The sequence below is a fragment of the Coptis chinensis genome, chromosome 4 (assembly GCF_015680905.1).
Source record: "Coptis chinensis isolate HL-2020 chromosome 4, ASM1568090v1, whole genome shotgun sequence".
NCBI classification, from domain to species: Eukaryota; Viridiplantae; Streptophyta; class Magnoliopsida; order Ranunculales; family Ranunculaceae; genus Coptis; species Coptis chinensis.
The window spans coordinates 91,009,385-91,287,057 of NC_141459.1; the positions used below are offsets into that span (position 1 = coordinate 91,009,385).

Genomic DNA, 277,673 nt, shown 5'->3' on the forward strand with positions numbered 1-277,673 from the left:
CGCCGAGGTCTTTGGTCTTGGGGATCCGAAGGTACAAAACTGCATATGACCTAACCGACGACAACCCTCGAAACATTATACCGCTTCGACATTATCAAGAAAGCATATAAATCCCTCGAAAAATGTTATTTCATCCACCGCCATATAGCTCGGACTTCAAAGATATAGGAATACCATTCAACCTATCAAATAGCATATGATCGAGGAAATTAATCATTAACCACATACTAATAATATCAATTAATAAATAAAACTATTTATATACAAAAATGCTTACATCGGTACAAGTCATATTATCAATCATCGGGTATGCTTCAATGTATTTGTTGTGCTAGCATAAAAGACCGAAAGTAATCGCGAGTATTTATGAGTGCGACGACATGCTCAATTGATAGTCATCGTTTGGGAATGGCCTGAACACTGGGAAGTACTCATAAATCCATGCCTAGATTAATATAGACACCCAGTTAATATTGTAATAGATAGATAAAATTGACATTGAAAAGAAAAACAAAAAAACTAATACCTGTAGGAGAGTGAAATACCCTGAAACACCCTTCACCTTGGCACTTGTGGCAGTCCCAAGACCCTGTACAAGTAAGCCAGTAAGGCTGCACCCCACGCGTAGTCTCTGATCTCGGCAAATTTCATAAGCAGTCTCAGATAACAAACGGGAACTGCAGTTCCAGATGTGTCGGTGAAGGCGGTACATCCAAAGAAAAACAACAAATAAGCTCTCACAGCAAACCGCAACTCTTTTTGGGTTGACGCCTTCTTCACAACAACCCCATTTTCATCCCATAAATCTTCATCCGTCACCTTTCCAGCAAACTGCTTCATCAAGAAATCCATCCTAACTTTGGAAGTGAACTTATTGGATTTCATCTCCACATCTATCTTGTCCATGGGTATGCCAAGACCTTGGTGGAGGAGTCTTTTTTTGCATTCCAGGGGTCAAATCGGTGTCCCCGATCCTTTGCTTTGCCTCTCGATCGAACTCCTAAGAGTTGGGAAACATCGCCCAGCGTGATTGTCATCTCACCCCACGGCATATGAAACGCGTGTTGGTCTCGGATGCCACCTCTACACAAACGCAGAGACCAACACAAGATCATGATGCCTATATACACCTAAGACCGAGCACATAAGCCGGTCCTTTGAAGCTCCACATGAAAATTAGAGCGGTCCAACACTCTCCGGCGATATCCCATTGTACCAACTTGTTCAGGTGCCCATGACACTTTAACACCCCTCGCTCGCCTAAAACAACAAAAACTTAGTATTAATGTATGCACAAGGTTTCGTGAATACAAAATTTAAATACTAATAGACAATATATAATAATATTACCCTGCCCTCCCAAATATCGCAGGAAAGCCACGTGCACCGCGATAGTCATATAACAGATGTGACACACGAGGGGCCACCTCCATAAACACCTCTCTCCGGAACTCCAAGTCATTTTGGACTTTTCACAATATTCATTGGAGGTGCAGTGTACAAGGACTTCAGGGACTTCCTCGTCATCATCATCCTCCTCCTCCTCATCCTCCGCGTCCTCCTCATCCTCCGCGTCCTCCTCATCCTCCGCGTCATCAACACCCTCTTCATCATCTTCTTCACTATCATCTTCTTCATCATCACCTACAGCTACACTCTTCTCACGATCCATATTTACATCATCTACATCTACATCTACATCTTTATCTTCATCTAAATCTAAATCTAAATCTAAATCTACATCTACATCTACATCTACATCACTTTAAGTTTGTTTGCTTTCTTCTCTTTTGATTTTCTAACTCTACACCACTTACTACATTATTGGGATCATCCGCTTTCCGATCCCTCTAAATGGACTTGATGTCGAGGTAGTTGTTGCCCTTTCTCTCTTTTCTCTCAGGCTCCTCATGACCGAACTACTACTCCCCACCTAACAACTTCTTAGCACCCGCGGAAAACACTTTTTGCTACATTCTTCACATTCACATTCTTTGTTCGAGGCATTGCTACAAAATAAATAGGAGTTAAAAATAAGACATTCAACTAATTCAAATTGTTTATTAACAAGCAAATTCACAACTTCTAATACTAACAAGCAAATGCACAACTTCTTCTCCGTTTAGGAAGTCAACATAGTGTAACAAACCTACCACAAACCAGAAGTTATTGTACAGCAACTTCCCATTAAGTTACAATAGAATCAAATCTCAGTTTTCTAATAGTAGGAAGGTGAGAGACGCAACCCCATAGTCTATATTTTCAACTACAGATAATATGCTCTAAAATCTAAATCGCTACTTTTTTTTTCCAGCTTCCAAATTAAATGGTCCACGTGAATAAAGATATAACTACTTTCAACAATCATCCGCATCGGTGGTTCAATCAAGCAAGGTAGTAAAACACTCTAAGAACCTCACTGATATTAAGTTATAACCTACAACTAAAGTTCCTCCAAGAAGCATAGCTCTTCTTAGCATAGTCTACTATCTTAATATCTTATAAATCCTACTAGTAGAGGAAAACACAAACAAACGAGAAGTTATGGCCAGAGTCGTTAGGGTAGCTCATGTGGCATAATTGTATTTAGAAGTTCGTCAATGACATACAACTATACAAGTATCAATGCAAGAAGCCAAGAACTATACAATTAAAAATGAGAAGGGAAACTAATTATTCACAAGTTAACGGCTAAAACCTAAAAGTAGAACTCATATATCTCAATGAATTTTTTAATTTTTATAGTTAACTTTATCTATACCATAACATCCTCAAATTTGCCGTTTAAAGAAGTGTTCATGATTGTTGACCATCATGAATATGTAATACCCATCCAACATAAAGCTTAATCAAGAAGACTCCAACGTTGTTTCAAACTTTCAATCGTAGAAGGTGATTAGACAAGTTCTCTCAAAGGAGCGAAAATTTGAAACCGAAAAGAGTCACCAAAACCACTGCTAGGAGAGTAGGAGGTAGGCATTGGATACAGTTTGAGCCTTTGAAAATAGTTGACCATTCTTGAGGTGCTCACGGGTCTTAGACTTCGATTGCCTTACCTTACTCATTCAGGGTTTTCTAGGGATGATTTGCAATGATAAAGAGCACTATTCTAGAATAAGGAGATTTTGTTTAGAAAATAAGCTGTCCATATGCTAAGCCTAGCTTTTTTGAGAACAATTCGGCGCAAAATGAGTGTAAATGCAGATTAGCCTTGTAAAACCAATACAAGATACCCAAACACCATTTCTACTCGTAATGCGAGGTAAGATATATAATTTGGGCTCACCAAATATTTATCGACAAAAGTCACAAAACCTAAACCAATTGATTATAGTTGAGACTTGAGAGTAAACTGAAAAACAATCCTGGGAAGAACAAGAAGAAAGAATATTGAACTGGAAGGTTAATCAATATCCTAAGTTGGTACCATCCATTATGGCTAGTTGGCTACTGGGCATGACATATTTCTTTATCTGGATCCTACATAAACATGTACGGCAAAAATACGATATAAAGTGCCTCGACTAAATGTCTCACGGTGACTTTTAAAGCATTACACTCATTTTACCACTCATAAAGTCCGAGTCCGACAAGATTACATGACAAATGGACCATGGATCACATTTTCATACTTTACATAGAAGAGGAATAAGATTCCCCATGTGGGAACTATGAGATCCTCCAAAGACACTAGTTCCTTAAGGGTTGTGAATTTGTGACGGATTGGTGGTAAATGACTTAGAATTGAATAATCCACCACAAAAATTCTCTGAATAGGTGAAACTATTCACACGAGAAAACAAGCACTTTCGAACAATGCACAAAGATAAAAACATGGTGCATGAGTTCACCGACCTTTTAGCAACATACATCAAAAGCATGAACAGATCGACACGTTAACTAAGATCACCACTCGATCTCTTTTCTTTGGAAACCTCAAAGAAACCCAACTGAAATACGGGAGGAAACCTTCAATTGACTTTTCCAAATAAAAAAGTTGTTCGAGAAACCTTTTATTTTGTGATCAACACCCTAAAAGTCTAAAACATAGGTGAGTATGAAAGCCAAAAAGTAGTGAATGCATGAAAATGATTCTTCATATTGCACCTGATATTCTCATATACTATGATAATAATGTCACACAAAACTGCGCCCTAGGTAAAATATACTACTTGTTACATGTATAAACTAGAAAGCAACCATGTCAAATACGAATATGTAACATTATAATGTCAACATACACACACCATTCTTATGGTCTCTTAAATAATCAAATAATGAACATGGCTATGCAAACAACATTTTAATTTCTCTAATGAAAGTGGTAATTGAGTGGCTTACCGATTCGCGATGAAGCCGTAATCCAGAAAACCTTATTAGAAGAAATAAAAAAAAAAAAAAAAAAAAAAAAACCCTAATGTTAGAAGCAAATAAAATTAGTAATTGAAAAAGAAAATGAAATGAGTATTGATAATACCAAAAAAAGATCGAGATCGTGGGTTTGATTTTGGTGAGAGAAACTTGATTTTGGTGAGATCGTGGAGAGAAACTTGATCGAGCTTGAGAGAAACTTGATCGTGGGTTTGAAGGATCCGGTTGTCCGGTTTGATTGTGTAAGAGATTGAGCTTGATCGAGCTTGATTGTGTAAGAGATCGAGCTTGAGAGAAACTCGATCGTGGGTTTGAAGAGATCGAGCTTGATCGAGATCGTGGGTTTGAAGGATCCGGTTGTCCGGTTTTTTGGATATTTGGTTGGGGGGTGTACGAGTCCAAGTTGTGCCAACACCAACACAATGGGCAGACCTCGGCCCAACTCGGCCCAACTCGGGGTCTGCCCAACATAAATTGGAGTCTGGCAGTAACAGGACCCCTAAAAAATAGTAGCCCATATTAAGCAATATCACGAATTCATAATTCCATTAACCAAAACAAAAAGTACCCATGTTCAAAATACCATGACTGGAAAGTTTAAAAATGCAAAAGCTGAGCAACAAAATTCTTCAAGATCGTCAGTAACTTAATTAGTTGACCTCCTCAATCTTAGGACCAACACCAACACCAGCACCACTGCCTCCACCGACTGAAGGACCATCTTCATCCATTCCAAAGCACCCATATCGGCACCTGCACTGGTACATCTTTGCTATGATTGGGTTGTAGAGGCTCTCGAGCTCCTTCATCTTGTCCTCGAACTCATCCGCCTCCGCAAAAGCTGGGTTGTTGTCGAGCCAATCTGGACAGCAGCCTCAATGGCATCTTCAATCTTCTTCTTATCTGCTGGGTCAAGTTGGATGCATTCTTTTCATCCTTGATGGTGTTCCTCATGTTGTAAGAGTAATTCTCGAAAGCATTCTTGGATTCTACCTTCTTCTTGTGTTCCTCATCCTCAGACTTGTATTTCTCTGCCTCTTGAACCATCTTCCCTATCTCATCCTTAGACAACCTACCCTTGTCGTTAGTAATGGTGATCTTGTTCTTCTGCCCTGTGGTCTTGTCCTCAGCCGACACATTTAAGATACCATTGGCATCAATGTGAAAACAAACGTAATGTCGAGGAAACACCACGAGGAGAGGAGGGATGCCGATAGCCTTCGAATTTACCCAACAAATTGTTATCCCTAGTCCTTGTCCTCTCACTCATATACACTGAATCAACACACCCGGTGGTTGTCTAAATAGGTAGAGAAAACTGCTCTTTCTTGGTGGGAATGGTGGTATTCACGGTAATTAACACGTCATCATCACCTCCCAGCGGTTCCAACCCAAGAGAAAGGGGAGTGACATCCAGGAGCAAAAGGTCCTGCACCTTCTCATTGCCCTCGCCACTCAAAATGGCAGCCTAAACAGTAGCTCCATAGGCAACAGCCTCATCTGGATTGATGCTCTTGCCGAGCTCCTTCCTATTGAAGAAATATGAATCAGCAAAAATTCGTCCCTTCCCTCTTGATCGTCAACCTGACATCTAGAAAATAAAGCTAATAAAATGTTAGAAAATGATTTACCGGAAACAGTAGTGTAATAAGTTCTCCATCTGGTTTGAAAAACTTACTGAGGCCCCAAAATGAGTGACTTTTGTGCGTATCCCATGACTTGAGTAAACATATTCGAAGATGTAGTCAAGTGCATATTCATATGTTACGGAAGACATTAAGTACAGGAACAAAAGTGTCCACTTACGGAAACAAAGCGAAGTGAAATCAACTAAGTGGGAAAAGGGAAATTACACTTTTGTTGTTGAAGAGGTTTATAGCAAAACTTCTGGGTATACCACATTTGTGGTTTGACTTTATGCATTTAGAGGTAGCAGAATGTTGATCCTGTCCGCCGAAGTGCATCTTGAGAGGGCCGCATACAATTGACCATGACTGAAAACTTCCGTGCGGAGGTCAATACCAACATACTTAACTGATTGTCCTTGAGACTTATTAATAGTCATTGAATAGGCCAATCGAATTGGAAATTGTCTTCTCGTCATATGGAAAGGAAAATCGGAAGACGACAGTGACAAAGATATCCTTGGAATAAAAGCTTCATTGCCCTGTTTTTCACCAGTTAAAATTCTGGAAAAAAGAACGTGTGGTTTGCATTGTACCACTACCAATCGGGTTCCATTGCATAGTCCATCTCTGGGAGCAATATTTCGCAACAACATTATAGGACTACCAACTTTAAGGTTCAGACGAAATGGTGGCAGACCAGTTAGATCAAGTGCGTTTAGGTACTCATTTGGGTATTGATTAATATTGATTGGATTATTTGCTTCTGCATCCTCCATCTTGTCGGCAGCTAGAAAGATAGTAGTTTCTCCTGGAAACATATTCAAAGCTGTTGCATTAATTTCATTGACATCTTCATTGCGTGCCGAAAGAATTGTATGCTCAGTTAAATATCCTGGGGTGACCGTGGCAGCATGACTCAGATGAGGGTATGTAGCAGAAATTAGTTCTCGAAGATCTGCACATTGACGAATTGTTGATGGCAGTTCCACCGTCTCACTTGGATCACTTCCAATCTAAACGAAGGAAGACAGAAAAAGATTAATGGATATAAGTTTGAAACAAAGGAGGAGAAAGCATAATACATAAGTGGTTACCTCCATCAAGAAATTTGCGAAACCCATATTTGCAGAGTTCCCATGTTCTAATCTCATGTTTTGTACCAAAGTTAGAACCCAAATATGATTCCAGAGGAAAGAACACCGCAAAGAAGCACGCATAATTTGTTCTCGCACCCCTTTGGGTATAACTGGAAGGCATTGACGAAAGTCACCACCAAGAACAACTGTAATTCCACCGAAAGGTTTATTATTGTTGCAAGTATCCCGAAGCGTCCGATCAACTGCCTCAACACATAACTTATTTTGCATTGGGACCTCATCCCAAATAATAAGTTTAGTTTCCCTGAATAAGTGGGCATGCGGTGAATTCTTATTGAACCCACAAACCGAGGTATCAAGAATGTCCAGTGGGATGCAAAAGATTAAGTGAGCAGTCCGACCGCCAGCCAATAGCAACACAGCTATTCCAAATGAAGCCACCATAATAACAATATGTCCCTCAATCCGACACGTAGCAGCAATAGTGTTATAAACAAAAGTCTTGCCTATCCCTGTTGCCCCATTCAAAAAGAAGAGTATCCCTTGATTTCGGTAAACAAAATCCAGGACAGCTTTATATGTCGAGTGTTGCTCAACATTTAAATGAACTCTGTTGCCATGTGCTTTTTCAGTTTGTGGATCATATTGAAATTGTCGTTGGTCCCATATAAGTCGGTTACCAACGACTGAGTTCCAATTGGTGGTTGATAGTGGCATAGGAGAAAAATTAATGAGCAGTTTACCTGACTCTATAAGAATCTCATTTAGAAGAAATAAACCATAATCTTGAACCTCAGCTTCGGTAGGTTCTGGAATGTTGAAGATGGTGCGAAGTTTGTGTGAGAGGTCGTCACAGATACTCTCCCAAAAATCATGCCACAATGTTTGGGGATATAGAGGATTGCATTCTGCGAGAATAACACAGAATAGTCGACGAAGATGATAACCAGTCTGCATGGTTGAGGCCTCTTGCAGACACTGCACCCATTCACTATCATCCTCAAGAAGTCCGCGCGCAATACATGCTTCTTTGAAAGTTGGATGTAAATCAGTACCAATCTTTTTCAGATCATTAAAGGAATGTGGCCCTTTCACGACGGTTAGAAGCAAGCGTAAGTAAAATCTTTCACCAGAATTAGGACTCGCGAAATACATTCTACCAATAGCAAACCCCTATGCCCTGAATTTCCAAATTTGGTGTTGCTTTATCCAAACGTAGTGTTCTGGCACTTGTTGATATGTGAGCCCCCTTGCACGCGCATATGAAGTGCAACAATCAAAAAATGCAGTAAGAGTTGACCGTTGCCTCTCTACCCTCGCCCGTATATCATGCATGGACACATTAGCATTATACACAGCACGATGCATTCCAGGGAGATGAAGGGCTAATCTCACAACTGTTGGAATCTCCTCGTGCAAAGAAATTCCTAACAATCTCACAACAGCTTTAGGTGGCCCAATATATCTCGCATCCAAATATTGCTTGATCTCATCCAATTCATTCAACACAATTGTTGTCCTGTCATTACCTTTAAATATGTACTTGTGAATGTATTTCACACAAGTAAGCCCTGCACAAACTTCAACATTAATATGACAGGCAAACATCTTAGAAAGGTAAGGATTGTAAGGAACAACATTTCTATTATCAACTGAATGTTCTCTAACAAAATAAGACTTCCCATTGTCACGGCGACGGTAGAGAGCATATCCATTTGTATCCATAGTTGTACAATCTGTGAAAGCTCGGGGATAGTGATATTTACATTGACAATTAACCATGCAAGGAGAGTTTGGACTTTTAAGCCCACATGGGCCATGAACCATACATCTTAGTACAGTACGAAATAATTCAGGCTCAGTGTCAGGATCAGGAAATTCTGCAGATATAATGCGGTCGACTTGTGCAGGCACTCGGATCTTGTCTGAATGTCGAAGATATATAAGTGCATGCATATGTGGCAGACCACGTTTCTGGAACTCAATGGTGTAAACATGAGCAACTGCCACACCAAGGACACCACGTTTCTTGATTACTTCCATCAAAGCTCTTCAAGAATGCTTCAAGAATTTCCGTCCACTACAGGCGATCATAAGCAGTTTGGTTTGTAAACAATGCTTCAAGAATTTCCGTCCACTACAGGTTTGCAGTCATTGTAAGGAATATGTCTGGATGGTGGTTACAACGTGTAATTGCCATGGAGTCTTGAAAAATTTCAAACATATGCCTAGGGCTGCCGATACAGGATGATGGTAGTACGACTCGCCTTCCAATCTTATTTGGATCAACAGCATCAGCTGACACATCAGTAATACCTTGATATAGTTATGCACGAAGCTTGTCTTGTTGTTGACTTGTTGTCTATAGTAGCGCATTTTGTTTTGCTCAATTGATGCCCATCCGTCCACCACAAACTCCTCAAACAACTTTCTCCCTCGCAAAATAGCTGAGTACTCTGTGGTGCGCTCAAACAGTAGATAAGAATAAAAATTCATTTGTGTTAAGCGATCATTAGTGGTGGTAGCGGTTGAAGAGTCCCAACGCCGCAATTCAGGTGTCCATCCAAGCTCCCCATGGGGAAACAATAGGACATAAAGCAATGGTAAGTAAGCTGGATGACACTCACTAATTTGCATGAATTCTTGCCCTCCTTTAAGATAAATAGCAATAACACGGTAAAATGACAGCAATCTCATCTGCTGTTGTTAAGTTTACCGACCTCATTCGTCGTGAAAGTAGTGTAATCAGCAAGGTACATTGAAGTCCCTCACCATGCTCGCAAAGAAGCCGATCTAAGAACATCATATCGCGTGGAGATTATATTGAAAAGCGGTTATATTGGAGCATAGTAACTTGAATGATTTTCAAGACATCCGTGTTGAGCTTAGGATTACGAAGTTGACGGACAGCTAGTGTAGCACTGGGATCATAGATGTAAAGTTGAGAATAAGTAGCTTGCTATCCCACGTCAAGAATTAAAGCTCCTGTGCGATGTCGCAGTTCACCGTGAATAGTGAAAGGCCTTGGACCCCGTCCAGCAAATAAGTGTTCTTGTACTCCAAGACTTGTAAATGCAAAAGCTTAATAATATTGTCACATATATCTCCGAAATGACTTTGACTTGCGATCATTCCCATCGTATAAAGCTTTAAGGGCAGGAGTTGCAAAGGAGGACACTTTATCTTTCCTTGTAAACAACATCTCCCAAAAAGAGGACGTGACAGCGATGACTTTGATAATCGTTCATCCATCCAATGAAGTGCCTTACAAAATGGACATTGAACGTCCATTTTCCCCAAGTAGTGTCTTCCTTGTGCAACTGGGCGGTTAGGATTAAGAGTCGAGTGCCTCTTCATCGTCATCTTCACTCATGGTATCAGCACGTTCAGAGAACGGTTGTGCAGTATGCTGGAATGACTGTGGTCTATGCAAGAATGAAGTATTAAAAGGATTTAGACTGAGGTGTAAACAATTTGTTATTATTGGAAACATTTTTGTGAAGAAATTACCTAGAATTTTGGTCAGCTGATATTGACTCAGAACCCAGACTTGGTAAATGTGGTATTGCATCAGTAAAGCTTGATGTATACGAAATGAGGTTACACGCATTGCAAGGGAGCTTATATGGGTAAGAAAATATTGAAAGTTTGGTACTAAAAAGTAGAAAATATGAAGAGAAAGTTGTAAAGAGCTCTGTGGTGCTATACGTTGCATTTTGGTAAGACAACGTTGATGCAAATGACTCATTTCTGAAAGTTGGAATTGCATTATTTGGTAACGCAACACCAGAGTTAAGAATACATGTGATGTAGAAAGATAATAAGGGTGAGGTGTGGATTGGATTGTAAGGAAAACCAATAAAGTGACATACGAGACTCACCTGTTGCTTACAGGTGTTGAATCAACATGAGTACATTCTTCAGGCAGTGTAAATAACCTAATAGGATTAAGAGCAGAGAAAGATGTTCGAAGAGATTTCGTAGAATTGAGTCGTTTAGTTGATGTGGTATGAGGTGTGATTGGACTATGCTGAGGTGGAAGCCCGACAGTTTGAGGTGGAGTTCCTGGAATTGGAAGGTGGGCATACACCACAAAACCAGACAATCGATGGGCCATTGCTTGATGCCCATTCTGTTTATTCAATTTTTCCTTTTCCCTTCGAGCACGCTGTGCAATAATTCTATTTGTTAGGCGAACGTCTTTGATAGGAGAAGGGGATGGTTGTTCCTGATTGGGCAAATTGTATTCAATTGGCGAATTGAGATAAGTTGGTGTAATTGGATAAGAGCATAGAGGATACGAAATAGAAATAGAAATTGAAATTGAAATAGAGATAAACATAAACCAAATTTCCAAAGGTAAAATCTATATAACTATTATATGCAAAGAAACGAAGATAAAGATATGACAATATTTGTATCGGCAAAGTCCCATATGTAAAGAAAGACCCGAAGATAAGGTATACAAATGACATAGCAAATAGGTAAAGGATAAGAAAATAGAAAAAAAGGATAATTGGGTAGATAACAAGAAGGAAACATTGTAGGAGTATTAGTACCTGAAAACTATGAGGTTGGTGGAGGGTAAGTATATCTTGTGGAGGGACAGAGACACGTTTTTTCTTGTTAAGAGGATCAAGAGAATGGTCCAGTGGGCGCTTTCTGTTTTGTAGGTTTGGTCGGTCTAGCCGTTATATAAAGAACAAAAAAAAAGTTAGAGAAGGAGAAAATATAAAGCAAACTTGATGTGCAATGTCAACAGTAAGCATAATAAATTACATAAGACCGCAATTCAATTACTTGAAAGCCACGAGGTGGTTGAAGGTTGAGTCTCTCTTGGAGAGGGATAAAGGTGCTTTTCGGCCGGTTCAAAGGATCAAGAGAAGGGTCCATTGGGCGTTTTCCCTTGTCTAGGGTTGGTCGGTTTAGATGCTATATACATAACCCAGCAAACATATAAATCATGAGACCAGTAAGAAATAAGTATGTGGATTAACGAACCAATGTAATAGAAACAACAAGAATACCTGGAAACCAGGAGGTGGTTGAAGGTTCAACCTATCTGTTGCAGGAATCGAATATTTAATTTTTTTGTTTGAAGGATCCTTAAATGGGTCCATTGGCCGTTTTCCCTTGTCCACCATCAAGTTCAATCCTTCATATATAGAAATTGTACACTCAAAATTTAAAAACGGAGAAAAGAGAAGGAATGGTAATTAGCTATAAGAAACTATAAGAAACATTGATTTTTGATAGTGCAATCCTTAGAAGATGCAGTAAGATGCCACAGAAAGAATACATGTCCAGCAAGGATACATGTCTACGTAACATAGCTATAATTACATTATGTGAAAACTAGAATGAGGATAATTTTTCATATAATGCATGAGTATAAAAAAAAATTGAATAATTTTCATATAATGCATGAGTATAAAAAAATTGAATAATAAATGTATGTCGTTGTGTTTTTTTGTTATTAATTTGGTTATATACGATTGAAACTACAAATACATTGAATAATAAATGTACGTCATTGTGATTTTCGGTTATTATTTTTGTTATTTACTATAGAAACTACAAATACACGTTGCCTAAAGCCCTCAACATAGAACGTTCTTATGTTATCTACTATAGAAACTACAAATACACGTTGCCTAAAGCCCTCAACATAGAACGTTCTTATGTTATTTACTATAGAAACTACAAACACACGTTGCCTCAATATAGAACTTTTTTATATTAATGAAAACGCACAACTGTAATATAAGGAATAAGGCATTATATAAAAGAGAAAAAGGGTCCATCGGTAGAGAGAAAGGAAAAAGGTGGTCGTTGCAGATTATGAAAAGGGAAGTTATAGGAGCATGACTGTTTCCACTCTCAGGCGACTGATAATCCTAATCGTGAAAAACTAGAGAACCATCTATACTATAATATGGAGCATACAGGCCTTACGCAAATATATGGAGCATCTTAAGAGTCAATTGCAAGAGGAGGAATAGAGTAAACATCAGTGTCGGGTAGGTCTTTTCCACCATTTGCAATCAAGAAGTGATGGACTGACCCTGGACTGTGATAATTATCCCAAAAATTTATAGGAGACGATGGGATTCCATCAAGATTATCAGGGAGATTTCGCAGAGAGCTTTGTTAAGTAAAGCCTAAACAAAGCTTTTGTGGCTAATATCTCTAAATATAAATTAAAGGAGCTGGCAGTAGGGTTTATATTTACTAATAAAAGAGTATATCCAAACTTTTACCCTCTAAGTTGAGATAATGTGCTCATAGGACAGTCTAGCTTGAGTAAGAGGCATTTTTGCTTCCAAGGCAAATTTCAAAAGGTATTAACTGCAAATAAATGTGAGCACATAAAAAAATAAAAGCCCAGATTTTTCGGTGCCATAACAGAATGCATATCTAAAATGGTACCCTTGCGCTTGCAAAAGTTAGATATCGTAGTAATGACTCTCAAAGTTAGCACACATACACACCACATACACACCTATAAAATATACACTCAGGGAATTTTGACTTCTATATGCTAGATGGAGAACGCAAGATTTGATAAGCTATAATCCATTTGAGAAGACAATCGATAGATAGATTTAACTGATAAAACACCATTGTCACCGTATCCTTAAACTCATAGATCAACCGCTACGATGAAACCAAGGAACAATGTTCTAACAATTTTGAAATACTTCAAACCTATACGGAAGGCAAACTGCCATGCAACAATCACACAATGGAGCTTATATAAACTATGAAGGGACCATGCATTAGGAAAGGGGAGAGAAAAACCCTAGCTATAAGCCTATAATCCTTTAGGAACATAACTCTATGCTTCTCACAAGCTTGGTTTGTACCAAACCAAAACTAATCAGATATATGATAACAATCCTAAAGACATAACGCTGCATCTACCTTGAGTCCTTAAACGTAATACATAGATCAATAAGAACATATGGCATATAATATAAGAAGTATATTGAACGCCCAAATTAAGCAAAGTATATTGAAATTTTAAAAATTGAGTCTTTATAAGCAGCGCATTCTTCACTTTCAACACATCCATTTCTATCTCACTCCCAATCTCCTAGTCTTGATACCATGGATGTAGAAAGTGCCAAACCAGCTGAGGTTGTAGCAAACAAGCCTGCAAGGAGTTGGATCATTTTGGTGTTGAGGTTGCTTGCACTTTGTGGGACTGTTTCGGCTACTCTAGTAATGGCCCTTAACAAGGAAACCAAAACCTTCGTAGTTGGTGTTGTTGGGACAACCCCCATTAAGGCCACGTGTAAGCTTATTCATCTCCCTCGTAGTTATTTTCAGCTTAGTTCAAAGATTCAACGAGTCAATGCACATACATCACACAATATTTTTCATTAGAGATGCTAATTAACTGTGCTACAGTGCTAATACATGAGCTCCACTAAGGGTAGCTTGTCAGCATCTTGCTATATAATATTATTGTGTCAAATTCCTACTACTTGCTATATATATAATATAATGAAAAACACAAGTGCCACCTAACAAAACTAACAAGCTTTCAGTACAGACCGTGTAACAGCTTAAAGTGTAACATCTTAGTTCTTTGTAATAGCAAACAGTGGATATACCAAATGTTGAATTGCACCACAATCTAGATATATATAATACGTAGTTGTAGTGTAGTTGAAAAGCCGAATTTTATTCTTACCTTGTTTGTGCAGTGCTGAATGTCCTTGTAGTAATCTTTCAATCTCAGTCAAGACGCACTTTGCTTTCAATCTCAGTAATCTCAGTAATTTGGAGTGTTCCACAAACATAAAAAACAGAGTTGGAGTGATGAGGGGTTTGTTTGGAGAAAAGAAAAAGGGGGAGGCGTTCGTTTAGTTGGAGGAAATCGCGATATTATGTGCCGGTATGCGTTAAGTAAAGAGACATACCACTAAATATCCTTAGATTTCTCCATGTCATAAACAGGGTGAAATGCTGGGAAGGTGTTTGGACCGTCAGATCGTGGCCAACCCTTCCCTAGTTTGTTATATAGATATAGATTAATGATCTTTCATCCATTATTCATATTTTTTGTGTATGATTTGTGTATCTATATATTTTTTTTATGTATCTATTTGTTGGAATTGATTAGTCAAATTCACTGTAATTTTGCATGGATTAATGAACACGTTTCGAATTACACATGGATTAATGACAAAAACGAAAAAGATCAATTTTACAGTAACTTTTCGATCGATAAGAAGATATATAATGTGCAAAACTAGCAACATAAACAACAAAAATATGGAGTATCATGTTACCCTTGTTAGCATTAGGAAGACATCCTTTGTTGAGAGAAATTTTAGAGTCATGAAGCGTACTTGTGAGTTGCGAGTTACATTGCTTATATAACATGATATACCTTCACTAATTAATGTACCTGGTATAGATTGTAGAAAGTAACTACTGTACCGGATATAAGTAGATAGATGCTACTACAGTGCAACCTTGAGGGGGTGGGAATAGGTTGGAAATTAATAACTATATATGAATGTGAAACATTATTCATTTATATTCAAAATTGCGTTATGCATGACATAACTTTAGGTGACTTTAAAATAATTTAATTGACCAACGAGTGACATTAGGCATGGGTAAAATTGTCAAAATGATTTAGATTCAATATTCAGAGTTAGGTCATTATGATAGAAAACAAACATGTTTTTATGAGTTCAACATTCAAAATTCAACATTCAAAAAGTTGGTCATTTAGCATTCAACATTCAGCATTCAGAAGCTCAAAAAAAAACAAACGACAAATAAGTGTGATATTAAAAACACATGTAACCTGTGTTAAATTTGTTTATCAAAACAAAAACTTGTGTGAAATTGTGGTGACATTTCAAAAAAAATTTGGAGCCACATCACCGGTTATTAGGTGTGCACCTCAACGGTGCCACATGAAGCCTTTGGTCGGACACATATGCATCTGGCATGCCACATATACATATGAATTAATGGAATGATAACGGCAGCCCAAACTGATAAAAAAAAATATTCATAATACAATTTACTTCAAAAAAAAAAAAATTTGTCTCAATTGATAAAAACAGAAAAGTTCATGGTACAAAATGTCCAGTTTTTCAAGAAGATATTGGTTCATTTCTTCTTGGCTGCAGACATTCTGACGACCTTGCCTCCAGATGGGTTTTTGTTCTCAACACTCTTGATAACTCCCACAGCAACAGTGTGACGCATGTCCCTCACAACAAAACGATCGAGTGGTGGGTATTCAGAAAAAGTCTCCACGACCATGGGATTGGACAGAATCATGTTCACATATCCCACATCACTATTCTTGAGAAACTTTGGTTCAATTTCAATGTGAGAGGTGTGACAGTTTCCGGAGGACGGTGGTTGGGGTCCAACTGGAATAAATTTTTTTATACAATTTGAGTTTTGTTGGACCATCGGTGTAAGTTTTTTAACCGGGTTGAAGTTCAAAAACCGGATCACCTTTATTATTATTTTTTTTTTTTTTTTTTTTTTGAAAAAATAATGTGGGGAGTTCGACCTAAACCAAGTAGTCCTAACTCCAAACCAATGGATCCTAAATTCTTTCTAAATTTTTTTAATATTACGGCCCATTTGAATTAAAACATGTATTTAATTTTATTAGTAATTTTAAAAAATTTTAAATAAACATTAAGTCATAAATCAAAATGATTAAACCATTTTAACAAAAATCGGTTCAAGACCGCCGGTTTTCAAAATACTCCAAAATTTTATCGGGGATTTGTTTGTGTATTTTAAAAGAAAAAAGAAGAAGTTCTTTTTAAGAAAGAAGCAGAAGTTCGAGCTACGACAATTTCTTTTGATATGGATCCTAAATTATTTTAAATAAATCGGCCCATTTATCTCAGGCATTTTATTAGATCTTAGTCATAAATTAAACTTCCTCTTATAAAATCTAGACCGCCACTTAATACTAAAATTTCTCGGGATCAGTTATGTTAGATTGATGTAAAATTGATTTTAATTAATATTTTAATAATATATCTCACTATTTTTGTCAAGTGGTCCGATAGAAACCATTTTTATGAGTAATAGAAAAGTTAACAAAAGTTTAGAGCACATTCGATTAGGAGTATAGTAACTTATTGTTACTAAGAGCACCTGATCTTCTTCTGAAATTTCTTACTCCAGAACACGCATTCAAAAACCCATTTCGTTCTTGAATCCATTTTCATCTCAATTTCAACAAGTGGAATTGGGTTATAATTGTTTGTTGTAGCAAAGCCCAACGAGCGCGGAAACCGAGGATTTATGGAGGTTTGTGTGACTAAGGGTTCGTCTCTCTTTCCATTCCTTTTGAATTTTTTAAATTCAATATCCACAGTAGCAATAAGATTAAAATTGTCTTTTGGGGGTGCAGCAATTAAAGTTTTAATAAATGTGTGGGAACAAGTGTGGGAGAACCTTCGGAATGAAATTAGTCCGCTCAAAAGGGAAAAAAGCATATGAACTTGCCAATGTACCATCATTGACCAGGACATTACTAACATGTAGGGGTGCCAGGTATTCATATAAACATTATTATGAGTACCGGCTATGCTCCAAATTGCACCTTACTTATGGATATTTTTAGCCTTACAAGTAGTTTTTATTAGTTTTTCTTGGTAATTTATTTTGTTTAAGAATGTGAAGAGGTGGGAGTTCACTGCTATGATTCAAGTTCCTCTACTTTTGCAGGACTTGGTTTGACAAAATTGAGAGTAGTGGAGTGAGAGAGGGCAAGAAGAATTAGATGGCAATGGAAGGAAACTCTTCTTCTTCAAGTTGCAGTGCCGCCAACAAGAAGGTGATGACTAAGAAAGATGAAGAAAGACTTAGTTGTTTGCATGAACCACTCATTTATCACATTCTCTCTTTCTTGGATATGAAAGAAGTTGTGCAAACAAGCATTCTATCCAAACGATGGAGAAACATATGGCGATCAGTCCGCATTCTCAACTTTCATGAATATGCCTGGACAAATGATGGTACTTTGGATATAAATAAGCGTAAACTCAAGTTTTTTATAGACACAGTTCTGCTTCTCCGAGATGGATCTGATATAGACAAATTCGATCTAAATTTCTGCACCCATTGTGGGGATTGCGGTCGAATTGATAGGTGGATTGCTTATGCTGTAAAACGACGTGTTCAAGTGCTTACTCTTGCTAGTGTGCCTATTTCGTCACCAAAGTCAATTTGCTTATCTGGTGGTGTTAATACTTTGGACTTGGCGGCAATCATTCTTCCAGGTGATAAAAATAGGAATTTATCTTTGGATCTTCCAATTGTGGAAAATTTGATTATAGCAAGCTGTGATCATGACGGGCTTAACATTCTTAGAATATCTGGCCCTAAACTTAAGTATTTACGACTGGATAATGCATTTCAAGATTTCAATCGTGGCACCTCGATCAAGATAAATGCGCCAAATCTCATATCACTCAAGTGCAATGGCTATACCTATGAAGATTATACATTGGAGAATCTTTCAGCTCTAGTTACTGCTGACATTGACACTATGATTGATTGCGACGATGAAGATTTAAATGAAGATGAAGATGAAGAGACAACCCTCAAAAAGTTGGTTGGTATGCGTTTGAGTGGCATCCTCAAAGGAATTACTAATGCAAAGTCACTAACACTATCAGGACATGGCTTTCAAGTATGCTTTCTTCCTCTTTTGCTTCAGTGAAAACAAATACAGATCACATTGCACACTTTTTTCATGTGCTTAATGATTAATTAAACATCAATCAGTGATAACTCAATTATCTCAATGGTATAAGTGTATAACACTTTAAGAATATTGGGATAAAAATGTTCTTTACAGTTCCCATTATTTATCTGTTTCATAAGATGTTGGGACGTATTGTAACTTGAACCAACACTCTCATATCATCAAAATACTAAATATCAACTAGGAATTAGGAAACAATCTAGGCTGGCTAACATACCAGATTAATAATGTAGCCTACAAACTTAAATCTAAATTAATACAATCTCTATACTACGAGGTACCATTCTCTGAATAATACCTCTCTACTGGATAAGAGAGTTATGGTGCCCAATTCCATTATAGGTATGTAACTGTACCAGGCTGCTAATGGTGGATATACAGCCTTTTAGCTCTCTTAAACTTTAGGAGCGTCTAACTCAAAACCAACGTGATGAGTGGACCAGACCCATCAACTATATACTGTAATCCAATGCTTTAGTTAGTCCATGTGAGACTATACTATCATCTCAACACCTCCCCCCCCAGGTGTGAAGTTATTTCAGCCTAACACGTTGACAACACACTTGGGTGACATGGAGCAAACACACCCTTTGTGAGTTGTGACAAACATAATAGCCTGCTGATACCATCTCAAACTTTAGGAGCATCCAACTCAAAACCAATTGGTAATGAGTGGAGCAGACCTATTGACCTAGGAACTATATACTGTAATGCAACTATGTAAGTCTTTAATTATCCTATGTTGGACTATACTAACATCTCAACAGGTTTTAAGTTGTTCTCTTTTTTGTTGTCAGGCTTTTGAAGAATTACCGAAGATGTTGGAAGGGGTGCCCATTTCATTCCAAAGTTTGAGTTATTTGAAAATTTTAGAATGGTGCGACAAATCATATATCCATTCATTGGCAAAATTATTAGAGATCTTCCCACATTTGGAAACTCTTGTCTTGGAAAGAACAGAGGTATTGATTTCATTTTATACCATGTTTCAAGTTTTGAACTTTTATCATGTACTCAAAGAGCAACTTACTAAGTCCACTCAAATAGCAAAGTGCTTCTTTGTCATAGTAAACTTTCAATTGCTAAATATTCCATTAGGTTTGCCAAGTGCAGCCTAGTTGTTTTGTATATGTTGCGACAGACTTCAAGAAGGAAAAGGTAATAAGTAGTATGAAATAAGAAAGCAAAAAAAAACAGGAAAAAGTTTCAAAACAGAAAATGAACCACTGCTTTACCAATTTTTCTTGTTTATATCAGGGATTTATAAAGGGTGAACTCGAGGAAGGAGATTGGGATGCAGAATTGTCATTTACATGCATGCTTCGTCAACTAAAGTGTATTGTGATGCAAAACTTTGGAGGGTCTGAAAACGAGTTCAAGTTCCTTGAGTTTCTGTTAAGAAGTGCTTTGGTGTTGGAGAAAGTTGACATTACATCGACTACCAAGTCGAGCGACAAGGAAAAAGAGCTGTTGAAAGTCAATACGAATATACAATCGCTGCAAAAAGTGTTTCCAGGGGTTACTATATTGCTCAGTTGAAAAAGGGTATTTTGATTACTGATCCTAAAACGCTAGGTACATGCTTATATTTCCAACAGAATTAGTCGTTTCTTTTATTCAAGGAACACTAAAGGATCTCACTCTTTTAATCTATCATTTCCCTTTGCAATGTTCGCAGGGAAGTATTACTTGGTAATGGTGTTTCAAGAGGACTCTAATATTTCACATCTCGGATTCATTTTATTTATCTGCTGCTTTCCACTCTTCTAGTTGAAGTACCTTTGTCAGCTGAGGTGGCAGCAGTGTTGGCATCTTTGTCAGAAGAAAATGAAGTTCATGTTTAGGGAGATAAAAGAAATGTCATCTCTCTGAACCTACTTTCTCGGCTTCTCGCCAAGCTAATACAGCCTCGACCTATGAATCATTGTTGTCTTTTAATCCTAGAAGTAACAGATGCTGTCTAAAGTGATTTGGATTGTAAGTAGACTAGTTAGTGCCCGTGCCTTCGGCACGGATTTTATAAAGTTAATGCACAATTTGTAATAATTTGAATAACATTTGTGAATTTTTTTTTAATTAATTTTCTTCATTTGTATTGTTTGTCACAAAGATAGTAGCAATATGAATTCAACCAAATTTAATAGTTCAACTCATATACATTGACATGGTTTTAACCAACAGTAGCTATTGGACATACTTTAATTCATGTGCTTTTACAAATGGAAGAAATTTAGTAGGAAAAGAAAAGCATTTGTTACATTCATCTCACCAAAATTCATTTGGGTACAGTATAGGTGAATGAAACATTATGCTGGTTATTTGAAGAGACACTCTATGCATTTTCATCTATTTATTTGTCCATGTCAAGATTTCTTAAAATTGCATTAACATCCGCAAAACAATTGTTATAGTTATTTTTATTGGTAAATGTTTTGGTGAAGTTTATAGGTGTATTAGACTACACATCACCTAATATTAACTATGAACGATCAACCATTGGTAATTATGGAAAAAAATAAAATAAAATGAACCATTAGTCGTAATATGCTCCATATTTAGTTGATGCACATTGAATTATAAAATTACACGTGTATTGTTTATAATGGAAAACAGATTTTGAAATGTAGGCAATAAATTTAAGGAATATATGGTTGACATCATGCCTCTAAAGTGCACTCTAGGTACTTAGACTATTAGGCTCAGCCTCTGTTAGGCACGGACACCAAGAAAGCTCAATTGTTTTCAAATGCATCCCAACTCTTATACCAAAACCATTCCAAGATTCATGTTCCGCTGTTGAGCCCTACAAATCTCTTTTCATAAGTAATCTATGATTTACATATCATTTATTATTGTCACTCTGAGCTTAGCTTGAACGGAAATTGTCTTCAAAAACTAATAAGTTTCTATCTTTCTAAATGTGCACCATGAGGTGAAGAACTTTAGTTGTGAAAAAAAAAAAACAATTAGCTGAAGAACTTCGACTGAGCAAGCTTGTCAGTATGAAGATTTCCAAATTTTGGTCGGCAGTAGGAATCTCTTGTACATTATAACTTATTAGCTAGTCTTATGGTCCTGATTAAAAGCCATTAATTAAAGCAAAATAATGAAGGAATTGAAAAGAAGAGAATACCCAAGACAGTACACAAAAGAAATTCAGTGACCCAAATTTTTTGAAAATTCTAACTTCATCAAAACTACATCTATCTAATAAAAAGCAATGGTGTGGAGCCCACAGAGACTCTATCCAATGGTTGTCATTGTCTTTTCTAAGTTGTGACATGGCAGATCCAAGTGTTTGGAGAGTTGTGTAATTTTGTTAAGTGTAATAAATACTATAGAATCTATCCAAAAGTCAACAATTGAGAAATTTGGACTTATAAATTGTTGGGCAATTTGCCCATAAACCGCTATTAAGCGCCTCCAATTGATTTGGGCTTATAGATAATGGGTAATTGGGATGGCCTTGCGGTTGTATTTATAAATTGAGTTGTTTTTTGGTCTTGTGCGAATATTTTCGCCTTTAAGATCGTTAATGCGCCTTGCGGCGGCGAAGCGGCGATGAGTTGTCGGGGTAATGTCGCAGGCGCGTCGAGGTCTCGCGGGCCGTAGGCACGGGCATACCCTAGTTATTAATAATGTCTATTATACTGAAAATCCACTAAGGAAGGTACTTATTACTGACCCTTCAACTATAAAAACTCCAAAGGAAGGTAAGATAATATACAGACAGTGAAGCCTCACAGAGCCGTTAGTATATACCTTGAAATACTTCAAACAGTTGCAATTGGAAGACACAAATCGGCCATATGGATGGTCCTGGCCTTTTACCATAACGCACAAACCCACAAATTGGTGATTACAAATTTTAGGTGAATACACATACCAGCAAAGAAACATACAGTATGTTGAATCTTCTATGTTTGGAAAGTTTGCCATAAGCAAGAAAAAGTCCTTTGTTTCCAACACTTCAAGCCACATGCCCACATATCATAAAATTTAGATAGACATATACACAGTGTGTATATATATATATATATATATTTCAACTAAGGTAAACCTTTCACCATAAATAAAATTTCATTGAGGATACATTATTGAAAAGTTCCATAAAATAAGAGAACATGCTTCAACATCTCTTAATGATAAACCAAAATTTTAATTACTACGTTGACCTTCAATATAAGTGAAGCACATGGAAACTTGAAGCCTTGATGTCGATATTAGTTCATGTGTTGTGAAGTTGACGTTCGAGTTGATCTGATGCTAGAATGTAGTCTTATCAAAGATCATCCGTCTATTGGTACACCGTCAAAGTAATTGGCAAAATTAGACAAACTTTTAAGAATAAAGTCTGAAAGCAATGATGAATCATATCCATACATATCAAATAGAATACACAAATAAGATACAACACTTGTTGGCCATACATAAGGATGGAATCTAATTTTGCATTACAAAATGAAAAAGGCTAATGTTACCCGACGATAGGTGGCATCAAAGAGAACCCCACCTTTAATCCAACTTCATAAATTTTGAACCAAAAGCAAAAACACTAAGCGGATATAAGGAGAAGCAAAACTTGCATACAATAAGTCCTCATCCTATATATTACACACCAAATAAATCACATCCATACAATGAAGTACACAACAATCTATTAGTATAATCAATGACCTATTATTCCCTTAAAGGTTGCCAACCAATCTGTTCTACATAGAAGTGATATGGTCTTTGCATATCACTGCATTTGAGTAATATCTTTATTATGGAACCCTTGCTTTCAATGTTTCTAACTCTATCAAATTGTGAACAACTCATTATACAAACACACGCACACCCTCTCATATGGGCTAAATTCTTATTGAACATCAAAATTGATGCACAAAAATGTGGTCAACAGATACTTGCAATTCATTCTGATTGATCAAATTCGATTCATTCCAATAGACCAAATTCATGCCAGGAAAAAAAAGTTCAAAAGCGAAGCCGACTCACCGACAATTCCAAACTGGGAGAAGATAAACTTTTCCTTCAAGAGATGCAAACAATTTTGGAAGATCTGTAAAGTGCTTCTGAACCTAATAAATATAATTGAATAAAAAGGGAAACATGAACTTAAATTGGGAAGCTTCAATTCACTCAGTGAAGACAATGGCTATAGTACTAACGTTGTGTATCTGAAAAGAGAACTTCCATAATATAGTTCCCATCGATAAGTGCTTCTGCACATTAAAAAGCCAAAGAAATTGAAAAAGCAGAAAAATGAAAGAGGAAGAAATTTAGAGACAATAGAAACTCAAAAATGAGGAAGGAATAGAAGAATCCTTGAGAAGACCTTTTTTTGTCCGGAGTTGTCGTTTCATTGAAGAAGAAGAAATTTCATTGACTGTGAAGCTCGATAAAGAAGAGAACCAAAGCTTTCAATTTATTCCATTTCCATAAGATTTTTAATTAAAACCTAATCCTGGTTATACCGCCACTCGAAGCGTGAGAGAGCATCCTAGCCACCACTCAGAAAACATAACATTTATTTTACAATAGGAAGTAATTTATTTTACTAACAAATGAGACGTAGCATTTTAAAGATGATTCCAAGATAAGAAAAACAAAAAACGGACCGAAAAATATTTAAAACTATATGTTGGTTGTCCAAGTATGAACACCATTTGTTTTGCACCCAAATCCTCATCAATTCTCTAAAATGAAGGTCATTTGGCAGCAAGTTGTTGTGCACTTGTGCCTTCAAACCACCTAGAATGTATATTCAAAAAATCAATTACAATGGTTTAGAATAGTTGAATATCCTAAGGCCAAAACGAAATTCTAATTCCTATGCATTCATAAACTAAAGTTGGCATTCCCACTTTTCCATCTAAATACCATAAAATATGTAACTGGTGAATTGAGCTAAAGATAAATCTATATCTAGAGAAAAATATTAAGGATTGAAGTTGCTCACCGTTTTACCCTGGTGATTGTACATCCAAAACAGGAAAATGTACACCGAAATGGAAGAAAGAGTTCTAAACGTCGCAACAATTTCAAAAGGTAATAAACACATACTAAGAATTGCCTATGCAGAACTATGCAACACATTGGTAATATTGAATACAATAATTGTTCCTAGAACTTTTTTACATGCGGTTCTTCTGATTTTAAGTGTCGTAGATGTTAATAAGGAAAAAGGAAAAAGTGAGAACAATAGCAGACAGAAAAAACAAATACGTTCATAAATTAATGCATGAAACAAAGGGTTACTGTCATGCGAAGTGGGTATTGGTGATTGGTATTTCTACCCCAACTAATATAAATATTCGACTCCCTGCTAAAATCTTAGTATGTCATTTTGACCTTTGTCGTCCAAATACAAACCATTAAGAGAGAAAATTGAAAAACGATTTGTTAAGAAATAACTCCACTATGAGAAGCTGGAAAATACCTTAAAAAGAACCAATATAGCATGTAAATGAAGTATGGATTCACAAAAGGCCACCAAAATACTAAACTTGAGAAAAAATAAAAATTTAAGAATCCATCACTTGTTACATACTATTTTTCTAATATTCACCTCACTCCGCTCACACCCAAAGAAGATATTTAAACAACAAAGATTTGAATCCCAACACAGGGATATCTCATAAATTAATAGTAATTCCAGTTCGTTATGTTTTTTTTTTCTGGCTATGTTCTCAATACTACATCAACTTAAAGAATCAATCAACTCCTTCACTTGGGTTTGACATAGGGGACGACCATCAGAATATGCATGTAAATTTAGTCATCAAAGCCAACAAAACATATATGTCTCTGACTTACCGTATACAATCCTATAATTCGAACAATACAGCAAAAAAATCGTAGCACTCCAAACAAATAATACACCCTAGATTCCAAGTCATAAGAGAACCAACACAATATCAACAAATAAAAGCAAATCCCAAGTAGATGCTCATACATAACCGTTCGTTAAGATGCATTTTTGCAACACACTTAATGGAGTCCCTCAAAATCAGCCTCCAAACAAACGAAGATGATCAATGGATCCTGAACACACACAAAAGAAGAACATATTTCATACATGTCAATTGGCAAACAAAAGATTATGTAGTACAAAACTGATTCAACGTACAATTGCTTAGTGTAGAATGCAAATGCTTTCAAAGCGGAAAACAATGAGATCAGAAAACTTACTGAGAGCACCAATAGTAATACATGTAGGGGAGATGAAATTGCCTGGAATGATATGAGATGTGCTAGCCTAATTGTATTGCCAATCTATACCCTTTTTTTAAATGAAACGTGCTTTAATTTATAGAAAAAGTGAGAACTAATTCTAAAAAGTATCTGTAGATTTAATGAGTTAGGAGATAGTGGAGATCCCTTACAGACCTTGCACAAACATTAGACAGTGCTCATGAGTGTAGGCAAAACCAATAAACAAAAATCAATAAGTGTGCGGCACAAACAAATGGGAAGCGAGGGATTTTTCAAATAATGATGAAGAAACTAATATTTTCAAGTGCAAATCAAGGGAATTTTAGTCACTGAATTCGTTCTACAAAAGAAAGGAGATGGAAAAGCTCACAAAACAGAATCGAAGCATAATTAGCATCCTTTAATAAAGTCATACCTAAAGGCACAATTGCATACCTGTAGAAGGCTACGGACTTTCTGTACTAACCGTTGAATCTTGATTAAAATACTATGATCTCCTTATATTGCGCAAATGCATTTATACAATACCCATGGCAGAAACTCCTCCCTATGATTATGGATTGTAAATCGATTGCACGATAAAAATAGGTAATCTTGAAGTTATGAACACGTGTTTCTACACTTTCAAATATCAAATAATATCAACAACATCATATTGTCCCTAGAGGAAGAATATTATCACATTTCTTTTTAAAAAACTATTATTGAGATAGTGTATGGTTCAGACATGTTCAGGTTGACCAATACCATAATACTAAAATTTTAATTAAAAGGAAAAAAAAACAATTCAATTGGACTACCTATAGTGATGATACAAACTTTACCACCTCTCCTTCAAGTAGAGTTGCCGGTCACCGCCATTACCATAACCTAATTCTTCCTCTCAATAAAATTAAAGCTAAAATTTTGATAGTAAAATATTTTTGGTTCTCGGTCTATGATCTGTTAAAATGTCCGATAGAAGGGACATGAAGAAAAATGACAAAAAAATCTACAATATTAATCATCGCCATATATAACTAATTAGAATAGATAATACCGAGTCAATATGAAGATAAATATTCGCAGAGAATATTTACCCATTAAAACATCACATAACTATACAATAGCATTTAACAAAAATAAGCAATGAATATGATTGCTTTCTCAATGATGGGAGCATATTTGAACACCTTCACACAAAAAAGAAGGGAGAACACAAATTATATCCACAAAAAGCATTAGACATTTCATACACGGGCGTTTTCAATTTATTCAAGAATTCTTGCAACAAAAGATTTGTCATCCCGAGTTCAATGAAGAATAGCTTAATCGGTAATTCAATATAGATTTGATTGTGGTGTGGACTTTTCGGTGAAAACAAAACACATAAGAGGAGATTACTTACTTGTGAGAATACCTTCCGGTGATGGATTGAGATGAATTGCAAAAAAGAGAGGTGAGATTTGATTTAAAGAGATACTACACGAGAAAAATAATGACTTGAGATAGGGCTTTGAGAGGCAATTTCAATGAGGAGATTGTAGAATACAACCTATTTCCAAAAATAAATCAATTCAGATTGAATAGAGAATTTGATGAGAACAAAAGCGAATGAAAGAAAGACACTTCCAATTTTGTCATTCTTAGTTCAATATCCAATAAAACAATGAAAGTAAGCGGACAATTCTGAGCAGCACATTGAGTGAGAGAAATTACACTTTGAAAAGAGGAGGGCTTCACAACTGAAATTATTTGTCATTACACATTATCGATCACCTTGAACACATTATCTTAAACAAAGTGTTTCTCCAACTTAAAGAATCAATCAACTCCTTCACTTGGGTTTGACATAGGGGACGACCATCAGAATATGCATGTAAATTTAGTCATCAAAGCCAACAAAACATATATGTCTCTGACTTACCGTATACAATCCTATAATTCGAACAATACAGCAAAAAAATCGTAGCACTCCAAACAAATAATACACCCTAGATTCCAAGTCATAAGAGAACCAACACAATATCAACAAATAAAAGCAAATCCCAAGTAGATGCTCATACATTACCGTTCGTTAAGATGCATTTTTGCAACACACTTAATGGAGTCCCTCAAAATCAGCCTCCAAACAAACGAAGATGATCAATGGATCCTGAACACACACAAAAGAAGAACATATTTCATACATGTCAATTGGCAAACAAAAGATTATGTAGTACAAAACTGATTCAACGTACAATTGCTTAGTGTAGAATGCAAATGCTTTCAAAGCGGAAAACAATGAGATCAGAAAACTTACTGAGAGCACCAATAGTAATACATGTAGGGGAGATGAAATTGCCTGGAATGATATGAGATGTGCTAGCCTAATTGTATTGCCAATCTATACCCTTTTTTAAAATGAAACGCGTGCTTTAATTTATAGAAAAGTGAGAACTAATTCTAAAAAAGTATCGTAGATTTAATGAGTTAGGAGATAGTGGAGATCCCTTACAGACCTTGCACAAACATTAGACAGTGCTCATGAGTGTAGGCAAAACCAATAAACAAAAATCAATAAGTGTGCGGCACAAACAAATGGGAAGCGAGGGATTTTTCAAATAATGATGAAGAAACTAATATTTTCAAGTGCAAATCAAGGGAATTTTAGTCACTGAATTCGTTCTACAAAAGAAAGGAGATGGAAAAGCTCACAAAACAGAATCGAAGCATAATTAGCATCCTTTAATAAAGGCAATTTGAGTAGGAAGAAGAAGAAACTTAGAGGCGCTCGCTATTACCTGTAAAATTTAACTGACCGGCGAAGCAAGATAAAACGACTGGAAATTGGATTTTTCACAAACTTCTTTGGTGAGAATTAAGGTTTGGTGTTTATTCTGTGGTGCTTACTTTGTATTGAGAACGATAGGGAGGTTTCTTCGAATTTTCACTTTAATTAAAAACTATGATTTGGTATGTAATGTTAAAACTACTTGAGGTTAACTCAAAATTGATGAGAGGAGGAAAAAAAATTCCAAATATGGTCAAAGAGGACGAAATTCAGGTCTAGCTTAAGATCGCAACTAACTCAAACAAACAAAACAGTCATGATTTGAAAACATTTTCTTGTAAATTTAAAATATGGTCAACGCACCTTGAATGATCAGTAGCATATACCACCAATCGATCAACTGCAATATATTAATTAGTAACTAAAAACGAAAAATTCTCTATTTAGTGCAACTTCGTGATGAAAGTCAAAGCAAAACACTTAATGGATCCATTTTAAATCTACGTGCAAGCAACACTTAGTACCCGCGATGCCCACTTGATAATAAAATCTAAAACAGTATAGACATCTTTTCCAACTAAAATATTGAGTCCAAAGCCATAGCAAACATTTGATCACCATGATGAGAATAAAATAACTTAGTCACTCCAGCTATGTTTATCAACTAAAGACAACATAGCGCATTAGCTTACAGTTTTCCTAATCAAATATGCAACTCAACTGTACCTGATGAACTGTGGGGTTTTTTTTTGCCCACTTTCATCAACTTGGAGTCATCCCAAATCCCAATAATCAGGTTGTCCCAATCTCAATGTGAGGTGTCTTCATGTGTCACAAACTCACAATCTAAAATGGTTGGTCTCAATGAACAATAACGTGTACCTAGATTCATGCGACGTGAGGTTATAAAATCCTAATATTTGCAAACGAAGTGAAGATACAAAGAGACTGAAAGATCTTAATGAAACTACAAAACACCAACATGGTACAAATACAAATTCCATTTTGGAAATGATAAGGAATTAAAAATCCGATATTGATCCTCTATACTCTAGTCAAATCATAAAAAGTAGTAGCACTACTTTTGCCTTACACTCCTTTAATTTGGTTGCATGTTGTTGCATCCTTGACAAAAATATTATGCAGGAACAAACTTAACCCTTGTGCATTCTCCTGCAACTCAATCATGTTGCTGAAAAAAATTCTGCCTAACAATTCGTAAAGTTCCACACTGATCAGTGATTCAGTTCATTATTGTAAAGTAAGCCTTAAAATCTATGCACATATCAAAATGAACGTGAATTCTTTGTTATTAATTGCGCTAAAACAGAGAACCGCAATATTGTTCAAGTCGATTTATAGGTAAAGAAATAAATTGCAATAGAATGTACTTTGCCGTCACAACTACCGTTTACTGCCAAAGAATATTGTTCATTAGTATAAGATTTATTAGCTCATATTTGACTACACCAAAGGTCCCCTTTGTACTCAAGTCAGTATTAACGCAGCCAAAGGTCCATTTTGTACTAAGTTCCTAAACAACAACTCCACCCCCAGAATTGACATAAAGTCTTTTAGCAAATTAAACCCACATGTGAACATTAGCACAATCAGTTTAAAGATATGTATTTACCTATAACAGAACTATTCAATAAAGTACAAATAGATCAACAATAACAACGAAGTAACTAATTACATACCGGGCCATCACTAAAGCTCCATGGATGAACAGTCAGTGTCGTTGTTTGTGCACTCTTGACTTCAGATAATGTGATGTCATCGCCGACACAACCTTGGAATAATCATTCTAAGTTAATAAACTTGTGTAGATTTGGTGAGCCTACTACACCTATACTGAATACTATGCATGTTGCACCTTAGCCGCACCGAGAATATGAGCTATTTCTAAGACTGTAATCGTCACATGATGCTACTCCCTTCTCTGAGAATAACCGCACTAAGCAAACAATAACACTCAGTGCTCCTCATTCCTTCCGCTGAAACATGAAATCAAACAAAAAAGAAATAAAATGATTGACTAAATGAAGCAAGTGAAAATAGAATATGATGGAATGAACTAAAAAATCCCTTTGTTTGATTAGGCTTTAAGGAAGATAGATAGAGACAATTTAAGAGAGTGCAAGAAGAGGAGTATCAGTTTGAAGTAATTCCATTTATTTCGGATAGTTTTGAACAACAAATATCTTAAGCTCAGCAATGCAATATTGACAGTACTATATTCACATTAGTACTGACTGAAAGCATCTACACAGATACATATGAAGAAGATCCTCACCAAAAATAATATAACCACTCTCAGTTCATCCAATTCAACAAAATCAATTGACTACATAGAAACAATAACAAAAAAACAGAGGGTAAAAATGATAGAATATAAGAGAGACTATACCCGATGTAGTTTTCCTTCTTGCAACTGGAGAGGAGGAGAACTGATGAAGATATAATGATCTCTGCAAGTGATTAGGAGATAGTTGATTTTTTTGTTGACTGTTTGCAAAAGAGGTGGGGGGGGAGGCGTAAAGTTGAGAATTGAGAGAGAGACCGAAGTTCGGAGAAAGTAGAAACCGAAGGTTTTTTTTTTTTGTTTAATGTTATAATTAATAATCTAATTAATTCCCAATCCACATGGCGGAATAGTGGCCTTCGATTTATACTCCCTGAAACTCAATCCCAGCCGCGAGTCAGGAAAGCGAGCTATTTTGTTAAGTTGATTTTAAAATAGAGAGTCACATGACTTGTCCCGCTGGGCTTTGAAGGGGGAAGACAGAGCGTCTCATCTGAATTGTATTTTGAGATCATCTGTTTTACCAGTTAATGCAGCAGATGTATCAGCTGAATTGTCATTTGATCTGAAGTTGTTATGATATCTAAATGATTCAATATCTGCCATGACAAATTCTTATTTATGTGCTAGTGTGCTACAAAAGGATCCTTGATTCCTTGTTGTCTGTTGCTTAGCTATTCCTTCTTGAACTGTGGGTCGGTTTGGGGGTAGACTGTCTATGAGTAAATCCATATTTTAGATCCGTATAATTTTGACCCACACCAGAGTCGCCGTTTAGGGCAAACATATTTTTTTTTCGCTATCCAAAGTTTAGGGCAAACTGATGTCAAACAAACGCTCAAAATTGGATCTGGCTTGGGGCGACCTTGGATAAATTTCTGCATCATTCTTGACCCACCTGGTCCGTTGCAAAGTTAGCCATTTCATACTGGAAAACCAATTGGTTTGATTTGAAGTAGAAAATGTCCGTATTGTTTTGACCATACCCGCACACCGGGCAGGGCATGAGCCCAAATCCAAATGGCTTGATGTTTATTCGGATTCTACAATCCATATTGTTTGTGAAAGTGTGAAACTGACAGACTCCAAAGAACTCTGCGACAACGCCCGCCACCACACTTCCTGACCACGCCCCAGAACTTAAGGTAGTTATATATTTATTTAAGATTCGTGTATAATTTACGTGCATTAAGAAAAATTCTCTGTTTAATATTTAGCCATAGAGTCTGTTAGGAATTTGCCCTTCCATCAGCAAAGACACTTCACCAGATATTCATTACTTAAGGAGATATTGGAGTGAGCCATCCCACGTGGACTGTCCATGTGGGAGTTATCTGGCACAAAATGTGTAAAACATGGGGGGATTAACTAAGCATTAGTGATCTGGAGGGCCACAAAGCACGTAGTGTCCACCTGGAGGTCGTGTTGGAAGGAGGGTTGTGTGTTACACCACCGGTGATGGCGCCTCTTGACAGGACGTTAACAGGGACCACACTGTAACACCCCAGTGATAGCCTTTTGACAGGACGTTAATGCCGACCACACAATTAGGGTTTGTTTGAGAGCACGCTATCTGTCCTCAAACCGACCTATGATCACGGGGTTGTCACCTTACTATAAGCTAAAAATTTTGCATGGTAATTCTCGCAGAGGGAACAATTCTGAAGAGGATCTGGTCCTTTCCTCTTTCAGCTTCCCAAAGCCAGAGCACTATTGTTAGTCATCCGACTGCATTCTACCCTATTACTTTAACCAACTATTTTCAATAATTTAGTTATTATTTATTTGCTTTTTCAGATTTTCAACCTTCAACAACTTTATTGTATAGTAGCTCAAGTTGGAAACAAGTATACCTTTAAAAGATTTTGTAGAACAAATTTGAGAGTAGTCGAGTGAGAGAGAGGGAGAAAAGAGCCGGATGGCAATGAAAGGAATATCTTCATCAAGTTGCAATGCCGCCAACAAGAAGTTGATGACTATGAAAGAAGAAGACAGAATCTGTTGTTTACATGAACCACTTCTTCATCACATCCTCTCTTTTATGGACATGAAAGAAGTTGTGCAAACAAGCCTTCTTTCCAAAAGATGGAGAAACGTATGGCGATCAGTCAGTGTTCTAAACTTCGATGAAGTTGAATGGAGTAAGCCACGAAGTAAGAGTAAATTCAAGTTTTTTGTAGATACAGTTCTACTTCTCCGTGATGGATCTGATATACATAAGTTCAAGCTATTTTTCGCCGCTGCCCATAGTGGTGATTCCGTTCAAATTGAAAGGTGGATTGCTTATGCTATAAAACGAAGTGTTCAAGTGCTTGATATTGCTGGTGTGTCTATTGCATCACCAAACTTAATTTGTTTGTTTGGCCGTGTTAATACTTTGGATTTAGGTGCAATTGTTCTTCCAGGCGATGAGAATGGAAATTTAATTTTGGACTTGCCCATTTTGGAAAATTTGATTATACAAAGTTGTGACCATTGTGAACTTATCAGCCTTACAATTTCAGGTCCTAAACTTAAGTACTTGCAGTTGTATAACACTTTTCCAGAAATTAATTATGGAACCTCGATCAAGATATCTGCGCCCAATCTCACATCGCTCAAGTGCAAAGGCTATACCTATCAAGACTATACCTTGGAAAATCTTTCAGCTCTTGTTACTGCAGAGATTGACACAAAGATTAATTGCAAGGATGAAGATGCAGATGAAGTGACAACCCTCAATACATTGTTTGGTAGATGTTTGAGTACCATCCTTAAAGCACTTACTAATGCAAAGTCACTAACACTATCAGCACACGGCTTTCAAGTATGTTTTGATCTCTTCCATTTCTGTCAAGAAAACTACTTCAGATTACATTCCTTACTTTTATTATGTGCCATGTAATTAATTTAAACATCCCATTAGTAAGAACTCAATTACTTTAGTAGTAATATTGAAAAATTAGGTGCTTCCATTCATTTCTTTTTCTCGTTTTGTTTTTTTTTTTTCAAGAAGTTTGACACCTTAGTAATTAGAACCAACACTCCTGTATGATCATTCAAGTATCAGCTAAAACTGGGTAGGGTTAGTAATTAGAACCAACACTCCTGTATGATCATTCAAGTATCAGCTAAAACTGGGTAGGGTAACATTCCAGATTTGCTAACTACAAATTTAAGGAGGCAAATGTATACAATCTTCTGTCGGGAGGTATCCTTCTCTGATTATAGGTTTACTGACATACTGACAAACAAGTGTCATTAAATGCTTTATGCCTGTAATCATCTCTTTGGTTTCTCATGGTGTCTGCCGAATGACACCATACAGTTGTAATTTACCAGGCTGCTCATGGTGAACTTGTATTTGATTTATGGAAGTTAACCTATTGATCTGTAGTTAAACACATACCGACTTTCAAACTGTTACTTGTGGAGTCGTCTTTTATGAGTTTGTTCTCTGTGTTCATTGTCAGGTTTTTGAAGAATTACCAAAATTGTTGGATGGGGTGCCCAATTCATACCAAAATTTGAAGTATTTGAAGCTAATAGAATGGTGTGACAAAAGTCACATCTATTCTTTGGCAAAACTATTAGAGATCTTCCCACATTTAGAAACTCTTGTCATGGAAAGAAGGAAGGTATGGATCAAGTACTATACGTTTGTACTATGTTTTGTGTTTTAACCTCTTATTTTGTACGTACAGCTTGAACTATGTTACACTGTAGACAACTAAGATCAGTGGAAAAGCAAACGGTTTCTTCATCTTGATAAAACTTTCAATTGCTAGAAATTCTATTTTGTGCGCCAAGTGCCACATAGTATATTTTCTTTTGTAAAAGTCGCTACGTATTAAAACAAGGGAACTAGTAACAATAAAGAAATGAACAAATTGATAAATGAACAAATTCTTTATTTTTTTCATTGGTTTGCCAATTATCTTTGTTTATGTCAGAGACTTATCGAGTTTGAATTGGAGGAAGGAGATTGGGATGCAGAGTTATCATTCACATGCATGTTTTGTCATCTAAAGTCTATTGAGATGCATAATTTCGAAGGGTCTGAGAATGAATTTAAGTTTCTTGCATTTTTGCTAAAAGGTGCTTTGGTAATGGAGAAAGTGAGCATTACATCGACTATCAAATCGAGTGACAAGGAGAAGGATCTGGCCCAAGTCAAGAAGAAGATTCAATCACTAGAGAAAACGTTTTCAAGGGTTACTATATTGCTCAATTCAAAAAGAGTGTTCTGAGTTTCTGATTGTGTCATTTCAAGAGCTTGGCTGATCTTAAAACACTAGGTACATGTACAACTTTACCAGCATTAGTCGTTTCCTTTATGCAAGGAACACTAAACATTCTCTCCTTTTTAGTTACTCTTTTTCCTTTGCTTTGTTTACAGGGAGAGTGTTATATGGTATTGTTGTTTCAGGTCGTGGATTCATTTCATTTATTTGCCCTTGCATGAAAATCATGTGTTACTAAAGTAATAATGTGAGACTATGAGAGGTTGCTGGGAAGGTGAATAAGCAAGGTAAAATCATGCAGGCTGGACTCAAGGAATTCAAAGTGGAAAGTGGTGAGGAGGCTGAAGTTTACTCAGCTGAGGTGGCAGCACTGTTGGCATCCTTGTCAGAACTCAGAAGAGAATGAAGTGCTTGTTCTGGGAGATAACAGGAAAGCCATTAAAGTTATCTTTGAACCTGAATTCATAGAATGAGTTTCTTATTGATCTGAGTGTGAATCGCAGTCCATTACATTTTATGGTGTATCAAATTCTTTCTTCATCTTATATTCAACTTCTGAACTTCATTTGATCTGAACGTATTATGATTTCCAAATTATTAAATGTCCGCCGTTATTACCATTCTTTCTTAACGTTTGCACAATTCCTGACCCGCATGGGTCTGTTTCAAAGTTAGAGCATCTTTAGCCTAGCATCAAAACACCAAATTCTCAAGAATTTGGTGTTTTTTCAACTTCAGGATAACTACATGTTGATGAAAACACTAAAAAAACACCAAATCGACCAATATTTGGTTCTAGGTTTGGTGCTGTATCAAATCACTCACGCAGTTTTGCCAAAACCGCGCGGTTTTGGCAACACCGCGTGGGCTTCTAAAAGCGACTAAATGGCTTTCTACGGCGCTTTGGCAAAACCGTGGGCTTGGAAGCTTGAATGGGCGCGGTTTTGCCAAAACCGCGTGCGTTTTTTCTGAAAATTAGAACTGTGGTGCATAGAACTTGAAAAATTATGAGTTGTGCATATAAGTTAAGAAATTAACAATTGTGCAATTGAAGAAATTAAGAATTGTAATTCAAAATCGAAAAAATTAAAGAAAATAAAAACTTATGATTATGATTATGCAGTCCAAAATCTATGATTATGATATAATCATATAATATCCAAAATAATCCAAAACCTATCATATTACATCAAATTTATTTAGCTCTCTTCTTAAGCCCTTACCACTCGATCCCTCTCCTCTCTCTATTTGGGACGCTCAAGTCGCTCCTCTAAGTTCCTAATCCGGAGATCGATGATCTTCTATCCAGACGGGAGGTTAACTACTTGACTGAAGTTCCTCATATCCTTGATGTTGCTGGCGTGTACACTTGTCGCGATATCCTCATATCGCTTTCCGAAGTCTCGTCATACGCATGATTTGGGATTGCCGATATGTCCGAGAATATGCTTCCTCTCTTTCTTGGCTATAATGATCTGAAGGCGATCCTCATCCCATCAAACATAAGAACACGGTTCTCATATCTTTCCGAACCTCACCGAAAATCCAAGAAAATACAAGTGTGAGTACATATTATATATATAATGAAGAAGATAAATAAAACAATTAAACTCACCATGGTATACCGATCAATCTGGCTCTAACTCGAGAAACGAGCATAAGGCACCTCGGGAATGGAAATATAAGTAGGCTCCCCATCGTCCATTAACACGACAAACATCCGAGGATTCTTGGCATTACCACGAGCCGGGCCGATATGCATTCGTGAGGTTGTGGGTTGTAAACAGTCGCGGGCGGATGAGGAATATGTAGCTCACGCCTCATCCCTTCCGGGCTCACAAACTTCGAAGTTGCTAGCCCGACAACGGGGAGGCAACAATGGACTCCATGGAGACACCGGTTCCACCATCTATAATCTTGATCGTAGTCCGCCTAACAACAAAAAGAAGACGATCCGCAAGGACCACCACCGCATGAACTTCATGAACTTGAATTCTACCCCATAACTTTGCATCACTAACATCCGGCATGGGAGCACATGGAACTCCATAACGCCAGGTCATCATCCGCCTCCAACATCCGCCGCCACGCATTTGCAAACCTGATAGTCACGTGCGGCAAAAACAACTCTGTGACATGACAACACACAAGCATGCTGTACAGCTGGATCGTCAAAGACAGTAGACAAACGCCAAGGTCTCCACTCAATAGATGACAATGATCTAATATCAATCTGAGCACGAGCCATACAGATATTATTCCTAATCTGCCCTCTGTTACGAGTCAAGTGAGGCCCTGACCAACTAGCAAATCTAGGGCGAGTATCAACAATCATGTCTATGTTAGGACAAAGACATCGAAAGTACTCATAAAACCAAATCTCTAAAAGTCTCGTGAATCCTGCAATCTGAGGACTTCTACTTCCGAATGTCTTTGAAGCTTTATCTAACGCCGATATCAATGTGGCATATACTGAGCTACCCAGGTCATAATCTCTCATAGTATGCAAATCAGATACATAATCATAATATCCCAGTCGTACCGTAGAATGACCATTGGGAAACAAAACATGTCCAATAAAAAATATAAAAAAAGCCCTAACATACTGATCAGCACCCTCACTACCCGGTAGAACAGTCAAAGCTAACTCCGCTCGTGTATCAGGATGCAAGAGGGGTTCTATATATACAATCTTAATAAAAGATAGTTTAATCCCAGAAGAATCATAAGCATCCGCACCCAAACGAGGAAAACTCATAAGCATACTATCCATACTCATAATTTGTATGAAAAGGTATCGGTTGGCCTATACCGATACTCAACCCAGAAATCATAGTGAAGTCTAGTGGTGTGAACCCTAACTCCGCACAAGAAAAATAAAATGTATGAGTTCTACTCCACCATCTTTCTACTAAAGCTATGACCATCGCCTAATCGGCCCTCTCATAATCCGTATCAATCAAAATACCCAAAGGTGTATACAAAATACTATCTCTAATATGTACAAACTCATCCAAACTCCTAATAACCTTCCACCACTCTCTAACACCAAATAAAGCCGATCTAACTCGGTAGTCAACAACATGCCGATATTATAAAAAAAAAAATAAGATAAGATAAATAATTAATTGGTCCAACTCAACTAATTAATATTCAAAATATTTAATCAAAACTAATTAATTACCTAAGTATTAGCCATCGCGACTCGACCGTGTTTTGTATCATGGTGTAGAAGACACAACTTCCATATCAAGTGCTTCTCGGTGCAAATTGCCAATCAAAGTCGCTCATCCGATACTCCAAGACATAGGGATGTCTATCACGGTAGCGACATCCTCGGGTTCTTCTTCCCCATAATCTTCTCCCCAATCGTAATTAACTTCCTCATCGCCAATGTCGCGTCTTTGTAATCGCCAATTATCACCGCCGAAAGGTTCTAAAGGATCCATATCAAATTTTAAGAGTTTAGGTAGGTTTTTTTTTTTTTTAACTAAAGAGAGGATTTTATAATTGTGAGAAGAGGTGAAAGTGATTGAATCACGCGGCTTTGGAGTCAGATATATAGAAGTAGCACGGCTTTGAGAGAACAGATGCGGTTTTGTCAAAACCGCGTGGGCTTGGGCCTGTCAGTTGGGCTTTAGTGGCGCAGTTTTGGCAAAACCGTATAGGCTATATGGCGCGGTTTTGGCAAAACCACGTAGTTGTTTGGTGTTTTTTTGATGTTGCTCATAAAGTTGTTTGGTGCTTTTTTTGTTGTAAAAAAAAAAGATGCTCTTACCCATTTCGTAACGTGGACTTGTGGAGAACGGATTGGTTTGGTTTGAATGAGTTAGGTCTATAACAACTTGGACCCGATCAAAAAATGTTATGTACGTACATGATGGGAAATGTGAATTGAGTTGGTTAGTAGAAGGCCATAATTCCTAATCCCTAAATACAACTCAACACAGTCCTAATTCCTAAATACATCTTCTGTTAGTATCCTAGATTACGATTTGGCATTATTGTCATTGACCACTCTTTCTTTTCAAACAAGTATTGTTATGGTAAGCCTACACCATCTTAATCGATATCCAACAAGTATTATTCACCAACATTTCATCACATTCATTTCTTACTAGGTTTTGTTCGGGTTTTGGGCTTCTTGGGTTGTGTTCGGGTTTTGGGCTTTCCACTTTTAATGAGAAAAAGATAGTGAAAATGCAACTGACACTCACTTGGGCTTCATTCCTTCTGGTCAACTGCTGCAGCCTTAGCTCAAAATGGGGTTGTCATCAATTGGTTCTGCAAATCATTAAATTCAGATACTGCCCTTCAATTGATGAGCTCAATGGAAAAGGAAAAGCTGAAGCCGGACATCCACATATACAGTATGATCATTGACTGTCTTTGCAAGCAATATCGGGTGAATGACGCCGTCAATCTCTTTAAGGAAATGATTGGTCGAGGAGTTGTCCCAGATGTCGTAAGTTACAGCTCTTTAATTCACGGACTATGCAACATTCGTCAACTCGTCAACTGAAAGGAGCCTTGAGCTTGTTTGATGATATGTCCAAAAGGAGCATCTCACCGGATGTAGTAACCTTCAATGTTCTTGTTGATGCCCTTGGCAATGAGGGTAGGACCAGTGAAGCACTTCAGGTGTTAGAATTGATGCTTCAAAGAGGTATAACGCCTGATGTCATCACATATAGTTCTTTGATTCGTGGCCTATGCATCTCCAATAATTGGAACAAGACAACTGAATTGTTACACGATATGATCAGTCGAGGAATCTCGCCAGATGTGACAACATACAATATTTTGGTCGATATGTATTGCAAAGAAGGGAAGCTTAGTAAGGCACATCAACTATTAGAGGAGATGATCCAAATAAATATGGCACCTAACAATATCACATACAACTCTTTGATGGATGGGTATTGTATGCAAGGTCAAATGGAAGAGGCTGTGAATGTTTTTCTTTTAATGGTTGACGCTGGTCTGGAGCCTAACATTGTTACTTGTAATACTTTGATTAATGATTATTGCAAGGCTAAGAGATTAGATGAGGCTATGCAACTTTATGAGAAATTGAAGTGCAAGTGTTTGAAACCTAATGTTATCACGTATAGCACCCTTTTAAGTGGATTATGTAAGGTTGGGAGAGTTGTGGAAGCAAAGAAATTTTTTGAAGACATGCAAACTCGTGGGCAGAGTCCAAATATTGTCATATATGGTACATTAATAGAAGGTGTGTGTTCTAATGGTGGACTTTCAGAAGCAATGAGCTTGATTTGATTGATGGAAAGCAATGGGTTAAGAGCTAATGTTGTGATTTATAACAATATTATTCACTACATGTGCAAAGAAGGAAAGTTGTTGGAAGCCAAGGAACTGTTTTACAGCCTTTCTTCAAAAGAGGTGCTGCCCAACACCATAACACATACCACAATGATCAATGGCTTTTGTAAGGAGGGCATGTTAATTGATGCTCAAAGTTTGTTCATAGAGATGGAAGAGAATAATGTTGCTCCAAATGACCGCACGTTCAATATCATGGTTCAAGGATTTCTCAAAGGCAGAAATTTTGAGAAGGCAGTGCAATTTCTTAAGGTAATGGATGAGAGGAGGTTCTCGGCGGATGCAAATACTATGTCTATGGTTATAAATTTGCTGGCTAAAGATGAACCAAATCACGAGAGTTTGGACATACTCGTAATTTCTTGTTGTAAGGTGAGCTGCGGATGATATTCTTCGGTTGGGACTGTTGTTATCAATCATGTTCTGTATGACCTGTTGTGACGAGCAAGCTTTTGTTATCCTGGTACATCAGCTTGTAATTATTCTTGTAACGAAAGTACGTCCTCCAACCATTTTCTTGAATTTCGTAAGTTTAAAATTTTTCTAATCGATAACTTAATATGTTCTTTTTATTTTATTTTTATCATCCATTATATATTACCTTCAATTTAACGGATTATATCTCAGTTAATAGTATATTAGTATCCATACTATTAACTCTTACACAAAGTGAGGTCTATCTAAACTATTGTTTGCTGTATATGATTATGTATATTCTTTGTATTTCTTAAGCTAATCTTTAAAAGCATTGATGCGTTCGATATCTATGGTTTGCTGTATATTATTATGCATTCTTTGTATTTCTTGAGAGATTGTTGAAGAGCATTGACATTTTCGATGTCCTATTGGAATACCATTTTGGTCAAAACTTAAAAGTACTATGTATGCAATATCTTATTGGTATGCATAGTTTGTTAAGAACAGTTTCCATCTGTTTTCAGGAGAGTCTATGCCTGTGAGATACCATTGGATAGTACTATGAACTTAGAAAGTTCACCTATAGGTAAAGTTATGTCTTACATGATAAAACCTAGGACATGGATACGACGGTGTAGATGGTTGGTTGCGGAAGCAGCTCACCACATTTGAAATTTTATTTTTTTATGCCAATGAGCCTCTTAAACTTACTGGTAGTGGATAAGTTTCTCAGAATGGTAATTCTCCATTAGTTCCCAAAACTCCGGAAAGAAAAAAAGCTTTTCCAATTACTTGGTACAAGCTGTATATTTCATGAAAGTGACATGTCCAAAAGTCATTTTCTTAATTCACTTTCCATGTTAGAGTTTCTTTTTCTTTTATCCTTGGCTCCCCATAGCAAATTCGCAGAGCGGTTGAGTAACTGAACGATCAGATCTACCAAATGCCTATGGAATAAGGACAACAACTAGTATCGTTTGGAAGCTTAAGCTAATAGCAGACAAATCAATGTGGTGATAGGTCCCAGACTATGATACCTGGATAAGGACTCAGGAACACGGTTACGTGGTACAACACATAATCTTAAATATATGGGGACAAAGGTACGCTTACTGGTATTTTATTTTTGTAAGTCATTGTTTTTTGTGCACATGATTAAGTCATCATAGTGTCTAGATTTAACATTATATTATGGGAAGGCGGATTTTGTGGGGGTTGGGGAACTGGGAAAAGGATCTCTTGCAAGTTGCAATTGACTTACTTTACATTCTTGGTAAATGTTATGGCACTTGGTTTTTCTCGATGTATATTCTATTCTCTGTCTACTTAGTTTGGGGGGCTACTAGCCTTAATTGCCACTACTATTTGGTTTTTGACTTTTTTGGGGGTATAATTCATGAATAGTGACCACTATCTTTTTTTGGGGCAAAGTTGGGGGGGGGGTAGCCCCAGACAACCAACTCATAGATCCACCCCTGCATCCTTGGCCAATTTCAGGAACAGGAGATAGTTGTTGAATCTCGTGATGTTAATGCAACTGAGTTTTACGTGTGTGTCTATGTCATAAAAATTAGAAGAATACCCATCCAGTAAACAAGAGTGTTATGGTGCTAAGATCCTGTTTGTATTTTCAATAGGCTGCAAATGGTGGATTTGTAGATACTCTCCTCGAATATTTTTGTTGTATTTGATTTATGGAGACCAACCTTTTGGTCTGTAGACTGTACTTAACCACACCCTGTCTGCAAGTAGTTGTTTCTAATTTGTTCTCTTTTTAATTGTCAGGCTTTTGAAGAACTACCAAATATGTTGGAAGGAGTGCCCATTTTGTTCCGACAATTGAAGTATTTGAAGATTGTAGAACGGTGTGATAAATCCCACATCTTTTCTTTGGCGAAATAATTAGAGATCTTCCCACATTTAGAAACTCTTGTTTTGGAGACAAGGAAGGTATTAACCTAGTATTATGCCTGTTTCAAGTTTTCAACTCTTATCTTGTACTCGGACAGTTACAGCGTAAACTTGTGTTAGATTATAAGCTTTCTAAGGTTCACTGCAAAAGCAAAGTGTTTTTTTTGTGTTGATGAACTTTTTCGATTGCTAAGAGTTCCACCTATTATATTTTCTGTGTGTCACTAAGTAATGAGAGAGAGAGAGAGAGAGTTCACATGCATGTTTTGTCATCTAAAGTCTATTGAGATGCATAAGTTTCAAGGGTCTGAAAACGAATTCAAGTTTCTTGAGTTTTTGCTATGAAGTAATTTGGTGTTGGAGAAAGTCGGCATTACATCGACTATTTAGTTGTGCAGCAAGGAGGAGGAGCTGGCCGAAGTCAAGTTGAAGATACAATCGCAACAGAAAACGTTTTCAGGGGTTACCATATTGCTCGGTTTAGAAGAGTATTCTGATTGATTATCCCCTTTCAAGTGCTTGGCTGATCATAAATTGCTACGTACATGCTTATAATTTTACCAGCATTTGTAGATTCATTTATTCAAGGAACACAAAAGTATCTTTCACTTTATTGACTGGTCGTCCTTCTCATATTCAAGGAACACAAAAGTGTTTGGTATTGTTATTTGAAGTAGACGCTCATAATTAAGTTTTTGGATTATTGTTATTATTTTATTATTATGGCAGGTTGTTGGACAAGTAAGCTAACATCATGCAGACTGGAGTCCGTTCAATGCATAAAGTACTGAGGACGCTAAACTTTGAGGTGGCTGAAGAAGAGAATGAAGTGCTTGTTGTGGGAGATAACAGGGATGCGAATGCCACTGATATTATCAACATAGCTTTCTCTGAAGCGGATTTCTTACCTAGCTGGCTGGACCTATGTATTACTGTTGTCTTCCATTCATGTAAATCGTAATATTAGTTGTCTTTTGTTTTTGCCTTGGCCTGCTGGGATTTATGCGTGTTTTTTCCCAGTCGATATTTGATGAACTGTTTCAACTGTCTATATTGTATTTCAAAATACGTTCAACGATATCTGATCTGAGCTGCTCGAAAACCCCCTCAGACCAGTGGTTGCTGTCCAGTGACATGAACCCTTAAAATCTTTGGTTCCCATCCTGTCACGTGTAATGGAACTCGAACAAGTTACTCCAATCGTCAGGTTCTCATTGCCTTCACTGCCATGCAATCGACTATCCAAGTCGGGTCAAAATTACGGACCCCGTATCCAACCCATTATCTTATTGGACATTTGGACCTAAGACAACAAGGCCGTTGAAGAGCTCCAACTTCCAAATGGCTGAACAAGGTAAAAGGAGGAAAAGCGAAAGTCGGTTCGGGACCATAGATTCTCGATGTTGATAATTTGTAATTGGTAATGTGTTTTGTTTCAGAATCTATTGGTTCGGTTCATCTACCTTTCGAGGATTTGGATTTGGTTTGAAAATATTGAGATGGAAGCTGAAGGGAATTCTTCTTCATCAAGTTCCACTGCTGCCAACAAGAAATTAATGAATATAAACAATGAAGATAGAATCAGTGGCTTATACGAACCACTTATTCATCACATCCTCTTTTTCATGGACAAGAAAGAAGTTCTGCAAACAAGCCTTCTTTCCAAAAGATGGACAAACCTATGGCGATCAGTCCGAACTCTTAAGTTTCATGAAGATTCCTGGACGAATCGACGTAATTTCAAACTGAAGAAGGGTAAGTTCAAGTTTTTTGTAGACATAGTTTTACTTCTCCGAGATGGATCTGATATAGACAAGTTTGATCTGTATTTCCTCTCTGCCGAATATGATGATTCCAGACGGATTGATAGATGGGTTACTTATGCTCAAAAGCGACGAGTTCAAGTGCTTAGATTTGGTGGTGTATCTATTCTATCATCAAATACAGCTGTTTATCTGGCCGAGTTAAAACTTTGGAATTACTTAGGATCCCTCTTCCGAGCAATGGTCATGGGGATTTAGTTTTGGACTTGCCAATTGTGGAAAGCTTTATTATTGATTATTGTGACCATATTGCAGTTAGAAGGCTTGCAATATCTGGTCCTAAATTTAAGTACTTGCAGCTGGAGAATATTTTTCAAGGAATTAATTATAAAACCTCGATTAAGATATCTGCGGTGCCCAGTCTCACATCACTCAAATGTATTGGCTATACCTACGAAGACTACACCTTGGAGAATCTTTCAACTCTAGTTACTGCTGAGATTGACACATATATGTATTACAGGGAAAAAGATGCAGATGACGTGGCAACCCTCAATATTTCATTTGGTAGATGTTTGAGTAACATTCTAAAAGGAATCACTAATGCAAAGTCGCTTACTCTATCAGGACATGGCTTTCAAGTATGTTTTCTTTCATCTTTCTCTATTGTGAAAATGGCTTCAGCTAGCATTGTGTACTTTTTTTTATTAGTGAGAACTCAATTATTTCAGAACATTGGGAAAACAAATGTGCTTTACGGTTTCTTTTCTTTTTTATTTTTGGTCAAGAAGTTTGGAACACAGTAATTTGAACTAACGCTGTTTTAAATAAGTATGCCAGGTGACATAACAGATTTGTCGACTACAAACTTAAATGCCAATTTAGATAATCTCTATACTCTGAGGTACCTTTCTCCGAGGAATACCCCTCTACTAATTAAAGCTATGGTGCCGAATTCCAATGGTTTGTAACTTTGCTAGGTTGTAAATGGTTGATATATAGATGCTCTCCTCAAACAATTCAGTTGTAGCATATGGAAAAACATCTTTTGTCAAGCACTTCCCTTCTTGTCAAAAATTTTTCGTGAAGTAGTTGTTTCTAAATTGCTCTCTTTTCATTGTCGCTTTTGAAGAATTGCCAAATATGTTGGAAGGGGTACTAGTTTCAGTCCAAAGTTTGAAGTATTTGAAGCTTACAGAATGGTGCAATGTGACAAATCTTACATCTATTTATTGGTAAAACGGTTAGAGGTTTTCCCACTTTTAGAAACTCTTGTCTTGGAAAGAACCCAGGTATTTATCAATTACTATATCATATTTCAAGTTTTTTCAACTCTTATCTTGCAGTTATACAGTTACAGCTTAAAGTTACCAACTACTAAGTTCATCAAAAAGCATAGTGTTTCAATTCTGATGTGAAAACGCAGCAGAATAATATATAACAAATCAACAATTAGGGTTTCAACTCAATTTAATATTCATTATCATGATCTTTCAAAAATAATAATTTTTTTTCTAATAACCCATTGACAAAGAAGGCTACAAAACCTATATATAATAATACTATCCCTTAATAACTAGAACTCTAAACCACTCTAACTGGGTTTTTTTTTATACACTTAAAATCTAAACAAATAAATAAAAATCTCACTAGGGATGCCTATTACATCTGTTATGTTTCCCTCTTTTGTATATGTTACTAATTATTGGAACAAGAGGAAAAGTAGTAAAAAAAGAGAAACGAAAAGAAACAAATTGTAGAAACACAAATTGTACTGTTGCTTTACCAATTGTTTTATATTAGAGAATTATCGAGCCTAAAGATGAGAGAGGAGATTGGGATACATAGTTATCATTTACTTGTAAGCTTTGTCAACTAAAATGTATTGAGATGCAAAATTTTGAAGGGTCTGAAAACAAATTCAAGTTTCTTGAGTTTTTACTAAAAAGTGTGTTGGTGTTGAAGAAAGTTGGCATTACCTTGACTATTAAATTGAGTGGCAAGGAGAAGGAGCTGGCCGAACTCAATAAGAAGATACAATCACTACAAAAAGCGTTTTCAGAGGTTACCATATTGCTAAATTTGAAGAAAGTGCTCTGATTAATTATCTCATATCAAGAGTGGCTGATCTCAAAACACTAGGTATGCTTATAGGTTTTGTATGATTAGTAGATTCCTTTATATATTTGATGGCAAGGCTTTATAATCTCAACAAGTATTACCTGGTAATGTTGTTTCAAGTAGACTATCGTTTCTTGGTTCTTGGACTCATTTTGTTCATTCTCTGCTTTTCCGTCTTCCAGTGAATTGCTTGTACAGTTTTCTACATTAAAAGACAAAAAAAACCTTTCACGTTATTTGCTTACAAATTATATTATTTAGAACAGTATCCTTTGAACTGTAAAATTTGAATGTTGTTTTTGAATATAATATGTATTTTTCGTAAGAACTGGAACTTTAGGAGGGAGTAGCGTTTGTGAAAAGGGAAGCAAGATTGAATTGGTTTAAAAACCTACATGAGCCATCTCAAATGATTGGCTATGTGCATTGCAAGAGGGTAGTGTTCTCAAATATATGGCGAACAAATGAGGAAATGCACTTCGGGGCAAATGTTAGAAGATAAAAATTGATAAGTAGTGAACAGTGTGGTACCTACTCTTCCCAGTCTCTCACAAGTTCAAATCTAAGATAACCTGTTAATTAGCTTAAAGTTGCCTTCTAGAAATGCTTTTCCATTAGAAACCGGTAATAAATTATAATCGCCTAAGACTCGAGGAAGCTAAATAGAATTATATTCTCAGAAGTTCCTACCCTTAAAGTAGGTTGAATTTTTTATGTATTTTTTTTTATTGTTTTATTTATATATTTATTATTATTATTTTGGAGGGGGAGCTAAAAAGAGTTTGTTCTATAAAACTGATTACTTCTTTGACACTATATTAACCCTCTGGATTTTGACCAAAGGAAAAAGAAAAGGTTTATTTTATACTCTAGTCCGTGCACTAATGCTACTCAGGTAAGGTGTTTGATCTATGTAGATATTTTTCTCATTGTAGGTGTCTAGTTTTGTTTCTGGGACGGTCCTATTAAAGACTCCTAGAGACTCCAAGAATTCCATCAGCCCAATCACGTGAACAAGTGTCTTACTAATCCTGAAGTATCTGCATAGATGAAAGTATGAAACACTTAAAGCCATTTCCTTATCAAAGAAGACCACCAAGATCGGTCCAGCACAGATTGAAATAAGAGCCAGTTCAACAGGAAGCTTTTGAAAATGCAGTGCACCAAGTTAAATGGGGAATGGCGATGGATACAAAAGTTAATCAAACATCCCTATTCCATCACCCGAAACGTTCAACACATAGGTCTTCCTGACTTCCCCAAAACCCATATGCAAGGCCGATAGCCAAGGAAAAGTCATGACAAACTTTGATAGGTCGGGTCATCGATAGAGAGGATATCACTTGCTAATATTAAATAGGAACTTTGTTATGGCAGCCATTTTCTTTTTATCTTCCTAAAAAAGTTCTTCTCAGTTTTATTCTCTGCTCTATAAGGGATTAAACAGGAACTTTGTTATGGCAGTCGTTTTCTTTTTATCTTCCTAAAAAGTTCTTCTCGGTTTTATTTCTCATTCTATAAGTTAGGCTTTCTTTTAATCTTCCTTTGAAAGTTCTTCTCAGTGTTATTCTCTGCTCCATAAGCTGATATTAGTGATAAAAAGTTACCATCAATTGGAAATACTTGAACTTGGTTCCTACTTTTATTGTCGGAAATAACTTTCATAGTCCGCTTGTCGGGCCAAGTTATAAGAAACCGGATAATTGTCATCGTGATAGTAGTATGATCTCTCCGTTCGTTCGAATTATCATAGGTGAAATCGTGTAACACGACTGCAATATTTGTTCTTTCAATATAGTAAACTGCTTAGCCCAAGACTCCTTTACTTTATAATTTTTCATCTACCATATGTCAACAACTTGTTCAGAAGAGCAGTTTACCAATGACAGAGACCCGGCAAGTACCCGAAGTATGTAGTATTTTGAACAACATCTGAAATTAGTATTCAAGATAGTGACTGACTCGTGTACTAGAATATTGCTAAACTCTTCGGCCCCTAAATGCCATGCTAAAATGAGCAGCCTGAAACTGGAAGATTGATGACCAATGCGTTTTATTGGTCCCCTTGTTATCCAATGAAAGGAATCATTGATGAATGCCGACGATACCTCTTCAAACGTGTTAATTAGAATATTTGGGGCATCACGCATTTTTCTCCATGTATTACTACCAGGTGTGTGAACTACCACTTTATTATTCACACTACCATAAAATTCCACAAACATAATCTTGATTTCTTGTGTAGAGATATTGAAACCAAATCCAGAAAAAACTTTGTCGTGAATGAACATTCTAAGTACGGAAGTCCTTTGTGTTCTCCTGTTAAGGGGTTAAGTATGTAAACAGGTTTTCGGAAACCATTGTCCATGGGAGCAGCAAACGTTACCTCCATTGCACAATCCCACAAGAACAACTGTGTTTGAAGAATCCATGCTCAAAAATAGAGATTCAAGTTTTTTAACCACGGTGATGGGATATACGCATACTTGAACATGCTCTTCGAATTGGTAGCACAATTGCAATAAACGAAGTCTTTCTCCACATGTGTATGACCAGTGCAGCACAAGAATAAAGTATTGGGCTTTGTTGTTATTAATAAAGGATCAGAGATTATGTTTCACTATGTTTGGCAAACGTACCTGTATGGAGATAGAGAACTAATTGGGAGCCTTGCAAGGATGTCAGTGATGATTTTTATCGGTAGTCCGTCCATCTTCTGCAAAACCTCATACAATGGATTGTTTGATGGATTGTTTGATGTTTTTGTTAGTAACAAACTAGGGGATGGTTATATGAACTCCACCTTATAGCGACTCTAAAGTTACTCCACTCATAAAAATGAACTTACAAAATGAACTGAGGACTAATTTTTTGTGGATGTGTATATTCATGATGGAGAACACCCCACAAAAATCAGCTCAATTGAATATGTTTAACCTTGTCAAAAATTGTATCAAATTAAAAAATCCGGACCGGTTGGATAATTTCATAACTTTCTAAATGATTTTTGATGAGGTTGTACATCTTCAAATGAGCTGATTTTTTGTGAGGATGATCTCTATTGTGTGGAAAACATCTCCACCAAAAATCAGCTTCTAGTTCATTGAATTAAGTGGTGGAGTTCATTTGGAGTTCGTTTTAGTGGAGTTCATATAACCATCCCCAACAAACTAATTAGAAGTTATGTTGGTTTTGGGCTAAATGGGCTTTGGGCTTGAGTTAGACTTCGAGACACAGACACACGGGTAAACACCAAACCCATTAAACCCAACCCGATCCGCCCGAGTTGCGCACATATAAATTCCCTCGTTTCATTTCTTCCTCTTTGTTTATTCTATTAATCTCGGTCATATGCTCGGGTGACCGAGTTGAGACTACTAGCGATTCCACAATTTCGAGGTAATACTTAATTTTCTTTGTTATTTAACAAACTTACAACATTTCATTTCTTCGTTTTAGTAATTTTCATTTAGGGCTTACATGGGTAAATAATAGATCATTATGTTTTTCCAATGATTGTTTTAATAAAATGAAACAGAATTGCATGTTGATGGAAGGGAGCATTAAAATGTTGACAAGTTGCACTGCCATGAGCAACAAGGTTATGAGGATGAGTGATGAAGATATAATAAGTTCTTTACCGGAACAAATACTTCATCATATACTATCTTATTTGGACATGAAAGAAGTACTGTTAACGAGTCTTCTTTCTACGAAATGGAGAAACGTATGGAGATCTGTTCCTAATTTAATTTTTAGTGAATCTTTCTGGAAAGACCCTGTTCGTAAAGTACTAGTGTTAAGCAAATTTATATATTTTGTTGACACGGTTCTACTTCTCCGAGGTGGTTCTAACATAAACAAGTTATCTATCACCTCATCCAAGTACAATAATTTGAATCAAATTCAAAGATTGATTACTTATGCTGTGATGCGGAATGCTAAAGAGATACATATGGTTGGTCTGGATATTTATCGTGCAAAACCCGATTTACTATCTTTACTTGCTCGTGTCAATACTTTACACTTGGTATCGGTTCGTATTTCGTCATTCGATACTCAAGAATGGCTACACTTGAAATCTCAATCTCTTGAAAATTTGATTATCGAAGATTGCCGGGGTTTTAGATGTCTGGGTATATATACTCCTCAGCTCAAGTACTTGAAGGTGGAAAATTCTAGGGAGGAATATAATCCTTCAGGGCTGATTGAGATTGATGCTCCAAAACTTACGTCACTTGTATGGAAAGGGTATATGTATAAGGACTATATTTTCAGTAGTCCTTCATCTCTTGTTACTGTAGAAGTTGACACAAAGATTAATAGCGTGGATGAGCATGAGCACTTAAATACTGATTCATCAGATGAAGATGAAGATGAGCATGAGCATGAAGCGATACCTTCTCCCGATGTAGTGTTTGGTAAATGCTTGAGGAATATCCTCAAAGAACTTACTAATGCAAAGTCTCTAATATTATCAGCACATGGATTTCAGGTATGCTTTCCTTCCTCATTTTCTCTTCAGAAATTACTTTGAATCATATTGTCTATGTATTCATGTAGTCGACATTCGTTGCTGAGAAGTTAGTTACCTCACTGTACAGGGCCTCTAATTGATCATTAAAAAAATCTTCTTTATGGCCTCTCTCAATGTAATAATATGTAAAATTTGCCTAAGAAACCAGGTAGGGTATTAGAGCAAGCCCAATGGGGGCCATATAGCACCCGAAACACCAAATGGCCATTCAAATGGTGCTGCTAGAAGGGTCTTAAATTTGGCTGGTGTGATAAACTCAGCTAAATTTGTGGCCTTGTCTAGCAGCTGCCAAAATTAAGTTGTAAAATTAAAAAAAAAAGGCCCAGTGGAACGGTTTGCAAGCTTTTGGCATGCCAAATTTGGCTTGCAAGCTAAAATGGCCAAATTTCCTAGGTTACATTGACACGGGCACGCGTGTCGGTGTCCGATACGGATACGGGGTGTCGGATACGGCGAGCAGTTGAAGATCGACACGGGGACACGGATAGGAATAATTAATTAATTTTTTAATAATTATAAATTTATTAAATTAGATGGTAAATCAGAAATTCGAGGTAAATTAAATACAATATGTGTCCGTGTGTGTCCAAGATGGATACGGACATGGACACGGACACGTATCCGACACAGATTTTTTTCAAAATATGGCGTGTCCATGTAACCTAGCAAATTTCTGATGTGACACCCTTTTAGCATGTCTTTTTTTTAGCATGTTTGTTGTTGTTTTTTTGTTTTTTTTTTGCTCGGTAACCCGTTTAGCATGTCCCCATTGGGCTTGTTGTTACTGACTTAAAAGGACACATGTACTGTGATGTAGGATGATAAGGTTCACTTTTTAGGGGAATTGCATTAGTAGAATTAGTAAGTTGATTTTTTGAGTTTCCTTTACTTAGCTTAATTAGATTTAGAAGTCTAGGTTTCTTGGTTATCAAGTATGGATTATCTATATAAGGAGGCCATTGTGATTTATCCTATATCAAATCAATTATCAAATTTATCCCAAATTTAATACTCATCTTCTTCAAAACTTCATTGTCTTCGTTCTCTTCTTTTATCAAGGGTTTCCGTATCCCTTCTTCTAATCTACACCCGTGTACCGCATCATGCTCAATCTGTCTGTTGGGAGGTTCCCTTCTGTAAGGATAGGTTAATTTACTTAATTGATACACAATGACACGGCTCTAATAAGAGCCATTAATGGCGAAATTTCTGGACCTTTCTGGTTTCACTTCGTGTCTCGCTCCTGTGCTCTGATATGCATTTAACCAAGGCAACATTTGTCACACCGAAAGAAAGTTTGAAATACTTTATGAGTGATAGTTGACTGTAATCCCAGTCTCAGCATTGACCTTTAGGTATAAGTTCCACTGCTGTTCTATGAATAGCCAAGGTGGTTTCTCACTATGCATTTGAAACCCACTGATCTTGGGTTTCCATTTTATGCTCCACAAAAGTTTAGTGTGTTTCAACAAATGGATTTTGGGTATTAAGAAATATGTATGTGTCTATATTTTGCTCAGTGTTTTATTAATGAAAAAAATCCAGTTTTATAAGACCTACAGATAGAATACAAGACATCCTTCGTCCATAAATAACAGAGTCTAGATTTCTGGAGCAGTGTGCCAGTCATTTTGGAACCTTAGGGTTTGCTGCAGAAAGGGCATTTTCAAACTTTTTGTAAGGATAAGCTTTTTGCTCGAGTTGACAACCATTTGATAACCATTAAACTACAAGATTAGGTTGTGTGAGAAGAGAGTCAAAGAAGGTTGGCTAACAGGCTAGGTTACCAGATTGAAGGGCAGAGTGCAATATATGAAGGTACAAAATGCTAGTTCCTGGTTGGAATAAAAAAAATTTAGTGCAGATCCATGCTTAACAATTTTGGTTATTCTTGAATCTTTAACCCATTGCGAACGATATTGAAGCAATTTCAACTGGGAAATTAGTCCCCTATTTGGAGTCACTTCGACATGAGTTGTGAATTTTGACAATCTGGAGATAGCTTGGAATCCTGTTTTTACACTGTAATTCGACATCCATCATTATCTCCACTTTTTCTTATTAATAATGGAATCAAACAGATTGCTGCTTATCCGGGTGGGCAGCAAGGTATGATGAGGCTTTAGGTAGAAGTTTCGGGGTTCTGTTTTCCTTGATAGATTTAAGTTCGTTTAGCATCTGTTCACGCTAAAAGGTAGTGAGTGGAGTCGGGCACATGAGTTTCGAGTTCTATCCTTACCAGAGCTTACATTTTGGTTTGAGTAGGCCATGCTACATGAGAGATTCGTCTCACTGAGGAGAAACTGGGCACTTTCACTATTTTTCATGTAGTTGGTCTTGATGATTTAGTACCCTGATGAATTAGTAGAACATCCTACCCTTTTTTTAGCTAGCGTTTCTAAATTTTCAGCGACGGGGTTTCTCATTTCAAGACTACTCATCTCAAATGGCTACCTAATTGAAATACTACCCTTTCAGACTGCTCATGTCTCCAGATTAGGATCCACTGTCATGTTTAACTCCTTTGATAGTCCTGGTGAGAGTTTAGAACAGCCATGTGATGAAGAGGGGTGGAAGAAGTAATTGCTTTAAAGGTTTTGTTTTTTGGTCCAAAGTCCATGACGAGACGAGGGATATGCCCTTCAGCCATTTTATGTTTAGATGGAATTTTTTGATGTATTGACCAGGAGTCTTTGTTTTGTAGTTTCTTGTGTTTTTTTTTCGTCAATCTTTGATTTCTCTGTTGTTGTACTGGTAGGATCGCTCATCCTACTTTCTTTTGATTGGTTTCATATAAAGAAATTATATTTACTGATCAAAAGAAAAAAGGGTAATTGCGTTGACCATGTGTGTGTGTGAGGGGTAGAAGACGTAATTGTATTAACCATGTAAATGTGTGTAAAATGAGGGAACTGAACTAGATCTTAGATGCTTCACAACAAACAAGAAGTGAGATGGGCCTCCTGCGCCTATTGCGACAGCTGTATTTTGGCAAGTTTTAAATGTCCTCTAATCAGTAATTGATCACCTGGTCAGTTTGTTCATTGTACAACTGGAATGTTTCGAACAGATTTTTCAATTCCCACATTTCATTAACGGTGTTATAGCAATGCCATGGAAGTCATTTCCTCTTAATGGTGTCAACTGCTTTTACTAATATGTTGAACGCATTTCTTACGTACATATGCATTCTGTATTGACATACTTGCAAAATTGATGTTTCAAGAATTGGTATTATGCATTTGCAAGTAATGGCTGAGTTAATCTGCTTTTTCTTTTTCCACTGGAGAAGACTTTTTCAGAAGTACCTGATGAGATCAACTCACTGCCTTCTTCATTTCATAATCTGAAGTTTTTGAAGCTGACAGACTTGGATAACAGTGGCAACATCTGTGCATTAGCCAAATTGTTGAAGAGCTTTCCTTGCTTAGAAACTCTTGTCTTGGAAAGAACTCAGGTATTGTATGAAAAACAACGATGCAGAGTTTACTTCCTCGTATGCAAAACAAGTATGAGAACTGTGTCGTTCTTATGTTATTATTATATAAAGAAGCAACTTTCATTTTGTTAGTTCGACTGTAAAACTTGATAATCAGTGTCCGATTGTGATCAATATCGTGTGTATCAGTAGTAGTTAACCAATTGGCAATTTAGTTGACCAAATAGCTAATCGGTTTGAAGTGCATAAATCATCTTAAATTTGTTTGAAGTGCATAAATAATTATAATATGGACTCATGGAGTTGCGCAATCTGAAGCCTACCCCCCTATTTGGCCATTTGGCATTGCTGAAATCGAAAGAGCTTTATTCTTTGATTTCATACCTTCGAATAGTTTTGTACAATCGCATGACTCACTTTAAAGATGTAACATTGCGTTTGATTCGTGGTATACAGTGCAATTGCAAAATTAATGAATAACATTTATAGTAAAACATAACAGTGATAATGAAATTTATTACTTTTGTATTATTTGGTTTATAATTATTGATTGCATTTTTTGTGATCAAAGAGCAAAGCAATTTCTGATTTCAGCAAAGCAATGGGCCTAGATATTTCCTTCACTTCTTATCCTGTCTATTAACATCTCAATCAATTATGTTCTTGTTTGCAGGCAATATCAACAACTACAGAGGAGGGAGGGGACTGGGGACAACAACTTCTCTTCCAATGCCAGTTTTGTCACCTGAAGTCTATTGAGATCCAAGATCTTGAAGGCTGTGAAAATGAACTGAAGTTTCTTGAATTTCTTTTGAAAAATGCAATGGTTCTAGAAAGCATCACCATCAAAGTTAGAGAGGCCCTATCAGAATACAAAGAAAAAGAGTTGGGTGAATTTGCGAAGAAAATACAATCCATGTCAAAAGCCTCACAAAGGGTGAAAGTACTGCTTTTGTTCAAGAGAATAGTTAGATTGGCCATTTTATTTGAAGAGCCCTACATCACTTACAAACCACACCCAAAATGCTAGAAGATTGTAATGTACTGTCTAAATCCTTAGGATGTGGTGGTGATGTATTATTTTCAAGTTGATACTTGATAGTTGATAGAACATATATCCTCTATTTTTCTCCGTGGGATCAAAATCTGCTTCTTCTATATGTTATTTGTGTCTAATTAGCATTTTAAAAAAAATTGGGCTAGCCTTCCACAGAAAGGCACCAAAAACAGAGAAAATAAATTTTGCTTTGAGCAAAAAATAAAAATTTACCCAAATGAGGCCATAGACGGGTTTGTTCGGCATCTGCTCTGCTTTCTTGTTGGATTTCCATGGCGAAGATAAGTAGAATTTCTTTTGGTATTCTCTCTCTTTCTTTCTTCATTCTTTCGTTTCAAATCCACTACCACTAGAAACCACCCATCTCCTTCTTCTTAAGAGAAATTGGTTAGAGATCGTTGTAAAACAGGAACACTTGAACTTGACGAGGCATTGGGCTTCTTTAATGAGTTGATTCCTTCCATTCACCCTTTCAACCAACTGTTAGGAGCCCTTGTCAAGACCAAACACTATTCTACTGTTTTGTCCATGTACAATGCAATGGCTTCTGCTGGACTCCAATTGCTACTCTTATATGGGTCGGGTGGATTTCGGGTTTGCTGTTTTGGGGACTATTTTAAAATGCGGGTTTGAACCGAATGCGGTTACTTTCAATACTCTTCTCAAGGGTTTGTTTACGGAGGGAAGCCCGAGATGAAGTCACTTATGGGGTTGCCATCAATTGGTTCTGCAAATCATTAAATTCAGATATTGCCCTTCAATTGATGAGCTCAATGGAAAAGGAAAAGCTGAAGCCGAACATCCACATATACAATATGATCATTGACTGTATTTGCAAGGAAAACCGGGTGTATGATGCTGTCAATCTCTTTCAGGAAATGGTTGACAACGGAGTTGTCCCAGATGCCATTACTTTCAGCTCTTTAATTCATGGACTATGCAGCATTCGTCAACTGAAAGGAGCCATCAGCTTGTTTGAAGATATGTCCAAAAGGAGCATCTCACGGATATTGTAACCTTCAACATTCTCGTGGATGCCTTTGGCAAAGAGGGTGGGACCAGTGGAGCACTTCAGGTGTTTGAACTGATGCTTCAACGAGGTACAGCGCCAGATGTGAGAACATACAGTATTTTGGTTGATACTTATTGCAAAGAAGGGAAGGTTAGTGAAGCACATGACCTATTAGAGGAGATGTTTCAGGGAAATGGGAAGCCTAACACAGTCACATGCAGTGCGTTGATGAATGGGTACTGTTTGTATAACACCCCGTATTTTATTTTATTTTTCCTAATAATAATAAAGATAATAATAATAATAATAATAATAATGTAATAAATAACAGAGATAAGATATCCAGTAGTTTTTGGATAAAAGCCCGTAAGTAAGTAGATAGGTTTAAAACCCTTGTTTTCGGGGAAGTTTTAAAAACCAGAAAATAGGGGTTTCTCACGTAGAGTTTTTAGGGAAAAACAAAACGGGAGTTTTATAAAAAAAACAAAAAAGGAAGAGTTTTACTGAGAGAAGAAAAAAAGGGTTTGAACAAGAAAGATCGTCCAGTTTCACGCGATGAGCGTTGGGTTTTCGGGGTTTAGCTCTCGGGAAGCTGTTCGGTTTTAAACTGTGAGTAGATCTTTTATCTTCCACTGAATCCATATTTGTAAGTCTCTTTAAAAACTTTAATGTCTGATATCTGCAAATCTGTAAATTTCTTTCTGTTCAATTATTCGTCAATGTTATTCTACATACTGTTTATTCTACCTACTATTCGTTAGTTTGCTGCTGTCTTAGTCTGGGTACTGTGTAAACAAACTTACGAAATAAAAAGATGATTTTGAATCAAATTTTAATTATCGATATACGTTGGATATAAGCTTGTTCTGTTGGAGTTTGGGTAAGCCGATTTTATTGGGTTTTGGGTTGAGGTGTTGATGTAGATCAAGTTGATATGGATTTTTGTTTGAATTGGAGATTGGAATGGTTAGGTGATAAATGGTTGAGTTTGGGTTGTTGGTGTCGCGAGGTGGGCTGCTGAAGCTCCGGAGGAGCTTCAATGGCGACCAAATCAGCACCACACCGTCTTGCGTCTTGATTGTATGGACTAGTGTTTTTATTAGATTTGGTTGTGAGGTTATGTTGTGGGGTTGAGGTGGATTGTTGGTGGTTGATCGGGGTTTGGAGAGGGTGATTGAAGCTTGAATAAACCTTTAATGGTGTCGCTCGAATTTTCTTGAAGATAACGTAATAATCATGATTTGATGGTATAGGTAGGTGGGGGTTTTGTGAGGATCAAAACCACCATTTTTTTTTCTGTCATGGATGGCCGGTGGTGGCCGTTGTGGTGGTCGGTGGTGGCTGGAGAATGAAGGAATGAAGGAGATGAACAGTAGCAAAAAACGATTTTGGGCTTGGGCCAAAATCGTGGGCTAATATCTTTTTATTTTTTGATTTTAAAAATTTGACTTTTAAGATTAGACTATGGGCTTTAGGATTTGGGCTTTTGGGTTTTTGGAGTTTAGGCCGGGTTGACCAATGTTGACTGTTGACCAGAGTTGACTGTTGACTTTGACCAGGGTTGACTTTGACCAGTTGACCCAAAATTTGACTTTTACATAAAATTATGATTCGGTCTAATAGGATAAGTCTAGGACTATTAACGTGTTTGATTTTAGGCTAAGACCTTTATAAATATACTTGTGTACATGTATTTACTGTTTTGTGATTTTTTTCAGTCTTTTACGATACACAACGTTATGACACTTATACATTCATGAAATTAATAACGCGTAAACCAAAAATAATTGAATCAAGATATTCCTACGTTCTCCCAAATAATCTATGCAATACAAGATAATAACGCGTAAACAAAACTTACGCGCACCCTTTTAGAACTCTCCACTTCAAGTTTTGGAATTGAGTTTTATGACCGATGATGTCATATGTAGGTGGGCATTTATTGAATGTGCTATAAATGGCCCGTTAGTGTTATATAAGGGTATTCATTGAAGGTGCCATGAATGACCCGGGTATTCATTGAATGTGCCATGAATGACCGTGATCAGTAAAGACCCGCCCTAAAGAGGAACTAAGGTATTCGCCTTGGCGGGTTAGTTGTATTCCTTGAATGTACGGGAATGTAGGATCGGGTATTTTTTGAATGTGGCGGTGAATGACCGGGGCATTCATCGATGTGCCATGAATGGCCCGTTAGTGATATGATAGGTATTCCTTGAATGTGTGGGGAATGACCTAAAGTATTCATTGAATGTGCCATGAATGACTCGAAGTTTTCAGGCCCAAAGAGGTCGTGAAATATGTGTATGAAAGCCCGAGGAGATGGCTATGATATTGTGGTATTCGATTGGGAGAGAGGCACACGGGAATGTGTGATTTGGCAAATGTGTGGAGTGCAAATCGTGGAGTAGATACTAAAGGGTGAGTGTATAAGAAAAGTAATTGATTAATTGATAAGAGAAATGGATTTGTTTATACTGAGTGTGTTTGGGTTTACCTTTGAATACATATATAATATCTACATATGTTATATATACAAGTTCTAACTTTCTTTTACTGGAGGAGTAGGACTTAATAATATTTTCGGTAGGACGCGGTCCTACCCCTTATACAAATGGACGGACATCGGTAAGTGTAATTCAATTATTTAGATATTAAAAGGAGTTATTAGAATGAGTTAATAAAATGGAAGTTAATAAAATGGAAGTTTTGCTTGGGAAAAAACTATCTTAGGTTGAGATGACTGAACCATTGGCCTTCCAAGCCGAGAATGATATGTTATGATAGATTTAAAGTGTTAGTTGGATAAGTAAAATTTGAAATGTTTATATGTATTTAGTCTACTCATACCAAAGAAATTCAATTTGTCAACCTATATTTGCTTTGTTTTGGCAACGCGTGGGTGTGTTCTTGGGAACATAGGTGGAAGGCGATGGAATCGGGGTGTGATTGTGATTTCGTGCCCGATCCGATTGAATTTTTCTTTTAGGTCCGATTCTTTATTGGAAGGATGTAATAACGTAGTTTACCTTTTCATGGCATGAGAACATGGTAGTGAGGAATTTTATTCCGAGAGTTTGTTTGATATTTTATTTGGAAGGATGTTATCTTAATAAAGAAGTTGTGGATAATTATGGGATTATTTTAATTTAAGTTGATTCTTTTATGACATGGTGTTAGGGTTCTCAGATGTGTAGTATCTCTGTCATAGTTCAGGTTCCTAAACAAGTGAACCTAGTGATGTTTGAGATTTTATATTTCAAATATTCACTTTGTTATTGTTTAGAAATTTAATGTGATGGTTCTTGGCAAGGTCGAATGGAAGAGGTGCAAATGTTTTAATTTAATGTTGAATAGAGGTCTCGAACCTAACATTATTACTTATAGAAGTTTGATTAGTGGTTACTGCAGAGCTAGGAGAGTTCTTGAGGCTATGAAACTTTTTCAGGATATAACTCGGAAGTGTTTGAAACCTGATGTTATCATGTATACTACCCTTATAGGTGGGCTATGTAAGGTTGGGAGAGTTTTGGATGCAAAGAAGATTTTTATAGACATGCAAACTTGTGGGCAGAGTCCAGATATTGTCACATATGGTACATTAATAGAAGGTGTGTGTTCTAATGGTGGACTTTCAGAAGCAATGGACTTGATTCGATTGATGGAAAGCAATGGGTTAAGAGCTAGTGTTGTGATTTATAACAATATTATTCACTACATGTGCAAAGAAGGAATGTTGTTGGAAGCCAAGGAACTATTTTACAGTCTTTCTTCAAAAGAGGTGCTGCCCGACACCATAACATATAACACAATGATCAATGACTTTTGTAAGGAGGGCATGTTAATTGATGCTCAAAGTTTGTTCATAGAGATGGAAGAGAATAATGTTGCTCCAAATGACCGCACGTTCAATATCATGGTTCAAGGATTTCTCAAAGGCAGAAATTTTGAGAAGGCAGTGCAATTTCTTAAGGCAATGGATGAGAGGAGGTTCTCGGCGGATGCAAATACTATGTCTATGGTTATAAATTTGCTGGCTAAAGATGAACCAAATCATGAGAGTTTGGACATACTTCGTAATTTCTTGTTGTAAGGGTGAGCTGTGGATGATATTTTCCGGTTGGGACTGTTGTTGTCAAGAATGCTCTGTATGACCTGTTGTGATGAATGAGCTTTAGTTATCATGGTACATCAGCTGGCAATTATTCTTGTAACGAGTACGTCCAGCCATGTTCTTTAATTTCGTAAGTATTGAATTCTTCTAATCGATAACTTAATATGTTCTTTTATTTATTTATCATCCAGTATATCTTACCTTCAATTTAATGGATTATTACCCAGTTAATTCTTATGGTTCCCTGGTGTACTTGTAATTCTTAAAGTAATTGACTTGGATCTAGCTTAGGCCTTAGGATGCTTAATTTTCCCAAGTTACATTGACATGGATACGTGTGTGTCCCTTTCGGACACCGCAAAATATAAAAAAATTGAGGTATATCACATACGATATGATGTAAATAGCAGTTTACTGTCTAAATGTTTTTGACGCCCCATTATTTCACTCGGTGTTTTACTGTCTAAACAAGCTATTAAATTAGTGGGAAAAGGAAAGGATTGTTTTCATACTTCATTGCCAAATTGAGCTTATATTGGGGTTTCACAACACTCTTAATGTGTCTCCCTCGTTGTGTCCCATTCTCTTCATCATTTGACGGGTATCTGAAATTTTGTTTAGAGGCTCTCAAGAAGTCTAAAAAAGATTCTCCACTCATTCTTTTCATTTTGTAAGTGGTTACTACTTCGATTACTGCATTTACCCATTTTCTTGTTTTATTAGTAGAAATGCTTGATTCTACTTGAACAAACATGTTTCAATCTGTCACTTAACCTCACTATCAAATGTTTCAAGTTCCACGGTGTGTGTGTGTGTGTGTGTGTGACACTATGACCTAATAATTAGTGGAACTTTCCTCTGGACATCGATCTTATTTTGTTGAGTGGTGTGCTTTATTAATGCATTGGAGTCGTCCTGATGCCGGAGTGTCAGATTAAGTCAAAACCTAAAAAATCTGATCCCTGGGCTTGACATTAGGTTTCAAGTAGTTTAGGGGAAAAAGTTTAATCTTATAATTGTATATTATGTTGTAGATAGGTGAAACTGAAATTCATATGAAATGATCTTTGATATTAAGCATACATAGCCTTACAGTAAGACTTGCTAGGATTAGGTTTAGTTTCATAATTGAATAGAAAAGCATAATACACGATAAAAGCTAGTAACTGTCCTGTAATTCAAAATTCACGAAAGTGTCACAGATTCAAGCAGTCTGTTAGCGGTGCCCTGCCCTTTGGAAAATCATGGTATGTTTGGATGGCAAGAACTGGGAGGATTTCCGTCCATGGTTTGGACTTTGGGTGCAAAAAGTAGGAGAACATCTGAACAGTTATGTTCCAAAGTTGGATTTGGAAAAATATTCCTATTCCCTCTTGCCTCCAGGTCCAGGATAGGGTTGGAAAGGAGAGAGAAGAAATATACATCAGTAAGGCCTACTCCTTTCATTGATTTCATTTCATCAGCGTAGCATCATCCATATCCACCCGTTTCTCTTGGTTACCAAACAGTTCCCGGACTCTCTGGTTTCCTGGAATTCAAATTCTGGGGGATTCTATGAGTTTCCATTTCCTGTTGATTTTCTTGGAAACAATCAAACATACTATTCAAATAGCTTTTACTCCTTTCCATTTTTTCATTTCAGGTGATGCAGTGTTAGATGCATAGTATATCTTTGTTTTGGTTATATGGGAGAAGACTGCATTTATATGTAGTTTCCAACTTTCTTTGTTTTTGTGATCAGTAATTTTAAATTTTGTATGACTTGTTTTATTCAGGTATCATTCACTCTACTTCCTCTCCCTTCCTCTCTTCTTTGGTTGCCCAGCTTTATACTAGTGGTTAAATAGGTAAACGTTGGTAACTGTATTTTCTTTTGCACTCAATTTATAACTATGGAGAGAAAATCGCAACCATGTTGAAGTAGAAAGTTGCTGAAGTCAGCCAATAACAAAGGGAAATGAAGAAGACTAATGTAGACCGAATCAGTAGTTTTTCAGAAGAACTACTCCATCAAATCATCTCTTTTCTAGACATGAAAGAAGTAGTTCGAAGTAGTCTTATTTCAAGTAATGGGAACTGTGCATGGTTATGTCTTCCGAACCTAAACCCGACTAAGAACTCTGGATAAGTCAAGATACAAGAGAATATAAAAGAGAAGAATTTAGAAAATTTGTTGAAGCTGTTCTAGTATAAACAAGTTCAGTCTCTTCATTTGCCATGATCATGATGTAAATGGCCTTTCAAGTGCTCTGCACGAGGATGCAGATCAAATAGATGTGTGGGTCTCTTACTTAGTATATATATATATATATAGAGAGAGATAACTGATTCTAAATGCAAACTCTTGAGTTGGCTTGCTAAATCCATTGTACATGGTAATATATATATACCAACTCAAGAGTTTGCATTTAGAATCAATTATCGTTTGGGAAGATGATTCGAGCGACCTTCTTTTGTACTTCCCAGTTATGGAGAAGTTGGAGTTAGTGAACTGGAAGCATATGTATTTCACCAGTATATCCATATCTGCTCCGCAACTAAAGTACTTGTTGGTGGAAAGTTATTACGCATATGCTGAATCTGGTAAGATCAAGATATGTGCTCCGAGCCTCACGTCATTGAAGTTGGAAGGTCACATATATGAAGAATATTGTCTGGAGAATCTATCCTCTCTAGTTACTGCTGAAATATATAAGGTGATCGACAGGTACAAAACATTGGAAACGAAAGTGATTTGTAAATGTTTGCATGAAATATTCAAAGGACTTAGGCACGCGACGTCTTTAGCACTGTGTGTCAGAATACTTCAGATATGTATTTACTAGTTTTGTTAGAGAGATGGCATATAAATCCAATTTTGCATTCTGTATGAGGTGAATGGTTAAGGCTAACTTAAGCTCTGAAACGAAGATATTGATGGAGCTAAGTGAAAATTAAAAAATAACTTCTTGGACGCAAGCAACTTAAGGCATTCAACGCACTTGTCATTGGCAATGATTTTGTGGAATGCTATATGTTGCCTTTTTTTCTTGGCAGAAATATCTGAGGTTTTTTTTTTCTTATTTTTTACTGCCAAAGGACTTTTCAGAGTTACCAAGTGGGTTGGAGAGGGCGCGCCTTTCACTTCCCAATCTACGATATTTGTAGCTGAAAAGTTTGTTTGACAATGGTTATATCCATCCAGTGGCAAAATTGTTAGAGATTTTGACTCTTGTAGAGACGCGCTTGTGTTGGAAAGAACTAAAGGTACTAGACATTCTACCATAACCTCATTTATCTCTGGTATTCAAAACATTATGACATTATGTGACTGCTTTGATCCATCCAAAGGGTAAAACGAGTTGTGAGCTTGAATTTCTCAAGTAACTCTTAATATTCCAGCGTAACTGCTGGGTCACTGGAATAATAGTTGGACAATTTGAAGTTATGTGTATCTGGTAATGACCGATTTGAACATCTTATTCTATTTTGAATAATAAGTAACCGGAACTCTCAGTTTGGTTTGAGAACACCAAATTTAAATATACAATATGGAGTTTTAATAGAATCACTATTGTTTATTAGTTGATTTTCCACTTGACTTGTGTTTAATCTGGCATGTAACTTAGTAATCTAATTCATTACTCTGTTATAAGGCAACTTTTAACTCATTGGAGGATGGAGGAGATTGGGGAAAACAGTTATCGTTCCAATGTCCGTTTGATCACTGTAAGTGTATTGAGATTTGGGAACTTGTAGGGTGTGAGAATGAACTCAAGCTCCTCAAATTTTTATTCAGAAATGCGGTGGTTTTGGAGAGCATTGTCATCAATTTAACAAAGATGCTATCAAAGGATAAGGAGGTAGAGTTGGTTGAATTTAGTAAGAAGCTAAAAGATCTATGCAGAGCTTCATCTGGTGTCAAAATATTGCTTATGCTCAAGAAAACAGCTGGAATGACCGTTGTGTTTGAGGATTTCTCCGGCAGTCCACATAACAAGTCGAAGAAATGTTGATTACTATATTTTTACTGTGATAGAGAGTTAGAAACTATGCCAGACTGTGCATGTGTATCCGTAAGCTAATAAGCTAATACAGCTTGAGCCTTGTTTCCTTCATCCCTGGAGTAAGAGTGCTGTTTTTTAAAGTGCAGTTGTGCTGCTTCCTACGTGGTGCACTAGATTTGAGTTCTGGACTCTCATATGGTGAACTTTGTCAAGATGACATTTTAGTTTCAACCTCTTGCCAATTTCCGTTTCTTGTAAGAATTTTGCAGTTTTTGGCTCTCTGACATTTTCTTTTCATATATCTGACGTAACACCTCGACGGTAGAGTTTAGTCTGAAAAATGTTATATCAGCTTGATGTAGGAAAGCAATATGTCATTTATGCCTGGAATGAGGATGACAATTTTCGATCATTGAAAAATGTTGAATTTGCTTCTGTTAGATCCTGTCGTCAACATACTCATAGGCTTGGTATATTTTCTGTTCCAGGTGGATGATGGTTCGGATCTGCAAACACTCCTTACAGAACCTTTTGAGGCTCAAGAAATTAGCTCTAAATCTGGATTACCAAAAAAAAAAAAAAAATGAAAAGAAAAACATAGCCTTAGATCTTTTGGAAAACGCATGCAAATTTAATACGGTTTTCTAGAAATCTATAAGCAACCAGAAATATCCTATCTTGTGAGCAAGGTCAAGATTGAGTTTGTCTTGAGTTGTAGATTCCGTAAGAACTATTCTATTTGATACAAATATTGGACATAGAATTCATCATTGTCTTTAGATTTGCGTCCTATACTACATACATAACGATTGAACCTAGGACTCTAGAATACAAAGCAGGCTGGAACGACTAAGGTAAAATAAAACCTTAATTTGTCTACTATTTCCCCGGTCTTCTATATCTTTGTTCAGTACACAAATTACATCTCTATGATCCTTTAAACTCACTGTTGAGAATGTACGTATAGTGGAAAAGTAGAAGATGAAGAATGCCGGCGCAGGGAGGAGGGAGTCTTTTCGTGGAATGTTCCAGAAGAAATTACCTCCAATATACTCTCCAGGCTCTACATAAGGCATCTGATCCGATGCAGGTGCATCTGTAAATCCTGGGGCCTCTTAAGCTCCGATCCTCATTTTGTTAGTACTCACCTCAGTCGACCACCACAAGTTAATGAAAATAAAATGAACACAAGAGAGAATGAAATGTATTTGTTTTATTGCCTGATTATGATCTTACAAGCCCTTTATATACAAAACATAAATCAGTTACAGAACAGACAGAACAGAAATCAGTTATAGGTTAGTTACAATATGATGAGCTGTTAATGTGTGATTGGCTGATGATTTTGATGAGCTGGCTTTGACTTTTCTTGACTGACTGAGATCATCTTCAGACTCCTTGAGGTCTTCTTCAGACTCCTTAATACCCCCCTTCAAGCTGAAGGGAGTGGAAATAACTGACAGCTTGGAGAGCAACAGATGAAATCGTTGAGAAGATAGACCTTTTGTAAAGATATCTGCCAATTGATCTTTTGTACACAAGTATTGAATATCCACAACTTTATTTACAACTAATTCTCTTATATAATGATAATCTATCTCTACATGCTTAGTTCTAGCATGAAAAATAGGATTATTAGCTAAAGCTATTGCACTTATATTATCACAAAAGATAAGAGGAGGTTTCAGTAAAGAAATATATAAATCTTTGAGTAGCAAACAAATCCAATATATTTCAGCATTTTGTGGTGTGCCAAAGACACGTACTGCTTCAAGATTTGACCTTGCTATCAGGTCTTTGTTTCTTGGCGCACCAAGAAAGAAGATTACGCCAAGAATGATACGAGAAACCAGTTATAGACCTCCTATCCATAGGGCAACCCGCCTAATCTGGTGATCCATATAAGCTTGAAGATTGAAAGGACTCCTTGTAAACCATACTCCATAATCAATAGTTCCTTTCAAATACCGATAATTCTCTTTACAACTGCCATGTGAGGTGATCTTGGAGAATGCATGAATTGACACACCATATTTCTTGAATGATATGTCGCCCTGGTCCATGTTAAATATTGAAGTGCCCCCACTAAAGATATGTAGACAAGAGGGTTCGTTAAAATCTCACCCGAGTGAGAATCCAATTTACAACTTGATGAAATAGGTGTGGGAGCTGGTTTGGCATCAATCATATTTGCTTTCCTTAATAGATCATAAGTATATTTTGTCCGACACAAAAATCTACCTCTTGAATCTCGCCAGGCTTCCAATCCCAAGAAATAATGAAGCAAACCAAGATCTTTCATAGCAAATTTAGAACTCAATTGGCTAATAACCTTCAAACTCTCATCTTTGGAACTCCCTGTAATAAGGATATCATCTACATAAACTAGGATGTAGATGATTGATCGTGATATCTTTCTTGATGAATAGAGAATGATCTGGCTGCTTGGATGTAGTAAAACCAATTCCTAGTAAGGCTTGAAAAAGTTCTCATACCAAGCACGAGGTGCTTGTTTAAGACCATAGATGGATTTTAAAAGTCCGCATACGAATGTGGCTTCATAGGATCGAAGAAATCCTTTGTGGTCGCTTCATAAAAACTTGCTCTTTCAAATGACCATGTAGAAAGGCATTGAGACATCCAACCCTGCCTTATTTCCTAATTGAAATTGACTGCAATGGATACAATGAGTCTGATGGTGGTAGGTTTAACAACAGGACTAAATGTTTCTAGATAATCAAATCCATACTGCTGGTTAAATCCTTTGGCCACTAACCTTGCTTTATATTTATCAATAGCACCATCAGCTTTTTGTTTTAGCCTAAACACCCACTTGTTGTCAACTACATTTTGATCAGATGAGGGAGGCACTAAAATCCAAGTTCTGTTCTTAAGCAATGCATTAAATTCAAGTACCATGGCATCTTTCCAATTAGAATCCTTGATTGCTTGAGAGAAACAAGTTGGAGTTGAGAGAATATTAGAAAGAGCAGTATGCAATGCATGAGGTAAAGGATGCTTGATTGTATGAAAGGGTTTAGGTTTGAAAATGCCTTGTTTAGCTCTTGTATGCATTGGATGAATGTTTGAAGAAGTAGGAATGGATATAGTATTGATGAGAGGACGAACTGAACCAATATCACAAGTTTGAATAGAAGACAAGATAGATGGAACTGTATCACAAGAAGATGATGAAATAGAAGATTGTTTTGGAAACTATTGAGGAAGATTACAATTATATGAAGATGAAGAGCTGGATATTTGAAAAGGAAATTGATGTTCATTAAAAATAACATGCCTTGAAATATAAACTCTGCCAGACTCAATATGAAGGCATCTATATCCTTTGTGATTTAAAGAATATCCAATAAAAACACATGGCTTAGATCTTAACTCTAATTTATTGTTAGTGTAAGGTCTTAACCAGGGGTAACAGGTACAACCACAAGTTTTAAGAATGGAATAGTTTGGTTTTCTGTGAAAAAGTTTTTCCAAAGGTGAGATAAAGAGAAGAGATGGAGATGGTAATCTGTTGATAAGATATACTGCAGTAGAGAAAAGATCTACCCAATATTTAGAAGGAAGATTAAGAGATAAGAGTTCGAGACATATCCAAAATATGTCTATGCTTTCTTTCCACAACTCCATTTTGCTATGGAGTGTGTGGACATGTAAATTGATGTGCAATACCAGACATGTACAAAAAGGTTTCCAATTTGTCACTTGTAAACTCGCCACCATTGTCAGATCTTACTATTTTAATTTTATAAGATAGAAAATTCTCAATAAAAGATTTGAAGGATTGAAAAACAGAACAAAAATGAGATTTTAGAAAGAAAAACCAACTGCATTTGGAAAAATCATCTACTATAGTAGCAAAAAATCTATTACCACTAACAGAAATAACTGGAGATGGACCCCAAAGATCCATATGTAAAAGCTGTAATGGTGCAATAGATTTGCACACAGAAGATACAAAAGGAAGTTTAGTTATCTTTCCAATAGCACAATCATTACAAAACAAAAGTTTATTTGACTGAGTTTGAACATCAATGCATTTTGAGTTAACTAGCTGATGAAGAATGGGAGTTGCAGGATGTCCAAGTCTGTTATGCCAAGTAGAAGTTGGTGCTTTATTGGTGATGAAAGCAGTTGGAGAGTGAATGAACTGATGAGACTGGAATGAGAGATGCAAGGGATAAAGACCATTCTTAGTTTGTCCTTGGAAAAGCATCCTCCCCGATGCCATGTCCTTGACAAAAAGGCATTGGGAGTAAAATTAGCATGCAATGATTATCATAAACAAATTTATGAACACCGAAGATTATGTTTTATAGTAGGGACATAAAGAATATTTTAAGATGAAAAGCATGAGTAGAATTAGGAACATGAAAAGAAGTAGAGCCCGGTGTGAAGGATTTTCAAACCTTGACCATTGCCAACAAGTACTTTATCTTTTCCCTTGTAGTCTGAATGAGAAGCTAGATTGGCCAGATCAGCAGTGAGGTGATTAGAGGCTCCAGTATCAGCATACCAGCATGAATCATTTTGATGAGGTGTGGAAGCTTGATATACATTCTGATGAAAATCAGGAAACTGATGAGAAGCATTCTGATATGCATTGAACTGAGAGTTATTGCCTTGCTCATTGAACTGGAGCTATTGCCTTGCTCATTGAACTGAGAGTTACTAAATTGCTCATTGAACTGAGGATCTGTGTCATTGAAACTTGCCAACATAGCAAGTTTTGCAGGTGGTATCCTTCCAATGAAACTATGATTCATCATGTTGTGACAATCTAGGGCAATGTGTCCATATTTGTTGCAAATCTGACACTGAGGTCTAGATGATCCAGAAGTTGACCCAGGAGCTTTGTTATAACCATTCTGATTGTATCCATTGTTGTATCCTTGATTATAGCCACCATTATTGAAACCACTATTGTAGTAACCTTGATTATTACCGATACCATTGCTATTATTAAACCCTCTTCCTCCGTACCAGCCATTTCCTCGCCAAAATTTCTACTATTTCTATTAGCATTATAAGAACCTCTGCCATTCATATGAAAAGCTACAAAAGCTTGATGTATCTGCTCAGGACTCAGAGTAACTCCTCTATTTCTTTGAATGAGTGTAATTTCTTCATTTAATAAGAGACTATGTAATTCCTCGTGGTTGGATCATTAGTAGATCTAGTTCTGATGGATGTGGTGAAAGAATTATACTCTTCAGGTAATCCTCTTAGTGTATGATATATCAAATAAGAATCTAAGATTGGTGACCTTGTTGTTGCAAGGCTATCAACAATAATTTTTATCTTCTGAAGGTAATGCGCCATGGACAAGTCTCCCTTCTTAAAATCTCGTAACTGATTTTTCAATTGCATCACATGTGCTACAGAGATTGTACTAAGTCTCTTTTCTAACGTGAGCCATAGATCTCTAGCAGTTGGTTATCCGACAGCATAAGGTAAGACTTCTTCAGATAATGTCGCATTAATCCAGATCAACAACATTTGATCTCTCTTTACCCAAGCAACATAATGAGGATTCACAATATTTGTAAGATTGCCAGCGTTATTCATAAGAAATCGAGAAGGACATAGATCAGTACCTTCAATAAGACCCATCAAATCATGAGTTTTCAGAACTGGTAAGAACAATTGCTTCCACATCAAATAATTTTCACGTTTAAGCTTCAAAGGCACCATGTTAGAGATGTTTTGAAATGAGTATGATGTATTAGTTGGTGGAACCGCCAATGGAGCATTGTATCCATTAAAGAATTGAAATAAGTTGGATTAAAACCAAAGATTGAAAGAGTGAAATCTTGATTTGGTAGATTGAAGGTATTAAAACCTTGATTCATCATATCAAAACCTTTTGAATTCGATTTCTTTGTTGTAAGTCATTTGGAATAGAAGCAAAGAATGTAAGAAACGATTATGAAATTGTTCTTGATTCAATTGTGTTGGAATCATACCAGCAGCAGTAACATTGAATTGTTGTTCTTGATTCAAACGTGCTGGAATATTAGCAGTAGCAACGTTGATTTGTTCTTCACTTTGAATGTTGATTTTGTTGGAAATAAGGTTGGATAGACGCCCACCAAGATAAGGATAAACCACTGAGTATAGGACTCTATCCTATCTGATATTAGATGAGTATAGGACTCTATCCTATCGATATTAGATGAGTATAGATTCTATCCTATCGATATTAGATGAGTATATGACTCTATCCTATCGATATTAGATGAGTATAGGATTCCTATCCTATCGATATTAGATGAGTATATAACTCTATCCTATCGATATTAGATGAGTATAGGACTCTATCCTATCGGATATTAGATGAGTATATAACTCTATCCTATCGATATTAGATGAGTATAGGACTCTATCCTATCCAATATTGAGGAGGTGGGAACCTCTATAAATAGACCCCCACCTCTCACATATTAATAATCCGAACAACAAGAAAAGCTCTCTCCCTTTAATGGCGACCTCCAACATTTTCTAAAGTAGAAGCCGGTGAATTTGTGGAGATTCCATAGGTGGTATCCTCCCTAGCCATTGTCAGTTCTTGGTTCTTGGTTCGTGAAAAAAAAAAAAGGTTGCTTCCGCTCATGGTTGGAACTTGACTCAAGCAAAGTTAAGAAGAAGATCTTGAGTGTGTCGAGAACATCTTCTCCGTAGATCAAAGCTTGGAACTTCAAATTGAAAGTCGTGACCAAGGTACGATCTTCTCTTTTCACTGGCTATTTTATGCATGTGGTATAACGAATTGTATATATCATAGGAATCATGCATGAGATATCGATAAAATCCTACATTGGTATCGAGCCGAGTTTCCATGGTTTGCATGCTTTTGTTTCGGTTTTGATCTTGGATCTACAATTTTTGAAAAAATCGTTTTTTTTCAAAATATTTTAATTAATTTTTAAATAATTAGGTTGTTTAAAATTAATTAGATATTGCTTAATTTTTTTGTAAAATAAATTATTTATGGGGAAATAATTAGTGGAAAATTTTTTTCTAGGAAATTTTTTCTTAGAAATTTTTACATGGAAATTTATTTATGAGATTATTTCTCTATAAATTTTAGTTTTTTTCACATGTATTTTTCCACAATTAAAATTGACATTAGGATGTTTATTTTTACCATGGAGTAATTATTTGAATGGATTTTTACTATTGCATGAATATAAAATTGTTTGTTTTCTATCAACGGTCAGTATGAAAACTAAGGCACAATGCCTAAGTCACATAGACTAAAACTTGTAGGAAAATCGAACCAGATCTTGGGAGATGGGCTTCCAAGAAACGCATGACCGCAAAGCAATATAGGAGAACTTTGAAGCCTACTTGTCTTGAAATCGATAAGATAGAGACAGAGCCACCATCACCGAGAATATACACCAAAGAGCCCAGTCCTATTCAAGATAGGAATGAGGCTCGACCACTTAAATCTCTCCTACATCGATTATGGGACGATGCTAAGGAACCAAATCCATATGATGTGTCATCGGGGTTTATTTTCCCCCACCTCAGGGGAAACAGAGGAAGTGGCTAGTAATTTTCGAATGGTCGATAGTGATGTGAGGATGAGGATGACTCCCCGGGCACCCGGGAAGCTTCTATGTTCATGGTTGACTAGCTCATTTTAGTTCTACATTGTTTTTGAAAGATAGGAAACTCTTTTTTTTTTTGTAGAGACAATTTTATGAAATGAAAATTTAAGTAGTAGATTTTTGCATATTCTATGTTATTGATAGTCAAATGCATTGATTTTATTTAATGGCTAGAATCATGCTAGTAGATTATCATGATCATCTCATATGTGAAAATGTGGATTACTTAGATTTAAATTTAAGAGATGATTCTTATTAAGTAGTATCTTATTTTTGGAATTCAAACTTGATAGAATGGCACCCGATGGAAAATCCCCGTTCATTTATGCTACCCGAAAAAGGACTTGTTAAACGATAAGAATTACTTAACTTTGGTCTAGGAAAGTTAGGCTAATTTTCCGCAGATAGGAAGGTCATTGATGTAATAACCGAGACAAGAGCGAGAACCTCCATTTGAAGGATTAACACAAGTCGCTTATAATCGGGCCAGTACTTAAAAAGTACAATGAGTATACAAGCAAAGATAATGTTGCCGAATTGCCATACTTGGCACCATGAGGAATGACTTCATGATGCGGTATGATGGCCTTGGATCGGCAAAAGAGCTATGGGAAGCGATAAAAGCGGACCTTGGGGGTACGACTTCTTACCGCGGTAGGAGGAGGCTACAAATGAGCTTTGACAAATTTATCAAGTCAGCCCCATACCTCTATGACACAACATTGCACGGTGATGAGAAACATGATTGCCGAAGTTAGCCCAAGCAGATAAGGTCTGTCAAATGAACAACAAATTCAAGTCCGTCATTAGGTCTTTACCTAAAACTTGGGAACAATTTCGCTTTATCTTGACGATGACGACAAGATCACAAACTTTGCGGGTGCAAAGGAAATGTGACTTGAGGAACAAAGGCTTCTCAATGAAAAGCCCGTTGTTCAAAGAAAGCAAAATGTTGTCAACTCCAAAAAGAGGAAGGCTCCTTGGAACAAGAAAAGTGGAAAAGGGAAAGGCAAGGAAAAGGCCAAGCCTAACCCACAGCAAAAAGAAACCTAGGAAGTCGATAGACATGACTAGTGTTGAATGCTTCCGATTGTCATCGATGGGACACTATGCTGGGGCATGTCTTTCTCCGAGGGTGAAGTTTTACTTTAAAATCTTGTCAATGTGATAAGATCGTTTGTCATCTTTTCGATTCATCACAATATTGGATTGTAGATTCGCCAAATGACTGCATTCACATAAGCGGGGATAGGTCCCTATTTGAAGATTTCAGGAAACTTCCACAAGGAACTTCGGAGAGTCCACATGGGAAACCAAAGTGTTAGCGATGTTTTGGAGCACGTGCACTTGTAGGTTGGATTTTGCGAGTGGGAGATCCATCCTTATTGAAGAAGTACTCTTTGTACCCTCAATTAGGAGAAATCTTTTATCGGTTTTGAAATTACTTCAAGAATCCTATGTGTTTAATTTTTCCCTTAACTCGCAGAGATATCTTTAAATAACGGTTTGATAGGTCATGCTTATTTAATGAATTCTTTTATGACATTACACTTAGCACAAACCGAAGTTTTATGTCTAAAATGGTTGGTTGCCAATTGTGGCATGCTAGACTAGGACATATTGGACCAATAGGATAGACCGCTTTTAGCAAGGGAGGGTTATTAGGTAACTTAACCTCGTTAAAATGGAAACCTGTGAAAGTTGTCTTCTTTGGAAAAGCCACCAAGAAACCTTTTGGGAAAGCCCAAAGCGGCAACTTATCCTTTACAACTTATTCACTCGACATCCGTGGACCAATGAATGTAAATGTTAAAGGCATGGGGCTTTGTATTTCATTACCTTCACAGATGACTATACACGTTATGGGACCGCGGTAATTTGATGTCTCACAAATCGGGCCTTTGGACTATTTTTAAAAGTACAAGAACTTAGTTGAGAATCAACTTGATAGACAATAAAGGCCTTAAGAACCGAATGGGACGTGAATATCTTTCACGAAGTTTAAGGAACTCGCGGAAAATAAGTGGTATAGCTAGGCGACTAACTATTCCTTATATACCCCCGTAATGGTGTCTCTCGAGAGAAGGAATAGAACCCCGCCGACATGGTTAGATCTATGATGGCTCAAAGCTAACTTGCCTATCTCATTTTGGGGTGATGCATTGTTAACGGCCGCGCATACTTAACCTAGTTCCTTCAAAAACTGTTGACAAAACACCCTATGAACTATGGACTGGTAGACAACCCGCTTTGAACTACCTTAGACCATGGGGTAAAAGGGCCTTGTCACTTCTCAAAAATCGAGAATTTGGAAAGTTGAGTGCTCCGGAAAGAAGTGTATCTTTATAAGATACATTGAGACTTCTAAGGGTATGTCTTCCTAGGGGAGGATACTCAAGGGCATGTCACAGAAATAGAAGCACGTAACGCCGATTCTTAGAGGATCAATACCCAATGAGGGTGAGGTTGATAAGGATATACAACTTCACGGGTTGATAACCTTATAACCGCCGATGAACAAGGCGTAAGATGAAACTTTCATCAACCCCCGATTCTAGTAACAATGGCATTGGTCAAATGATTGATCAATCCCAACCTCGTAAGAGTTGTTAGAGGCCATATCCCCAAACGCCGGTTTGAGATTGAAGGGAGATAAATATGACCAATGCACTTACAGAAATATCGATGAACTAAAAACGTTCAAGGAGGCTATTTCGGGTCCAATACAAGTAAGTGGATGGAAGCTATGAAGGAAGAATTGAGTCGATGAAGAAAAAACAAAGTATGGGACTTAGTTGATCTACCTCCAAACAGAGATCTATTGGGAACAAGTGGGTTCTCAAGATCAAGAAAAAATGCGGAAGGGAACATAGACAAATTCAAAGCTAGGCTTGTTGCAAAAGGTTACACCAAAAAAGAAGGAATAGACTATGAGGACACCTTCTCACCAAGAGGTGAGATTTGCCTCCATACGCCTCCTCTTGTCAATGGTTGCCCATTTAGATTTAGAGCTTTACCGGATGGATGTCAAAACCGCTTTTCTCAATGGAGAATTACAAGAGGAAATCTATATGGATCAACCCAATCGGTTTTTAATCAAGGGTCGAACACAAAGTGTGTAAACCGAACAGATCCATATATGGTTTAAAAAAAGCCTCTAGACAGTGGAATCTGAGATTCCATGAAGCAATGCTTCAAGACAAATTTGAAATGGTAAATGAGGACCATTGCAGATATGTCAAGACATCTAAAAATGGTTTTGTGATTCTATCTCTATATGTGGATGACATTTTGTTAGCAGGGTAACAATAAGGCATTGATAAATTCCACTAAGGAGTGGTTGTCATTAAACTTCAAATGAAGGACATGGGTGAAGCAAGTTATGTCTTAGGAGTTAAAATAACTCGTGATCGCCCAAACGCTTTGTTATCTTTGTCTCGGGAGACATATATCAAGAAGGTTTTGGAAAGATTCAACATGATTGTAAGAAAGTGGATCTCCCAAGAAGTCTAGGAGAGTCTTTGAGTTCTAAAATGTCTCCCAAGAATCCCTCCAAACTCGGCTATGAAAAATGTACCATACTCAAGCCGGTCGGAAGCCTTATGTATGCAATGTTGTGGTATTAAGGCCGGACATCCGCTATGCAGTTGGGTTAGTATCAAGGTTCCAAACAAATCCTCGGGTCGCATTAATCGAAGGTCAGCCAAGAAGATAATGAGGTATCTAAAAGGCACCGTGGACTACTCCACTTGTCTACCAAGGGAAAGATCTTAAGTCGATTGGGTACTTCGATGCCGACCGGCTGGAGACCTTGATGAGAGGAAGTCAACTTCGTGGATATACCTACATAATGAATGGAGGTGCTATATCCCTGGAGCAGAAAAAGCAAACTTCCATAGCACTTTCAACTATGGAAGCCGAAAGTATATTGCATGTTGCTTCGCCACCACGAGGAGGTGGTGGCTCGACGATTCATCAAACACTTGTCAAGTGTTCTCAAGAGTCTTGAACCAGTTCATCCGGGTGACAAAGCATGATACGCTCTTTTGCATATGCTAAAGGTCCAAAGTACCATGGAAGAACCAAGCATATAGAGTTAAAATACCACGCATCGTCGACAAATGATCTTGAAAAAGAAAGTGGTTCTACAAATATATATCCACCGATCGATGGTTTGCGGATCAATGACCAAACCTATTCCAAAGGAACTCTTCCTTGCACATGTAAAAATGCTTGGGTTAAAGAGGATGTGATTATGTTAAGAACACTTTGATGGTTTAATGAATAAAAGTGCATTCTTTCGGATCGATTGCATTCTCATTATATCTTTGTTTATCATCTCATATGTATGTCAATAGGGTTGAATTGGTTCACTCACATGAACGAAACCACTTCCATTTTAAAATAAAGGGGGAGTTTAGCTTGACAAGTCACTAAACCTTATAGGAAGGGTGGACCTAGTGCGAGTCATGCCCCTTCTTATAATTGGATAAGAAGAAACAAGCTTCATAGGGAAGATTCGTCTAAACCTACAAACGGTTGTTGCCAGTGGGAGCATAGTATCCTTGGAATTGTCATTGGGGATGACAACACTTGCATGGTATGAGTGGACATACAGATATCTATTGTTGAGTAAACAAATTAGATACTCTTGCCATGACATGTTTTCACACAACATGTGTATAGTTGACCACCGAGAGCAAGAAAAGAAATATCCCTAAAATTCTTGCTATGTGAGCTCTATTGATATATTTTTGTTTAAAACATATCGAATGGTACCCTCCTTGAACTTTTGACCTTGTCAAGAAAATAAGAGGACTACTCGTAACTTTGGTTTGCTCCCCACAAGCTCTTACTAAAAGGTCAACCGGATGCATACTTGGGAAGTTGGTAGAACTCGACGACAATGATGACTATGATGTAAAGGGTAAAAGAACCGAAGGTTTATCACACAATCACCGGGATTCTACCCGCCGTGACAATTGATGATAATTGTGAATCATGTGATACGTTTTGACTTTATGGTGTGGACTCATAGGGATGAGTGCTATTTGTCAAAGTGATGAAACAAAACAGATCTTGGGGTATACACACACTCTCCGGATATTAGGTTTTCGGATTCATCTTCTTTAAGATCACTTTCATGGTAGATCACCGTATGTCGTGCTTTTCATTGCGACTTGCTACTTCACGAGATATCATGATACGTGTGCTAGAGTCACACGAACCATTTGCCGTGTGAGACACACAAATGGCTAAGCATTCTACTTAAATGCTTCTCTTAGAAACCTTCTTCGTTGTGGTGAAAGTGGGGAGATGTTGGAAATAAGGTTGGATAGACGCTTCACCAAGATAAGGATAAACCATCGAAGTATAGGACTCTATCCTATCCGATATTAGATGAGTATAGGACTACATCCTATCGATATTAGATGAGTATAGGATTCTATCCTATCGATATTAGAGATAGTATATGACTCTATCCTATCCGATATTAGATGAGTATAAGACTCTTATCCTATCGAGATATTAGATGAGTATATAACTCTATCCTATCCGATATTAGATGAGTATAGGACTCTATCCTATCGATATTAGATGAGTATATAACTCTATCCTATCGATATTAGATTTAAGTATAGGACTCTATCCTATCCGATATTGAGGAGGTGGGAACCCTATAAATGACCCCCCCACCTCTCACATATTAATAATCTGAACAACAAGAAAAGCTCTCTCTCCTTTAATGGCAGCCTCCAACATTTTCTAAAGTAGAAGCCGTAATTTGTAGAGATTCCATAGGTGGTATCCTCCCTAGCCATTGTCGGTTCTTGGTTCTTGGTTCGTGAAAAAAAAAGGTTGCTCCCGCTCATGGTTGGAACTTGACTCAAGCAAAGTTAAGAAGAAGAAGATCTTGAGTGTGTCAAGAACATCTTCTCCTGTAGATCAAAGCTTGGAACTTCAAATTGAAATTTTGTGACCAAGGCGACGATCTTCACGTTTCATTTATTATTTTATGCATGTGGTATAACGTAATTGTATATATCATAGGAATCATGCATGAGATATCGATAAAATCCTACAGATTTGATCTTCAACATTAGTATTGATTTGATTAGGGTTTGAAGATTGATTTGGGTTTGAAGGTAAACTTGTTTGGTTTGTTCTTGCCATTGTTGAAAGATAAGAAAAAAATGATTGAACTCAAATTGATCGATGAACACCGTTTGGTGATTCTTGCTCCGTTACTAAAATAAAATGAACACAAGAGAGAATGAAATGTATTTGTTTCATTGCCTGATTATGATCTTACAAGCCCTTTATATACTGAAGCAGAAATCAGTTCTGACGCAGACAAACAGAAATCAGTTACAGGTTAGTTACAAATATGATGAGCTGTTAATATGTGATTGGTGATGATTTTGATGAGCTGGCTCGACTTTTCTTGACTGACTGAGATCTTCTTCAGACTCCTTGAGGTCTTCTTCAGACTCCTTAATAAATGAGACTGATCTTGTGCTTGTCGTTGTTAAGAATTACGATAATTCCAACTGCTACTGAAAGGAACCTGTATATCGTCGAGCAGATTGGCCTTACCGATGAGATTATGAAGCCTCTTCCAATTCTCCCGCAGCTCACTTCATGTGGTATTGTGGACACCTCTAATGGCCTGATCTGTTTTGTGACTACGCTTCACGTGAGAAACTTACGTTTGCAATCCATTCTCTGGACAACGCATACAGCTACCATATTCAAGCATCATGACTTCTCAAGTTCCAACTTGGATTGGTTTTGGTCAGAGTCCTATACGTAACTAGTACAAAGTGTTAGCAATTGGCTTTCGCCGAGAACTTGATTCCGGCAATAGAACAAGACTATTGGTAGCTGAGGTGTTCACACTTGGTTCACGCTCATGGAGAAGTATCGGAGAGGTCCCATTCATGCCAACTTATTCGGAATATTTTTCCACGAGTGGAGCTTTTCACTGGTTGTTACTTGAGAATTATGGTTCCGATATGCTGGGCATTGGTTCTTTTGATCTTGGTAATGAAGAGTTCCAATTTGTTCTTTTGTTTTTACCTTCAAAGATCTCTTATAAGTCCAATATTGATTTTTAGGCGTTGGTGCATTAGGAGGTTGTATCTCTGCTGTCTACTATAATTCTTCTAGACAAACACAGATATGGATAATAAAGAATGTCGGAGAAAAGGAATCTTGGACCAAAGAATATGTACTATCATTGCCTAATAACGTGTCCGGCATCAGGTTGTCGTGCCTTCTGAAGAGTGGAGAATTGCTGCTTTCTTATAACCACCGTAAGCTGATTGCTTGTGATGCTAAAACTGGGAGTGTTAGAGAAATTAAGATTCTAGAGAGAGGTTTATTTTTTGATGAATGTCTTTACGTTAGAACTCTTGTTTCCCCTGTGATAAACAATGGTGCTTAATAATAACGAGTCCTATATTGGGCACTCATCAAATTGGATTGGCAACCCCCCCAAAAAAAATATATATATTACAAATTTGCCATCAAAGTCCAGGCCCAACAATCAATCCAACCGGTTTTTGACATAACCAATCTCTCAGGTCGTTTGAGTGTACACTCAAACGATCTCGCCATGTAGTTTGAATGTACACTCAAACGAACTCACCATGTAGTTTGAGTGTACACTCAAATGGTCTGCGCGTATCGTTTGAGACAAAACTATTGATTTTTAGCTAACCGACCTCACCATGTAGTTTGAATGTACACTCAAACGACCTCACCATGTAGTTTTCATCATGTAGTTTGAGCGACACTCAAACGACCTCACCATGTAGTTTGAGTGTACACTTTCAAGTAAATTGGCGTGTCGTTTGAAACAAAACTCTTGGTTTTTAGCTAAACGATATGGCGGGGTCGTTTGGGCAGTCTCCAGGACAACATGGCGGGGTCGTTTGGCGACATGGTTGGGTCGTTTGGACTTAAAAAATTCAGTTTGTTTGTCACGATATTCATTTTAAAAATCAACTTCTACTTAATCAACCCAAACTTGAACTCAAACTTCGAAACGTTTTCATCAAGTTTCAAAGAAACTCGAACTCAAGTTTAATCAACCCAATCTTCCACTCAAACTCCAAAAAAACATCAAGTTTGAAATCATCAAGTTTAATCAACCCAATCTTCCACCTCAATCAAGTTTAATTAACCCAATCTTCCACCCAATCAAATTTAATCAACCTAATCAAGTTTAATCAACCTAACCAAGTTTGAGTATATACTCAAACGGGATACGACTCGAATTGGGTGAAGTCGCCAACTTCAATTCCCATTGTTGATTCATTAACTCAACACTTTCGAAGTATGAACACGACAAAAACTTTTTTTTTTTTTTTTTTTGAGGTTTGACTCTCACGAGAGATGATACCGGCTAAAAAGGTTTGAAAAAAATGGTAGCCGGTATGTGTTGAGGGGGGGGGGGGGTGTGTGTATTGGGATATTGTTGTTGGACTTAGTTGTCGGGCTTGGGCCAGAGGCTGCCCAATACAATTTGATGAGTTCCCGATTAAATCACCATAATGACACAGGATATGAATGATAGGTTTTTTTTTTTCTCGATGCAAAGCTACTTGGATTATATATAAACACCTACAAGTGAACTGGAACACAATCCACATCAACCATACACTTCGGAAGATCAGACCCTCCCAGCTGATGGTTAGCCCATTTTGCTAGTGAGTCTGCATCCCCATTTAAAATCCTACTAACCCAATTAAAATTACAAGAGTTAAACTCCAAAACAATAGAGAAAATAGAAGTTTTCAAGCATATCGAGGGTCCAAGGGACGGTTAACCCCAACCCTTGGCGCCTTTTATCTTCCAGATTATCACCTTCCAAAACATAATTGTTATGTCCAAGCCGCTTGGCAACGAGCCGCCACTTCAAATTATGCAACCATCTCTCGCTTCCCCTATCTCCTTAGACTAATCGAATCTCATTGCAGCTCCAACTATTTCCCCTCATTTGTTGCTTGCTATTGCTATTGGTCGACCTACCATGTGTTCTGTTGAATGAAGCATCAAATCTAATCACTATACAATCATTTGGTATTCTGGAAACATCTTATCCATAGAATCATGAAAAAAAGTTAATGAGAACAAGGAGCTTTTTCCTGAATGCATCAAAGCATTTTCCGCCAACCCTTTGCGATCGATGATACGGTCCCTATTTGCCTTCCTGTTGTCAAATTTGGCCTCATTTGGCTCTCCAAGTGTCTTTGGAGCAGGTACATGATAATGCGCCCCAACCAAGGATATTTCTTTGTTTTTTTGCTATGGCACCAAGACAGAACATGTCTAATCTTTCCCTCAAGCTTTGGTACTTCCGGTAGTGATTGATTCAAGAGTCCACTTGCGAGCTAAACCATATTGCTCTAGTCCGGTGAACGTGAAGAATAAGTGCTAAGTTGTTTCAAGTTATTTATTAAAAAAAGGACATGTGAAGTCCCCTTTCATTTTCTTTTCAGCCAGCCTGTCTCCTAGGGGTAGCACATACATATAAACTTTCCAGATAAACATATGTATATAGGAGGGCAAAGGGGTTGTCCAAATCTCTTAAGAGCTATGTAGTTCACACTAGAACTTTGCCCCAAAGGTGTTCTTTTTTCCTCCGAGAAAATCATATCAACTTAATAGTGAGCTTCCCGAACCTTTCCATAGCCCATATCATTTTATCAGCTGATGCAGACTCAGGTCTAACAACTATCTCTTGTATCAGCTGACATATGAAAAAGTGGAAGTATTGGTTTAGTTTGGCTGAATCCCAGCCACTTTTATTTGTCAAAAAAAGGTCTAACACATGAAGATTGGACTGAGAGTCATCCATCACCCCCAATTCTTCCGAGTCGGAAAGCTTATTAAGACATTTGAGCCATGGATCCTTCAGAATGAAAATGGTGGTTCCCTTTCCTATCCTCCATATCAGACCCCCACTGATGGAGTTGAAAGTTTGGTGTATACCCTTCTAGAAGTAGAAAGCTTGGTCAGGTGGTTTTTCCACATCTCCTATCCATTTCTTGCCATAAATGCTGAACATAGTTCTAGTCCACAGAGAGTGAATGTCTGTGGCTGCTTTCCAAGGTAACTTGGCTAACATAGCCACATTCATGTCTCTTGTTTTCCTAAGACCCAGACCTACTTCATGTTTACTCTTGCAAATCTGTTCCCACCCTATGGTGTGGACACTTTTTGATTGTTATGTACCATTCCACCAGAAATCCCTACAAGCCTTGTCTATCTTGTTACATGTTGCAGTAGGCAACAAGTATGTAGACATAACATATAGGGAGTAGCTTGGATAACAGCTTGGATGAGAGTGGTTCTTCCCGCTTGGGACAACACCCTGGCTTTCCACCCTTTGACTTTCCCCGCGGTATTCTCGTCCCACAAGAAAGTCAAAGTCCTCAACCTTTTTCCTAGATAGCATAATGGGGACACCTAGATATTTTTCTTTTGGATCAAAGTTTCACATTTTACAGAAGCGTTTAAGCTTTATCTTTTATCTATAATTGATATTTCTACTAAAGAACACACTAGATTTATCAAAATTAATCTTCTGCCCAGAAGCATTGCAGTAATCATCTAGGATCTTTTTAAGATGCCCACTTTCAGCAAGATTTGCTTTGATGAATAAAATTAAGTCATCAGCATAAAGCAAGTGTGTAAGGGCAGGAGAATTTCTCCTGATTTTAACACCATGTAACTCATTCTTGAGCTCAGCTCTGGCAATCATCCTAGAGAGGGCCTCAAAGACCAAAATGAAGAGATATGGGGATAGGGGGTCCCCTTGTCTCAGCCCTCTCTCAGGAATAATCCTCTCCAAAGGAGAGCCATTCAGCATGACTTGGAAGGAAATAGTGGATAAGCATTGTTGAATCATGCTCCTCCACTTATTGGTGAACCCAAGTTGTTCAAAGATGTTATCCACAAAGGCCCATTCTACCCTATCATAGGCCTTAGCCATATCCAGTTTAAGGGCACACCAACCTCTTTCTTTGTTTTCATGTTTTCATATTGGAAACACCTCACAAGCAAGGCCTACATTGTCCCCAATGCTTCTTCCTTTGATGAATGCCCCTTGAAAAGGAGACACAATCCCTGCTCAAATGACATCTTTTAGCCTATTTTATGAACTTTTGATACAATTTTGTACCCAAAGTTGCATAAGCTGATAGGTGATATTGCTCTTTTACTAATGTTAGAGATTTACTCTCTAATTTCGAAAAAATGTGAATTCAAAGATTTCCTTACTCACGATCTTCATGTATTACCAAAAGTTGATAAGGATTTGAACCAACCTAAAGTCTGGGACAACTACAATTTGGTTTTACTCTTAGGGAACTAGTGAGTAAGTTTAATACTAATACTAGGTTTCTTTCCTACACAAACATTAAGAAAAAAACATTAAGATTCAAAATCATGCAACTAAGACACAATACAATTTACTGTTAAAAGATGGAGAGCTAATCCTCCTCATGTGAAGATAACTTTTGTTGTTGATTTTAATAAATTCATTTTATTCTTCCTAGACTTCATAGACAAGTCCTAATAGAAGAAAACTTGATCCTTAGCATGTATGGCTCATCTCTAAGCTCATACATGTTAGCAAGTGGAACCAAGCAATGACTTATCTCTAAGCTCATCACTTTGATTCCTAACTAGACAATATACCAACTATCATTTTGGGATAGGATGTAGGTCTAGTTGTTCTTCCTAACCAACTTACTTAGAACCAACAACAAATATTTTCCCTCACATGGAGTTGGATTAACTCCCCAAAAGGGAAGTTAGCTCATGATCCTTGGGATAAAGGATTACAAGTTAGAAAGAAAAAAAAGAGAGAAAAAGGAAGAAGAAGACTAACTATCTAAACTCACTTGCTTTCTATTTATTTTCTAGAAGAAACCAAAGTTTTCTCCATTAAAACTATTACAAGATTTTCTTACAAAACTAAAAACTAAATAATAAAAAATGACTAAGGAACTAAAATAATACAAGGTAAGGAAAAGAAGTCAAGGGGAGTAAATGGAGTGTCCCCTTTGTTTTGTTTTCTTCTCCATTTGAGAGAAATCTCATTTCCTCCCACGTGAAACATCAAACTACATTTACTTTTATTTTTATCCACCACATTAAAACAAAGTGACACCTTGCCTTTTTTGCACTATTAACACCTAATCTAATTAATTACATGCAAGGTGTCAACTTTGCACTAATAATTTGTCATTTTGTCTTGACATGCTCCATGATTGATGACTCATCCAATCTTGCGAGCCACGTAGTGGGTCCTATAATGCGCGATCCAGTGGCGGTCGGGTCTTTGGGCAATTTTACAACTTCCCTTTATCGTGTAGAGTTCATCGCCCGATTGTGCGAGCAGCTCACTTGTCGATTCGAGTCCTGGTTCAAGAGGTAAGAGCTCGGAAGTTTGATGCTTCAGATGGATTTGGAAGAATTCATATATATGTTGCTCCTCGTGCTTTATCGCAGGTTTAAATAATATTTCCATGTTTACTATGAATACCTGCAAAAGTATGAAAACATATTTATTTCATGACTATTAAACACATAATTAACCAAATTTATATGTCTCAATGGGGTTTCATAATACACTTTTGGGTGCTTATCACTACCCAACGATGCCGACTTTGCTTGTCTCCGAGCAAAGAAGAGACAAAAAAAGCGGATAAGTGGCCAAAAATGTGTAGTCCTAACTAATTCTCATTTGGCCAGAGATGCGGTTGCATTGACCATATGCAACAAGGCCTTAAACCACTAGGAATTCCCTAGTGGGCCGAGTTATAGCCTCGTGAGAGTTTTTCGGAGAAGATACTCACAAACTTCATTTATACTCTGGCGACTTCGGTGAGAAACTAGTTTGCTAAATTAATCTCGGATATCCATACATCTCCTTAGCGGGAGCGAGGATTGATTTCTTTGAAACTCAAGTTAATATGTATTCAATAATTAAAACATCTACATATGATCATGCATGCAGTGAACTTTTCATTGAAATGTACTAACGGGGTTGTTTGAATCCTTTGAGAGTGTACCTAAATGGGTTCTCCGCGGTATGTGTCAAAACACAATTTCACTAAAAATTTTTCCACTTAGGTTTTGTTAACTCTAGTGTGGGTGGGCTGCGTTTTCTCACATCTCAATGACGGTCAAAGGAGCGATGTCGATCAATCAAGTCTACTACTTATTATCACACCACCACTCTAATTGATGGGAGGTCTTTATTAGGTATTGTGGGGGGCTTAGGTGATAGTGTACACAAAATGGAAATGGATAATCAAAATTTACTTAGGTATGAGAGAATAGGGTCTTCATATATTTACACTATAGAAATCCTTTGTTTTCTTTCCTTCTTCTAACCGAGTTTTTCAACCCAACCTTAAGCCTCTAATGGATTTTTTTTTTTTTTTTTTTTTTTAAATCTAGATGGCTTAAGAACATGATTCTATTTTTCTTTCTGAAGCAAAGTAACTGACTTTTATTTGGGACAAGTCTTTCTCTTTATTCTTTCCACATTTCATCATTTCTCATTTTCATCACTTAGGTAGGTTCTTTTATTTGGTTTAATAGATGGGTAAGAATTTTTGGTGAAAGTGAAAGGTTTAATGAAAGGTTCGAAAGGAGTGACTAGCGGTAAAATTTGTAATAGATAAGAATTTTTAGCTATGTCGATCCAAAGATGGCCTAAATTCGCTTTAGGGTTCTGTGGTGATCGAGAAGTAAGTAGATCGTTGATTTTCTCTAATCGAAAACTACTCCTCCGTGTCATCACACACAAATCACTCATGTCAAGGTTTTGGTTAGATTCGCGAGGATTTATAGTTTAAGTAACTAACCCGTTGGTTCCAAACTTCTTGTTATGTACAATCGATGATACTTCCGATGCATGAATGTTCATGAAAAGATGTATAAACTATTGCATCACGATTATCTTAAGTTTCTTAAAACAAATCTAATTCGGATAGTAATGTGAGATTTCTAGACAATTTTCATCATTGAAAAGGAAACAAACTTTGTCACTAAGTACAATTATTAACATGAAAATAAAACTATATCACGGGTTACAATTTGCCTAATATTTTCTGGGGGTTAAAAGCTAACTATGGGGAATGATGCTTAGTCCTCGAGGTATCCAACAATTAAAGAGAGAAAGTACCGAGAATCATTGAGCAAAATTAGGGCTAAGATTGTTGGAGCGAAAGGTTGGAGAACATAATATATTATTCGGAAAGAACAATAAAATGTTGATAACACACTGCAGGCGTAGACACCCGAAATAATGAAAAACAATAGCACCTAAACATGAAAAACAATAGCACACCAAACATAAGGTTTAGCTGAATATATGTACAATGGTAGCGAAAGGTTACCATCCGAATAGGGATGTGGGGGTCCTGGCGTCCTTAAAAAGGAAATGTTACATTTCCTTGGCGTCAAAAGATAATAGTGCCAATTTACGCCCATTCTTCGTCTCAGGATTTTCTCAAATGTTTCTTCATATTTTCATCATTCGGGTAACACGAACATGCCTCGTCAATCGAAGCCGGGACGCCCATTCTTAAAACCTCACGAATGAATGATTCATTTCTTAGAACACATAGAATGCATGCCTTACCCGATCATGAAAAAGAAACGCAAACGTGGGAAATGCGGTCTTCATGATTACGTGACGGTGGCTCCGACAAAGTATATCTTGATCCTCGAAAAGTCGCGAGCTCATTTCGAGTTGGAGATAACTGACCCTAAGATGTGTTAAATAACAATGTATGACCTTGAGCCGCACCTAATACGACGCATAGTAACCTCATTTGGCGGAGAAAAATGCCAATCTCCCATAATGTTAGTACAAATAACATCAAGTAGATCCCCATGTTCATGGTCATGCTTGCTTATAATGGAATGGTGATGTCGCCATGACACGTGGCCATTTCATTCTCATTTAATCTCAAGACCATCACCATAAAGAGACGCCAAACCCGCTCAAGAACGGTAGAATTATGATAGATGTAATGCCATGACGCAGCCGAGGGTTCGTGGTATGGAAGATCAAAGTTAGGGCAAGTTGTTGTTGAAAGATGTGAGGTGTGTCACCAACTATGATCAGGAACCGTGTAAAGTAGAAAACCATCTGCGTGGTTGAATGGTGTGTCTTCCATATTAAAGCATAAAAGTATCGCGACCAAACTCGGAGAATAAGTTTGGTCAGGTTGAAAAATTAGGGAAGACCGCTGGAATGTTTGTACGTAGTCACTCGGAAGATGGCCATAGGTATTGGAATCCATCATAGATTGAAAAGATTGCTTAGGAATGAGTTTGGGAGATACCATGTTTGATGAAGATGTAATTGATGAAGATGCCATAGTGGATTTGGTAAAGAAATAGGTAAAGCGACAAAGGCAAACCGGATGGACCGTGGGTATGTAAGAAAATAGATCCTCCACAGCCAAGCACATGTTAAAATTATGTGTACGATTTGTACAAAACTACCATCTCAAAGCTAAGATCTGAAGCTAAAATTGTTCTTGCAGTTGCCTCTTTTGGAATAGCGTCACTACTCCTACCAGGTGAGCGAACAGCACATTCTAGGTTCAATATTGAAATTCCTACCAGTGAAGAGTCAACATGCAAAATCTCAAAACATGAAGAACTGGCGAAACTAATACAAAAAGCATATCTTATTTTATGGGATGAAGCTCCAATGACTCATAGGCACGGATTCGAAGCTGTCGACAGAACTTTAAAAGACATAATGGATGAAAATAACAAATATTTTGGCGGCAAAACATTTTTAATGGGTGGAGACTTAGGACATATTTTGCCGTTATTCCAGGGGTAAAAGAGGTGACATTGTTGGACTTCAATAAACAGGTACCATTTTGAATATATCAAACAATCTTAATTTTATCAAATAATTTATTTAGTAACCTTGAGCAATTTTAATTTTGCCATCTTTAATTCTATTTGGTGGTCTAAAATCTGGGGAGAATGTAAAGTTTTCATCGACTCAAAACATGAGATTAAAAGTGACAATGTTGATCCGAAACAACTAGCTCTATAGAAGATTTCAGCAAATGGGTTCTAGATCTAGGAAACGGAAAGTTGCCAGCAATTTCTATGGAGAACGATATCGAGCCAACATGGATACATATTCCAGATGATCTTCTTATTCCTGAATCAGAAGACTCAATTAAAGATATTGTTTCAAATATTTATCCAGATTTTGCAAACAATCACGTTTCTGTAAAGTACCTCAAGGACAGAAGCATCTTAGCCCCCAAGAATGAAACAATTGATGAAATCAACTCATACATTATTTCATCACTTCCAGGAGATTTACAGAGTTACTTAATGGCACAATTCCAAGAGAACCTATAAAACAATAAATAAATAAAAATACATATAAGACATGGGAAAAAACTTTACTAAAATTTGACAAAAAGACCTTCAAACAAAACATTCTTCAAATGTAAAGATATCTCTAATAACTAGAAACAATTAGTATATCAAAAACACTAAGAATATGATATGATTTAAATATCCAAGTACACTACAACTATATGGTATACAAACTTTCACTCAATGAAGAAAGCATAGGATGTTTAAGTAGCGGTTTCTTATCTACAAAACCTTCATGATCAATTCCCAATTTACCCACCAACAACCTATAAGTTTCAGCATTGGATTTCTTTTTTCGTGACAGGATAAAAAAGGAAAGCTTCACATACACATTCTATGTACAGCAGACAAGTTTATCATGAACTTGGCAACAAATAACTAATGATAAGATCTTCGTTTTATGAGCACCACAAATGTCTATAAAATCCAGGGTTTTCATTTCCAAAAACATGATCAAGCCTTGAGCACAAAAGACATGGAATTTTCAATTGACAGAAATGAGCAAATTTTTTACCAAGTTTGAGAACACAACATTAATTAATATTAGAAAAATAAACAACTACTTAAGGACACCAGCAGATAAACCAGCCATAAACCCCTCATAATACGTCAATACTTTGACAGATTTAACTTTCTTAGATAGCCATTTCAACAAGAAATGCTTTAGAAATCAATCAAGAGATAAAAAACTTATAAATTTACCCACCAACAACTTATAAATTTTAGCATTGGATTTCTTTTTCGTGAAAGATGAAAAACCTTACTTTACACATTACGTGTACATCAGTAAGCTTATCATGAACTTGGCAACAAACTAACGATAGAAAATTATGAAACTATAAAAAACGAGAGCGAGTTCAAAGGATATTGGGAAAAATAAAAGTACATTTAAGAGCGACTGAATTTACTTCATCGCTAAAGTCAACTGAAGATAGATACTCGAGAGATAGGTTAACCCATTTCATTTCTTAAAAATGAGAGTGAGAATACGTGTGGAAATTAGACATACAAGTAGTGAAAGTGAGACCGTGCTAATTAAGTATACTAATGGGCTAAGAAGTAAGCCAACATTTATCATAAAACCCATTAAAAAAAATGAAAATTAAAAGACAGCCCAAAATTTGGATATCTTAATACACTATAAGGCCTATTGATAAAAAAAAAAAGTCATTTAGTCTAACAAATTATTGGCGCTGGAAACTTCGATCAATTAATTTACTTTCCGAGTTTTAATATAGTTTGGAAATAAGATTTTTGATACATAATAAAATATATATATAAACGTCATGAGACCACTTCAATAAGTTGGTATCAGATTCTACGCACTTCCTCAACTCGAAGTTGAGAAACCATCTGTTCTTTGCCAGCTCTCAATATATTGCTATGAATCAGCATGAGTACCTAGGTGTAAGACATTTCAATATCTCCATAACACATCCACATAATCAGATACATATCTTACCATACCATGAAGATTTTAAAGCATTTTGAAAATAATCTGCGTGGGAAAAAGAGGTAGCAACTCAAATTTGAGATACAATACCCGCTTAAAACATATGTTATAATTTGTTGGGCCCAGGCCCAACAGTAATAGTATACTTAGAGGTTTCTAAACCCAATAGCTTCTACCTAATTAAAAAAAATAAAAATATCTAATTTAAAATAAAATATAGGTATTTGCGTTGAACCCAAAGTTTTACATTTCTTAGCTTTAGGTAACTCTAGCATTAGTTAACGATTCATTTACCAAGTTTGATCGTCTATTGTGGTGTGTCTGGTGTTATGCCTTTCAAAATGCAACAACTACCCCTCACACATTTTGCACGTGCCAACACCATAAAACTCAAAATCTAAATTTCAAATTGCCCGACACGTGTTATAATCCATGCTCCTAATAGAGTGGTGGCTGCAAAAAAAGATAAGCTCACTGTTCCAAAATATCAAAATTTAAGAGATATACAAAACTAAAAACCTAGGAAAAGTGAACTTCCAATCACTTAGTAAAACATAATCTATTAACCTAAAAAAAAAACAATTTCACTACACATATCGAAAAACCAAGTAGCCTATTTTCTTCCTCTTCACCATTATTTACAATTATTTATTGACTTCATTCTATTATGTATATTGCATATAATGGCGTATGAAAATTACAGTTTATGTAAAAATTACAGCTTAACATTCAACAAGATCCGGTCTACAACACAGAATTAGAGAGCAGACGATTCAAAAGCACTGTGACATTAAAGGTACCAAAAGACTTATTCTTTAACAGTGAAGACGTTATAGTTAAATAAATTGATGGAAGCCCAACATATTCTGTTGCAAAAGCAGAGGATTCAGCAGCTTCTAACGCAATACAGTTTATAAAGGATGAACGTGATATGGAAATTGAAGACTTCAATTTCAAAGAACTTATGAAGAAAAGAATAGAAGTTGAAGAGAAACAGAATCAACTCGACATCATCAAAAATATTATGCTAGATTATTTGGTTGATGATAAACACAACAAAGAAAAAATATATTATCTCAAAGAAAAAACCATAATAAACCAAACATGGAGAGTTCCATAATAAAGAAAAGAAAACCATGAAGATTAGTACTTTAATACCAAAATTTTAGTATATTAATCACGTGTGGGTAGAACCAAAGAATTTCCAATTAGAAGACGATTGGCATTAGGTGTGTTGGAAGTAAGTTATTTCATTATGCATGAGATGAGTACGTTTCATTTACTTTTTTTTCCAAAGTATTGGTATAATGACCAATTAATTGATGGTACGGTGTCTTGAGCACTGACGATTGAGAATACATACTTTGGTATTCCCTACTTTATGTAACTAAGCTGCTATTTTTGCATTTTATCTCAGTAGAACATTACTCTCAATTGGTAGCCTAGAGTTACATTGTCGTATTGAATGCAACATCTTACATAGCATTTTCAACATTGATAAGTTGGCAAAGCTTAAAATTAAGAGGCTTATGTTATTTTACACAAAGAGATATGAAGATTTTGATAATTAGGATTTGATTAGCTTCACCAGTATGGTCCAATTTAAGGAAAAAAATGAACCATAGAAAACTCACCATTATAAGTTGAAACACTAATAGATTTGGCAGTCCTTTTCGGGAAAGGATTGTCTAGGTGTATACGTTGTAAACTCTTACCAACATGATTAGTACAACATGATCAAACGAGTCTAAATTACATGTAGATCACAGGGTTTTGATAATTCTATTAGACCAATGAGTTTTGATGCTGCTTTTATCGAATTTAACGTGACATCGAAGAGTAAAACTACTCGATTATTCAACAAGTCTTTAGCATTCATGAAAGGAATTTTGGTGTAATATGTTGGATAAAGGCTAAAAGATAAAAGAATGTATAAAAGATCCGAAAGGACACCTAGCAACCGAAGTGTTACAAATCTTGGTTCATAAAAACTCCTTTTACGAGTACTATTTCAAGTAAACCGTTCTATTGCCTTTCTAATTCGTTTGTAATAGTGTAATAGTGAAATATTTAGAGAAATTTCATGCACTAACTTAGCCACCCTAACTTATATGATGGTGTATTTACTGTCAAGTTCTTTAATGAAAAGATGATGGATTTCATGGAATTGAATAACTATGACGACTTACAATAGAGTTCATAAAGAAGTTATTAATGTCATAGGTATATTAGATGTAATTGTTAGTGAGCCTGCAGAGCTTCATATAGTTCCTAATGTTGTGATTTAACTTATCAATGCAACATGCATATGAACTGCATATGATATAAACTTTTCTTTTTCGATGTTTATCTTGGTGGATTCACTTTATATTTCTTGTCATGTTTTGTGCGCACCACCAATAAAATTGTTACATGTGGGAGTTCCATAGGCAATCTAAAGTTGACGTCAGTTTGTTTTTACAAAATGTTTAGACTATCAAATGGTTAACTATCAAGGTAGTAGATTGAATATTTCTAGAAATTTGTGTTTTTATCAAAATTTAAATTATTATAATATTCTATAGTTAAACTTTTTTAGTATATAATAATTTAAAAATTAAATTTATAAAATATTATAAATCAATTAAATCAATTAGATGAAAACGGTCCCCGTTCGTTGAACGGGCTCAAAAACTAGTTATATATATAATGAAGAAGATAAATAAAACAATTAAACTCACCATGGTATACTGATCAATCTGCGGCTCTAACTCAGAGAAACGAGCATAAGGCACCTCAGGAATGGAAATATAAGTAGGCTCCCCATCAGGTCCACACACGGCAAACATCTGAGGATTCCGCGCATTACCGTGAGCCGGGCCGATATGCATTGAGAGGTTGTAGGTTGTAAAGCAGTAATGGGCGGATGAGGAATATGTAGCTCACGCCTCATCCCTTCCAGGGCTCACAAACTTCGAAGTTGCTAGCCCGACCAGCGGGGAGGCAACAACGGACCCATGGAGACACGGTTCCACCATCTATAATATCTTGATCGTGATCGCTGCCAACAACAAAAGAAGACGCATCTGGCCAAGGACCACCACTGGCATGAACTTCATGAACTTGAATTCTACCCCATGACTTTGCATCACTAACATCTGGCATGGGAGCACATGGAACTCCATAACGTCCAGTCATCTGCCTCCAATATCTGTCGCCACAGTACCAAACCTGATAGTCACGTGCGGCAAAAACAACTCTGTTACATGACAACACACAAGCATCTTCATGCAATTTGGATCGTCAAAGGCGGTAGACAAAGCGCCAAAGTCTCCACTCAATAGATGACAATGATCTAATATCAACTCGAGCACGAGCCATACAGATATTATTCCTAATCGCCCCTCATTTACGAGTCAAGTGAGGCCCCGACCAACTAGCAAATCTAGGGCTTAGTATCAACAATCATGTCTATGTTATGACAAAGACATCGAAAGTACTCATAAAACCAAATCTCTAAAAGTCCCGTGAATCACGCAATCGGGGACTTCTACTTCCGAATGTCTTTGAAGTTTTATCTAACGCCGATATCAATGTGGCATATACCGAGCTACCCGGGTCATAATCTCTCATAGTATGCAAATCGGATACATAAGCATAATATCGATTCGTGCAGTAGAATGACCATTGGGAAACAAAACATGTCCAATAAAAACATCAAAAAGCCTTAACATCTTGTCGGCACCCCTCACTACCCGGAGAGCGGTCAAAGCTAACTCGCTCGTGTATCGGGATGCAAGGGGTTCCATATATACAATCTTAATATGAGATAGTTTAATCCGGAAGAATCATAAGCATCCGCACCCAAACGAGGAAAACTCATAAGCATACTATCCATATTCTCATAATTTGTATGAAAAGGTATCGGTTGGCCTATACCGATACTCAACCCGAAATCATAGTAAAGTCTAGTGGTGTAAACCCTAACTCCGCAAGACAAGAAAAATGAAATGTATGAGTTCTACTCCACCATCTTTCTACTAAAGCTATGACCATTTGCCCAATCGGCCTTCTCATAATCCGTTATCAATCAAAATACCCAAAGGTGTATACAAAATACTATCTCTAATATGTACAAACTCATCCAAACTCCTAATAACCTTCCACCACTCTCTAACACCAAATAAAAGCCGATCTAACTTTCGGTAGTCAACAACATGCCGATATTATAATAAAAAAAATCATTATAAGATAAATAATTAATTGGTCCAACTCAACTAATTAATATTCAAAATATTTAATCAAAACTAATTAATTACCTAAGTATTAGCCACTACACTCGACACGTGTTTTGTATCACGTGTAGAAGACACAACTTCCATATCAAGTGCTTCTCCAGGTGCAAATTGCCAATCAAAGTCGTTCATCTGATACTCCAGTACATAGGGATGTCTATCAGCCGGCGCGACATCCTCGGGTTCTTCTTCCCCACTGTCTTCTCCCCCACTGTATTCTACTTCCTCATCGCCAATGTCGTCTTTGTACTGCCAATTATCACCGTCGAAAGGTTCTAAAGGATCCATATCAAATTTTAAGAGTTTAGGTAGGTTTCTGTTTTTTTTTTTAACTAAAGAGAGGATTTTATAATTGTGAGAAGAGGTGAAAGTGATTGAATCATGCGGCTTTGGAGCTGTATATATAGAAGTAGCACGCGACTTTGAGAACACCGTGCGGTTTTGTCAAAACCGCGTGGGCTTGGGCCTGTCAGTTGGGCTTTAGTGGCGCGGTTTTGGCAAAACCGTATAGGCTATATGGCGCGGTTTTGGTAAAACCGCGTAGTTGCTTGGTGTTTTTTTGATGTTGCTCATAAAGTTGTTTGGTGCTTTTTTTGTTGTAAAAAAAAAGATGCTCTTAGCCATTTCGTAACGTGGACTTGTGGAGAACGGATTGGTTTGGTTTGAATGAGTTAGGTCTATAACAACTTGGACCCGATCAAAAAATGTTATGTACGTACATGATGGGAAATGTGAATTGAGTTGGTTAGTAGTAGACCATAATTCCTAATCCCTAAATACAACTCAACACAGTCCTAATTCCTAAATACATCTTCTGTTAGTATCCTAGATTACGATTTGGCATTATTGTCATTGACCAATCTTTCTTTTCAAACAAGTATTGTTATGGTAGCCTACACCATCTTAATCGATATCCAACAAGTATTATTCACCAACATTTCATCACATTCATTTCTTACTAGGTTTTGTTCGGGTTTTGGGCTTTTGGGTTGTGTTCGGGTTTTGGGCTTTCCACTTTTAATGAGAAAAAGATAGTGAAAATGCAACTGACACTCACTTGGGCTTCATTCCTTCTGGTCAACTGCTGCAGCCTTAGCTCAAAATGGGGTTGTCATCAATTGGTTCTGCAAATCATTAAATTCAGATACTGCCCTTCAATCTCTTTAAGGAAATGATTGGTCGAGGAGTTGTCCCAGATGTCGTAAGTTACAGCTCTTTAATTCACGGACTATGCAACATTCGTCAACTCGTCAACTGAAAGGAGCCTTGAGCTTGTTTGATGATATGTCCAAAAGGAGCATCTCACCGGATGTAGTAACCTTCAATGTTCTTGTTGATGCCCTTGGCAATGAGGGTAGGACCAGTGAAGCACTTCAGGTGTTAGAATTGATGCTTCAAAGAGGTATAACGCCTGATGTCATCACATATAGTTCTTTGATTCGTGGCCTATGCATCTCCAATAATTGGAACAAGACAACTGAATTGTTACACCATATGATCAGTCGAGGAATCTCGCCAGATGTGACAACATACAATATTTTGGTCGATATGTATTGCAAAGAAGGGAAGCTTAGTAAGGCACATCAACTATTAGAGGAGATGATCCAAATAAATATGGCACCTAACAATATCACATACAACTCTTTGATGGATGGGTATTGTATGCAAGGTCAAATGGAAGAGGCTGTGAATGTTTTTCTTTTAATGGTTGACGTTGGTCTGGAGCCTAACATTGTTACTTGTAATACTTTGATTAATGATTATTGCAAGGCTAAGAGATTAGATGAGGCTATGCAACTTTATGAGAAATTGAAGTGCAAGTGTTTGAAACCTAATGTTATCACGTATAGCACCCTTATAAGTGGATTATGTAAGGTTGGGAGAGTTGTGGAAGCAAAGAATTTTTTTGAAGACATGCAAACTCGTGGGCAGAGTCCAAATATTGTCATATATGGTACATTAATAGAAGGTGTGTGTTCTAATGGTGGACTTTCAGAAGCAATGAGCTTGATTCGATTGATGGAAAGCAATGGGTTAAGAGCTAATGTTGTGATTTATAACAATATTATTCACTACATGTGCAAAGAAGGAAAGTTGTTGGAAGCCAAGGAACTGTTTTACAGCCTTTCTTCAAAAGAGGTGCTGCCCAACACCATAACACATACCACAATGATCAATGGCTTTTGTAAGGAGGGCATGTTAATTGATGCTCAAAGTTTGTTCATAGAGATGGAAGAGAATAATGTTGCTCCAAATGACCGCACGTTCAATATCATGGTTCAAGGATTTCTCAAAGGCAGAAATTTTGAGAAGGCAGTGCAATTTCTTAAGGTAATGGATGAGAGGAGGTTCTCGGCGGATGCAAATACTATGTCTATGGTTATAAATTTGCTGGCTAAAGATGAACCAAATCACGAGAGTTTGGACATACTTCGTAATTTCTTGTTGTAAGGTGAGCTGCGGATGATATTCTTCGGTTGGGACTGTTGTTATCAATCATGTTCTGTATGACCTGTTGTGACGAGCAAGCTTTTGTTATCCTGGTACATCAGCTTGTAATTATTCTTGTAATGAGTACGTCCTCCAACCATTTTCTTGAATTTCGTAAGTTTAAAATTTTTCTAATCGATAACTTAATATGTTCTTTTATTTTATTTTTATCATCCATTATATATTACCTTCAATTTAACGGATTATATCTCAGTTAATAGTATATTAGTATCCATACTATTAACTCTTACACAAAGTGAGGTCTATCTAAACTATTGTTTGCTGTATATGATTATGTATATTCTTTGTATTTCTTAAGCTAATCTTTAAGAGCATTGATGCGTTCGATATCTATGGTTTGCTGTATATTATTATGCATTCTTTGTATTTCTTGAGAGATTGTTGAAGAGCATTGACATTTTCGATGTCCTATTGGAATACCATTTTGGTCAAAACTTAAAAGTACTATGTATGCAATATCTTATTGGTATGCATAGTTTGTTAAGAACAGTTTCCATCTGTTTTCAGGAGAGTCTATGCATGTGAGATACCATTGGATAGTACTATGAACTTAGAAAGTTCACCTATAGGTAAAGTTATGTCTTACATGATAAAACCTAGGACATGGATCTGACGGTGTAGATGGTTGGTTCTTGGGAAGCAGCTCACCACATTTGAAATTTTATTTTTTATGCCAATGAGCCTCTTAAACTTACTGGTAGTGGATAAGTTTCTCAGAATGGTAATTCTCCATTAGTTCCCAAAACTCTGGAAAGAAAAAAAGCTTTTCCAATTACTTGGTACAAGCTGTATGTTTCATGAAAGTGACATGTCCAAAAGTCATTTTCTTAATTCACTTTCCATGTTAGAGTTTCTTTTTCTTTTATCCTTGGCTCCCCATAGCAAATTCGCAGAGCGGTTGAGTAACTGAACGATCAGATCTACCAAATGCCTATGGAATAAGGACAACAACTAGTATCGTTTGGAAGCTTAAGCTAATAGCAGACAAATCAATGTGGTGATAGGTCCCAGACTATGATACCTGGATAAGGACTCAGGAACACGGTTACGTGGTACAACACATAATCTTAAATATATGGGGACAAAGGTACGCTTACTGGTATTTTATTTTTGTAAGTCATTGTTTTTTGTGCACATGATTAAGTCATCATAGTGTCTAGATTTAACATTATATTATGGGAAGGCGGATTTTGTGGGGGTGGGGGAACTGGGAAAAGGATCTCTTGCAAGTTGCAATTGACTTACTTTACATTCTTGGTAAATGTTATGGCACTTGGTTTTTCTCGATGTATATTCTATTCTCTGTCTACTTAGTTTGGGGGGCTACTAGCCTTAATTGCCACTACTATTTGGTTTTTGACTTTTTTGGGGGTATAATTCATGAATAGTGACCACTATCTTTTTGGGGCAAAAAGTGGGGTAGCCCCAGACAACCAACTCATAGATCCACCCCTGCATCCTTGGCCAATTTCAGGAACAGGAGATAGTTGTTGAATCTCGTGATGTTAATGCAACTGAGTTTTACGTGTGTGTCTATGTCATAAAAATTAGAAGAATACCCATCCAGTAAACAAGAGTGTTATGGTGCTAAGATCCTGTTTGTATTTTCAATAGGCTGCAAATGGTGGATTTGTAGATACTCTCCTCGAATATTTTTGTTGTATTTGATTTATGGAAACCAACCTTTTGGTCTGTAGACTGTACTTAACCACACCCTGTCTGCAAGTAGTTGTTTCTAATTTGTTCTCTTTTTAATTGTCAGGCTTTTGAAGAACTACCAAATATGTTGGAAGGAGTGCCCATTTTGTTCCGACAATTGAAGTATTTGAAGGTTGTAGAACGGTGTGATAAATCCCACATCTTTTCTTTGGCGAAATAATTAGAGATCTTCCCACATTTAGAAACTCTTGTTTTGGAGACAAGGAAGGTATTAACCTAGTATTATGCCTGTTTCAAGTTTTCAACTCTTATCTTGTACTCGGACAGTTACAGCGTAAACTTGTGTTAGATTATAAGCTTTCTAAGGTTCACTGCAAAAGCAAAGTGTTTTTTTTGTGTTGATGAACTTTTTCGATTGCTAAGAGTTCCACCTATTATATTTTCTGTGTGTCACTAAGTAATGAGAGAGAGAGAGAGAGAGTTCACATGCATGTTTTGTCATCTAAAGTCTATTGAGATGCATAAGTTTCAAGGGTCTGAAAACGAATTCAAGTTTCTTGAGTTTTTGCTATGAAGTAATTTGGTGTTGGAGAAAGTCGGCATTACATCGACTATTTAGTTGTGCAGCAAGGAGGATGAGCTGGCCGAAGTCAAGTTGAAGATACAATCGCAACAGAAAACGTTTTCAGGGGTTACCATATTGCTCGGTTTAGAAGAGTATTCTGATTGATTATCCCCTTTCAAGTGCTTGGCTGATCATAAATTGCTACGTACATGCTTATAATTTTACCAGCATTTGTAGATTCATTTATTCAAGGAACACAAAAGTATCTTTCACTTTATTGACTGGTCGTCCTTCTCATATTCAAGGAACACAAAAGTGTTTGGTATTGTTATTTGAAGTAGACGCTCATAATTAAGTTTTTGGATTATTGTTATTATTTTATTATTATGGCAGGTTGTTGGACAAGTAAGCTAACATCATGCAGACTGGAGTCCGTTCAATGCATAAAGTACTGAGGACGCTAAACTTTGAGGTGGCTGAAGAAGAGAATGAAGTGCTTGTTGTGGGAGATAACAGGGATGCGAATGCCACTGATATTATCAACATAGCTTTCTCTGAAGCGGATTTCTTACCTAGCTGGCTGGACCTATGTATTACTGTTGTCTTCCATTCATGTAAATCGTAATATTAGTTGTCTTTTGTTTTTGCCTTGGCCTGCTGGGATTTATGCGTGTTTTTCCCAGTCGATATTTGATGAACTGTTTCAACTGTCTATATTGTATTTCAAAATACGTTCAACGATATCTGATCTGAGCTGGTCGAAAACCCCCTCAGACCAGTGGTTGCTGTCCAGTGACATGAACCCTTAAAATCTTTGGTTCCCATCCTGTCACGTGTAATGGAACTCGAACAAGTTACTCCAATCGTCAGGTTCTCATTGCCTTCACTGCCATGCAATCGACTATCAAGTCGGGTCAAAATTACGGACCCCGTATCCAACCCATTATCTTATTGGACATTTGGACCTAAGACAACATGGCCGTTGAAGAGCTCCAACTTCCAAATGGCTGAACAAGGTAAAAGGAGGAAAAGCGAAAGTCGGTTCGGGACCATAGATTCTCGATGTTGATAATTTGTAATTGGTAATGTGTTTTGTTTCAGAATCTATTGGTTCGGTTCATCTACCTTTCGAGGATTTGGATTTGGTTTGAAAATATTGAGATGGAAGCTGAAGGGAATTCTTCTTCATCAAGTTCCACTGCTGCCAACAAGAAATTAATGAATATAAACAATGAAGATAGAATCAGTGGCTTATACGAACCACTTATTCATCACATCCTCTTTTTCATGGACAAGAAAGAAGTTCTGCAAACAAGCCTTCTTTCCAAAAGATGGACAAACCTATGGCGATCAGTCCGAACTCTTAAGTTTCATGAAGATTCCTGGACGAATCGACGTAATTTCAAACTGAAGAAGGGTAAGTTCAAGTTTTTTGTAGACACAGTTTTACTTATCCGAGATGGATCTGATATAGACAAGTTTGATCTGTATTTCCTCTCTGCCGAATATGATGATTCCAGACGGATTGATAGATGGGTTACTTATGCTCAAAAGCGACGAGTTCAAGTGCTTAGATTTGGTGGTGTATCTATTCTATCATCAAATACAAATTGCTTTTCTGGCCGAAGTTAAAACTTTGGAATTACTTAGGATCCCTCTTCCGAGCAATGGTCATGGGGATTTAGTTTTGGACTTGCCAATTGTGGAAAGCTTTATTATTGATTATTGTGACCATATTGCGGTTAGAAGGCTTGCAATATCTGGTCCTAAATTTAAGTACTTGCACTGGAGAATATTTTTCAAGGAATTAATTATAAAACCTCGATTAAGATATCTGCGGTGCCCAGTCTCACATCACTCAAATGTATTGGCTATACCTACGAAGACTACACCTTGGAGAATCTTTCGGCTCTAGTTCTTCTTTGAGATTGACACATATATGTATTACTGAGGGGAAAAAGATGCGGATGGCGTGGCAACCCTCAATATTTCATTTGGTAGATGTTTGAGTAACATTCTAAAAGGAATCACTAATGCAAAGTCGCTTACTCTATCGGGACATGGCTTTCAAGTATGTTTTCTTTCATCTTTCTCTATTGTGAAAATGGCTTCAGCTAGCATTGTGTACTTTTTTTTATTAGTGAGAACTCAATTATTTCAGAACATTGGGAAAACAAATGTGCTTTACGGTTTCTTTTCTTTTTTATTTTTGGTCAAGAAGTTTGGAAACATGATAATTTGAACTAACACCGCTTTTTTAAATAAGTATATGGGGTGACATAACAGATTTGTCGACTACAAACTTAAATGCCAATTTAGATAATCTCTATACTCTGAGGTACCTTTCTCCGAGGAATACCCCCTCTACTAATTAAAGCTATGGTGCCGAATTCCAATGGTTTGTAACTTTGCTAGGTTGTAAATGGTTGATATATAGATGCTCTCCTCAAACAATTCAGTTGTAGCATATGGAAAAAACATCTTTTGTCAAGCACTTCCTTACTGTCAAAAATTTACCTGTGAAGTAGTTGTTTCTAAATTGCTCTCTTTTTCATTGTCAGGCTTTTGAAGAATTGCCAAATATGTTGGAAGGGGTACTAGTTTCAGTCCAAAGTTTGAAGTATTTGAAGCTTACAGAATGGTACAATGTGACAAATCTTACATCTATTTATTGGTAAAACGGTTAGAGGTTTTCCCACTTTTAGAAACTCTTGTCTTGGAAAGAACCCAGGTATTTATCAATTACTATATCATATTTCAAGTTTTTTCAACTCTTATCTTGTAGTTATACAGTTACAGCTTAAAGTTACCAACTACTAAGTTCATCAAAAAGCATAGTGTTTCAATTCTGATGTGAAAACGCAGCAGAATAATATATAACAAATCAACAATTAGGGTTTCAACTCAATTTAATATTCATTATCATGATCTTTCAAAAATAATAATTTTTTTTCTAATAACCCATTGACAAAGAAGGCTACAAAACCTATATATAATAATACTATCCCTTAATAACTAGAACTCTAAACCACTCTAACTGGGTTTTTGTTTATACACTTAAAATCTAAACAAATAAATAAAAATCTCACTAGGGATGCCTATTACATCTGTTATGTTTCCCTCTTTTGTATATGTTACTAATTATTGGAACAAGAGGAAAAGTAGTAACAGTAGAAACGGAAAAGAAACAAATTGTAGAAACACAAATTGTACTGTTGCTTTACCAATTGTTTTATATTAGAGAATTATCGAGCCTAAAGATGAGAGAGGAGATTGGGATACATAGTTATCATTTACTTGCAAGCTTTGTCAACTAAAATGTATTGAGATGCAAAATTTTGAAGGGTCTGAAAACGAATTCAAGTTTCTTGAGTTTTTACTAAAAAGTGTGTTGGTGTTGAAGAAAGTTGGCATTACCTTGACTATTAAATTGAGTGGCAAGGAGAAGGAGCTGGCCGAACTCAATAAGAAGATACAATCACTACAAAAAGCGTTTTCAGAGGTTACCATATTGCTAAATTTGAAGGCGAAAGGTTCGATTAATTATCTCATATCAAGAGTGGCTGATCTCAAAACACTAGGTATGCTTATAGATTTTGTATGATTAGTAGATTCCTTTATATATTTGATGGCAAGGCTTTATAATCTCAACAAGTATTACCTGGTAATGTTGTTTCAAGTAGACTATCGTTTCTTGGTTCTTGGACTCATTTTGTTCATTCTCTGCTTTTCCGTCTTCCAGTGAATTGCTTGTACAGTTTTCTACATTAAAAGACAAAAAAAACCTTTCACGTTATTTTCTTACAAATTATATTATTTATAACAATCCTTTGAACTGTAAAATTTGAATGTTGTTTTTGAATATAATATGTATTTTTCGTAAGAACTGGAACTTTAGGAGGGAGTAGCGTTTGTGAAAAGGGAAGCAAGATTGAATTGGTTTAAAAACCTACATGAGCCATCTCAAATGATTGGCTATGTGCATTGCAAGAGGGTAGTGTTCTCAAATATATGGCGAACAAATGAGGAAATGCACTTCGGGGCAAATGTTAGAAGATAAAAATTGATAAGTAGTGAACAGTGTGGTACCTACTCTTCCCAGTCTCTCACAAGTTCAAATCTAAGATAACCTATTAATTAGCGAAAGTTGCCTTCTAGAAATGCTTTTCCATTAGAAATTGGTAATAAATTATACTGTCTAAGACTGAGGAAGCTAAATAGAATTATATTCTGTAAGTTCCTACCTTAAAGTAGGTTGAATTTTTTTATGTATTTTTTTTTATTGTTTTATTTATATATTTATTATTATTATTTTGGAGGGGGGGGAGCTAAAAGAGTTTGTTCTATAAAACTGATTACTTCTTTGACACTATATTAACCCTCTGGATTTTGACCAAAGGAAAAAGAAAAGGTTTATTTTATACTCTAGTCCGTGCACTAATGCTACTCAGGTAAGGTGTTTGATCTATGTAGATATTTTTCTCATTGTAGGTGTCTAGTTTTGTTTCTGGGACGGTCCTATTAAAGACTCCTAGAGACTCCAAGAATTCCATCAGCCCAATCACGTGAACAAGTGTCTTACTAATCCTGAAGTATCTGCATAGATGAAAGTATGAAACACTTAAAGCTATTTCCTTATCAAAGAAGACCACCAAGATCGGTCCAGCACAGATTGAAATAAGAGCCAGTTCAACAGGAAGCTTTTGAAAATGCAGTGCACCAAGTTAAATGGGGAATGGCGATGGATACAAAAGTTAATCAAACATCCCTATTCCATCACCCGAAACGTTCAACACATAGGTCTTCCTGACTTCCCCAAAACCCATATGCAAGGCTGGTAGCCAAGGAAAAAGTCATGACAAACCTGCATAGGTCAGTCATCAGTAGAGGATATCACTTGCTAATATTAAATAGGAACTTTGTTATGGCAGTCATTTTCTTTTTATCTTCCTAAAAAAGTTCTTCTCAGTTTTATTCTCTGCTCCATAAGGGATTAAACATGAACTTTGTTATGGCAGTCGTTTTCTTTTTATCTTCCTAAAAAAGTTCTTCTCAGTTTTATTCTCTGCTCTATAAGCCGGCTTTCTTTTAATCTTCCTCTGAAAGTTCTTCTCAGTGTTATTCTCTGCTCCATAAGCTGATATTAGTGATAAAAAGTTACCATCAATTGGAAATACTTGAACTTGGTTCCTACTTTTATTGTCGGAAATAACTTTCATAGTCTGCTTGTCAGTTTCGGTGTTATAAGAAACCAGATACCTGTCATCGCATAGTAGTATGATCTCTCCGTTCGTTCGAATTATCATAGGTGAAATCGTGTAACACGACTGCAATATTTGTTCTTTCAATATAGTAAACTGCTTAGCCCAAGACTCCTTTACTTTATAATTTTTCATCTACCATATGTCAACAACTTGTTCAGAAGAGCAGTTTACCAATAGCAGAGGGCGGCAAGTACCCGAAGTATGTAGTATTTTGAACAACATCTGAAATTAGTATTCAAGATAGTGGTGACTTCGTGTACTAGAATATTGCTAAACTCTTCGCCCCTAAATGCCATGCTAAAATGAGCGACTGGAACTGGAAGATTGATGACCAATCGTTTTATTGGTCCCCTTGTTATCCAATGAAAGGAATCATTGATGAATGCCGAACGATACCTCTTCAAAGCGTGTTAATTAGAATATTTGGGGCATCACGCATTTTTCTCCATGTATTACTACCAGGTGTGTGAACTACCACTTTATTATTCACACTACCATAAAATTCCACAAACATAATCTTGATTTCTTGTGTAGAGATATTGAAACCAAATCCAGAAAAAACTTTGTCGTGAATGAACATTCTAAGTCACGGAAGTCCTTTGTGTTCTCTGTTAAGGGTTAAGTATGTAAACAGGTTTTCGGAAACCATTGTCCATGGGAGCAGCAAACGTTACCTCCATTGCACAATCCCACAAGAACAACTGTGTTTGAAGAATCCATGCTCAAAAATAGAGATTCAAGTTTTTTAACCACGGTGATGGGATATACGCATACTTGAACATGCTCTTCGAATTGGTAGCACAATTGCAATAAACGAAGTCTTTCTCCACATGTGTATGACCAGTGCAGCACAAGAATAAAGTATTGGGCTTTGTTGTTATTAATAAAGGATCAGAGATTATGTTTCACTATGTTTGGCAAACGTACCTGCATGGAGATAGAGAACTAATTGGGAGCCTTGCAAGGATGTCAGTGATGATTTTTATCGGTAGTCCGTCCATCTTCTGCAAAACCTCATACAATGGATTGTTTGATGGATTGTTTGATGTTTTTGTTAGTAACAAACTAATTAGAAGTTACTAGCCATTGAGCCGGCCCATGGCCGGGATTGTTGCATAGTATGCTTTAAAGGTTCGGCTTTACTTGTGTTTTGGGCTTATGGTTAGGCTTAGTATTTAGATGTTTTTAGTTTTGGACTTTTGCTTTTGCTTATTTTCAGGTCCTTATGTTGTCAGGCGGGTTTGCTACACGAAATTTGGATTTTTTCACTACTCATAAACTTGCCAAGATATTTAGGTTAATACCAGCTTAACTTGCAACTTAAGAATTAGTAATAACAATGCACTTGCAACATGGAAATTAGATGGTATTTGCATGATATTGAATTCAATCGGGCATAGAAAATGAAGGCCGTAGAAATCAAGCGTAAATATCCATGTGAAAGTGAAAGGCAAACTTTTCCAAAAACATACAAATCTTGTAACCCATCCACTAACTGAAAACTATGTCATAGTCATAACCATCACCAGATAGTCCTGAAGTTTTGATATGTATTTTGTAATTTGTACATTCCTTGAATATATATCCATGTGTTGTACCAAAATGTGTCATCTAGCACCTACACATCGTGCTTCCAGCATTCTGATAACCATGAGGATGCATTTGTAGACTCGATTTATTGTTTTATACAGTAGCCATCCTCGAATGAACTGATGTACATTGTTTGACTTTTTGTATGATCGATGTAGTAATCCCAAATTGCGTTCTACTCATCTTGTAATCCTGCAAATAAATTCTAATTGAAATGAGACATTGGCATAACTTCTACTGCAACTTATAGGACATACCTACACACGCTTATAGTCTTATCGATTTTTTTAAAAAAAATAATCGCACATGGTAACGGCACAACAAATTACCATATTAGTTTGACCTAGACTAAAATTAGCTTAATTATAGTGAATTTACATATGAGGAAACGATTACTAACAGGATAATTAAAGTTGCCGAACAATTTTTTGCCAAGATGTATAGGAAAGTCCAAATCTGAAACCATGATTAATAACCGTCAGAGACGATAATAGAATAAACAAATCCTCATTGATAAATTGATTATCATAGATTTTGTACCTAGACAACATTACATAGGAATGTGAAAAATCGAAGGACTCATAGCTGGTGATGGAAACTATTACTGCAGAAAAAGGTAAATGAAGCAAATATACAAACCTGTTATTACGTCGTATAGGAATTGGTAGTATGATATGCGCACCTTATTAACTGATGTCCCGAGGAAACTACTCACAATTAGACTCTTGGCATGTAGCAAAGATTTAAAAATAAATCAATGTTATAGGCTGTACAGTCAACATTAAATTGTCAATTCAACAAACAATAAGCAAGTAAATCCTTTGGAGTTGAGAAAGTTGAAGCTAACCATAACATACATTTTTATAACGATCAAGTGAAGATAATCCCGCGAAGAATCATTTGCATTCGGTGTTGAATTGCCAATCTTGAACCAATAAACACTGATAGAAAGACACCGAGAGCCAAATTAATTAGTAAAAATGAAAATTACAGCAAAAGATCACATAGAATCAAAATAAATGATCAAACAAAGAAATGGTGAATAGATGAGGGATCCAAATATAATATAAAATTACAACCTAACATAGAAAGAATGATGCATTCATGGTAACATAACAATGATCAAATTATAGTATCCTCAATCAGTATAAGGCTCAAAATTACACATACTACCAACTGGCAATGGTTATAACATCACATAATTTGACAATAAAAACAACACCCGTACACGAAACACCAAAATACAGGCTATTTGCATAGTATTGCCCATGTAAATTAATTCTAATAACATACTGGCTATCTTAGAGACAGTAGTTTTGTGCATGTGAAATTATAGTATTGGAATTCCAAAGAAACCCAACTTTATATTGTTACATTGCAAGTCTAAATTAAAGTAAACTAGATTTTTGGACCCGTTCAACGAACGGGGACCGTTTTTATATTATTTTTTTTAATTTTTTTTTTATTATGTATCAAAAATCTTACTTCCAAACCATATTGAAATTCAGAAAGTAAATTAATTGATCAAAGTTCCCATCGCCTAATAATTTGTTAGACTAGGATTTTTTTTTTTTTTTTTTTTTTAATCAATGGGCCTTATAGTGTATTACATATCCAAATTTTGGGCTGTCTTTTAATTATCATTTTTTTAATGGGTTTTATGATAAATGTTGGCTTAATTCTTAGCCCATTAATTAGTATACTTAACATGTGGTCTCACTTTCACCACTTGTATCTCTAATTTCCACGTGTATTCTCACTCTCACTTTTTAAGAAAGTAAATGGGTTAACCTATTTATCGAAAGTATCTATCTTGATTGACTTTAGCGAATAAGTAAATTCAGTCACTCTTAAAGGTACTTTTATTTTTCTCAATATCCCTTGAACTTGCTCTTGTTTTTTATAGTTTCCTAATTTTCTATCGTTTGTTCATTGCCAAGTTCATGATAAACGTACTGATGTACATGTAATGTGTAAAGTAAGGTTTTTCATCTGTCACGGAAAAGAAATTCAATGCTGAAATTTATAGGTTGTTGGTGGGTAAATTTATAGGTTTTTCATCTCTTGATTAATTTCTAAAGCATTTGCGCTGGGAATGGCTACGCGAAGAGTTAAATCTGTCAAAGTATTGACGTATTCTGAGTGGTTTATGGCTGGTTTATCTGCTGATGTCCTTGAGTGGTTGTTTATTTTTTTACTATTCATTAATGATGTGTTCTCATACTTGGACGGGTGCCGTTAAATGAATATATATTTTTTGTTAAAAGACTTGCAACTATTTGTAATTAAATGAATAACATTAGTTCTTTGTAGATGTCTGAAAATTGTTGTGTCAATTCTTTATGCGTGTTCCAAGTGATGTGTTATTGTGTCAAATTGTAGCAGCTCTAAGAACGATCTTTTTTCTTCTATTTATGGCTTGGATAGCTCTCTAAGAGTCTGAATATATATTCATTGCTAAGACAAATCTTCACCCCTTCTAGATTCCAAGTATTTCTACCATATCCCTGAGCAGTACAACTGATGTTGCATTATGTAACAAATTTCACGATACAAAAGAAGCCTCAGCTCCTATCAAAAAAATTGTCGATTCACAATTCAAAATAAGTGCACGTCTTAAGCTTTTTATTTATGGGGTCCTTTCTCATCCAATTCCTATTCTATTCCCATAATTAAAGATTTGGAACTCCTGAAATACATATTATTCAACCAAGAGGAAGCATGACTTCAACATAATATATATATATATATATATATATATATATATATATATATATATATATATATATATAAAAGTTTCAATGAAATACGCATGTGATAAAGGACTACTTGATATCTTGGTTGGCCCACTTAGCATAAAGAAGGAAAAAAAAATTAGATCAAGATAAAATTATACAAACTTATAGTTCACGACTTCAAGTATCCACATTTAACCTCTTTTAACAAAATCAATATCATTACAGTTGCCTTTGATATAATATAATGGACTACAATATATACTATATATGCTACTATAATATTTAATTTTACAGTTACAGAAACTTGAAGCTAGGATTTTACAGGGATTTTACAGTTGATTTCGCTCTGGCTACTTAATATTACGCCGAATACAACAATTCCGACCCAGGATCAAATACTTCAAATAGAGTTACATGGCCTGGTTACCATATCATAGATGCCACTAATGCGGTCAAGTTCACTGTCTCATAACTTATAGTTGGGGACACATGGTTACCTCAGACTGGTGTGCCTTATACTAATGGCCTTGTAATTTGAACTTCTAGAGGCCGATTAGACGTTTACTCGATTGTTTTAGGTGCATTCTCACTTATTGCTTACGATATATATAAATCTTTGTCTTTACGCTTTAAAACAAATAATAACAAACGCTTTCACATTAACAGAAGCCTTTATCTCTAGAGAATTTGATATCTAATCCATTACCTTTATATTATTGCCCATCAATGTCACCTATGTCCAGAAGTTTCTCTTGTGCTCATTATGTAATTCGAATGTCCTTTCATCTCAAGTTTTGTTACTGCCCTTTTTAATGATTATTGTCGCTAAGTTCACTTAAATTGTTTATACTCTTCTCTTCTTCTCATGCTTTCTTTTGCTTTCCAAATTCTATGCGTATTCTTAATTTTCTTAATGCAGCAAAAATTCTTAAAACTGCTATGTTTTGTGCAACCATTTCCTTCTTGTTCTTCTTTCCCTTAAAATGCATCAAAATTTGCTTGTGCCTTCTTCACGCCTTTGACACAAACATATCAATAATTGCATGCCATGTAAACAATTCCAATTTTGTTTTTGAGATCATATATATACATGTAGCATTTAGAGCATTCCATGATTATCAGGAAAAAAAAATAGTGCACTCCGCATCTGGAAAACGCACTAAGATCTGTCAAGATACTATTGGCAAGTATATAGAATTCACAAAAATAAGTTCCAGATAGTTATCACTTAAGAGGTCTCTAATACGATAGAAGCCTTGTTGATAATTTACAATACAGTATAAGTACCAGCCTACTATTACCAACACTAAACAGATTGAAGTGTATCAGAATACTATTAAGAATAGATTCACAACTCCAACTGCCTTCAAAAGTCTTGCTATTGGTCGCATTTATAAGCAATTTATAGTATCCTCTCACATGCGTGGACAAAGACACAACAACTATCACTAACTTTGCATCTTCATGGGCATAAAATCAGCTAGTTGACAATCATTATCTGCATGGCAGGTTCCTTTGCTCCTACATCAAGTAATTGATAATAATATAGTTAGCTTCAAGCTACACCTCAACTATTACAATGCATCGTGGAAGTGTATGTTGAGTCTTTCAATCTCCTTTTATGCAAAATTCCTTAGAATAATATCCTAAAAGACTATTGCAAGCTAAAAAAACAGAGGACTCAAAGGAGTCTAAAGGAATTCAAACCCTCAGTCAATGGAGTATACATACAAATAAACACATTCATATCCATATGTAGAGATATAACATGCCCAACTTACCAACTTTTGTGTCTGACGCTAAAGATTGAAACACCGTAGCATCATGTACTTGAGAAGCAAAGCTGACCAACTCGTAAGACTTCCCTGCCATTATTCTCAAGTTAAAACCCACAAATTCAAAAAAAAAAAAAAAAAAAAAAAAAACAATAACAACAACAAACGATATAATCTTACCTGATAAAGTCTCAAAGCTAGCAAAATTTCCATTCCTTTGCAACTTAAGTGTTATCTCTTGCCCATCAAGATCAATATTCTGAAAAAACCGTACCAAAGCTCCTTATTCACATTAGTTAAAAAAAAAAAAAAAAAAAAAAAAAAAAAAAAGGGAGAATTAATAAATGGGAAGACATAATTACTTGATTAACTGGCCATTGAATAAGCCAAAGCTCCTTATTATTAGTCATTGAAGATATATCTAAAAGTGGGTCCTTATCATCCGCTTCAAATTGTGGTGCATTCGGTTTTTGCCATTTGATCTACTTTGGTTGATAATTTACAATACAATATAAGTACCAGCCACTATTACCAACACTAAACAGATTGAAGTGTAGCACAATACTATTAAGAATAGATTCACAGCTAGTTGTCAATCGTATCTGCAATAGCAGTTCCTTTGCTCCCGTATCAAGTAATTAATAATAATAGAGTTCGACTTCAAGCTACACCTCAACTATTACAATGCATCGTGGAAGTCTATTTCAAGATGAGCACCAAGGTCATACAAAGTCTCAAGATGGGTCATTACAGTAAGCATATAGTTTATTGCCATACTTATCACATTGTGGAAGACCTTGAAAGAATGAAACACTCTAGACATTTCTATTTCATGACTCATGTACATTTTTATTTATGCTCGTAAAACTGAATCAATGAACCAATGACCTAAAAGTCATACATGAAAATCAAATACTGACTACAATAAAGTTACAAATGCATTCTTGTGCACCTATAATGTTGAACATGAGCTAGTTTCTGAAGGGTGAAAATGCATGATGTATACTTACCAATGCATACTTGTATAAGTGCTACTACGCTTGGTGCGTGTAAACCCACTCATAATGCAATGAAACACCCAAATATAAATAATTAATGCCATGAAACTACAATATTTTTTACCTCAAAATACAACTGTATGGAGACGTTCAAACTCATCTAATAGATTAAGACGTGTCTATTGAACAATCATCATGACCATAAAGTATTCAATATCGAATTTACAAAACTGTCAAACCCATTTCACATGAAAACTCTAAACCCATTTCATTGCATCATGATGAGTTGCACAAACATGATTCTATGGAATATGGACCCAATTTTTTGAGAATCAACTAATTATATACATTTACAATAATAGAAATGAAATAAAAACCCTGTAATCTTCTAGGCTATAGCATTAGCAACTTGAAATAAAAAATATAACGTAGAAAAACTATATAGATAATCACTAAAGAAATACAATCTGTGAGCATAATTACCATACCAACGGGGATGATTGGTCACTCCAACTATTCTTCAATTTTGAATCCCCTGGTGTGTTATGGTTAGCCTTCTTGGCTTTTTTGCCACCACAACCTTCATAACTTTCACATGGGGTTACTCAGTTCAACTTTCCCATTGCAAGGTGCATTGTTGTATTTCCTTAGGTTATCTCTAAAGAGTTTTAAGAAATATATCTAATAAAAAAATAAAAAAATAATTGACATAAGAAACCACTAATGCCTAGCACGCATAGAATGACTAAGACTAAGCAAAGTCAAATACATATAAAAGCGAGGACAAAAATGCTTTGGTACAGTACGATGCACAACTGCAAGCAAATATTAAGTTTTAATATCCAAGTGTCTACTTAAAATTCAAAAATCTAAATACCCAATATAATATGGCCGGGCTTGTTAAATTTATTTGGAAACTTTATTTTCATAGCCTGGACATCATTATGTTACCGACAACAGGATCTCTTTTTTGCATGTTTCCAAATGTGTTGACTTAAGGAAAAAAAATATAAAAGTAAAAGACTATGCATTCTACGCATATAGCTATGTTAGAAATTTACAAATAACCACGAAACTATTATTGTGTAGCTTTGTTAAGCACAAACAATATCTTGCACAACACGCACTATCAACATAAATAGCAGACCAATGAATTGTGCATGATAATAATTAATAAGTTTGTTAAATCTCCACTGTGTCATTCAATGTACACCCTAAATTTGACATGTTTACACCTTAATATGTCTTAGATTATATATCTAAGAGACCTATTCATATATACGTCAGCCACATAACAATTATGTGAAAGACACCAATAACAACAAAACATAACTATATGATTTTATAACCTACAATATAGATGTGCTCTAACATCTTGCATAACCATTCATATCTATCCCGTTGATTATTCCAACTGGATCTAGATCCATTTAAAGTTCAATGATCTTGAAGTAATAAATACAATTTTCCACTCATCAAACAAATTCAAACGAAGATGGATGTACAGGTTTTAATGCACTTACAATGAAAAGATGAGCTGTGATATAGATTTTTGTCGAGGAAATATTTAAAACAAAGAACCAAGGGCAATATGGATTGCATATGCATTACTCCCAACTTATTCCCATTCTTTAAGTGTGAAACTCCGTTTGCTTCAGTTTTGGGATGTGGTTAAAAATATGTTTACGTGAAACATAATATAAAAGCAAATCAGCGGAGACTCATTTACAGATCTTGTATTATAAAAGCATCACGTGATAAAAAACCAAATAAAATCTATATGAAAACTAAAGAAAGTATATATTAAACGTGTACTACATATCAACGTAGACGTAATCAAATCAAAACCGAGTCTACAAATCGACTTTTAAGCTGCACAAAAGTAAAACTCATAGATGGCATGATTAATGAATTTAAGTGAGTGTGCACCTTTTATCTGAGTATTTTGCCATGAAATCTGTTACAACTTGCATTGCAAGAATAGTATAGGTTCATATATGTATGTTTGGTTGAGTAATCTTGCCTTGGATAAAGATCTTATAGTGTTCAATTTAGTGAAAATCCTCTCTTGGCAAAATAACCTCTCAATACTCGAGCTCTAGCACCCGGTTTGTGGCACAAACAATTTAACTTTGAGCTTTCACTACCATGTTCCACTCCATCATTATTGAAATTGCTCCTCTTCTATCTAGACTTGACCATTCATTATTGAGATCAATCATATATTGGGCTTTAGGTGAAAATTAAGAATTAAATTCATGTGGTCTTAATAAAGAGAAAAGAAAAGTCTCCTAGACACAAACGCAAAATTTAAGTAGGATATATCATTCCCACGTCGACACAAAAAAGGAAAAATATAATAAGAAGAAGAATATTATTACAAAACAAATAAGGCATGGCATGAGAGTTTCGACTTTCAAAATGAGATCCACACAATCTATATGATGTCGAAGCTCAACAATGAAACATTCTATCTTCAAAGCTATGATGAGTACAAAATTAGCTAGTTACCTAAAATTATTTGAATAGATTCATATGGAGATTATATAGGGCAAACTCCGTTTAAATAAATACCTCTTATCCCTTACATAGTCAAAATAAATATGCATGTCAATAACAACATAGAACACCGTGGAAACACAAAAGGTAGAACCTAACCTCATTTAGCTTATCTATTTACAACTTTAAGAAACAACCAATTAACGTGGACGGAAGTGTGTGGATGGCATAATCTCATAACAGTATTTCTAATTGGTTGAAAGGGACAATAGAAGTTGATAAGCCATGGTGAATTAATGAAGCTTATAAGTGGAGTATCATATATTTATTTGATTCCATGGTCTTTTAAGCTTAAGACCCTCCTCAACTTCATTATCCGAACATTTTTATTGATTATTAGTGCTATTTTCAAGTCAATAAAAGTCTAAAACAACCACCAAAACAAAAGTCAATACCAATCTAAACAATACATGCTAGTTCAGCATTGAAATTGTAAAAGTAACTGAATCAACTCAAAAATAAGAGACTTACATAACCGATTCAAATGGTGCTATAATCCACCAATGACAATTGGTACTCTGCCAGGTATACTGACAAATTAACCCGATATAGAGAAAAAGGATGAGAAATAGAGCCATATATACTGACAAACTAACTCGGCATAGAGAAAAAGGATGAGAAATAGAGCCCTTTGCAATAACACAAGAAAAAAAAATTCATCAAAAGGGTGGTCATGAACTTAAGTATATCCATAGGAAAGTGAAATACATAAAGCGATATAATTGTATCCTTTAACATAATGTCCAATGGCCTCTTGGTAAAGTAATCAAAGTCGGGTCAAGTATATCTAGATTCGAAAAGTCAAAGAGCAAGAATTCTCATAAAAATGATTTCAAGGGGTTATACATGGAATACCTAGCAAAACACCTATATGCCAACTAAAATTTGATATAATCAAGAACCCTCGACATATCCTATAACATATTAGTTCTTGAAGAATGACAAAAACACCTTAACCAAAATGGTAAAGTCCAATTACAGTAACAAAAATTGAAATAACTAAGGGATTCAGAGACCTCACTTTCTCAGCTCATGTACAACTTCAGTTCAATAACATAGCTCAACAGAAAACTCAAAGGGAACTCATAATGAGAAGGATATACATCATTATGAGTATATATCCTAGGCGAGATCCTAAAATGGGGCCTATGTGGTAAAACAAATGAAAAAAATAATGGCTTTTACTATATCAAAGAATCAGCTTAATGACATTCATGACGGTTAGACGTACTTCTAATGTCAAATGCATTGAGTACACAAAACAATCTATAAGCAAAAGAGATGCAGCCAATTCCAAGCCTCTCAAGACCTCTGACAATATGAAAATCCTCTTCCCATTCCAATTATTACAATCAAACTTCCCGAAACTTTTTCCAACTCATTTCAAAGCAGTGGCTGGAAAATCAGAGCCCCTTTAATCAAATCAAATATTGCCAATTTCTCTTTTTTTTTTTCTTTATTTTGATAATACCCATTTTCCAACTTCAAAACAACCCGTCTCAATGGTTGTATACAAATAGTAGAGATAAGATAAATTAAAGTTCAAGTTTCATTATGATTATAAATTAGTATTTATTTCATACAAAAGAAGAAGGGGATACAATTAAGAATATGGTTACTTAATGAAGTTCACGAAAATATAATTATTTATAGAATACCCATTAATTATAATGATATAACAATATCTCAGCCTCTTGGTTGAAATTCTCGGTCTGTGGAGGAGGTTGTACATTATCCCTCCGGTTTGTTCGAAAGTTAGGTGTTGGAAGTGGCGCGTCTCTACCCGAGAAATTATGGTTCTGACTGGGATGCTGCATTGGTGCACTCTGGTGATTCCAAGTCTGATTTGGAGGTGGAACATTTCCATTATGATATCCTTGCCTCTCAATTGGTTGCTGCATGTCCCGATTTTGAAATTCTCGAGTCTGAGAATGTGATTGCGGATAACTATTTTGGAAAGTCTGATTCTGAATTGGAGGTGGGATATCTCTGCTCTGATAACTTTGATTCTGTAATGATGATTGTGGCATACCAGTGTTCTGAAAGTTTTGATTCTGGAATCGGGGTGCTAGCATGTCTCTATTTGGAGTTGGCGATGGTTTTGATTGGTTTTGGACACGTAGTAGTTGAAACCTACATAGTAGTTTTGATTTGATTTGATCGACGTGTTTACTCCTTCTCCGCTCTCCAACTTTTTGTTTACTAAAAGGTAAATATATATTCGTGATCCATCACTCCGGCGAAGGTTTGAATCTGGTTTTGCTAGAAATTGTAACCGCAAGTTCTTTTTGTCTTGACTTCGGTTTGGTTCTAAATAATATCGTTATGATTAGTTTTTCTCGAATGTCATTTGTTTTATGTTGTACCTTTTTTGTTGTGTAGTTGCAGTTGGTATTTGATGCCCTGCTTTTTCGAGAAGTCAATTGTTTCTTTGGTCATTTTCTATTTGATTCAAATAGAAAATGTGTTGTCATGCTTGAAATCCATATTGAGCCTCTAAATATGAACAAAGTACCGAGATATGTGGTTATTGAAGTCCCTCCACTCAACACATCGGTCGTCCTCAATCAAGTGTAATACTTTGTGGGACATGAAGAAGATATTGTTTTCAGAAATAGATCTTGGGAAAGAGCAATGTCTTTTTTAGAATCTTAAAACTTTGTTACCTGAATTCACATTGGCTACAAAAGTCCTAAACCTTTAGCCAACTTTAATCTGTGACTATGGCATTTGAACAAAAGCGAAAAAAAACATGGCAACCTGGCTTTTTTAAAGGATACCTATCTTCTTGCATGCTTTAGCGGTTTAGCTTATCATCAACAGCTAGAGTTGTTCTAGACATAAAGTTGTGTGCATGTTTGAGAACTGGTTTCTGGTATCAAAGCTACTTGTAGAGTATTCTAACTTGTACTCTACGTACACTATATCTTCCTCATGTCCGGGCTGTTGTGGTGTTCCATCATTACCGAGTTATATGCTCATTCAATCTAAACCGTTGAATTGATAACTCTGGCGGTTACGATGAATACAATTATTATACAGGCTTACTATGGTATTGATGTATGTATAGCCTATGAAAGAGTTCTCTTACCAAGATGTGGGGGTAAATGGTGAATATAAATGAAGATGAGGATGTTCCATTCAGCTAGTTGTGCGTTTAGTTTTACAATCGAATACACAAAACATTCCCCATTATTATCATGGTGATTTCCACAACAGAATTAACAGAGCTAAGATGCTTTATTTGTAATTAACTATTCGTTGTAGAGTCGAAATACAAAATGAGACTAAGATTTCATTTGTATAGGACTAATCAAAATAAAATTTCTGTTTGAAGATATGGAAGCGAAGCATGCATAGCGACCTTATTATCAATGTTAATTAGCTTAGTTATTCAATTACCCACCCCTTGTTTCATTTTTGTTATTATTATTATTATTATTGTTTGGCTACCTATAAGCAGCCTTCACCTGAATAATGTATCATACTATCATGTATGTTTTAATGTCTCCATGTTTTTCTTCGTTTCAGTTTTTTTCTTTGTTTGTGCAAATGAGCGAGTGAGTCACTATATATGGGTTTTAATCATTCTATGCTCCACTCTTTTGTCCTATATTTGTTCTCATTTCTTAATCTTATTATTATTGCTATAATTGGAATTATTATTTTGAAGGAGACATATAAACCAAAAAGCAATCATAAAACCGCTTTCGTGTTATTATACATATCTAGGTGAGATTTCTATTATTTCCTCCCAAAGACAGAAATAAAGCCACTCCTTAAAGTATAATATGGGCATAGAAAACACACCGACATTGTACACATTTGAATCAAATAGATTAAATGTTCACCTTCATTTAATTTGTTATTTTTTTTTTAATTTGAGGAGGTCATAATAATATAAAAATAGATTAGGGAGATTTAAACAAATCTAGGGAGGTGTCACTAATTATTATTACATCCGATTTTGTAGGAGCCAATCATATTGCTTAGAGTGCAAAATGGAGCGATATGGTGAGGAGAGAGAATGTGCGCGAGCTTTTATATATATATATAGATAGGAACTCTGAAATTCTTTCATTTGGCCAGTATAACATTATATGTGCAACTCAGATGTACCTGATGAATTGTGATGATAGGCATTCCCAATTATCATATTATCCCAATCTTAGCGTGAGGTGGTGGGGACTCAATTGATCGCATGAACAATCACTACTTGTATAACAAAATCATATACTTTAAGGTTACGGATCCCAATAATTGCATATCACGTTAAAACATAAAGATTTATGTTGAGCCTATAACATATATATTTTCATCCTCAATGAGGATCTTTAAGTTCAGAGTTGCGCTTTTTTTAAATGTTTTTAGATAAGTACTTCGTTACCACTTCTGCTTGTTAACCAGGGCGCTTTGCCAGATGGGAAGATTGTTGTTGTTCAAAGGTTGAACTAATTGGCGGAATCTTGTATAGCTGTTAGGCTGCAGCATTGGCGTGTCCAGGACAATCTTTTCAATCATATCTTAGTTCATGTGATCCATTTGCAATAGATGCACTTCCCCTCATTCATTTGAATACCTATCTCGCTGATACAGATAGAAATAATGGTCACAAATTAAGCTGGAATAAGAGATACAATGTCATCTTGCAGCTCATAACATATTCCCCACAATTTTTCAATGATAGCCTTTTTCAACTCTAATGACACAATGTGTTTGCACATACACAAAAAGCAATTCACCTAGCGGCAGCTAAAAGAATTTGGTAGAAAAAAGCAAAGCTACTTGAGGAAGACCTGATTGCTAAAGATTATGATCCATCTTTGGATTCATTGCCATAGCAGCTTATAAATTCATATTAAATTATGAAAAATAAGCTAGAGTTACATGTTTACACAAAAAGATGACTGACTGGCTTCATATATGTAGTCCATACAAAGGAGAGAACGGAAAGAGCAAAGATAATGTAAATCCCCTTATTCGTCTGTTTTAGCACCTCCTGCCCTGAGATGCAAGTGTTTGTCCCTCCTTTGGAAGTCTCATCAATCCCTTTCCACTGCCGGATTGACACCAACCTTACCCTTTGGATCATCGGGGAGACTTAAAGATGCTCTCACGCTTTACTCGAGAAGAACCCAACCTACAAACACAAAAATAGAGTTCACACAAGTGTCCAACAAAAATAGTGGAATAGATCTTATAGCTATTATTTTATCATGCTTGTGTTCATTTTTCTTACATGGTTCATAGTAAAAGCTCACTTTCTTTACAGGGGTCCAAACTAACCTTCGCAGTAGAGTATATATATGGTAGCTCCAAAACATATTATTTCAAATTAAGCTTATAAAAAGTCGGGTGTTTAGAATTGTTTTTTATAGTTTCTTCTTTTGTATCTTGATTGTTACAACTACTCTCTTGTATGCAAAATAAATCCATGAAAACAAAATTTCCAGATTCTAGAAAAACCTTCTTAATAGTCACTTATTTGAAGATGAAGCAACTCTCTTATTTCCATGCCACCACATATTCGACACCACTATAAACCTATTGTTTGACGCCATAAGGCATAAAAAGGGTCTAAAACATGTCAACTAATATAATATTTTGCACCCGGATAACTAATCGATTAACCCAATCTCTAATGAACAGGGAAAGTTTAATTTGCATACCACTGGGATTAGGATGACTGACTGTTTTGAACCATAGGCCCTACCGCTAATGTTGAGATTTAGCCTAAGAAAGAGTATATTAAGCTTTGATTGATGAGAGGCGAGCCCCCTCCTAATATTGGTTCATTAAGCTATAATTTTTGGTCTATTGGTTCATTAAGCTATAACCAACATAACCAACTATTTAGTAGGCTTAGTAGCATTTCTCAAAAAAGAATTAAACAAGTTGATGATACCAAATTTGAAATGGAGAGTATCTATGACTATGTTTTTTTTACAAATGTAGGATCTTCTAAACTTACATTGAGTATTTGATTGCTTTAACAAAGATCTTCGCCAGGAGGAAGTCATTGACTGCAACTTCTTTGTTCTCATTCTTCTTATCTTTGTTAAAGCAATGAGTTAAGGAAATAAATACTTTAATGCAATATATATTATTAGTTGTGAAATCAACTTACGGACTGGATACCTCGAGTTAAGAGTTACGAAATTCCCTTTAATTTGAACAACCAAGAGAATCAGAAGAAATAAAAGCATGAAAGTGGATACAAAGTCCTCAATGAAGTGACGGATCTCTAAAGGCAATGAGGAGCAAGCTCCTTTGATATCCCGATAATGACTAAAACTCGGGAAATAACAACGGTCTAGTATTTAATTTCATATGCGTCAAACCGGCTGTATCAAGTAAAAAAATAACGTTTTCGGATGGTCTTCCCAGCTGCTTTGATTAATTTCACTTTCCTGGGATACTTCCAGCTAAGGGATAAAGAAGCCATTCTCAGGTATAAAATGGTTTTAAATGCAAAATATAGAACTGTATTCAGAAAAACACCTCAATAGCCCAAACTTTTTTAATGGTCAGTCATAACTATCTCTGGTTCTTCTAATGGCCTTCTTGTGCGAAAGAGCCTTCTTGCTTTGCAGCCTATTTTGCTCACCAGTAGCGGGAAGAGAGCCAACAGTAAGTACTTAAGAGATTCCTTTCTTGATTAACACTTAACAGTAGGCACACCAATTTCTGCTTTTATTCTACGATAGTAGAAAGGTTCCACTGATGTAAATACAATATGAAAGCCAAAAGCCAAAAACATATAAAAGTATGATTCTTACATTTTAGCTATTTTTTTCTTCTGCTCTTCTGAAGGTGGTGGCAGAACATAAGAAGCAGCATCTATAATTGCCTGTCCCATTAGCTTAGTTACTAGATTTTTGAACCCGTTCAACGAACGGGGACTGTTTTTATAAATTTTATTATTATGTATAAAAAATATTATTTCCAAAGTATATTGAAACTCATACAGTAAATTCATTTAGGTATATCTATATGAGCCGGAAACTCAAGGAAGTTGGGTTCAAGCAATGCGTTCGCCTTTTGTATATTTTGCAAAATTGAGTATCATGATTGATAATAACTACGTCTCAGCCATCACTACAATACGTAATAACTCATTTATTTTACAACACCATCACAACATTTCATATAATCACTACAATACCTAATAACTCATTTATTTTACAACACCGTCACAACATTTCATACACCCATAGTAAGAGTATAAAAGTATATGTAGACAAAGTTGGCCGGGCTTGTTATGCTACAAATAAAATGATTTATGTATCAGCATAAAAAACATAAAACACTAATTTTTTAAAAATCTCTTCCAAAATCTTTATTTCAACGCCTTATAAACCCTAGCCATCATTTCTTCCGGCAAGTTTTATCAAAATGGCAAAATGAACTCACATATGGAAATGTAAGCAAAAGAGAGTGCCTCATTAGCACTTTCTTTCACAATTCCATGAGTATCTTTTATGCATAGACTAACCAAAAGTCCTCTTTGTTTGGGCAAAAATGGTCAGGTTTATTATCCTAGTTTGTGATTGTAGCTATATTGAGTATTGATTTCCGCTCTTTAGTAATATAAAAACGGGTATGCACCTCCATTTGGTACAAAAATTATTGTTAGAAACTAATACATGAAAATAATAAGTTGCAAAATAAAAATCATCTTAGCAGCCTAATAGAAATATTAATTGCACATTAGTGGATATAAAGATAGCTTGTTAAATAGGGAGGGATGAGACATGGGTTTTTTTTTTTAATGTATGAAAACATAACTATCCTTAATATCTTTGTTTTAGTCGACAATTGTGTATTCTTAAATTCAAGTTCAGGCGTCCACTCCAGGTGTAAGGTGTCCACCTTAGATAATAACTCATACCATAAGCAATATCTTGCTTCAATAATGTGTCGTGTCTAGTGCTTAATCAAACTTACAAATGTAAAACTATCATAGGATCGGAAAAGTCGATCAAGTTGGCTGAACAACCGGTTGTATTGTGGAGGAGTTGGCTTGTACTAATTTATGTAGTCTCTGGCTTCCTGAAATAAACAAAAAAGGGATTAATTATGCATAGGACCTTGGTGGATTTGAACCACCATCTCTTGAGATGTATTTACACACTCTGCTCTTCCATTGAACTAAAGATCCACTTTAAGACACTCAGAAACATAATATGCAAGATAACAAACTTAAAACAGGCACCACCCCACTTTTAATTCATGACAACAAACCAAAACAATAAAAATTGAACAATTTTCTCTTATCATTCAACCATTTCTTATTTAAACTAAGTAACCAACACCTTGTAAGAAACGTGAATGGTAACCGTTTCTTATTTCCTATGAGTTATGCATTTCAATCATTTCCTAAACCCTTAATAAGAGACACGACAAACATAACTCGTAATCTCAAATGAGAGCGGCAGTGACTTAAGGCCTCCAGAACCCTCATATCACTACACCAAACACTTAAAACAAAGAAGTGCTAAATATATCAAGATTAATAGTGCCCAAAAAATTTGTTTCAGATGATATAATAATGTAGGTTGCTCTAGCACACCTGCATCAGGATGATCGAAATCGAGGGAGTAGCAGTACTTTGACTAAAGTGGTTCGTCAACTAAAATCAATACCTTTTTACACCTAACTGGATAAGGATTTGCAGCGGTGATCCCCAAATCAATTCATAAGAAACACAGACTTAGTGACTGCTAATTAGTGAACAACTCACATTTAAACAGAAGTGAGATGACTTAATACCAAACAGATGGACTCATTATACAAAGCAATATACGGGAGACGTCACTATCTTTATAGCCGAATCAACAACACTTAAAAAGCCACGAAAGTAAAAATCAAGATATTACAAAGATACCACCGAACCTTTACATATATACAAAACTAAAAGTACTTTCAAACCAATTACTTGGGATGCAATTTTGGTACTCTCTTCCCCACCATTATTGAAAAACAATTTCCCATCTTTAACAAAAGTCACATCCTCTTGGAATACTTTCCAATAAGAGACAGTGATGAATGATAAATATCTCACATCTCTTGCAGTAAGTTTTAACAAAAGCTTGTAGATTTTTTTTTCTGTTAAAAAATGTTCTATGTACTTATACTTGGTAAAACCGACTCTTTCTATTTTACTCTTTGTACTCATATTTGCCTAAAACGCAAAGAATAAAAAAATTGTGAAAGCTTGATATGAATAATAACATGAACAACCTCACAAAACACAAAATGAAACCAATACCATATACCTGCATAAATTTGTATTGCCATTTTACCTTCTTTATCTCTCACCAAATCATACTTGAATTCGGCAAAGCCAGCAAGAAAACCTGGTCAATTCCTCACAATAAAACCAAACATTGTATTGTTAATTTGAAAATGAACAATCAAATTCAAAAATTTGTCTTAACGTATGATTAATTACTATGAAAATGACAACAAATACTTTGGATTTCCACGACTAATAGATATCTGTTGTATTGATGTTAGAACTTCTAATGGTAAACAAATGATGTTAGGGGGATTTCAGCTTTGACTTCTACGCTATGGATACTTGGTATACAAAATTAAGGAAATTTGTAGGCCAAAGTAAAGTAAAAATGAGATGTTATGTAGGAATTAATGTTATCTAGCGTTGGAAAGAATGCATGCTAGAGAGATAGATGAGTGAACATCGCCCTTTTACAGTGAACTTATATGTATTTTTACCGTCTAAGGGAGCCATTTAACAAAACTTTAAGTCGTCAAAAAACAAAAAGAAATAATACTATGATAGTAGTATTATAACAAAAATCCCCGTGTTTAGGTAGCACCAATGGCTATGGAGGGATTGGAGATATGCCCAAAATCTCCTTGCAAGGTAGATCATATTAGGAGTCCAAGAAACAATTTTCCTAATTCCAAATCCAAGCAATTAGCAAACTAATCCATGTTCATTGCCAACCTAATGTAAAAGTTATATGTGCCTAATAGAATGTAAAGATGGCAACTCGCAGAGTTCTTTTGAGATGTGGATAAGAATAGAAGGAACCTTACTTAAAAGTCATTAGACCCCAAAGAATAGGGTAGAGGATCTTAAGAATTGCTTCAAACCACGGGGAGTGCCCACTTGTATATCATATAACAGTCAAGCTAATAAACAAAACCAAAAAAGAATTACACTAATCCCCAAAAAAAAAAACAATTACTGGCAAAAAATAATTACCTTATCATTACACAATTGTCACCTTTGAGCCTTTGTGTAGTGACCTAACATCCAGGAAAATCAATATATCTTCAACCTCCAAACCTAGAATTCAACAAAAGAATTATAGTAAATACATTTTTAGTAAGTCAATACTTCAAATAAATAAGGATTTCAACCATTGCCATACACTATGGCATAGTAACTTTGAAAAACATATAACAAATATAAAATAAGACGGTGGAGGTTTTCAAGTTGTCCAATGTCTTCACCAAAGAAACAAATATAAATAATAAGTAGTTCATAGCTGAATTAAATATATACAAACAATGCCAGTACATATAACATCTATGTGGATTGTGAATTTAATATAAAGAACTCAGTCTGAGGCCTTAGGCAACCTTAAGCTATTATTATCTGGGGAAAAAAAAAAGGAAACCTTAAGCTATGCCTAGCTGGTCTTCTCATTCCATGCAATCCTATTAAACTCATTTTACCCTATTTTGGCTTCATTTCTTCAATATACTCCATAACATCTTAAAACCAAATGCAATCATAATTTTAAATTGTTAAATCTCTAAGTTTATACTGAATATGGTCAAACATAGTAAGAATGTAGAAACATAAATATTATTGGACGTATAGGTCAAGTTGGCCCGGGTTTAAATAAAAGATCATTTGAAGCCTAAACAAATTTAGATTGAGTTCACATGTTGGGTTTGGTAGAGATTTTGAACTTCATTTACATCTGAAAAACCAAATTCCATTGCTATTTGTAATACACTGAAATACACATAGAAAGGGAATATCTCACTGCACAAAAGGTTGCAGGAAATTACGTCAATTGTTAGGCTCAAGATTATATAGACCTAACATGTGCGTGCTCTAAACGTAACAGTAGTAATTACTGTGAAACCAAATTAAGGAGGTGTTTGTTTTTTGCTTTTTGCAAGTGCTTACTACTTATTCTTTGGGTGCTTGTTTTCCAGTTATTTATAAGTGGTATACCTTTTTTTTTTGCATATTTTTGCTACTTATGAGTACCAAAAGTGTAAGTAGGCCCGACTCGTTAAAATTAGTTGTTAAAAAAAGTCATATTTTCTACCAAATTAAATTGTAATAGTCTGAGCATGGTATCATAGTTCATTCATTTCCATCTTCCATAAATTAACTTCATTATTTATAACCTGGATATATAGCATCTAAGAGTCTCATCTTTATCACGTGCTAATAAATATGCTCATCCTTGTAGATTTCAATATATAGGTGAACCAATAAAGGCAGTGAAACACCAAGCAATGACAATAAAATTATATAATTATATAAACACACAGAACAATGGATTCTAGTGGATTAATTTGATCTTCATAATTTTAAATTTCATTCTAGTGGATTAACGGTACATACCTCAGGATATATATCATTATTTGGTCATAATTCAATACATATTCAGTGTTAATAGCCCATTGTATTTCCCACCTGCAATTGTCATCACACCTGCAAGCAAATATTAAGTCTTAATATCCAAGTGTCGGCTTAAAATCCAAAAATCTAGATACCCAATATAATATGGCTGGGCAAAGTCACTCCACTAACACCAACATAAAAATCCCAGTAAATTACCTAAAACTGGAGTAGAGGTCTTGGCTGGTACACCATAAAAATCCCAACATCTTCGCTGCAAGAGTGAATGGACAGCTCAATCCGAACTTTTTAAAAGATCTCAACATCACACCCACACCAAATTGTGGTCTTGTCTGAAAGTTCAAAAATGTTTAACCAAAGTGGAGGAAAGTCAAAGGCAGATGAAGATGTTCAGGTTTACAGACTATAGTGTTAAGGTAATTATTAGAGAACAAACACATATATACTGATTTTATATTGAAACTCAAAGCATTCATTAAAAGCTTTAGAAAATGATAATACTAAACTAAGCTATCACACTCTGAGCTTTTAACAAACATGTTGGCATACTTGATGGGACTATGCGGAGGGTATGACATGTGAGTCGGAGAAGAGTTAACATAACTCCCTTATAAAAGCTTTCGTACATTTTTTTTATCAAAATAAATATCTAGTTCAGGGGGTTTCCGGGAGGTCTCATTATCACGTACTCCAATGACCTCAAAAGCTAACTCTATTCTTCGTTGAACTCCAATAAGTGCATGAAAATTCCATAAAGGATTAATATAGTAGATAACAGTCGACAACCAACCCTTGACTTCCATATACTGAGAGTTATAGTTGTATATTATGTTGTCCTTTACTGTTTACTCCCTTCTACATACCTAATTGAACTGTTACAGACTAAATGAAAACTAAAAGTAAACAAAGGTAATCAACCTTTTTTTTTATAGGCAAAGGTAATTAACTTACCTTCTCACAAAGCTCTGTGAGGTAGGACGTATAATGCTTGGCCTTAGTCTTGACTGCTTCTACAGTCAATTTTGTGTAATCCCGCATTAGATTTGAGGAGGCATGTCATAGTGTATTAAAAGGATTAAAACAGATAATTAGATTCACATAATAGGCGTATAGCTATAGTAAATAGTGAAAGTGATTAGCGGAAAAAAAAAATTAGTGAAAGTTTAGTTCATAGTCGTGGTAAGACCCACCTGATTTTTCTAGTGAAGCGGTTTAGTTTAAGTCAAATTTATCTCTAAAATGGCCTCTCTTCAATAAGCAGTGGCGAAAAGGCATCTATTTATCTCTTAACACAAATGGGTAGTTAGATAATCATGCTAAATTGGATAGTATGGGATTGTTCTTACTGTAAATAGATATGCTTCATATGTGTCAAGATTTTCTTCGTATAGATATGCCTCTTCTAGCGAGGTTTCGATAAAGGCACTTCACAATTAGATACACAGTGTTATCTATTCAATCCTATCACTTTGGAAATAATTCATCTACCAATATTAGTAGATAATACATTTGATGTCGGTCTTATGACTTATCCCCCAAGTAATCCTAAGTATACTTTTGTTGGCCTAGCTTGTGTTTCAGTTACAATGTCTGTCTTTAAAGTTATATGGACCCATATTCTATGAATGACAATTTAACGTTGTCTGACCTGAACCCAGTTCAATAACTTAACCTAGTAGTCATGTATCTATGAGACAATTCGTTGATAGTAAATTCAAGTTGTTTCCTAAGTTTGCCTTCACTAAAAATTAGCCATAAACCAAGAGGAAAGTAGGAGTATGTAGATGTGCATCCACTATAGTTACTAAATACTACCATTTACATAAGTGCAAGGGAGAAAAAACACTTACATAAACTTTAGAAAGTGAACAATTTGCTGAGATCTTGAGTCGCGTGAATAACCTATCGCAGAAAAATGGGAAGAACACATTAGAATGCTGATTCTGGGTAGCCAAACTATTTTGATACATAGGTTATAAAGACATATATAGACACAAATGCCAAAGAAGAGTGGAAATTTGAAAGGTAAAATTCATGTCATCTAATAATTTCCAATAATGCATATAATAACTATTATGTGATAAGGAGCAGGAATCTTCATTGAGTTGCACAAACAAACAAACAAAGCAGCCAATTGTTTGCACAAAAAAAAAAAATACATAACTCTATAGATTTAGCAATTGAAAGTTGAAACAGGGAAAAAAGGCAAAAAAAAGTGAAGAGATTAATACTACTAAATATGAAGCAGGGGCTAATATCCTTGTACAAAAAGTGAAGAGATCGATTAATACTACTAAATATGGAACTTTCGTGGATTTTGAGGGACTCTTTTTGAGTGCATGGTTATGGGAGGCTTATTATTGTCTAAGGATATTATACAACATAGAGCCAAAGTATATAAGTCAACAAAAATAGTGTAATTGATACCTGAATTATATAAGAAAATCACATTATATCAAAAGGTTTGAAAAACATAAATCTCTTCATATACCCAAATGAGTTGAAGTGTTGAACAATTCTACTGATAATAACTTTGAATAATGTTAGATACCATTTTGATTTGATAAGAATTCAGTCAACTTTATTGAAATTGCATCTCTTAGAAAGAAAGCAAGAAGCGATCAACAGAATAATATTGGATGAGCAAGAAATTAAAAAACACAACGAAGCGAAAAAAATAAATTAAAAAATTAAAAAATTAAAAAAAAAATGAATAAGCATGGTAGTGTTGAACTGTTTAATTAGCACAAAGAGTGACTGGAAAAATTATCCATCTTAACAAATTGCATAAACATAACAAAAAAAATAAAGAAATTATTACAAAAAATTTTAACCAACCAAAGAAATAAAGACAGTGAAAACTATATGGACAATGGTAAAAAGGACAAATAGAAGGAACAAACCTGATATGAAGAAGATTATAGAGAAGAAAGACAATAGATTAGCCGAGAATCTCTAGTGTTGTAATTTTAGGCCGGGGGTTTTTGTTTTTGTTTTTTTCGGTGAATAGTTGTGGGTTTTTGGTGGGTTTCCATTCTTAAGTTGGATACTGCCCTGATTTCTCGCAATCCCCTGATGATGTGGACACCCTCAAAGAGCTCCAAAGGGGATTGCTATTATATATATAAAGATTAGGTAATAAGTCAAAATTTTGGGGTCATATACAAAAATATTCGGAACAATAAGTTTCCTAATAATATTGGGTTTGAAACATTAATTCATAGCTAGGAACTAACTATATCAAGAAAAAACCATCAAGGGCCAGAACATGTTACACTAAATCAAATCTCAAATTGCATATTTTTCGAAGTCCATGAGTAATACAAAATAAGCTCATATATCAATCACTGTAGAAAGACACAGGGAAATTACCTTTCAAGCGGTATAATGCTTTAATTATTTCTGATTTCCAAGATCATTCTAGTATCGAAATATAAGAGATGGCCTGTACAGAAACAAAAAGCCGTTGATTTCCATTTTTCTAGGCCACAAATGAATAAGAGAAATTCATTGACTTAATATTTTAGACAAAAAGGCAGACATGGTCAAGTGGTTACTTTCATCGTAGTAACATAATTCTATTTTGAGTATATTGAAAGGATGAAAAAAGAAAGTGTTATTGTTTTCAAATGCAATCCAAAGAATCAAGATTGCCAAAGAAGTCGACTTGAAAACTTCATTGCATCAATCAATGAAACAATTAGAAAAGTTGCAACACTATAGGGACGTTACCCATACACAAGACTAAAAAAGACGGAGACACGAGATTGAGCCTAAGAATATGTCAACCGTAGCTAGGCAACTAAAAAACAGATTCTGAAAGCCAAGGCTTTAGCCTATGTTCCATTTCTTTGCTCTAGCCTGTTCGGTCCCCTTAGTCGCAAGCATACTTTCAACCAAGCCATTGTAGTTCTTCTTTCTCCCTAAGCTTTCTGTGTGATGGTTAGCCATAGAGTCCGTGATCTCAAAGTAGTAATTATTGATTCGAAGCCTGGTACAATAATGAAAAAATTTGAAAGAATGAGCTTTCCATTTAGTTGAATCTTGATGCTCGAGTCCCCTTCTTGAGAGGAAAAGGTATAGAGATTGAATCAACAATAACTTCAGCCCTATCTTAAGCATATACGTATCGGGCCAAGCCGTTTCATCTAAGCTCCTCGCTCATCAATATTAACAAAAGTTCCTATCTGCTCCCATTTCATGCATTTCATTGACTATACTCATTGCATTACTATTGTTATTTCTTTTGTATTGCAATTTTTTTTTTAAAAGAAGCCAGAAAGCCCTCACAAATGGTGCTTCTCCAAAAGTTTCCCAAAATCAGAGCACATATCAATATCTCTTACGACATTTATAACCCCAAGTTCCATTGAATCTAACAAATGCAAAGACTAAAGACTAATTATTAAAATATCTAGTTGTTGTAAAATTAGTCAAAATATATGAGGTGCCAAGGGTGAAGTTAATATGTATTGTTTATTCATGAAGATGGAGCAACAATTTAATTACTATAGTACTTGAGTTTCCGTAAGGTTTATAGTATACTCGTAAAACAAATTAACACAAAGAGACAGAGAGAAAATGATGTGAAAAGTCAGCATAGCTTTAAAGATAATTAATTACAAAACTTAAAAAACGATTCACCGAAATCAATGTAGAAAACATTCCATATAATCATAGTAATGATTAATGAAGCACTTATATTTGCCTAAAGTAGATCATGAAAATGTTTAGAGTGATAATGGAAACAATGCGCCTCCTTTTTTTGTATATCAATGACATCTTGGGGGCATTCATTTCGGAGATAAAATTTTCTGATTCCTTTCATAACTTTAAACCAACTTCAAGATCAAAGTCTTAAAAGGTCATCTCAAAAGCACAGAGTATAAGGAAGGAAAGAGATTATCGCCAATATCCAATGGGATTCTCAAAACCTTACCCAATATGCACCTTGCTAAAGATATTAGAAAAAGAGAGTACAATATGTTGATCAAAATTTAAATTCTAATATCAGTACCTAGCTAGTGTTTCCCTTTCGAAAAGCATAATCAGCTCTGCCATTTGAGTTGAGCTCCGAAAGTACTGGCTTACCTTCTTGTGGTTGAAAGTGCTTTAGGAACATGTTCTCTAAGATGTCAGAACTCAGAAGAATGAAAAAGAAAAGACATTTGCTATCCAATAACATTTATAACAAAAGAAAGATAAAATGATTCATGCTAAATCCTACTGACTTATTTCTTAATGATTCATGCTAAATCCTACAGTGATAGAAGAAAATCAAATTAAATATAAAATACAAATATACAATAAAATGGAAATTGACCCCATAGTACAGAGGAGAAATCTAGAAGTTAAAAAAAATACGACGATCATACACTCTGCGGAACTACTTGAAACGGAAGAAAAAAAATTCAAAAGAAGATCATAAAAAAAGTGGCTCAACTGTAAATATATGATTCAAATTGGACACAACAGATTCCTCCTCTTTCGATTGACGTAATGAATTTTGAAACAGAACATGCCCCACTGTTACACACAATAATATATCCAGCATTAGCCCATAACGTAATAAATAGCCAAACTCTAGAATTTAAAATGTTTCAAACTTGTTTACCTTGGAGGTGAGTTAGGGATTGGGAGATAGAAAAGAGTTGAATCGTTGAGTCAGACTCAGTTACGGATTGAAGGAATTTGAGGAGATTACGAAGGCCACGAACACAGAGAAAAGAGAACTTGGCTCGGGTGTCGCCGTCAGCCGGTGCGAAGAGCGAGTGTTGGAAATGAGGTTACAGAATCTCATAGTTTTTCTATCATGGTGTTATCATTACCTCATCAACATATGTGCCTTTTGTCAACTTTCCTTCCACCATGGCTTTGCCTCTCTCCATCTAACCGATCTTTCAATTCGAGGAAAATGGGCCCACTGAAAAGATATTCAAACACAGTCAAACATGTAAAAGTGTCGAGTTCATAATCCCAACATGGAAGCATTAGAAAATCTCATAGATTCCTTGTAATAGAAACTTCGTCTCTATCTTCTCAATTTTATCACGATGATGAAACCACATTGATCAGTTCCTTCAAGGAATCACTTACAATTTTAGCAAAGAAGTATCTCAAGGCCTCCTTGTGGATCGATGTTGGGGTGTACAACCTTGAGTCTCTGATCTCTTCTCTGTCATGGTCATTTGTATACTTTTAGGTTTTCCAACTTAAATCACAAAGCAAATTTAAATATAGCAAAGGAAATATGGAAATTTGGAGTTAGTCTTACTAACTAATCTTTGTGTACGCGTTTTTTTGATTTATACACTTCTTAATGACTAATGTGAAGTGGATATGATGTTTAAAGACGATAATCTTACTTGATGAAGTGGTTATAATCCGATGGAGCTCATTTGTCTCTTTCTCGGTGTCAGAAAAGAACAAAACACCCTAAACTGAGACACCTTGATGAAAGCTTAAGTAATGCTTCCATCAAAGATATAACTCGAAAGGATCCATTTTCGGATATAATAATGGAAAATCATTTTTTTTGGATATAGAAAATCATAAAAAGAATATGAATAATGAAAAGAAGAAAAGAAAGAGGATACTTAACATCAAGGAATGAAGGTAATCACATTTAGTGTGTATGGAGGAACTGATGATCTTGGGAAGAGAAGAAACCGGCCAACGTTTAGAAAACGTGGAGAAGAGAAAAATGATATTTAGATTACGTAGGGTTTTCCAAAAAAATTCGGTGTTTTAAAAAGTCGAAAACTTCTAATATTTCTTCAGATATTTTTGAAATTGGGCGAGATTTCATTGTATCGGGGAGGGAATTATAATTTGAGAATAGCTTAAGGAGATTTAAACAAACCTGGGGAGGTGTCACTAATTATTAGTACCTACTTTTTTTTAGGAGCCAATCATATTGCTAGAGGTCCAAAATAGAGCGATATGGTGAGGAGAGAGAATGTGCGCGAGCTTTTATATATATATATAGATAGATAACAAAAGTATCACAAGTTGGTTTTGGGCTAAATGGGCTTTGGGCTTGAGTTAGACTTCGAGACACAGACACACGGGTAAACACCAAACCCATTAAACCCCGATCCGCCCGAGTTGCGCACATATAAATTCCCTCGTTTCATTTCTTCCTCTTTGTTTATTCTATTAATCTCGGTCATATGCTCGGGTGACCGAGTTGAGACTACTAGCGATTCCACAATTTCGAGGTAATACTTAATTTTCTTTGTTATTTAACAAACTTACAACATTTCATTTCTTCGTTTTAGTAATTTTCATTTAGGGCTTACATGGGTAAATAATAGATCATTATGTTTTTCCAATGATTGTTTTAATAAAATGAAACAGAATTGCATGTTGATGGAAGGGAGCATTAAAATGTTGACAAGTTGCACTGCCATGAGCAACAAGGTTATGAGGATGAGTGATGAAGATATAATAAGTTCTTTACCGGAACAAATACTTCATCATATACTATCTTATTTGGACATGAAAGAAGTACTGTTAACGAGTCTTCTTTCTACGAAATGGAGAAACGTATGGAGATCTGTTCCTAATTTAATTTTTAGTGAATCTTTCTGGAAAGACCCTGTTCGTAAAGTACTAGTGTTAAGCAAATTTATATATTTTGTTGACACGGTTCTACTTCTCCGAGGTGGTTCTAACATAAACAAGTTATCTATCACCTCATCCAAGTACAATAATTTGAATCAAATTCAAAGATTGATTACTTATGCTGTGATGGAATGCTAAAGAGATACATATGGTTGGTCTGGATATTTATCGCAAAACCCGATTTACTATCTTTACTTGCTCGTGTCAATACTTTACACTTGGTATCGGTTCATATTTCGTCATTCGATACTCAAGAATGGCTACACTTGAAATCTCAATCTCTTGAAAATTTGATTATCGAAGATTGCCGGGGTTTTAGATGTCTGGGTATATATACTCCTCAGCTCAAGTACTTGAAGGTGGAAAATTCTAGGGAGGAATATAATCCTTCAGGGCTGATTGAGATTGATGCTCCAAAACTTACGTCACTTGTATGGAAAGGGTATATGTATAAGGACTATATTTTCAGTAGTCCTTCATCTCTTGTTACTGTAGAAGTTGACACAAAGATTAATAGCGTGGATGAGCATGAGCACTTAAATACTGATTCATCGATGAAGATGAAGATGAGCATGAGCATGAAGCTTATACCTTCTCCGATGTAGTGTTTGGTAAATGCTTGAGGAATATCCTCAAAGAACTTACTAATGCAAAGTCTCTAATATTATCAGCACATGGATTTCAGGTATGCTTTCCTTCCTTATTTTCTCTTCAGAAATTACTTTGAATCATATTGTCTATGTATTCATGTAGTCGACATTAGATTACTGAGAAGTTAGTTACCTCACTGTACAGGGCCTCTAATTGATCATTAAAAAAATCTTCTTTATGGCCTCTCTCAATGTAATAATATGTAAAATTTGCCTAAGAAACCAGGTAGGGTATTAGAGCAAGCCCAATGGGGGCCATATAGCACCCGAAACACCAAATGGCCATTCAAATGGTGCTGCTAGAAGGGTCTTAAATTTGGCTGGTGTGATAAACTCAGCTAAATTTGTGGCCTTGTCTAGCAGCTGCCAAAATTAAGTTGTAAAATTAAAAAAAAAAGGCCCAGTGGAACGGTTTGCAAGCTTTTGGCATGCCAAATTTGGCTTGCAAGCTAAAATGGCCAAATTTCTGATGTGACACCCTTTTAGCATGTCTTTTTTTTTAGCATGTTTGTTGTTTTTTTTTTTTTTTTTTTTTTTTTGCTCGGTAACCCTTTTAGCATGTCCCCATTGGGCTTGTTGTTACTGACTTAAAAGGACACATGTACTGTGATGTAGGATGATAAGGTTCACTTTTTAGGGGAATTGCATTAGTAGAATTAGTAAGTTGATTTTTTGAGTTTCCTTTACTTAGCTTAATTAGATTTAGAAGTCTAGGTTTCTTGGTTATCAAGTATGGATTATCTATATAAGGAGGCCATTGTGATTTATCCTATATCAAATCAATAATCAAATTTATCCCAAATTTAATACTCATCTTCTTCAAAACTTCATTGTCTTCGTTCTCTTCTTTTATCAAGGGTTTCCGTATCCCTTCTTCTAATCTACACCCATGTACCGCATCATACTCAATCTGTCTGTTGGGAGGTTCCCTTCTGTAAGGATAGGTTAATTTACTTAATTGATACACAATGACACGGCTCTAATAAGAGCCATTAATGGCGAAATTTCTGGACCTTTCTGGCTTCACTTCGTGTCTCGCTCCTGTGCTCTGATATGCATTTAACCAAGGCAACATTTGTCACACCGAAAGAAAGTTTGAAATACTTTATGAGTGATAGTTGACTGTAATCCCAGTCTCAGCATTGACCTTTAGGTATAAGTTCCACTGCTGTTCTATGAATAGCCAAGGTGGTTTCTCACTATGCATTTGAAACCCACTGATCTTGGGTTTCCATTTTATGCTCCACAAAAGTTTAGTGTGCTTCAACAAATGGATTTTGGGTATTAAGAAATATGTATGTGTCTATATTTTGCTCAGTGTTTTATTAATGAAAAAAATCCAGTTTTATAAGACCTACAGATAGATTTCTGGAACCTTAAATAACAGAGTCTATAAATAACAGAGTCTAGATTTCTGGAGCAGTGTGCCAGTCATTTTGGAACCTTAGGGTTTGCTGCAGAAAGGGCATTTTCAAACTCTTTGTAAGGATAAGCTTTTTGCTCGAGTTGACAACCATTTGATAACCATTAAACTACAAGATTAGGTTGTGTGAGAAGAGAGTCAAAGAAGGTCGGCTAACAGGCTAGGTTACCAGATTGAAGGGCAGAGTGCAATATATGAAGGTACAAAATGCTAGTTCCTGGTTGGAATAAAAAAAATTTAGTGCAGATCCATGCTTAACAATTTTGGTTATTCTTGAATCTTTAACCCATTGCGAACGATATTGAAGCAATTTCAACTGGGAAATTAGTCCCCTATTTGGAGTCACTTCGACATGAGTTGTGAATTTTGACAATCTGGAGATAGCTTGGAATCCTGTTTTTACACTGTAATTCGACATCCATCATTATCTCCACTTTTTCTTATTAATAATGGAATCAAACAGATTGCTGCTTAGCCGGGTGGGCAGCAAGGTATGATGAGGCTTTAGGTAGAAGTTTCGGGGTTCTGTTTTCCTTGATAGATTTAAGTTCGTTTAGCATCTGTTCACGCTAAAAGGTAGTGAGTGGAGTCGGGCACATGAGTTTCGAGTTCAATCCTTACCAGAGCTTACATTTTGGTTTGAGTAGGCCATGCTACATGAGAGATTCGTCTCACTGAGGAGAAACTGGGCACTTTCACTATTTTTCATGTAGTTGGTCTTGATGATTTAGTACCCTGATGAATTAGTAGAACATCCTACCCTTTTTTAGCTAGCGTTTCTAAATTTTCAGCGACGGGGTTTCTCATTTCAAGACTACTCATCTCAAATGGCTACCTAATTGAAATACTACCCTTTCAGACTGCTCATGTCTCCAGATTAGGATCCACTGTCATGTTTAACTCTGATAGTCCTGGTGAGAGTTTAGAACAGCCATGTGATGAAGAGGGGTAGAAGAAGTAATTGCTTTAAAGGTTTTGTTTTTTGGTCCAAAGTCCATGACGAGACGAGGGATATGCCCTTCAGCCATTTTATGTTTAGATGGAATTTTTTGATGTATTGACCAGGAGTCTTTGTTTTGTAGTTTCTTGTGTTTTTTTTCGTCAATCTTTGATTTTTCTGTTGTTGTACTGGTAGGATCGCTCATCCTACTTTCTTTTGATTGGTTTCATATAAAGAAATTATATTTACTGATCAAAAGAAAAAAGGGTAATTGCGTTGACCATGTGTGTGTGTGAGGGGTAGAAGACGTAATTGTATTAACCATGTAAATGTGTGTAAAATGAGGGAACTGAACTAGATCTTAGATGCTTCACAACAAACAAGAAATGAGATGGGCCTCCTGCGCCTATTGCGACAGCTGTATTTTGGCAAGTTTTAAATGTCCTCTAATCAGTAATTGATCACCTGGTCAGTTTGTTCATTGTACAACTGGAATGTTTCAAACAGATTTTTCAATTCCCACATTTCATTAACGGTGTTATAGCAATGCCATGGAAGTCATTTCCTCTTAATGGTGTCAACTACTTTTACTAATATGTTGAACGCATTTCTTACGTACATATGCATTCTGTATTGACATACTTGCATAATTGATGTTTCAAGAATTGGTATTATGCATTTGCAAGTAATGGCTGAGTTAATCTGCTTTTTCTTTTTCCACTGGAGAAGACTTTTTCAGAAGTACCTGATGAGATCAACTCACTGCCTTCTTCATTTCATAATCTGAAGTTTTTGAAGCTGACAGACTTGGATAACAGTGGCAACATCTGTGCATTAGCCAAATTGTTGAAGAGCTTTCCTTGCTTAGAAACTCTTGTCTTGGAAAGAACTCAGGTATTGTATGAAAAACAACGATGCAGAGTTTACTTCGTCGTATGCAAAACAAGTATGAGAACTGTGTCGTTCTTATGTTATTATTATATAAAGAAGCAACTTTCATTTTGTTAGTTCGACTGTAAAACTTGATAATCAGTTGTCCGATTGTGATCAATATCGTGTGGCAATTTAGTTGACCAAATAGCTAATCGGTTTGAAGTGCATAAATCATCTTAAATTTGTTTGAAGTGCATAAATAATTATAATATGGACTCATGGAGTTGCGCAATCTGAAGCCGACCCCCCTATTTGGCCATTTGGCATTGCTGAAATCGAAAGATCTTTATTCTTTGATTTCATACCTTCGAATAGTTTTGTACAATCGCATGACTCACTTTAAAGATGTAACATTGCGTTTGATTCGTGGTATACAGTGCAATTGCAAAATTAATGAATAACATTTATAGTAAAACATAACAGTGATAATGAAAGTTATTACTTTTGTATTATTTGGTTTATAATTATTGATTGCATTTTTTGTGATCAAAGAGCAAAGCAATTTCTGATTTCAGCAATGCAATGGGCCTAGATATTTCCTTCACTTCATATCCTGTCTATTAACATCTCAATCAATTATGTTCTTGTTTGCAGGCAATATCAACAACTACAGAGGAGGGAGGGGACTGGGGACAACAACTTCTCTTCCAATGCCAGTTTTGTCACCTGAAGTCTATTGAGATCCAAGATCTTGAAGGCTGTGAAAATGAACTGAAGTTTCTTGAATTTCTTTTGAAAAATGCAATGGTTCTAGAAAGCATCACCATCAAAGTTAGAGAGGCCCTATCAGAATACAAAGAAAAAGAGTTGGGTGAATTTGCGAAGAAAATACAATCCATGTCAAAAGCCTCACAAAGGGTGAAAGTACTGCTTTTGTTCAAGAGAATAGTTAGATTGGCCATTTTATTTGAAGAGCCCTACATCACTTACAAACCACACCCAAAATGCTAGAAGATTGTAATGTACTGTCTAAATCCTTAGGATGTGGTGGTGATGTATTATTTTCAAGTTGATACTTGATAGTTGATAGAACATATATCCTCTATTTTTCTCCGTGGGATCAAAATCTGCTTCTTCTATATGTTATTTGTGTCTAATTAGCATTTTAAAAAAAATTGGGCTAGCCTTCCACAGAAAGGCACCAAAAACAGAGAAAATAAATTTTGCTTTGAGCAAAAAATAAAAATTTACCCAAATGAGGCCATAGACGGGTTTGTTCGGCATCTGCTCTGCTTTCTTGTTGGATTTCCATGGCGAAGATAAGTAGAATTTCTTTTGGTATTCTCTCTCCTCTTTCTTCATTCTTTCGTTTCAAATCCACTACCACTAGAAACCACCCATCTCCTTCTTCTTAAGAGAAATTGGTTAGAGATCGTTGTAAAACAGGAACACTTGAACTTGACGAGGCATTGGGCTTCTTTAATGAGTTGATTCCTTCCATTCACCCTTTCAACCAACTGTTAGGAGCCCTTGTCAAGACCAAACACTATTCTACTGTTTTGTCCATGTACAATGCAATGGCTTCTGCTGGACTCCAATTGCTACTCTTATATGGGTCGGGTGGATTTCGGGTTTGCTGTTTTGGGGACTATTTTAAAATGCGGGTTTGAACCGAATGCGGTTACTTTCAATACTCTTCTCAAGGGTTTGTTTACGGAGGGAAGCCCGAGATGAAGTCACTTATGGGGTTGCCATCAATTGGTTCTGCAAATCATTAAATTCAGATATTGCCCTTCAATTGATGAGCTCAATGGAAAAGGAAAAGCTGAAGCCGAACATCCACATATACAATATGATCATTGACTGTATTTGCAAGGAAAACCGGGTGTATGATGCTGTCAATCTCTTTCAGGAAATGGTTGACAACGGAGTTGTCCCAGATGCCATTACTTTCAGCTCTTTAATTCATGGACTATGCAGCATTCGTCAACTGAAAGGAGCCATCAGCTTGTTTGAAGATATGTCCAAAAGGAGCATCTCACCGGATATTGTAACCTTCAACATTCTCGTGGATGCCTTTGGCAAAGAGGGTGGGACCAGTGGAGCACTTCAGGTGTTTGAACTGATGCTTCAACGAGGTATAGCGCCAGATGTGAGAACATACAGTATTTTGGTTGATACTTATTGCAAAGAAGGGAAGGTTAGTGAAGCACATGACCTATTAGAGGAGATGTTTCAGGGAAATGGGGCGCCTAACACAGTCACATGCAGTGCGTTGATGAATGGGTACTGTTTGTATAACACCCCGTATTTTATTTTATTTTTCCTAATAATAATAAAGATAATAATAATAATAATAATAATAATGTAATAAATAACAGAGATAAGATATCCAGTAGTTTTTGGATAAAAGCCCGTAAGTAAGTAGATAGGTTTAAAACCCTTGTTTTCGGGGAAGTTTTAAAAACCAGAAAATAGGGGTTTCTCACGTAGAGTTTTTAGGGAAAAACAAAACGGGAGTTTTATAAAAAAAACAAAAAAGGAAGAGTTTTACTGAGAGAAGAAAAAAAGGGTTTGAACAAGAAAGATCGTCCAGTTCACGCGACAATAGACGTTGGGTTTTCGGGGTTTAGCTCTCGGGAAGCTGTTCGGTTTTAAACTGTGAGTAGATCTTTTATCTTCCACTGAATCCATATTTGTAAGTCTCTTTAAAAACTTTAATGTCTGATATCTGCAAATCTGTAAATTTCTTTCTGTTCAATTATTCGTCAATGTTATTCTACATACTGTTTATTCTACCTACTATTCGTTAGTTTGCTGCTGTCTTAGTCTGGGTACTGTGTAAACAAACTTACGAAATAAAAAGATGATTTTGAATCAAATTTTAATTATCGATATACGTTGGATATAAGCTTGTTCTGTTGGAGTTTGGGTAAGCCGATTTTATTGGGTTTTGGGTTGAGGTGTTGATGTAGATCAAGTTGATATGGATTTTTTGTTTGAATTGGAGATTGGAATGGTTAGGTGATAAATGGTTGAGTTTGGGTTGTTGGTGTATGAGGTGGGGTTTTTGAAGCCTCGAGGAGCTTCAATGGCGACAAATCAGCACCACACCGCCTTAAGGCCTTGATTGTATGGACTAGTGTTTTTGATTAGATTTGGTTGTGAGGTTATGTTGTGGGGTTGAGGTGGATTGTTGGTGGTTGATTGGGGGCTGGAGAGAGGGTGATTGAAGCTTGAATAAACCTTTAATGGCGTCGTTCGAATTTTCTTCAAGATAAATGTAATCATGGATTTGATGGTATAGGTAGGTGGGGTTTTTGTGAGGATCAAAACCGGTTTTTTTTTCTCATCATGGATGGCGGTGGTGGCCGTTGTGGTGGTCGGTGGTATCGGAGAATGAAGGAATGAAGGAGATGAACAGTAGCAAAAACGATTTTGGGCTTGGGCCAAAATCGTGGGCTAATATCTTTTTATTTTTTTATTTTAAAAATTTGACTTTTAAGATTAGACTATGGGCCTTAGGATTTGGGCTTTTGGGTTTTTGGAGTTTAGGCCGGGTTGACCAATGTTGACTGTTGACCAGAGTTGACTGTTGACTTTGACCAGGGTTGACTTTGACCAGTTGACCCAAAATTTGACTTTTACCTAAAATTATGATTCGGTCTAATAGGATAAGTCTAGGACTATTAACGTGTTTGATTTTAGGCTAAGACCTTTATAAATATACTTGTGTACGTGTATTTACTGTTTTGTGATTTTTTTCAGTCTTTTACGATACACAACGTTATGACACTTATACATTCATGAAATTAATAACGCGTAAACCAAAAATAATTGAATCAAGATATTCCTACGTTCTCGAAATAATCTATGCAATACAAGATAATAATCGTAAACAAAACTTACCGCGACCCTTTTAGAACTCTCCACGCCTCAAGTTTTGGAATTGAGTTTTATGACCGATGATGTCATATGTAGGTGGGCATTTATTGAATGTGCTATAAATGGCCCGTTAGTGTTATATAAGTGGTATTCATCAAGGGTGCCATGAATGACCCGTATTCATCGAATGTGCCATGAATGACCGATTAGTAGACCCGCCCTAAAGAGGAACTAAGGTATTCGGGCTTTGGGAGTTAGTTGTATTCCTTGAATGTACCGGGAATGTAGGATCGGGTATTTTTTGAATGCGGTAGGAATGACGGGGCATTCATTGAATGTGCCATGAATGGCCCGTTAGTGATATGATAGGTATTCCTTGAATGTGGCGGGAATGACCTAAAGTATTCATTGAATGTGCCATGAATGACCGAAGTTTTTGTACCCAAAGAGGTCGTGAAAATATGTGTATGAAAGCCGGAGATGGCTATGATATTGTGGTATTCGATTGGGAGAGAGGCACAGGGAATGTGTGATTTGGCAAATGTGTGGAGTGCAAATCGTGGAGTAGGTACTAAAAGGGTGGGTGTATAAGAAAAGTAATTGATTAATTGATAAGAGAAATGGATTTGTTTATACTGAGTGTGTTGGGTTTACCTTTGAATACATATATAATATCTACATATGTTATATATACAAGTTCTAACTTTTCTTTGCGGGAGGGTAGGACTTAATAATATTTTCAGGTAGGTGTGCCGGTCCTACCCCTTATACAAATGCGGACATCGGTAAGTGTAATTCAATTATTTAGATATTAAAAGGAGTTATTAGAATGAGTTAATAAAATGGAAGTTAATAAAATGGAAGTTTTGCTTGGGAAAAAACTATGCGGTTGAGATGACGGAAACACACATCTTCCAAGCCGAGAATGATTAGGTTATGATAGATTTAAAGTGTTAGTTGGATAAGTAAAGTTTGAAATGTTTATATGTATTTAGTTCACTCATACCAAAGAAATTCAATTTGTCACCCATGTTTGCTTTGTTTTGGTAACGTGGGTGTGTTCTTGGGAACATAGGTGGAAGCAATGGAATCGAATGTGTGTGATTGGGATTCGTGGCCCGGAGCAATCCGTTAGTTTTCTTTTAGGTCTGATTCTTTATTGGAAGGATGTAATAACGTAGTTTACCTTTTTCATGGCATGAGAACATGGTAGTGAGGAATTTTATTCTGAGAGTTTGTTTGATATTTTATTTGGAAGGATGTTATCTTAATAAAGAAGTTGTGGATAATTATTGGGATTATTTTAATTTAAGTTGATTCTTTTATGACATGGCTGTTAGGGTTCTGTATGTGTAGTATCTCCTGTCATAGTCTAGGTTCCTAAACAAGTGAACCTAGTGATGTTTGAGATTTTATATTTCAAATATTCACTTTGTTATTGTTTAGAAATTTGGGCTGTGACAGTTTGCAAGGTCGAATGGAAGAGGCTGCAAATGTTTTTAATTTAATGTTGAATAGAGGTCTGGAACCTAACATTATTACTTATAGAAGTTTGATTAGTGGTTACTGCAGAGCTAGGAGAGTTCTTGAGGCTATGAAACTTTTTCAGGATATAACTCGGAAGTGTTTGAAACCTGATGTTATCATGTATACTACCCTTATAGGTGGGCTATGTAAGGTTGGGAGAGTTTTGGATGCAAAGAAGATTTTTATAGACATGCAAACTTGTGGGCAGAGTCCAGATATTGTCACATATGGTACATTAATAGAAGGTGTGTGTTCTAATGGTGGACTTTCAGAAGCAATGGACTTGATTCGATTGATGGAAAGCAATGGGTTAAGAGCTAGTGTTGTGATTTATAACAATATTATTCACTACATGTGCAAAGAAGGAATGTTGTTGGAAGCCAAGGAACTATTTTACAGTCTTTCTTCAAAAGAGGTGCTGCCCGACACCATAACATATAACACAATGATCAATGGCTTTTGTAAGGAGGGCATGTTAATTGATGCTCAAAGTTTGTTCATAGAGATGGAAGAGAATAATGTTGCTCCAAATGACCCAGACGCTCAATATCATGGTTCAAGGATTTCTCAAAGGCAGAAATTTTGAGAAGGCAGTGCAATTTCTTAAGGCAATGGATGAGAGGAGGTTCTCGGGCGGATGCAAATACTATGTCTATGGTTATAAATTTGTTGGCTAAAGATGAACCAAATCATGAGAGTTTGGACATGCCGTAATTTCTTGTTGTAAGGGTGAGCTGTGGATGATATTTTCGGTTGGGACTGTTGTTGTCAAGAATGCTCTGTATGACCTGTTGTGATGAATGAGCTTTAGTTATCATGGTACATCAGCTGGCAATTATTCTTGTAACGAGTACGTCCAGCCATGTTCTTTAATTTCGTAAGTATTGAATTCTTCTAATCGATAACTTAATATGTTCTTTTATTTATTTATCATCCAGTATATCTTACCTTCAATTTAATGGATTATTACCCAGTTAATTCTTATGGTTCCCTGGTGTACTTGTAATTCTTAAAGTAATTGACTTGGATCTAGCTTAGGCCTTAGGATGCTTAATTTTCCTAAGTTACATTGACATGGATACGTGTGTGTCCGTATCGGACACCGCAAAATATAAAAAAATTGAGGTATATCACATACGATATGATGTAAATAGCAGTTTACTGTCTAAATGTTTTTGACGCCCCATTATTTCACTCGGTGTTTACTGTCTAAACAAGCTATTAAATTAGTGGGAAAAGGAAAGGATTGTTTTCATACTTCATTGCCAAATTGAGCTTATTGGGGTTTCACAACACTCTTAATGTGTCTCCCTCGTTGTGTCCCATTCTCTTCATCATTTGACGGGTATCTGAAATTTTGTTTAGAGGCTCTCAAGAAGTCTAAAAAAGATTCTCCACTCATTCTTTTCATTTTGTAAGTGGTTACTACTTCGATTACTGCATTTACCCATTTTCTTGTTTTATTAGTAGAAATGCTTGATTCTACTTGAACAAACATGTTTCAATCTGTCACTTAACCTCACTATCAAATGTTTCAAGTTCCATGGTGTGTGTGTGTGACACTATGACCTAATAATTAGTGGAACTTTCCTCTGGACATCGATCTTATTTTGTTGAGTGGTGTGCTTTATTAATGCATTGGAGTCGTCCTGATGCCGGAGTGTCAGATTCGTCAAAACCCTAAAAAATCTGATCCCTGGGCTTGACATTAGGTTTCAAGTAGTTTAGGGGGGAAAAAGTTTAATCTTATAATTGTATATTATGTTGTAGATAGGTGAAACTGAAATTCATATGAAATGATCTTTGATATTAAGCATACATAGCCTTACAGTAAGACTTGCTAGGATTAGGTTTAGTTTCATAATTCGAATAGAAAAGCATAATACACGATAAAAGCTAGTAACTGTCCTGTAATTCAAAATTCACGAGTGTCACAGATTCGCAGTCTGTTAGACGGTGCCCTGCCCTTTGGAAAATCATGGTATGTTTGGATGGCAAGAACTGGGAGGATTTCCGTCATGGTTTGGACTTTGGGTGCAAAAAGTAGGAGAACATCTGAACAGTTATGTTCCAAAGTTGGATTTGGAAAAATATTCCTATTCCCTCTTGCCTCCAGGTCCAGGATAGGGTTGGAAAGGAGAGAGAAGAAATATACATCAGTAAGGCCTACTCCTTTCATTGATTTCATTTCATCAGCGTAGCATCATCCATATCCACCCGTTTCTCTTGGTTACCAAACAGTTCCCGGACTCTCTGGTTTCCTGGAATTCAAATTCTGGGGGATTCTATGAGTTTCCATTTCCTGTTGATTTTCTTGGAAACAATCAAACATACTATTCAAATAGCTTTTACTCCTTTCCATTTTTTCATTTCAGGTGATGCAGTGTTAGATGCATAGTATATCTTTGTTTTGGTTATATGGGAGAAGACTGCATTTATATGTAGTTTCCAACTTTCTTTGTTTTTGTGATCAGTAATTTTAAATTTTGTATGACTTGTTTTATTCAGGTATCATTCACTCTACTTCCTCTCCCTTCCTCTCCTTTGGTTGCCCAGCTTTATACTAGTAGTTAAATAGGTAAACGTTGGTAACTGTATTTTCTTTTGCACTCAATTTATAACTATGGAGAGAAAATCGCAACCATGTTGAAGTAGAAAGTTGCTGAAGTCAGCCAATAACAAAGGGAAATGAAGAAGACTAATGTAGACCGAATCAGTAGTTTTTCAGAAGAACTACTCCATCAAATCATCTCTTTTCTAGACATGAAAGAAGTAGTTCGAAGTAGTCTTATTTCAAGTAATGGGAACTGTGCATGGTTATGTCTTCCGAACCTAAACTTCGACGAAGAACTCTGGATAAGTCAAGATACAAGAGAATATAAAAGAGAAGAATTTAGAAAATTTGTTGAAGCTGTTCTAGTATAAACAAGTTCAGTTTCTTCATTTGCCATGATCATGATGTAAATGGCCTTTCAAGTGCTCTGCACGAGGATGCAGATCAAATAGATGTGTGGGTCTCTTACTTAGTATATATATATATATATAGAGAGAGATAACTGATTCTAAATGCAAACTCTTGAGTTGGCTTGCTAAATCCATTGTACATGGTAATATATATATACCAACTCAAGAGTTTGCATTTAGAATCAATTATCGTTTGGGGAGATGATTCGAGCGACCTTCTTTTGTACTTCCCAGTTATGGAGAAGTTGGAGTTAGTGAACTGGAAGCATATGTATCTCACCAGTATATCCATATCTGCTCCGCAACTAAAGTACTTGTTGGTGGAAAGTTATTACGCATATGCTGAATCTGGTAAGATCAAGATATGTGCTCCGAGCCTCACGTCATTGAAGTTGGAAGGTCACATATATGAAGAATATTGTCTGGAGAATCTATCCTCTCTAGTTACTGCTGAAATATATAAGGTGATCGACAGGTACAAAACATTGGAAACGAAAGTGATTTGTAAATGTTTGCATGAAATATTCAAAGGACTTAGGCACGCGACGTCTTTAGCACTGTCTGTCAGAATACTTCAGATATGTATTTACTAGTTTTGTTAGAGAGATGGCATATAAATCCAATTTTGCATTCTGTATGAGGTGAATGGTTAAGGCTAACTTAAGCTCTGAAACGAAGATATTGATGGAGCTAAGTGAAAATTAAAAAATAACTTCTTGGACGCAAGCAACTTAAGGCATTCAACGCACTTGTCATTGGCAATGATTTTGTGGAATGCTATATGTTGCCATTTTTTCTTGGCAGAAATATCTGAGGTTTTTTTTTTCTTATTTTTTACTGCCAAAGGACTTTTCAGAGTTACCAAGTGGGTTGGAGAGGGCGCGCCTTTCACTTCCCAATCTACGATATTTGTAGCTGAAAAGTTTGTTTGACAATGGTTATATCCATCCAGTGGCAAAATTGTTAGAGATTTTGACTCTTGTAGAGACGCGCTTGTGTTGGAAAGAACTAAAGGTACTAGACATTCTACCATAACCTCATTTATCTCTGGTATTCAAAACATTATGACATTATGTGACTGCTTTGATCCATCCAAAGGGTAAAACGAGTTGTGAGCTTGAATTTCTCAAGTAACTCTTAAAATTCCAGCGTAACTGCTGGGTCACTGGAATAATAGTTGGACAATTTGAAGTTATGTGTATCTGGTAATGACCGATTTGAACATCTTATTCTATTTTGAATAATAAGTAACCGGAACTCTCAGTTTGGTTTGAGAACACCAAATTTAAATATACAATATGGAGTTTTAATAGAATCACTATTGTTTATTAGTTGATTTTCCACTTGACTTGTGTTTAATCTGGCATGTAACTTAGTAATCTAATTCATTACTCTGTTATTAGGCAACTTTTAACTCATTGGAGGATGGAGGAGATTGGGGAAAACAGTTATCGTTCCAATGTCCGTTTGATCACTGTAAGTGTATTGAGATTTGGGAACTTGTAGGGTGTGAGAATGAACTCAAGCTCCTCAAATTTTTATTCAGAAATGCGGTGGTTTTGGAGAGCATTGTCATCAATTTAACAAAGATGCTATCAAAGGATAAGGAGGTAGAGTTGGTTGAATTTAGTAAGAAGCTAAAAGATCTATGCAGAGCTTCATCTGGTGTCAAAATATTGCTTATGCTCAAGAAAACAGCTGGAATGACCGTTGTGTTTGAGGATTTCTCCGGCAGTCCACATAACAAGTCGAAGAAATGTTGATTACTATATTTTACTGTGATAGAGAGTTAGAAACTATGCCAGACTGTGCATGTGTATCCGTAAGCTAATAAGCTAATACAGCTTGAGCCTTGTTTCCTTCATCCCTGGAGTAAGAGTGCTGTTTTTAAAGTGCAGTTGTGCTGCTTCCTACGTGGTGCACTAGATTTGAGTTCTGGACTCTCATATGGTGAACTTTGTCAAGATGACATTTTAGTTTCAACCTCTTGCCAATTTCCGTTTCTTGTAAGAATTTTGCAGTTTTTGGCTCTCTGACATTTTCTTTTCATATATCTGACGTAACACCTCGACGGTAGAGTTTAGTCTGAAAAATGTTATATCAGCTTGATGTAGGAAAGCAATATGTCATTTATGCCTGGAATGAGGATGACAATTTTCGATCATTGAAAAATGTTGAATTTGCTTCTGTTAGATCCTGTCGTCAACATACTCATAGGCTTGGTATATTTTCTGTTCCAGGTGGATGATGGTTCGGATCTGCAAACACTCCTTACAGAACCTTTTTGAGGCTCAAGAAATTAGCTCTAAATCTGGATTACCAAAAAAAAAAAAAAATGAAAAGAAAAACATAGCCTTAGATCTTTTGGAAAACGCATGCAAATTTAATACGGTTTTCTAGAAATCTATAAGCAACCAGAAATATCCTATCTTGTGAGCAAGGTCAAGATTGAGTTTGTCTTGAGTTGTAGATTCCGTAAGAACTATTCTATTTGATACAAATATTGGACATAGAATTCATCATTGTCTTTAGATTTGCGTCCTATACTACATACATAACGATTGAACCTAGGACTCTAGAATACAAAGCAGGCTGGAACGACTAAGGTAAAATAAAACCTTAATTTGTCTACTATTTCCCCGGTCTTCTATATCTTTGTTCAGTACACAAATTACATCTCTATGATCCTTTAAACTCACTGTTGAGAATGTACGTATAGTGGAAAAGTAGAAGATGAAGAATGCCGGCGCAGGGAGGAGGGAGTCTTTTCGTGGAATGTTCCAGAAGAAATTACGTCCAATATACTCTCCAGGCTAGACATAAGGCATCTGATCCGATGCAGGTGCATCTGTAAATCCTGGGGCCTCTTAAGCTCCGATCCTCATTTTGTTAGTACTCACCTCAGTCGACCACCACAAGTTAATGAAAATAAAATGAACGCAAGAGAGAATGAAATGTATTTGTTTTATTGCCTGATTATGATCTTACAAGCCCTTTATATACAAAACATAAATCAGTTACAGAACAGACAGAACAGAAATCAGTTATAGGTTAGTTACAATATGATGAGCTGTTAATGTGTGATTGGCTGATGATTTTGATGAGCTGGCTTTGACTTTTCTTGACTGACTGAGATCATCTTCAGACTCCTTGAGGTCTTCTTCAGACTCCTTAATACCCCCCTTCAAGCTGAAGGGCAGAAATAACTGACAGCTTGGAGAGCAACAGATGAAATCGTTGAGAAGATAGACCTTTTGTAAAGATATCTGCCAATTGATCTTTTGTACACAAGTATTGAATATCCACAACTTTATTTACAACGAATTCTCTTATATAATGATAATCTATCTCTACATGCTTAGTTCTAGCATGAAAAATAGGATTATTAGCTAAAGCTATTGCACTTATATTATCACAAAAGATAAGAGGAGGTTTCACTAAAGAAATATATAAATCTTTGAGTAGCAAACAAATCCAATATATTTCTCGGCAAATTGTGTGCCAAAGACACGTACTCAAGATTTCTTGACCTTGCTATCGTGTGTCTTTGTTTCTTGGCAGACCAAGAAAGAAGATTACTGCCAAGAATGATACAGAAACCAGTTATAGACCTCCTATCCATAGGGCAACCTGCCCAATCTGCATCCGTATAAGCTTGAAGATTGAAAGGACTCCTTGTAAACCATACTCCATAATCAATAGTTCCTTTCAAATACCTGATAATTCTCTTTACAGCTGCCATGTGAGGTGATCTTGGAGAATGCATGAATTGACACACCATATTTACTGCGAATGATATGTCAGGCCTGGTCCATGTTAAATATTGAAGTGCCCCCACTAAAGATATGTAGACAGTAGGTTCTGTTAAAATCTCACCAGAGTGAGAATCCAATTTACAACTTGATGAAATAGGTGTGGGAGCTGGTTTGGCATCAATCATATTTGCTTTCCTTAATAGATCATAAGTATATTTTGTCTGACACAAAAATCTACCTCTTGAATCTCGTTGTGCTTCCAATCCCAAGAAATAATGAAGCAAACCAAGATCTTTCATAGCAAATTTAGAACTCAATTGGCTAATAACCTTCAAACTCTCATCTTTGGAACTCCCTGTAATAAGGATATCATCTACATAAACTAGGATGTAGATGATTGACTGCATATCTTTCTTGATGAATAGAGAATGATCTGCTGCAGATGTAGTAAAACCAATTCCTAGTAAGGCTTGAAAAAGTTCCTCATACCAAGCACGAGGTGCTTGTTTAAGACCATAGATGGATTTTAAAAGTGCATGATACGAATGTGGCTTCATAGGATCAGTAAATCCTTGTGGCTGCTTCATAAAAACTTGCTCTTTCAAATGACCATGTAGAAAGGCATTGGAGACATCCAACTGCCTTATTTCCTAATTGAAATTGACTGCAATGGATAAAATGAGTCTGATGGTGGTAGGTTTAACAACAGGACTAAATGTTTCTAGATAATCAAATCCATACTACTGGTTAAATCCTTTGGCCACTAACCTTGCTTTATATTTATCAATAGCACCATCAGCTTTTTGTTTTAGCCTAAACACCCACTTGTTGTCAACTACATTTTGATCAGATGAGGGAGGCACTAAAATCCAAGTTCTGTTCTTAAGCAATGAATTAAATTCAAGTACCATGGCATCTTTCCAATTAGAATCCTTGATTGCTTGAGAGAAACAAGTTGGAGTTGAGAGAATATTAGAAAGAGCAGTATGCAATGCATGAGGTAAAGGATGCTTGATTGTATGAAAGGGTTTAGGTTTGAAAATGCCTTGTTTAGCTGTTGTATGCATTGGATGAATGTTTGAAGAAGTAGGAATGGATATAGTATTGATGAGAGGACGAACTGAACCAATATCACAAGTTTGAATAGAAGACGGGATAGATGGAACTGTATCACAAGAAGATGATGAAATAGAAGATTGTTTTGGAAACTATTGAGGAAGATTACAATTATATGAAGATGAAATTTTGGATATTTGAAAAGGAAATTGATGTTCATTAAAAATAACATGCCTTGAAATATAAACTCGCCGGACTCAATATGAAGGCATCTATATCCTTTGTGATTTAAAGAATATCCAATAAAACACATGGCTTAGATCTTAACTCTAATTTTATTGTTAGTGTAAGGTCTTAACCGTGGGTAAATGTGTACAACCAAAAGTTTTAAGAATGGAATAGTTTGGTTTTCTGTGAAAAAGTTTTTCCCAAGGTGAGATAAAGAGAAGAGATGGAGATGGTAATCTGTTGATAAGATATACTGCAGTAGAGAAAAGATCTACCCAATATTTAGAAGGAAGATTAAGAGATAAGAGTTCGAGACATATCTATGCTTTCTTTCCACAACTCCATTTTGCTATGGAGTGTGTGGACAAGTAAATTGATGTGCAATACCAGACATGTACAAAAAGGTTTCCAATTTGTCACTTGTAAACTCGCCACCATTGTCAGATCTTACTATTTTAATTTTATAAGATAGAAAATTCTCAATAAAAGATTTGAAGGATTGAAAAACAGAACAAAAATGAGATTTAGACTGTAAAGGAAAAAACCAACTGCATTTGGAAAAATCATCTACTATAGTAGCAAAAAATCTATTACCACTAACAGAAATAACTGGAGATGGACCCCAAAGATCCATATGTAAAAGCTGTAATGGTGCAATAGATTTGCATACAGAAGATACAAAAGGAAGTTTAGTTATCTTTCCAACAGCACAATCATTACAAAACAAAAGTTTATTTGACTGAGTTTGAACATCAATGCATTTTGAGTTAACCAGCTGATGAAGAATGGGAGTTGCAGGATGTCCAAGTCTGTTATGCCAAGTAGAAGTTGGTGCTTTATTGGTGATGAAAGCAGTTGGAGAGTGAATGAACTGATGAGACTGGAATGAGAGATGCAAGGGATAAAGACCATTCTTAGTTTGTCCTTGGAAAAGCATCCTCCCCGATGCCATGTCCTTGACAAAAAAGGCATTGGGAGTAAAAATTAGCATGCAATGATTATCATAAACAAATTTATGAACACTGAGAAGATTATGTTTTATAGTAGGGACATAAAGAATATTTTTAAGATGAAAAGCATGAGTAGAATTAGGAACATGAAAAGAAGTAGAGCCAGTGTGAAGGATTTTCAAACCTTGACCATTGCCAACAAGTACTTTATCTTTTCCCTTGTAGTCTGAATGAGAAGCTAGATTGGCCAGATCAGCAGTGAGGTGATTGGAGGCTCCAGTATCAGCATACCAGCATGAATCATTTTGATGAGGTGTGGAAGCTTGATATACATTCTGATGAAAATCAGGAAACTGATGAGAAGCATTCTGATATGCATTGAACTGAGAGTTATTGCCTTGCTCATTGAACTGAGAGTTACTAAATTGCTCATTGAACTGAGGATCTGTGTCATTGAAACTTGCCAACATAGCAAGTTTTGCAGGTGGTATCCTTCCAATGAAACTATGATTCATCATGTTGTGACAATCTAGGGCAATGTGTCCATATTTGTTGCAAATCTGACACTGAGGTCTAGATGATCCAGAAGTTGACCCAGGAGCTTTGTTATAACCATTCTGATTGTATCCATTGTTGTATCCTTGATTATAGCCACCATTATTGAAACCACTATTGTAGTAACCTTGATTATTACTGATACCATTGCTATTATTAAACCCTCTTCCTCTGTAAGAGCCATTTCCTCTACCATTTCCATTTCCTCTGCCAAAATTTCTACTATTTCCTCTATTAGCATTATAAGAACCTCTGCCATTCATATGAAAAGCTACAAAAGCTTGATGTATCTGCTCAGGACTCAGAGTAACTCCTCTATTTCTTTGAATGAGTGTAATTTCTTCATTTAATAAGAGACTATGTAATTCCTCAGGGTGAACTGGATCATTAGTAGATCTAGTTCTGATGGATGTGGTGAAAGAATTATACTCTTCAGGTAATCCTCTTAGTGTATGATATATCAAATCAGAATCTAAGATTGGTGACCCTGTTGCTGCAAGGCTATCAACAATAATTTTTATCTTCTGAAGGTAATGCGCCATGGACAAGTCTCCCTTCTTAAAATCTCGTAACTGATTTTTCAATTGCATCACATGTGCTACAGAGATTGTACTAAGTCTCTTTTCTAACGTGAGCCATAGATCTCTAGCAATTGGTTATCCGACAGCATAAGGTAAGACTTATTCAGATAATGTCGCATTAATCCAGATCAACAGCATTTGATCTCTCTTTACCCAAGCAACATAATGAGGATTCACAATATTTGTAAGATTGCCAGTGTTATTCATAAGAAATCGAGAAGGACATAGATCAGTACCTTCAATAAGACCCATCAAATCATGAGTTTTCAGAACTGGTAAGAACAATTGCTTCCACATCAAATAATTTTCACGTTTAAGCTTCAAAGGCACCATGTTAGAGATGTTTTGAAATGAGTATGATGTATTAGTTGGTGGAACCGCCAATGGAGCATTGTATCCATTAAAGAATTGAGCTGAAGTTGGATTAAAACCAGCATTGAAAGAGCTGAAATCTTGATTTGGTAGATTGAAGGTATTAAAACCTTGATTCATCATATCAAAACCTTGCGAATTCCGATTTCTTTGTTGTAAGTCTGTTGGAATAGAAGCAGCCATAGAACAAAATATCGCGATACGGTGAAATATCGACTCCTGAAATCTCGATATATTTCGTCGATATATCCCCTTGTGTGGGGAAATTTTACACAGAAGTATTTGTTGATATCGTCGATATATCGATAAATAACAAATAATTGTCGATATTTTATGACATTTGTCATGGATCTGCAGTAGATCTGCAACTAGTTTTCATCGGAGAGAAGAATCAAAACAAAAGGGAAAGTAGAAAAAACTTGTTCAATCATACCCCATCCCATCATAAACAACCCAACAAGAATAAGACATCTGTTGACTTGATATGCAAAGTACAACAAATTTCTCACAAGTCATAAACACCCCATCAATATTCTCTGTTTGGTTTTGTTGGTTCTTGACTTCTTGCTTGGTTAATATGCACAATCCCATATCTTTTTGTTGTGATTTTGTATTTCATTCAACAAGAATATGGAGAAAGTTTTCGGTGGATGCATACTAAAAATTTGGGTGATTCATGATACATAGAAAAGGCTTGAATCACGATTCTTTGGGATTCAGGACTTGTATTTCATTATTCTTGATCAAGAGTGTTTGGAATTTGGGGATTTGTTTTCTTTCTCTAAAATTGTCGATTTGGAATCACCAATCTGTTTGAAGCAGCAGCCATTGTTTCATCTTGAAGAAAAGTAAAAAATGAGAGAGAAAGGCAAAAGATAGCATATATATCGCGATATTTTGAAAAATATCGATATATCGCTCAAATATCACGATATTTAAAGATATATCGAGGATATTTGCAATTTTTGCACTGTAAAATATCAAAACCATATCCTGGATATTATCATATCTTTTTCTAAAATCTCGATATATATCGCGATATATCGTGATATTTTGTACTATGGAAGCAGCAACAGAAGAACGATTATGAAATTGTTCTTGATTCAATTGTGTTGGAATCATACCAGCAGCACTAACATTGAATTGTTGTTCTTGATTCAAACATGCTGGAATATTAGCAGCAGCAACGTTGATTTGTTCTTCACTTTGAATGTTGATTTGATCTTCAACATTAGTATTGATTTGATTAGGGTTTGAAGATTGATTTGGGTTTGAAGGTAAACTTGTTTGGTTTGTTCTTGCCATTGTTGAAAGATAAGAAAAAAATGATTGAACTCAAATTGATCGATGAACACCGTTTGGTGATTCTTGCTCCGTTACCAAAATAAAATGAACACAAGAGAGAATGAAATGTATTTGTTTCATTGCCTGATTATGATCTTACAAGCCCTTTATATACAGAACAGAAATCAGTTACAGAACAGACAGAACAGAAATCAGTTACAGGTTAGTTACAAATATGATGAGCTGTTAATATGTGATTGGCTGATGATTTTGATGAGCTGGCTATGACTTTTCTTGACTGACTGAGATCTTCTTCAGACTCCTTGAGGTCTTCTTCAGACTCCTTAATAAATGAGACTGATCTTGTGCTTGTCGTTGTTAAGAATTACGATAATTCCAACTGCTACGAAAGGAACCTGTATATCGTCGAGCAGATTGGCCTTACCGATGAGATTATGAAGCCTCTTCCAATTCTCCCGCAGCTCACTTCATGTGGTATTGTGGACACCTCTAATGGCCTGATCTGTTTTTGTGACTACGCTTCACGTGAGAAACTTACGTTTGCAATCCATTCTCTGGACAACGCATACAGTTACCATATTCAAGCATCATGACTTCTCAAGTTCCAACTTGGATTGGTTTTGGTCAGAGTCCTATACGTAACTAGTACAAAGTGTTAGCAATTGGCTTTCGCCGAGAACTTGATTCCGGCAATAGAACAAGACTATTAGTAGCTGAGGTGTTCACACTTGGTTCACGCTCATGGAGAAGTATCGGAGAGGTCCCATTCATGCCAACTTATTCGGAATATTTTTCCACGAGTGGAGCTTTTCACTGGTTGTTACTTGAGAATTATGGTTCCGATATGCTGGGCATTGGTTCTTTTGATCTTGGTAATGAAGAGTTCCAATTTGTTCTTTTGTTTTTTACCTTCAAAGATCTCTTATAAGTCCAATATTGATTTTTTAGGCGTTGGTGCATTAGGAGGTTGTATCTCTGCTGTCTACTATAATTCTTCTAGACAAACACAGATATGGATAATAAAGAATGTCGGAGAAAAGGAATCTTGGACCAAAGAATATGTACTATCATTGCCTAATAACGTGTCCGGCATCAGGTTGTCGTGCCTTCTGAAGAGTGGAGAATTGCTGCTTTCTTATAACCACCGTAAGCTGATTGCTTGTGATGCTAAAACTGGGAGTGTTAGAGAAATTAAGATTCTAGAGAGAGGTTTATTTTTTGATGAATGTCTTTACGTTAGAACTCTTGTTTCCCCTGTGATAAACAATGGTGCTTAATAATAACGAGTCCTATATTGGGCACTCATCAAATTGGATTGGCAAAACCCCCCCCCAAAAAATATATATATTACAAATTTGCCATCAAAATCCAGGCCCAACAATCAATTCAACCGGTTTTTGACATAACCAATCTCTCAGGTCGTTTGAGTGTATACTCAAACGATCTCGCCATGTAGTTTGAATGTACACTCAAACGAACTCACCATGTAGTTTGAGTGTACACTCAAATGGTCTGCGCGTATCGTTTGAGACAAAACTATTGATTTTTAGCTAACCGACCTCACCATGTAGTTTGAATGGACACTCAAACGACCTCACCATGTAGTTTGAGTGTACACTCAAGTGGTCTGCGCGTGTCGTTTGAAACAAAACTCTTGGTTTTTAGCTAAACGATATGGCGGGGTCGTTTGGGCAGTCTCCAGGACAACATGGCGGGGTCGTTTGGCGACATGGCTGGGTTGTTTGGACTTAAAAAATTCAGTTTGTTTGTCACGATATTCATTTTAAAAATCAACTTTTACTTAATCAACCCAAACTCGAACTCAAACTTCGAAACGTTTTCATCAAGTTTGGGCAAACTCGAACTCAAGTTTAATCAACCCAATCTTCCACTCAAACTCCAAAAAAACATCAAGTTTGAAATCATCAAGTTTAATCAACCCAATCTTCCACCCAAACTCCAAAAAAACATCAAGTTTGAAATCATCAAGTTTAATCAACCCAATCTTCCACCTCAATCAAGTTTAATTAACCCAATCTTCCACCCAATCAAATTTAATCAACCTAATCAAGTTTAATCAACCTAACCAAGTTTGAGTATATACTCAAACGGGACACGACTCAAATTGGGTGAAGTCGCCAACTTCAATTCCCATTGTTGATTCACAACTCAACACTCGAAGTATGAACACGACAAAAAACTCAAAGTTTTTTTTTTTGAGGTTCAGTCTCGCGAGAGAGATGATACCGGCTAAAAAGGTTTGAAAAAAATGGTAGCCGGTATGTGTTGAAGTGTGTGTATTGGGATATTGTTGTTGGACTTAGTTGTCCGGGCTTGGGCGGAGGCCCCCAATACAATTTGATGAGTTCCCGATTAAATCACCATAATGACACAGGATATGAATGATAGGTTTTTTTTTTTCTCGATGCAAAGCTACTTGGATTATATATAAACACCTACAAGTGAACTGGAACACAATCCACATCAACCATACACTTCGGAAGATCAGACCCTCCCAGCTGATGGTTAGCCCATTTTGCTAGTGAGTCTGCATCCCCATTTAAAATCCTACTAACCCAATTAAAATTACAAGAGTTAAACTCCAAAACAATAGAGAACATAGAAGTTTTTAGCATATCCAGGGTCCAAGGACAGTTAACCCCAACCCTTGAAGCGCCTTTATCACTTCCAGATTATCACCTTCCAAAACATAATTGTTATGTCCAAGCTGTTTGGCAACATGAGACCACGCCACTTCACCGCAACCCATCTGCTTCCCTATCTCCTTAGACACGAATCTCGATTGCGGCTCCAACTATTTCCCCTCATTTTGTTGCTTGCTATTGCTCCGGTCCGACCTACCCGTGTTCTGTTGAATGAAGCATCAAATCTAATCAATATACAATCATTTGGTATTCTTGGGAAACATCTTATCCATAGAATCATGAAAAAGTTAACAGAACAAGGAGCTTCTCTGAATGCATCAAAGCATTTGTCTGCCAACCCTTTGCTCAGTCTGATGATACGGTCCCTATTTGCCTTCCTGTTGTCAAATTTGGCCTCATTTACGGCTCTCCAAATTGTCTTTGGTCGAGCGGTACATGATAATGCGTCCCAACCAAGGATATTTCACTTTTTTTGCTATGGCACCAAGACAAGAACATGTCTAATCTTTCCCTCAAGCTTTGGTACTTCCTCGGTAGTGATTGATTCGCAGTCCCACTTGCGAGCTAAACCATATTGCTCTAGTCCAGTCACAGGTGAAGAATAAGTGCTGCTGTTTCAAGTTATTTATTGCAAAAAGGACATGTGAAGTCCCCTTTCATTTTCTTTTCACCCGACTTTGTCTCCTAGGGGTAGCACATACATATAAACTTTCGGATAAACATATGTATATAGGAGGGCAAAGGGGTTGTCCAAAATGCTTAAGAGCTATGTAGTTCACACTAGAACTTTGCCCCAAGTCGGTGTTCTTTTTTTCCTCGAGGAAAATCATATGCCGACTTAATAGTGAGCTTCGAACCTTTCCATAGCCCATATCATTTTATCGGTGATCACGGACTTCGTGGTCTAACAACTATCTCTTGTATCGGTGACATATGAAAAGTGGAAGTATTGGTTTAGTTTGGCTGAATCCCAGCCACTTTTATTTGTCAAAAAAAGGTCTGACACATGAAGATTGGACTGAGAGTCATCCATCACCCCCAATTCTTCCAGAGTCACAGGCTTATTAAGACATTTGAGCCATGGATCCTTCAGAATGAAAATGGTGGTTCCCTTTCCTATCCTCCATATCAGACCCCCACTGATGGAGTTGAAAGTTTGGTGTATACCCTTCTAGAAGTAGAAAGCTTGGTCAGGTGGTTTTTCCACATCTCCTATCCATTTCTTGCCATAAATGCTGAACATAGTTCTAGTCCACAGAGAGTGAATGTCTGTGGCTGCTTTCCAAGGTAACTTGGCTAACATAGCCACATTCATGTCTCTTGTTTTCCTAAGACCAGGACCTACTTCATGTTTACTCTTTGCAAATTTGTTCCCACCCTATGGTGTGGACACTTTTGATTGTTATGTACCATTCACACGAAATCCCTACAAGCCTTGTCTATCTTGTTACATGTTGCGGTAGGCAACAAGTATGTAGACATAACATATAGGGAGTAGCTTGGATAACAGCTTGGATGAGAGTGGTTCTTCCCTTGGGACAACACCACGGCTTTCCACCCTTTGACTTTCCCCGTATTATCGTCCACAAGAAAGTCAAAGTCCTCAACCTTTTCCTAGATAGCATAATGGGGACACCTAGATATTTTTCTTTTTTGGATCAAAGTTTCTCATTTTACGGAAGCGTTTTTAAGCTTTATCTTTTATCTATAATTGATATTTGACTAAAGAACACACTAGATTTATCAAAATTAATCTTACGCTTGAAGCATTGCGATAATCATCTAGGATCTTTTTAAGATGCCCACTTTTCAGCAAGATTTGCTTTGATGAATAAAATTAAAAGTCATCAAAGATAAAGCAAAGTGTGTAAAGGAGGATAATTTCTCTCGATTTTTAACACCATGTAACTCATTCTTGAGCTCACTCGGCAATCATCCTAGAGAGGGCCTCAAAGACCAAAATGAAGAGATATGGGGATAGGGGGTCCCCTTGTCTCAGCCCCTCTCGGGAATAATCCTCTCCAAAGGAGAGCCATTCAACATGACTTGGAAGGAAATAGTGGATAAGCATTGTTGAATCATGCTCCTCCACTTATTGGTGAACCCAAGTTGTTCAAAAGATGTTATCCACAAAGGCCCATTCTACCCTATCATAGGGCCTTAGCCATATCGGTTTAAGGGCACACCAACCCTCTTTCTTTGTTTTCATGTTTTTCATATTGTGAAACACCTCATAAGCAAGACCTACATTGTCCCCAATGCTTCTTCCTTTGATGAATGCCCCTTGAAAAGGAGACCAATCTGTTCAGCCGGACCTTTTAGCTTTATTTGCGAGAACTTTTGATACAATTTTGTACCCAAAGTTGCATAAGGCGATAGGTGATATTGCTCTTTTACTACGTTAGAGATTTACTCTCTAATTTGGCGAAAAATGTGAATTCAAAGATTTCCTTACTCCGCGATCTTCGGTGTTAAGTAAAGTTGAAGTAAGGATTTGAACCAACCTAAAGTCTAGGACAACTACAATTTGGTTTTTACTCTTAGAGAACTAGTGAGTAAGTTTAATACTAATACTAGGTTTCTTTCCTACACAAACATTAATAAAAACATTAAGATTCAAAATCATGCAACTAAGACACAATACAATTTACTAAAGAAAAGATGGAGAGCTAATCCTCCTCATATGAAGATAACTTTTGTTGTTGATTTTAATAAATTCATTTTATTCTTCCTAGACTCATAGACAAGTCCTAATAGAAGAAAACTTGATCCTTAGCATGTATGGCTCATCTCTAAGCTCATACATGTTAGCAAGTGGAACCAAGCAATGACTTATCTCTAAGCTCATCACTTTGATTCCTAACTAGACAATACACCAACTATCATTTTGGGATAGGATGTAGGTCTAGTTGTTCTTCCTAACCAACTTACTAAACCAACAACAAATATTTTCCCTCACATGAGTTGGATTAACTCCCCAAAAGAGAAGTTAGCTCATGATCCTTGGGATAAAGGATTACAAGTTAGAAGTAAAAAAGAGAGAGAAAAAGGAAGAAGACTAACTATCTAAACTCACTTGCTTTCTATTTATTTTCTAGAAGAAAACCAAAGTTTCCTCCATTAAAACTATTACAAGATTTTCTTACAAAACTAAAAACTAAATAATAAAAATGACTAAGGAACTAAAATAATACAAGGTAAGGAAAAGAAGTCAAGGGAGTAAATGGAGTGTCCCTCCCTTGTTTTGTTTTCTTCTCCATTTGAAAGAAATCTCATTTCCTCCCACGTGAAACATCAAACCACATTTACTTCATTTTTATCCACCACATTAAAACAAAGTGACACCTTGCCTTTTTTGCACTATTAACACCTAATCTAATTAATTACATGCAAGGTGTCAACTTTGCACTAATAATTTGTCATTTTTGTCTTGACATGCTCCATGATTGATGACTCATTCAATCTTGCGGCCACATAGTGGAGTCCAATAATGCTTGATCCGATGGCGGTCCGGTCTTTGGGCAATTTTACAACTTCCCCTATCGCGTAGAGAGTTCATCGCCACGATTATGCGAAAGCAGCTCACTTGTCGCGATTCGGAGTCCGGTTCAAGAGGTAAGAGCCGGAAGTTTGATGCTTACATTGTGGATTTGGAAGAATTCATATATATGTTGCTCCTCGTGATGCTTTATCGCGGGTTTAAATAATATTTCCATGTTCTGCGAATACCTGCAAAAGTATGAAAACATATTTATTTCATGATTATTAAACACATAATTAACCAAATTTATATGTCTCAATGGGGTTTCATAATACACTTTTGGGTGCTTATCACCACTAAGCGGAAAGACTTTGCTTGTCCTCCGAAGCAAAGAAGAGACATAAAAGCGGATAAGTGGCCAAAAATGTGTAGTCCTAACTAATTCTCGTTTTAGTAGAGTCGCGGTTGCATTGACCATATGCAACAAGGCCTTAAACCACTAGGAATTCCCTAGTGGACGAGTTATAACCTCGTGAGAGTTTTTTGGAGAAGATACTCACAAACTTCATTTATACTACAACGACTTCGGTGTGAAACTAGTTTGCTAAATTAATCTCGGATATCCATACATCTCCTTAGCAGAGGAAGCGAGGATTGATTTCTTTGAAACTCAAGTTAATATGTATTCAATAATTAAAACATCTACATATGATCATGCATGCAGTGAACTTTTCATTGAAATGTACTAACGGGGTTGTTTGAATCCTTTGGAGAGTGTACCTAAATGGGTTCTCGGGTATGTGTCAAAACACAATTTCACTAAAAATTTTCCACTTAGGTTTTGTTAACTCCAAAGGTGTCGCGGTGGGCACACGTTTCCTCACATCTCAATGACGGTCAGGAGGAGCCGATGTCGATCAATCACGTCTACTACTTATTATCACACCACCCTACTCCCAATTGATCTAGGAGGTCTTTATTAGGTATTGTGGGGGCTTAGGTGATAGTGTACACAAAATGGAAATGGATAATCAAAATTTACGAAAAGTATGAGAGAATAGGGTCTTCATATATTTACACTATAGAAATCCTTGTTTTCTTTCCTTCTTCTACCGAAGTTTTCCAACCTTGTTCTTTAAGCCTCTAATGGATTTTTTTTTTTTTTTTTTTTTTTTTTTTATAATCTAGATGGCTTAAGAACATGATTCTTTATTTTTCTTTCCGAAGCAAGTAACCCGACTTTTATTTGGGACAAGTCTTTCTCTTTATTCTTTCCACATTTCATCCTATTTTCATACTCATCACTTAGGTAGGTTCTTTTATTTGGTTTAATAGATGGGTAGGAATTTTTTGGTGAAAGTGAAAGGTTTAATGAAAGGTTCAGTGGAGTGACTAGCGGTAAAATTTGTAATAGATAAGAATTTTTAGCTATGTCGATCCAAAGATAGCTAAATTTCGCCTAGGGTTCGGTGGTGATCAAGTAAGTAGATCGTGATTTTCTAATCGGAAAAACTACTCCTCCGTGTCATCACACAAATCACTCATGTCAAGGTTTTTGGTTAGATTCTCACAGGATTTATAGTTTAAGTAACTAACCGTTGGTTCGAAACTTCTTGTTATGTACAATCGATGATCTTTCAATTACATGAATGTTCATGAAAAGATGTATAAACTATTGCATAATGTATTATCTTAAGTTTCTTAAAACAAATCTAATTAGGATAGTAATGTGAGATTTCTAGACAATTTTCATCATTGAAAAGGAAACAAGACTTTGTCACTAAGTACAATTATTAACATGAAAATAAAACTATATACGAGGTTACAATTTACCTAATATTTACTCTGAGGGTTAAAGCACCCTTTGGACGAGAATGATGCTTAGTCCTCGAAGTATCAACAATTAAAGAGAGAAAGTACACGAGAACCATGAGCAAAATTAGGGGCTAGATTGTTGGAGCGAAAGGTTGGAGAACATAATATATTATTGAGAAAGAACAATAAAATGTTCAATAACACACTAGACATAGCATACCACGAAATAATGAAAAACAATAGCATCTGAAACATGAAAAACAATAGCACACCAAACATAAGGTTTAGCTAGATATATGTACAATGGTAAGCTCAAGTTTACCATCCAGTGAGGATGTGAAGGATTGAGTCCTCTTTAGGAAATGCATTTCCTTAGCATCGCTACCAAAAGATAATAGTCGCCAAATTTCTGCCCATTCTTAGCGTCTCATTTTTCTCAAATGTTTCTTCATATTTTCATCCCCGGGTAACAACGAACATGCCCAGTCTGCGGCGGGGCTTTCCATTACCCGAAACCTCAATGAATGAATGATTATGTTTTCGGGCACATAGAATCTACAGTCATGAAAAGTAAAATTACATGTGGGAAATGTGTCTTCATGATTCGGCAAGCGGTGGCCCGGTAAAGTATATCCCGATCTGAAAAGTCACGAGCTCGTTTCAGGTTGGAGATCTTTCCTGACCTAAGATGTTAAATAATGTATGACCTTGAGCCCGAAGCGAATACGACGCGAGCAACCTCATTGGCGATAGAAAAATGCCAATCTCCCATAATGTTCAAAGAGTACAAATAACATCAGCGAGTCCCATGTTCATGGTCATGCTTGCTAATGGAATGGTGATGTCGCGCCATGACATGGCCATTTCCTTCTCATTTAATCTCAAGACCATCACCATAAAGTGTGAAAACGCTTACCCACTAAAAGGGCGGTAGAAGAATTATGATAGATGTAATGCCATGATCACGGCGGGTTCATGGTATGGAAGATCAAAGTTAGAAGCAAGTTGTTGTTGAGAAAAAGATGTGAGGTGTGTCACTAACTAGGATTGTGAACCGTGTAAGTAGAAACCATGCGCGTGGTTGAATGCTGGTGTGTCTTCCATATTAGCATAAAAGTATCGACCAAACCTCGGAGAATAAGTTTGGTCGAGGTTGAAGAATTAGGGAAGACCACCCAATGTTTGTAATGTAGTCCGCGGAAAAAGATGGCCATAGGTATTGGAATCCATCATAGATTGAAAAGATTGCTTAGGAATGAGTTTGGGAGATACCATGTTTGATGAAGATGTAATTGATGAAGATGCCATAGTGGATGAAGTAAAAGAAATAGAGTAGCGACAAAGGCAAACTGGATGGATAAATGAGTATGTAAGAAAATAGATCCTCCTGTAAGCACATGTTAAATTTTATATTAGTCACAACGCAAATGATGACAATCCTATTAAGCATTTCATACAAAAAGAGACACAAAGATAAGACAAAATTCATAATACGACAAAAATGTAATAACATATCGATTATTTACTTAGTAATATTAGAAAATTATGGATTATTATGTTGATCTTGGAGGCGATATTATTGCACGGGTATTTAGTTCTTCCATTTGTTGGCGTTTGCATCCGAATGTCTTGGCTGGAGAGAGTGTAGTTTGATTTTCCATAAGGAGGCGTGATTAAAGGTGAGAATGATTTTCAAGATTTCCTCTGTTCAACATCATGCTTTGCTTGGCGTTCTTAAAATCCTTAAGAGTTGTAATGATGATATTACGACCCAGGCATTATAGTTCCCGCATTCCTTGATGAAGAAATTGAATGCCTTCCATGGGATTAAAAAATTTAGCATGGCATTTTCATCAAAGAAATGTTCATGGTTTGAGCTTGGGTCGATTCGTTCATCCTGTCAGTATCGGGGAATCCAAAACCAATGGAGTAGTCTGTTTGGGAGTACACTAATATGTGCTCTTTGAAGTGGTGTTTACGGAGAAATTCTTGGATAACCCAACGCATCATAATTTGCGTGACTAAAGTAGGTAGAGGTAGAGTCTTTGATTTTCTTGTTTTCACGGTGATCACGTTCGAGGAGGTGTTGGATTAGACAAAATAATCTCTTTGATTCTGCAAAATCCAAAGCGGTGGAGTTGAGTCTTTGTGACTTCCGATTGGTGAGATGTACCTATCACATTGTGTCCCAAACGATGGAGCACTGCTTCGTTAATTGTTTCAAAGAGCGTTGAAAGAACAATGTGATGTCTATTTCCACTTCGCCATGAGATATGGTAGCTCTTAGTAAAAGTTTTGACGTAATCAAAATGATGACTCACGGAAAAGGAACTCACGGTATTCATTTGGTATTTGAAGTATGTCCGAGATAATTTCCCTAGTCAATTCCAATCTTAGTCCATAAGCATTGAAGTAGAATTTTCCATTCTCGTGTCCCATAAATTTGTAGAACATCAAAACCAATTCGAGAATAACATTTCTTTGAATGATATAGAAGAGGTGTCCATCCCCTAAGCGATATTATTTAGGTGTCAAAATAAGGATAAAATCGTCCATCTTCCAAAACTTTTGGGTAGTCTTTCTCGGGCATTATTTTTCTTGATTGATCCATTTGTTAGTATTACTGAGGGAAGGATAGTGAAAATTGTTTGAATGAGAATGGTATGAAAAAGAAGAGATTTATAGCCAATCTATGAGTCTCTACCAATCTGGATTCCAAGTGTAGTTAATGACCCATGTGGTTATGAACAGCAACAATGGGGATCCATAGTAAGTCTTGTCATGTGAGATTTCCAAAAACAATTAATGAGATGGTTCAATGTTAGAAAATAATGGAAGAAAAGTTCCACCGGGGTAGTTAGACTTATCGTAATTTCAGAAATGATGATCATCTTGATAATAGAATATGGATAGAATAATCCAGCTGTGTGACAAGTGTTATCGTTACTTTGTAGCATGCGATCTTCTCTGGCGAACACCATGAGTATCAATTAATTATTTTGGTGAGTTTTGGATGGTGTTTTTTTTTTTTTTTTTTTTTTTTTTTTTTTTTTTTTTTTTAGAGGAAAAAGACAACTAATATACACAAATATTTAATCTGAAACTTCTTCATTTTAATACGTAACCCGTACAAATGTGTGAGAATTATTTAACACACTATACAAAATATACAAAGCGGCCGGGCCTAAAAGAGAGATGGTTACATAGATCTAGATGTCTTTGGATCATGTTATGCATGAGTGACAAACAGAATAATAATAAACACTATTATCACGAATACGGTGATAGCCCATTACAGCGTTGCTCCTTTTCCATCACCGATTGGATTCATTATGATCAAGAAAATGAGAATTTGTGAAGAGGAATTTGTGAAGAGTGAGAGAAGGGGATGAGGGAAAATGGAAAAGTAGAGTTGTATTTATAATTAGATTTAATCGCTAGCATCCTCGGCCGTTTGGATCGATCCGGTTGGGTTCTCACCGTTGGGCTTTGAGAGTAGGCCCAATGCCCTCAAGGAACAAACTACTATATTAGAAAGTACAATAATTGCATAACATAAATAATTTCTCATTCAAACCATCCGAGATACAAAAATTATGAGAAATCAACCGATATATAATAATATTTTTATCACAAGAAAACTAAAATCGAATACATAGGAAATAAATGACATCGTCATTTCTAAACCAAGGGAAATAAACAACTCATCGGGAATCCTCGGGTTAGCGTAAGATGAACTTGGGTTTCTAACGCCGACCCCACGACAAACTTCGGTCGAAGCTAACAGTGCAGAATGTGGCTATGATCAGAAAGCAATTGATCTTTGAATTACAATCGATTTGCCATCATCATTCTCTGGAAACGGCCTTGGCGATTTCGCATTTTTTCTCGGAAGTCATTTTGGGAAGTAAGCATCTCTTCCGATGAAGAAACGTCCCGCAAGCATACTAGTGTTCATGTCTCGGCGCTTCCATGGAGTGTTGATTCGCACATGGTTGCCCATAAAACGTCAATTGGTGAAGGGGGGGGAGAGGAGTTATCACGCTCAATATCATCTCTACTATTTTGGGTCCCAGTGGTCCGTGAACCACAAGTCTCAAAAATTCCAAAAATTCTCGAAGACCTTGTTGGAATGAAAGGAGTAGCGGATGGAACCACCCCAAGTTATAAGTTTGAGTAACAAGTACAAAGAAGAGAGCTGACCTTCGCTTTGACGGGTGGGTCGAAGAAACATGGCCTAGGAAATGGACCATCAGAAAGTGTTCTTCTTCTCCGGAGGATCCATAGCAGGTGCAAGAATGTCTTGTTCACGCCGACGCCTTTGAAGTTCAATGACGTTATCGCCGAAACCCGTCGAGTGATGCGCTAGTTGGTTTAAATCTGGCAGTCGGTACAAGTAGTTCGAACCATTATTGTCTCTCCCTCGAGAAGCGATGTCAAACATTAAGTCCCTCGTACGGATACTCTGACGGCGTGGTCGGACATCGAGTTTATTGGAATGCGGTCGTATTCGATATTACCTCAGTCAATGAGTTCTCGATTCTAACCCATCCGCCAGTAATCCAAAATTCATCACTCGAAACCTCCATTGTCGTAAAAATTTCAACACCAAATCTTTGAATAATCAGCTAGAATTGATGTAAAAGAGATATTCCCACTCTCTACTAGCAATTTCCTCAAAAAAATGGATGAAACATCCTCGAATTGTAAAAATTTCAAAATTTCTCTCAACTGTGATTCTCCTTCGTACTTTGCCATAAGAAGGTTCGGGATGAATTTCGAGGGTGGAAATTGCTGGGAGTGATGGAGGAGATGGTTGGAGGAAGGGTCAATTGTTGGAGTTTGAAGCGTCTGCGCTGGTTGAATTGAGTTTGTCTAGTCGCGGCGAGGTGAGTGTGAGGATGAGACCAAGAGTAGAATTTTGAGGGGAAGAAATGTGAGGGATGGACGTGGGTGCCCCATGTGTGGTTTTTGTAAACCGGTCCGGTGATTTTTGGGTCGTCCAATTTTGGCCCAAACCCAAATGAATTCCAGAAATTTTTATGTCCCGAAATGTTCGAAATTTCAAAGCGTGGAATTTCGATTAAGTTTTAACTCCAAATTGAAACAATGATATATCAAAAAACGATCGGCATTAAAAATGCCATTCACTGGAATATGACAAAATCACATTCAAACCTTTTTATTTATTTATTTATTATTTTTTAGTTTTTATTTATTTACAATTTTTTATATACAAATGTACAAAGTCGAGAAGAGAACGATGTCGACAGCTGCTAGGTAGTCCAAATGAAACAACACGTCGATAGGCTTAACTTCGGAAACTTTCATAGTAAAACAAGAATGAGAGACCCGATCGTTCGTCAAAACCCTAAAAAATCTGATCCCTGGGCTTGACATTAGGTTTCAAGTAGTTTAGGGGGAAAAAGTTTAATCTTATAATTGTATATTATGTTGTAGATAGGTGAAACTGAAATTCATATGGAAATGATCTTTGATATTAAGCATACATAGCCTTACAGTAAGACTTGCTAGGATTAGGTTTAGTTTCATAATTGAATAGAAAAGCATAATACACGATAAAAGCTAGTAACTGTCCTGTAATTCAAAATTCACGAGTGTCACAGGTTAGCAGTCTGTTAGGCGGTGCCCTGCCCTTTGGAAAATCATGGTATGTTTGGATGGCAAGAACTGGGAGGATTTCCGTCACGGTTTTGGACTTTGGGTGCAAAAGTAGGAGAACATCTGAACAGTTATGTTCAAAAGTTGGATTTGGAAAAATATTCCTATTCCCTCTTGCCTCCAGGTCAGGATAGGGTTGGAAAAGGAGAGAAGAAATATACATCAGTAAGGCCTACTCCTTTCATTGATTTCATTTCATCAAGCGTAGCATCATCCATATCCACCCGTTTCTCTTGGTTACCAAACAGTTCCGGACTCTCTGGTTTCCTGGAATTCAAATTCTGGGGATTCTATGAGTTTCCATTTCCTGTTGATTTTTCTTGGAAACAATCAAACATACTATTCAAATAGCTTTTACTCCTTTCCATTTTTTTTCATTTCAGGTGATGCAGTGTTAGATGCATAGTATATCTTTGTTTTGGTGCCATATATGGGAAGACTGCATTTATATGTAGTTTCCAACTTTCTTTGTTTTGTGATCAGTAATTTTAAATTTTGTATGACTTGTTTTATTCAGGGTATCATTCACTCTACTTCCTCTCCCTTCCTCTCTTCTTTGGTTGCCCAGCTTTATACTAGTGGTTAAATAGGTAAAACGTTGGTAACTGTATTTTCTTTGCACTCAATTTATAACTATGGAAAATGCTTAACCATGTTGAAGTAGAAAGTTGCTGAAGTCAGCCAATAACAAAGGGAAATGAAGAAGACTAATGTAGACCCGAATCAGTAGTTTTTTCAGAAGAACTACTCCATCAAATCATCTCTTTTCTAGACATGAAAGAAGTAGTTCGAAGTAGTCTTATTTCAAGTAATGGGAACTGTGCATGGTTATGTCTTCCGAACCTAAACCCGACGAAGAACTCTGGATAAGTCAAGATACAAGAGAATATAAAAGAGAAAATTTAGAAAATTTATTTGAAGCTGTTCTAGTATAAAACAAGTTCAGTCTCTTCATTTGCCATGATCATGATGTAAATGGCCTTTCAAGTGCTCTCTGCACGAGGGATGCAAATCAAATAGATGTGTGGGTCTCTTACTTAGTATATATATATATATATAGAGAGAGATAACTGATTCTAAATGCAAACTCTTGAGTTGGCTTGCTAAAATCCATTGTACATGGTAATATATATATACCAACTCAAGAGTTTGCATTTAGAATCAATTATCGTTTGGGAAGATGATTGAGGCGACCTTCTTTTGTACTTCCCAGTTATGGAGAAGTTGGGTTAGTGAACTGGAAGCATATGTATTTCACCAGTATATCCATATCTGCTCCACAACTAAAGTACTTGTTGGTGGAAAGTTATTACGCATATGCTGAATCTGGTAAGATCAAGATATGTGCTCCGGAAAGCCTCACGTCATTGAAGTTGGAAGGTCACATATATGAAGAATATTGTCTGGAGAATCTATCCTCTCTAGTTACTGCTGAAATATATAAGGTGATCGACAGGTACAAAACATTGGAAACGAAAGTGATTTGTAAAATGTTTGCATGAAATATTCAAAAGGACTTAGGCACGCGACGTCTTTAGCACTGTGTGTCAGAATACTTCAGATATGTATTTACTAGTTTTGTTAGAGATGGCATATAAATCCAATTTTGCATTCTGTATGGGGTGAATGGTTAAAGGCTAACTTAAGCTCTGAAACGAAGATATTGATGGAGCTAAGTGAAAATTAAAAAATAACTTCTTGGACGCAAGCAACTTAAGGCATTCAACGCACTTGTCATTGGCAATGATTTTGTGGAATGCTATATGTTGCCTTTTTTTCTTGGCAGAAATATCTGAGGTTTTTTTTTCTTATTTTTTTACTGCCAAAGGACTTTTCAGAGTTACCAAGTGGGTTTGGAGGGCGCGCCTTTCACTTCCCAATCTACGATATTTGTAGCTGAAAAGTTTGTTTGACAATGGTTATATCCATCCAGTGGCAAAATTGTTAGAGATTTTGACTCTTGTAGAGACGCGCTTGTGTTGGAAAGAACTAAAGGTACTAGACATTCTACCATAACCTCATTTATCTCTGGTATTCAAAACATTATGACATTATGTGACTGCTTTGATCCATCCAAAGGGGTAAAACGAGTTGTGAGCTTGAATTTCTCAAGTAACTCTTAATATTCCAGCGTAACTGCTGGGTCACTGGAATAATAGTTGGACAATTTGAAGTTATGTGTATCTGGTAATGACCGATTTGAACATCTTATTCTATTTTTGAATAATAAGTAACCAGGAACTCTCAGTTTGGTTTGAGAACACCAAATTTAAATATACAATATGGAGTTTTAATAGAATCACTATTGTTTATTAGTTGATTTTCCACTTGACTTGTGTTTAATCTGGCATGTAACTTAGTAATCTAATTCATTACTCTGTTATAAGGCAACTTTTAACTCATTGGAGGATGGAGGAGATTGGGAAAACAGTTATCGTTCCAATGTCCGTTTGATCACTGTAAAGTGTATTGAGATTTGGGAACTTGTAGGGTGTGAGAATGAACTCAAGCTCCTCAAATTTTTTATTCAGAAATGCGGTGGTTTTGGAGCATTGTCATCAATTTAACAAAGATGCTATCAAAGGATAAGGAGGTAGAGTTGGTTGAATTTAGTAAGAAGCTAAAAAAGATCTATGCAGAGCTTCATCTGGTGTCAAAATATTGCTTATGCTCAAAGAAAACAGCTGGAATGACCGTTGTGTTTGAGGATTTCTCCGGCAGTCCACATAACAAGTCGAAGAAATGTTGATTACTATATTTTTACTGTGATAGAGAGTTAGAAACTATGCCAGACTGTGCATGTGTATCCGTAAGCTAATAAGCTAATACAGCTTGAGCCTTGTTTCCTTCATCCCTGGAGTAAGAGTGCTGTTTTTTAAAGTGCAGTTGTGCTGCTTCCTACGTGGTGCACTAGATTTGAGTTCTGGACTCTCATATGGTGAACTTTGTCAAGATGACATTTTAGTTTCAACCTCTTGCCAATTTCCGTTTCTTGTAAGAATTTTGCAGTTTTTGGCTCTCTGACATTTTCTTTTCATATATCTGACGTAACACCTCGACGGTAGAGTTTAGTCTGAAAAATGTTATATCAGCTTGATGTAGGAAAGCAATATGTCATTTATGCCTGGAATGAGGATGACAATTTTCGATCATTGAAAAATGTTGAATTTGCTTCTGTTAGATCCTGTCGTCAACATACTCATAGGCTTGGTATATTTTCTGTTCCAGGTGGATGATGGTTCGGATCTGCAAACACTCCTTACAGAACCTTTTTGAGGCTCAAGAAATTAGCTCTAAATCTGGATTACCAAAAAAAAAAAAAAATGAAAAGAAAAACATAGCCTTAGATCTTTTGGAAAACGCATGCAAATTTAATACGGTTTTCTAGAAATCTATAAGCAACCAGAAATATCCTATCTTGTGAGCAAGGTCAAGATTGAGTTTGTCTTGAGTTGTAGATTCCGTAAGAACTATTCTATTTGATACAAATATTGGACATAGAATTCATCATTGTCTTTAGATTTGCGTCCTATACTACATACATAACGATTGAACCTAGGACTCTAGAATACAAAGCAGGCTGGAACGACTAAGGTAAAATAAAACCTTAATTTGTCTACTATTTCCCCGGTCTTCTATATCTTTGTTCAGTACACAAATTACATCTCTATGATCCTTTAAACTCACTGTTGAGAATGTACGTATAGTGGAAAAGTAGAAGATGAAGAATGCCGGCGCAGGGAGGGAGGAGTCTTTTCGTGGAATGTTCCAGAAGAAATTACCTCCAATATACTCTCCAGGCTCTACATAAGGCATCTGATCCGATGCAGGTGCATCTGTAAATCCTAAGGGCCTCTTAAGCTCCGATCCTCATTTTGTTAGTACTCACCTCAGTCGACCACCACAAGTTAATGAAAATAAAATGAACACAAGAGAGAATGAAATGTATTTGTTTCATTACCTGATTATGATGTTACAAGTCCTTTATATACAGAACATAAATCAGTTACAGAACAGACAGAACAGAAATCAGTTACAGGTTAGTTACAATATGATGAGCTGTTAATATGTGATTGGCTGATGATTTTGATGAGCTGGGTTTTGACTTTTCTTGACTGAGATCATCTTCAGACTCTTGAGGTCTTCTTCAGACTCTTAATACCCCCTTCAAGCTGAAGGGAGTGGAAATAACTGACAGCTTGGAGAGCAACAGATGAAATCGTTGAGAAGATAGACCTTTTGTAAAGATATCTGCCAATTGATCTTTTGTACACAAGTATTGAATATCCACAACTTTATTTACAACGAATTCTCTTATATAATGATAATCTATCTCTACATGCTTAGTTCTAGCATGAAAAATAGGATTATTAGCTAAAGCTATTGCACTTATATTATCACAAAAGATAAGAGGAGGTTTCACTAAAGAAATATATAAATCTTTGAGTAGCAAACAAATCCAATATATTTCTGCAGCTGTGTGTGCCAAAGACACGTACTCGGGCCCGAAGATTTTGCCTTGCTCGTGTCTTTGTTTCTTAGCAGACCAAGAAAGAAGATTCTGCCAAGAATGATCTGAGGAAACCAGTTATAGACCTCCCTATCCATAGGGCAACCACGCCTAATCTGCATCCTATATAAGCTTGAAGATTGAAAGGACTCCTTGTAAACCATACTCCATAATCAATAGTTCCTTTCAAATACCGATAATTCTCTTTCTGGTGCCATGTGAGGTGATCTTGGAGAATGCATGAATTGACACACCATATTTCTTTGCGAATGATATGGGGCCCGTCCATGTTAAATATTGAAGTGCCCCCCACTAAAAAGATATGTAGACATAGGTTACATTAAAATCTCACCGAGTGAGAATCCAATTTACAACTTGATGAAATAGGTGTAGGAGCTGGTTTGGCATCAATCATATTTGCTTTCCTTAATAGATCATAAGTATATTTTGTCCGACACAAAAATCTACCTCTTGAATCTCGTTGTGCTTCCAATCCCAAGAAATAATGAAGCAAACCAAGATCTTTCATAGCAAATTTAGAACTCAATTGGCTAATAACCTTCAAACTCTCATCTTTGGAACTCCTCAGTAATAAGGATATCATCTACATAAACTAGGATGTAGATGATTGATCGCGATATCTTTCTTGATGAATAGAGAATGATCCTGGCGCAGATGTAGTAAAACCAATTCCTAGTAAGGCTTGAAAAAAGTTCCTCATACCAAGCACGAGGTGCTTGTTTAAGACCATAGATGGATTTTAAAAGTCTCCGCAGATACGAATCGTGGCTTCATAGGATCATGAAATCCTTGTGGTCAGCTTCCATAAAAACTTGCTCTTTCAAATGACCATGTAGAAAGGCATTGGAGACATCCATTTGCCTTATTTCCTAATTGAAATTGACGCAATGGATACAATGAAAGTCGATGATGGTGGTAGGTTTAACAACAGGGACTAAATGTTTCTAGATAATCAAATCCATACTTCTTTGGTTAAATCCTTTGGCCACTAACCTTGCTTTATATTTATCAATAGCACCATCAGCTTTTTGTTTTAGCCTAAACACCCACTTGTTGTCAACTACATTTTGATCAGATGAGGGAGGCACTAAAATCCAAGTTCTGTTCTTAAGCAATGCATTAAATTCAAGTACCATGGCATCTTTCCAATTAGAATCCTTGATTGCTTGAGAGAAACAAGTTGGAGTTGAGAGAATATTAGAAAGAGCAGTATGCAATGCATGAGGTAAAGGATGCTTGATTGTATGAAAGGGTTTAGGTTTGAAAATGCCTTGTTTAGCTCTTGTATGCATTGGATGAATGTTTGAAGAAGTAGGAATGGATATAGTATTGATGAGAGGATTTAATCAACCAATATCACAAGTTTGAATAGAAGACAAGATAGATGGAACTGTATCACAAGAAGATGATGAAATAGAAGATTGTTTTGGAAACTATTGAGGAAGATTACAATTATATGAAGATGAAGAGCTGGATATTTGAAAAGGAAATTGATGTTCATTAAAAATAACATGCCTTGAAATATAAACTAAACTTGGACTCAATATGAAGGCATCTATATCCTTTGTGATTTAAAGAATATCCAATAAAAACACATGGCTTAGATCTTAACTCTAATTTATTGTTAGTGTAAAGGTCTTAACCGAGGGGTAATGTGTACAACCACAAGTTTTAAGAATGGAATAGTTTGGTTTTACGTGAAAAAGTTTTTTCCAAAGGTGAGATAAAGAGAAGAGATGGAGATGGTAATGTTGATAAGATATCTGCGGTAGAGAAAAAGATCTACCCAATATTTAGAAGGAAGATTAAGAGATAAGAGTTGAGACATATCCAAAATATGTCTATGCTTTCCACAACTCCATTTTGCTATGGAGTGTGTGGACATGTAAATTGATGTGCAATACCAGACATGTACAAAAAGGTTTCCAATTTGTCACTTGTAAACTCGCCACCATTGTCAGATCTTACTATTTTAATTTTATAAGATAGAAAATTCTCAATAAAAGATTTGAAGGATTGAAAAACAGAACAAAAATGAGATTTAGACTGTAAAGGAAAAAACCAACTGCATTTGGAAAAATCATCTACTATAGTAGCAAAAAATCTATTACCACTAACAGAAATAACTGGAGATGGACCCCAAAGATCCATATGTAAAAGCTGTAATGGTGCAATAGATTTGCACACAGAAGATACAAAAGGAAGTTTAGTTATCTTTCCAATAGCACAATCATTACAAAACAAAAGTTTATTTGATCGAAGTTTGAACATCAATGCATTTTGAGTTAACTAGTCGATGAAGAATGGGAGTTTGCGGGATGTCCAAGTCCATTATGCCAAGTAGAAGTTGGTGCTTTATTGGTGATGAAAGCGGTTGGAGAGTGAATGAACTGATGAGACCTGGAATGAGAGATGCAAGGGATAAAGACCATTCTTAGTTTGTCCTTGGAAAAGCATCCTCCCCGATGCCATGTCCTTGACAAAAAGGCATTGGGAGTAAAATTAGCATGCAATGATTATCATAAACAAATTTATGAAACGAGAAGATTATGTTTTATAGTAGGGACATAAAGAATATTTTTAAGATGAAAAGCATGAGTAGAATTAGGAACATGAAAAGAAGTAGAGCCAGTGTGAAGGATTTTCAAACCTTGACCATTGCCAACAAGTACTTTATCTTTTCCTTGTAGTCTGAATGAGAGAAGCTAGATTGGCGGATCAGTCGGTGAGGTGATTAGAGCTCTCCAAATATCGAGAGATACCGGCATGAATCATTTTGATGAGGTGTGGAAGCTTGATATACATTACGATGAAAATCGGGGAAGATGAGAAGCATTCGATATGCATTGAACCGAGTTATTGCCTTGCTCATTGAACTGGAGCTATTGCCTTGCTCATTGAATCAGAGAGTTACTAAATTGCTCATTGAAGCGGAGGATGTGTGGTCATTGAAACTTGCCAACATAGCAAGTTTTGCAGGTGGTATCCTTCCAATGAAACTATGATTCATCATGTTGTGACAATCTAGGGCAATGTGTCCATATTTGTTGCAAATCTGACACTGAGGTCTAGATGATCCAGAAGTTGACCCAGGAGCTTTGTTATAACCATTCTGATTGTATCCATTGTTGTATCCTTGATTATAGCCACCATTATTGAAACCACTATTGTAGTAACCTTGATTATTACTGATACCATTGCTATTATTAAACCCTCTTCCTCTGTAAGAGCCATTTCCTCTGCCAAAATTTCTACTATTTCCTCTATTAGCATTATAAGAACCTCTGCCATTCATATGAAAAGCTACAAAAGCTTGATGTATCTGCTCAGGACTCAGAGTAACTCCTCTATTTCTTTGAATGAGTGTAATTTCTTCATTTAATAAGAGACTATGTAATTCCTCAGGGTGAACTGGATCATTAGTAGATCTAGTTCTGATGGATGTGGTGAAAGAATTATACTCTTCAGGTAATCCTCTTAGTGTATGATATATCAAATAAGAATCTAAGATTGGTGACCTTGTTGTTGCAAGGCTATCAACAATAATTTTTATCTTCTGAAGGTAATGCGCCATGGACAAGTCTCCCTTCTTAAAATCTAAGTGAACTGATTTTTCAATTGCATCACATATTACTCAGAGATTGTACTAAGTCTCTTTTCTAACGCGTGAGCCATAGATCTCTAGCATGATTGGTTATCCGACAAAGATAAGGTAAGACTTCTTGAGATAATGTCGCGATTAATCCGGATCAACAACATTTGATCTCTCTTTACCCAAGCAACATAATGAGGATTCACAATATTTGTAAGATTGCCAGCGTTATTCATAAGAAATCGAGAAGGACATAGATCAGTACCTTCAATAAGACCCATCAAATCATGAGTTTTCAGAACTGGTAAGAACAATTGCTTCCACATCAAATAATTTTCACGTTTAAGCTTCAAAGGCACCATGTTAGAGATGTTTTGAAATGAGTATGATGTATTAGTTGGTGGAACCGCCAATGGAGCATTGTATCCATTAAAGAATTGAGCTGAAGTTGGATTAAAACCAGCATTGAAAGAGCTGAAATCTTGATTTGGTAGATTGAAGGTATTAAAACCTTGATTCATCATATCAAAACCTTGCGAATTCCGATTTCTTTGTTGTAAGTCCATTTGGAATAGAAGAAAAATGTAAGAACGATTATTATGAAATTGTTCTTGATTCAATTGTGTTGGAATCATACGGTGATAACATTGAATTGTTGTTCTTGATTCAAACGTCTTTGGAATATTAGCAATAAGCAACGTTGATTTGTTCTTCACTTTGAATGTTGATTTTTGTTGGAAATAAGGTTGGATAGGCCTTCACCAAGATAAGGATAAACCATCGAGTATAGGACTCTATCCTATCGATATTAGATGAGTATAGGACTCTATCCCATCGATATTAGATGAGTATAGATTCTATCCTATCGGATATTAGATGAGTATATGACTCTATCCTATCGATATTAGATGAGTATAGGACTCCATCCTGAGATATTAGATGAGTATATAACTCATCCTATCCGATATTAGATGAGTATAGGACTCTATCCTATCCGGATATTAGATGAGTATATAACTCTATCCTGTCGATATTAGATGAGTATAGGACTCTATCCTATCCAATATTGAGGAGGTGGGAACCTCTATAAATAGACCCCCCACCCTCACATATTAATAATCCGAACAACAAGAAAAGCTCTCTCTCCTTTAATGGCACCTCCAACATTTTTCTAAAGTAGAAGCCCATTAATTTGTGGAGATTCCATAGGTGGTATCCTCCCTAGCCATTTATCAGTTCTTGGTTCTTGGTTCGTGAAAAAAAAAAAAAAGGTTGCTTCCCCCGCTCATGGTTGGAACTTGACTCAAGCAAAAGTTAAGAAGAAGAAGATCTTGAGTGTGTCAAGAACATCTTCTCCATAGATCAAAGCTTGGAACTTCAAATTGAAAGTCGCGGACCAAGGTACGATCTTACATTTTTAAATTGCTTATTTTATGCATGTGGTATAACGTAATTGTATATATCATAGGAATCATGCATGAGATATCGATAAAATCCTACATTGGTATCGAGCCGATTTTCCATGGTTTGCATGCTTTTGTTTATGGTTTTGATCTTGTGATCTACAATTTTGAAAAAATCGCTTTTTTTTCAAAATCTTTTAATTAATTTTTAAATAATTAGGTTGTTTAAAATTAATTAGATATTGCTTAATTTTTTTGTAAAATAAATTATTTATGGGAAATAATTAGTGGAAAATTTTTTCTAGGAAATTTTTTTCTTAGAAATTTTTACATGGAAATTTATTTATGAGATTATTTCTCTATAAATTTTAGTTTTTTTCACATGTATTTTTCCACAATTAAAAATTGACATTAGGATGTTTATTTTTACCATGGAGTAATTATTTGAATCTGGATTTTTACTATTGCATGAATATAAAATTGTTTGTTTTCTATCAACGGTCATATGAAAACTAAGGCACAATGCCTAAGTCACATAGACCCGAAACTTGTAGAAAACCGGAACCGGATCTTGGGAGATGGGCTTCCAAGAAACGATGACCGCAAAGCAATATAGGAGAACTTTGAAGCTCATCGCCTTGAAATCGATAAGATAGAGACAGAGCCACCATCACTTAAGAATATACACCAAAGAGCCCCCAACCCTATTCAAGATAGGAATGAGGCTCTCAACCACTTAAATCTCTCCTACATCGATTATGGACGATGCTAAGGAACCAAATCCATATGATGTGTCATCGGTTTATTTTCCCACCTCACGGGGAAACAGAGGAAGTGGCTAGTAATTTTCGAATGGTCGATAGTGATGTGGAGGATGAGGATGACTCCCCGGCACCCGGGGAAGCTTCTATGTTCATGGTTGACTAGCTCTGTTTTAGTTCTACATTGTTTTTGAAAGATAGGAAACTCTTTTTTTGTAGAGACAATTTTATGAAATGAAAATTTAAGTAGTAGATTTTTGCATATTCTATGTTATTGATAGTCAAATGCATTGATTTTATTTAATGGCTAGAATCATGCTAGTAGATTATCATGATCATCTCATATGTGAAAATGTGGATTACTTAGATTTAAATTTAAGAGATGATTCTTATTCGTAGAGTATCTTATTTTTGGAATTCAAACTTGATAGAATGGCACCCGATGGAAAATCCCCGCTTTTATGATGCTACGAAAAGGACTTGTTAAACGATAAGAATTACTTAACTTTGGTCTAGGAAAGTTAAGGCTAATTCTCGCAGATAGGAAGGTCATTGATGTAATAATCGAGACAAGAGCGTAACCTACCATTTGAAGGATTAACACAAGTCGCTATATCGGCCAGACTTAAAAAGTACAATGAGTATACAAGCAAAGATAATGTTGCCCGAATTGCCATACTTGGCACCATGAGGAATGACTTCATGATGCGGTATGATGGCCTTGGATCGGCAAAAGAGCTATGGGAAGCAGTAAAAGCGGACCTTGGGGGTACGACATCGCATTTACCGAGGAGGCTACAAATGAGCTTTGACAAATTTATCAAGTCTGCCCCATACCTCTATGACACAACATTGCACGGTGATGAGAAACATGGTTGCTGAGTTAGCCCAAGCAGGACAGGTCCTGTCAAATGAACAGCAAATTCAAGCTGTCATTAGGTCTTTACCTAAAACTTGGGAACAATTTCGTCTTATCTTGACGCATGACGACAGTATCACAAACTTTGCACAGGTGCAAAGGAAATGTGAGCTTGAGGAACAAAGGCTTCTCAATGAAAAGCCTGTTGTTCAAACTGAAGCAAATGTTGTCAACTCCAAAAAGAGGAAGGCTCCTTGGAACAAGAAAAGTGGAAAAGGGAAAGGCAAGGAAAAGGCCAAGCCTAACCCACAGCAAAAGAAACCTAGGAAGTCGATAGACATGACTAGTGTTGAATGCTTCCGTTGTCATCAGATGGGACACTATGCTAGGGCATGTCTTTTCCCCGAGGTGAGTTTTACTTTTTAAGCATTGTCAATGTGATAAGTATTGTCATGTTTGTCCGATTCATCACAATATTGGATTGTAGATTCAAGAAATGATGCATCACATAAGCCGGGATAGGTCCCTATTTGAAGATTTCGGAAACTTCCACAAGGAACTCCGGAGAGTCCACATGGGAAACCAAAGTGTTGCCGATGTTTTGGGCAATGCACTTGTAGGTTGGATTTTATGAGTGGGGGAGATCCATCCTTATTGAAGAAGTACTCTTTTGTACCCTCAATTAGGAGAAATCTTTTATCGTTTTGAAATTACTTCAAGAATCCTATGTGTTTAATTTTTCCCTTAACTCGCTTTGAGATATCTTTAAATAACAGTTTGATAGGTCATGCTTATTTAATGAATTCTTTTATGACATTACACTTAGCACAAACTGAAGTTTTTATGTCTAAAATGGTTGGTTGCCAATTGTGGCATGCTAGACTAGGACATATTGGACAATAGGATAGACCGCTTAGCAAGGGGAGGGTTATTAGGTAACTTAACCTCTGTTAAAATGGAAACCTCGTGAAAGTTGTCTTGCTTTGGAAAAGCCACCAAGAAACCTTTTGGGAAAGCCCAAAGGGCAACTTATCCTTTTACAACTTATTCACTCGCATATCCGTGGACCAATGAATGTAACAAAGAAGGCATGGGGCTTTGTATTTCATTACCTTCACAGATGACTATACATATTATGGGACCGCGGTACTTGATGTCTCACAAATCAGACGCCTTGGACTATTTTAAAAAGTACAAGAACTTAGTTGAGAATCAACTTGATAGACAATAAAGGCCTTAAGAACTGACCCATGGACGAATATCTTTCCTCATGAGTTTAAGGAACTCGCGGAAAATAAGGGTATAGCTAGACAGCTAACTATTCCTTATACCCCCGCCAGTAATGGTGTCTCGAGAGAAGGAATAGAACCCCGCTGGACATGGTTAGATCTATGATGGCTCAAGGCTAACTTGCCTATCTCATTTTTGGGGTGATGCATTGTTAACGGCGCGCACATACTTAACCTAGTTCCTTCAAAAATGTTGACAAAACACCCTATGAACTATGGACCGGTAGACAACCCGTTTTGAACTACCTTAGACCATGGGGTGTGCGGCCTTTGTCACTTCTCAAAATCGAGAATTTGGAAAGTTGAGTGCTCCTCGAAAGAAGTGTATCTTTATAAGATACAAGTGAGACTTCTAAGGGGTATGTCTTCCTAGGGAGGATACTCAAGGGCATGTCACGTAAATAGAAGCACGTAACGCCGATTCTTAGAGGATCAATACCCAATGAGGGTGAGGTTGATAAGGATATACAACTTTACGGTTGATAACCTTATAACTGCCGATGAACAAGGCGTAAGATGAAACTTTCATCAACCCCGATTCTAGTAACAATGGCATTGGTCAAATGATTGATCAATCCCAACCTCGTAAGAGTGTTAGAGGCCATATCCCCAAACGCCGGTTTGAGATTGAAGGGGGGAGATAAATATGACCATCGCACTTACAGAAATATCCGATGAACCTAAAACGCTCAAGGAGGCTATTTTCGGGTCCAATACAAGTAAGTGGATGGAAGCTATGAAGGAAGAATTGAGTCGATGAAGAAAAACAAAGTATGGGACTTAGTTGATCTACCTCCAAACAGAGATCTATGGGAACAAGTGGGTTCTCAAGATCAAGAAAAAATGCGGAAGGAACATAGACAAATTCAAAGCTAGGCTTGTTGCAAAAGGTTACACCAAAAAGAAGGAATAGACTATGAGGACACCTTCTCACCAAGAGTGAGATTTGCCTCCATACGCCTCCTCTTGTCAATGGTTGCCCATTTAGATTTAGAGCTTTACCGGATGGATGTCAAAACCGCTTTTCTCAATGGAGAATTACAAGAGGAAATCTATATGGATCAACCCATCGTTTTTTAATCATGGTCGAACACAAAGTGTGTAAACCGAATGATCCATATATGGTTTAAAACAAAGCCTCTAGACAAGGTTGGAATCTCGAGATTCCATGAAGCAATGCTTCAAGACAAATTTGAAATGGTAAATGAGGACCATCAGCAGATATGTCAAGACATCTAAAAATGGTTTTGTGATTCTATCTCTATATGTGGATGACATTTTGTTAGCAGGTAACAATAAGGCATTGATAAATTCCACTAAGGAGTGGTTGTCATTAAACTTCAAAATGAAGGACATGGGTGAAGCAAGTTATGTCTTAGGAGTTAAAATAACTCGCGGATCGGCCCAAACGCTTTGTTATCTTTGTCTCGTGAGACATATATCAAGAAGGTTTTGGAAAGATTCAACATGACCGACAGGGCAAGTGGATCTCCCAAGAAGTCTAGGAGAGTCTTTGAAGTTCTAAAATGTCTCCCAAGAATCCCACCGAAACCTCAGGCTATGAAAAATGTACCATACTCAAGCCGCAGCCGGAAGCCTTTATGTATGCAATGTTGTGTACAAGGCCGACATCCGCTATGCAGTTGGGTTAGTATCAAGGTTCCAAACAAATCCCGGGTCGCATTAACTGGAAGGTTGTCAAGAAGATAATGAGGTATCTAAAAGGCACCGTGGACTACTCACTTGTCTACCAAGGGAAAGATCTTTGTCGATTGGGTAACCGATGCCGACGGGTTTGGAGACCTTGATGAGAGGAAGTCAACTTCGTGATATACCTACATAATGAATGGAGGTGCTATATCCCGAGCAAAGAAGAAGCAAACTTCCATAGCACTTTCAACTATGGAAGCCGAAAGTATATCAGATGTTGCTCGCCACACGGGAGGTCGCGGTGGCTCAGACGATTCATCAAACACTTGTCGGTGTTCTCAAGAGTCACGAACCGGTTCACATCCGGATCGACAAAGATGGTCGCTCTTGCATATGCTAAAGGTCCAAAGTACCATGGAAGAACCAAGCATATAGAGTTAAAATACCACTACGCACGACAAATGATAATCGAAAAAGAAAGTGGTTCTACAATATATATCCACCGATCGATGGTCATGGATCCACCGACCAAACCTATTCCAAAGGAACTCTTCCTTGCACATGTAAAAATGCTTGGGTTAAAGAGGATGTGATTATGTTAAGAACACTTTGATGGTTTAATGAATAAAAGTGCATTCTTTCCGTGATCGATTGCATTCTCATTATAATCATTTATCATCTCATATGTATGTCGGTAGGGTTGATTGGTTCACTCACATGAACAGTCACTTCCATTTTAAACAGTGGGAGTTTAGCTTGACAAGTCACTAAACCTTATAGGAAGGGTGGACCTAGTGTCGAAGTCATGCCCCTTCTTATAATTGGATAAGAAGAAACAAGCTTCATAGGGAAGATTCTCGCCTAAACCTACAAACGGTTGTTGCCAAGTGGGAGCATAGTATCCTTGGAATTGTCATTGGGGATGACAACACTTGCATGGTATGAGTGGACATACGATATCTATTGTTGAGTAAACAAATTAGATACTCTTGCCATGACATGTTTTCACACAACATGTGTATAGTTGACCACCGAGAGCAAGAAAAGAAATATCCCTAAAATTCTTGCTATGTGAGCTCTATTGATATATTTTTGTTTAAAACATATCGAATGGTACCCTCCTTGAACTTTTGACCTTGTCAAGAAAAATAAGAGGACTACTGTAACTTTGGTTTGCTCCCCACAAGCTCTTACTAAAAGGCCGACCGATGCATCTTTGGGAAGTTGGTAGAACTCGGACGACAATGACTTCATGCGGCAAAGCGGTAAAAGAACGAAGGTTTATCACACAATCACCGGGATTCTACCCGCCAGACAATTGATGATAATTGTGAATCATGTGATACGCTTTTTGACTTTTATGGTGTGGACTCATAGGGATGAGTGCTATTTGTCAAAGTGATGAAACAAACAGATCTTGGGGTATACACACACTCCTCCGGATATTAGGTTTTCGGATTCATCTTCTTTAAGATCACTTTCATGGTAGATCACCGCGGTCGCGGCTTTTCATTGCGACTTTGCTACTTCACGAGATATCATGATACGTGTGCTTTAGTGGTCACACTAACCATTTGGCGCGATGTGAGACACACAAATGGCTAAGCATTCTACTTAAATGCTTCTCTTAGAAACCTTCTTACGCCGCCAGGGCGAGGGGAGATGTTGGAAATAAGGTTGGATAGACGCCCACCAAGATAAGGATAAACCATCGAGTATAGGACTCTATCCTATCCGATATTAGATGAGTATAGGACTCCCATCCCATCGATATTAGATGAGTATAGATTCTATCCTATCGGATATTAGATGAGTATATGACTCTATCCTATCGATATTAGATGAGTATAAGACTCTATCCTATCGGATATTAGATGAGTATATAACTCTATCCTATCCGATATTAGATGAGTATAGGACTCATCTATCCTATCGATATTAGATGAGTATATAACTCTATCCTATTCGATATTAGATGAGTATAGGACTCTATCCTATCGATATTGAGGAGGTGGGAACCTCTATAAATAGACCCCCACCTCTCACATATTAATAATAATCAACAACAAGAAAAGCTCTCTCTCCTTTAATGGCAGCCTCCAACATTTTCTAAAGTAGAAGCCAGAATTTGTAGAGATTCCATAGGTGGTATCCTCCCTAGCCATTGTGGGTTCTTGGTTCTTGGTTCGTGAAAAAAAAAAAAAGGTTGCTTCCGCTCATGGTTGGAACTTGACTCAAGCAAAGTTAAGAAGAAGAAGATCTTGAGTGTGTCAAGAACATCTTCTCCTGTAGATCAAAGCTTGGAACTTCAAATTGAAAGCTGTGACCAAGGTACGATCTTCTGTTTCCGCTGCGCTATTTTATGCATGTGGTATAACGTAATTGTATATATCATAGGAATCATGCATGAGATATCGATAAAATCCTACAGATTTGATCTTCAACATTAGTATTGATTTGATTAGGGTTTGAAGATTGATTTGGGTTTGAAGGTAAACTTGTTTGGTTTGTTCTTGCCATTGTTGAAAGATAAGAAAAAAATGATTGAACTCAAATTGATCGATGAACACCGTTTGGTGATTCTTGTCCGCTACTAAAATAAAATGAACACAAGAGAGAATGAAATGTATTTGTTTCATTTGCGATTATGATCTTACAAGCCCTTTATATCTCTGAGAAATCAGTTATTAACGCATGAACAGAAATCAGTTTCTGAGGTTAGTTACAAATATGATGAGCTGTTAATATGTGATTGGCTGATGATTTTGATGAGCTGGCTCGACTTTTCTTGACTGACTGAGATCTTCTTCAGACTCCTTGAGGTCTTCTTCAGACTCCTTAATAAATGAGACTGATCTTGTGCTTGTCGTTGTTAAGAATTACGATAATTCCAACTGCTGGGCTTAAAGGAACCTGTATATCGTCGAGCAGATTGGCCTTACCGATGAGATTATGAAGCCTCTTCCAATTCTCCCGCAGCTCACTTCATGTGGTATTGTGGACACCTCTAATGGCCTGATCTGTTTTTGTGACTACGCTTCACGTGAGAAACTTACGTTTGCAATCCATTCTCTGGACAACGCATACAGCTACCATATTCAAGCATCATGACTTCTCAAGTTCCAACTTGGATTGGTTTTGGTCAGAGTCCTATACGTAACTAGTACAAAGTGTTAGCAATTGGCTTTCGCCGAGAACTTGATTCCGGCAATAGAACAAGACTATTGGTAGCTGAGGTGTTCACACTTGGTTCACGCTCATGGAGAAGTATCGGAGAGGTCCCATTCATGCCAACTTATTCGGAATATTTTTCCACGAGTGGAGCTTTTCACTGGTTGTTACTTGAGAATTATGGTTCCGATATGCTGGGCATTGGTTCTTTTGATCTTGGTAATGAAGAGTTCCAATTTGTTCTTTTGTTTTTTACCTTCAAAGATCTCTTATAAGTCCAATATTGATTTTTAGGCGTTGGTGCATTAGGAGGTTGTATCTCTGCTGTCTACTATAATTCTTCTAGACAAACACAGATATGGATAATAAAGAATGTCGGAGAAAAGGAATCTTGGACCAAAGAATATGTACTATCATTGCCTAATAACGTGTCCGGCATCAGGTTGTCGTGCCTTCTGAAGAGTGGAGAATTGCTGCTTTCTTATAACCACCGTAAGCTGATTGCTTGTGATGCTAAAACTGGGAGTGTTAGAGAAATTAAGATTCTAGAGAGAGGTTTATTTTTGATGAATGTCTTTACGTTAGAACTCTTGTTTCCCCTGTGATAAACAATGGTGCTTAATAATAACGAGTCCTATATTGGGCACTCATCAAATTGGATTGGCAACCCCCAAAAAATATATATATTACAAATTTGCCATCAAAGTCCAGCCCAACAATCAATCCAACCGGTTTTGACATAACCAATCTCTCAAGTCGTTTGAGTGTACACTCAAACGATCTCGCCATGTAGTTTGAATGTACACTCAAACGAACTCACCATGTAGTTTGAGTGTACACTCAAATGGTCTGCGCGTATCGTTTGAGACAAAACTATTGATTTTTAGCTAACCGACCTCACCATGTAGTTTGAATGTACACTCAAACGACCTCACCATGTAGTTTTCATCATGTAGTTTGAGCGTACACTCAAACGACCTCACCATGTAGTTTGAGTGTACACTCAAGTGGTCTGCGCGTGTCGTTTGAAACAAAACTCTTGGTTTTTAGCTAAACGATATGGCGGGGTCGTTTGGACAGTCTCCAGGACAACATGGCGGGGTCGTTTGGCGACATGGTTGGGTCGTTTGGACTTAAAAAATTCAGTTTGTTTGTCACGATATTCATTTTAAAAATCAACTTCTACTTAATCAACCCAAACTTGAACTCAAACTTCGAAACGTTTTCATCAAGTTTGGGCAAACTCGAACTCAAGTTTAATCAACCCAATCTTCCACTCAAACTCCAAAAAAACATCAAGTTTGAAATCATCAAGTTTAATCAACCCAATCTTCCACCTCAATCAAGTTTAATTAACCCAATCTTCCACCCAATCAAATTTAATCAACCTAATCAAGTTTAATCAACCTAACCAAGTTTGAGTATATACTCAAACGGGATACGACTCGAATTGGGTGAAGTCGCCAACTTCAATTCCCATTGTTGATTCACAACTCAACACTCGAAGTATGAACACGACAAAAAACTCAAAGTTTTTTTTTTTGAGGTTCAGTCTCACGAGAGAGATGATACCAGCTAACAAGGTTTGAAAAAAATGGTAGCCGGTATGTGGGAGGGGAGGGGTGTATTAGGATATTGTTGTTGGACTTAGTTGTCGGGCTTGGGCCAGAGGCTGCCCAATACAATTTGATGAGTTCCCGACTAAATCACCATAATGACACAGGATATGAATGATAGGTTTTTTTTTTCTCGATGCAAAGCTACTTGGATTATATATAAACACCTACAAGTGAACTGGAACACAATCCACATCAACCATACACTTCGGAAGATCAGACCCTCCCAGCTGATGGTTAGCCCATTTTGCTAGTGAGTCTGCATCCCCATTTAAAATCCTACTAACCCAATTAAAATTACAAGAGTTAAACTCCAAAACAATAGAGAAAATAGAAGTTTTCAGCATATCCAGGGTCCAAGGACAGTTAACCCCAACCCTTGAAGCGCCTTTATCGCTTCCAGATTATCACCTTCCAAAACATAATTGTTATGTCCAAGCTGTTTGGCCAACAGAGCTGCCACTTCAGCTGCAACCATCTCTGCTTCCCCTATCTCCTTAGACCTGAATCTCCTGACTGCAGCTCCAACTATTTCCCCCTCGCTGTTGCTTGCTATTGCTCCCGGTCCAGCCTACCATGTGTTCCTGTTGAATGAAGCATCAAATCTAATCACTATACAATCATTTGGTATTACTGGAAACATCTTATCCATAGAATCATGAAAAAAGTTAACAGAACAAGGAGCTTTTCTGAATGCATCAAAGCATTTGTCTGCCAACCCTTTGCTCAGTCTGATGATACGGTCCCTATTTGCCTTCCTGTTGTCAAATTTGGCCTCATTTCTGGCTCTCCAAGTGTGCTGGAGCAGGTACATGATGTGCGTCCCAACCAAGGATATTTCACTGTTTTTGCTATGGCACCAAGACAGGAACATGTCTAATCTTTCCCTCAAGCTTTGGTACTTCTGGTAGTGATTGATTCGCAGTCCCACTTGCGAGCTAAACCATATTGCTCTAGTCCAGTCACAGGTGAAGAATAAGTGCTAAGCTGTTTCAAGTTATTTATTGCAAAAAGGACATGTGAAGTCCCCTTTCATTTTCTTTTCAGCCAGCCTGTCTCCTAGGGGTAGCACATACATATAAACTTTCCAGATAAACATATGTATATAGGAGGGCAAAGGGGTTGTCCAAATCTCTTAAGAGCTATGTAGTTCACACTAGAACTTTGCCCCAAGTCAGTGTTCTTTTTTTTCCTCAGAAAATCATATGCTGACTTAATAGTGAGCTTCCCGAACCTTTCCATAGCCCATATCATTTTATCAGCTGATGCAGACTCAGGTCTAACAACTATCTCTTGTATCAGCTGACATATGAAAAAGTGGAAGTATTGGTTTAGTTTGGCTGAATCCCAGCCACTTTTATTTGTCAAAAAAAGGTCTAACACATGAAGATTGGACAGAGAGTCATCCATCACCCCCAATTCTTCCAGAGTCACAGGCTTATTAAGACATTTGAGCCATGGATCCTTCAGAATGAAAATGGTGGTTCCCTTTCCTATCCTCCATATCAGACCCCCACTGATGGAGTTGAAAGTTTGGTGTATACCCTTCTAGAAGTAGAAAGCTTGGTCAGGTGGTTTTTCCACATCTCCTATCCATTTCTTGCCATAAATGCTGAACATAGTTCTAGTCCACAGAGAGTGAATGTCTGTGGCTGCTTTCCAAGGTAACTTGGCTAACATAGCCACATTCATGTCTCTTGTTTTCCTAAGACCCAGACCTACTTCATGTTTACTCTTGCAAATCTGTTCCCACCCTATGGTGTGGACACTTTTTGATTGTTATGTACCATTCCACCAGAAATCCCTACAAGCCTTGTCTATCTTGTTACATGTTGCAGTAGGCAACAAGTATGTAGACATAACATATAGGGAGTAGCTTGGATAACAGCTTGGATGAGAGTGGTTCTTCCTGCTTGGGACAACACCCTGGCTTTCCACCCTTTGACTTTCCTGTGTATTCTGTCCACAAGAAAGTCAAAGTCCTCAACCTTTTTCCTAGATAGCATAATGGGGACACCTAGATATTTTTCTTTTGGATCAAAGTTTCACATTTTACAGAAGCGTTTAAGCTTTATCTTTTATCTATAATTGATATTTCTACTAAAGAACACACTAGATTTATCAAAATTAATCTTCTGCCCAGAAGCATTGCAGTAATCATCTAGGATCTTTTTAAGATGCCCACTTTCAGCAAGATTTGCTTTGATGAATAAAATTAAGTCATCAAAGATAAAGCAAGTGTGTAAGGGCAGGAGAATTTCTCCCCGATTTTAACACCATGTAACTCATTCTTGAGCTCACTCGGCAATCATCCTAGAGAGGGCCTCAAAGACCAAAATGAAGAGATATGGGGATAGGGGGTCCCCTTGTCTCAGCCCTCTCTCAGGAATAATCCTCTCCAAAGGAGAGCCATTCAGCATGACTTGGAAGGAAATAGTGGATAAGCATTGTTGAATCATGCTCCTCCACTTATTGGTGAACCCAAGTTGTTCAAAGATGTTATCCACAAAGGCCCATTCTACCCTATCATAGGCCTTAGCCATATCCAGTTTAAGGGCACACCAACCCTCTTTCTTTGTTTTCATGTTTTTCATATTGTGAAACACCTCACAAGCAAGGCCTACATTGTCCCCAATGCTTCTTCCTTTGATGAATGCCCCTTGAAAAGGAGACACAATCCTGTTCAACAGACCTTTTAGCCTATTTGCGAGAACTTTTGATACAATTTTGTACCCAAAGTTGCATAAGCTGATAGGTGATATTGCTCTTTTTACTACGTTAGAGATTTACTCTCTAATTTCGCGAAAAATGTGAATTCAAAGATTTCCTTACTCACGATCTTCATGTGCGTAAAGTTGAAGTAAGGATTTGAACCAACCTAAAGTCTAGGACAACTACAATTTGGTTTTTACTCTTAGGGAACTAGTGAGTAAGTTTAATACTAATACTAGGTTTCTTTCCTACACAAACATTAAGAAAAACATTAAGATTCAAAATCATGCAACTAAGACACAATACAATTTACTAAAGAAAAGATGGAGAGCTAATCCTCCTCATGTGAAGATAACTTTTGTTGTTGATTTTAATAAATTCATTTTATTCTTCCTAGACTCATAGACAAGTCCTAATAGAAGAAAACTTGATCCTTAGCATGTATGGCTCATCTCTAAGCTCATACATGTTAGCAAGTGGAACCAAGCAATGACTTATCTCTAAGCTCATCACTTTGATTCCTAACTAGACAATATACCAACTATCATTTTGGGATAGGATGTAGGTCTAGTTGTTCTTCCTAACCAACTTACCGAACCAACAACAAATATTTTCCCTCACATGAGTTGGATTAACTCCCCAAAAGGGAAGTTAGCTCATGATCCTTGGGATAAAGGATTACAAGTTAGAAGTACAAAAAGAGAGAGAGAAAAAGGAAGAAGAAGACTAACTATCTAAACTCACTTGCTTTCTATTTATTTTCTAGAAGAAAACCAAAGTTTCCTCCATTAAAACTATTACAAGATTTTCTTACAAAACTAAAAACTAAATAATAAAAATGACTAAGGAACTAAAATAATACAAGGTAAGGAAAAGAAGTCAAGGGAGTAAATGGAGTGTCCCCCCCTTGTTTTGTTTTCTTCTCCATTTGAGAGAAATCTCATTTCCTCCCACGTGAAACATCAAACTACATTTACTTTATTTTTATCCACCACATTAAAACAAAGTGACACCTTGCCTTTTTTGCACTATTAACACCTAATCTAATTAATTACATGCAAGGTGTCAACTTTGCACTAATAATTTGTCATTTTTGTCTTGACATGCTCCATGATTGATGACTCATCCAATCTTGCGAGCCACATAGTGGGTCCTATGTGCAGTCCAGTGGCGGTCCGGTCTTTGGGCAATTTTACAACTTCCCGCCTATGCGTAGAGTTCATCGCCCTGATTGTCTGAGCAGCTCACTTGTCGCATTCGGAGTCCTGGTTCAAGAGGTAAGAGCTTCGGAAGTTTGATGCTTCTGTATGGATTTGGAAGAATTCATATATATGTTGCTCCTCGTGCTTTATCGCAGGTTTAAATAATATTTCCATGTTTACTATGAATACCTGCAAAAGTATGAAAACATATTTATTTCATGACTATTAAACACATAATTAACCAAATTTATATGTCTCAATGGGGTTTCATAATACACTTTTGGGTGCTTATCACACTACCCCCAAACAGACTTTGCTTGTCCTCAAGCAAAGAAGAGACATTAAAAACAGATAAGTGGCCAAAATGTGTAGTCCTAACTAATTCTCGTTTAAGTAGAGTCGCGGTTGCATTGACCATATGCAACAAGGCCTTAAACCACTAGGAATTCCCTAGTGGACGAGTTATAGCCTCGTGAGAGTTTTTCAGAGAAGATACTCACAAACTTCATTTATACTACAACGACTCAGTGACAGAAACTAGTTTGCTAAATTAATCTCAGATATCCATACATCTCCTTAGCAGGGAACGAGGATTGATTTCTTTGAAACTCAAGTTAATATGTATTCAATAATTAAAACATCTACATATGATCATGCATGCAGTGAACTTTTCATTGAAATGTACTAATGTGGGTTGTTCTCAATCCTTTGGAGAGTGTACCTAAATGGGTTCTCACAGGTATGTGTCAAAACACAATTTCACTAAAAAATTTTCCACTTAGGTTTTGTTAACTCTAGTGTGCAGTGGGCACACGTTTTCTCACATCTCAATGACAGTCAAAGGAGCCGATGTCGATCAATCAAGTCTACTACTTATTATCACACCACCCTACTCCTAATTGATCTAGAGGTCTTTATTAGGTATTGTGGGGCTTAGGTGATAGTGTACACAAAAATGGAAATGGATAATCAAAATTTACGAGTATGAGAGAATAGGGTCTTCATATATTTACACTATAGAAATCCTTGTTTTCTTTCCTTCTTCTAACTGAGTTTTCCAACCTTGTTTTTTTTTTTTTTTTTTTTTTTTTTTTTAAATCTAGATGGCTTAAGAACATGATTCTATTTTTCTTTCCTGAAGCAAGTAACTGACTTTTATTTGGGACAAGTCTTTCTCTTTATTCTTTCCACATTTCATCCTATTTCTCATACTCATCACTTAGGTAGGTTCTTTTATTTGGTTTAATAGATGGGTAAGGAATTTTTTTGGTGAAAGTGAAAGGTTTAATGAAAGGTTCAGTGGAGTGACTAGCGGTAAAATTTGTAATAGATAAGAATTTTTAGCTATGTCGATCCAAAGATGGCCTAAATTCTCGCTTCTAGTGGTTGGTGGTGATCAAGTAAGTAGATCGTGATTTTCTCTAATCGAAAAACTACTCCTCCGTGGTCATCACACACAAATCACTCATGTCAAGGTTTTTGGTTAGATTCTCACAGGATTTATAGTTTAAGTAACTAACCGTTGGTTCCAGAAACTTACTGTTATGTACAATCGATGATACTCAGTACATGAATGTTCATGAAAAGATGTATAAACTATTGCATACGTATTATCTTAAGTTTCTTAAAAACAAATCCTAATTCGGATAGTAATGTGAGATTTCTAGACAATTTTCATCATTGAAAAGGAAACAAGACTTTGTCACTAAGTACAATTATTAACATGAAAATAAAACTATATACAGGTTACAATTTGCCTAATATTTGCTCTGTGGTTAAAGCACCCCCAACAGAATGATGCTTAGTCCTCGAAGTATCAACAATTAAAGAGAGAAAGTACCTGAGAATCGTGAGCAAAATTAGGGCTAGATTGTTGGAACAGAAAGGTTGGAGAACATAATATATTATTCAGAAAGAACAATAAAATGTTCAATAACACACTAGACATAGCACACGAAATAATGAAAAACAATAGCATACGAAACATGAAAAACAATAGCACACCAAACATAAGGTTTAGCTAGATATATGTACAATGGCAAGCTCAAGTTTACCATCCAGCAGGATGTGAAGGTCTGGCGTCCTCTTTAAGGAAATGCATTTCCTTAGCATCGCGCCAAAAGATAATAGTCTGCCAAATTTCTGCCCATTCTTCGTCTCCAGATTTTCTCAAATGTTTCTTCATATTTTCATCATTCGGGTAACAATGAACATGCCTCAGGTACCGAGCGGGACGCTTCCATTGCCGAAACCTCAATGAATGAATGATTATGTTTGCCGGGCACATAGAATCTACCTTGACCCAGTCATGAAAAGTAGCTGCAAACTGTGGGAAATGTGTCTTCATGATTCGGCAAGCGGTGACCGGTAAAAGTATATACTGATCCTGAAAAGTGCGAGCTCATTTCAGGTTGGAGATAACACAACCTAAGATGTTAAATAATGTATGACCTTGAGCCAGTGCACTGAATACGACGCAGGCAACCTCATTGGCAGTAGAAAAATGCCAATCTCCCATAATGTTCAAGAGTACAAATAACATCGCAGTCCCCATGTTCATGGTCATGCTTGCTAATGGAATGGTGATGTCGCGCCATGACACATGGCCATTTCCTTCTCATTTAATCTCAAGACCATCACCATAAGAGTCGCGAAACGCTTGCCACTAAAAGGAACGGTAAGAATTATGATAGATGTAATGCCATGATGCAGCAGGTTCGTGGTATGGAAGATCCAAAGTTAGGGCAAGTTGTTGTTCAGAAAAGATGTGAGGTGTGTCACCAACTATGATTGTGAACCCGTGTAAGTAGAAACCATACGCATGGTTGAATGCTGGTGTGTCTTCCATATTAGCATAAAAGTATGCAGCCAAACTCGGAGAATAAGTTTGGTCAGGTTGAAGAATTAGGGAAGACCACCCGATGTTTGTAATGTAGTCACGGAAAAGATGGCCATAGGTATTGGAATCCATCATAGATTGAAAAGATTGCTTAGGAATGAGTTTGGGAGATACCATGTTTGATGAAGATGTAATTGATGAAGATGCCATAGTGGATGAAGTAAAGAAATAGGTAACGACAAAGGCAAACTGGATGGATAAATGAGTATGTAAGAAAATAGATCCTCCTGTAAGCACATGTTAAAATTATATTAGTCACAACGCAAATGATGACAATCCTATTAAGCATTTCATACAAAAGAAGACACAAAGATAAGACAAAATTCATAATACGACAAAAAATGTAATAACATATACGATTATTTACTTAGTAATATTAGAAAATTATGGATTATTATGTTGATCTTGGAGACGATATCGTGCACCCCATCAAGTTTAGTTCTTCCATTTGTTGGCCGAAATGATCCGAATGTCCCCTTGGGCGAGAGAGTGTAGTTTGATTTTCCATAAGGAGAGCGTGATTCTGCAAGGACTGAGAATGATTTTCCAAGATTTCCTCCTGTTCAACATCATGCTTTGCTTGACGTTCTTGGAAATCCTTAAGAGTTGTAATGATGATATTCTGACGAGCGTATAGTTCCCGCATTCCTTGATGAAGAAATTGAATGCCTTCCATGGGATTAAAAAAATTTAGCATGGCATTTTCATCAAAGAAATGTTCATGGTTTGAGCTTGGGTCGTTCTGTTCATCTGTCAGAGTATCAGGAATCCAAAAACCAATGGAGTAGTCTGTTTGGAGTACACTAATATGTGCTCTTTGAAGTGGTGTTTATGGAGAAATTACTGGATAACCCCAACGCATCATAATTTGCGTGACTAAAGTAGGTAGAGGTAGAGGTGCTGACTTTCTTGTTTTCCTGGTGATCACGTTCCAGAGGTGTTGGATTAGACAAAAATCATCTATTTGATTCTGCAAAATCCAAAGCAGGTGGAGTTGAGTCTTTGTGACTTCTGATTGGTGAGATGTACCTATCACATTGTGTCCCAACCAGTGGAGCACAACTCGTTAATTCTGTTTCAAAGAGCGTTGAAGAACAATGTGATGTCTATTTCCCACTTCGCCATGAGATATGGTAGCTCTTAGTAAAGTTTTGACAGAATCAAAATGATGACTCTGGAAAAAGGAACTCCTGGGTATTCATTGGTATTTGAAGTATGGCCGAGATAATTTCCCTAGTCAATTCCAATCACCGTCCATAAGCATTGAAGTAGAATTTTCCATTCTCAGGTCCTATAAATTGGTAGAACATCAAAACCAATTCTCGAGAATAACAAGCTGCTGAATGATATAGAAGAGGTGTCCATCCCCGACGTATTATTTCGGTGTCAAAATAAGGATAAAATCGTCCATCTTCCAAAACTTTTAGGTAGTCTTTCTCGGGCATTATTTTTCTTGATTGATCCATTTGTTAGTATTACTGAGGGAAGGATAGTGAAAATTGTTTGAATGAGAATGGCTGAAAAAGAAGAGATTTATAGCCAATCTATGAGTCTGTACCAATCTGGATTCCAAGTGTAGTTAATGACCCATGTGGTTATGAACAGCAACAATGGGGATCCATAGTAAGTCTTGTCATGTGAGATTTCCAAAAACAATTAATGAGATGGTTCAATGTTAGAAAATACGGAAGAAAGTTTCACAGGGTAGTTAGACTTATACGTAATTTCAGAAATGATGATCATACCGCAGTAATAGAATATGGATAGAATAATCGAGCTGCATGTGTGACAAGTGTTATGCGTACCTTGTAGCGTGCGCGATCTTCTCTGAACACCATGAGTATCAATTAATTATTTTGGTGAGTTTTGGATGGTTTTTTTTTTTTTTTTTTTTTTTTTTTTTTAGAGGAAAAGACAACTAATATACACAAATATTTAATATGAAACTTCTTCATTTAATACGTAACCCGTACAAATGTGTGATAATTATTTAACACACTATACAAATATACAAAACGACAGACGGAAAGAGAGATGGTTACATAGATCTAGATGTGCTGGATCATGTTATGCATGAGTGACAGCAGAATAATAATAAACACTATTATCACGAATACGGTGATAGCCCATTCGCGTTGCTCCTTTTCCCATCGCTCGATTGGATTCATTATGATCAAGAAAATGAGAATTTGTGAAGAGGAATTTGTGAAGAGTGAGAGAAGGGGATGAGGGAAAATGGAAAAGTAGAGTTGTATTTATAATTAGATTTCTGACCGTTGGGCATCTAATCGTTTGGATCAGTCCGTTGGGTTCTGACCGTTGGGCTTTGAGAGTAGGCCCAATGCCTCAAGGAACAAACTACTATATTAGAAAGTACAATAATTGCATAACATAAATAATTTCTCATTCAAACCATCTGGAGATACAAAATTATGAGAAATCAACCGATATATAATATTTTTAACACAAGAAAACTAAAAATGCAATGCATAAGGGAAATAAATGACATAGTCATTTCTAAACCAAGGGAAATAAACACTCTTTGGGAATCCTCCGGGTTAGCAGAAGATGAACTGGTTTCTACGTCGTCGGCCACGACAAACTTCTGGCTGAGCTGACTGGTCTGGAATGTGGCCTATAGACTGTAGCAATTGATCTTGGAATTGCCGCTGATTTGCCATCATCATTCTCTGGAAACGGCCTTGGCGATTTCGCATTTCTTGCTGGAAGTCATTTTGGGAAGTAAGCATCTCTTCCTGATGAAGAAACATCCTGCGCATACTAGTGTTCATGTGTCTCAAGGCTTCTATGGGAGTGTTGATTCGGCACATGGTTGCCTCATTAAAACAGTCGGGTGGTGAAGGGGGAGGAGGAGGTACGTTATCACGCTCAATATCATCTCTAGCTACTGGGTCCCAGTGGTCCAGAACACAAGTCTCGAAAATTCTAAAATTCTCGAAAGACCTTGTTGGAATGAAAGGAGTAGCGGACTGGAACCCTAAGTTAAGCATATAAGCCGAAAGTAACAAGTACAAAGAAGAGGAGTCGACTGTTTGACGCGGTCGTAAGAACATGGCCTAGGAAATGGACCATACAGAAAGTGTTCTTCTTCTCCTGGAGGATCCACAGCAGGTGCAAGAATGTCTTGTTCACGTCAGACGTCTTTGAAGTTCCAATGGCGTTAGACGCCACCCATTGAGTGGCGGCTAGTTGGTTTTAAATTCGAGCGAAGTCTTTGGTACAAGTAGTTCGAGCCATTATTGTACTCTCCCTCGAGAAGCGTGTCAAACATTAAGTCCCTCACTCTGACAACAACAGGGTCGGATTATCAGAGTTTATTGGAATCTGTGCTATATTCGATATTAACTCCAGTGTGAGTTCCCGTTCTAACCCATCCGCCGTAATCCAAAATTCATCACCCCGGAAACCTCCATTGTCGTAAAATTTCAACACCAAATCTTCGGAATAATCAGCTAGAATTCGATGCAAGAGATATTCCCACTCTCTACTAGCAATTTCCTCATCGAAAAATGGATGAAACATCCCGGAATTGTAAAAAATTTCAAAATTTCTCTCAACTGTGATTCTCCTTCGTGCTGCCATAGCAAGGTCTAGATGAATTTCTGAGGGTGGAAATTGCTAGGAGTGATGGAGGAGATGGTTCTAGAGGAAGGGGGTTCGAATTGTTGGAGTTTAGTTCGCGGCGTCTTGCGGTTGAATTGAGTTTGTCTAGTCGCGTGCGCGAGGTGAGTGTGAGGGAGACCAAGATCCGAATTTTGAGGGGGAAGAAATGTGAGGGATGGACGCGTGGGTGCCCCGTGTGTGGGTTTTTATAAACGGGTCCGTGATTTTGGGTCAGGTCCAATTTTTGGCCTAAACCCAAATGAATTCCAGAAATTCCCCATATGTCCCGAAATGTTCCGAAATTTCAAACGTGGAATTTCGATTCGTTTTAACTCCAAATTGAAACAATGATATATCAAAACGATCAGCATTAAAAATGCCATTCACTGGAATATAACAAAATCACATTCAAACCTTTTTATTTATTTATTTATTATTTATTATTTTTTAGTTTTTATTTATTTACAATTTTTATATACAAATGTACAAGTCGAAAGGAACGTGTCAACAACACCGGTAGTCCAAATAAAACAACACATCACACTAGCTTAACTCAGGCAACTTTCATGTCGGCTCGGGCTTAACCCAATCCGCCCGGTGTGTGGCGGGTTTAACCTTTATGTTTTGGGGCCTAGGGTTCGGGCGGTGCATTCATCCCCGACCAATGTGCAATGGTCTAATAATAATATTACCCTTAGTACATATGGTATAGCCTCAAACCGCCCCTTGATGATCCACATAGAAAACCGATCGGGGTTGGCCCGGGTGGAATCCATTGCCCGCACGAACTAGGAAATGTCCGATGTTGCATATCACGACTCTCTTTGGGCACCATGCTTGGTGCTAAGGGAAAAATAAAAAATGAGTATATACATGTCACTACTAAAAGAAGGGCATTTTGTGTCACTTTTTAAGTGACACAAGAAGTCACTTGTGTCACTTTTGAAAGTAATTCTGAAGTGACCTATAAGCCCTCGACACATAAAGTTCTACCAAAAGTGACACAAAAGCCTTACTAAATGTGTCACTTTTTGTTAATAAAAGTGACACTTAAGAATAGTCTCTTGTGTCACTTTTTAAGAAAGAGTGTCACGATTGTTTGTCAAAAGTGACACTAGTTGTGTCCGTTTTAGACGTGAGTGGGACATAATTTCATCAAAAATTTACACATTAAAGTATACTAGTTGTGTCACTTTTGGACTAGAGTGAGACATAAGTACGTCAAAAGTGACACATTAAGTATACTAGTTGTGTCACTTTTGGACCAGAGTGAGACATAAGTATGTCAAAAGTGACACATTAAGTATACTAGTTGTGTCACTTTTGGACCAGAGTGAAACATAAGTACGTCAAAAGTGACACATTAAGTATACTAGTTGTGTCACTTTTGGACTAGAGTGAGACACAAGGACGTCAAAAGCGACACAAAAGCCCCTTACTTCTTGTGTCACTTTTGGGAATCAACTCTATGTAACTCGTATGAAAAAGAAAGTGACACATAAGAGTGGTCAGTTGTGTTACTTTTAATAGATATTATGTCACTTTTTCCAAAAGCGAGACAAATGAAAATAATTTTTTTTTAAAATTTTTTCTCATTTTTGTATTCGATCGTATTCATTTCTCAACCTGCATCCTATACGTCATAACTAAAATCTCATTAACCTGCTTTATGACAGAAACAACATCCACATACATTTATCCAAACATCACAACCAAAATTACTTTAACATGCTTTATGATACGGAAACAACATCCACTCGAGAAGAAAGAAACAACATTCAAAACAATTAACTTCTATTAATTTCATCGATCAAACCAAGTATTTATCATCTAGTTTGACTCCCAACAAAAGAAGTCATTCCAATATAAAAAAAAAAAAAAAAAAAAAAACTATATAACACCAATACTATCCTAGCAATATCTTAGCTTGTTGTGCGCACTTCCAACACCAAAAAACCTAGCTGCCATCTACTCATCTGTTAATCGATCCATGCACCCAAGTAAGAAAAAAAGCAAGTAAATCAAGAAGGGTATATTGTACAAATAAGAAAAAAAATCGATAAGAAGAGTATATATACATAAAGAAGGGAAAATATGGAAGCCCACTTACCCAAATTAACTACTCAGATATATTGTTGGATAAAGTCTATGAATTCAAGACGAAGTTCATCTATTTCAGTAGTGTAACTCTTCTTGCTAAAGAACTCCAATAACTGTTCGACAAAAAATATATTATAAATATTATGAAAATGAATAATGCAGGCAATGCAATGCCTACCATATTTACACATGCACCAATTTATAAACTAGCTAAGAGTATATGAAAAATAATGCTACTTTACAGTCACCTTCTTTTTTAGTGGTGGACCAGGATCCTCCACTAAATCTCGCATAAAACGCAATACATAATATCTGCATACAATACCCCCTAGTTGTTATAGGCACTACACATAATTAATACTTGCATTAACGCATACACAAATTGGAAGATACTTTGTTTTGTATTCCAAAGAAACTAAACTTACTGTCACATAGTTCCAATTTGGATTTGGATTCATCTTTCTCTTTCCTTTGGACATATTTGATGGCTTGATCGCACTGAAAATGCATTTATTCCATATATTCTCGTTATTTTCAAGATATAATCAAATATACAATGAAAAATACAATAAATAAATACTAAACTCACGTGTTCACTAATAATTTAAAAACTAGATCCGATGGCCCTTGAAAATCTTTTAAAGAGTCCAACCAATACACTTCCATTGATGGTATGTCAAGAACCATTAAGACCCAATTCCCCCTATATGACCAGTTATGTGGATACAAATCCAATCAAATACTTTTAATTATATAACCAATCGGAAAAAATAAATAAAAATAAAAATAAAATAATTTTAATTATATGAAAATAATATATATGTACTGCAAATGTATAAACACAGTTACCCTGTGTTGAAAGGAATTAAAAGCACACGATCACCGTGTTCTTCAGCCAACTTCTGAATATATCGAGCCTTCTCATCATCCTTTGTATAAATAGTAAAATTTTCTTGGTTACCAAATGCGTACTTTGCTCGAGCAATTCCAAAAGTCGAATATAAATATCTACAACATATATATACATTATGTTAAGTCGTCGCATGTGAAAAGTTAAATTATAACCAACACAAATAAGTTCACCAAATTATTCATACCTCATGTAAGAGATAATGCAACTAATATTTAACATTCTCTTCTCACACACTATGCTTGAATCCGATAGGGACCTTGCAAATTCCAATAATGTGGTCAATATTCCAGTTTTTTTACTTTTCGAAAATCCGTGGATTTTGAAATCCCAAACTATGCTCGAGGCTCACTGCCTCTGCAAGGTTTAAGGCAAGGCTCAGAGGCTCTTGAGACTTAAGCCTCAATAAATATAAAAATAATAAAGGAGAACAATGAAAAATCAGGAAGCTTGGGATTCCTAATTGAATGAGCTGTTTTGATGCTCAAAACAAAACTTCTTGTCTTTAATCTTTGGAAAAGTTAAGAAGGAGATAAGTGTAAAAAAAACAGGAAAAAAAAATGGGAAGAGAATAGAAAGATGTAGGCTTAAGCCTCAAGGCGCTAAATAAAAGGCTTAAGGCACAACATGAGTCTTCCGCCTCAATACATTTTTTAAAACCTTTTATGTAACAATGCTGTAGATATGAAGAAACAATGCATCATTTAGTAACAGACAAGTAGTTGAAACCACATAGCCTCACAACGTTTATTCTTAAGAACCAAATTTGGACAGCTACATACAAAAGGTATCTTAAAGACCACTTACAGTTCCAAAGGAAGGCTTATCCTTGCTAGCCTCAGTTAAAAACAAGCCACCAGCAGTTTTCTGCTCCGCCTCGGCAACCTAAAAGAATGTAATCCAGCTAAAAGTGAATATCATTTTAATGCACTGTTTAACTTTAATAAAATTGCTTGGGGAACCTTAAAAAACAATACCTTTTTCTTAAGTTCCACTAGTTATGGACTCTTAGATCACTTGATTAATAACAATAGTTACAATATACATAGGATGAATTTATCTGACCTTGATTAAAACACAGTCATTTAGAGGCTTGATATCTTTGACTTCATCAGTCTCAGGAATACCCACAATGTCATCTTCCTTCAATAAAAGATGAGTTACCTGGATGTACAATTTTTGCAGTTATTGGCATATTCTGAAGATGAAAGAAACCATATGCAAAAGAAGATGGAAATAATGCGAACATTTGCAAAAGATTTTGTCTGTGCCATGAGCTTTGAATTTCATTACAAAGGTTTTGTGTAAAAGGATAAAGATGAGATCATTGATATTAACCAATGGGCAAAGTAATAATGGTTAATTTTCAAAATTAATTCCATCAATTATACAATAACACAATGCAAATCGTGAAAGTGAAGCTGCTTACCAGCTGGTATGAACCAATGCATTGCTCAAGTATCTCTGCGCCCTCCATGTGAATATGCGTACGTAAAATTTTATTCCAACACGTGAAATGAAGAAGATTTGGGGTATTTAGTATAATTACATTGGAACAGGATATACTTCTGATGATTAACATTGCTAGACTTTCAGAGTGAATATCAACCACGCACAATCAACTTATTCATCACGCAAAAATCCAAGAATTTGATATTATCATGAATGATCTTAACATTCTTAAAAACTTCGCAAAAACAAATAATCAATTTCTGCAGCAAAAAACAGTTAGATAATATCAAATTCTTGGATCAGCAAGGGTTTCTTCAATAATAACAAACTTGACATTACTTAGAGTAAGAGAAATGAGGTTGGAACAACCACTGAAAGGCAAATCATTTTCCAATTAACCTGATGAACCTTGTTAGAACTAGTTCAAGTAACGATGTACATTTGAAGAAGCCATAAGGAAAAGTATATATTTTCTTGGTGGACGATCAATAACAAAATAGTTCCAAGTTCTCAACATCGCCTCATTTTAAGTTCTTCAATCCATATCTCAAACCGCGGATACTATATCTTGCCCTATAATATGTAAGTAGGCAAGAACTTATACTACCGGTGTGAGATGATAGGACTTACCGAATAGACACACCATATTCAAAAGGTTAACGAGAACCCGGCCAACATCTATGTTTTCTCCTATATTAATATTCTGAATTGATGTATGGTGAATTTTAGTGTTGGGGTCGACTTCCATAGGTTCCTCCATTGTCTTGACAGAATGCATGTCCTAACTGCCTCAAGTATAGGAAGGAAGCCCAAGATATAACCGAGAATAAAATCAGGAAGGTCATTAATCCCGCCATAGCCTTTAAATTTCTTATGTTCCATTTTTCTCAGTAAAACAAGCAGAGAATTATGCCATATAGAGAAAAAAATTGTAGAGAGAAATGGTACAGCTCATATTATGATTCAAGTATTTAACAACAGTGTTAATAAGGAAAACTTAATTATATGCTTTGCCACAGAATTGATTGATCATTCCACTAAAGTCCAAGGGATTTGTTGGGTTGGTATTAGCCTATTAAAGCTAAATCCAACCCAATGATATCCGTACTACAAACAAATCTTTGCTATAGAATATAGGTAGACACAAATACAGTAGTCATTTAATCAACCTTTTTTCAGAAATGGAAGTAATCTTATTTGCTTATAGCAAAAAAGGTTAAAGCATCAAATTTGTACAATTGCCAAACGAAAAAAAAATAGAGCCAACAAAAGACCAAAAGATACTGAGTGGCAACATGACTAAGAAAGGCTAGCTGCGAAGAATTGAATTACCTGGATGTACAGTTTTTGCAGTTATTGGCATATTCTGAAGATGAAAGAAACCATATGTGCCTGCCGCATGTCCTTTAGATTCAAGAAGATTCACATTCGAAAAATGAAGTCCTTCAACACAGCTAATTGATGAACCAATTACATGTCCTATTAAAACAGTAGTGAGAGATTTAATGAGGATTGGGTTTGGAGAAATGAGGAAATGGCTGAAAAACCCTAGAGAGAGAGAGACAGATGGAGAAGGAAGGATGGACAGAGCTAGAGACCGCGGGGTGTGGGAGAGTGCACGCGGGGAGGTCTAACGAACCCCGGTGAGAATTAGTTGGGAGGGAGAACGCGATGAGGTATGTTAGACTGTTTTTGGGAGACGGAGTTTTGCTTTTCTGTTTTTTTTTTTCTTTTTTAACCCTAATCTAACGGATTTCATTTTATTCTCATTTTATTTATCTTTATTTTGCTTTTATGAGGGAACCTAAAAATAGCCGCCCACGCTCAAATCAGGCAATTTGAGTTTCATTAGCATAGAATTTCTTGTGTCGCTTATTTATTTCGATTAGTATATTACTTTTGTTTTCGTTTTCTGTTACACCCAGAAGTGACACAACAAGGCAAGCCAATAGTGTCACTTTCAAATAATATGACACAAAAAAAAATGACCTGGGTCATTTTTCCTAGAAGCGACACATCAGCCCTCATTCCATAGAAAAGTGACACATCAAAAGTCTACGTGTCACTTGTTTCTAGTAAGTGACACGAGACATAAGAAAAAAAGTGACACAAAAAGCTCTTCTTTTAGTAGTGTGTTGAGTCTTTTTACGTCAGATCCTCAAGACGAATGTGAGTCTTTTAACGTCAGATCCTCAAGACGAATGTGAGTCTTTTAACGTCAGATCCTCAAGACGAATCCCAACCTGTGGGAACAACGGGACGACGATGAAGTTTATCCTGCTGAGCTGGTGTCAGACAATAATATACCTTATACCGGTTCATCTCGGATAGAAGATCAAGACCTAGACAGAAAGGAGTTTGACAGTTCATACACCACCCCATCCTTTTCGCCCGTCGCTTTTGAGCAAAAGTACTACAACCATTACCTATTCGAGATGGGTGAGATTTGCACCAAATGATGAGTTGGAGTTCACGAGGAAGAGAATAGAAAAGGGAGGAGAAAGAAGGAGTTGAAATTTTTGGTACCCATTGTTTTCCAGGAGGCACGTTTGCTCAATTATCAGAAGACATTGATACTCAGTTCTGAAGTAGAGTTTTTGTGGACTATGGTTCCGGGGCTTGCAACCACACACTCTAGGGATTTTTAGAAAAGAAAATAGAAGAGGGCCCTGTTACCCAAATGGCGACTTTTTTTCTATTTAAACACATGGAAAGAAGTACACCATCGAATCTATTAGTCTATGTAGACCGGATCATTGAGAAGAGTCTCTTCGACATCCGGAGAGCTTAACTCATGATAATGTTTAAAGGCGTTGGCCATTTACTTGAAATTAGCTGTCATCATTTACGTTTTTCAAAGAAATAGCCCCATAAGGGGTGACATCAGAGACGGTAAAAGGACTAGACCATCGAGTTTTTAATTTTTCTGGAAAAATGTGTAATCTTGAGTTGTACAACAAAACTTTTTGACCCACTTTGAAATCTTTTCTCAATATGTGCTTGTCATGCACTCTTTTCATATTGGCTTTATAGGATTTCGAGAGATCATAGGCATCACTCCGAATTTCCTCAAGCTTATTTAACTGCAATTTTCTCTTCGCGCCTGCCACGTTAGTATTATAATTAAAGCTTTTGATGGCCCATAGAGCACGGTGCTCAAGTTCAACCGGCAGATGACAAGGTTTTCCAAAAACGAGGAGATAAGGAGACATCCCAATAGGTGTCTTAAAAGCTGTTCTGTATGCCCACAAGGCATCAGATAATCGTAGAGACCAGTCTTTTCTAGATGGATTGACAGTTTTTTCCAAAATGGATTTGATCTCTCTATTAGAGACTTCTACTTGACCACTGGTTTGAGGATGATACAAAGTTGCCACTTTGTGCGTGACTCCATATTTCTTTACTAAAGAATCAAAAATTTTATTGCAGAAATATTTTCCCCCATCACTAATTATAGCTTTTAGAACACCAAATCGAGAGAAAATATTTTCTTTTACGAACAAAACGACCGTTTTATGATCATTAGCACGACATGCCAATGCCTCAATCCATTTTGACACATAGTCAACTGCTACTAGTATGTATAGGAAGCCATGTGAATTTGGAAATGGACCCATGAAGTCGATGCTCCATACATCAAATATTTCCACAATTAAAATGGGATTTAAGGGCATCATATTGCGTTGAGTAATGCGTCCTAGCTGCTGGCAGCGATTGCATGCTTTGCAATGCTCAAGTGCATCTCTAAACAGTGTTGGCCAATAGAATCCACATTGAAGGACCTTGGCCACAGTTTTCTTACCACTAAAATGACCACCACAAGATTGTTTATGACAGAAGGATAACACATCATTGTGTTCCCAGTCGGGAATGCAACGGTGGATTAGTTGGTCGGAACAATACTTGAAGAGGTAGGGATCATCCCAGAAATAAAATTTCACAGTGGATAAGAACTTTTCCGGTCATTACGAGACCAAGATGAAGAGACTTCTTCGGTAACTAAGTAATTTACTATGTTAGCGTACCAAGGGGACGAAAAAATAGAGTACAAGTGTTCATCTGGAAAGGAATCACAGATAGGTTTGGTATTAGTATCAACATCACTGACAAGTCGTGATAAATGGTCTGCAACTACATTTTCGCAACCTTTTTTATCTCTAATTTCTAGAGTAAACTCTTGCAAAAGGAGAATCCATCGGATTAACCTTTGTTTTGCATCTTTTTTCGCTAATAGATAACGAAGTGGCGCATGGTCAGTGTAGACAATAGTTGGAGAACCCACTAGGTAAGGATCTAAACTTATCCAAAGCATATACAACGAGAAACTCTTTCTCGGTGGTGGTATAGTTACGTTGAGCTTCATTAAGGGTTTTACTCGCATAGTAAATGACAATCGGCTTATCTTCCGGCGTTGCCCTAGATGCGACTCCAATAGCATAGTCGCCTGCGTCACACATTAATTCAAAAGGTTTAGACCAATCGGTGGTTGAATTATGGGAGGGTAGTTAATGCAGTTTTAAAATCTCAAAGGCTTTGTTTGCAATTGAAACTCAAGTAAAAACGGCATCTTTAAGCGGGGAGATTGGTTAAAGGTCGAGCAACCTTTGAGAAATCTTGAATAAATCTCCTATAGAAACCTGCGTGTCCTAAGAATGTGCAAATGCCTCGAACTGATTTTGGTACAGGAAGTGAAGCAATTTTTTCTATCTTAGCTTTGTCGACTTCGATTCCGTCCTTTGAAATGATATGTCCTAAAACTATTCCTTTTGTAACCATGAAATGACATTTTTTCCAATTGAGAACAAGGTTTTTCTCATCACAACGTGTAAAGACTTTTTCAAGATTTGATAGATAGCTATCGAAAGAATCTCCATATATTGAGAAGTCGTCCATGAATACTTCCATAAAACGTTCAACCATATCACTGAAAATGTGAAGCATGCAGCGTTGGAAAGTACCAGGTACATTGCAAAGGCCGAAAGACATTCGTCTATATGCAAATGTACCAAATGGACATGTGAACGTGGTCTTTTCTTGATCAGCAGGGTCTATGACTATCTGAAAATAATCTGAATAACCATCAAGAAAATAGTAATATGCATGACCGGCTAAGCATTCGAGCATCTGATCGATGAATGGAAGTGGAAAGTGATCCTTACGAGTGACGGCATTAAGTTTGCGATAGTCAATACATATTCGCCATTTCACTGGGATACGAGCGGAAATGCATTCATCTTTATCATTTCGCACAACTGTAATGCCAGATTTCTTAGGAACAACATGTATTAGACTCACCCAAACACTATCAGAGATAGGGTAAATAATACCCACATCGAGTAATTTTAAAATTTCCTCTCGTACCACATCTTTCATGGTAGGGTTTAGTCGACGTTGCGGTTCACACGACGTCTTAGCATTTTCTTCAAGGTGTATGTGACGGGTGCACACAGTAGGTTCAATGCCTTTAATGTCATCGAGGGACCATCCAATAGCAGAACGATGTTGTTGAATGACATTAATTAAACGAGCTTCCTGATCGTCAGTCAATTATGAAGAAATGATAACTGGGTGACGACCATTTGGATCAAGCTGTACGTATTTTAATTCCGAAGGAAGAGGTTTTAAATCAGGGGTGGGCAGAGTGGGTATTAAAGATTCTTGAGAAAAGTCATCATCCATGCAGTAAACAGATTGATGTTCATCCAAGTTATTGGACATCACAGTCGTAGGGTCAAATAATGGTATTGACTCTAATAACTCATTTACTTCTTGTGTATAATCATCATTCTCAAACTTGGATTCGCTAAAGGAAAGAAATTGGTACACTTCATCTTCTGGAAAAGAGTTTGTTAAATACTCTTGCGTAATGCTGTCAACCCTGTTGACCTCACCATCATCAATGTTAGGCTCTGGGATTTGTTTCATCAACTTGAACACATTCACCTCGACCGATAGATTTTCGAAGGACATGGTCATTGAACCATCCCTATAGTTAATAAGAGCATTAGCAGTTGCTAGGAACGGACGTCCTAAGATGATAGGAATGGAATCACATGCAACTTCTGTATCCAAAATAAGAAAGTCTACAGGATAGAAAAAGTCTTGGACTTTTACAATGACGTTTTCCATAATTCCTTTTGGATACTTTATGGAACGATCGGCTAACTTTAGAGTCATGGTGGTAGGTTTGAGCTCATGAAGACCTAGTTGTTTAAATAAATAATATGGAAGTAAGTTCACACTAGCTCCTAGGTCTAGAAAGCCAAAGAGTCGATATTTGTCACCTAAGATACATGGAACCGTTGGTCTACCGGGGTCCTTGTATTTGACTATACCATTGTGGTTCGGTGATGGAGGGAAACCGTTCGGGTGAGGAACGCTTTGTTGAGGAACATTAGTTCTCTTTTTGTGGTGCACATATCATTGAAATTTTGCATGTTTTGGTAATAGCTTTAAGGCATCGAAAAAGGTAAGTTGATTGTCAAATTTTGAAAAGTCTCTCGAATTTCAAAGAAAATTCTCATCAGTTTATTCTTTGCCAAGCGTGCAGGAAACGGTGCCTTAGGGCGGAATTTGGCAAAGGGGTCTACTTGCTTGTTTCCCACATTCGGAGATGTTGACTTTGTTGGATCTGGTGAATCCACCGTAGGTTCATTATTGGAAATAGATTCATTTGATCCTTCGAATTCCTTTGGTTGATCATCTGGCATACGTATTTGATTGTCTACAGTTTTTCCAGATCGTAGAGTAGTGATTGCATGCACCTCACCTTAGTTGGGGGTGCTTGTACTAGGTGCATTGGTGAGTTCAAAGGTCGTGGTTTCTTTGGTTTAGGGTTTGGAACCGCCAGGCATGAAACACGCCTTCTTCGACTCTTTTCTTGCGCCAATTGTTGAAGTGATTGTTGGATAGACGTTAAAATTTGAGACTGCTGGTTCATGTAAGCTAAGAAAGTCTCGTTTGTCATATCCATAACAGGTGGCGCAGGTTGTGCAACAGGTAGTAGTTCACGATTATTGCTTAGAAGTTGTGAATTATAGTTGGGATCTGGATTAGTTGGAACAAGGCTGCGGTTGGTTTGATAATTAGCATTGGAATTATTTTGGAATTGACCTTGTTGGTATTGTTGATTATTTCCTTGGCGGTATCGAATAAAATTGTTGGTAGGTGGAACAGGTGGATTAGCAAAACCTGGAGGAGCCCCCATTTGTTAGTTATTTTGGCGCCAAGCGAAATTCGGATGTTGTCTCCAAGGTGCATTAGGAATGTTGAATGCACATGCCTCCTCCGATTGTTGAGAAGGGGAGGCATATAACAAGGGACAATAAACATCAGGATGGTCAGGACTGAGACAAAGAACACATGGGGATGTGTTAACTTTCATGACCTATTTTGGAAGTTGATCGTTTACTTGAACTGCAAGGGCATCTACTTTTTTAGTTAGGGATTCTATCAATTTTTTAATTCGGGATCGGGTTTTACCTCAAAAATAGATGTGGCCTTTGTAACATTGTCCTTTGATGACCTAGGCGATTCGGTGTTACCCCAAAGTGTGTACCTTTTTTTCGCTTGTTTTTCAAGAAAAGTATAAGCTTCAAGAGCTCCTTTGTCCATGAAGCAACCTCCATTCATTATATCAAGAGTTTCTTTTTGATGATCGCATTGCACCATTAAAGAATGAACGAACAAGGACAGCTTTGTCTAGTTGGTGGTGAGGACATTCTAACAGAAGATCAGTGAAACGACTCCATGCTTCTATAAAGGATTCATGAGGATTTTGACGAAAGAATTGAATTTTTTGAAGCATTTAAGTTATTTTCTTCTGAGTGTAAAATTGAAGCATGAAAGCTTGAACTAATTTATTCCATGTGTCTATGGATTGTGGCTGTTGTCCTGCTAGCCAAATTGACGCTCCGCTAAAGTGAATGGAAACAGTCGAAGCAAGAGTTGTTCCTTAGAGATGGCTGGGTGGTGAAATATTGTGGCCACTTGTTGAAGCCTACGAAGATGATTGTAAGGTTTTTCGTGATCCAAACCATGGTATATAGGTAACAAACTAAAAACGTTTTGGGAATCTGAAAATCACCGACAATGTCCTCAAGTTTGATGCAGGAAGAAGGTCCTTCCCAGTAATGCAAAGATAGAAGTCCCACAGTGGATTCTTAGTCGGGTGGAGGATCGCCGGCTATAACGACAAAAGTTAATGGCTTAACGAAGGATCTTGATGAAGGTAATTAATGAAGAAGAACAATTTTTAGGTGAGAACTTACGCAATTGCTTATCGTATTTTTTCGACGATAGGTATGTTCAAATTCTTTTAGTGGAACGGCATCGTAATCTCATGCAAGCATAAAATTAGATCTAATTGATAGAAGAAAGTTATTATTACTTGAATTTTATTATTATTTTTAAGCTGTAGAGTTGAACAACATAGGCCTAAGCTGCTGCTAACGTAGCAGTGAAGCTAGGAATACGTGTGCATAAACCAACAGCCAAGTCACAAGAGAGATATGAGGGAGGTTTTCTATGCAAGCAAGGTTCTAATTAAGTAACCTCAATCTTTCAAGTTTCCTAGACACCGTTAGAATATGATTATGAATAAGATTTATGGAATTAAAATTTATGCAAGGGCTTAATTAATTTATTTATTTATTTTTTTTAACTAAGATTTATGCAAGGGTGAAAATATAAACATGCAAATACGATCTACTCATACAATACTAGATGCAGTAGCATGTGAAGATACTCTACTCATACGTATAGCTATACGAATAGGCAAGGTTGTGTCATCGATAAATACTTCCATACGTACAGACAAATATACATCGAATAATGATATGTATGCTAATTTGTAAGTCGATATTACGTAGACGTATATCAACAGTAACAGGCAAATTTGAATCACTCATACGTATCGAAATACATTAGCATGTGAATATAGTATACGTACGCAGATAAATATGACAAAACTAAACATACAACGTATTATATATAAACTAAAATACGACTCTTGTATTGCATAATAATTCGATTTCGGCAATACTCATTGAGATTGCGAGTGTCATATAGAGAGCAGCTTTATCCCGTAGGGTTTAGAAACAACTTACCCAACTCAGATTTTAACCCTCGTTGGAATGTTCTCCTCTTTCTTGACAAAATCGACTTATTAGACAATACCGTATACGTATACGTAGAGAAATACTAAACATGCAATAATAGACACTTATACATATAAATATAGATAACCATGCAAAACAGTACCATTGGTATGTACATATACATTAATATGCAATTCATACCCACTTAATCGCATATAAATATTTACGGGCGTATTAACATGATTCATGCATATTTCTAGCCTAAGACGTAAATAATAATCCATAAACTATTACATTATACTACATACATGGCATTCATGCAAATAACTAAAAATAAAAACAACACTAAAAATTTGGAACCTGTAGCTTCCCGCTAGTCCGCCAAAGAAATGAAACTGACGTTTCAATTCGTCGACGTGATTAATCCCAAAAGATATTCGAAATTTCAGGTACAGGTCCAAAGAGTTAGGTCTAGATATGGATCAGGATTTAGCAGTGGATGTTGGGGCTATTAGATGAGCAGTAAATGAGCAAAGTCACCCGCGGACGCGAGTTACACTAGCTGACGCGAGTCCAGCCACGCGCACGCGTGTCAATTATGCCACAGTACAATGAGTTCAATTTTTCACAGAACTCTTATAATCACCTGCAGTGTACTTTCCCAGCCCTAACTTTTGGTACCGGAAGTCTGACAAAAAAATCCGTGAGTGATCAGGTCAATTCATGAGACAAAATCCTAAATTAAACAAAAAAACGTAAGAACAAAGCGAAAAGGAAGAAAGGAAGAGAGTGGGGTTCCCCTTGATGCAACTTCCAATCAGAAGACAAGTCCTATGCCTTTAGAACGCAGCAATGGCATACCATTTTGATATTGCTCTTTTTACTACGTTAGAGATTTACTCTCTAATTTGGCGAAAAATGCGAATTCAAAGATTTCCTTACTCACGATCTTCGTGTTCGTAAAGTTGAAGTAAGGATTCGAACCAACCTAAAGTCTAGGACAACTACAATTTGGTTTTTACTCTTAGGGAACTAGTGAGTAAGTTTAATACTAATACTAGGTTTCTTTCCTACACAAACATTAAGAAAAACATTAAGATTCAAAATCATGCAACTAAGACACAATATAATTTACTAAAGAAAAGGTGGAGAGCTAATCCTCCTCATGTGAAGATAACTTTTGTTGTTGATTTTAATAAATTCATTTTATTCTTCCTAGACTCATAGACAAGTCCTAATAGAAGAAAACTTGATCCCTAACATGTATGGCTCATCTCTAAGCTCATACATGTTAGCAAGTGGAACCAAACAATGACTTATCTCTAAGCTCATTACTTTGATTCCTAACTAGACACTACACCAACTATCATTTTGGGATAGGATGTAGGTATAGTTGTTCTTCCTAACCAACTTACTAAACCAACAACAAATATTTTCCCTCACATGAGTTGGATTAACTCCCCAAAAGGGAAGTTAGCTCATGATCCTTGGGATAAAGGATTACAAGTTAGAAGTACAAAAAGAGAGAGAGAAAAAGGAAGAAGAAGACTAACTATCTAAACTCACTTGCTTTCTATTTATTTTCTAGAAGAAAACCAAAGTTTCCTCCATTAAAACTATTACAAGCTTTTCTTACAAAACTAAAAACTAAATAATAAAAATGACTAAGGACTAAAATAATGCAAGGTAAGGAAAAGAAGTCAAGGGAGTAAATGGAGTGTCCCTCCCTTGTTTTGTTTTCTTCTCCATTTGAGAGAAATCTCATTTCCTCCCACATGAAACATCAAACCACATTTACTTCATTTTTATCCACCACATTAAAACAAAGTGACACATTGCCTTTTTTCATTATTAACACCTAATCTAATTAATTACATGCAAGGTGTCAACTTTGCACAAATAATTTGTCAATTTTGTCTTGACATGCTCCATGATTGATGACTCATCCAATCTTGCGGGCCCACATAGTGGGGTCCTATGTGCAGTCCAGTGGCGGTCTGGTCTTTGGAAAATTTTACAATTTCCGCCTATGCATAGAGTTCATCGCCATGATTGTCTGAGCAGCTCATTTGTCGCATTCGGAGTCCTGGTTCAAGAGGTAGGAGCTTCGGAATTTTGATGCTTCTGTGCGGATTTGGAAGAATTCATATATATGTCGTTTCTCGTGCTTTATCGCAGGTTTAAATAATATTTTCCATATTTACTGCGAATACCTACAAAAGTATGAAAACATATTTATTTCATGATTATTAAACACATAATTAACCAAATTTATATATCTCAATAGGGTTTCATAATACACTTTTGGGTGCTTATCAATATGTCAAAATTTGGAAGCATGGTCAAGATTCACCACCTTGGGTATCAAGGCAATGTAGGTCTCATTGAACTTAGGGTTGAGGTAACAAATGGTAAAGAAGTCCCGCACAAATGACACCACAGAGGGTCCAACAATGTCCCAACATTTCTTATAAAACACACCTTGAAACCTGTCAGGACCAAGAGATTTCAGGCTGCCCATTTTATTGACCACCTTCCCAATATCCTCCTTATTTGGGATACTAGTGAGGATCTCATTCTCCCTCTCACTCATAATACTTTGAAAGAGATTCATAATCTGATCATCCCTTTCAAGTTGATCAGAGTTGAAAATCTCAGTAAAGTAGTGGTTGAGAGAAATTCCCACAGCAGTTCTCCCTTCTCGCCAATTACCATCTTCATATTTTATTTTATCTATTTTATTTTTCCTCCTTCTATAAATAGTGGAAAGATGATAGAACTTGGTATTCTTTCCCCTATTTTTGATCCAGTATGTGGAGAACTTTTGTTTCCAAAACTCCTCCTCCTTATCATACCAGCCCAGCAGAGTATCTTTCAACTCTTTTGCTTTATTGTAATTCTCAATGGAGAAAGGTTTAACCAAGACCTTGTCCAACTCCTTGTGAGTAGCCTTGATATTAGTGAAAATGTTGCCAAACACAAATTTATTCCACAAAGAAAGATCATTCCTGGTTTTATTAAGTTTATGTATAAGATTGCTATCAGGGAGATCATGTGTTATAGCATTCCAAGCATTCTCAATCACAGGTCTACATGAAACATTAATAAGCCGCATATTAAAAAACTTGAAAGGTCTAGGAGTATACTCCTCCTTATTGTCCAAATTGATAATAAGAGAAATATGGTCAGAGGAGGCATTAGCAACAGTTTGGACTAGGGCATAAGGGAACAGAGTTAACCATTCAGGAGAGGCCAGAGCTCTGTCCAACCTTTCAAGCACATGAGCACCTGGTCTCCGATTATTGCTCCAAGTGAACTTTGGGCTCTTAAATCCCAAGTCCACCAAGCCAAGATCATTTATCAAGCTGTTAAACTCATGCAAACTCTTAGTAAAGATACTTCTCCCCCCCCAACCTTCTCATTCAATTGAGTTATAGCATTAAAGTCCCCAAACAAAACCCAAGGTCCAGGAATCAGAGGGGCTAATCCCCTCAACTCATCCCAAACTTTATTTCTATTATGAGCACCTGGTTCACCATACACAAAAGAAAAGAACCAGTCTTCAGAACTGAAATAATTAGTAATTTTACCTGTGACTTGATTACGGGAAGCCCCAAGAATCTCCATGTCCACTCCTTCTTTCCATAGCACTGCCAGACCTCCACTTAGACCTTGAGCTGGAACCGCAAAATACCCACTTAGTTTGAGCTTTTTACTAAGATTACCAATACCATCCTTACTAGCTTTTGTTTCTGCCAAGCAAACTATATCTACATTATATCTACCCATCAGGTCCTTTAATTGCTGAACTGCCGAGGTGGTACCTATCCCCCGACAATTCCAGGCGTGGATCATCATGGGTACCAAGGCAGCTGTGAAGGGACAGCCGCCGCGAACCCTGGAGGAGAAGCCAAACCTCCACTGTAAGAAACCCCCATGTCATGCTCTTCCTCAATCCTTTATTGCACCTCTGGATTGCTTTGCCCAGCATACTTTTGTTCCCTCTGTCCCTCTTGTTTGCCTTGAATAGTGTTCCGGTCCACAGTAGAATCATCCATGGCCAATGGTTATGGTTGGAATATTGGCTCTTCCTCATCTGCTTCATACCCCAACCTATCTTTTTATTATGATTTCCCAACTTATTTCCCAGTTCCTCTTTCATTGTCTGAGTAGTATACCTCCATTGGTGCTTGATATTCCCCATTCATTTCCTCCGAAACTCCAGATTCATTAGTTGTTGTATCATTTGTACCTTCGATTCTATTGGGGTTGGGTCAGTAGTTGTATCTATTTCAATGTGCTCCTCTGAGGAAGTGGATGTAGCTGAGTCACTCGAGATCTGCATTATGTGGGCATTCGGTAGAATCAGAAGGTGCCCTTTCCCTTGCCTTCTCATCTCAGTTGCCACTTGCTTAGCTTTCTTTGACCGTTGTTCAACTACCCTTTTGCTTCTCCTGACCCATCCATCTCCCCCATTCATCACCATATCCCCTTCCTTTCCAAAACTAAGATCAAGTTTCCTTTTATCTCTCCTCTGGGATTTCTCTCCTTGCTCTTTTTTTTTTTCTTTCCAGTCTTGCCTTAAACTCAGATCTGGAACCCTTCTCTCTCCCACCTCAGGAACTCATGCATTTAAACCTTCTACCACGTGTAGGCTTATTGTGGATGAGGGGTTCATGATCTGCTTGGTTCTCTCGCTTTTGTCTCTGTTGGCCTGGTTCAGAACTTGTGAGGCTTGAGGCACCATTCTTGGAAACTGATAAAGCTTTTTTGGTTGATGGATAATCACTCTGGTCACCAAAACTAGCCTCCTTTGACCTACTTTGAGAACACTTGTCAACCATCCCCTCCACCGGGTCAGCTTTGTTCTAGGTGCCCAAATACATAGTTGAACTAGCCTGATAGACCTCCATCTCATTGTCCCAGGTCTTGCCAAACACTACTAAGTCCAAGTTCTCTATGGCGTCCACCATAACAAGGTCTAGACCCATCTGGTTAACCGTTGGACTTTAGTGTTTCTCCCTTCTAGTTAAGCCTTTTTGCCTAAGCCCCTGTGCCTCTGCTTCTGATCTTTGGGCTGAGGCCCAATGTCTTGTGCGACATTTGGGCTAGGCTCTACTATCACAATGACCGTTTGAAAACTTACCGTTGGAGTAGCCGTTGCATCTGTTGATGTGAGTCCTTCTTCTGACACCACTTTTGAATCCTTGTTTTTGCCTTTGTCATCCCCTGTATCAACTGACGTTGACTCGACCCATCTGTCCTGTTTGTTCCTTGCCACAATTTTCCGGCCACCATAAGCCCAGTTCGTTCTTTTGATGCCGGAGTTTCTTCAAATCTTAGCTTTGATGGCAGCTATAGTGAAGGATTGTGTGCCAGAAAAGGCAACCCCATTGTAGAACTTATTTGCTTTCATTTGGCTATTAAAATTTTGTTTGACATCCTTAAGAGTTCTTCCACATTTTATCAGTTCATATCGGTACTGGTTGCGTATTCTGCATGCAAGTTGGTCGTGCCCAATGACACCACAGAAATAGCAGAACACCTCCAACTTTTCATACTTGAGTCTAACCACTAGCTCTTCTCCTGTCCCAAGTTTGATCTGTTGGTCCTTCTGCAACCTTTCTTTAACATCCATCTCTATTCGGACTTGAGCCACCGGTTGGTTGAATTCAGGTGGACAAGATATATCCGCTTCCAAGACCTTCCCCAGTTCAGCTCCAATCTTCCAGACGTTTACCTTGTTAATCATTTCCTTTGGGAGATCCCATATTTGAACCCATAATTTAACTAATTTGAACTAGTAGTCTTCCAACCTCCTCTCTAAGCCATTCCTTTACTGAGAAAATGTGGCCTTCCAGCATCCAAGGTCCGTTATTAAGCACATGTTGACATTCCTGAGTTTTTTCAAATATAATCTTGACATGTTCTCTGTCAAGACGCTCAAGTATTATTCTGCCTTTTGTTTGCCAGATTCTATGTACATTTTCCCTAACTTCCTCCAGCTGTATCGGATATCCACCATATAGCTTCCCAACCAAAGTGAGCTCCTCAATGACATTTTCTTCTATATTAATACAATTTATCTCTATAACTTGATTCTTCTTACCAGAGAACAAGTTTTTCATATTCTGTTGAAGAGCCTCAATCTGATTGGTGATGCTATTGGTTTCAACCTGGGCTATTTCTATATCTGTGGAGGCGCTCATCGTTCCTAACTTAACTATCTACCAAACAGCAAAAACCCAACAGAACCAGGTACCCTACTGTCCTCAAAGCCTGGTCTTTGTTCAAAGCAGGAAAAAACCAACAAGGTAGTTGTTGAAGGGAGAGGATGTTTTGGGTTAGGAAGAAGAGGTTATGCCTACCTAGGGAGAAAGGGGAGAAGGAGTTAGATGGAAATACCGCTATCACCCCGCAAGACAAGGAGAGACTTTCAGACTTCCTGAGAAGGCATGGCAAGCAAAAAATAATGGTTTATCTCTTCCATAGTCACATGAATGACACACGACAGGTTTTTTAAAAGTAGCTTTGTAAGTTAAGAGGACCATCACAAATGAATGATAGGCTGTTTGTGATGGTCCTCTTAACTTGCAAAGCTACTTTTAAAAAACCTGCCGTGTGTTTTATTTTATTACAGAACTTTTATAAAATTTGAGACTAGTCACAATATGGAGCTTTATCAAACAACATTTAACATTCCATACGGCCACATTGCCAGAGTATGTCCTAGGGGTGGGCAATGGGCCGGGTCGGGCTAGCCCGGCCTTAAACATTTAAAGCCTTTCAGTTATTAGGGCCGGGCTGGCCCGGCCCTAAAGTCCCCATAGGGCCGGGTCATAAGTCTAAATTTCAAGCCCTAACCCTACCCTAAGCCCCTCTTTAATCAGGTTTAGGGCGGGCCGGGCCGCTATATATATTTTTTTTTTTTTCTTGATCGTTTTAAAACTCATTTATATTACAAAAAAAATTCAAAGATTTGCAAACTCAAAGTCCCACCACTTTGAAATTTGAATAACAACCAATCTAGTAATAATTTTTGATAAGTCCAACAATTTAAAATGCATATCCACAATCTAATAAACTGAAGTGCATAGAGACTCATATTTATATTTCAAAATTACAGTTAAAATGCACAAGACACATTTTGGAATGAGCTTTCACTGACATAAATTCGTTATTTCTTGTACTCAAATCTCACCAAAATTACATTTAACATTGAAGAACACAAAGACAAATAAGAGTATGGAATGAGTTTTTACTGACGTCAACCTATTTTTCCATTAGGCTAGTGCCCAGTGCTCATTATTGTTATTGGCGACTATGTTAGACGGGGAGTTGTGAGGTGTACGTGAGTTGTGAGATAAAAACAATTAGGTTTACAAGTTTTTATTATATAAGACAAGTTATTAGAAGTACCCATACGGTAAGTGATAAATTACAAAGGACAGTGTTATTTTAATTGAAAATATGTAACAAGGAGTTGGATAGTTTTAGTTGTGTATTTTATAGTGAAATTATAACTAGGGCTTGGTTAGGGTCGGGCCTATGTCGTAACCTTAGCCGACCGCCTTTAGAAGGCATTAGGGTCGGGCCCCCGCCCCTAAACTCTGTGAGGGCTTTATAGGGCTTAGGGTCGGGTCGGTCAGGGCCGAGTTAGGGTCGTTAGGGCCAAATTCCCACCCATAGTATGTCCCGCACCATCAAAAGGATTCCCAGCACTGTCTCAAATGCACAGGCGTGCGCTCATGCACTACTTACAAAACCATAGCGCACCATATTCAGTGCCACAAAACAAAATACGAATAATTAACACAGATAAATTTGGACTTTGAAACAGGTGATATCAAATTGGACTTGGGTCGATCGGATCCGGATCCGTTAACATACTATATCAGAATCCATTTTATCAAAACCCAATCCAATAATGTATGGACCCAGATTTTACTTTACAAGATTAGATCGAATCTCTACACTATATGATAGCCGGGTTTGTAGGAACTACACTTCTCAAAACCGAACAGTGTATTTCTAATATCTCAATTTTAAGATTTTAGAACCACCTCCCTACGTTTATTTAAATTACATCTCTCCTATTTATTAATTACAATTGGCTCCCTGATCTCTATTAAAATTGAACCACCTCCTTCTTCAATAATTTTATGATAGTCTTCTTAATTTAAAAGCTAAAATTTATGTATAGGAATTGTATATTTTCCATTTTTAGAAAATTGTTTATCTTTTCTTAGTGAGAGATTCACAAAAAATTGTTTCTTTTAGTTTTTTTAACAATTTTCATTTTAGTTCTTTAGAACTTGACGAACTGATGCGTAGCACAGGATACATGCTAGTGAAACATTAAAGTCCAATCCACTGACAACCTATCATTTGTCAAAAGAAACCAACCAATCAAATAATCACATTATTAAGGGCAGAAAATAGATTCGTACTAACAAAGTGACAACAAAGCAGACTACTTTTTAACTTTCTGGTCTCTCTCCTTAATCAGTCAATGATCCACTTGATTAGGCGATAAAATCGACAATTATTCCTAAACTGTTTTATGTTTTATAATAATCTTTAACTCTACTCCAATAATAACAACACGTTTCTCTTTTGTTAGGTTGGCTTTCATGTCAGATAACATAGTGAGATCAGAAGAAAGCAGTGAAGATGATATTGAAGAAGAAAGAGAAGATTTAAGAAAAAGAAGAAAGAGAAAATTGTTTGGAACAAAAATAAAGAAAGTTAAGAAGGTAGTTGGTTTTCCATTCAGAAAGATCAAAAATATTCACAAACAACAACAACTTGGTAAGACGTCTTCTTCTTCTTGTTACTTGTGTTTTAAGCAACCTCAAATTTTGAATTCACCAGATTCATCTCCAGTTAGTGATCCTAATAATAAAAAGTTTAGTTATGAACAGTTGAGAGTATTGATAGAAAGTAATGATTTTTATTCAAAGGAATGTAATGTCCATATTCAGATTCCAGACACAAGTTTAGAGAATTGAATGTTTGTGGTTTTTGTTATTGTTGGATTTGGGAGAATGGGTAGATATTTGACACATTTGAGGAGAAGGGGATTTGATAATGGAAGTATTTTTTAGTTGTTGAATTTGTGGTATATGGGGTTATTGGATTGCCTTTTTTTTTAAGCTGTGATTCATGGGAAGTTTTTCGGCTTGATAAGAAGAAGAAGATTGGGGAATGGAAGTGCTTTCACTGTTCAATGTGGACAACTGGGGCTCACTGGAATTGCAGTAATTCATGTTAAGTTCATTCACTTGCCTTATTTCATTACTAGGATTGAAGATTGGACGAGCTTTTACTTTGTCGTTTTGGCATAGATTGGTTATTGGAATTGCACTTGTTCAATTTGAGATAAATGTGATAACAGAATACAACTTTTGTAATTACTGTAATTTGGGAATTTTACAGCTTAAGCTTGTAAAAGACTTGTTATTGATGATGACGGATGTGAAGTTAAGCATTACTTTAAGAAGTTCAATTTGAGGACGCTATTGTTGCAGTTTCTGTTAAGACCAAAACGGGTTAACAACACAGCACCGGCTTGCAGACTGACATGAAGAGTAGGAAAGTGAAAACTTACACACAAGCTGCGTTTGAAGGATGAAAAAAAAAAATCAATCATGTATTTTGATTGCCTACATTATTGGCATTTGTTTATGCTTGTGTATATTAACCACGGATTTTGTCCAGGCCAGAGTATTCATGAGAAGCTAAGAGATATAGTTACCAGCTGCATATATTGGTTCTGAGCATTTTGGAGTGTGTTTTTACTCTTCCACTTTCAATGCAAATTTATCCACTTTTGCATGGAGTGTATATTTAGGATTTCATTTCATGCTGTTCCCGCAGAAAAAGAATCATCTGCGAACGACTCAGCACAGCCAGAGGGTGTTCATCGTATTCCAGGCTCAGAGTATTAGTTACTGGAACGAAAAGGACCAGCCGTGTGAAGTAATTGTCAGCATTGCTGGAGTGTGTGCGTATTCTTGGTTATTCAAATACAAAGGGGATTCCACCAATGTTTCTTTGTTTTATACAGTATTTTATGTATACGCTTTCAAAACTCGATGCCCAGATAGAATTCATTATTTCTCTTCAATACTTTGCAAAGTTTCTAATTGCTTTAGTCATGTTTTTCAGGTACGATTCTATTTCTAATTTTTTTTATTGTTACACTTTCTCTTATGGAGTTATGACCAAGTTGTATGAACCTAGTGTAAAGTATCTAGATAATATTAACACTGTATTAAGTTTGTCAAATAATCTCTCCAATTCATAGCACCATGCCACCATCTATACTGAAAATATGCAACTATCCGGTTTTGTCAGGCAATCGCAAGTAGATAATAAAGTTTTTAACTCAAGTTTGATCTGTTGAATGTTCTATCAAAACAAAACTAATGTGATTCACTTGAAATTTTCTTGTATGAGTTTCCGAACTGAGGATAAATCTAGCTCATTAAAGCCAGTGCTTATGCCTTACGAATTTAGATGACGATCACCCTATTCTAATTTTCCTGAACCTACACCATCTTAATCGATATCCAACAAATATTATTCACCTTGAGAAAAAAATAAATTCATGAGATATATTTCTTGGAGTAGGTTACTCACTGGAATATTTTTCTCTGTTAGAATTTTGTTCGGGTTTTGGGCTTCTTGGGACTTGGGTTAATGAGAAAAAGAGAGTGAAAATTAAGTTGGGTTTCATTTCTTCTGGTCGACACTCAACTGTTGTAGCCGTTAGCTCAAAATGGGGATGGGTTTCTTCTTCTGGTACTCTCTCTCCTATCTTGCATTCTCTTTCCTTATTTCGTTTCAAAACTACTACTACTCCTACTACTACGTATCACCCACGTCAATCATCAACCACTTCTGCCGATAAAGACCACCTTAATTTTCATTTATTAGAGAAATCAGTTAGAGAAAGGTGTAAATCTGGAACCCTTGAGCTTGACGAGGCATTGGGTTTCTTTAATGAGTTGATTCCTTCCATTCACCCTTTCAACCAATTGTTAGGAGCCCTTGGCAAGACCAAACACTATTCTACTGTTTTGTCCATGTACAATGCAATGGCTTCCGCTGGAGTCCAACCTGACATTGTGACGCTTAACACCTTGATCAATTGCTACTCTTGTATCGGTCGGGGGTGGATTTCGGGTTTTCTGTACTGGGGAATATTTTAAAACGTGGGTTTCAACCGAATGCTTTTACTTTCAGTTCTCTTCTCAAGGGTTTGTTTCTAGAGGGAAAATCAGCACCAACTTTGGAATTGTTCGTCAAAATAGCCCGAGATGTAGTCATTTATGGGGTTATCATCAATTGGTTCTGCAAATCATTAAATTCAGATACTGCCCTTCAATTGATGAGCTCAATGGAAAAGGAAAAGCTGAAGCCGAACATCCACATATACAATATGATCATTGACTGTATTTGCAAGGAAAACCGGGTGTATGATGCTGTCAATCTCTTTCAGGAAATGGTTGACAACGGAGTTGTCCCAGATGCCATTACTTTCAGCTCTTTAATTCATGGACTATGCAGCATTCGTCAACTGAAAAGAGCCTTGAGCTTGTTTGATGATATGTCCAAAAAGAGCATCTCACCGAATGTAGTAACCTTCAACATTCTTGTCGATGCCCTTGGCAATGAGGGTAGGACCAGTGAAGCACTTCAGGTGTTAGAATTGATGCTTCAAAGAGGTATAACACCTAATGTCATCACATATAGTTCTTTGATTCGTGGCCTATGCATCTCCAGTAATTGGAACAAGGCAAATGAATTGTTACACCATATGATCAGTCGAGGAATCTGGTGAAATGTGACAACATACAATATTTTGGTGGATATGTATTGCAAAGAAGGGAGGCTTAGTGAGGCACATCAACTATTAGAGGAGATGATCGAAAGAAATATGGCACCTAACAATATCACATACAACTCTTTGATGAATGGGTATTGTTTGCAAAGTCGAATGGAAGAGGCTGTGAATGTTTTTAATTTAATGTTAAATGGAGGTCTGGAACCTGACATTATTAATTATATCACTTTGATTAGTGGTTACTGCAGAGCTAAGAGAGTTCTTGTGGCTATGAAACTTTTTCAGGATATAAGTCGGAAGTGTTTGAAACCTAATGTTATCATGTATAACACCCTTATTGGTGGGCTATGTAAGGTTGGGAGAGTTTTGGATGCAAAGAAGATTTTTATAGACATGCAAACTCGTGGGCAGAGTCCAGATATTGTCACATATGGTACATTAATAGAAGGTGTGTGTTCTAATGGCAGACTTTCAGAAGCAATGGACTTGATTCGATTGATGGAAAGCAATGGGTTAAGAGCTAATGTTGTGATTTATAACAATATTATTCACTACATGTGCAAAGAAAGAAAGTTGTTGGAAGCCAAAGAACTATTTTACAGTCTTTCTTCAAAAGAGGTGTTGCCCGACACCATAGCATATACCACAATGATCAATGGCTTTTGTAAGGAGGGCATGTTAATTGATGCTCAAAGTTTGTTCATAGAGATGGAAGAAAATAGTGTTGGTCCAAATGACCGCACGTTCAATATCATGGTTCAAGGATTTCTCAAAGGCAGAAATTTTGAGAAGGCAGTGCAATTTCTTAAGGAAATGGATGAGAGGAGGTTCTCGGCGGATGCAAATACTATGTCTATGGTTATAAATTTGCTGGCTAAAGATGAACCAAATCATGAGAGTTTGGACATACTTCGTAATTTCTTGTTGTAAGGGTGAGCTGTGGATGATATTTTCCGGTTGGGACTGTTGTTGTCAAGAATGCTCTATATGACCTGTTGTGACAAATGAACTTTAGTTATCATGGTACATCAGCTGGCAATTATTCTTGTAACGAGTACGTCCAGCCATGTTCTTTAATTTCGTAAGTATTGAATTCTTCTAATCGATAACTTAATATGTTCTTTTATTTATTTATCATCCAGTATATCTTACCTTCAATTTAATGGATTATTACCAAGTTAATTCTTATGGTTCCCTGGTGTACTTGTAACTCTTAAAGTAATTGACTTGGATCTAGCTTAGGATGCTTAATTTTCCTAAGTTACATTGACACGGATACGTGTATCCGTATCGGACACCGCAAGATATCAAAAAATTAAGGTATATCACATACGATATGATGTAAATAGCAGTTTACTGTCTAAACTTTTTTGACTCCCCATTATTTCACTCGGTGTTTACTGTCTAAACAAGCTATTAAATTAGTGGGAAAAGGAAAGGATTGTTAAATTGAGCATATATTGGGGTTTCACAACACTCTTAATGTGTCTCCCTCATTGTGTCCCATTCTATTCATCATTTGACGGGTATCTGAAATTTTGTTTAGAGGCTCTCAAGAAGTCTAAAAAAGATTCTCCACTCATTCTTTTCATTTTGTAAGTGGTTACTACTTTGATTACTGCATTTACCCATTTTCTTGTTTTATTAATAGAAATGCTTGATTCTACGTACTTGAACAAACATGTTTCAAGCTGTCACTTAAACTCACTATCAAATGTTTCAAGTTCGATGGGGTGTGTGTGTGACACTATGACCTAATGATTAGTGGAACTTTCCTCTGAAGTCTGAACATCGATCTTATTTTGTTGAGTGTTGTGTGTTATTAATGCATTGGAGTTGTCATGGATGCCGGAGTGTCAGATTCGTTAAAACCCTAAAAAATCAGATTCTTGGGCTTGACATTAGGTTTCAAGTAGTTTAGGGGGAAAAAAGTTTAATCTTATAATAGTTTATATTATGTTGTAGATAGGTGAAACTGAAATTCGTATGAAATGATCTTTGATATTAAGCATACATAGCCTTACAGTAAGACTTGCTGGGATTAGGTTTAGTTTCATAATTTGATCTGTAAGTTGCTTTCTTCATCCATTCTTTTGTTAATTTATGTGTCAACAGAAAGTTCGATACTTCTCTCCTGTCTCCATCCTATATTGTGTTTATTTTTCATTTAGATTGAATTTATTCCTTGGTGTACATGTAATACCGAGGCTATTCAACTTGGGTCTTTTTGGGATTCTGTGTAGGTATTAATGAAAGAATGTATAGATCTGTTTCTGTTTATAGGATACTATTAGCTCATATACTAAGCGAGTTCTATGCTATAGATCTTGTTAATAAAGCGAATAATTCGCTAAATTTTTCTGTTTATAGGATTATAAGGTTTACTTAATAAAATGACATTTGTATTATTTTTTCATGAATAAAATTGTAAAAATAAAAATAAAACGTTATGTACTTATATATCAAAATTTTAAATAAATATATATAGCAATTTTAAAGAAATATATTTCTATGCTATACTAGCGTTTTATGTATTTAAAAGTATTATTGTTTGAATCTTGCTTAATAATTGACGTACCGAACTTTTGTCATCCACGAATTTACTTGAGATATTGTTTTTGAGATATTGTTTGAGTGCATAACAAGTCAACATAATATCTATAGTAGTACAATTTATCACTTAGCTTGTCATGTGACATGTTTGATGTTCTATTAGGAGTTGTCGAGAATATGTTTTGTATCTGTTTCAAGATTGATTATTTAGAAAATTGTGATATACTTTTCTTTTGGATGATTTCTTATTTTTAAAAGGACGTTGTTTGAATTTTATTTGTTTTTGCCTTTTTTGGAGTTATTTTGATGTCTCTTCACGTTATTCTCTTAAAGAATTTATTTATTTTGGTGTACACCTATGGGTTTAAATGCATATGGGTTAAGGAGAAGGGAAAGAGAAGCGGTAGAGAATCTTGGTGGAAGGAGGTCACCTAGCTGTGAAAGGAGGAGAGGCGAAGGTTTCTTGTTTTTATTTTTATTTTCAATTTTTTCAGATGGACAATTTGTTTTTTTTTTTTCATAGCCCAAGTTGTTTTTCATCTCCCTAGTCCCAAGAGGCCTCCTACCGTCTAGTCAATTATCTGTGGGCTAATACACATTTGGCTTGACAATAACTTCAGCGCTCTGTGATGTGCAGGCCTATGTATTCGTAGTCCCCTTTGAGTAAATACGCAGCAGGAACATCTTGCATTTGTAGAAGTGGATGAGAATGCATTAGAGTAAATCACAGGGAATGTCAGATTCCTTTGTTCTGCTAAGTGTGAAGTAGTATCTATGTAACAAATTAGAGCAGGGTGGGGCCCGCAGGGCCTCCATCTAAAGGCCAATAACCAATTTTCTCCTCTTGTGACATGGCGAAATCAAGTGATTTTAAGATATATGCTGCTTTCTCAAAATGGGAGATGACCCCTAAGGAACTCCTCTTTTCTTCAAAACCTGACTTCATCTTATCAGGTTGCTTTATATAGTCTGCTTTGGGGATGGTTATTGTGATTAGGGTTCCCAATTTGATGCGTTTGGTTTCTGATTTTGTATTCAACCATTTGGTTTCCGCAGATTTTCTTACCATAGTTTCACGTTTGAAGTCCTACTTTTGTTTTGGTTTCATTAATTTTGTGGTCAATAGTTCTTAGTTGGTTAATTTGCTTCATTAAATCTGTGTAGGTTTTGCTAGTTGGAGTGTATTTCCATTTTGTCAGTATTGCAGTGAAGAACTGTTTATACACCTTGGTTAGTGGTTTTTTTTCTAATTTGTTTTATATCTTACAGCAGCAGAATTTATTGTTTTGTAGAATTATAATGTCCTATCCTCCTTAATGGTGATGTCTGTATTACTATATTGATGTTGTATCCTTTCGTAATTTTCATCTTAGTATATTAGACAATGTAAAAAGATCAATGTTAAAAAATCAAAATTGTCTGACAATGTCTACAGTGCAGAACTCCAGCTTTCTTAGCCTGAGTACATGTGCTTGGCTTTTGTATGTCCCTTAATAGTTGCTGAAACATGAGTGACTGGTGGACGGTGGTGTCTTATATGACCTTTCTTAAACACTGAAATGCATAGATGTCATTGTTCACAGTACAACATTTAATTAAATGCATCTATATATTCTTCCATTTCTTTCTTTCACTATATGTATGCATGAAAGCTTTGTGACTTTGTGAGATAAGTCAGAACATGGACAGACTAAACAAGAGAAATGGCCAATTACCTATCCTTCATATTCTTATCTTCTTGTGCCTATCATATGTGCTGGTGCTTCTAGCTATAACAAGTTGGTGTTGGTTTGAGTTATGCACTGTTGAATCCCTAAATTGGTATGAAATAGCAGAATAATAAGGCTACACGTACAATTTTCTGTGATATGCTGAAACCAAAGTCTCTTAAAACACTTGATCATCTTATATTTTCTAGACTGCTTGGCTCCAACTTTCTTAACATCAGTACAGGGTCCTCGGCTTTGGTGTCTCTTAATCACGTTTCACGTTCATTGTAGTCCTGCTTCTAAAACTTTGTAACGGAATTGTTGTAAGGTCTTAACTCAATTTCTCACATATTTTCATCAATCGGATATGATTCCTGCAGTCACATTAAACTTTTTTGGTCTTGGAGCTAGGTTATTTTGTATCTATTCTTTTGTACATGGCAAATTGGCATATTTCACCCTCGAACTTGTCAAGTTTTACCACTTACCCCCTGAACTTCACTTTAGGCAATTTTAATCCTGGACTTGTAAAACACTAAAACGTATCCAGCTCCATTTTTCCAGTTCATTTCCGGCACCTGAAGAGTGACGTGGAATTATATTTTATGACGTGGCAAAATTAGAATTTGACACATGGCAAAATTATAAATTCCACTTCAGAAAATATAATTCCACGTCACTCCACATCACTTTTTAGGTGCCGGAAATGATGGGAAATATGAAGGTGGATACGTTTTACAAGTACAGGGTTAAAATTGCCTAAACTGAACTTTAGGGGGGTAAGTGGTAAAATTTGACAAGTTCGAGGGTGAAATATGCCAATTTGCCTTTGTACATCTTCATGACTTCATACTTCTTGTACTTCAACCAATGCCTTTAAACGTAATATGATATGCTAATGGGTGTTTTATTTAATAAGGCGTATCTTCACTTCTTCTAGGTCTTGCTTGAGTCTCTATCGGGAGGAGTTGCTACATTACATTTGGACATTTGGACCGATGAGACGAAGATTATAAAGAGGATAGGACAAAGGTGATTTCTATGTTTACTTCTCTTCTATCTTCATTTTTCTATTTCCAATTATTCACTCTCTTTAATCACATAAAGCACATAAAGTAGGCAATATCTCTTCTTACAATATTGAGTATACAATATTAGGTTGAAAGTAGATTACAGTTTTGGAAGATAGCGTTATTTTTTTATTTATTTATTTTTGCTAAAATAGCATTATTTTGAATATTCAAAATGGATCTGTTTCCAAACATATATGTGGCAATTTAAATCTGTGCCTAAGCATTGTTAATTAGTATCAACAAATAAACCATTTATCATTTTAATCATCTGCATTAGCTAAGCAATCGGATCTAATCTTCCTTTTTGTTAACAAAGTTTCCAGTCTTGGAGTTGTTCATTGAGAATCATCTGAACTTTGATTGATCGTTTATTGGTTTTGCTTTTGCTTATATATATATATATATTATCATTGAAGATATGGAACTATTAATAAGTTGCACTATATAGAAGACCTGGTTGCAACCATTGCCATTCTACTTAGGCAGAGGTGGTAAAAAGGGCCCATAAGGCATTTTATTGAAGGGTATCATCGTGAGAATGTGCCGTTGAACATGCACTTCTAGTAATTCAACAAAGACTATGACAACAAACTTAGACCAGTTTTTTGACGGTCTGCAAGGAAGTCGTACCTATAGATCCCAAGATTGTTAATTTGTGTCTCTGTACATACTCACATGGAGCCAACATGACCGTGGATTTTTGATGCCAACGAGTATTTTGTACTCGTATGGCCTGAATCATCACATGCTTTATTTCATACCATAAGCCATTGATCGCAATCGTATATCTAGTATCATAGGTCAAAACAGGATCATGGTCATCGAGTATACTTGGCTTTGAACGACAACTTAGATTTCATCTGCCTTTGACCTCAGGACCTTACTGTGATGCATTTTCATAAATGTGTTTGGGTTATTTAGGGATTGGTCCTACTTATTTTTGCTATTTAGGGATTACTAACACAAAATTTTAGTTAATTGGTTTAGTACCCCTCTTCATGATTGAGGTTGCAAGTTCGAATCCCACCAAGTTGTTAGTTGAAACCCATTTCTTGTGTAATAATATACCTTTTCCGGGTCAGTTTTTATCAAAATGGACCAAAAACTACAAGTCTTCATGGACCCAACACCTTCTCCTCAAAAATGATCTCTACACATTCTCTCCATGTCCGACATGAAGCTGGATGACTTTCGGGCAAGTAAGCCTTTAGGCTCATGGTTTTCTAACATACCTATAATGCTTCTCATATCTCTAAATAAATTTTTTTTTAAAAGAACCTAGAAAATATAAATAAGATTAAAAAATACTTTTTGCATTTCATTCAATGTTTAATGTTGACTCAACATTCCTTTTGGATTAATCTCTCTTATATCACATGAAAAAGCAATCAAAACAACCAATGAACTCAGATACTACTAACATACTCTTTTGGGATTTAAGATTGAATTTGAACTAGATTCAGAACAAGATACACCCTGAGCAATGTGGTTTGTACTTTTGGCAATGTTTTTGTATTTATAAGGTTTAAGATTCATCCCTGGGAAGAACAGCATTTGTAACAAAACATTCAGCAATGATGAGTGTAAACCCATTCTTTCACCTTATCACAGACAGGCCTATCAGAAAGACTATCGGTTCATAACCAGGTTGTCCAAATTGTTCTATTTGATTTTATTACCCATTTGGTTTTTATCTCAGCTTGTATTTTGCATGAAGGGGGCTCGTCCTCTTTTCTAAGAAGGAAAAAATCTAAACCAATACAGCCCTCCCCATTCGAGAGCCAGTTTGGGTACTTGAAGTCTTTACTAGAGCATATGCTCCATGTCATCCACACCAAGCAACACTGTTTCAACCCTTCAAATTGCTGTTTAAGCTCTTCTACCCTCCACTCCTTTATCGGAATGAAGAGGTGACTCAATACAGATTCAAAATTTGACCCATGTGCAAACCCATTAACTGGCATGATCTTGATTTTAACCATTGTTTTCTGCAGTACTCTAAATCCGATTTTTATAACCTCTGTATTTTTTTGATTTGATAATGGCATACCCAAAACCCAACATAGCATAATTGCAAACAAGAATGGAAATGTCGGATACTTCTTGTAATCTAAAAATGTTGCTTCATTGTGGAAACCAATCAAATCTGAATTCAAAAGTTTTGCCTTGAGAATCATCACTCTCTGACAGGAAGAGTCCGATATATCTTTGGCTAGAAAATACGGGCTGTGTAAACTAAGAAGAACCCCATTCTCAAGAAGATTTTGTTTTCAAGAATATGGATAGTACCATAGGATGATGAAGGGTAGTTTGGCCATTTTGATAAAAATGTAAAAATATAAAATTATAAAATAGGTTGACCACGGTTCATGCTCATGAGACTTGCACATTTAGTCTCATGGTCAATCGCTTCCATTGAAAAGCTGCAAGGACTAAAGCCTAAAACCCAAATTTTAGGACCTATTCCTAAATTTCCCTAAATTTCATTTAGGACCAATCCCTAAATAACCCAATGTGTTTTATGGTTCTATTTGATTGCTTTTTAATCTGTCCTTTTTTTGCTATATTATTTTGTTTGTGGCATTTGTTAAGAGTTTTTGTTGTGCAAATTGATTTGATATTACCCCCATTGATTTCGTCATGGTAAGTAGGAGGTATATTAAAGAATATATGGGCCGGCAGATACTTCCTTGTAATCCCAACATATATGCTATGTTGGTTGAAATTTGTTTTTTTTTGTTTTAATTATTTGATCAGACCTTTGGTGGGTGAGTTGAAATATTGAAAAGGAGAAATTTAGATATAAGTGTTAATGTTCATACTTTTGTTTGGTTATTATTTTTGTATAAACAAGCCATAGACCAAGGCAGCTTTGAGAAAACCAAGTCTTCATGGACAAGGTGGAGGACGGTTGGGTCCACTCAAAAAAAAAGATCTCGTAACTTACATGAGCCCGGCTCTAGGTTCCCTTTGGGGGTGGATGAGCCTTCGGGCAATGTAAGCCTTTAGACTATGGTCTTTCAATGTAACCGGTGTGGGTCTGCTTTAACTCTCTAAATAATTTTTAAAAAAAAAACTCTAGAAAATATAAATAAGATTAAAAAATATTTTTTTGCTTTATTTCTTTTATATGTTTAATGTTATTATTCACAATTATTACCTTTTGTACTCACTCTCTTATATCACATGAAAACAGGCAATCAAATACATCCTTGAAGTATGTTTGATCGAGACGTGGGGCTGCAAATGATGACGCTTACTTAAATTTTTAAGATTGTAAATTTTCTAATGTGTTTTTTAACAAATTATAAATAAACATTGATGAGCAATGTTGTTTGTACTTTTGGCAGTGTTTTTGTATTTAAATAAGGTTTTACATTTCTGGTCTGCTCTGGGAAGAAGATCTCCTAACATTTGTAACTTGAACGTTTGAAAAGCTATTTTGCCTGTCCAAAAGTCCAAATACATCACCTTCTTTGCGTACTGTTGCAAAGGATTTACTATGATATTCTATTTCATTAAGTCGCGTAGCTTGGTTTATTCATGCATATTTGTGGCTTGGTAAAATATCACATGCCATGTACAAGGGACTTCAATTACAGTGTAGCTGAAATTGTCGGAAATAAAAAGGAATTTAGCATGGGGCCCTAGTATTATAAATCGAAAAGAACAATAATGATTATCAAATTGGTTTGGGGCAACAAACAGCCCAAATCTCAAATCTTACTATATAGAAAAATATGGGTTATAATGAATATCACGTCCCATTTCTGCCTTACAGTGGCAGAAGGATGGTGGCAATTGAATTTCGAAAAATTTTATTTTTCTTGAGATAAAATTATGAAGGAAAAAATTAAATAATCAGATTTGTTTTTTGGGCAGAAAGATAATTTGTCTTTGGCAGACGTGTAAATAACGTATATTACGGGGCAAATTTATAAATTTCAATAAGAACCGTCATATCAGGGACCATCTATGTTTTAGAAAAAAATTCGCGGAAAAAAAGTATTTGCCAAATAGGAGTCGAATTTAGAAAACTTTATCTTGAAAAATTATGAAGGTCAGCAAAAGAGTTGTTCCTTTCCCGTCATGGCCCGGAAAAAAAGTATTTGCCAAATAGAAGTCAGAGTTAGAAAACCTATCGATATCTCATGGCCCAAAATATCTCGAGATATCCGATATAAATTGGTACACCAATATCGATATTTCTGACATATATCCACCGAATATTGAATCCCTTTTTTTCCGAGATATATCGGAATTTCCGATATGAAAGTTTATATCACCGATATAATCGATATTTCCGAGATAATCGATATATATCAGTTGATTTTTTGACTAATTGTTAATAACTTAATATTGAAATTTCCGAAATATCTTATATATCCGAGATATATCAGATATATCGGCGAGATATCCGAGATATATCGGTGAGATATCCGATATTTTAGAAACTTTGGACTGGTCACCAAAAAAACCAAGATATCCGATATATCTCGGTTTTTGAGTACACCGATATATTAACCGATATCGAAATTTTGGGCCTTGGTTCCTCTTACCTTATGTCTCTTCCAAACTAGAGTTTCTACACCAGGCAATTCTTCCAGCAAGGTTGTCGCCAACCCGGAAGAACTCTTGGCAGAATCAACTATCTTCATAAATTTCAGGTTTTGGAAAAGGCCGGGATTTTGCTTCACTGCATTGAATGGGAAGAAGAACAACAATATGGATATTAGGACCGGTTTTTTCATACTGATCAGTAGTTTATTCAAAGACAATGAGCAAAAGAAAGTGCAGTATCCACAAAATCACATTAAGTTCTGTTGATCAACAATTATGAATTTAAACTCACATTAAACTATGAATTTGGTGTTGGATGTGATGTGCAGCAGGGGCAATATCAAGAGTGATTAAACATCGATCTCGTCTGAAAATTAACTAAAGCCAGTTAACATTAATTAATATCAAGGACAAAGGATTAATATAGATGGTAATACCTTGGCATGTTTAGTTGATAGCGTTAGTTTTTCTACATTGGCAATCCCTTTCAGAATATAAATAAAATCTTGAGTGAACTATTTTTTCTTTGACCAGAAGTCCAGAACCCTCTGAACAGATCAATTTCTGCTGTAACTAGAGAAGGAAGGTTGTCTATAATATATTCCGTATCGATCATATCTTTGAACTTGAGTGATGTTAAACATGGGGCGCGTATGTTAATCTTGCGACCAGAGCGTGCGTTAGTTTGTACGGAGTACAACTCCAAGCTCTTAACTTGAGGGGTTGATAATGTAAGAATTGGAGGATCATATGAACACTTTTTTATCATCAATTTTTCCAAAACTGGGCAGCTGAAGAGAAGCTCCCCGTTCGAATCTCCATCTGGAAGTTTAACAGCAACCAATTCCAAACTCCTAATCTTCAAAGTTGAACACATCGAATTTGGCAATTTAAAACTCTTCTATGCTATATGAATGCACTTTGAAGTTTGAATTCCTTGACTTCAGTCATAAAGAAACGTTGAGGCAATTCAATAGGTTGAGAAAAAAATGACTCGAGATGAACGACTTGAACATGTCTCCTTGAGACGGTCTCTAGCCACTTATATAGACTAGCTGCATCCAAGCTCTGGCTACATGAAATACTGAACTTGTATATATTGGAGGTGTCGCGCAAAAGTGGAACTTGACAAACAGAATCTACAAACTTATTTCGTTTCCGTTTCTTATTTTGTGACTGGTAGCTTAGATGAAAATTGAGACATGGTACAGAAATCAATAAATTTCTCCATCTTTTTGAGAGGATGCTTGTTTGAACAACCAGTTTCATGTCTAAGTAGGATAGAGTATGATGTAGAATGGCGTCAGGAAGATTACTAATTCTGTCTACCATGATGTTCTGCATGGAGTTTGAAAAGGACCGGAGTGCTTCACAAGTTAAACTTGTTGAGTGAAACGGTTGACAGAGCCCTACAAAATTAGAAGTAGACCACTCATATTGGGTGTTCACCAGCGGTCCAGCCTGTGGTGATTTGGGCCATATTCAAACACCCAGAACGCCATTCCATTAAATTGGAAACTGTAAAGGTATTAAACTTTACCTATAAACTAAGGTCGTGTTGATATGGAAATGGCTGCACTCTTCCTTTGGAGAAGAGTTGCTTACGTATCGAGTCTTTCTGCCAGACCCGAATCAAGCCTTTCGTAGTTCCCACTTCCATTTTCTAGGCGTAGAGCAGCTGTCCTTTTCTTATCTTGACTGTTACAACTTGCTCAGCTCCTTGTGCATTTAATGAACATGTATGTATATGGACGAACTGGCCATAGCGTGCCGTTGTGCATCTTAGTTAGGTCGTAGTGTTGTCCTCACTTTCTTGGGGTACTGGTGGGTCGTAGTGGCGACCTGTAGCTATACCTTTCCGGACACGTGTGCTGTAACGATAGGTTGAGAGTGTAGGGTGCTAACACAGCCCCCTTTCTTTAGATCACTATTTTTGGAACAGTAGTGTAAAGAAAGATAATAAATGAGACCACGTGGAGAACTAGTGGTAGGTGTCAGTACCCTCCACTCTCAACCACTTGTGGCAGACCACGTGTTCAGACTACAAGCAGGTCGTGCATACGACCTAAGGTCAGGTCGTCCAAACAACCTAGGAAACGTAACTGCTGCAAGCCGGTCAACAACATTATTAATGACAGATCATTACTTCGTAATAGAAGGAGTAAAAACAATCATCAAAACAGCACAAAAGGGGGATCTACGTCTATAAAAGGAGGCGTCTTCTCCATTCTCAAGGAGGCTGACATTCTCTCCATCTCCAACTCAATCACTTAAAATGAACTACATCTGACTTGATTCCAGTTAATCAGAGAACTGGATACGTAGGCAACTCAGAGCACCGACCTGAGTTCAGTCAAACATCTTATACAAACCTTATTCTCCGAGATTGTAAGGTCATGACTAAAATGTACCTCCACAGTGGCGCCGTCTGCCGGTTCGTCTTCTTGAGAAAAAGCATTCACACCATTTTCTCAAGTCCACGAAACTTGGTAAAACCACCATGGAAAAACAGTCAGCATTCTTCCATTCAACTATCAATGGCAGCAAATGAAAAGTCATCGTTCTAAGAGATAAGTCTACATTCAACTATCTTTCATTTATACTAATCTTTAATCTTTGGATCAATTCGGATAATCTAATTCTATGTTGTAACTTGTAAGATATATATACTTCATATTTACAGACCACTTGCAGTTGATCCAGTACCAACCCGAGGGCTGCAACTACCACCATGTCACATGCTTCCTTTACGGCGAATCGGTGACAATACAGATCCAGGAATCCAACTTACAGGTCGCTCTTTACTAGGTCAACTAAGGTGTTGGTTCAACCACTCTCAAATAGAAATTTCAGAGCATGCTAATATTAATGAGGAGAAGCGCACACCAGCACAACTCATCACAGAGCTATATCAAAACCTCAGCCAGATCTCATGCAAAGACCTCCACCAGGTTATCCATCAGCTTTCCATTAGCCAAGTCGTCCTCCAACAGGTCGTCCTCTACCAGGTCATCCATCAGATTAGCGCATCATCAAGCCAGGTCATCCTCTACCAAGTCATTCATCAGATCAGCGCATCATCAAGTCAGGTCGTCCTCCACCAGGTCATCCATCAAATCAGCGCATCATCAAGTCAGGTCATCCAGGTCGTCCTCCACCTCCACCAGGTCATCCATCAGATCACCATCAAGATAGGTCATCCTCAGCCAGGTCCTCCTCCTCTAGGTCGTCCTCAACCAGGTCATCCATTAGATAAGCACATCATCAGCTCAGGTCGGACAAAAATATAAAAAGGTGAATTTGGTGGGGAAAACAGTGGATTTTGACCTCTAAAATGGCCACCATGGAGCAAAAATGGGTGGTGACAGCGTGCGGGCAGCCAAGATCTTTCCGAATTGGACTCACACGCGTGATTCTGGCAACTGTAGCCAAAGTTAGGGCCAAAATACTAAAACACATCCAAACTTACTCCAATTAGCTAAAGATCAGCTTATCCTCAGCTCAGGTCCTCAGAACAGCTCATCCTCAAGACAGGTCGTCATCAAGTCAGCTTATCCTCAGAATAGCTCATCTTTAGAATAGCTCATCCTCATAATAGCTCATCTTCAGAACACCTCATCCTTAGATCAGCTCATCCTCAGCTCAGGTCATCCTCAAGACAGGCCGTCCTCAAGTCAGCTCATCCTCAGAATAGCTCATCTTCATAATAACTCATCCTCAGATAAGCTCATCCTTAGCTCAGGTCGTCCTCAAGACAGGTCGTCCTCAAGTCAGCTCATCTTCATATCAGCTCATCCTCAGCTCAGCTCATCCTCAGCCAAGTCGTCCTCAGCCAAGTCATCTTCAAGTCAGCTCATCCTCAAATCAGCACATCCTCCGATCAGGTCGTCCTCAGCTCAGATCTTTCTCAAGTCAGGTCGTCCTCAGATCAAGTCATCCTCAAGTCAGGTCAGAGCAGGTCTACAACCTGGAAGAAGCAACCAATATTCCAACTATCAGTTTAACTTGAACAAAATCACTATTAGTTCAGCTTGTACACAGGTTGTTATCAGTTCACTTGAGCTTGAATGAACATCAATATTCCAGGTCGTCCCAGACTGACCACACCACAAAGCTCGCGTCGATGATGTGAATCAATCTAAAAAAGCTTACTCGTCATGGAGTTATACCGCACACAAAAAGTTTCCAGCATATCCATTATCAATTGAAATAACAAATCAAGGGGAAGCAATACTTTGTCGAATCAAGGAATCAACAATTCCAAACCGAGAGCATCCAAGTGTTCCCGAATCAGATATAATAATTCAAAGCACGCAGTTCCCTCCTCGACAGTTTGCATATACTACAAACCAGTGAGTCACTCGAATTGCAAAATGGAAGCTCACTCCCTTGCAGTTTATTGCAAGCCAATCAAGCTGGGGGCTAGCCATAGCCATCTCCGAACTGGGACAAATTATTTCACTGGGGCTAAACAAACATTAACACCCACAAAGGGTTGCTTCTACTACAAACTAGGGGCTAGTGATAAGCACGCCAGCTAAAGGTTAACGATCAATCATAGTAATGCCCCCAAAAGGCTTACTAATTAGCCAACTCAAATGGCATCTATGACAACAATAGTGCCCCCAAAAGGCTAGCTATCAACCAATCAGCTTGACGCCCTACTAAGGATCAAGTTCAAACCACGCACTACGATGTCAGACCGCAATCAAGGACGCTCAACGGGAATCAACCATAGTGACGCCCCCTAAAGGCTAGCTATCAACCATAGTGACGCCCCCAAAAGGCTAGCTATCAACAAAAACACCCCCAAAAGGCGTACAATCAACTTAACACCAACGCCAGGGTTAAGCTTGATTCAACCAGAGTGACGCCCCCAAAAGGCTAGCTATTAACCATAGTGGCCCCCTAAAGACTAGCTATCAACCATAGTGACACCCCATAAGGGCTAGTTATCAACCATAGTGACGCCCCTATAAGGCTAGCTATCAACCATAGTGACGCCCCCAAAAGGCTAGCTATCAACAAAAACGCCTCCAAAAGGCGTACAATCAACTTAACACCAACGCTAGGGTTAAACTTGATTCAACTGTAATTACCATTTAAAGGTTAATTATCAGTTAAATCCAATCCATGGTACCCCCAAAAGGACCACAAATCAACTTAAGGCCTCTGATAGGGTTAAGCTTGATTCAACTGTAATTACCACTCAAAGGCTAATTATCAGTCAAAACCAATCTACGATCTACGCACTACGAGCTATGACATACGATTTACAATCTATGCATTACAAGCTATGATCTACGTACTACGACGTAGGACCTACCACATCAACTCCCAACAAAGCTCTAAGCAACAAACGACATCCAGCGTACAAACACAAAAAATTCAATTCGCAGCAATCTCTATTTTCAACCAAGTAAGGCACGCAGTCTCCTTTATTATCTTTTTTTACACCACTATTCTACAAACAGTGATATAAATAAATGGGCCTATGTTAGTACTCTCCACTCTCAACCACTCGTGGCAGACCACGTGTCCAGACTACAAGCAGGTCGTGCATACGACCTAAGGTCAGGTCGTCCAAACGACCTAGGAAACGTAACCATTGCAAGTCGGTCAACAACATCATTAATGACAAATCATTACTTTGTAACGGAATGAGTAAAAACAATCATCAAGACAACAAAAAAAGGGGATTTACGCCTATAAAAGGAGGTGTCTTCTCCATTCTCAAGGAGACTGATATTCTCTCAATCTCTAACTCAATCACTCAAAATGAACTACGTCTGACTTGATACCAGTTCATCAGAGAACTGGATACGTAGGCAACTCAGAGCATCGACCTGAGTTCAGTCAAACATCTTATACAAACCCTATTCTCTGAGATTGTAAGGTCATGACTAAAATGTACCTCCACAGTAGGTCTTTATACTTACTTGGTTTGTAGTAGAGATTGTTACGAGCTATCCCATTTTGTAAGTTGGATATCGTTTGTTGCTTGGAGCTTTGTTACGAGCTGATATGTTACCTTGTGCTCCTAGATCATAGTGTGTATATTAGATTTGAATGATAATTAACCTTTTAGTGGTAATTATAGTTGAATCGAACTTAACCCTTGTATAGGGGGGCTAAGTTAATTTGTGGGCTTTTTGGGGGCACCTTTAATTAGATTTGACTGATAATTAACCTTTGAGTGGTAATTACAGTTGAATTAAACTTAACCATTTTGTAGGTGTTAAGTTGATTTGTGGTCCTTTTGGGGATACCTTGGATTGGATTTGATTGATAATTAGTGATAAGTGCTCAAAAAGTGCAATTTAACCCTCGATTATGCCTCTTGTTTAACCATTTTAGTGGAATAATAGTGTTTGTAAGTTATGTTTTATGATTCTACAGGTGAAAGAGAGAGTTTTGTAAAATATTAGAGAAAAAGGGGTAAAACGGAGCAATTCAGAGCATTAAGGATCACATGGGAAGCCCGTGGACAATCATAGAGAAGGCCAAGGAATTGAAACTATTAAATATGTGACTTGGACCTATTTTAAAGCCTATTTGGAAGTCCAAGGCCAAAAGATTCGTTGCATGGACCAAAGCCCGCAAAAGAGGATAGAAGGATAGAGCAAAAGAGGGAAAATAGACTTTCGCGTCACGGGGCAAAAAGGATAAATGCGTCCCGCACGCATGAACGATTTCTTGTAGCAACTTCCTTCTCAGTTTTGGAGACGAAGTTGGACTCTGAAAGAAGTTGATTTGTATTAGGAAACAAATGGCGGTTTGGAATGCTTTTAGAACTCATTGTAACCCCTTTAAATAGAGGACCTAAGTGCCTCATGTAATTTGCCAATTCATTTATACTCTTGTCTCCATAACTTAAGGCAGAGAGAGATTAATAATAAAAGATTTGGTTTAACTAGTCGAGTCTTAACAAATTAGTCTTTCTAGTCTTATGTTCTTCAACTCTTCTTCTTCTTGTTCTTCGTGTTCTTCCTTTTTTATGGAAGGCTAATCTTCTCCTTCAAGGGAGGAGATGAAGCCGATGATTAAGGTTTAAAGATTCTTCTGGTTCATGGTGTTCTTCAATCAAGTTAGTTCTTTATGTTTTTAGTTATTAGTTCCATTGCCCATACCAGGGGATGGAAGTATAGAATAGGGTTTATGTTTTGCAATATTAATATCATGCTAGAGTTCTTTACTTTTCTTCTAGTAGTATAATTCTTTAGAGTTAGGGAAGTATTCTTTGTGTTGCCTTAGAAGGGGTAGCTCAGGGAGTGACTACCTAGGGGAAGCTTTGTGTTTGCCTTAAGTGGTGATTCATTGAATGGCCGCCCTATTAGGAAGTACTCCTTGATGTTGCTCTCGGTAATACATTGAATGGCTGCTCGAGCTTACATAAAAGGAAAGAAGATATTAATAGCATAAACATAGGAACAACCTTAAGTAGAGTTAATTGTTAATGATGTTTCGTCCAAGAGAGCATCGACACTCGCTCGATTGCCTAATTGTAGTCTACTTGTAAGAACAACCATGAAGCAGAAGGTCATAGATCAAAAGTATTGGTGGATTCTCATCTCTTGAATTCCCTCCCTTATAAATTCTCAATAGTTTAGTTAATTTAGTTTAGTTTAGCATTAGAATCTAAAATCTCTACAATCATAGTTTTTAATCTCTCAAACCCCCTTTCCAGTCATGTCCTTCACATAACATACACTTAAAAGTGGAACGATACCCTACTCATCCTTTACTTATTGAGAGATAATTAGGTTTTGATATGCTTCTATTTTGTTCAACGACCATCATCCATCTACATCATCCATCTACATGATCCATATACCATACCATCTACTCACAAAAGGAGCGCGTGTCAATTAGCCTTTGAGTGGTAATTACAGTTGAATCGGACTTAACCATTGCATAGGCATTAAGTCGATTTGTATGCCTTTTGGGAGCGTTATTGTTGATAGCTAGCCTTTTGGGTGCGTCACTATGGTTGATTTGTGTTGAGCTTCCTTGATTGCGAGCTAACATTGTAGTTTGTAGATCGAACTCGATCCTTAGTAGGGTATCAAGCTGATTGGTTGATATTGAGCCTTGGATGTGTTAGAGTTATCCCTCACATGAGGATGAGGAAGAAGCTGGAGAAAGTAGTAATGTTTGTGTGATGAGGTCTGAGCGCGCATGCATTCAGATTGGCCTAGCCCAAGGCACGCGCGCTCGCGCCCATGCCTATATTTGCAGTTTCTATTTCTACAGTAACTGCGAAATTGAAAGTGCAGTATAAAACAAAAGTAAGGTTTTCGAAAACCAAAAGTCATGAAATTGAAACCCAACTTTGAAAGCAATCAAGATTGAGAGAAAACCCTTGCGAAGAGAAAAACTTGTAAGGAGAGAGGAGTGATCTAGTAAGGTGGAGAGACTTGAGAGGAGTGATTGTAATCTTCCTTCCCATACTTATAAAAGGATTAGCTCTTGTGGAAGTATGCATTATTGGCCAAACCACGGTATATATTTGTGTTGTGGTATGCTTTACTTTTCTTTGAATTATTATTTGATTGTGATAGTTGTTTAGAGAGTTGGGCATGCTAGGTTGGTTGTAGTGAAGGTTTATATTTTTTGTCTGGAGATTGTAGTTGGTCCAAGTGCAAGTTATCTTAGTAATGGGGATCGATTGGTATCGTTGTCTCCAACAAGATGTGCATCAATATGGTTGATTGATATTTAGCTTTGTGAGTGCATCAATATGATTGACTTGGATATCATTTTCGCCATTTTGTATGATATGGTGAATTAGTGAATTATTATGCTTAAGTAGTGCCGAATTTGGAGACTCTTTCCGTAGCCCCCAGTTTGTAGTTTTGTTGACCTGCACTAACTCGAGGTAGGGGCCTGGACATGGGCAGATGGCTGTAGCTAACCCAGTTCAGAGATGGTTGAAGTTAGCCCCAGTTCGGAGTATGGAGTATGATCGACTTTCAATTCAGTAGGTCGGGCTGTAGATGTAGAAATTAGTAGAATAATAAAAGTCGATAGTTTAATTGAATGCTTGGGTAATTTAAGGTCGATATATGCACGAACTAGGTTGGTCCTTCCCATTTATGTTCCAACAAGAAACTGAATTCCTTATTACTGTAGTGACATAGAAGTCCAAACTATAATAGAGGTCCAAAGTGTTTCCTTTGAACATACAATGCCAAAGCTTGCTCCAAAGCAACTAGCTCATGCATTTCGCGATCTGGGAATTGAATCATCAAATTCTTCGATGGTTCTTCCACCTGTTATAGTGTACAATTTTAATTTTACAGTACATTGTGTATATAGAGCTACAGTAGAAATGTTAGTTATGAAAAATGAAAAATGAAAATTTCAAGTTCACAGTTCTGATGTCAGTCGGTCTAGGAGAATTAGCATGTATCGATCCACAATATAGATATGCAAGCTCTTGAAATATTTAGTTCGGTTAACGACCTTCGATGTGGAAATGCAATCAACTACCCAATGGAAACTCTTAGCATGATAGTTCGGCAGTAGAGTCATCAATTTAAAGGACTCGAGATAACAGTGTCTCAAAAGTCCTTTCATGTATAAGTTGCTTAGTCGAAACTTCACTGACAAAATGTTAATAGAGTAACAAATGTCTCTTTTGTATACAAGTAGTATTTGAAAAGTGTATCAGCCTAATTCATGACCATCAAGATGACATGTCTTCGGGACCGAGACAGCGTAAGGTAGGAGAAAGAGGGGAGCCGTGATCCGATCCAGCGAATCATGTAAAAAGGAATCGGAGGGCATAGGGACCAGTGTGGTTTTAGTGACCCAAAGGGAGGCAGAATAGTGAAGAGGCATATGGGAGTATGATAGCAAAGCCGCGATATATCAAGAGATAGTTGGACAATTAGTGGTCGTGGGAACTAAAAAGAAGATCGTGGGATAAGGGAGCGGTTAGCGGTTAGAGAGAGAGAGGTGGTTAGAAGATATATAAAAGAGGAGAAAAGTGAGGAAAGAAGTGAGAACTACGGCACAGCTTGATCCTCCCTGAAAGGGGTACGTAGGCAACCCAATGGGTTCAGCTGATCTAGAAAATACTTGTAAACCACAAATATTTATCGTCGTCAAGATGAAATCAAGGAGTAGAGACGTGTAAGGTGAGAGGGTACGAACAGGGTTCATACAATGGCGCCGTCTGTGGGAACAGAACAAAAAGTCTGTAGGATGTTTACATTTTGAGGAGATGGGCATATACAACTGCAGGGCTAGGTCGAGATTACTGAAGACGGTGATTTGTGTGCTGTTGGATGGGTTACAATCGCTTGGGTCTGTTTTGAGGTTGGTTCTTCACTCGGTTCGGGTTTTTGGGTGATGAAAGAGATTGAGACAACACTTTTCCATTAACCAGTGTATCAATGGTGAGGAGAACCAAGTGGTTTGAGGATACATATGTGGGGATGTTGATTTCATTAAAGTTATAGGGTTTTTAGTGGTGGTTAAAACCGAGTGATTGGTAGGATGTGGTGGCTGATTGGGTGGCGACCGATTGGGTGGTGGCGGAAGCTGTTGAGGAAGGAGAAAAAGACTGCTATCCAGTGCTCTCGGATGCTGAGTAACCTTTTTTAGGCAGTTGGGCTTGAATTAGTTGTAGGGCTGATTCTTAAGTCATTGTGGGCTGGGCCCTTATGATTTATTGTGAAATCACTATTGAGGAAAAAAGGGGGCGAGAGAGTTCAAAAGAGCGCCACCTTCTTCTCTCCTCATTCTATGCCGGCTTGAGAAGCATTCAGATTAAAAAGACCATACTCTAGGAAAGATGCTTTCCATGACATCTGCTAGTTCTTCACAAGTAATTTGATGAGGTTTAGATGATCGGTCCACACTTTGACCAAATTGACCACGGGATTTGGTTTCAAAGGGTACCAATACTAGTATGAATCACAGAGACAGCATGCAAATGTAAACTCGGCTAAGTTGATACAAACATGTACCGAAAGCTACTTATCGATAAAAGTGCCAAATGAATCGGACATCCAATGAGTATTTACCATTGATATAGTTCAGGCCCCTCGGTGAAATGCATAAACAAGGACGTAAACTAGAATCGCGTGAATGAATATTGTTTGACCCCACTACACGCGGGCAAACGTCCATTAGTAGGGGTCTCTATTTTATTCATTTAATCAACGGGGCTAAAGCCCAATTCGCAATATCATGGATCAATATCTGAGGCCCATTAACTCATGTGTCTAAGGTGAACCTTAGCCACATGGCTTGCCACTAATATACATTGATTTATGTCCGATTCATTTCTTATCAAAAAGATAATTATCAGTTGACAGTTATATTCTATCACAATTACTCAAGCAACAAGACTACTTGAGCTACAAGGACTCTCTACTCTACCTATATAAATACCACATTATTTTTCATAAGGAACTACGTGGAAACTTGATCCCTAGAGAACAGATCTTGGGTACGTAGGCAGCCATTATTTGGTTCAGTTTCATCTCTCCCAACATCAAATTCCTCTGTTTCTTAGTGCATTTTTTACCATTTCTCTCGTTGTGTTGAAGCGGTTTTTAAAACATAATTGGCGCCCGTCGTGGGGAAAGAGAATTCATTATCACGTGAAACAATCAAGATGGTAAGCACACGAAGCGGACCAAATAGTCAACATATTCCTCCTACTAACAAGAATCGCGAACCCCGAAATTCAAATCGGCCGATGCATGAACCATTGAACAATCAAGTTGCTCCTAGTAGTAGGATCAATTCTCAACATCCATTCAGAAGTAAAATAAGAACCGCCACCGCCTCCTTCCGCGAAAAGGATAGTACAAGTGCCGCCACCCTTAATGACCTTGCAACAAGAAAATCGACAAGTCGGTAATCCTCCATGCGGTCCGCCGTCGTCCATGTCGATCCTTGGGTTGACATGGATATGGACGTGGACATTACTCTCACGCCAACTAGTGGAAAAGGTGATAGTAATAGCCAATTCACCCCTAATATGGTTGAGCGGGAGTTACGACGAGTCAAAAATTTAAATAGGAATTTGAGAAGGAAGCTGGCAAAGAGGCAAAGGCCGGTGGACGATGTTGCAAATTCAACAACATCAAGGCGACCACGAAGGGACGCAGGCCATTCCAGTGTATGGGACCGTCTTGACGATCCACTTCGTCATCCTCAGCAACGTACTATTTCTCAAGCACAATCAACCAGGGCACGCTCTAGAAGTAATGACCCTATTACCCGTACTTATGGGGAGAATCGGATTGGCAGGGATAACTACTACCCTAGACATGTCCGATCTCAAAGGGAAGATTTACCTCCGAGAAGCAATTTCATGGAAGATCATTTGTCCGAGATATGTCCAACATATTTTGGGAAGGCGGGCATCCCGCACAAAACAACAAAACATGGAGAAGTGGTATAATTATTCCGACCACCCGGCAAGGGTGACTACCGCCCTAGAAAAAGCCGGTTCTGAGGGGATAGACAAAGACAATCACCGGTCGGAGCTGATCGTGACGTACCGCCAAAGATCTCTAACTCCAATAAGAGATAATGGAAGGTATCCTTCTCCACATGGGCACGACCGGGGGCGTCCAGTTGTTCGAGCCAATACTTTAACTCTAACAGAACAACAGCTAAAAGAGTTGATTGCGAAAGAACTTAACGATAGAGAGTCAAGGGATGTAAGAATGAAAAACTTGACAGTCAATGATGGCGTACTTGATAAGTTTTCGGTCGACATTCAAGAAGCTTACCACCATCCCGACTTCAAACAACCCGATTTTGAACTTTATGATGAGTCGGAAGGAGATCCTGGCTTGCATGTTCTATCGTTCAAAAATAAGTTGGTGTTATGGGGTGGAGATGATCCGCTCATATGTAAGCTCTTTCCATCGACTCTAAAGGAGAAGCATTACGCCGGGTTTAGTGAGTTGCCTTCAAGATCAATTCACCAATTCAATGAACTAGAAAATCGGTTTGTTAATCGTTTCCGCCACAATTGCAAGGCGCGTAAAGGATGTCGACTCACTTCGAACATCAAGCAACAACGTGATGAGAAGTTACGTACTTTTATTACAAGGTTCGAAAGGCAGCAAAGAGATGTTCGAAGTTTACGATGGGATGCTTCTTTTCGCCTTTAAAGAAGCATTATATTATGAAAGAGAGATGAAGTTCGAACTTCATTGTAAAGGGATCTTTACCACTCTCTAATTAAAGATGTCCCTAAAACTTGATCACGATCTCGTATGTTAGAATTTTGAACAACACATCCGTGATCGAGGAGAACCTATCGGCGAAGCGCAAAAAGGGACAAAGATATTGGAGTAAAGATTTTTACGAAAGCAAAAATTTTAAGCGGAAACAAGACGATCGGATCAACAACATAACGATGGAAAGAATGACAATCGAAGCAAGTCAATTTCAATCGTGATGGAAAAACTCTACCGAGCTAAAACCGACCATTTCAATGCCAAGTACTACGTTATATATGAGAAGTTGAAAAGTGGGAATCTTCTTTCCCGCGTATCCACTTCGGAAGATACCAAAGCGACAAGGGACAAAGCCTTGTGGTGTAAATTCCATAATGACTATGGCCATGAGACGAGAACTTTGTCGCTCTCCGGGTCGGATTCAGAAATTAGTGGAGAAAGGACTTTTGAGCGAATATCTTACGAAAAACTCTCAACAGGTGATTCTTTGCAACTTATGAGCATGTCATTAATGTCTCCCATTCTCATGTTGAGTCTCTTTCCAAAAGTCGAGTAAGAATCAAAAGCGTTTGAAAGTTAGTTATGTTGGTGAATTTAACCGTATCAACAAAGTCGATTTTGTCAAAGGAATCGGACGAGACTTGAAGAAGAGCCCCTCCGATTCGCGATGATGATCTCCGTGGTGTATATCACCCCTCACTATGACGCAGTTATAATTTGCGTGTCTATAGGTGCTTTCGTGTTCAACGGGTAATGATCGACACGGGGGCCACTTCCAGCGTCATTTTCGGTGGATGTTATTCTCGGATGCAACCGGCGAGGGTATGATCATCACCGAAGACAATCCTATCATCGGTTTTGATGGGACAACATCTTCAACGGTTGGAAGAATTACCTTACCAATCAAATTAATGAACAAAGAAGTTGAGCTCGATTTCTTATTGATGGGAATTGCCGATCCTACTATAACGCAATTTGGGCAGAGATTGGATACATTCCATGGGGGGTGTAGTCTCCACATTTCATCGGTGTGTCAAGTTCCCATTCTCTCGGGCATATTTGCAAGGTTCAGTAGTGACGGTATCTGCCCATTCTGTCATGACAAAGCAATGGATGACTATAAAAATCTGAAGTTCGAGGTAATCTGATCCTTGCAAGTGCCCTGCCTAAATTACGATTACCCGGGCGCATGCCCTCCATCTATAATATTGAGGCTCATGTGCAAGGGCACGACGTGACGGTGGATCGACTTTTGGAAGTGCAAGTAGGAGATTCAGCAGAAGAAACCACTTTTATTTCCGCTGAACTTTCGAGCATAGAACAACAAGAGTTGGTTTCCCTTTTACAGCGAAATAAGCGTATCTTCGCTTGGAAAATTGAGGAAATGCCGGGAATAGACCCTTCTGTTGCTTGTCATAAACTTGACATTGATCCAAGTTTCAGGCCAGTTCGCCAAAAACCAAGAAGAATGGCACCCGATCGGAAGCTCAAAGTTAAAGAGGAGATTGATAAGCTACTTGCGGTTAACTTTATCCGACGAGTTACTTACCCAAAATGGCTTGCTAATGTCGTCGCAGTGCCAAAAAAGAATGGACAAATCAGAATTTGTATTGACTTTACAAACCTTAACGCAGCTTGTCCGATTCATCCGTATCCATTGCCCGCGAATTTTTCGAACTAGTGGATGCCACCGGGATCCCAACGCTTTATCTTTCATGGATGCTTCTTGAGGGTACTACCGGATCTCTTTGAATGTTGATGACCAAGAGTTCACCGCTTTCATTACCGACCAAGGCATTTTCTGCTGCAATGTTATGCCTTTTGGTGCGAAAAAATGCGGTGCAACCTACCAAAAGCTTGTCAATACAATTTTTCCGATCTGTTGGGGATAATAATGGAGGCTTATATTGATGATATAGTCGTTAAATCGAAGCTTCTTGGTGATCATCTTTCCGATCTTCAACTTGTTTTGATAGGCTTAACAAGTATAACATGAGACTCAATCCGCCCAAATGTTCTTTTGGCCTCTCTTCCTGGAAAATTTCTGGGATACCTCATGACTCGTAGAGGTATTGAGGCTAATCTGATCAGAATCGTGCCGTTATTGATATGCCATCACCAAAAATAAGAAGGAAATTCAGCGGCTTCTCGGGTCGACTTGCCGCTCTTCATAGATTTATTTCTAAATATTCCGATCGTTGTCATCCCTTCTTCCGGACTTTAAAGGGGTGACAACTTGGAACATTGATTGTGAGATGGCATTGCAACAACTGAAGAAATACTTGGTCGATCCTCCTATATTGACAAGTCCTTTCAGCGGTCAACCGATTGGCATGTACCTAGTAGCTACAACTCAATTTTGTTAGTCTTTGTTCTTTTCGTCGATGATGGTAGACCCATCTTTTTATCGATAATAAGGCGTTAACCGAGCTGAGTCTCGTTATTCAAAGATGGAAAAATGGCACTTGCATTGGTTCATGCATTTCGTCGGTTAAAACCATACTTCGGGGAGGTTGGTCGAGTTTATCTTGAGTATCCTTTACGCAAGATCTTTAAGTAATGCGCGAGGGAATCAAGCAGATTAGCGAATGGGAAAGTTATCTTAGTGCATATAGCATTGTCTTTGAAAGTCGATGCTGGCTGAAAAGGACATGTTCTAGCTTCTTTGATAGCTGATTTTCCGATTGATGATTCTCCTATTGGACGATTTCTTGCGCCAAGAAGAATCTATGGAAGACGATACGCCACCAATAGCTGGGGCGGCGAAGATAACTTGCAAACGCGCAATTCCTAATCCCATTGACCTATGGATTGTTTATTCAGATGGCTCCCATAATAAATTTGGGTGCTGGAATTGGATCGTTTTTGTTAAATCCGGAGAGAAGATTGAGAAAATCATGCGACTTGGCCGCCGCTTCAAATACGGCCGAAAAGTATGAGGCTGTCGTTTTGTGCCTTGAAACGACTTTGCTGGGGGGTGCGAAACCTCGGTTATACCGCGGGTTCGCCTTGTGGCCAATCGGTTTGGCGGGTCTTTTGAAGCAAAGAGATGACCGTATGGCGGCTTATCTTGGTTTGATACATAGCCTTGCTTTCGACAATTTGATAGCATCTCTATCACTCAAAGACCGAAATGACATACGTCATCTTTGATTCATTGGCTTATCTCTCACGCCGCCGTTAGAAGCGAAGAGTCAAGACACATCCTTTGTGGAGTTCAGAAAGAGCCAAGCATTGACTTTACCGAAAAAGAATTGCATGACTTGTATGTACATGAAAGCAATTACTTGTTTTGCTTATTAACAAAAAAAGCCGAAATACAACCCGATATAATCGCACCAATCATGACTTCGAAGCGGAAAAGGGAGATGGAAAATTCACAACATGACCATACTTTGGATCTTCCATTATAATATGTAGATCCATTTGTTCCTCTGAATTTGCTCCCAAAACGGATAGTGAGTTGGTACATGAAGCGGATGATAGTCACGAAGTTCCGATATGATACTATCGAGCCGGTGATGATCTCCGATCGCAAGATTGGCGTCTTCCTTATATCCACTACTTACAAGTTTCTTCCGCTTCGCGAACCAAAACTTTTGAAAGAATCAAACGCGATGCATGGAAGTTTTGGTGATATCACATTCTAACGGAAGTTTGCAATTATATCGCAAAGGCTCGGACTTAAACCTATGTTGCGATGCCTCTCAAAAGCGGGAAGGACTTCAAATTTTGGAAGAGATTCACTCCGGCTTATCGCGGAAGCCACTCAAAGGGGCGAAGTTTAGCTCATAAAGCTATGACCGCGGGGCTATTGGTGGCCAAAGATGCAAAAGGATGCAAAACACCTATCGAGAGGTGTGAGCCATGCCAAAAGCACGACAATATGAATAAAATCCCTGTTACTGAGTTGCATCCCATGCTTAGCCCATGGCCATTTGCCAAATGGGGCTTAGACATTATTGGCCCTTTACCTAAAGCTCCTGGTAGTATACGATTCCTTCTTGTGGCAACCGATTACTTTACCAAATAGGTAGAAGCAAAGCCTTTGGTCCAAATCCATGCTTCCAACCTCAAAATATTTTTATGGAGAAATATTGTTTGTCGTTTTGGCATCCCTGCGGCACTTGTATCAGATAATGGTAAACAATTTGATGCTGAAGAAATTCGTCAGTTCTGTGCTAATTTGAAGATACGGCATAATTTCTCCGCACCTTATCATCCACAAGCCAATGGGCAGGCCGAAGCCACCAATAAGGTGATTTTCGCCAACCTAAAGAGGCGTTTGACTGGCGCCAAAGGAAATTGGGTCAAGGAGTTACCAGCTGTCTTGTGGGCTAGGAGGACAAGCGCCAAAATATTCAATTTGCATTATCACCTTTTAACCTTGCATATGGTCTTTGAAGCGGTCTTACCTCTGAAACTGATTTCGGTACATCTCGGTCGATTCTTTGTTGAAAGCAGTTCTAATACGCCGCTTTGCTTTGGCTCGGTCAAAAGCTCTTATTGATGAGGTTAAGCTCTGAGGGACTACAATAGCTTATTAAGTATCAAAGTGACATGAAGCGGAATTACGACAAGAAGATCCGTCCTAAGTCTTTTGCTCACGAAGGTGGGTTCTCTGTAGAAACCCAAAGCTTATAGAATCGGGGAAAGTTGGGGAAAATTGGCAGGACCCTACATCATAGATCGTCCGGCATCTAAGGGGTCATATTTCCTCCGTACTATTTACGGAAGAATAATAGAGAAGCCATGGAATGCTTACCACGCCCATAAAGTTTTACCGTTAGGAAATTTTTGCAAATTTACATTACTCCATCAATAACAAGTCTATCCATCTATGTAGTTCGTTCTATGTTATCCATCAATAAAGGCATTCAACTTCCATTCTCTTAGTTTGGTTGTCATTTTACATTTCTCTATTCGATGCGTACTTTTACTTTCAACAATGTCATTCATTAACGCGTTCATTCTAGGGAGGTCATTCATATTATGCCTTTTTCGGTCCAAGTAAATTAGCATTCATGCCTACTTGATAGAAATCAAGTCAATAAGATGGTTATTCTTGCTTTCGGAACAATTATTGCAATAATTCCACAATACAATACCCGTGCTAATTCTACTACTAAGGCAATGGCGTTGTGTTTTAGTTTGGTCCCAGTGCACGGGTGGCGACTTTGAATCTGTGACAACTCCAACAGTTGTCAGGCCGTGCTTCACGTTCAGTACAAATATTTTAACACCTGAATAGCTAGGCTCATGGAGGACGATCATGTCCCCTTTGCCTTTCAATAACTTTCTCCAATGGTTCTATATTGGGAGGTTTTTCTCTCTATATGGGGGCGTCTCGTTATTTTACATTCATAAATCAACAACACTAAGTTTTATACAGGTATGTTATCTGACATCACAATGATATTCAATAGCCAACACATACTTTATTTTTATTTTCATAAAAAGAATTTTTAGCTTTACGATATTACATACTCGCAATCACATGATCATTGGTTTGGAAAAATCCAATGGTTTCTTCCCAACTTTTTCGATATACAACTTCATTACAAATACTTGTAATTCATCTTCTCACATTCTAGTTCATCGCCCGTTTCTATTAAAGTCTATGTCAGTTGTCTTACGGACGATTCACAGTGTGCCATTTGCACGTGATCTTGGCCGAGCCGCTCGTTTAAATCTGTCATTCGCTTGTTATTTTTCTCTACCTCTTTTTGCCGCGTTTAAGTTCCTCGATCTTTGGTCGCCACGAAAGTGACTTCAATTCTATCACATATGCTTTTAAGTGTTTGTGTTCCTCCATTATCTCACAGGCTTTCCCAAATTCTTCGTACGATCTCTCCTCTGCTTCTTCCGTCCGCTCGGTTAAGTTTTTGTTTTCGTCTTCTAACTCTCTGATGGTTCCGCTCAACGCTTTGTTGGCCTCTTCCAATTTTTGGTTGAGTATCTTCACTTTCTCTATCTCTTCTAAGGCATTGACTTCATTCGGAATGATATTTTTCTTCGCGACTTTTTTGAATTTCTTTGGCCCGTACTACCGCCGTTTTAACCTGCGGCAAAAAATATCTGATTTCATCATCTTTCAGACTTAAACACAAGTTTGCAATAACTGATAAAAATAATACTATCATACCTGGTTTATACTATCGAAAATCATTGACATTGCTCTGTCATATTCTCCGAGGTTCTCCATATTCTGGTCACATTTTTGATATTTTTCGAGACCTTCCATTGGCGTAATCCCGGGCGATCCCTTCACTTCGTCTTCCAAACTTGAACATCTCTGCTTCATCTATCAATTTCATCGGATTAGTGTTGGACACAAATTTTTTTACCGTCCTAACACAATAGTAAAAATCAACGATCAACTTACCATTAACAGATTCTGTGGTTTTCCTCCATGAGTAGTATTACCCCTGACGCCACTTGCCAGTGGTTGTTGGATTCTTTGCTCTTGCATTTTGCTTTGCCGTTTATTTTCTTTCACTGACTTTGTGTTCTCCCCTGCACTATCTTTTGTAAGTATCACTGTTTCATTCTTTTTTCTGTATATACCAAAACCGAGCGAGATATTACATTTCACCACACTTTTACATATCTATGTTTTCTACGGTACATACCTTTTCCTCTTGATGTTGTGTATGTATTATATTTCGTCGTCTAGGATGTTTGGTGCATTGTAGTCTCGTCCCTCGAGGCATCATACATTGTAACGCGTTGGTTGTCTCTCTTGGTCTCCGTTAAGCCCGTTTTCTTGTGACACATCTTCTTTTGTACAATTCACTTTTTGCTTGGCAAACTCAAAGACTAGTTCTCGTTGTGTTAACTCCGTTCCATCTTCTTTTTCACTATCATTTGTTCATTTGCTTTGAATATTGCATTTCTCGAGACTCTTACTCTTCTTCGCCATTTAAGCTATGTGTCTCCTTGGACCTATCGGCCGTTGTTCGATACCCCCATAATGTCGGAAATCAACGATATCATCAAAGTAGCTCAGATCTACCAATCTTTCGTCAGAGCATTCATGAAAGAAGAAACGAAGGTTGTTCTCTACTACTTTGTCCAATTCAATATATGGTAGTATACTCGCGTTTTCTGTTAGACACAAAAATAACTCGTGTTAGTCAACAATTTACTCATAGTACTATTTTCAATACTTATGTTTTGGCTTACCTCAAAATTTGTTCGGCACTTTAAACTCTGTCGGATTCCACTTCCCTCGCAAGCGTACAGAAATCTATCCCCATCGGTGTATACTTTTTGAAACCCTTTAAAACTTCTATTTGAATCCTTGAATTCAACTTCAAATTTTATGTACCCTTTCGTCAAGATGGCTTTTCGGTCGATCAACAGCGAAGATTTCTTAAGCCCCGAACCTTCGTTAAATTCATTTTGTAAGCGGTCGCGCCTCGTAAAGATTAACCGAACGATATTGGCGTTTGTCCGGTGCAATTTGCCACCACTCCGATAATTGCGCTTATTTCTTTGCTTCAACGGAATTGCATTCCCGCAATTTAATTGTGTGTAAGTCATTACTACTTCATCTTCTTCGACTTTCGTTTCAAATTGTACACTTCCTCCATCTCAAATTTCGAGTCCTAGTATTTTTCACGTATTTCCTTAGCGACCATCGACGCGGTTCCGTAGTAGTCAGATCGGTCACCTTCTTTCCACCTCACCAAGTCTGCGGTTGTCATCGAGTTTCCTTCTCGAGTATTTTTCACCCGTATAGTACAGTAGTTCTACCTACAAAAAACGAAGAGAAAAAATCGGTCGATTGCTTTCGAAAACGGGTTCACTAAGTCCACAAGGACGAACCAGGCCAACTCAATGGGACACAGGTATGGTGCCCTTCCTTAAAGGGCGTTTCACCGTATCATGTGTGTTGATAATTTCCGCATGCACCAAACCAGATTATGTAACAGCGGTTACGATGCCCTTCCTTAGAAGCATTGCACCGTATCATATTTGATATATCTTGGTTTGAATAGTGGCGCCATTGATTCGCCATCTCAGCGTCTTCCACACCGGTTCCTGATGAAGTTCACCCAACCAACCAACGTTAAACTTTTTGTCACCACCATCTGTAACATGCGGGGGACATCATAAGAAAAGAATTCAAAAGTTCAAAGGCAATGAAACCACAGCAGCAGCGTAACGCGCAAGTTTACTTACCACAGTATATTTGAAGTCCAAGTTGAGCTGCAAGGTGGATATTTGGTGGACGCGGCTGATTTTTTTCATTCGGAGTAATGGTCTACAGAGGGACATCACTTTGCAACCAAACCCACTAGATTTCCAACACTTGAGATTGGAAACAAAGTGACCATCAGCACCACCATGTGATAGGTGTTCGTGTTCGATCGTGCACTGATCTGAAATCTGCCTCACGTGCGTTCCTCGTTCACGCTAAACTTCATGGCAAGAGAACGTCGTTATGCGGCACGAACAGCGCTCTACCACCAAAGGCCATGTTGCTTTGCCAGCCAGCCCTAAGCCTAACTGAAACCGCCACAAGTTTATATCTAAGCGAGTTTCTTTGGGCGAACGCGTGCGCTAGTCAACGCCAAGACGAAAACACGGCCAGTATGGCGTTCTAGAGCGGCAAGATCGCGGTCAAGCTTTCTCGCGACTTCGGGAGTCTTGACCCGCGTCTGTTTGATAAAAAGCCCCTTCACTGCGCCAAAGACTTATATATAATGTTTTGTTGAGCTGGTTTTTCATTACTGGGAGGATTCTTTTCTAATCAAACTTCATCCGTCATCTCAATTCTTATCTCTTCCATATTCTTATCACATCCTAACACTTTGAGTCCGATTCCTTTTTAACTTCCTTTTTACTATTATTACTATATTGCCCCTATGTTTAATTTCAACGGTAACATCCTCGTATCGATATTCCGCTGGCACGCGTCGTCGACATCGCTTTCACATTGTTACGTAATGCGTTCGGTACAGTGTTCGGCACTCAATTTCTTTTGAAATTTTCTTTATGTGCATCTTTTATTTTTTCTGTGCATTTTTGGCCGTTTTTTATTTAACTACGTCATTGCGTCCCGTATACGTTAATTTGATATTATTTCGTTTTCGCTAATTCATGAATTTTTTCCGATTGTCCATTTTCTTATCGTTTAACATTGTTTCGTTTCCGCTAATTCACGAATTTTTTCCGATTGTCCATTTTCTTATCGTTTACGTTCACACGACACTTTATTATACACTCCGCTTCCTCTTTTATTATTTCAGTTTTCTTTGGTTTTTCTTCTCTTCTTTGCCATGTAAACTTTGTTCGCATGACAAAGAGGGGGCGGTGTTTCGACCCCCACCTACGTGGCAAACGTCCATTAGTAGGGGTCTCTATTTTATTCATTTAATCAACAGGGCTAAAGCCCAATTCGCAATATCATGGATCAATATACAGGCCCATTAACTCATGTGTCTAAGGCTGAACCTTAGCCACATGGCTTGCCACTAATATACATTGATTTATGTCCAGATTCATTTCTTATCAAAAAGATAATTATCGGTGACCGGTTATATTCTATCACAATTACTCAAGCAACAAGACTACTTGAGCTACAAGGACTCTCTACTCTACCTATATAAATACCACATTATTTTTCATAAGGAACTACGTGGAAACTTGATCCCTAGAGAACAGATCTTGGGTACGTAGGCAGCCATTATTTGGTTCAGTTTCATCTCCCCCAACATCAAATTCCTCTGTTTCTTAGTGCGTTCTTTACCATTTCTCTCGTTGTGTTGAAGCAGTTTACTGCCGAAACAAATATGAATTCTTAACATATCCTTCCATCATTATGTGCCTAACACTTGTGTGTGTACTTATGGGGTTGGGGTTAGTTGGGTTGTTTGATATGTGGCTGGAAATCGGTGGTGTAGTGGGTTTGATGCTTAAGGGAGTTGTGGATAAATTGGTGGTGGTGGATTTGTATGTGGGAGACATTTGGTTTGTGGAAAGATGTGTTGGTGATGGTGAAATTGATTTGTGGCAATATGAGATTGCGGTGGTAAATGGCGTCGTTGGTTTTGTGTAGAAATAACTTGATGTTGATGAATTTGGTTTGTTGGATGCTGGAAAGTTGTGTTGTTATTCAATGTTACTTATATTGAAGCCGTAGCTCCGTTCTTGTAGCTCGGTACTAGATTTTTTTACATTAACCACGGTAGTGGATCCTCCAGTGGTTACTCACAGAGGTTGAGACTGAGATCAACGACTGGGAGCGTCTGAATACAAATGGTAATATGATTACAAAAAAGGTGGAGAGACATACACCGCGTCAGGTAACTCATTTCTTTTACTGTCATGTACATAATAGACGGACGAGTAGTGACTTCGGCCGTCCATAGTAGTTACACCGGGGCAAGCAAGCCTTGTCCCCGCCCTGGCGAGATGTATGCGGGGACAGATTGGGATTGTCCCCAAACCTCATGGTTTTCTCCGCGAACCTATTCGCTCTGAGAGGTCGCGGACCATGAATGAGAAACGTGGTTGTACACCTCAGGGTAAGATAGATGGGGTACATTATTTGGAGCATGCGATTGCCAGTATATTTGTGTGCAAATACTTATGCTAAATTAATTTCCTTTATTATATCTCACGTGTTATTTGAACAACACTCGATCATGAAAGTTTCAGGTTATAGAGAAAGAGAAAGAGAAAGAATTGCGGTACCGTGGAACCGAGCGGAGTTTGAGCTGGTATTGGGAGATGGATCCATCTCACCTCATTTACTACCTTATTTGCATACACTATATTATCATCAAAGAGTTTACTGTCTGCATTAAATGTATATTGCATGACATAACATTGAGTAAGACCAGAGTTGAGCCCCGTACTAGCTATACGGGGAACCTCGGAGTTTTTGTTTAGTTTTTCAATTAAAAGAGAGGAAGCTTGTTTTTAGATATTGCTAAGTGAGCTGAGGAATGATATTTTGTGTTAAATGTTGTATCAATGAAATAGAGAGCATACTTCTTCAAATTGTTTCATGAGTATTGGGCTATGAACGAAAATAACTTGGGGGCAAACTGAGCTGCCCCCATCAGGCTTCACAGCTGACCAAAGACAGCGGGGGGATGAACCCTTCGCGGACTAGATGCCCGAATCAAACTTGGGGAAAAATTGAGCTACCTCTAAGCCAGAGAGCGGGGGGGATGAGCCATTCGCGGACTAGATGTCCGAATCAAACTTGGGGGCAAATTGAGCCGCCTCTAAGCCAGAGAGCAGGGGGGATGAGCCCTTTGTGGACTGCAGATGTCCGAATCAAGCTTGGGGCAAAATGAGTTGCATATAAGCCAGAGAGTGGAGGGGATGAACCCTTCGTGGACCGTAGATGTCCAAATCAAGCTTGGGGCAAAATGAGCTGCCTATAAGCCAGAGAGCGGAGGGGATGAGCCCTTCGTGGACCGCAGATGTCCGAATCAAGCTTGGGGCAAAATGAGCTGCCTATAAGCCAGAGAGCGGAGGGGATGAGCCCTTCGTGGACCGCAGATGTCCGAATCAAGCTTCAAAAAGCTTGGGGCAAAAGGGATGAGCCCCTTCATGGACCGCAGATGTCCGGAATCCTGCCTATAAGCCAGAGAGCGGAGGGGATGAGCCCTTCGTGGACCGCAGATGTCCGAATCAAGCTTGGGGCAAAATGAGCTGCCTATAAGCCAGAGAGCGGAGGGGATGAGCCCTTCGTGGACCGCAGATGTCCGAATCAAGCTTGGGGCAAAAATGAGCTGCCTATAAAATGAGCTGGGGATGAGCCCCGTGGACTAGATGTTTGAATCAAACTTGGGGCAATAACAAGCCAAAATTGATCCGGGGGATGAGCCATTCGCTGGATGTCCGAATCAACTTGGGGCAAAACAAGCTTCACAAACCGATCAAAGATAGCGGGGGATGAGCCCTTCGCGGACTAGATGTCCGAATCAATCTTGGGGGCAACCCCAACAAACTTCACAGCTGATCAAAGAAAGTGGGGGGGATGAGCCCTTCGCAGACTGTATGTTTGAATCAACTTATGCAGTAAGTTCTTTGAAAGAGAGTTGATGGCGGGGATGAGACACATCACGGACATAGTAGTGAGCTATGTGAAGGAGAGTTGATGGATGGGATGAGACACATCACGGACATAGTGGTGAGTTATGTGAAGGAGAGTTGATGGCTGGGTTGAGACACATCGCGGACATGCTAGTGAGTTCAATGAAGGAGAGCAAGGGCAAGCAACGATAACGCGAGAGCAAACCGAGTCACTGTTGATGACACCGCCTAGTTCAAGGCCGTGGAAAAACAAACTGGGGGCAAGCTATCTGAATATATTCCGTGCTATCTGAGTGGAGCAGGTGGGAGGAGCCATCCGTGGACCCTCTTGTCCAAAACAAGCGTTGGTTGGACACTCCCTTAAACTTGTAGGGGCGAAAAACTTCAAGAGATAAGCTGAGAAAATATCAATATGAGCCAGAATGATAGAAATGGAGACATATTCAAACTATTAGACAATTTGAGATGGCACAGAGCTAGTGTTAGAGGAGTACACAAAATTATGAGATCGCGTCATGATACTGCGAAGGTTTGGAATTCAAGTACGTATACAGGGGATGTCAAGGTCTTCTCGGGTCCACTATCTTCGTCGATGGACCCGAGAGGGGGCATCTGTATCAGCCTAATTCATGACCATCAAGATGACATGTCTTCGGGACCGAGACAACGTAAGGTAGGAGAAAGAGGGAGCATGTGATCCAGTCCGCGAATCATGTAAGGGGCGTGGAATCTGGAGGGACGCGGAATCTGGAAGGGCATAGGGACCAGTGTGGTTTCAGTGACCCAAAGGGAGGCAGAATAGTGAAGAGGCATACGGGAGTATGATAGCAAAGCCGCGATATATCAAGAGATAGTTGGACAATTAGTGGTCGTGGGAACTAAAAAGAAGATCGTGGGATAAGGGAGCGGTTAGCGGTTAGAGAGAGAGAGGTGGTTAGAAGATATATAAAAGAGGAGAAAAGTGAGGAAAGAAGAGAGAACTATGGCACAAATTTTGATCCTCCCCGGCGGGAAGGGGTGAGGGCAACCCAATGGGTTCAGCTGATCTAGAAAATACTTGTAAACCACAAATATTTATCGTCGTCAAGATGAAATCAAGGAGTAGAGACGTGTAAGGTGAGAGGGTACGAACAGGGTTCATACAAAAAGGTAGTGAATATAAGCTACAAAGACTGGTATATATATCATGCAAAACTGTTTGACAATGTAAATAGGTTGGTGATTTGGTGGACAGTGTGGTACTGGTGTTAGTTCATACAAGTAATTTGTAAGATTCACCAGGCCATGTCATAAGCTTAACATGTGCATATAAGCTTAGGTCGATCTGTAGCATTGTTATGCAAGGCGATAGATCAATAGCTCTTAATACTCACAACCAAGAACAGACAATCTTTATTCTGTTTAATTAATCAAATCAAAAACTAACTTTCCAAAACCCTAACTAAGCCATGATATAGGCATTCCAAAATACTTACGAAAATAAAAAGACTAGACTTTTGCATTGCTACACGCACAAGGCCTACAACTACTGAAATAAAACTAACACCCAAAACTTAAAACCAACTCTGACAGGCTTATTCCACTGCTGCATTGCATTACTCTGACAGGACTGATACTGAATCATTCTCCACCCGACGAATCATCAGCATGAAAAGGACAAAGGTTCTTCACATTAAAGATATCGGAAGTGCGGATATGGCTCGGTAACTGCAACTGGTAGGCATTAGGATTGATCTTGCGAATCACTTTGAAAGGGCCAATTTTACGATGAACTAGCTTAGTGTAAGTACCAGCAGGAACACGATCCTTAGTAACGGACAGCCCACACGAAATCACCTACTTCAAAGGTAACAACCCGATGGTGTTTATCAGCAGCCACCTTATTCTTGGAATTATAAGCAACTAAATGTTGCTGGGTAGCGCACTTGATCTCATGAATCTGGGTATTAAACTCATCCGCCGTCCCATGAATACAAGTTAAATCTGGAACAGGAGCAAGGTCAATAGGAGAGAGAGGATTGAACCCATAGACAATTTGAAAGGGGCTATACCCTGTACTGCGATTGACAGAGCGATTAAACGCGAATTCTACCTGAAACAGTTCATGTTCCCACTTCTTCACATTATTACCAACCAAACTACGAAGAAGATTACCCAAAGAACGGTTCACCACTTCAGTCTGCCCATCCGTCTGAGGGTGATATGCACTACTAAAATGCAGTTCGGTGTGACACAACTTCCACAAACTCCGCCAGAAATGGCTCAAAAACTTCGTATCTCTGTCCGACACAATCAATTCAGGTAGGCCATGAAGACGATAAACATCACGAAAGAAAAGCTGAGCCACATTCACAGCATCAGTTGTCTTCTTACACGCAATGAAGTGAGCCATTTTGGAAAACCGGTCAACAACCACAAACACAGAATCCATACCCTGCTGAGTTCTAGGCAAACCCACAACAAAATCCATACTAATATCAACCTAAGGCCGAGAAGGAACAAGCAATGACATATATAAACCGACATTGGTTGGATTGCCCTTAGCCACCTGACAAATACGACAACAAGCCACAAACCGGTGCACGTCCTTAGTCATGCTAGGCCAGAAATAAGAATCAGAAATCAGCTGATAGGACTTATCACGCCCAAAATGTCCCTATGAATGGACCTCCTGAATAATTTTCAAGCGAAGACTACAATCCGGAACGCATATACGACGACCCTTAAACAAACAGCCATCATGCATAAGATAATCTGAGCGCTTAACAGCTTGTATATCCGCCAAGATAGGCAAAAAGAAGGGATCGTCAACTAGAAGCTCACGAAAACTATCAAAGCCCACCACCTATGTCCGCATAGTAATCAACAAAGAGACACGCCTACTCAGTGCATCTGCCACCCGATTTTGAGCCCCAGATGTATGCTTTAGAATAAAAGTAAAATCCTGCAGGTAACTAGACCAACGAAGGTGCCGAGCACTAACTTTATCCTGATTCCCAATATGTTTCAAAGCCTCATGATCCATATACAACACAAACTCGTTGTGAATTAAGTAGTGTCGCCAATGTTTAAGCGTCTGAAGGATAGCATAGAACTCCAAATCATAAGCACAGTAATTCTATCATGCACATGTTAACTTCTCACTAAAATAAGCCACATGCCTACCATTCTGAGATAGAACCGCTCCAATGCCAACCTTAGAAGCATCGATATGAACCTCAAAAGGGACCGAGAAGTCGGGTAAGGCAAGGATGGGAGCGGTGATCAGTTTCTGCTTGATCAACTCAAAGCTTGTCTCAGCCGCATCAGTCCACACAAAGGCACCCACTCACATACAAGCAGTAATTGGTGCTATCACAGTGCTGAAATTAGGAATAAAATGCCTATAAAACGAGGCAAACCCATGGAAGCTGCGACAATCATGCAAATTGGTAGGACGAGGCCACCACTAACAACACCCACTTTCTCTTCATCCACCAAAATGCCATCCTTGGAAACAACATACCCTAAGAAAAGAACCCGGTCCACACAAAAAGAACACTTATGAGGTGCGGCATGTAACTGTGCTCTGCACAAAATAGTAAAGATATCATGCAACTGCCGTAAGTGTGTTTCCAAATACTTACTATAAATCAGAATGTCGTCAAAGTAAACAACAACACAGTTGCCAATGAAAGGCTTTAACACCTGATTCATTACTCGCATGAAGGTACTAGGCGCATTGGAAAGTCCAAAGGGCATAACCATCCACTCAAACAACCCCTCCCGAGTCTTGAATGCGGTTTTCCACTCATCCCCAATCCGTATCCTTATTTGATGGTAACCACTCTTCAAATCCAGTTTAGTGAACACCATTCCCCCGTGTAACTGATCTAACAAGTCATCCAGTCGAGGTATTGGGAAACAGTATTTGATAGTAATTTTGTTAATGGCGTGGCTATCCACACACATACGCCAAATGTCATCCTTCTTTGGTGTTAAAAGGGCTGGGACCGCATGAGGGCTAAGGCTCTCCCTTATATGCTCCTTCTCCAGTAATTCCACCACTTGCCGCTTGAGTTCCTCATGTTCTTTAGGGTTCATGCGATAATGAGGGCGATTTGGCAGACTAGAACCAAGGACGAAGTCGATGTGATGTTGGATGTCCCGTAGAGGTGGTAATCCCTTGGGTAAATCAGCAGGGAACACATCTTGGAAATTAGCCAACACACCCTTAACACATTCAGGGACGTCACCCACAAATCCACTGGCCTGGCCTAAGAGCAAGAACACGACACCCGAATTAGCCATCTCTACTTCAAAGCCACACCGAGACAACAAGGCAGCCGAGTTACTGTTCACATCACTCGGTTTAGTCACAATCTCCTTGCTCGGCATCAATACAATCCGAACTATCTCAACCAAGAAGCTATATGTCTTAAGGCGGCCATCATGTACCGCACTCCTGTCAAACTGCCAAGGTCTACCCAACAGTAGGTGACATGCATCCATCGGAACCACATCACACCAAACCTTGTCCTTATACTTAACACCAATCGAAAAACTAACCAGGCAACGTTTAGTTCTGATTACCTCCGTAGTCTTACTCAACCAGGATAGAGTATATTGCTTGGGATGTTTTTCAACAGGTAACTTCAACTTCTTGACAACATCTTCAGAAATCACATTCTCACAGTTTCCAGAATCAATGACAAGCCGACAGACCTTCCCCCCAATTGTACAACTAGAATGGAAGATGTTGGTGCGTAACCACCCATCACCACTCTCCTCCTATGGGGCAAAATAAACCCGACGCACTACCAACAGCTCACCCTAATCACCATGAACAACCTCCTTTGTCGGTTCCTCGTCACCCACATCAAAAAGAGGATTGTCAAAATCGTGCAGCTGTTCCTCAGTCGTTTGTTCATCAGCATCCGCAAACAAATTTCGCTTTTTACAAGCCGAAGCAATGTGATCCTTTTCCCCGCAGCTAAAACATGTTGTCTCCTTGAACCGCAAATTCCCACCTGGCACAGTTGGAACTCTATTTGGTGTCCCAACAATAGGCCGAGAATTTGTAACTGTAGTAGTAAATCTACTCCTTCATGAAAACTGTTTCTCAAGGCACAAAGCACGCTGATGGGCTTCAGCGACGACCGACCATGGGTCGAACAGGTTGAGTGTGTCTTGAAAATTTTGCCGCAACCCTCCAATATAACGGTGAACCAGTTGTTCATCATTCTCCATTAACTCTGCCCGCACCACTTACTGATTAAACTTTGAGTATATTCATCAATGGATCGAGACCCTTATCGAAAGCTTTAGAGGCGATATGATTATACAGATTGCGCTTATAGTTATATGGTAAGAAAGCCGCACACATATGTTTTTTTAGCTTATCCCAAGATGCGATTTTGGTCTTACCTTGACGATTTCTCGTGGCTTTCACCTATTGATACCATACAGAAACCCTTCCCTGGAATCTCATGACCACAAGGGGAACCCGTTTGTTCTCAAGTACCTCTTTGAACTCAAGAATCTCCTCCACCGTACAGATCTAATCAATAAGTTCATCTGGCTGCAGATTACCATGAAACTCAGGAATTTCCACTTTGATGCCAAATTCCCAACGCCTATTTTCATGGTTCGCTTGTCGAACTATCGGAACAAAAGGATTAACATCCTCCTCACGGTTATCCTCTTCCTCCGTGTCTGGGGAAGGAGAACGATGGCGGCGCTTAGGCTGCTGCTGGAGAGCTGCTAATTGGGCGGTGAGCGCATCAACCTACCGTTGGAGATCGGCCACACGATCTCGCTCATACACATCTTCTAAGGGATCCATCATCTGACCTCTCCCACGACTGGCTGCTACGCATCTCGCTCGAGGCATGATGTCAGGAAGTCTTATGGCTCCGATACCAGATTATGCAAGCCGATAGATCAATAGCTCTCAATACTCACAATCTAGAACAGACAATCTCTATTATGTTTAATTAATCAAATCAAAAACTAACTTCCCAAAACCCTAACTAAGCCATGATATAGGCATTCCAAAATACTTACGAAAATAAAAAGACTGGACTTTTGCATTGCTACACGCACAAGGCCCACAACTACTGAAATAAAACTAACACCAGAAACTTAAAACCAACTCTTACAGGCTTATTCCACTGCTGTATTGTATTACTCTGACAGGGCTGATACTACATCACATTGTCACACTTCAAAAATGCAAGTGTATATATATCTACTGATGTGTGGTCAAGCAAGCTCATTATAGATCCACTAACAGAGTTTACGTGATCCTAAGGCTATTGATGAGGTCGCATGGTATGAAATATGTGACCAGAACTAAGTTCAAAGTCAAGACATATGAATTGCACATTTATATTCAAAACTTAAACCTGTAGACCAGGTCGCATGGTCTTATGTTCCAGTGAACAAATTATCTAATGACGATCTCAAAAAAAAAAAAAAAGTGAAAATATCTCAATTAACCGATTACTTGATTTCAATCAGATCGAATTGAATTGTATTGAAGCAAAATCATTTGGAACTGCGCAAACTCATCTCCTGGTTCAATAATATCAACTTGAATACAAATATGATCTGTGATGCAAATCCTATGTCGAATTTACACTCCTTCTAGTGTGACACATGATGTAATTAAACTTCGAATTAACATCCCATTCATGTAAACTTGTTTAATGGTGTTTGTCTTTTAGATTGCATGCATTGAATAGTTCGAACTCATAAAGGAAGACTAAACAATAAAATCCATATCCAAGTAAGAAATCCAGAGTGCAATAAAAATCTCTTTGTTCATATCAATTGTCATTGGGAGATTTGTTGTCAAAATACATTGCTTTGGTGGTAAAACATGAAAGACAATTTTAAAAGAATGGACCAAATTGAGGGGTTACAAAGGAAGGCAAATAATTGATCTGACAAAGAACCATTGACTAAAGATTAAGGTTGGTGTACTTATCTGATTTGAAAAGTGCAAGTTCGTTGTTGTTTTGACTTTTGAGGCTACCTTTCAACGTTTTGAGAGATTATTCCTAATCGATTTCCACCCTGATTGATGCTCAAGTTGTGTGAAATTTGGTAGCTTTTCGATTCGAATTACCATTTCGTGAACTTGGAAATTGAACTTTATAGAAAGTTGATCGAAGAAACTAACATTTGAGTAATTAAATTTCCAATTAATTCGACCCACATACAGCGCCAATGTAAAGGTATTACACTTTACCTATAAACTAAGGTCGTGTTGATATGGAAATGGCTGCACTCTTCCTTTGGAGAAGAGTTGCCTACAACCAGACCCGAATCAAGCCTTTCGTAGTTCCCACTTCCATTTTATAGGCGTAAAGCAGCTGTCCTTTCCTTAATTATCTTGACTGTTACGACTTGCTAAACTCCTTAACTTATGCATTTAATGAACATGTCTGTATATGGATGAACTGATCATAACATGCCGTTGTGCGTCTTAGTTAGGTCGTAGTGTCGTCCTCACTTTCTTGGGGTACTCTGGTGGGTCGTGGTCTGTAGCTATACCTTTCCGGACACGTATGTTGTAACGATAAGTTGAGAGTGTGGGGTGCTAACAGAAACGTTGTTGATATAAGCTATATGCCTTGCCCTTTAAGTTTAGTTTGTTGTATGTCATGTGGACCGTGCAGTGCAATGTACATAATCCCGAACGAAGTGAGTTTTTGCGCCGGGGGAGCTTAAAACGACTTGTGTGTCTGTCCGCAAATTTTTGCCTTTTAGTGTTGCCATTTTTTTTTTTTTGTCTTAGATAACCCCTTCCATCCTTCTTCTTCCTCAAGACCTCAACTGTCTCCTCATCTTCTTCTTCTTTTCTACTTCGTTTGGCCTACCGGTTACCGAGTACACTAATAGTACAACTTAACCAGTATTATCATGATAAGTATTTGTAGAATTTAACACCTAATTAAAAAGACAAAACACAATAATTTATAGTGGTTCAGTGCCAATGCGGCAACCTATGTCCACGGGAGAAGAAAGATTTTATATTGCTTGATTGATATTGATTTTGTGTTACAGAGGTGTTTATATATCACAACATGAGTGTATATTCGTGTCTATTGTTTCTAAAAAGATTGGAGACTTTTCTTTATAGAAAACATACGAATCTGTCAAACTTCTGTCAAAACCGACTAGGGCGCGAACCGCGCTCACATTAGTCTTGCTTGAGGCGCGACCTGTGCTCTTGCCTTTAACTAACCTCGGTGATGAGTAGCCCACCCTCGACTTTGTCTGTCCAAAGGATGACCAGCGCTCTTGTCTTTCTTCTCCCACACTCCCCATAAGTTGGTGGGAAGATATCCAGCGAACCCAACTTGGAGAGAATATCATGGAACTTGGAAGCTGGAAGTCCCTTGGTAAAAATGTTTGCAAGCTGTTGGTCACTTTGAACAAAGGAGGTAGTGACAATGTTAGACTGTACTTTTTCACGCACAAAATGACAGTCAACTTCAATATGCTTAGTTCTCTCATGAAACACCGGATTTGCAGTGATGTGCACAGCAGCTTGATTATCATAGTAAAGTGTAGTTGGAAAATGCAACCCAAAATACAAATCCTTCAGAAGAGTCTGTAGACACCCCATTTTTGCATCCCAGGCATAATTCATTCACGATTTTGCCTTGAATTAAATTTAATCATATAAGGTGATTTGCTTTCTAGAGTCTTCATTTCTATATCAAACTTCTTTCTTTTCATCTTATTTTAGCGTCTTTAGACTCTCCTCATCATGTCCTAGCTATGGCTGAAGTTTCGTTGCTTTCTGAGTTTTGAGCTAAAAATGACCAAAATGCCCCTGTAACCCTTTGGAGCCCAAATCTCGTTTTTTCCACTCTTTATTTGGATGAGATTATTTCGTATTTGAATTAACCTTGAAAAATCCTTCGAAATGAGTACAAGCTTGCCTAGGTTCCTTTTGGATTTCAGAAACCTAAATCTTGCCATATCCTATTTCAGCTCGTTGTGCGCACTGTTCAGTGCAACACATTTTTGGGGTAAGATTTCGACCCAAGGGTATTTTTAAGAGTTCATGGGCCTTCATAATGGATTAAGGATCATCTTTTGTAAAGAAGAGTTTGCCTAATTTTGACCCGGTCAAAGGGAATTTGCAGTATTGAAAAATGGTCAGAATGGGCCTTTTTGGTTAGATTTGGACATATGCTCATGGGCTGTGGATCCAGCTCGAGTTGGACTTTTTCATTAGGGTTTCCATCCCATTTTGAAGCCTCCAAAAACCTAGAGAACCTTCCTTTTTTGTTTGATTTGATTTGATCCCAAAAATAAAAAATATTCTAGAGAATATGCCATTTTGGAGCCAAGTTTGGAAACTCTGGATTATGGGCTCATTGAGAACGTGTAAGGTTTGTTTGTTTGCCCTAATCCATCTAAAAGATCCAAAGATCAAGGGCCAAGATCGCACCCCTTATCCCACCTCTTGAATTAAGGGCCAGATTTAGGAGGTGCAACCAAAAAGATATCAAGCCATTGGATTTTTCTTAATCAATACTCAGCCATTGGATCAAACTCATTACCATATTGAAATCCATCCCAAAAAGCTATAAATATGGGTCTCATTCACCCACAAAAAAACATCTGGAGCTAGGAATTCGGAGTTAATAATCTAGACCTAGGTATTCAGAGCTAATAGCATAATAGTTTTCTTTTCTTGAGTGTTCTTTTTTTTTCTTCTCTAGTTCATCATTCTAGAGTAGAATTTCTTTAGTTTAATCTGGAGTTGAAGGTAAAATTTTGACTTTGAGGTTTTTCTAATGAAGTTCTTCGTGTTTTTCGTCTTTAGCCTCCTTTTCCCCTTTTTCGATCTTGAGTAGAAACTTTTTTTCACCAAAAGTTGTTTTTTTTCTCAAATCATCTGTTTCAATCCAAAAATCACAGTTGTCAATTCCAGATCAAGTTTATCATCATCATTCATCAACAATCAATCAAGATCATCAATAAATCAATCTACAATCAATTATGAGACAACATTCAAAACAATGTGACATCTTTCTTTTCTCTTTTATTTCATTTAGCATTGCATATTAGGTTATTTTTTTTAGTTTTATTATAGCATATAGTTATTAGTTTTAAAATAATTTAGTGAAGATCATCCAACTTGTTTGATTAATTTTTCAAGCTTTCTTCGCTCGCCTATCTTAAATACATTACACCTTAATAGAAGTAAGGTTGGTTTTACCAGGCGAGCATGGGTGCCTAACACCTTCCCACATCGTATCTTGACTCTCGAACCCAATAATCATCTAGTTTCGAGGGCTAGTCCTTCACACAGGTTTTACTCAACTTTTTCTTAATAAAGTTAGTGGCGACTCTAAAATCAATTGCATAGACCTAGGTACACATTTTTGTGCGTACATGTTTTTTGGCGAATCCGCTGGGGATCACCCTAGAGAGTCAAACTTACATTTTCTTTTGAGGTGTTTCAGTTAAGATAAGAAAGAAGAAGGCTTATCCAGAATCCAGTTGGAATAGAAAGCCAGGGTTAAGGTTATCTCATGCAACCGTTAACTCCCTTATTGAAATGGAGAATCTACTAGCTAATTCTCCTCAAGGGTCTTTTCCACTAGCGTCTCAGCCAATGGTTAGTTCCCTGCTTATCTCTCAAGGTGAACAATCACTGTCTAGCAATGAACAACCACCCCAAGGAGGTGGTCAGAGTCCAACATCAACCTCTCCTGGATCGGAAGACTTATTAAAGCAAACTGTGGAAAGGATGGTCCAAGAAGTACTATCCAAACTTATGAACCAGGGGCAAGGACAACAATCTCAAGGGCAATCCGTTCCATCACCACCACCACCACCAAGGTTTGATCTTAACCTACCTACTCCACAAGCTCAGCTGCCTACTAGGAATTTCACACACCAATCCACCCAGTTACAACTTCCTATATCATCTCAGACTCCAAACCAACCAATCTCTCATATTGACTCAACCTACATGGCTCAACCCACCATTCACTATTCATACTATAATCCAAACCAATATACATCCACACCCATGTTCACCCCAAATATATCCCAACCCATGAACTCCACACCATTCATGTTCCCTCCTCCATACGTCACACAAACACCACAACCTACCACCTACATGAACGCCAAAAATCAAAATCATATAAGCCAAGATCAATACCAAGGCCCAGTGGTAGACAAATTGAAAAAGATTGAGGAAGCACTAACTAAGATTAAAGCCGATGAGTTTGATTTGGATAGTCTTTGTCCATATCCACAAATTAGGGTTCCACATGGTTTCGAATTCCCTAAGATGGAGAGATATGATTTAAAAAGTGGAGGTGTCCTAAAGCCCATGTGAAAATGTATCGCATAGCTACTTTTATTGGATATATCCAAAATATATGGGGATCGGGATATTTAACTATTGGTCCAATTATTCCGGAGGAGTTTAAAAGGGTTGTTATATATACAAACTTGGTGGATGAACACGAGATGCTTAGAAGATGAGATATTTGGGCTGAACTTAAACATATCGTGATTTTGTGACCCATTTTTCATACAATACTGGACATCCAAATGGGGTCCTAAAGACAATTGGAGACACTCAAGCGAACTAAGGTCCAATTATTCCAGAGGAGACATTCACTGAATATGTAAACGGTGGAGGACCACGGCAGACCCATTTTTCGGATTCTAGACAAGCTATCAAAGAGGTCCAACATATTCGAATATGAATGGTGATAAAAGTTTAAACTCGAATATGCAAATCGATAAAAAGTTTCTCCTATCATCCATCTTTTCCATCTTTTTTGGCTTTTTTGGCAGGGACTCAAATTGAAGATGCTTTAGCTTGTGGAACTATGACTTCGATTATTTCTTTAGGTCCAAGTGATGCTCAGAAGAAAAAGCCACCTTCAGTTACTATCAACAAGGAGAAGGACGCACACGTCGTAGCCACACAAGTCCAGTCTCAACCCCATACATAGATCCAAGAAAAGGTGACAACTCATCCTTCTTCCAATCATATTACATATCTTCCAAGACAACAAGGATATCAAAATAGAGGGTTCCCTTAGCCACATAGGCATTTCACAGAGTTACCGTACCCATTGTCGGTCATTCTCAAGGCTTTGATCCAGCAAGACCTAGTTACACCATTGCAGCCTAGGCCTCCTCCAAATCCACTACCATATTGGTATGATGCCTCTAAACATTGTGATTTCCATCAGTCTATTGGACATCCTACAGAAAAGTGTGGAGCTCTCAAGCATGAGATACAAGATTTGATCAAATAAGGGAGAATTAATGCATCACATCTCGGTACTCCAAATGTTGTGATGAATCCATTACCGTACTATAATGGAGAAGTTCACACATTAGAGCCTGTCAAGAAAAGTCCAACCTCATTCATTACCCCACTCGAGCAAGCATCCAAGGTTAGTGCCATGTCACTCTTCAAGCCGTTCAATTTTCAAGATGCAATTAAAGATTACAAGGCACAAACACAAGCAAGGCCCAAGGCCAATGCTATATCATTGGATGGAAAAGTGGTACCTCTGTTTGCTGAATCACCAACTAAGAAGACACCATTACCGGCTCCACTTTTGTTGCATGTTCTAGATAAGGAGTTTGATAAGCCCAAAGATAAGGTATATACTTCACCATCTTCTTTACGATAGTTGAAGGATTGTGAGCCAAGTTTGTTAGAAGACCAAAAGGTCCAAGAAGTGGTACTTGAGAAGTCTACCAAGTATATGTTCGAACTGGATGACCAGGATTCTCAAAACATCTCCCTAATAGATGATGCAGAAGATTATGGTATCGAGCTCTTTGACATATTTTGTCCTCCTATTTTTGATGAAGAAAAAGATTTCATTTCTGCTATCAAGATCACTTCACTAGAATACAATGAAGATGACTATAATGATGCTTTCGCAGTACTTTTCTCTGAATACCAGCTTATAATGGCTAAGCCGGATTCCAATGATTAGCATTTTGAGCGTCTTACTACTAGTCTCAAAGACTTGACATCTTTCTCACACTTGGAAGATCAGATGCCGAGCTCAAGAAAATCGAAGTCATTTGCCATTGCAATATTCTGGCAGGTTATTCTTCTAATGACCTTATTGGTATTTGGTGAACGGAACTACTCTATGTTTGTCTCTTCAAGATCTAGTTCTTATCAAACCCAGAGCGAGTTGACAATAGAGAGGTTGGGAAACACCACCAACCATGGTCATATGAAATAGCCATTCGATCATCACCACTACTTTCAAGCTAGGGGCACATCTAGGCACTCATGTGTCTTTGATGGCATTCATGAACTAAACCCAGGATGGAAAGCTGACCTCGTAGGGTGTGTGGCGTACAAATCATATAGCGTCACGAAGTTTGATATGTTGCTCATGGAGAAACCACATCATTCAGAAAATTCATCACTCATGCATCGAGCTACAACATTGGTTGATGGGTTCCGAATCAATTTCTCTCCTATATTTGATCTCGGTCCGCTGCTTGGCACAGATAAGTTTTCTACTCTCAATTAGTTTGTTTTATTCTTTTATGAAAAAAAAAAAAAAAAAAAGAGAAAAAAAATCCAAAATCCAAAAAAAAATCAAATATTTCAAAAATCCAAAAAATCCAGATATTTCAAAAAACAAAAAAAATTAAAAATTTTCAAAACTACAAAAAAATCAAAAAAGTTTTCAAAATCCCACAGAATATGATTTACCCACTTGCCTTAGTACAAGATGATTGAATGACTTGTGCAGATTATTATGATCCCTTCCCCCCGACGATGAAGAAGGAATGAACAATGAAGCTGCTAAGTCCATTCTTTCTCATGTGCCGTCTGAGGATTGACAGACGGTAGTCATTATGGAGGCAAAGACCATCAACCTTGGCACCACAGATGAACCACATTATGTGCAGATTTGTATAACCTTGATCCTCTCTGAGCGTTGAAGCCTGATCAAATTACTGATGGAATCCATAGAAGTGTTGATCATATCTATGAAAATCTATTGTCTTAAGGTGGTACATGATTTTCATTGTTTGAAGATGAGAGAATCACTCACCAAAAAGAAGAAATTGAGGAGGAAATGCCGACCAATTAAATAGGTACTACTTTTTACCCAACTTTGTTTATTTTAAGATGAAGAGTATAGTGGAAATCTTATAGAGACGATGGAGCAGGCCATCTTTGATCGTTTTGTTTTTAGCCTCATAAACCTACCTAATGTCATATGTTCCCGATTGAAGCCCATTTGAGCCCTAGCCTATTTTTTGTTTTCCCACAATGCAAGCCCATATCCTTTAGGAAGCCTAATAAATCTTTGGCCTACCCATAGATTATCCATACCCACTCTTATAGAACTTGTCATAGTCCAGGGGCATCATTACATCCATCTTTAATCACAAACACAATCACCCTTATGTTATTTATCCCAAGAAGGTGTCGAAAAAAAAAGAAAAAAAATCCTAGTGCAAGGGGTTAAAAAAAAAAAAAAAAAAAACCCCGTTAGAACTCAAAATGCTTAGAGTTGCACAAAATAATCAACACCGGTCCAAAATGGAAAACCTAAACAAGGGGCAGTTTCATTTGAGATTTGGGATCCGTATCATTATCTCACTACCATCATTCCAATTACTCATCCCTTTATATGACAAGTTCTACTCCAAAAATAATTTTTTGATCCTATCCCTTCTTTCTGAGCCCATCACCTAAGCCTACATTATAGTCCTATGAAAGTCCACTCTTGATCTCTAAGTCTACTATACCTCCTAGTTGAGAAGTACTCAAGGCAAAAAAAAAAAAAAAAAAAAAAAAGTGAAAAAAAAAAAAGGAAGGCATTGGAGGATTCACTACTAGTGATTGCGATGTATGAGGAAGTCGTCTCCAGAATATTGGTTCTATGCTTTATGCTCTATCTATTTTGGAAGAAAATTTTTGGGTGTCGTTCAGTACTTTGTGAAGGTCAAACAATCAAAGGGAAAAGAATATCATCTAATTCATAGGTGCCAAGTTTGATCGTACTTCTATCCTATGGTCGTCCTCATGCTCATCTTCTTGTCGGTAACTCATTCCCCACCTTCACTTGTTATGCAATCATTTGTGGTATTTCTTGTTCTGTGGATAAAAAACTGTTTTGTTTTACATTATTTTCAAAATAAATTTCAAAAAATAAAAAATAAATAAAAAAAAAATAAAAAAATTGATTTGTTTTCGAAAACTCGGTTTGCTTTGGATGGCATATGATGAAAAATCTAGGATGACACCACTGGCACATAGAAAATTTTGAAGCCAATATATCCTAACTAAACCATGCACTTTTTCTACTAACATATCATTCAAATAAGTTGGTTCATACATGCATCATCATCTAACCACTCATGCATATTCCACTAATAACATAGTATTATGTACATTATGTATATTATACTAACCTATCATGGAGAGAAATAATACCCCATGCCTATTCTTTGCCAAAAAATTATTTTTCTAGTCTCACAGGATGTGCAACAAAATTTTAAGATGCTAGATTGAGGATAAAGCTGCCAAGTATGGATAAGGTAAGTGAGATTCCATTATATGTTGCACACAAAATCACAGTTAGTTCGAAAAGAACAGAAAAAGAAATGCATTACCGTTACATGGCATGGTCAGGACTGTGTGGCGCTTTGCCTGCTTCGGCATCATCACTTCTTCTCCCCTCGACATCTGCTAAGGTACGGCTCTCCCATCACTTTATTCTTCCTGGACGTGTGGCAGAAAGGTATGGTATTGATCGCTAACCATGTCTATTGTATGGCAAGGTATGATAGTCCTCCTTAACTTTGTTTATATATAGGTTTCACCGCATGATTAATTGGGTAATTTCCCAATTAGTAACCCATAATGTCAATCTGTTCCCAAGTAGTAACCACTCTTCAATTTTGACTTTTCAACTTCACTTTTGACACTTTTGCCCTTCTCCTTATTTTCAAACAATGCCCACGTGGACATGCAACACTCTCTCTCTACTGCAACACTCTCTCTCCTTATTTGAAGTGATTTGATGGGTGTGTGGATAGATACCACAGATTATCTTAGAGATGAAGAGATGCAAATGAACGGTCACGAACGCATCTGTGGTTTAAAAGCCTCAAGATTCGTAAACATTAAGATGGACGGTTATTTACATTAACATCTTGTTTCATATACTATTTTATTATAAAAAATTATTTTTAATAAGAAAAATGTAGAAATAATAAGATTCTTGTAAAAATAACAAGAATAATGGTAAAAAACATGAATAATGGATAAGATTCTTGTAAAAATAACAAGATAAAAATCATGAATTAAACCAACCCATGTATTAAACCCTTAAAACTAAGCAAAATCTACACAAAGATTCACGGGACATGTTCGGTTCTACAACTATCATCAACAAAAATTGCAAAAGCACGAAACTAAGACAAAACATAAACCCCAACATAAAAAACTGAACATAAAAACGAGAACATAACAACGTAACATAACAACCCTTAATCTTCATCGCTCTTCATCTTCCTCTTCATCTTATTCCTCGTCTTCATCATCGCCATCATCCCTTAGGCTGGAACTATCATCATCATGTTGGTCTTCCCACATGTAATCAGTAGGGTCTTCAACAAAATAAGGATCATACATCTCTTCTTCTTCATCGTCTTCTTCTTCATCAGTGTAGTCATCAGTAGAATAACTATCCCACATTTTCTCGTAATCGTCACTTGAGTAATCAGTGGTTTCACCGCTTGAACATCCAGGAAGAGGCATGTTGATAAAAAACGATGGAGAGAAAAGTTTTAACTTTGGTAGATTGTTGCTAACAAAAAGAATATTAGAATGTGAGAGAGATCAAATTTTAGATGAGTATTTCAAAGATAAATGTTTGCGGGAAACGAGGCGTTGTAATTATGTGGGGTGGTTAGTTTTCTTTTCACCTTTCTTAATGTACCGTAAATGGTCATCATGACACACAAACAATGAAGGGACAGGCAAGACCAAATTAATTTAGAAAATGAAGTGAATTTTGACCCTTTGTCAAACCCAATGTAATTCGTTTGTTGCCATATTAGAGGACATGCAAGTATGCAACTCGACTAAATTACCCCGAAATTAACCCATAAATGGACCCTAAATGGATTGAATGAATAATTTGGGTACCCATAAATAATTATTAATGTACAAGAAAGTTAATGATAGTCTTAAGGCCACAATATAGTTATTAATTGGACAGACGAATATGAATATCATTATTTTGGTGGGAAATTTGAGGATGTGTCCCCAATTTGTAGAAGACCTTTTATTTATTTAAAGGCAATCAAACCCTTTTTTTATTTTTTCAAATACCCATGTTTATTTCATGATATCTAGTGGCAAGCATGCTTCGGCATGTTAAAAAGCTTCATGTAGAATGTTAATCTTTATACTGAATTTACTGATTTTTTTTTTAACCTTATTAGAATTAATTATTTAGACAATGTATAGTAAAGTTGCTGATAGTTCTAGGGTAGGAATATGTTTATTCATTTGATAGAGGAATCAACATGGACATCGAGATTTTATGGAAATGAAGTTGGGTACCCAATGAAGTCTGACACGTGGAGGGAAATGACCTTGGAACGTACGTGTCACATTAACCGAAACTTAAAGAAATCAATTGGGAATTAGGGGGAAAAACTGTCCTAGTGAACCTCAATTAAATTTGGAAACCCTAATTTTTAGTTTCACTTCAATCTCCATATTATAACCCTCATTTTATCTTTACGGTTCGAATTATTGGTGGAGAAATGAGGAAGCTTAACCTGACATGTAGAATGTCATTAGATAAAATGCAGAAATTATTTGGTGGATTTAGTAAGGAAGAAAGGGAGGATTTTGAGAATTCCTGTTTTCGAAGCTTTTTGCAAATCCAAAAAAATATGCACGCAACAACTACACTAGTTTGTGCCATAGTTAGCCATAAAGTTGGTAGACTTTGCTATCGGATTGGTAACAAAGATTTGGTATTCAAGAAGAGTGATGTTGCATTGATTATGGGTCTTAGTGTAAACTATGTTGCTAACTCATTCTACACCACTGACGTGAAGAACAACACATCAGAATTTCGTGCTAGGTTTTTTAAAGGAAGCATTAGTAGAGACGTAAATATTAGATGCTTTAGTGGTGGCAAAATCCAGTGGTAATGAAGATAAAAGTGATATATTTAGGCTCAATAGGTTGTGTGTGCTGCTCCAAGTTGTGCTTCCTGGATCTTCTAGGACTGTAGATGGAAGGTATGTTGATCTTGCAGAGGACCTAGCTGCTTTTAATCAGTTTCCATGGGGCACACCTTGCTTTGAGATGTTGGAATACTGTTTGGATGATATTTACAAAAATGTGTTAGCTGAGAAGGACTCCTTTGCAGTTTATGGTTGTGTTATTTGTTTTGATATTTAGGCATACCTTCACATCCCCTCTCTTGGGGCTCGTAGGGCATTGAATGGTAAATTCCCAAGAATACTAGATTGGGTTCAGTTGCCTCCCAAGAACTTACATCTCCGGACACGAAGAAGAAGCTCGAGCCTCTTAGGGGTAAGGTTGTTGCCTTTGACACTTTGGATATTGAAGAAGAAGAAATGAATGAAGATGTAATGAAGGTGGCTTTCAACCAACAGGCCACACAAAGCGCTGCTTCGGTTTCAGAGGAGATGCTTCAGAGACAGGCACACCTACTGAAAGGCCTTGTAAGCATATGATTGAAACTCTGCATTGTTGATTATAAACTCTACATTGTTGATTATAAACTCTGCATTGCATTGTTGATTATAAACTCTGCATTGTTAATTATATTCTGCAACTGGATACATCAGCATTGCATTTTTAATTATTTGACATCTGTTGCATTTATAAGAAAGGTTCTTAAACTGAAAATATCAGGAAGTATATATTACATTTGTGTTGACTCACAGGATAGGTTCTTAAACTTGATATATTAGAAACTCTATGGTAGTTTTATGTTAACTGATAAGATAGGTTCGTAAACTGGATATATCAGGAACTTTATGTTAGTGCTCATAAGGTAGATAGGACTCATAAGATAGGACTCTATGATACACCGGCAATGCTTACTTCAACTAACTTTTGAATACAGGTTAGGGTGGCTCGGAATGACATCAAGTCTGAAATTAGGACAGGTATGGAGACAATACCAAAAGGGTTTTACTGTGGTGGGAAGAAAAGTGGATTGGGTGAACCATCATCATCCCAAGG

The 277,673-nt window shown here is 37.1% G+C and overlaps 10 protein-coding genes, 6 long non-coding RNA genes and 1 pseudogene across 57 annotated transcripts; 10 read left to right on the forward strand and 7 right to left on the reverse strand.

Annotated features, from left to right (window-relative positions):
- Positions 1 to 5,193: 5,193 nt before the first annotated feature.
- On the reverse strand, positions 5,194 to 8,251 carry LOC147505597 (uncharacterized). Its single transcript, XM_086605586.1, has 3 exons — positions 7,094 to 8,251; positions 6,593 to 7,012; positions 5,194 to 5,589 (listed from the first exon to the last, which is right to left on the reverse strand). The coding sequence occupies exons 1-3, from the start codon at positions 8,249 to 8,251 to the stop codon at positions 5,194 to 5,196; spliced, it is 1,974 nt and encodes a 657-aa protein (XP_086461712.1).
- Positions 8,252 to 8,269: 18 nt separating this feature from the next.
- LOC147505598 (uncharacterized) lies at positions 8,270 to 9,139 on the reverse strand. Its single transcript, XM_086605587.1, has one exon. The coding sequence runs from the start codon at positions 9,137 to 9,139 to the stop codon at positions 8,270 to 8,272; it is 870 nt and encodes a 289-aa protein (XP_086461713.1).
- Positions 9,140 to 17,166: 8,027 nt separating this feature from the next.
- On the forward strand, positions 17,167 to 31,749 carry LOC147505599 (F-box/LRR-repeat protein At3g59200-like). 9 transcript variants are annotated; one of them, XR_015193379.1, is made up of 7 exons: positions 17,171 to 17,407; positions 17,511 to 17,653; positions 17,828 to 18,794; positions 19,667 to 19,831; positions 20,127 to 20,444; positions 20,548 to 20,850; positions 31,568 to 31,749. XR_015193379.1 is itself a non-coding variant. In XM_086558082.1 (6 exons), the coding sequence occupies exons 3-5, from the start codon at positions 17,883 to 17,885 to the stop codon at positions 20,406 to 20,408; spliced, it is 1,359 nt and encodes a 452-aa protein (XP_086414208.1). In that variant the 5' UTR covers positions 17,171 to 17,423; positions 17,511 to 17,653; positions 17,828 to 17,882; the 3' UTR covers positions 20,409 to 20,444; positions 20,548 to 20,891. The 9 variants fall into 9 exon arrangements, 5 of the variants coding, with proteins under 5 accessions (XP_086414211.1, XP_086414208.1, XP_086414210.1 ...); XR_015193381.1 differs by having other exon boundaries at positions 17,511 to 17,640; XR_015193380.1 differs by lacking the exon at positions 17,511 to 17,653 and having other exon boundaries at positions 17,167 to 17,407.
- On the reverse strand, positions 23,533 to 26,649 carry LOC147505600 (uncharacterized). The gene is made up of 2 exons (XR_015193405.1): positions 26,523 to 26,649; positions 23,533 to 25,916 (listed from the first exon to the last, which is right to left on the reverse strand). It is a non-coding gene; the product is annotated as an uncharacterized LOC147505600 (long non-coding RNA).
- Positions 27,799 to 31,432, reverse strand: LOC147505601 (uncharacterized). 2 transcript variants are annotated; one of them, XR_015193401.1, is made up of 4 exons: positions 31,250 to 31,432; positions 30,716 to 30,836; positions 30,540 to 30,631; positions 27,799 to 28,221 (listed from the first exon to the last, which is right to left on the reverse strand). It is a non-coding gene; the product is annotated as an uncharacterized LOC147505601 (long non-coding RNA). The 2 variants fall into 2 exon arrangements; XR_015193400.1 differs by having other exon boundaries at positions 30,540 to 30,836.
- Positions 31,750 to 32,525: 776 nt separating the features above from the next.
- Positions 32,526 to 35,987, forward strand: LOC147505602 (F-box/LRR-repeat protein At4g14103-like). 4 transcript variants are annotated; one of them, XM_086558087.1, is made up of 5 exons: positions 32,532 to 32,859; positions 32,942 to 33,950; positions 34,597 to 34,761; positions 35,077 to 35,421; positions 35,523 to 35,987. In XM_086558087.1, the coding sequence occupies exons 2-4, from the start codon at positions 33,063 to 33,065 to the stop codon at positions 35,371 to 35,373; spliced, it is 1,350 nt and encodes a 449-aa protein (XP_086414213.1). In that variant the 5' UTR covers positions 32,532 to 32,859; positions 32,942 to 33,062; the 3' UTR covers positions 35,374 to 35,421; positions 35,523 to 35,987. The 4 variants fall into 4 exon arrangements, 2 of the variants coding, with proteins under 2 accessions (XP_086414213.1, XP_086414212.1); XR_015193382.1 differs by having other exon boundaries at positions 32,526 to 33,950; positions 35,222 to 35,421; XR_015193383.1 differs by having other exon boundaries at positions 32,526 to 33,950; positions 35,222 to 35,421; positions 35,553 to 35,987.
- Positions 35,988 to 39,574: 3,587 nt separating this feature from the next.
- LOC147505603 (uncharacterized) lies at positions 39,575 to 41,193 on the forward strand (annotated as a pseudogene).
- Positions 41,194 to 41,315: 122 nt separating this feature from the next.
- LOC147505604 (uncharacterized) lies at positions 41,316 to 102,380 on the forward strand. The gene is made up of 3 exons (XR_015193404.1): positions 41,316 to 43,077; positions 43,768 to 45,442; positions 102,174 to 102,380. It is a non-coding gene; the product is annotated as an uncharacterized LOC147505604 (long non-coding RNA).
- On the forward strand, positions 50,178 to 56,056 carry LOC147505605 (putative F-box/LRR-repeat protein At4g13960). Its single transcript, XM_086558080.1, has 4 exons — positions 50,178 to 50,321; positions 50,461 to 51,417; positions 54,752 to 54,916; positions 55,572 to 56,056. Exons 2-4 carry the CDS (start codon positions 50,467 to 50,469, stop codon positions 55,926 to 55,928), a joined length of 1,473 nt encoding a protein of 490 aa, XP_086414206.1. The 5' UTR covers positions 50,178 to 50,321; positions 50,461 to 50,466; the 3' UTR covers positions 55,929 to 56,056.
- On the forward strand, positions 61,059 to 100,503 carry LOC147505606 (uncharacterized). 20 transcript variants are annotated; one of them, XR_015193392.1, is made up of 4 exons: positions 61,059 to 61,211; positions 62,857 to 64,327; positions 64,717 to 64,789; positions 64,860 to 66,654. XR_015193392.1 is itself a non-coding variant. In XM_086558097.1 (4 exons), the coding sequence occupies exon 1, from the start codon at positions 96,108 to 96,110 to the stop codon at positions 97,326 to 97,328; it is 1,221 nt and encodes a 406-aa protein (XP_086414223.1). In that variant the 5' UTR covers positions 95,956 to 96,107; the 3' UTR covers positions 97,329 to 97,451; positions 98,393 to 98,475; positions 99,151 to 99,315; positions 100,387 to 100,503. The 20 variants fall into 20 exon arrangements, 9 of the variants coding, with proteins under 9 accessions (XP_086414223.1, XP_086414221.1, XP_086414222.1 ...); XR_015193385.1 differs by having other exon boundaries at positions 62,857 to 63,788; positions 64,160 to 64,327; positions 64,717 to 66,654; XR_015193388.1 differs by having other exon boundaries at positions 62,857 to 62,928; positions 64,160 to 64,327; positions 64,717 to 66,654.
- A 3,845-nt stretch (positions 102,381 to 106,225) lies between the features above and the next one.
- On the reverse strand, positions 106,226 to 107,624 carry LOC147505607 (uncharacterized). Its single transcript, XR_015193406.1, has 2 exons — positions 107,149 to 107,624; positions 106,226 to 106,658 (listed from the first exon to the last, which is right to left on the reverse strand). It is a non-coding gene; the product is annotated as an uncharacterized LOC147505607 (long non-coding RNA).
- Positions 107,625 to 133,931: 26,307 nt separating this feature from the next.
- On the forward strand, positions 133,932 to 138,827 carry LOC147505608 (putative F-box/FBD/LRR-repeat protein At4g03220). Its single transcript, XM_086605588.1, has 4 exons — positions 133,932 to 134,268; positions 134,361 to 134,485; positions 137,543 to 137,707; positions 138,341 to 138,827. The coding sequence occupies exons 1-4, from the start codon at positions 133,932 to 133,934 to the stop codon at positions 138,695 to 138,697; spliced, it is 984 nt and encodes a 327-aa protein (XP_086461714.1). The 3' UTR covers positions 138,698 to 138,827.
- Positions 138,828 to 138,971: 144 nt separating this feature from the next.
- Positions 138,972 to 143,706, forward strand: LOC147505609 (uncharacterized). Its single transcript, XM_086558088.1, has 2 exons — positions 138,972 to 139,977; positions 143,035 to 143,706. The coding sequence occupies exons 1-2, from the start codon at positions 139,362 to 139,364 to the stop codon at positions 143,682 to 143,684; spliced, it is 1,266 nt and encodes a 421-aa protein (XP_086414214.1). The 5' UTR covers positions 138,972 to 139,361; the 3' UTR covers positions 143,685 to 143,706.
- Positions 143,707 to 143,827: 121 nt separating this feature from the next.
- LOC147505610 (uncharacterized) lies at positions 143,828 to 147,830 on the forward strand. Of its 2 annotated transcripts, none has more exons than XR_015193402.1 (3): positions 143,828 to 143,975; positions 145,607 to 147,076; positions 147,466 to 147,830. It is a non-coding gene; the product is annotated as an uncharacterized LOC147505610 (long non-coding RNA). The 2 variants fall into 2 exon arrangements; XR_015193403.1 differs by lacking the exon at positions 143,828 to 143,975 and having other exon boundaries at positions 143,982 to 146,537; positions 146,909 to 147,076.
- A 51,843-nt stretch (positions 147,831 to 199,673) lies between these two features.
- Positions 199,674 to 204,059, reverse strand: LOC147505611 (20 kDa chaperonin, chloroplastic-like). 10 transcript variants are annotated; one of them, XR_015193398.1, is made up of 9 exons: positions 203,612 to 204,042; positions 201,893 to 201,991; positions 201,635 to 201,712; positions 200,767 to 200,925; positions 200,507 to 200,620; positions 200,343 to 200,415; positions 200,166 to 200,229; positions 199,928 to 200,030; positions 199,674 to 199,793 (listed from the first exon to the last, which is right to left on the reverse strand). XR_015193398.1 is itself a non-coding variant. In XM_086558101.1 (6 exons), exons 1-5 carry the CDS (start codon positions 202,407 to 202,409, stop codon positions 200,198 to 200,200), a joined length of 435 nt encoding a protein of 144 aa, XP_086414227.1. In that variant the 5' UTR covers positions 202,410 to 202,787; the 3' UTR covers positions 199,967 to 200,030; positions 200,166 to 200,197. The 10 variants fall into 10 exon arrangements, 5 of the variants coding, with proteins under 5 accessions (XP_086414229.1, XP_086414227.1, XP_086414228.1 ...); XR_015193397.1 differs by lacking the exon at positions 203,612 to 204,042 and having other exon boundaries at positions 201,893 to 202,036; XR_015193395.1 differs by lacking the exons at positions 199,674 to 199,793; positions 203,612 to 204,042 and adding an exon at positions 202,257 to 202,787 and having other exon boundaries at positions 199,967 to 200,030.
- Positions 204,060 to 222,520: 18,461 nt separating this feature from the next.
- LOC147505612 (uncharacterized) lies at positions 222,521 to 232,085 on the forward strand (the record flags this gene model as incomplete). The annotated part of the gene is made up of 3 exons (XM_086605589.1): positions 222,521 to 224,309; positions 228,431 to 228,522; positions 231,760 to 232,085. A coding segment is annotated over one exon (705 nt), but the record flags the coding sequence as incomplete, so codon positions are not given.
- A 20,290-nt stretch (positions 232,086 to 252,375) lies between these two features.
- LOC147505613 (uncharacterized) lies at positions 252,376 to 252,849 on the reverse strand. Its single transcript, XR_015220861.1, has 3 exons — positions 252,723 to 252,849; positions 252,483 to 252,641; positions 252,376 to 252,399 (listed from the first exon to the last, which is right to left on the reverse strand). It is a non-coding gene; the product is annotated as an uncharacterized LOC147505613 (long non-coding RNA).
- Between the last annotated feature and the right edge of the window lie 24,824 nt (positions 252,850 to 277,673).

Coding starts and splice junctions, on each gene's coding strand:
- LOC147505606 (XM_086558097.1), top strand. CDS start 96,108: ATGCAACATTCGTCAACTCGTCAACTGAAAGGAGCCTTGAGCTTGTTT.
- LOC147505599 (XM_086558085.1), top strand. CDS start 17,883: ATGGCAATGGAAGGAAACTCTTCTTCTTCAAGTTGCAGTGCCGCCAAC. Junction 18,795..19,666: donor TATCAGGACATGGCTTTCAA/GTATGCTTTCTT, acceptor TTTTGTTGTCAG/GCTTTTGAAGAATTACCGAA. Junction 19,832..20,126: donor TTGTCTTGGAAAGAACAGAG/GTATTGATTTCA, acceptor TGTTTATATCAG/GGATTTATAAAGGGTGAACT.
- LOC147505605 (XM_086558080.1), top strand. CDS start 50,467: ATGTTGATGGAAGGGAGCATTAAAATGTTGACAAGTTGCACTGCCATG. Junction 51,418..54,751: donor TATCAGCACATGGATTTCAG/GTATGCTTTCCT, acceptor CCACTGGAGAAG/ACTTTTTCAGAAGTACCTGA. Junction 54,917..55,571: donor TTGTCTTGGAAAGAACTCAG/GTATTGTATGAA, acceptor TCTTGTTTGCAG/GCAATATCAACAACTACAGA.
- LOC147505602 (XM_086558086.1), top strand. CDS start 33,063: ATGGCAATGAAAGGAATATCTTCATCAAGTTGCAATGCCGCCAACAAG. Junction 33,951..34,596: donor TATCAGCACACGGCTTTCAA/GTATGTTTTGAT, acceptor GTTCATTGTCAG/GTTTTTGAAGAATTACCAAA. Junction 34,762..35,076: donor TTGTCATGGAAAGAAGGAAG/GTATGGATCAAG, acceptor TGTTTATGTCAG/AGACTTATCGAGTTTGAATT.
- LOC147505598 (XM_086605587.1), bottom strand. CDS start 9,139: ATGGAAGTAATCAAGAAACGTGGTGTCCTTGGTGTGGCAGTTGCTCAT.
- LOC147505608 (XM_086605588.1), top strand. CDS start 133,932: ATGCTAAAGAGATACATATGGTTGGTCTGGATATTTATCGCAAAACCC. Junction 134,486..137,542: donor TATCAGCACATGGATTTCAG/GTATGCTTTCCT, acceptor CCACTGGAGAAG/ACTTTTTCAGAAGTACCTGA. Junction 137,708..138,340: donor TTGTCTTGGAAAGAACTCAG/GTATTGTATGAA, acceptor TCTTGTTTGCAG/GCAATATCAACAACTACAGA.
- LOC147505611 (XM_086558100.1), bottom strand. CDS start 202,409: ATGTTAATCATCAGAAGTATATCCTGTTCCAATGTAATTATACTAAAT. Junction 201,992..202,256: donor GCATTGGTTCATACCAGCTG/GTAAGCAGCTTC, acceptor TTGTACATCCAG/GTAACTCATCTTTTATTGAA. Junction 200,416..201,634: donor ATAAGCCTTCCTTTGGAACT/GTAAGTGGTCTT, acceptor ATGCATTTTCAG/TGCGATCAAGCCATCAAATA.
- LOC147505609 (XM_086558088.1), top strand. CDS start 139,362: ATGCGGTTACTTTCAATACTCTTCTCAAGGGTTTGTTTACGGAGGGAA. Junction 139,978..143,034: donor TGCGTTGATGAATGGGTACT/GTTTGTATAACA, acceptor TGGGCTGTGACA/GTTTGCAAGGTCGAATGGAA.
- LOC147505597 (XM_086605586.1), bottom strand. CDS start 8,251: ATGTATTTCGCGAGTCCTAATTCTGGTGAAAGATTTTACTTACGCTTG. Junction 7,013..7,093: donor TCGCAAATTTCTTGATGGAG/GTAACCACTTAT, acceptor TCCTTCGTTTAG/ATTGGAAGTGATCCAAGTGA. Junction 5,590..6,592: donor ATGGAACCCGATTGGTAGTG/GTACAATGCAAA, acceptor GTAAATTCGAAG/GCTATCGGCATCCCTCCTCT.